Source organism: Neovison vison, chromosome 10 (assembly GCF_020171115.1).
Source record: "Neovison vison isolate M4711 chromosome 10, ASM_NN_V1, whole genome shotgun sequence".
NCBI classification, from domain to species: Eukaryota; Metazoa; Chordata; class Mammalia; order Carnivora; family Mustelidae; genus Neogale; species Neogale vison.
Window position 1 is genome coordinate 59,711,546 of NC_058100.1, and position 284,498 is coordinate 59,996,043.

The window sequence follows — 284,498 nt, forward strand, 5'->3', positions numbered from 1 at the left end:
GAGAGGGAGAAAGCGGAAGGAAGCCCTGAAGTGATGAGCTCCTCAGAGTGGAAGAGAGAAACGTGGCCCCCGGTCCTCGGGGGCCCTGAACGGCAGCTCTGCCAGCTGGAGCCTCACGTTCCCTCCCAGGACGAGCCTGTCCAGCCTCTGCAGTGTCTCCCAGCCCGACAGGGGCTCTAGAATGGGGTTTTCAACACACACCGACTCAGGCCCATCTGTCCCAGAGATCTTGATCTGGGCAAGCACCCAAGATGTGCATTTCGGGGGAAAATAGGAAATTAACTCGTGTTGGGTGGGTAGAAGGGCTCACATAGGCACCCAGTAAGTGTTGGCTATCATACCTCCTGTCACAGGAAAAGTCTGTCCAGAATACGCACGAGCTGTACCCACCCTGAGAAGCCACAGCCCTGCCCCTCAGGGCCTTCCAGCTTGTAAAGGAAACTAGTGAATCCAGACCGTGGCCCATGCCCTCAGCGGTGGGGGCCTGTCTTTCCTCCACGTGCCCACTGTTCTTTGTCTCTGGTGCCGACAGCCCTGGCCCAGGCCACCCTGCCCTCCCACCAGAACAGCCCCTGAGCTGCATCTCCCGTCTTGCAACCAGGCCCCAGGAAGGATCTCCACACGCACCCCTTCCTGCCCTCCTGCCAGTTCCCAAACCCCATCTAGAGTGCAAGGCCAGCAAACAAGACAAGAAGCCTCTGGGAAGGATTAGATCTCCCAGATTGTGTCTCTGCCTGAGCCAGGGATGTGTGTGAGCGTTGCACACCATCTAGTGGACAGTGGGGTGACTTATTTCCAGGCTCAGGAAGGAACCCTCCAAACTTTAGTGAGGCTTCCCTAAGATCGGAGCCAGGCATGCTCTCAACGCCCCCAGTGAGGTCAACAGGCACAGATGACCTCGGAGCAGACTCCTGCTGGTAGATTGGGGGAAGGGAAGGTAGGATTAGGGTGGTGACACACAGAGTGTCCCCGGGCTTCCCCGCCCATCTCTGAGGCCAAGGGCCCAGTCGTGAGCCACTCATCTCGTGCCCAGGGCCTCAGCTGCCTCGTCTATAATGAGCGGCTTATTTGAGAGCAATCCAAAGGCCTCTAACCTATGAAACCGCATTCCCACGTCCAACCACAACTGTCCTTCACATGGGGTGACCATAGGACGGATCCCCCAAGCCGGGCCATGTGCCTCTCAGAGACACGCTAAGCCAGGTGGACACCAGGACAGCAGGTGTGAATTGGACTGTCGGGGTAAACCAGGCTGAATGGCCGCCCACCCATAAAGAGTCAGCTCTTGGAACCGTCAGTGACAACCACTTGTAGGATGAGGACCTGACCCCCCCCATGCCGGCTCTAAGGACACAGTGAGAAGGATGAGAGTCCCACTGGGGCTCCAGGGGACAGGGCTGCCCCTCAGGTGGGCAAGGCAGTGTCGAAGCTATGGGCCGGGAACAGGGCGTGGGGGCCTCCAGCAAGGAGCAGATCCCTGCTGCTGGACGGGGAGGGGGGCATACACGGAGTGGGGGACACAAGGGAATGGGCGGCACCCACAGTATACCATCCTGGGCTTTGGGGATGGTTTCACTGTATCACACAGACCATGTTTCCAGAAAAAATGAAGAAGAGATAACTTTGCCTGACTCTTACATTAAAAAAAGATGGGGTGGGAGGCTGCACCTGGGGGTTTAGTTGGTGAAGTGTCTGCCTTTGGCTCAGGACATGATGCCGGGGTCCTGGGATCTAGCCCAGCATGGGGTTCCCTGCTCAGCGGGGAGTCTGCTTCTCTCTCTGCCTCTGCTCCCCCTGCTTACACACCCGTTCTCCCTCTCCCTATCAGATAAATAAAAAGCAATAAAATCTTAAAAAAAAAAAAAAAAAGGATGGAGGGCTAGGTCGTAAGAATAAAAGGATCCGATGGGCACACCCTCCCCCAACCTACCACCATCCCTGTAAGAGGAAGGATTTTTCTTTACGGCCCACAGGAACAACTTTCTAAGCCCAGGTCTGGCCTTTCTCTCCTCCCTCCCTCACCCGCCCGTTGTGCCTGACTTGTCACAGGGTCAGCTCTGTGGTCTCCCAGAGGGAACAGCTGTGAATCACGAGCCCCGGGGAGACTGTCTGCTCACGGATCCCCTGAGCACAGACCCTTGGCACCCCGTGATGCGGTGGGGGGAATGTCAATACATTCCCCCTTTAAGGATGCTTCAAAAAGTGATCCTATGGGATGACACACTATTCCCCCGGGGACCAAGGACCCTTGCCCTTCCACGTCCTTGCTCACCCAATGGGCAGACCCCTTCCATCCGAGGGACAGCGCTCAGCACACAGGCACGGAAATGGACCCTGTTTCAACCCACCACAGACAAACCCGTTCTGCATAGATTGTTGGAGGGTCATGGCTTCCCTCCTCTGACAACAGACCAGGTCAAGTGCTAGGGACAGTTTCCACAACGGTCATTGCGCAATGGTAGAATTCCTGAAAGTTTTCATCATGAAGCACGTGAATGTGCGTATTACGTATGACCCTCTGAAGGAAGAGTAAGTAATAGACATCTGCCCATAATCTAACTTCAGAAATAGAGTCACACCAACGACTTCATAACTCCCCGAGCTGTGTTTCCTTCCAGCCCGCCTGAAAGAACGACTATTGAAAATGTGTGTCGGGGTGCCTGGCTGGCTCAGTCTTAGGTGTCTGCCTTCGTTCCAGTCAGGATCCCAGGACCCGGGGATGGAGCCCTATGTCGGGCTCCCGGCTGAGCGGGAAGCCTGGTTCTCCCTCTCCTGCTCCCCCTGCTTGTGTTCCCTCTTTCACTGTGTCTTTCTCTGTCAAATAAATAAATAAAACCTTTAAAAAAAAAGTGTGTAGGGACGCCTGGGTGGCGCAGTTGGTTAAACGACTGCCTCCGGCTCAGGGCGTGATCCTGGAGTCCCGGGATCGAGTCCCACATCAGGCTCCCAGCTCCATGGGGAGTCTGCTTCTCCCTCTGACCTTCTCCTCGCTCATGCTCTCTCTCACTGTCTCTCTCTCTCAAATAAAAAAAATAAAAAAAAAAAAGGAAAAAAAAAAGTGTGTAAATCATTTCCTTGCTTTTCTTTAATGTATTATAACATACATGAGGAACTTTAAATAAAAGACCATTTAGGGGTATGTGGGTGGTGCAGACAGTTGAGTATCCAACTTGGTTTTGGCTCAGGTCATGATCTCAGGGTCATGAGATCGAGCCCCACATCAGGCTCCATGCTGGGTGGTGAGTCTGCTTGAGATTCTCTCTCTCCCTCTGTATGCCCTTCCCTCCAGCCCACACTCTCTCTTTCTCTCTAAAACTCTCTAAAGCTCAGTCAGTTAAGCATCTGTCTTCTGCTTGGGTCATGATCTCGGGGTCCTGGGATTGAGCCCCCCATCGGTCCCCCTGCTCAGTGGGGAGTCAGCTTCTCCCTCTACCCACCCCATCCCCATGCACGCACATGCTCTCACTCTCTCTCTCTCTCTCAAACAAATAAAAATAAAATCTTTTTTAAAATAAATAAGAGAGGCGCGTGGGTGGCTCAGCGGGTGAAAGCCTCTGCCTTCGGCTAGGGTCGTGATCCCGGGGTCCTGGGATCAAGCCCTGAGTCAGGCTCTCTGCTCAGCGGGGAGCTTGCGTCCCCCTCCCCCGCCTGCCTTTTGCCTGCTTGTCATCTCTGTCTGTCAAATAAACAAAATCTTTTAAAAATAATAATAATAAATAAATAAGATAAGTAAATCTTTTTAAAAATTAAACAATAGATTGTTTAGTTTTCCCTCATTTTGAATTTTATATAAATGGATCAAATCTAAATTAATAGTCCTACGACTGAATTTTTTCACTGAGCACTGTGTTTTGCGGTTCCTGTATATTAATGTGTGGGCTGTGATTCATTCATTTACGTTGCTGTATACTATACCCCTGAGTGAGTATTCCACAACACACTCATTCTACCATTTGTGGGTATTTGGATGTTTGCATTTGGGGCTGTAAGTATTTTTGTAATGTCAGGTGTTCCTGATGCAAATGGGCAGGTGCTTCCCCAAGCACACCCAGCAACAGAAGTAGGGCTCAGGGGGTGTGAGCAAGTTCAACTGTGTGAGGCAATGGCTGGTTGTGATTCTATTCTGCCCCAGGGTGGGCTCTAAATGGAGCATCTGCCATTTCATGTGCAAACATTTTTTTTTTTAAGATTTTATTTATCTATTTGACAGACAGACATCACAAGTAGGCAAAGAGGCAGGCAGAGAGAGGAAGGGAAGCAGGCTCCCTGCTTCACAGAGAGCTCGATGCAGGGTTTGATCCCAGGACCCTGGGACCATGACTCGAGCCAAAGGCAGAGGCTTTAACCCACTGAGCCACCCAGGCGCCCCTCATGTGCAAACATTTATCAAGTCACTCACAGTACTACACACAGAGCTTCAAAAATCAGCTTCCGTCCTCCAGGTTTGCAGGTTAGTGGGAGAGTGCACGAGTTTGCACTATGTTCTGGGTGTTTGGTTGTGTTCCCAGGGCATAGTCCCTGGTCTTGGAGGGTCCACCTGCTTCCTGAGTCTGAATCACCAGGGCTCGCTCACTGATGCTTCCTTACACCCCTAACCCCTGCCTCATCTCAGAGGAGAATGCCTCTTTCTGGAACATTAGCCCTCAACAGATGTAAGTTAACCTTGCTCCCGCGGCGGGAAGCACGGGGAAGCACAGCTGGAACACGGAGAGCAGCACTCTCCCACTCTGCCACTTGCTACTCAGTGACATTAGGGAAATTGCATGACCTCTGCCCAGCTGTAAGTCCAGGAGACCAGATGCAGCTCCAAGATGCCTCTCTGTTTAAAAAGTCCAGCAGGGACCACCTGGGTGGCTCAGTCGGTTAAGCATCTGCCTTCAAGATCAGTTCAGGTCGTGATCCTAGGATCCTGGGATTGAGCCCTGCATCGGGCTCTCTGCTCAACAGGAAGCCTGCCTTCTCCCTCTCCCACTCTCCCTGCCTGCGTTCCCCCTCTCGCTGTGTGTGTGTGTGTGTGTGTGTGTGTGTGTCTCTTTCTCTGTCAAATAAATAAATAAACCAACAAATAAATAAAAATAAATAAAAAGTCCGGCAGTTTTGCTGTACGTTATTGTACTCCAGGGAATTAAATTTCACTCAGTAATTTCTCAATAAGTCAAATAAATCCCATCACCCATTTACGGGTTCTCCTGTCAATCAAAAAGTCAGGTATTAAAATATTAAATTATGTGTGTGTATTTAGTCCTAACGAAATGTTCTGCCCTCTGAAATTGCAGAGGAAAAAGAATCACAGAATTTTGATGCTGTTTTTTTTAAAAAAAGAAGAGTTACTGAAACATAAACTGAAACTACATAAACACGGTTGGGGGGTCCTTACTCTGGTGACAATTACATAACAATCTTCAAAGCAGCTCCGCGCCCTTGACACAGGGACCCCCAGCAGCTCCACATCCTCCTACTGGACTCTATGGGACAGTTTTCAAGGCAAGTTCAAAAACCCTCTTTTTAGGGCACCTGGGTGGCTCAGTGGGTTTGAGTGACTGCCTTTGGCTCAGGTCGTGATCATGAAGTCCCGAGATAGAGTCCGGCATCGGGGTCCCTGCTCCGCGGGGAGTCTGCTTCTCCCTCTGACCCTCCCCCCTCTCATGCTTTCTCCCTCTCTCTCAAATAAATAAATAAAATCTTAAAAAAAAAAAAAAGACTTCTACCTTAAAAAAAGAAAACCCTTTTTTCAGATGTTTATGTAGGTCTTTAACCGTTTAGTCAGTCATTCATTCGATAAGCATTTACAAAGTGTCTATCAAGTGTCCCTTGCGAGCTGAGGGTTAAGAATACAAAAGAATTTCTGTGTTTAAATTTAGGTACATCGCCAAGCAGAGGGGGCTGTGTCATCCATTCCCTCATTCATTCACAGGGCACTGGATAAAGCAGTAAGATTTAAGGAGCAAATGCCATCATCCAAGAATACAGTAGGAAATGCAATGCTCATGGTAAAAGCCTCCTCTTTATCCCTTTATTCCTTCCCCCTTCCTCCCCTCCCCCTTGCTTCCTTTCTTCCTCCCTTGGGGAGTAAACTGCCAGAGGGTCCAGGAGACTCGGGAGAAACAGGTAGGACCCCAGTCCATGTCCACCTTCTTGGGCCAGTTGGAATGTTTCCATCTGAGGTCCCCTGGGAACAACGTGACAAGGCCCCCAAGAACGCTAGCTCTCAGACCACCGGGGAGGGGTGCCGGGCCGAGCCCCCCTCGTGGCCCGCATTTTGAACTAAACCACTGGACTTGCCCAGCCGTTCCTTTCTCCCGCCCCAGGTCCTGAGGCTTCGTGCTCAATGTGCTTTGGCTCAAGCCACCCATCTTCGTCTTCCATGAGGCTGAGAAGGCAGCCCCCCACGCGAGGGGGAGCCTGCAGTCCTGCACGCGGCCACCGTCCAGCTGGATGCTGCTCCAGCATCGGGGTTGCAGCCGGGAATGGGAACCAGACCAGGGAGCCCGGCTGCGATGCCGTCCGCGGGGCGGCCCCCAGACTGTAGCAGTGGCATTGGGCGAGTCCTACCTTCTTCCCCATCCTTGAAGTCATGCGGCTTGGTTTTGTATTTTTACACTGTGCATGTATTATTATTATATAATCAGGAGGAAAAACAACGAGGCTGCTTCTATTGTGGGGTTTTTTAGTTTTTTTTTATTTTTTAAAGATTTATGTATTCACTTGAGAGAGAGAGCAGAGGAAGGAGTAGAGGGAGAGGGAGAAACAGAGGAGTGACCCCGGTACAAGACTTAATCCCAAGACCCTGAGATTCTGACCTGAGCCGAAATCAAGAGCTCAGCTACCTCTGGTTCTCCCAGGCAAAGACCCTGCTTCATCTGCCCACCCAGCCTCCCCAAGCTCACGCCTCTTTCTCCCTTCCTCAGGCAACAGCTCTCTCCTCTCCTCGTTAATAAACCGGGCAATGTCACATATGGGAAAGAGGATTTGGAAGTTAGGAGCAAACAGGGAAATAAAGCAAGACATGTTTGTGTCATTTTAAAAAAGCTACGAAGTGTAAACAACGTGGTCAATGTTTTTTAATGGTACTGTAGGAACTTCACAGGGGAAGAAATTGAAATAGCCAATGGAATATAAAAAGATATTCCATCTCATCAAAACCTATCAGTAAAAATAACGTTAGAAACGGACAATACTGGGGGCTCCTGGGTGGAGTGGTCAGTTAAGCATCTGACTCAGGTCATGATCTCAGGGTCGTGATCTCAGGGTCATGATGCGTCAGGCTCTGCTCTCACAGAGGAGTGAGCTTGAGAATCTCTCTCTCCCTCTCTCTCTGCCTCTCCTGCTCCTGCTGTCTCTCTTTAAAATAAATAAATATTTAAAAATAAAATACAGGGGCTCCTGGGTGGCTCAGTGGGTTGAGCCTCTGCCTTTGGCGTAGGTCACGATCTCGGGGTCCTGGGATCGAGCCCTGCATTGGGCTCCCTGCTCAGCGGGAGTCTTGCTTCTCCCTCTCCCTCTGCCCACGCCTCCTGCTTGTGTTCCCTCTCTCACTGTCTCTTGTCAAATAAATAAATAAAATACATTTTAAAAATTCTCCAGACATGGGCTGTGGAAAACAAAGCTGAAGATGAACAGATGCAATCCTAAACACACAAGTGAGCAGACAGCCTAAAACCACTAAAGGTTTGAGGACTGCCAACACCACAAAAGCCGCATATGGTAAAGCCCTGTGACAGCTCACGGTCAATGTTAGGTGACTGGTGCCCTTTCTTACCTATAGAGGGGATGGAGAGCAGGGACACTTAGGAGGGGACTCAGAGGAGGGGACATTCAGGTAGGGAACTAGCAAGTGACCCCCTTTAGAAGTAGGAGGGGCAGGGTGGGTCCCCACGTCCCAGTATTCTCCAGATCCAGTTTCCTGCATCAGGCCAATTGAAGAGGAGATTCCTGGAAATGGTGTAGCTGTCCAGAAGTCCCAGGCATCCCAGGGCCCCAAAGGACCCCATCAGTACATAAGCCAGGGTGGACAGTTTTCACCAGGTGGGATCAGACCACAGCCCTCACCAGGATGATGTCAGACCACGGCCGCAGCCCTAGAACCTGAGGGTAGTTACAGGTAGTTACAGCCGGAAGGCTCTCAGTGGTCCTTGTATCAACCTCATGATTCTACAGTCCCGCATTTCACCATCTGTGTTTTGGGGACCCTTACCAGACTATCCGATGGCCTTCCTGTAACAGACGAGGCAGAAGAACTGAGACCTAAAGAAACAACAATAGGGGCGCCTGGGTGGCTCACTCACTCAGCGTCTGTCTTCGGCTCAGGTCATGATCCTAGGGTCCCGGGATTGAGCCCCATACTGGGCTCCCTGCTCCCTGGGAAGCCTGCTTCTCCTCTCCCATTCCCCCTTCTTATGTTCCCTCTCTCGCTGTGTCTCTATCAAATAAATAAATAAAAATAAAATCTTTAATAATAAAAAAAAAGAAACACCAATAAATGCCAAGCATGTGCCTGTAAACACAGCAACTAGGGATCCTGGAAAGTAAAATGTGCAAGAGCTAAAATAAAAACTCTTTGAACAGTGGACCCCCGGAGCTCTAGTGAGTGAACCGGGATGCCCAGCTCAGACAGCTTCCCGCCAATGCACAAAAGGTTAAAGAAATAAATAAAAAGCTGCGAAATCACGAGCTTCTTCCTTAGTTTTCTTCACACTGTAGTGTCCTCTGAAAAGCAAAAGGTTTTGATTTCAGTGAAGTATAATTTATCATTGTTTTCTCTTACAGAAGTTCTGATTATATAGACTTACATTCACCTTTTAAAAATTATTTTTAAAGATTTCATCTATTTTTTTTTTTAAGAGAGAAGGAGAGAGCAGAGGCAGAGGCAGAGGTAGAGGTAGAGGCCGACTAGCCGCTGAGCAGAGAGCTCAACGTGGGATTCCATCCCAGCACTCTGGGATCCAGACCTCAGCCAAAGCAGGCGCTTCACGGAGGAAACACCCAGGCACCCCTAGATTATGGTCAACTTTTTAAACATAACTCCCATTCTTTTTTGTATGTCCTCCCAGTTTCATCTGTGTTCAAAGCCCCCAAGACCTCATCCTCAGATAGCATTCTAAATAATGTGTGCCTCCCTCAGACCTGGGCTTGCCTCATTAGCATATATGTGGTTTTCTAAGTATAACAGGATTGTCCAGGGGCTCCCCTACCAGGCCAGTGGCCACTGTGGCGTGTGTAGTTTCCACTGACACCTCAGCTCTGTCCCACCATGTTCTTGGCTCCTGTGTTTGGGGTCACTCATTTTGAAGCCTTGCAGGGCTTCTCCCTGTTTTCCTTCTTTCTCCCTGTAAGGCCTGACCGCCCTCTACGGTTTCACCTGAGCATGCTGATTTGTTCGGTAGTCTCGGGTCTTCTTCTTCCCCTATAGAAAAAAGGTCCATTTCCCTCTGAATTTCCTTTCTGATCAATACTACATGAGTCTACTACTGGGAAAATCTGATGGCAAGTTGATTCAGCCCAAACAATACACCGGGACAAGTGATGGCCTCTGGGATGTGGGAATGGGAGGGATGGAGAGGAAGAAAAATTCTCACTCACCGTTGTACTTCTGTGTGTGTCATTTTAATTGTTTTTGGTTTTGTCATTTACTTTCCTTCTTTTTTTCGAAGGAAAATCACACTACATTCCTTGAGCTCATCCAGACACTCGGTCTCTCATACCCTGTCCCTCTACAAGACAGCAGGGTATGGGCTCAGGGGTCCCGTGGGCACCCCTTTGCAGTTGAGAAAAGTAGAGATGTGGCAGGTGGCAGAGTCACAGGGCTGGGGGCACATGGGTAGCCAAACACCAAAAAGGAATGAAACCACTAGAACCAGAAGTCAGGATTTGGGGCTGGATTGGGTGTGGAACAGAAGAGTCCAGCTGACACCAAGGTGTTTGGCCTAAGCATTGGGAGAACCAGCGACCACACCTAAGTGGGCAGTACTAGGGGAAGTGTTGGATATTACTGGAGAAGCATTTAAGACACCCAAGCAAAAATACTGAGTAGGCAGTGGGTCTAGCTGGCTCTCCTTCGAGTTCTAGGGAAAGGAATTCCTAGCCTTTGTGTGTGCCCAGGACCCCTTCATGGGTCCAGTGACATCCATGGACCTCGTGGTAGCTCCCAGAGACACATCTGGAATACAATGTATCCCAGAAGTCACAAAAGAGAAGAAGCCTCACAGACCAAAGTAAGATGCTTGAACGACAAGGTTCATTGCATCAGTTTGAAACTCCTGATTTAAACTTCCTGCAGAAAGAGATACAACATGGGGTTGATGACACACAAAGGACGGGGTAGAAGCTAGGTAGAACATATCATCTAAATCTGGGGTTATGCAATGGTCGTTTGTTCCTATGTTCTCTCCACTGCACCAGCTAGTCAAACAGTGGGGTTACTAATACCGGAGCTGAGGATGCTCAAGGTCACTCCAAGTACTTGAAGCCCATTCACAGAGACACGTGCAAGTGCACCTGGCCACAGCTATAACTTGCCAATTAGCCTGCAAAACAGACGAGGGTTTTGGGGGTTTTTTTTGTTTGTTTGTTTTAGGATTATTTATTTATTTGACAGAGAGAGAGAAAAATCACAAGTAGGCAGAGAGGCAGGCAGAGAGAGGGGTAGGCAGGCTCCCTGCTGAGCAGAGAGTCCGATGTGGGGCTTGATCCCAGGACCCTAAGATCATGACCAGAGCCAAAGGCAGAGGCTTTAACCTACTGAGCCACCCAGGTGCCTCAGACGAGGGTTTTATCTGCAATTCTTGGGCAGGGTGTATAGGAGGTAGAATGGGACCATGATGTTAGCACCAACGAGTGAACCTGGAGGTCGAACGGTCTTGTCTTTTGATTTGGTTATTCCCTGAGTAAAATTATTTTATTCGTTCCATCACATACTCTTCTTTTTTAGAAAATAAATTTTATTTGACAGAGAGATCACAAGTAGGCAGAGAGGCAGGCGGGGTGCAAGTTCCCTGCTGAGCAGAGAGCCCGATGCAGGGCTCAATCCCAGGACCCTGAGATCATGACCTGAGCCAAAGGCAAACGCTTAACTCACTGAGCCACCGAGGTGCCACCATCACATACTCCACTTCTTCTCTTCACCTTCAACATTGCTAACACACCTAATTTAAGATTCTTTTTTTTTTTTTTTAAGATTTCATTCATTCATCTAACAGACATAGAACACAAGTAGGCAGAGAGGCAGGCAGAGAGAGAGGAGGAAGCAGGCTCCCTGCTGAGCAGAGAGCCGGATGCGGGACTCGATCCCAGGACCCTGAGATCATGACCTGAGCCGAAGGCAGCGGCTTAACCCATTGAGCCACCCAGGTGCCCCCTAACTTAAGATTCTTATCTGTGTCTCACAACCTATTTGCCTACTCAGGATCCCCTGTCTTGTTACTAGCTTTCTTCTTTCTGCTGAGTTTCATCAATCCTGTTAATTTTTTTTTTTAAGATTTTATTTATTTACTTGACAGACAGAGACAAGTAGGCAGAGAGGCAGGCAGAGAGAGAGAGGAGGAAGCAAGCTCCCCGCAGAGCAGAGAGCCCTATGTGGGGCTTCATCCCAGGACCCCAGGATCATGACCCCAGCCGAAGGCAGAGGCTTAACCCACTGAGCCACCCAGGTGCCCCGATCCTGTTAATTTTTGCCTGCTCTAGCAGAACTCAATACTCAGATACAGCACACTCCACTGGACCGTTTTATTTTCGTATTTTTTTAAGTAGGCTTTATGCCCAAGGTGGGGCTTGAACTCATGGGCCTGACATAAAGAGTCACACCGTCTACTGACTCAGCCAGCCGGGTGTCCCGTGCACTCTAAGATTTTATTTATCTATTTATTTGAGAGAGAGAGAGAGAGAGAGAGAGAGAGCATGAGAGGGGAGAAGGTCAGAGGCAGCAGCAGACTGGCCGCACAGCTGGGAGCCCGATGCGGTACTCAATCCCAGGACTCTGGGGATCATGACCTGAGCAGAAGGCAGTGGCTTAACCAACTGAGCCACCCAAGCGCCCTCAATTTATTTTTTTTAAGACTGGTTTATTCATCTTAGAGAGCGAGCAGGGGAAGGGGCAAAGGGAATCTCAAGTCTACTGCACCCCGAGCACAGCCCTGGGGTAAATACAGAGCCGGACACAGAACAGAGCTGGCAGGCGCCTCCTCCCCTGCCACGTTTTAAATGACTAAACTAAAACGCACAGGATTAACACCGAAACCAGTTCAATATCGACACAGGCGTTAGGCAGGTCTTCTAACCCCGCCGTTTCAAGTGCTGAGGGGCCTAACCGTCAGGTGGAGCGCAAACACCTGCGACGACGCCTGCCAGCAGAGCCCCAGGTGCGGCGATGTCCCCAGACTACGCGCGGGTCCGAGGTCTGCACCGGCCCCGGGGCACGGCGGGCGCGGAGCCTCAGGTGCCCCGGTGCCCCGACACCGCGCGCTAACTCCCGAGTCTGCCCAGCGCGTCGATCAGGGAACCGTGGGCCCTGTCTCCCAACGGGGGTGGGGCGGAATTCTCCGCCCGAGCGCAGAGGGTCGCGGCGCAGAGGAGGCGGAGCTCGCTCCACGCCCCGCCACCGCCCACCCGGCTCGCGCAGCCGCAGGCACCCAGGGAACACCGCCCCCACAGCCGGCAGAGGGCGCGCGAGCGGCGGGCGTGCCCCGAGGACGCGTGCGCGGGGGGCGTGCCCCGAGGACGTGTGTGAGCGCGGCGGGCGTGCCCCGAGGACGTGTGTGAGCGCGGCGGGCGTGCCCCGAGGACGCGAGCGCCGGGGGCGTGCCCCAGGACGCGTGCGCGGGGGGCGTGCCCGCGGCCCGGCGTCAGCAGTCGGTCGGGGAGCGGCGGGGGAGCGAGTCGTGTTCGGCGACGGCGGCGGCGGCGGCAGCTGCAGCAGCTTGGGGCCCTCGGGCGCCTGCGGGGAGCGAGGGGCGGGCGGCAGGCGGCGGCGCGTGTCCAGGGCGGGGCGCCCGGAGCGGCGGCGGCGCGAGGGAACGATGGCGGAGTCCTCGGACAAGCTTTACCGGGTGGAATACGCCAAGAGCGGGCGCGCGTCCTGCAAGAAATGCAGCGAGAGCATCCCCAAGGACTCGCTGCGCATGGCCATCATGGTGCAGGTGCGCGCGGCCGCTTTGTGCGCGGCGGGGGTCGAGGGGGAGGGGCGCCGGGGGAGGGGGAGGGGACGCCCCCGGGAGCCCGCGAAAGCCCGGGAAGTGCGGCTCGGGGCCCTGCTGCAGGGTGGGGGCTGCTTCCTTCCCCACTGCCTCCTGGGGGTGGGGGCAGAGGCGCGCGTGGGCTTCCGAAGCCGGCCTGGTTCTGATCTCCCTCGTGCTGGGAGATTTTTGTCCTACATTGATGATGGCGACGGGCGCCTGCGGGTTTTGTTTTTTTTTTTTTAACTATTTTCGTCTATGGCTTTGACGTCCGCTTACTCTCAGTTTTTTCTTAATTATGCAGAACTGTACCAGCCGGTGTCATTTCTGTACAGTGCCTTCGGTTTTAGCCCAATTCGTGGTTTGAAGTCCTATTTTCCCCAAACTTTCCCGACTCCCAAGCGCGTTCTTTTCGCGCGGCATTTACAGCTGTCGGATCTGAGTAAGAGAGGCTGGATGGAGGGGGCTGCTCACTGGGGCTTCTGGACACACTGGGGACTTCCCGACGGGTGTCTGAGGCTTCCCAGATAGGGGTGCAGCCTGGGCGGTGTGTCTGAGGCCCTCTTCCCGCTGCCAGTGTGCTCCTGTCTGCCCGTTAAGTCTTGGTTCTCCCCTGCCCCGTCCTACTCTACCCCAGCATGAAGCTCGTGTTCACGGAGTTCAGTGCCCTCGCTCAAGGTAACTTGGTTTTCTCTGAGGCAGCAGTGAGTTTTAGGAAAGTCCAGACAGTCCTCTCTGGGTTTTCAGTACTTACCAAGTGGAGCAGAGTGAGTACTAGATGTGCTTGGAGACTGGGGCTCTCTGGTCCTGGTATCCTGAGGGCCTAACTCAGTACCTGCCAAGCAGTACCACCCTTCAGGGAACACAGAGCGTGTTAGGTACTGTTAGGTACTAGTGACACAAGGAGGGCCCTCTTCCGGACCCCAAAGCCTGCTAACCCTAAATGTTTATCAGGCACTGAGTTCCGGGGTAGGATCCATTTTGATTCTCCGATCTTCAGCCTGAACGAGTGGGCTGCCTGATCTGAAGCTCCCTCTGTCACACTGTTAACTCCCCTGGAATTTACATTTTTTATTTTATTTCATTTTTTAGAGTTTTTTTTATTATTATTATTTATTTGACAGAGAGAGAGAGAGATCACAAGTAGGCAGAGGGAGTGGGGAAGCAAGCTCACCTCCAAGCAGAAAGCCCAATACCAGGGGCGAAGGCAGAGGGTTAACCCTCTGAGCCACCGGGGCGCCCCTCCTTTTTTTAAATAACAAAAAGGAGAACCTTTCTCTGTGTAGGCGTGCTTGACCTAAAATCTGTGGGGTGGCATTCGGTGGGTTTAGAGTTTACATTTCTGTAGTCATTAGTCTCTAGATAAAATACTTACTTCAATTAGGTATGTAAGCAGCAGAGTAAAAGCAGAAAAGTAAAAGAGGTACCTGTGATTTTTGTAAGAAGTGGTAATTATAGGTATTTTCATGCTGCTTTGCACTTGGGGATTTCTTAAAAGTCATCCATTATGCTCATCAGTATTTTAAGTTACTGTAGTTGTTAGAATGGGTGCTAAGGTCTTACTTCGTGCTTTAAAGCTCACTGTATCCCACAGAATTTTTAAATAATTTGGTAATTACTTCAGTCTAATTAGTTTATTTTGTGAGCTCGTGTATTCTACGATGTGTTTTTAAATTCGAGCAAGGCACATCTATGGGCTTCACTAGTCAGCCAGAGAGGATAGTGTCCTATCGGGAAGGACAGACAAAATCTTAGTGCAGCCTGTGTGCCAAATACAGAGGAGGGCTAGTCTGGTGCTTCTGATGGTGAAAGAAATTATTATTAAAAGTAAGTGGTCTTCTGTAACTGTATTTGGGGGTGGAGTTTTAACTCATAATGTAAAGTCTGGTCTTGTAGGCAGAGCCCGAGGCCAGAAAAGAACGGAACCATTATTCTACTTGGACTTAAATACCTTCTTTTACATTTGTATGGGAGGATTGTTCTGAGCATCAGATACCTGATCTTTGGGTGGTGTGCCCTGAGGTAGTCTCCTGGGGCCCAAGGGGCCTTGCAGCCTTTGGATGGGTGGGCCCTACGTTCTTCTGTCTTGGGAGGGCCTGAGGCAGACAGCGGGCGCACAGTGGGGTCTCACGCTATTAACTGGCATTTCCTGCTGTCTGTGAGTAGGTGGGCAGTGGGCTGGCTTGTTTTACGCAGAAGGAAACCGTTCGCTGAGTGAGGACCCAGTTCCCTGGTAGGCGCTGGGTCTGTGTTAGGAGTACACAGAGATTCTGCTGTCTAAGTTGCCAAGTAGAAGCATAGTCTTGTGATCTTGTTCCAGCCCTTTCCTGCTACATGGTTGTCACTCCCAAGTTCTAGAGTAAAGCCTGGGTTTGTTCAGGGGTCCTTCCTCTCAAGCGTGACCAGGAGCCCTTACAGCCGCCAAGCTGGTACTATAAGTAGGCTCTTGGGCTGCTCCTCTCTGGCACCCCACACTGCATTAATGGTTGGGACACAGCACCCAGACCAAGGTTCCCACCAGAGCCACAAGGTCCAGTGTGGGGCAGAGGCATTTGGGCTCCGTGCCTTCCTGTGCTTGCGTGTGACCTGAGTGCTGCAGAGGTTGGGGTGGGGGTGGCACCAAGGCAGGAGGAGTCCAGGTGCAAGGCGCTGCAAATGTACAGCAAGATGGCGGACGCTTCTGCAGGTGTTGCCTCCCTCGTTGGAAGTTTGACACAAGTTCATTTGGAAATGCCGTTTATTGGGAGTGAGCAGTCTTTTCCCCAGCAGGAATTCCCCCATCCTTCCCTTGTCTTTTCTTATCTCCAGACTTGGGGTGTCCAAGTCCAGCTGCCTTCTGTGAGCAGGTGTTGCCCGAAGCTAGCAAGACGGAGGCAGCTTCCAGCCCAGTGCAGGGCACAGGCAATGACGCAATCAGTGCCCAGAGGGATTGTTCTCACCTGGGAGGGGCTTGGGAGGATCCTTCTGGGAAGCTGACTAGGGCTGTGGAGCTTTCTCGGCCTAGGGGACCGCTGATGTGTGGGAAACCAGGCTGCTTGATGCTGCTTGATGCTGGGGAGTCCTTGCAGTGCCCTGGAGTGAACCTTCCTTCTGCATATATTACACTGAGAAAGGAGACTCACAGCCCGGGAAGAAGCTAGGTGGGAGAAGTCACTGTTTTTCCAGAATATTTCTTCTGTCCGACAGTTCCCATCCGAATATTCCTACGTGGTGGTTCATGTTTGATGCTGTTTTAATACTTTTCATTCCATCTGCGTGGCATTTAGCTTTATTTCCTGTAAAAGCAGATTTTTGGAGCCGCCTCTGCTTTGGTCAGAACCATGTGTGTGTTTTTAAGGAGCTCATTCTGCCACGCAGCACAGTGAGCAGACAGAACCTTGCTGTCGGATGTGAGTCGGACAGAGTCACTTGCTGCAAACACCTGTGAAATGGGGGTGCCCTACCTGGAGGCAGTTGAGGGTTCCCGTGATGGCTTGCAAAGGATGCCGGGGACTGAGTAAATGTGGTGCTTGTCCCACTCTGCCCTGTCACCGTCACCATGGGCTCTTGAGGCCAGAGGGTGCTCGGACCCCAGGAGCCCAGAGCTGGCAGTGTCCCCAGGAGAAGAGCCTGCAGCTGTCGCGTCAGGAACAACCCGAGTGGAAAGCATCATAGGAGAAAGGAAGCATGCCGTGACGGGCAGCACCTTCCCCTGTGATGGGGCTTCCTGGGATGCCCACTGACCCTCCAGCTCCAGACCCTGGAGGCTGCTGTCCACAGATCCCCGGGTCGTTTGCCCTCAGAGAAGTTCCTTCCACTCATGTTGGCACGGCTGCACCATCCTGACACGGTTTCCTGACATGGTTTCCCTGCTTTGCTCGTTATCTGGGACTTGTTCCTCGTTATTCTGACACCAGAGGCACTAAGCCCTTTCTGGGCCACCTAGGCCCAACGGGGGCAGTCATTGGCCTCCCACACAGGTGCAGCAGGATGGGGTCACGGAATGGGGATCTTGTGTGCGTTCCATGGTCCTGGGAGGGAAGTTGTGTCACTGAGGCATGTGGCCTGTGGGGCAGAGCTCCTTTGAGGAGCAACGCTGTTCCCCAGCTGCATCTGAAGAGCAGCTGTGGGGTCAAAGCTTAAGAAATCTGGGTGGGGATGCCATTTCTCGTTGGCTCACGGCTTTTCTCAAGTGACATGAGGCACATGAGCACTGCTGTCCTGGGTTTTCAGCAAAGAAGGGCCTCACAATCACAGTGGCTGAGAGCTGGGCTTGAGGCTGCCTGCTCACCTCCCTCTCTTCTCTTCCAGTCGCCCATGTTTGATGGAAAAGTCCCACACTGGTACCACTTCTCCTGCTTCTGGAAGGTCGGGCACTCCATCCGACACCCCGACGTAGAGGTGGACGGCTTCTCTGAGCTCAGGTGGGATGACCAGCAGAAAGTCAAGAAGACCGCAGAGGCTGGAGGTGTGACAGGTGGGTAGAGATGAGGGAGGTGGCTGTTGTCACCCCCCAAACCCCCCCCCTCCGGGCAGCTTCCGCGGGGGGCCTTTTCTGGGAGAGCATTCGGCTGCCCCCCCTCATGTTTTCCAGCTGCGCACATGGATAACCGAGCTGCCTCATTGACTTGCCTGTGGCACGGTATTTTGTTAAGATGCTGCTGATGGAGCCTTTGTTTTTTTATTGTTCTTTTATTTTTAAGTAATCTCTGCACCCAACGTGGGGCTGAACCCACAAACCCAAGATCAGGAGTTGCTGCTCCTCCCACTGAGCCAGCCAGGCACCCCAACGGTGAAGCTTTTGAATCTTTTGCACTTTTGTTTTTAATTGACTTTCTTTCAGAGCTCTTGTTAGGTTCACAGCAGAATGAAGCAGAAAGTGCAGAGCGTTCCCATCTGCATCTGCCCATGCAGGCAGGGCCTCTCCCTGTCTCACTCTAGAGTGATCCGGGGGTTACATGGAGCCCTCATCGCTGCCCCAAATGCGCAGCTGCAGGGTTCCCTCACGGCAGTGTACGTGTTACAGGTTCGGATGGTGTGCAGTTTGGACAGAGTGGGTTTCAACTGTGCAGACTCCTTTTTTGTGTGTCTTCCTCAGTAAGTCCCATAGGGGGCTGTGAACGTTTCTGTTCCCATAATGGTTTGCTCTCCGTCGTCTGCTTGTTGGGGGAACGATACTACATGGAACACATGTGACAGAGGGTATGTTAGTTGTGGGTTGTCAGTGGGGCTTGAGGTGAACGGCCGGCTGTTATTGTTAAGTTTCAAGGGAATCAGAAGTTACACACGGATTCTCCGTGCACAAGGGGATCCGCACCCCAGCCCCCGCCTTGAGTGTCACCTGTGCTCGGGGTCAGTCATATGCAGCCTCTTCCCTTAGAAACCAATGGGCCTTGCAGGTTCCTCCGTGTCTCTTCATGGCTCGATGGCTCAGTTCTCTGTGGTGCTGAATGATACTCCATTGTCTGGATGGACCGTGGTCTCTCGCGCACCTGTGGAAGGACATCTAGGTTGCTTCCCAGTTAGGGAAATTATAAATAAACCTACTGTGAACGTTCAGATGGAGGGTTTTTTTGTTTTAAAGATTTTATTTATTTATTTGACAGAAGTAGAGAGCATTTAAGCAGGGGGAATGACTGAGGGAGAGAGAAGCAGGCTCCCCGCCCAGCAGGGAGCCCGATGCAGGTCTTGATCGCAGGACCCTGGGATCATGATCTGAGCCGAAGGCAGATGCATAATTGACTGAGCCACCTAAGTGCCCCACGTGTAGGTTTTTGTGTGGACATAGGTTTTCAGCTCATCGGGGTAGATGTTTCATTTTCTGAAGACCAGCAAACTGCCTCCCTAAGTTGCTGCCCAAGTTTGCATTCCCCACCCCACCCCCATGCCGTCACCTGCGTTTGGTGGTGTCCATGATCGTTGGGGTTTTGGCCGTTCTGATAGGTGCAGGAGGTGTCTTGGTTTGATTTGCAATCCCCTGATGTCTTATGATGTGGAGCATCTTTTCATGTGCTTCTTGGCGTCTGCATCTCTCCTTTGGGGAGGAATCTGGATGTTTTGCCGTTTGTCATTCATATTCTTAGTGCCGAGTTTCAGAGTTGCTCATCTATTTTGGATAGCAGTCCTTTATCAACTCTGTCTTTTGCAAGTGTCTTCATGTCTGTGGCACATCTCTCTCATTCTCTCGACAGGGTCTGGCACAGAGCAGGAAAGTCCAGCTGACCAGTTCTTTCTTTCCTGGACTGTCTTCAGTGTTGCATCTAAAAGTCATCACCATACCTAAGTCAGCTGTTTTTCTCCTGCGTCACATTCTGGGAGCTTTACAGTGTGGCATTTTTCTTTTAAGTTAAATTTTGTAAAGGAGATAAAGTCTTGGTCTGGATTCATTTTGTGTGCAGATGTCCACTTCACCACTGGTTGGAAATTCTGTGTTTCCTCCGCTGTATTGTGTTTGCTCATTGGTCAGGCGTCAGTGACCGTGGTGGGGGTGGTCGCCGCAGTGTCTGTTCTGGTCTGTTTTGGTCTGTTTATCAGTTTGTCTTTCCTGGTACCTGACGGTCTTGATGGTAAGTAAGTCTTGAAGTCGGATGGTGTTGGCCCTCTGACTTGTCAGTTTGTTGATACCCACAAACCTAACTTGCTTGAGATGCCTGTACATTTTAAATAGTTTTTCATCATTTGTTGAAAATGAGAACCCTGAGGCTGGGTTCTCGTTGGTCTACCTTAGAAGTGGACCCCACTGAACCTGTTCTCGTGCCTCTGGGCTGTTGCAGGAACGGCTGCAGTCCTTCCCCACAGAGCTCTTGGTCCCTGGGCGGCACCATTCTTTCTGTCCTCCACCCCGCAGGTTTGTGTCCCGCTACTGCTAGTCTCTGGAAACTGAGAGGTCAGCGACACCGCTCACACTCGTGAATAAAAACAGCAAATTTGCTGAGAAACGGTTCAGAGAGCCAGCGGGTCTGTTTTCACTGAGGGCAGCGGTGACACGGTCTTGTTCTGTGGTGGTTTCTCCCCCTTTTGTGTTCTGGTTAGTGGTTAGTCTGTTTAGGAATGTGTCCCATCTACTTACAATTGATGTGTATTAAAGTAGATAATTTTTATAATATGGAACATGGTAAGTTTGCTGTAACTGTTTCTCTTGCAAAACATCTTAAGTCCTAAAGTTAACATAATGATACCTTGTAGTTGTCTAAGGATTTTTGTATCCAAAGAGACTGATTTAACGGACGTTTACGTCTTACCAGATCCTGTAATTCCAAGATGATGATCATCGGCCTTGTGGGATGTCTCCCTAGGAATTTTTTTAAAATAGTTGATTCATGTGTGTGCTGTGTTTATTCTTCCTGCAGAAATGGGGTTCTAAGTGTCACTGTGTGTGTGGAAAAAAACACGTAACGGGAACACCACCCTCGGTGCCGTGTTCCCGCGCGCGCTCTGTCAGCCTGAGCCTCTCTAGAATGTTCTCACCCTCCCCCCGAAACTCGTTGCCCGGTTCACAGTGGCTCCTCCCCTACGCTGATTTCTGTCTGGATGGGGCTCCTGGGTGCCTCCTGTGCCAGGAGTCGTGCTGGGTTTGTCTTCCTGGGCCTGGCTTGTCTCGCTCAGGGTTGTCCGTGCCATGGGCTACAATTTGGGTAGGCCACAGTTTATCGGTCCCCCGCCTTGGGTACATGTGGGTCATTTCTGCCCTGGGGCAGTTCCAGACTGTGCTGCCGTGGACGATGGTGTGCAGGGACCTGGTCCAGACCCCGCTCCCTGCCCTCCCAGGGAGCCGCCGGGGCTCGTAGTCCACCTGTGATACACAGTGTTCTGCAGGGGCTGCGCCACTGTGCACCCCGCCAGCGACATTCAGGTTTCAGGGTCCTTCCAGGTCCCCCATGTCCTCACTGGCGCTCTTTTATCTGAGGGTGTGTGTGTGTGTTTTCCCTTTTTTATAATACCCATCCTGAGGTGTTCTTTCATGTGATTTTGATTTGCATTTTCCTAGTGATGTTGACCTCTGTGTTAGATTTTACAGTAGAATATTTACTATTTTATAAGATCTGTTGATTTTAGAGAGAGTACGTAAGTGGGGGAGGGGCAGAAGGAGAGGAGAGAGACTTTCAAGCAGGCTCCCCCCCACCCTGGGCTCGAAGCCCAGCCTGGAGCTCAGTCTCAAGACCCTGAGATAATGACCTGAGCTGAAACCAAGAGTTGGTCACTGAGTCACCCAGGTGCCCCTAACACTTACTCTTTTCATGTTAAGTCTTGTGAGTTTTTTAAAAATATGCAGTATTTGTGGGGCACTTGAGTGGCTCAGTAGGTTAAGCCTCTGCCTTTGGCTCAGGTCATGATCTCAGGGTCCTGGGTCAAGCTCCGAGTCAGGCTCTCTGCTCAGCGGAGAGCCTGCTCCCCACCCCCGCTTCCTCCTTCCCTCTCTCTGCCTGCTTCTGTCTACTTGTGATCTCTGCCTGTCAAATAAATACATCTTTTTTTTTTTTTAATGTAGTATTTGTTTATCGTTTATTGAAGTTTGCTCTATTTTGTGCTTCATTCACGACCCTTGACATGAATGTCCTCTCACCCTTGTGCAATAGCCCATGTCCCCTGGAGATGCACTGATGGGCCCCAAGGCCAGGCCAAGGCCAGTGAGCCAGGCTTCAGCTCCAGACATCCGGTCTTTTGAGGCCACACCGTCATCGGTTTTTGCTACATTGCAGATAGAGGTGCTTCAAACTTCTGTCCAGACTGGGTTAGCTGTCCAGCTATTTCTTTAATTCTGAGAGATAGCTGCTAGAAGACATGAACCATCCTGAGGCCTTCTGTGTTTGTGTCTGATTGCCTTCCAGAAAGCTTGGGGCCCTTAGACGGGTACCCCCCCAGGGACAGGTCCCCATATCAGGTATTTCCATTCCTCTTCACTGGGCTCCTGGTGGGGTGGAATGCTTTGTCACGCTCAGTAGTCAGTTTTACTAATTTGGTATTTGTAGGTGTCCTTTCCTCATCCTTTAGGGTATTTTGTGTTTTTTTGTAATGAAACAAAATATGAATTGTCTTCTGTTTTACAAATATATTTGCCAGTTTTGACTTTTTAAAATACATAGTTTTGTGGGGGGGTTTTGTTTTTTTAAGTAAACTCTACTCCTATCGTGGGGCTCGAACTCAATGACCCTTGGATCAAGAGTTGTGTGTGCCCACCAACCAGCCAGCCTGCCCTTTGACGTGTTTGTTTGAAGCACGTTTGTGTGTTTTGCTGTACTGAAGCTTCATCCTGAACTGAATGTTCTGTGATCAACGTCTGTCTGCTCATTTGCAGCTTCTGGTTCTGCTCTTATTTCTCAGTTCTTCATCTGGGATTTTTTAAATGATTTACGTGCAGTTCTGTGAGTTTGACAGATGTGGGCAGTCGTGTAACCTGTACCCCATCAAGTTAGGGAACATTCCCGCCCGCCCCCCCGGAAGTTCCTTGCGCCCTCTCTTCAGTTACCCTCCCCACCTGGGTGACCATGGCTCTGGATTAACTTTGCGTGACTTAGGATTTCTGAAGCAAAGGAACTTTGCTTCTCCCATAACTTCTTTCCACTCAGCACAAGGTCTGTGAGGCACAGGCTGCCTGGCGTGTCACCATGAGGGATTGCTGAGGGATGATCATTGCAGTAGATCACGGTTGAGCCGATCTGTTCCCAGCCTCGCGCTGGTGCAAATACAGCGACTGTTCACGTTTGTGTACGCATCTCTGCGTGACACACAGTCATGTTTCTCCAGGACGATCACCTAAGAATGGAGCGGTAGAGTGTCCGTGGATGTTCGTTCAGGAACATCTGTTTCAGGAAACTGTCAGACTGTCCTTGGGTTGTACCAGTTCCCATCCTCGTCAGCACCTGGCACAGGCACGCTTCGGTATTTGCTCCGGATATGAGTGTAGTGAGAGCTCAGTGTGGTTTTGGTTGGTACTGGTCTTTTTCTTGAGTTGTAGGAGTTCTTGGAATATTCTAGGTGCGAGGGCTCCTGGGTGGCTCAGTGGGTTAATCCTCTGCCTTCAGCTCAGGTCATGATCTCAGGGTCCTGGGATGAGTCCCACATCAGGCTCTCTGCTCAGCAGGGAGCCTGCTTCCCCCACCCACCCACCTGCCTCTCTGCCTGCTTGTGATCTCTCTCTCTGTCAAATAAACAAAGTCTTCAAAAAAAAAAAAGAATATTCTAGGTGTGCGTCCCTTATTAGAGATAGGTAACGTGAATACCTTTTATCATTCTGGGTATTGTCATTGTTTAATTACTGACATTTTATGAAGAGTAGTGGTTGATTTTTTTTTTTTTCTCCTTTTTAAATAAGGGCTGTCCACCTTCTGAGAAATCTTCCCTGTTTACTATGACATACCCTCCTTTGTTTTCTTCTGGAAGTTTGTTGGTCCTGGCGTTCATATTTGGTTTCCAGTTGAACGTTTGTGTTAAGTGGGAGGAGGGGGTGGTTTTTTATTTCTTCCTGGTGGGTACCATGTTGTTTCTGTTATCATTTTTGTGAAGACTTTAAGACATGTGACTGCACAGCTGGGTGTGTCTCTGGACTCTGATCCCCCTTGGCTGCTGTGTCTGCCAGCATCTCACTGTCCCTAATTCCTACAACTTTGTGGGACATCATGAAATCGCATAGTGTGGAGGGAGTAAGTGGTTACCTCCCCATCAGAGTTTCAAAGTAAACAGATGGTGCCATCACTCACTCAGCTTTGTTCTCTTTCAATATTGTGTTGACCTTTCTAGGTCCTATGTTATTCCCTACAAATTTTGTGGTAAACTTACGGATTTCTTGCCCAAACCGGCTCCCTAGGATTTTGATTAGCATCACCTGGAATCAGGGGTTGGGGTGTCAAATGGGATTGGCTTATTGATACGCTACCTGGTTGGGTCAGTCAGTCCATAGACCTGTAGTATCTCTCCACTTAACTTGGGTCTTTGTTAACTTCACACCGGCCTGAAGCTTTCCTGGGGAGGATTTGTGTGTCTTGGTAAATCTTTTTCTAAGTGTTCTATGTGTTTAAAACGCTACTTGAATAGGAGTATCGTTTAATTTCCTTTTATAATGTCTATTGTTCATATATAGGAACATTTTCTTTCTTTCTTTCTTTCTTTCTTTTTTAAGATTTTATTTATTTATTTGACAGAGAGAGATCACAAGTAGGCAGAGAGGCAGGCAGAGAGAGAGAGGAGGAAGCAGGCTCCCTGCTGAGCAGAGCGCCCGATGCGGGACTCGATCCCAGGACCCTGAGATCATGACCTGAGCCGAAGGCAGCGGCTTAACCCACTGAGCCACCCAGGCACCCTATAGGAACATTTTCTTTGTTGATCTTGCCTCATCCAGATTTGCTCAATTCACTTACTGGTAGAAGTAGGTTTTTTTTTTTTATATTCCTGCTGGTGCAGTCCTGTCCCTACAGGTAGAGGTGCTTTACCTGTTCTTTTCCAAACTTACACCTTCTGTCTCCTTTTCTTGCCCTAGTGGCACTTGCTAGAGCCTTCAAGACAGTGTTGAGTAGATGTGGTGGGGGAAGAAGGCCTTGTATTGTTCCTGATCTTAAGACAGAAACTTTCAGTCTACGACTCACTTCTATGTAAGAAAAGACTCCTTTGTTCCAGGTGCTTAGCTGTTGGTCCCCAAGGTTCTGTGCCGAATGACCCCAGCTTTCCCCCCACAGCTTTCCCATTGAGAAATGCCACCTCCCTGCGTGTTTGCTATTTGCACTCCTGTTTCTGTGTGAAGATACCCCTTTAAAAAAAAAAACAACAGGGCGCCTGGGTGGCTCAGTGGGTTAAGCCGCTGCCTTCGGCTCAGGTCGTGACTCAGGGTCCTGGGATCAAGTCCCGCATCGGGCTCTCTGCTCAGCAGGGAGCCTGCTTCCTCCTCTCTCTCTCTGCCTGCCTCTCTGCCTACTTGTGATCTCTCTCTCTCTCTCTCTCTGTCAAATAAATAAATAAATAAATAAATTTTTAAAACAACAAAAAAAACCTTTAATTTCAGCATGTAACTATGATGCCTAGAAGGATCTTGGAAATCAGAAGGTGGAGTTCAAATGTTGTGGAGGACGCAGCTTTCATGATTAGCGGGAAGCTAGCACTTTGTCCAAAGTGAGGGGGGGACCGGGGCAGTGATGGAAGGAGCCAGAACGTGAGACCGGCACCCTCGGGCGCCATGCTGTTCCAAGATCCTGTCCAAGGAAGGGTTGTCTTTTCTTGCCAAAAGAGCAGCTGTATTAGCCACAGTTGTTAGAAACAGACGCCAGGGAGCTGGGCCAGTCGCAATTGCCCAAGCACGAGGTGTCCCAGGGCTTGAGGGGTTCGGGCTCTCTGCGGCCACTCTGAAGCTGAGCGCGCGCTGCTATGCTCCATCCTTCAGGCAAGGGCCAAGATGGAGGCGGAGGCAAGACGGACAAGACACTGGCTGACTTTGCGGCCGAGTACGCCAAGTCCAACAGAAGCACGTGCAAGGGCTGCATGGAGAAGATTGAGAAGGTGAGCCCAGGGGAGGGGTTTGGCCGCTGGAGCCACCTGGCTGTCTGGCAGCTGCCTTGTCGGGTGTCCAGAGAAGAGAAGATGCAGGGCTGTGGGGGTTAGTTAGCCCAGCGCTGGCGGTTCAGCTTCAGTAAATGTCTCCCAGGCTCGGAGCTCCTGAGAATGTCAGGCCTGGGGTCCCCAACCTGGTCCCCAAGGCTGCACAGAATTGTAGTGTGGGGTCACGGCGGTGGGGGGGCAAGGCCACTGGGGTGGGGGCTTGCGGGGTGGCATCCTAGCTAGTGGTCAAGGCCAGCTCTGCTTGCATCAGCTCCGGCCTGGCAGGATGTTCTCAGGGAAGAGGTTGCGCATCCTCACGTGCCTGGGTGGGTGGGTGGAGTTGACCTCATTTAAAATGGGGGCACTGAGGCTTTGGCTGGCACACAGTCCTTGGCAGCAGAAAGCAGTCCGAGACTGCCACCAACCCTTCTAGTGCCCTTGGTGCGGACCTGAGGCCCCTTGGCTGGGCTACCAGCTAACCTTTGTGTCCCCAAGTCCCTGATGTCGCCGTCACTCTTCTTTTCTTGGTACCACATGTGGTTCTTCCTGCAGGGCCAGATCCGCCTATCTAAGAAGATGCTGGACCCAGAGAAGCCCCAGCTGGGCATGATCGACCGCTGGTACCACCCAGACTGCTTTGTGAGAAATAGGGAGGAGCTGGGCTTCCGGGCTGAGTACAGCGCTAGCCAGCTCAAGGGCTTCAGCCTCCTGGCAGCAGAGGATAAGGAAACCCTGAAGAAGCAGCTCCCAGGAGTCAAGAGTGAAGGGTAGTTGAGGGGGGTTATGGGGGTAGGGCCCCGGGTAGACCCTGCAGATTCCAGGCTATTCTGGCATCTCTCTTTGCTGACCTGCAGCGAGCTAGGGGTGCACAGTGAAGGATGGTTATGGCTGCGCTCTGCCATTCCTGGGTGCATGCCCCTGTAACTCCCATAGCTCCTGCCCATCTGTTCCCTCTTCCCCTTCTGATCCACAGACAGGTGGGACCAGCTAGCTGCCACTGCCAGCACCCCCGGCCCTGAGTATTCCCTGTGCCCGAGCCAAGCACTACATTTCCTGGGACCTTTGCATGACCTGCTTTCCCATCCCTGCGGCATTTTGCGTTTCTGGGTCTCTGCTGTTGCTAGGAGGATCGTGGCGGGAGGAGGGGACCTGTGGATGAGGAGCCCCCTGGTGTAGTGTCAGAATGGTATGGGGTTTCTGTGGCACCAACACTGAGGACGGGAAGTCCAGTTGGAGCCAATCTGGAGTCGGCAGGCGCTTCTTTCCCGTCCCTTCTGCTGGTCTCTGGGCCCCGGTCTGGAGTCAGTTGGGGTCATGGGCACAGCAGGGGAAGGGTGGCAGGGCCATGCCCAGCTGTGGACAGTGTTGGGACTGGGGTGATTCTCACCTTCCCATCATCAAGCCGCTGTCAGGTGCTACCTGGCTTCATCACACACAAGCTCACCCACAGCGTATGCAGCTCTGGAGGAGACAGGAAAACTGGAAAATCGGGCATGGATTAAGGTCAGGCCAGCCCGTGCTGTGTGTGCAGGGAGGCCTAAGCTCCCCTGTGTGCCATGGCAATAGCCAGCATCAGTGGGGCAGTAACAGAGTGGCAAGCATCGTGCTGGGTGCTTAATGGGGTCAAGTCACTCTCTGGAAGGCACGTGGGTTCTCCGTTCGTGCATGAGGGAAAGTGCAGGGGTTTGAAGCCGGGTCTGTGACAGCTGCAGCAGACCCTTAACCACCATGACTTCTGAGGATTCTTCCTACTGCCCTGTGCGTCCCACACTCCACACCCCCCACCCCGGTCAGGTGAGGGCTGAGCCAGGTGTTCAGGGACCTGCTCCCGTGGCTGGGGGGGGATGACAGTGTTATCCAGCCTTGGATAACCGCACCAGGAGCAGCCCTGTGGTTTAGCTTGAAAGGCTCAACCCTGGCACGAGTGGTTCATCCTTCTATAATCCCTGCCCCGGCTATGGGCTTAACCTGTCACAGTCCCTGCCAGAACCTTCTAGCTGCTTCATTTGTGTCAAGAGATACATGGGGAGTTTTGATGTCAGGTGCAGGCTTTTTCCAAGGCCCTGGGGCCACCCCTCGGAAGCAGAGTAAACTGTGCTGTATGTGGGGCCTGTCACCAATACTGCCCAGGCAGACCCTGAGCTCTGGGGAGTAGAGCAAGATGTGCATGCGGGGCCTGGCAGGCAGGAGCTACAGGGACAGGAAGTTCCTGTGTCCCCTGAGTCGCTGGTTCCAGGGTTCTGATGGTTCTTTTTCTCCCGTGTCTCTTGCAGAAAGAGGAAAGGCGACGAGGTAGACGGGATGGATGAAGTGGCCAAGAAGAAATCTAAAAAAGAAAAGGACAGGGATAGTAGGCTTGAGAAGGCCCTCAAGGTGAGCTCTGAGCTGTGTGTCTGCTCAATAGTTGCCTCAATTCTCTGTCGTCCTCCTGGGAGGAAAGTTCCAGGATGCATGTGCATCCCACTCAGTGAGACCTCCAAGAATTCCAAAATTGGGAGCAGTGGTAAGATAGCACAGCTTTCCCTCTACCCCCAGAGAAGGCCTTGGTGCTTCAAGGAGAGCCGCTTTTGGGCTCCGGGGGCTGGACCAGCTGGTCCCCAGCCTCTTGGCAGCATGCCATCCTAGACCTGGAGGGCCTCTAGCACGCACCGCACACAGTGTTAAGTTCAGGCATGCATAGGGGACTGAAAGAGTCAGGGATGTTCCCTAGTTGAGCTTTTTTCTTCTTTTTTTTTTTCCTTTTAAGATTTTATTTATTTATTTATTTATTTATTTGAGAGACCGTGAGAGAACATGAGAGGGGAGATCAGAGGGAGAAGCAGACTCCTGGTAGAGCCAGGATCCGGATGTGGGATTCGATCCTTGGGCTCCAGGATCATGACCTGAGCGGAAGGCAGCTGTTTAACCAACTGAGCCACCCAGGCACCCCCATTCCGTAGTTCTTTAGTGGAGTGCCAGACTTGCTGGGGACACACAGGGGCCTGGAAGAGACGGGGCTGTTCCCTAGTTCTTTAGTGGAGAGCTCTTGTCTGCAGAAGCGATGGAAGGCATGTGGTAAAAGCGGACAGAACCGTTGACCAAGTCAGTAGTCACAGATACTCAGCACCGTGTTGATGATGTGGGCGTGGAATCAGTAAAGTTGATGAATCAGAAAATGCTGGATGTTTGGTGCTGACACACACATTGGTGCGCAGCATCTGCGGCTGTGGAGTCTGTAAGGGCACTGGGAAGCTGCGGAGAACCGGCATCAGTCTTGTCGTGGGAACTTGCTCTCTGCCTGCGTGGTGCTTCCACGAGAGGATCCGGGTTTTGCCATGGCACAAAAATCAGAATCAGTGTCTGACCTGGTTGGAGCTGCTTGGTGAGAACCCTGAGTTTGGTGTGATTGTCCCTCAGCAGACCCGTTTGCGAATCTGGCTGTAGTAAGGCTGTGGCTGTTGTTACTTTGCACTTCCTCACCGGTGTGGTGTTCTCTCAAGCATCATCCAGGATGAAAGGAACGTAAAAAATGCAGATGTTCCCCACCCGACCCCACCCCACCCCCTACCACCGCCGGGCCTCGCCAGCCTGGCTTTGGCTGAGCAGGTGGTGGGATTCCACTGCTCCCATTGAAACTTGTACCACGGGACTCAGCCCATACTCCCCCACCCTGTGACTGGCAGCACAACTCAGGTGGGTGTGGGGCAGGTACGCAAAGCTGGGAACAAGTGCGCTGTCCTGTCGCTTCACTAGTTGCATTAAAATCTTCCTCACTCCAGGGTCCCGGCTGGCCCGTTGGGAGAGCACGCAGCTCTTGATCTCAGGTTCCTGAATTTCAGCCCCATTTGGGGGGCAGAGATGACTGAAAAAGTATTTTTAAAAGGCCCCATTAGGGGGAGCCTGGGTGGTTCAGTGGGTTAAAGCCTCTGCCCTCAGCTGAGGCCATGATCTCAGGGTCCTGGGATCGAGTCCCACATCGGGCTTTCTGCTCAGCAGGGAGCCTGCTTCTCCCTCTCTCTCTGCCTACTTGTGATCTCTCTCTCTGTGTGTAAATAAATAAAAATTTTAAAATCTTTAAAAAGGACCCCATAAAAATCCACCCTTGGTGTGGAGAGCGACTCCGCGGGGTCAGTGGGGCTGGCATTTTTACATCTGGTTTGCAGGGGTGCAGTCTGCAGCGGGGCCGGGGGCGGGGGGGACTCTAGCAGGGAGGAGGCTGCTGCCGGCCTGGGCACGGTGTTGGCGAGGTGGGGATGCTCAGAGCTTCCAGGGGGAGGCACTGTGTGTATGGCTCCCGAGATGGAGAACTCCGTGTCCTGAGAAGCGCAGATGTGCTCCCATGCGATGCTGAGTGGGATACGCAGTTGAGGCCGGCGGGGTGCTTGGATATTGTCCCCACCCGTGTTTGGGTTGGAGAATGGCCATGCCTGGTGTCCTTGGGTGCAGGTGTTGGGGCCAGTGGGCCCATGCGCCAGGGGGGCCTGTCTGTGAGGGGTGGTCCCAGGGACAGCATGCTCCGGGTGGAACTGGGATGCCCCAGAGCGTGGCTGAGCCACGTACCTGTGGAGGAGACCAGCTTGGAGGTGCAGCTCAGCTGACGCACAAGGACCCCCGTGGAGACTGAGCGAGACGGGGGAGCCCCTTCTGGTGGGGTCTCTGGACAGAGCTGGTCTGTCAGCCACCTGGCTCTGTCTGCAGGCCCAGAACGAGCTGATCTGGAGCATCAAGGATGAGCTAAAGAAAGTGTGTTCGACAAACGACCTGAAGGAGCTGCTTATCTTCAACAAGCAGCAAGTGCCCTCTGGGGAGTCAGCGGTGAGCTGCCTTCGCATTATGGGACATGTGGGAGACGCGGGAGGTGCCTGGGTCCCTGAGTGCTGGTGCTGTGCCTCCGGGCCATGGGAAGCCCTCCAGTGGGATGCCCACTAGTGGTGATTGGGAAGAGTGGAAAGGCCGCAGTTCTGTGGCATGGTGGCCACGTCCAGGACAGGAAAACCTCCCCATACATCAGCCCCGGGTTTAGGATTTGGGGGAGACTAGGGTGGGTTGTGTATTTGCCTGGTGTGTTCGTGCCGCACATGTTAAGGCTCAGACACTCAGGAACTGCCAGGTCTGGAGGGCGTGGAGCCGCCCTCATGAGAGGAGGACTGCTAGCACCCCACCGGTTTCCCCAGCTGGCGTGGCTCCTCACGCAGGAGCAGGGGGTGCTCTGGATCCTCCTTCCCTTCTACATCACTGGGGGAACGGGGGCTGTGGTGCTTCGTTTGGACAGGAGGTCTCTTGAGGTACAGCAGCCCGAGCTCTGCGGGTAGACCAGCAGCCCCAGGGAGTCCATATCAGGACGAGCCCTCTTCCTCTCTCCTCGAGTGCTTGTCTGCCCGTGCTAGAGAGTGGCCTTCCTGTAGCTTCTCCTCTCTGGGCTTCAGATCTTGGACCGCGTGGCAGATGGCATGGTGTTCGGTGCCCTCCTTCCCTGTGAGGAGTGCTCCGGCCAGCTGGTCTTCAAGAGCGATGCCTACTACTGTACAGGCGACGTCACTGCCTGGACCAAGTGCTTGGTCAAGACCCAGACCCCCAGCCGGAAGGACTGGGTGACCCCTAAGGTAAGCAGGAGCAGGGTGGGTTCTGGGGTCTGAGCAGATAAGCACTGCCATCCCACTTTCTGGGCTTGTCCGTGCTCCAAGTCCCCACAACTCCAGTGCCATGTAGGCGTGCGCAACCCGGGAGGGACCCTGGCCATACTGTCCGCTGAGTCTGAGTGTTGTTGGTTTGTCTTCAGGGAAAACCTTGTTCACGGCCCATGCATGCCAGTGTTGTTACAAACTTGGAACTGCTGGAAACACACAGTTGGCAGTGCCATGTACTTGAATACTGATGCCTCACATCGGTTTAAGATGTATTTATTTTAGAGAGCAGGGGGAGGGGCAGAGGGAAAGGGAGAGACCCAAGCAGACTCCTTGCTGAGTGTGGAGCCCCAGGTGGCGCTTGTCCCACGACCCCAAGATTGTGACCTGAGCTCAGACCAAGAGCTGGACACTTGACTGACGAAGCCCCCTTGACACGCCAGCCGTGCATGTCACCCCTGATCGTGAGAAGTAGACGATCCAGATCCTCTTTGCTCTGGTGGGGGGGTTATTTCTAGGGAGAAGTGGTTTCTTTTTGTTTTGTTTTGTTCTTAAGATTTTATTTATTTATTTGACAGAGACAGCGATCACAAGTAGGGAGAGAAGCAGGCAGAGAGAGGGAAGCAGTCTCCCCACTGAGCAGAGAGCCTGATGGGGGGCTCGATCCCAGGATCCTGGGATCATGACCTTAGCCAAAGGCAGAGGCTTAACCCACTGAGCCACCCAGGCACCCCAAGAAGTGGTTTCTTAACTGAAAGTTCAATTCTTCAGGAATTCCGAGAAATTTCTTCCCTCAAAAAATTGAAGATCAAAAAGCAGGACCGAATATTTCCCCCTGAGACCAGTGCCCCGGTGGTGGCGGCCCCGCCCTCCACAGCCTCGGCGCCTGCTGGTGTGAACAGCTCCACTCCGCCAGGTACAGCTTGGGGCTGGCTGTGGGCAGGGGGACCCTGACCAGAGTGGGGGAGGGTCTCCCTGTGTGTCAGTCCTGCTCCCCTTGGCAGGTGGAAGGCACTTGGGAGGTGGCCTCTTAAGGGCCAGTGGGCCTGATGTGACACGACATTTTGAGTGTCCTCCAGCCTGCACGATAGACCTTGCTTCCCTGACTCCTGGCACCCCGACCGCATGTCTGTCATCCTGAGACTAATGTGAGGCTCAGGGCTCTGGCGCACATAGCCCTGCCATGTGCCAGGCCCACAGAGCAGGGCTGATTGGTGTGAGTGCGAACACACCAGCACACAGAGTGAGACCGGTTTGGGGTTTTCTGTCTGCTGGAGAGACTCATTGCCTTTGTTCACTCCAAGGCGTGGCGGAGTCTGAGGATGGCCACAGTTGGGTGGGTGGAGGACAAGAGTCCGCCTAAACATGGTGACCCGCCTCTTCCTGGGGAAGACTGTGTGTGTGTGTACACATGCTCATGTGTACGTGTGGTCTTCTGAATCCAGCTGCTTCTGGTGTGGGGTCAACGCTGACTTGGCCTCACAGGGAGGGCTTGAGGGACGTCCCCCTCCAGGTTCTGGTCTAGGAGTGCATGTAGGACTCTCGTTTAGGACTGCAGATAGACACAGCTCTGTCGTGGGCCTTCCTGGTCTAGGGGCTGTGTTGGCCTCAAGTGCCAGGTCCTGCCTTGTGCCTGGAATCTGTCATCTGCTCAGTGTCCTACCTACTGAAGCTTTGTCCTTGAGGAGATGGGTTTGTTGGATGGGGTTAATTAATAGATACCATATAAGAAATTGTAGCTTATTTTTAGATTGGAGTTGGGAAAAGAGTAAAAGTAATTGGGAGCTCACGTGATTCCCTCTCCTGTTCCCAGCCCACTGACAGCCCCGTGGTCCCCACAGTGGCTTTCCTGCTCTACCTGTGGGGCAGTGCTAGGAACCCCCACTGACCAGGCTGGCCCATTTGTGGGGCAGCATCATCGTGGGGCTTCTCCCCTGGCCTGGTCCTCTGTATGTCAAGGGATGGGACAGGCTCTCCGCCTGCTGTGCTATCCTGTCCTCTGCTTTCCCACTAGACCTGGGCCTCTGTCTTCATAGACTTTTCCCTCAGGGATGCTGGTCAGAGGGGAGCTGAGGTGTCCCTGAGACCTTATGGCCTAATGACTGTTCTCTCGTCCCAGATAAGCCATTGTCCAACATGAAGATCCTGACTCTCGGGAAACTCTCACGGAACAAGGAAGAGGTGAAGGCCATGATCGAGAAACTCGGCGGGAAATTGACGGGCACGGCCAACAAGGCCTCCCTGTGCATCAGTACCAAAAGTGAGTTGAATCTGTTGTGTAAAGCAGGGCCGCATCGTGCCTCCTGGGATGGCAGTGAGGTTGGCAGGGGGAGGGGATGCGCTGAGTGTGGTGTGACACTGGCAGGGCACTCCCAGATGGGGGTTTTTGGTCACAGCATTCTTTGGTCCTTTATGGGGGAAAGCCAGCACCTATATTTGCAAAGCTGCCATGTCTTGTGTGTGTGCCTTGTGTCCCCAGTGGAAGGCTGCTGACTGATGTTCTCAGCCAGTCTGAACTCCTGCCCTCAGAGACACTGATGGTCTTGGCCCCTCCACAGCCCTGGGGTGGGGTGTGACAAGCTCAGGGGTTGCAGAGCCGGACAGACTCCTTCGTACATGAGGGTTGGTCCTTTGGACCCAGAGAGGAACTTGCTTTGTCAACGGATAGAAACCCATAGAGTGAGTCAGAGCAAAGAAACTGGAATATATGCCAAATGACCGCACAAGATAAAGTGTCCAGGGAAGAATCTTGCAGAATTGGAGGTAAGTAATTTACCAAGTCAGGAGCCAGAAGTCAGGGTCATGAGGTGTGCTCTGCATAGACTCAAGCCGTCCCCGTGAAAGCCCGGCGCTGCTGTCAGATCTGGAGCAGACAGCAGCTCCTGCGGATAGCCAGAGCCTTTCTGAGGACAGGGCAAGAGGCCTCGCGCTCCCTGACAGCACACTGTGTCACAAGCTCTAGTGACCAGAACAAGACAGGCTGACATCAGAACACACATAGACCAGCGGAACAGCTTGGAGAGCTGGGAAGCGAGCCTCCGTGTACGTGGTTAGTTCATCTGTTGCGGAGGAGCCGAGGTTCATGATGGGGAGAGCCAGGTCTCTGCCTGGCTCCACCGACAGATCCACACAGGTTGGATCGAACACTTGGATGGGAGATCTGGAGCCAAAGAACTCCGAGGAGGAAACAGCGAGCCCCTAGAGTTGGTTTTGGTGATTTCTGACGCTTGCAGTAAGAGCAGAGCCAGACCAACAGGACCCCGTCAAACTGGAAAGCTTCTGCACACCAGCATCAGCAGCATGGAGAGGCCTCCTTCCAAGTCGGGGGAAGCCACTTGCCAGTCATGCGCATGGGACGCAGCAGGGTCTGGCAGAGGGACACGGGCTCCCTTCCTGCTCCCGCCGTCGGACTGTCTCTCTTGGGGCGCATCTGCCCGTACCATGTGGCCCCCCTGGCGCTGGGTGACAAGGAGGGGGCTCGGTCAGTGGGGCTCTGATTGCGCTTCGCACTGACGCTCCGGCTGTTCTTCCCTGGTCTGAGCAGAGGAGGTGGACAAGATGAGCAGGAAGATGGAGGAGGTGCGCGAGGCCGGCATCCGCGTGGTGTCTGAGGACTTCCTTTGCGACGTGTCCAGTTCCGCCAAGAGCCTTCCAGACTTGCTCTCGGCCCACCTCCTGGCCCCCTGGGGCGCTGAGGTGAAGGCTGAGCCAGAAGAGCCTGCAGCCCCAAGAGCAAAGTCAGGGTCTGCGCTCTCTAAGAAGAGCAAGGGCCCCGTCAAGGAGGAAGGTGAGGCCCCAGGCTGCCCGGGATCCCGGGCCCGCATGCTCCCGAGACACTCTGGCCAAGACTGCCTAGACCCGTTGGCATACCACCCCCTCACCCTGCCTCCCCACCCTGACTTTCTGGTTTTTGTTTTACTTGTTTTCCTTTCTTGTTCTTTTCCAAGGCATCAACAAATCTGAGAAGAGAATGAAATTAACTCTTAAAGGTGGAGCCGCTGTGGATCCGGACTCTGGTGAGCACACAGGAGTGTGAGCGGGCAGGTGGTCCAGAGATGGGGGGCTTCCGGACCACACCTGCACACCCCTGCCTTTTTGGGCTCCCCTGGGCCTTGTGGGGAGCCTCCCACAAGGAGTGTCCAGGCAGGTGTGAGTGCCCCGCCTGCAGACCCCCTTCTCCCCGAGCTTATCGGCCGCCCTTTTAGAGAGAAAACCAGGCGCCATGCCTCTGCAACAGGTCTGGAACATTCTGCGCACGTCCTGGAGAAAGGAGGGAAGGTGTTCAGTGCCACCCTTGGCCTGGTGGACATCGTGAAGGGGACCAACTCCTACTACAAGCTGCAGCTCCTGGAGGATGACAGAGAAAGCCGGTGTGTCTGGGGATGGGGAAGAGTCCCTCGTGGTGGCCCTGTGAGGGAGTGGGCCTGTGAGGGGTGTGGGGAGGTCTTTGGCCAGAGGGAAGATACCGGCACGCCACACAGCCTGGCTCCCTTCCATCCAGCGCCCCAACTTCCCAGGACACGCTGTCCCGCCATCTCTCGAGACACTCTGTCTACAGCCCCTTGAGGAATCCAGGGTCCCTGAGCCTCGTGGGCTAACCTGGACTTGGTCTTCTTGGCAAGTGGAAACCGCTTTGCTGCTGGGACTCCAGTTGTTGGTTGAAAACCAGATGCTGTGTAGCCGTGGCCTCGGCGGAGGGGGCATGATGTCGGTGCCTATGAAGCCTTGACTGGTGGCCGTTTGTTGGCGCCGAGCAGCTGGGTGCCTCCCATTGCCTCAGCTTCTCACCAGGGCTTTCGTCTAAAAGTGAATATCAGATGGAACCCCAAAAGTCCAATGTATCTAGTAGGCTACTTGGGTTTTCTGAAGACATAAGCTCAGTGTCCTGTGTCTTATCACCTGCTCTGGTGGCCTAGTTTTAACTGGTTTTCACAGTGAAGGGACAACGTGGGCTGTCAGGTCTGGACACTTCTCTAGGACAGCTTAGTAGAGCACTTCCTAGACGTTTCCAGGAGGAACCCGAGCAAATAATGTTTAAGATTTTATTTATTTGATAGAGCACAAGCACAGGGTAGGGGCAGAGGCTAAGGGAGAGGCCTGACATGGGGCTCAGTCCCATGACCCTGAGTTCATGACCCGAGCTGACACCAGTTGCTTAACCAACTGAGCCACCCAGAGGGCATCTCTGTCATGATGTAAAAATTATGTGATGCGTTCTTTCCACCAAGAAAAATGAATCCCTCAAAGCCAAGCAGTGTGGCACCTAGGGTGCCAGTGGTGTGGGCCCCCGGTTGCCATGGGAACCAAGAGCAGTGGCCTCAGCCTGTGTGCCTCTGACACGCACACACACACCCAGCCCAAGCCCGTTGAATCTGAGCCCAGAGGCTCCAGTATCTAGGTTTTGTCGCTCATGGTTGTGTATCTTGAGTACAAAACTTCCAAGCGATGCTTACTTTGCTTCTGTGAGGAATGAGATGGGTGTTTATCTTACAGTCAGAATTTATACACTTGTTCTGCGAGCTTGGCTGGCAGATCAAGTGTAATCTGTGCTTTGGCATTTTTTGGGTCCATTCACCAATACGATTCGAAAGGCAGTTCTTGAAAGTTCCAACTCTCCATTTCCTCACAAGTGAAGGTCTTTGTGTTTCCTTTGTTCCTCTGTGTCCGTGGCATCATCTTGGGGGCCGCAGCTCTGTGTCCCCAGGCAGAACGTAGGGAGGGAACCTGCTCCCAGCACAGAAGCGGCCGGCCCTCGGGTCTGTGTGTGATCCTCCTCCTCCCCCCCCCCCACCCTGTGCCCTCACAGCTACTGGATCTTCAGGTCGTGGGGCCGCGTGGGCACCGTCATTGGCAGCAATAAACTAGAGCAGGTGCCATCCAAAGAGGATGCCATCGAGCACTTCATGAAGCTTTATGAAGAGAAAACTGGGAATGCCTGGCATTCCAAGAACTTCACAAAGTATCCCAAAAAGTTCTACCCTCTGGAGATCGACTACGGCCAGGTAATCCCTACTCTTATGCCGTCTGCTTCCAGCAGAAGGAAGAATCATCATAGTAGCCAGACCTCGCCCTGGGCCTGATGGCCTTGCGAGTCAGTGCTCCCCAGCGTTCAAAGGAGGAAACACTTCTCGACTCTTGACAGTGCTCAGTGTTAGGCCAACACCAAAACCAGACAGACCTTGCAGGAGCGCTCCCATATCCCTAGGAACATACATGCGGAGGCGTAACCGTGCAGTAATAACCCAAGTGCAGGATTTCTGTACCGCGACTGGGGGCAGGGGGTTGAGCCTGAGAATGTGAGGTCGGTTCAACACACAGATCAGTGCCCTGCAGTATGACCATGGTGGTAACAGTCACTGTCGTGGACGGAGAAACTTGGAAGGAGATCCAGCACCCTTAATACGAGTCATACCCAGACAGCGACGTAGGAACTCAGCTGACCGTGGTAGCGTCTTTGAGAACAAGAGGGGGATTGGTCTTTGAAGTTGCTCCCTCCATTCATTGGGAAGTGGTTCTTACATTCCAGGTGTGGCTTCTAGGCTGACCCCATGTTTTCCTCACAGGTCATAGGACCTGGTTGGCCATCAGGTTATCACAGTTCAGAGGGTGGCTTAGTCGGTTGAGCTTCTGCCTTTGGCTCAGGTCGTGATCCCAGAGTCCCAGGGTTGAGTCCCGGGTCAGGCCCCCTGCTTAGCGGGGAGTCTGCTTCTCCCTCTGTCCTTGAGCCCACTTGTGCATGCATAATAATGTAATTACATTGCCATGGCCTTTGTTGGATTGTGGTTTTGGGTCCCAGATGCTCTTCTGATCATTTCTATTACTTTTTTTTTTTTTTTTTTTAAAGATTTTATTTATTTATTTGACAGACGGAGATCACAAGCAGACAGAGAGGCAGGCAGAGAGAGAGGAGGAAGCAGGCTCCCTGCTGAGAAGAGAGCCCGATGCGGGGCTCGATCCCAGGACTCTGAGATCATGACCTGAGCTGAAGGCAGTGGCTTAACCCACTGAGCCACCCAGGCGCCCCTCTATTACTTTTTTTAAAAGATTTTATTTGTCAGAGAAAATAGGAGCACAAGCAGGCAGTGGCAGAGAGAGGCAGACGGAAAAGCAGGACATGATACCAGAACCCTGGGATCACAACCTGAGCCGAAGGCAGACGCTTGACCCCCTACATCCCCCAGGTGCCCCTCTGTTACACGTTTGTGGCAGGCTCATTTTCCTGTATATATCACTAAATAGCCTTCTGTTATCCCTTGGCTGATAACCTTTGTTTACGTTTGTTCTGACAAGATGCTTATTCTGGCTTTTATAGAAAAATCTATTGCATTTGACCCCTGAACAGTGTAGAGGGTCAAGGGCACTGACCTCTCCCCATGATGCAGTCAAAAATCCATGTTTAACTTGACTCCCCAAAACTTAATCTGTTGTTGACGTGAAGCCTGACCAATAGCCTAAGTTGATTTGAACTCATCTTGTGATGTGTATATTGTACACTGTCGTTTTATTACAAGCTAAGCTGGAGGGGAGAAAACATTATGAAGAAAATCATAGGAGAAGAAAAATACACTTTTTTTCATGGCTTTTTGCTTACGTAGTTTACTTAAGTAAACTACATCCCATGTGGGGCATGAACTCAATGACCCTGAAACCGAGTCATGCTCCATCTGAGCCGCTAGAGGCTCATGTATTTCTTTTTTCTTTTTTTCCACTTTATTTATTTTTAGAAAAACAGTATTCATTATTTTTTCACCACACCCAGTGCTCCATGCAATCCGTGCCCTCTATAATACCCACCACCTGGTACCCCAACCTCCCACCTCATGTATTTCTTTTTAAAAACAAAACAAACAAAAAAACCCCAGGGCATCTGGGTGGCTCAGTCAGTAACAACTCTTGATCTTGGGATTTTGAGTCCAAATCCCACTTTGGGTGTGGAAATTACTTTAAAATATCTTTTTTAAAAAACAGAATTTACTTTGTAATGCTGAGGTTGAGATCCTGGCTTGTCTGACTCAGCAGTGCCCCCTACTGGTCAGTTTTTCTAATTTCAAAAATAACATTTAAAATTTTTGAGAAACAAAATCCTAATCACCCAGAGTTGAGCACAAAGTCACGGTGTGGGTCTTTGGTGCTCCTGTCCCTTCATGGGTACTTTCCTCACCAGAGAACTGGAGTTTTGCCCTGCACGCTATGTCAAGAACCACCACCCCCCCAACGCCCGCACGGCTTTTGGAAGATGCTGTCCAATAGTGATAGACAACCACCTTTGTAACCTTGATATTTCAATAGCTGCATTTTAAAAATCTGAAAGAAACCGTGAAACTAACATTAGTTAGTTCTTTTTCCTCCCCTTCCGACCTTCTCTGAAACCAGATCTTTGAAATCTGGTGTGTTTTCAGCCCTTGCAGTGTGTCTCTCTGTTCAGACTGATCACCTTTCAAAATCAGGGCTACTGAATTCAGGTGCACTGTCCTAGAGCAGCATCTGGCAGGGCTGCCCAGATGGCCCGGGGTGGTGGTTTATGGTCTGTGACTCCCCTGTGACGGTGCTCCTGAATATGTAAACATCTCCGCTTATCACCCCCGGAGAGGGAGGCCACAGAGTAGATCAGTTCAAATAAGGTGTTTCACTGTGAACGTTGGCCTCCTCAGAGAGCCAGAAGCCGTGACCCTGAGAGCCTTGGAGACTTGGTGTTGCGACAGAAAGCGTAGTTGACAGCCGCATCTGGAGTGAACAGGGCCCACGGAGCGCCACGCCGCTTGGGTGAACACAACAGATGCCAGGATCAGTGTTCCACTCAGAGCAGATACCCAGCACTGTTCATTGCTGGGGACACTGTCAGGGGCAGGACATATTTCCTATCCTCTGGCCGTTCGTAAATGACAAGGGTTCAACAGTCTACAGTGCGGTGTGGTCCTGACTTAGCTTGGGTTCCCCAGAGAGTGGGCACACACAGTCCAGTGTTGAAAGTGTGATCACAGGGGCACCTGGGTGGCTCAGTAAGTTAAGGCCTCTGCCTTCGGCTCAGGTCACAATCCCAGAGTCCTGGAATTGAGCCCCATGTCGGGCTCTCTGCTCAGCGGGGAGCCTGCTTCCTCCTTTCTGCCTGCCTCTCTACCTACTTGTGATCTTTGTCTTGTCACATAAATAAATAAAATTTTTTTTTAAAAAAGTGTGATCATGGAGCAGAGGGAGGCCACAGAGAGTGGAGAGTTCCTGCTGTCAGTCTGTGTGGCAGGAAATGGGTGTCTGAACCTTTAGGACTATGGTGAAGACTGCATGGACATCTTCTGGTTGGCCCTGGGGTGCAGTAGTACAAGACCGGAGAAGTTACCCGGTGTCCCCTCGGTCCATGGTTTGGCTTGGTGGCTTCCCAGCTCTTCCAGAGTGGGGCCGTGGGCCAGTTCCCAGGGTGGGGAGGTGAGGGCATGAGGGGGTGGGAGTGCAGGTCAGCAGGCATGGAGCTGGGCACCTGCAGTGGCCATTGGAGGAAGCATCTGGAGCCCCCACGGGGATGGTGGGGAAGCCTCTGGTCCAGGTGCAGATACTACCTCAGCCTTCTGTGCTGGGGGTACCTGTGGCTCCTTTGTCTGCGGCCCAGATGCTATCGCCACTTGGCTTGGGTTGTTGAACGGGGCCTTTGACCAGTTCACTTTTCTCTAAAGGATGAAGATGCGGTCAAGAAGCTGACAGTGAACCCCGGCACCAAGTCCAAGCTTCCCAAGCCGGTGCAGGAGCTCATTAAGATGATATTCGACGTGGAGAGCATGAAGAAAGCCATGGTGGAATACGAGGTGACTGCGCGCGCAGGGGTGGCCAGGTCTTCTGCCTGTCCTTTTTTTTTTTTTAATGATTTTATTTGACAGACACAGATCACAAGTAGGCAGGCAAGGGGGGGTCGGGGAAGCAGGCTCCTGCTGAGCAGAGATCCCAATGTGGGGCTCAATCGTGGGACTCCAGGATCATGACCTGAGCTGAAGGCATAGGCTTTAACCCACTGAGCCACCCAGGCGCTCCTCTGCCTGTCCTTCTGCCAGACACCGAGCCAGGCTTCTGGGTCCTGGGGACTGCAAGACTTCCCAGGAGGTGGATAGTGTGCCTGAGTGAGCTGCCCCTGGGTCCCCATTGCCCTGCGCGTGTCCCCTTGCTGACGTAGCAATGTGTGCGGGCATGGCTCTGGAGCCGGCCAGCCGGAGTCTTCTGGAAGGCAAGTGTAGCCCGTGTACCGTGGAAGAAGTAGGCGGTACTGACGAAGTGCAGAAAAGCAACGTTGAGGCATCAGACAAAATTAAGAAAAGGTTGAGGGTGGGGGTGGGTTTGTCCTATTCCTCCTGCTTAGGCAGGACGAGGGGGCCGTGGTTGAGGCCAGTTGTCCCTGTGTTCTCCAGCCCAGTTTGGCTTTCCCAGAAGGTGAGCTTGGAACCGGTGGCAGGACGGTTCCCGTCCCCGGCTGCTATTAATGAATGCCGTGGAATCTGCAGGTCCCCTTTTGGGCCTGCAAACGCCCAGCGCTTGTGCGCTCCCATTGAAAGTGACCCCTGCACTGACCTCCATCAGGAGGACTGGTGATAGCTTGCGGACAATCTCACCAGGGACATGGGCAAGGGAGCAGGTCTTCATTTCTCTTAAGGTTGAAGAAGAAACGTCCCATGTGTCCTTTCCAGCTTCCTGTGTTCTAGTTTGTAGGGTCTCTCAACTCCTAACAGACCAGGTCTCCCCTGGGACATACCATTTCTGGGCTGGCTCTTGCTCAGGTGACCGTCTCGCAGGAGGAGACAGGCCAGAGCTGTTGCAGAGCTCACTGGAAGGCAGCCCATGGGCTGTTGCTCGCTTCTTATCTGACAGGCAGCCTCCCTCCACTTCTGCAGGGCTGGACCTGAGAATACCCCGGTCTCTCTTTAGGGAGTAGGGTACCTGGCTTGTGTTGAGTGAGCCCCATTCTTATCCTCGTGGCCTGTGAGGAGGGGCTGAGGGGCACTGGCACCGACACCCCGCAGTTGGGGGGTGCTGTTTCTTCAGAGCACTGCCCACCCCCAGCCACCATTGCAACGCCTTCCTCATTGGCTCCCGGAGCTGTTTTCCAGTCTGCACCAGCGATGCTGGGCTCCTTTATGTGCCCTGCTCTCCTCCTGAAACAGTCTCCCCGCCTTCTTCCCCAGACCAGGCAGCGGCTACTCCACTCCCCAGGGACCAGACCACCCCTCAGGGTAGAGACTCTGGCTTTGAGGGGAGGGAAGTGCCATTGGTTTGTGATGCCACGTCTACCACGCCCGACGGGGACTGCTTCCCGTCCATTTCCCTGCAGCTTGTGGCTCCGTCGTGTGCTGCAGGTGTTGGGGTGCCCCAGGGAGGTCAGGACACCAACCACGAGGGGCGTGGGGGCCTCCGGAGCAAGCCAGCCCCATTTTCTGAGTGGGAGACAGAGGGTGAGCATAGACTTCTCCCGAGCTGGCAGCAGGCCACATGCTTTCCTCACTACATTTGCTGCTTGTCCTGACAGTAATCCCCAAGGCATATTGCTAGAATCAGCGTGTGACCTTTCAGGGTACCTGATTTGAAAAAAACAACGTTCTTTTGGGTACAGATCTGTATGTTCAGGAGCATGTACTTAGGAGAACCTTTCTCCCCACTTTCTGGTCCTTATTTGTCTGGGAACGGTTTGGGCTCTGAGGCTCCGGGGCAGCTATGCTGCCTGGCCCTCATCCTCCCTAGGAGGCGAGTTGTGCTGGGCCAGGGTGGACTGAGTGTGGGGCTGCAGGCGTCCTTGTTTCTCATCACTGCCATAAACGAAGCAAACAAGACCCCCTCCCCTCCCAGAGCCCGTGGTGTGGGCCCTGGACAAGCCACAGACAAGGTTGGGTGTCTGCTGCTGCCAGGGCCCATGAGCCCCGAGGGACACTCGCCAGCTTGCCTGTGGTCCACTGAATGGAGCGGCTTTGCAAGGGAGCATTCCCCTGTCTCCTCAGATTGACCTTCAGAAGATGCCCTTGGGGAAGCTGAGCAAGAGGCAGATCCAGGCGGCCTACTCCATTCTCAGCGAGGTGCAGCAGGTAGGCAGGGGGGCCGCTTGGCTGGCTTGTCTTCGGGGAGCGGTGCAGGGTCGCAAGCTGCCACATCCCAGGGCCTGAGGACCAGGAGGTCTCTGTTCAATGCCGCAGGTGTGGTAAGTGCCTGTTCCCTCGCCAACATGGTCCCGGAACCAGTGAAGTAGCCGTGTTTTTAGTGATCAGTTATGTAATAAACTCCCTGTGAACTGGATAAGGTATTTGGTTCTCCTACCTCATAAAAACGTCCTGATTTGGGGTGTTCTTAGGGTGAGATTGAGGCTCCCAGTTGGCTTGGTTGGTGGAGCACATGATTCTTGAGTTCAAGCCCCATGTTGGGTGTAGATAAAGTCTTTTAAAAAAAAACTGGCATTATTTTGCAGTTACTTGGAAATTTCACAGAGAGTGAAATATTTCCTTACTTTGGTTCATGCTCATTGATCACCTCACCGGGCACCCAACAAGGTCCCCCAGTTTGCAGGACCTTCCCCCTGCGCGGTGGGGTGGGATGCAGGCCTGGCCTGTGAAGGAGGGGCACAGGGAAGCAGACTTCTGACTGGTGCTGGAGAAGGGGCCCCAGGCGACAGCTGCTCCTGAGCCCTGGCCCCTTCCCTGTCCAGAACCCCCAGTGGAGAGGCTGAGAGTGTCCTTCCCCACGACATAGAACCAACTGCTGAAACAGAAAGAAATTGAGGGCGTGGGGCTCAGCCGGGTGGGGGGGCGGGGGGACGGGTGCTAGGGCCTGCAGGGGGCCAAATTATGGCCCTTCACTGCCCCGTGGCCATTCAGGTGCCTGCCCAGCATCACAGCAGTCCAGCTCCTCCATCTCTGCATTTATTGAGCACCTTTTGCATATGGAGCACGAATAGGCACTGTGGCAGGAGGGGGAGCTTAGCCTTTCTGTGTGTGGCCACCTGGATCTTCAGGTGCGAGAAAAGCCAATTCCTTCCCTTAAGCTGAAGATCTGTGGATGGGCGGGGCGGGGGGGTACCGCCCAAATTCATCGCATTGGGGTTTTACCCCCATTTTGTTGTGAGAAGTTCCCAAACATTGATGTAGTTGAGTTTTAGGAGTGTGCATGAGCTCTCCACCTAGATGTTACACTTGATACCTTGCACGGCATTGGGGGTGGTATGGGTCCCTAATTGTCCAGGTCTTCTAGAAATGGAAGTGGACAGGGGTGGGGCATTCCTGCCCTTGGGCCAGTATGACACCAGCATGAGATGGTCTTGAACGCTTTCACCGCGTTTCCTGGCTGTTGCTCATGCCGAGCCAGGTCAGACTCGCTGTCTCAGTCTCTGTTCTCTCTCTTCCCCCGAAGGCGGTGTCCCAGGGCAGCAGTGACTCTCAGATCCTGGATCTCTCAAATCGCTTCTACACCCTAATTCCCCACGACTTTGGGATGAAGAAGCCCCCGCTGCTGAACAACGCGGACTGTGTGCAGGTAGCCGGGGCTGCCTGAGAGAGGAGTAGCCTGGGCCTCACTCCTTCCGGCAGGGCCTGGTGCTAGGAGGATCACCTCTGGGACCTCTCTTCTTCTTCTTCTTCTTCTTCTTCTTTTTTTTTTTTTTTTTTTTTAAAGATTAGATTTTATTTATTTGACAGAGATCACAAGTAGGCAGAGAGGCAGACAGAGAGAGGAGGAAGCAGGCTCCCTGCTGAGCACAGAGCCTGATGCGGGGCTTGATCCCAGGACCCTGGGATCGTGATCCAAGCTGAAGGCAGAGGCTTTAACCTACTGAGCCACCCAGGCACCCCGGGCCCTCGTTTTGAATAGGATTTCTTCCCATGGTGGTGGCCGACTACAGGCCAAACAGATGGGTTTTCCCGCCCCACTGCCTCGGAGCCAGCGATAGTCACTGCCCCCACTTCTCATAGGACCCTTGTAGCCTCGGGCTCTCCCTTCCCCCAAGTAGTACCCCCGTCATTCACTAGGAGCCACGGGTGGATGACAGGCTATTCCTAACCAGCTGGGAGGCCTTCCCATCACTGTCCCATCACTCCGTGAGGGTTTTCTCTGCTGAACCTAGGTTTGTCTCCCCTCACCCTGGTCCCAAGCCCAAGGTTTTCCATCTGTTCCTCCAGGCCAAGGTGGAAATGCTAGACAACTTGCTGGACATTGAGGTGGCCTACAGTCTGCTCAGGGGAGGTTCTGATGACAGCAGCAAGGACCCCATCGATGTCAACTATGAGAAGCTCAAGACCGACATTAAGGTAACAGGCCCCCATCTCTGGTGCGTCTGTCCGCTCGTCCTGAGAGCAGCGATCCCCAGACTGGAGTGGGTTTCTCCTGGAGACCTCCTCAGAACAGATTGTTGGGCAGACTTGCAAGCCAGGGTCTTTGGCACCAGACTCATTTTTGAGCGGCCTTCCAGAAAGTTCATTTTTCCTTAATCTAGAGATCTGTCTTTGGAGGCTTGTATGACATGAGCTTTAGAAGGTTTGTCGTGCCTGGGTTCTTGCTTAGGTGGAGGTGCCTGTGCTGGGGCAGAAGTCCCCTTGCCACAGCCCCTGGCTTGCCTTGACCTTGAGCCTGGTCTCCCTGTGTCTCACTTCCCGGAACCCTACAGTGTGGCTGGGTTCCCCTGAGCCTGGGATGGGGTGTTCAGATCCCAGGAAGAGCCTCTGCTTCTTGCCTAGAACAGAGCATAGATCTGGGGGTCCGGGTAGAATAAGCCACCAGATGTCACCTGTTTGGTCCCTGGAGCACCTTCTTCACGGGAATGCTGCAGGCAGGGTTCTCTGGTGAAGGGTTTATTCGGTTTACAATCCTGAAGCCTTTTACTTAAGCTGTGAGAAAACCAGAATTTCTGGGTTTTTTGCATTTTGGCTGAGAGGACAAAAATCAAGAACACAGCCTTCTCCGTGGCTCACTTGTGTTTGTGCGGGGGCGATTACATCGGTGAAGTGACGGTTATTTGGCAGGCAGAAGCTCTGGCCACTGCGCAGCCTTGAGGATTCAAAGACCTGGAGCGCTAGTCCTCCTCAAAACCCAGCCTTGGGGGTGGGTCGTTGCAGGTTCTGACTGCAGTCTTGGCTGTGGGACGTCTCTTGGCCCCTGTGCTGGGTGGCTGTGCTTGGGGTCTCCCTTGCGCAGACTCCCCAATGACGTTCTAGGTGGTGGACAGAGACTCAGAAGAAGCAGAGACCATCAGGAAATACGTTAAGAATACTCACGCGACCACGCACAACGCGTATGACTTGGAAGTTGTTGATGTAAGAATCTTCCTCCTTTCCACTTCTCCAGCCTGGCCTGGGTAAAGAACCATTTGCTTTGCTTTAAATTACTAGAGGAGCAACTTACTGTCGGTGGAGGAGAAAGGTTAGTCTTGGGGTTTGGGGGTGCTTAGTGTTCTTTCTCTAATTCTTTTTATTTCTGATCTCAAAGCCTTGTTTGAGGACCTGAAAGCACAATCAGACATGGCAAAGCATCTTGGGCTCACCTCTGTCAGACGGGGTCCTGCCCGGGCAGCTGCTCCCCACCCAACCCCGCCTCCTCGCAGGCCGCCACAGCCGCATCCTCTGGCTCTGGGGCAGCTGGCCCACTCTCCTGCATCTGGTGGATCTTGCTGTGAGAGTAACGTGGCATCCTCTGTCTCCGGCCCTTCACCCCCGAGCAGATCTTCCGGATCGAGCGCGAAGGCGAGAGCCAGCGTTACAAGCCATTCCGGCAGCTGCATAACCGCAGGCTCCTATGGCACGGCTCCCGGGCCACCAACTTCGCCGGCATCCTGTCCCAGGGCCTCCGGATAGCCCCGCCTGAGGCGCCCGTGGTAGGTGGCTGGCCCAGGGTGGGTGGCGGGCAGCACCCAGAGATGATCCGCACCTTGTCCTCGTGGCCCTCGCTCTGTGGCCAGCGCATCTACATGGCTATCAGCCGTGGCTTCTCGAACAAAAGTGAGGTGTCTGGGCCTTGCCCTGAGAGCTGATGGGTGTGTTGACATGCGAAGAACAGGCCTTGGCCACAGGCCAAGTTGAGTCCAGACTGCCTCCGCCCCCCTCTGCCGGGTGACTTCTGGGAGTCCTGGTGTGCTCCTCAGGAGACTGTGGGAGGGCCGGAGGGAGGCCCTGCTGAGTCGCTGCCTGGGTCGTAGAGGTGACCTGCAGGACAGGTGCTCGGAGGCAGTCTTGAAGGCCTCTTGCTGTCCAGGTGTAACAGGTCGGGAGCAGCGAATGGCTGGCTGGTGCCATGTGGTAGCACGTGACCTGGGCAGGTGCCCTGACCTCCCTACACCTCACCTTTGACTGACAGAAGGAAGTAAACACAAGAGCCGCCATTTATGGGCTGTTGCCACATGCCGGGCACCGATCTAAACGCTTATTAACTTGGTGAATTTTCACAACGGTTCTGTGAGGTTCCCTCCCCAGTTGAGAGAGGAAGACAGCGAGGGGCAGAGAGATTGAGCTTTCTGCGGCCCTGAGTGCCTCCCCGGGACCAGGGTCCAAACAGCCCGGCATGTGAGCTTGGCCTGTGGGTGTAGTCCGTACTTGGGAGCTCGGGGGTGCTGCAGACGGCCCCCAGGATGTTTTCTGTGGCCCTTTTCCCACCCTGCAGACAGGCTACATGTTCGGTAAAGGGATCTATTTCGCCGACATGGTCTCCAAGAGCGCCAACTACTGCCACGCGTCCCAGGCAGACCCTGTGGGCCTGATCCTACTGGGAGAGGTCGCCCTCGGAAACATGTGAGTCAGCCTGGCCTCGGCCGGGGCCACTGCTGGGCACGGACGGGGGTGGTCAAGACAGGAGAGCTCCCCTTGGCCAGGAGGGCACCGTAGAAATTCCCCACCACGATGGTAGAAATCAGTTCTAGTTCGTGAATGCGGGAGCACCAGGGACGAGGAGTCTAGCCGGGACTCCGGAACCGGCCGCGTCCACTTTCTGCGGCTGAATTGCACGGAGGATGGTTGGTGGGCCGCCTGCCCCCCGCACCGGAACACATGCGTGCACAGAGATGTTAGATTTTGTGTTTGAGATCAGCTCAGGTGAACCTGGAGATGAACTTCAGATTCCTGGCAGAAAAAAAATCTGGTTGGTTGGTCCTGCCTGCCTCAGGCCTGTCACAGTGACACTGAGAGCAGGGTCGCGTAATCGGGCAAGGGGGTGAGGCTCATGGTCTGAGAAGCCTCTGGAGCTGCGGCCACGGCCACGTGACCCTGCAGCGGTGGGGGCACAGAGTGCTGACCGGGAACTGTGCCTTCGCCTCTGGAAGCCAGGGGTCTGGGGAGGACTAGGTTTTTTCTCTGGTGGGCTCCTGCTCACCAGACTGGTGGTTTGAGAGCCCAGGGTCGTCGGAGGCCCTTCTGAGACCTTCCTCTCTTGCACAGGTACGAACTCAAGCACGCTTCACACATCAGCAAGCTGCCCAAGGGCAAGCACAGTGTCAAAGGTACCACGTTCCAGAAAGTGCTGCTCCCGCCTGGGTGCTCTGGACAGCCTGGGGAGGGCACCCTCTCTCCCTAGTGGGCTGTGGCTCACTGGAAGACAGCTAGAGGGTCATTAGATAATTGGGTCATACCCCCTGTCCGCAGTTCGAGCCTCAGGAACTGGTTGCGTCGGCTTTGCGTTTTAATGGGACTGTTAGCTGCGGTGCCAGGGGACATCCCCTGACCAAGTGCTGCCCGGGGTGTCCAGGCACGCGGGAGCTCCAGCCACCTGATGATTTAGGGCCTCCGCCTGCTGGGCTGAAGTGCAGGCTTTGGACTTGGGCTCGGTGAAAATATGATCCGGGCTGGGGGGTGAGGCACTGCTCTTACTGAAATCAGGGAGGCATGCACCTCGGGAGCTTGATTTATAGCCCGGGGTTGTATCCGGAAGGAGTACAGAGTGTGCGGTGTGCATGTCTTTAAAGTGAACACATAGACGCGACAGAAGTCTGATCTTGAACGTTCTCGAGCTAATGTCTTCACGGTTCCTCCTACCACTTATGCCTTCTGTCATGCAGGTTTGGGCAAGACAACCCCTGACCCTTCTGCCAGCATCACAATGGACGGTGTGGAGGTGCCCCTGGGGACGGGGGTTTCCTCCGGCGTGAACGACACCTGCCTGCTGTATAACGAGTATCCTTTGCCTAGCGAGTGGGGTTATGGGGCTCGGGGCTGCCATGAGAGTGTGCTCCTTGACCCACTTCCCCTCCAGGTATATTGTCTATGACGTTGCTCAGGTGAACCTGAAATACCTGCTGAAGCTCAGGTTCAACTTCAAGACATCCCTGTGGTGAGCTCGGGCGCATGGCTGACCTTGCGCCTGGGGACAGGGATGGAGGTGCCAGCGCTCACGCCCCTAGACCCGGCAGAGGCTGCCGCCGCGTCTCAGGAAAGCTCCTCTGCGAATGTTTGCTCACGTGTTAGATGATATTTCCCCAGCTTTCTGGGAGCAGGGGGGTGGGGGAGGGGGTCCTCCTGTGGCCAGCACCCTGGTGGGGAAGACTGACAATAGAGGAGATGTGGGGGGTGTCTAGACTAGTCCTGCGGGAGGAGCACCTGCCTTATTCACCGGCTCCCCCAGTGAAGGGAGAAATCACTCCCCCCTTCTTTCTAAGTGTTCACCTGTAGTTTTGGTTTGGGAAAAATGTTAAGCATTTATTTTGAGGTAAAAATAAAAACTAATTTCATACTACTTAGATTTTCTTTTTTTATTTTGCATTTTATTGTCCCCCCCTCTTTTTTTTTCTTTTTTTTTTTGCTGATTTTATCTGAGTTCTGTGGGAAGACCAGAAGGAGGAATATTAACAATTTCTCACCCTTAGAAACAAAAACGTGCTTTCCTTTTGGACGTGCTGGGATGTGGAAGCTCTTCAGAATACGTAGTGCACGGAGTTAAAAATTGCATTTGAGGTTCCCGAATCTCCCTCCGGCAGGCAGTTCTGTCTTCCAGATGAAAACGGTGTTACTAACACACCCCGGGGGCTGGTAGTCCTTCTTGATTAAATGGAAATGGTTTCCTCGTCTGTGTTGTGTGTTCGGTGTCATTCTGACTGTGGATCCGGTTTGTCCTCCTGGCATGAGGTTCACAGAGACTACAGGGGGCTGATGGCACTTGAATTTGTGGGGACCCAGAATGTCCAGCAGCAAATGGCCTTGCGGCGGGGGTGAGGGGTGCCCGTCCACACAGCAGGAAACCAGAGGCCGGGAGGCATGCGGACTTCGGTCTCTGCAAGCGCTGTGCAGGTGGACATCCTGATGGCTGACCGTCCCCGGAGCGCAGCCCCCCACCACTCCTCTCTGCAGGGGAAGGAGCCTGCAGCAAACAGCAGGGTGACCGCTGGGACACAGGGGCCAATGGCTGAAACCTGAAAGTTACATGGGAGTTTGGTGAGGGAAGCTGAGCCCAGGGCATTCCTGGCCAGGGAGAGGTGGGGGGGGCAGGCTGGCGTTCTTGGAGAGTACCTGCCCTGAGGGACGGCAGCAGCCGGGGCCCACGGGCAGGTGTCCAGTTTCAGCCTGCTGGCCGCAGAGTCCTTGCCCTTCTCCAGTATCCTGGACTCGTCCCTGGTGCCTTTGACCTGGGATGTGTTTCAGATCAGCTGGTCAGCAAGGCTCAGGCTTCCTGGATCAGGAGTTTTCTGTGTTCTTCCCCATCCCTGTCAGCGCAAGGAGAGGCTGTCGCCCTCATGGTCCTTGATTAAACGAAGTATTTTTAGGTTGGAGTGATTGTTCAATGGGTTCCCTCGCATCACAACTGATTTTTAAAGGAGATTCACGTTTCTGAATTCATGTTTTCTCCAAGGGAAACTACGATGCTTCAATATTTATATTTTGAGTGTCTTTCCTCAACTGAAGTCCAGTCCTATCCCAGGGTGTAGCTGGTGATTGTAATTTTTTTTCTGAGCCTTTCAAAGTATTTATTTGATGGAGATCACAAGTAGGCAAAGAAGCACGCAGAGAGAGAGAGGAAGGCTCCTTGCCAAGCATGGTGCGGGGCTTAATCCCAGGACCCTGAGTTCATGACCAACTTTAACCAACTGAGCCACCCAGGTGCCCCTTTCTGAGCCTTTCAAAGAAACCCCAGCGGAGAGTGTAACCAGGGCCTCCACTACCCATTCCGGTCCCCTCGAAGGCCCACATGCACTGTCTCAGGCACTTGAGGCAGATGTTGCACATGTGCTTGTCCCTCTGTCCCTCCAGGGTGGCAGCGACAGGCTTGCATTGGTGGCTCTGTCCCTGCCCCTGCCCTGCTTGGGATGTCACCCTCTGGAGGCTCTCGGAGAGTGCTTTGTCCGGAAGGTCCCAGCGCTGTGCCCGTGGGCTGTCCCCTGAGCGAGAGGACACCCTCCCACCCGTGGTGGTTAGCGGCCCTGCTGGAGACCTGCCCTGCTTAGGGTCCATCTGCTTTCTCCCAACACCGTGATCTGGGTCTCAGGACTGGTCAGCTTCCTCCTCTGACACTCCAGTGTTACCAAGGTGGCGTCTCTTCTCTTAAATTGTGTTTGAAAGCCAGCAGGTTAGGGCTCGGGTTTTTAAAGGAATGTTACTAGGGTTTCAAGTTGCAGTTTGTTTGGGGCTAATCGTTCAGGGGTTTAGTGTGGTCTTGTGACAGAGTGCGCCCCGTGTCTCTTGCCAACCCCTCCGGTGTGGGAGGGGGAGCAGCGCAGGTCTGTCGACCTGTCTGAAGTAGGCTATGAGAAGACGTGTTTGGAGCCTCACTCTGAAAGGTAAAAAGGAACCGGGGCCGTAAAGGCTCCTGGGTGAGCCAAGGGTCATTTGGACCCTTGTCCAAAGGAGGTTGCCCACCACCGGGCTGGGGGCAGTGCCAGCAGCGAGGACAGCCGCATCCCAGGTACTCATGGAGGGAGTGGGCACATGGAGGGAGTGGGTTTTGCCACAAGGGACTCATTGTGGTGTGCACGGTGAGCACCCTGGATAGACACAGCTGCCATCTTGTAGGATCCAGTCTACTCCGTAAGCCCGAAACTGCTGGAGGTCACTGTCTCCCGCAGCCACATTACCTGGGTCTGGGGCCCCGGGAGCGGGGATGGGGAGTAGTCCTCACTGTGACCATATCTGATACCCACCTGCTGTGTACTTCCCACCCCAGAGCTCTGTTGGTGTGGAGGTCTGAGGCCCTGAGCGAGCAATGGCTCCCCTTGGACAGAACAGTAGTTCCACTGAAGGGAAGACGAGGCTGCTTCCTGGCTGTTTGAGGCTCCCGAGAGCAAGTTTCCCCCACAGCAGAGAAAGGAGTACCCTACTGACTACCATGGGGGAGGCTGTGTCATGGAGGTGAGGACCTCCTAACACTCAGGACCTCATCCTAGCACTCAGGAGCACCTCCTAGACTCAGGAGCATCTCCTAGCACTCAGGAGAACCTTCTAGACTCAGGAGAACCTCCTAGACTCAGGAGCACCTCTTAACACTCTGGAGCACCTTCTAGACTCAGGAGAACCTCCTAGCGCTACCATGTCCAACAGGAACCAGCCACCCCCAGCAGTGACACACAGGACTGTTGAGGACTTGGGCCCTCGGGGTGAAGAGTTGGGCCCTCCACCAGGTGAAGGGCTGATTGGCCGAATTCCATGAGAGAAGTTGAGGTGAGCAGGTTCTCTGACCAGCTGTAGGAATGAGGACTGAAGCAGCGCATTGGGACCTGAGTCTGGCGTGTATGGTGATGGGTTGCAGTGGCTGTGAATATAGACTGGACTCCTGTCTGTCGAGTATCTAGAAATGTCTAGGTCGGGATGTCTGAGGGTTCTGTCAGTGAAGCGTCTGTTTTGGCTCAGATCATGATCCCATGGTCCTGGACCGAGTCCCATGTCGGGCTTCTGCTCCCCAGGGAGCCTGCTTCTCCCTCTGCCTCTGCCCCTCTCGCGCTCTCTCTCCCTCAAATAAATAAATAAAATCTTAAAAACAGTGATGTGTAGGCCCGTCCCCCCAGCTTGCTCCCCTCCCACCCAGCTCAGCGCACTTTGAACACGGAGGGCTGCCCTTACAGATCAAGTGGTGGGCTCTGGGGGGGGAGGTGGAGGAGTGGAGGTCGGGGCCCCAAGTACGACCCCTGTAGGTCCAGGGTCGCCTGAGCCGTGGCCCCTTTTGGCCCTTTCAACCAGGCTTCTTCCTCATTGACCAAAAAGATGAACCGAGCCATTCATAATCCCTGAAATCTTTTGGTACCTCCTCTTTGAGCTGTCTGTCTGAAGCTTTCTTTAAATCCTCTCTACACCCAACGTGGGGCTCGACCTCTCCACCCCGAGATCAAGAGCCACGCTCTACCGTCTGGGCTGGCTGGGTGGGCCCCCTTTGAGTTGTTAACGAGCATGTGCGTGCTGATCCCAGCGAAATGCTTCAGGCGGCCTCCTGACCTCGACATGCCCTCAATAAATCTCAGCCATCACCACTGAAGTCCCAGAAAATGTTTAGCCTGTATGAGTCCAAACAGGAAGACCCAGATGAGAAGGGGGAGACGAGGTACAGGGACAAAAATACCAACCTTGCTCTTGGGCCGTGTGCCCCCCTGCGATCCCTCATGAGACCTCGCCAGGACTCTGGCCTTCCTGCTCAGTGTGGCCTCCCATGCCTTCCTGTCCTCCCTTCAGCCAAAGGGACCAGACTCCAACACCGCCCCCACCCAGGCCCGGCCCCACTTGCGGCAGGCCTGCCGGGGCTCAGAATAGCCCAGCTGCTGTCTAAGCAGATGGCCTGGGCTAATTTTAGCCGCGCGGTGCTCTCCCAGGGGCCGGGCTGGGCCTTTCGGATTTGAATAAGCCCATGTGTGCGTCTTTGGTTTAGAGTGAATAACAAAGCTTTGAGCGATTGTGACCTCTGTGTCTGCCTAGCACCTTAGAGGCATTCCAGAAATACACGGTTTTAGACAATTTTGTTTCTCTGACCCGGCAAGAGCCCAAACCACACAGCGAGCAGGTGGTGAAGCCCGTGGGGCTGCCGGGGATGAATCAGGAGACTGAGCGCTGACAGGGGTTGGGGAAAGCAGATGTGGTAACAGGCAGGTAGCAGGGCCTCGGAGTCCCCTGGCACCGGGGCTCTCTTCCTCTCTTCGTCGGCCCTGGAAGAGTGAACCCCGGAAGGCATTCACACGTGATGTTTCTGACCTGTCAGCCCCCATCTTTAAAGACTGCCCTTCATACAAATCCTTCCAGAGCCAGCCCAGTTAGAGATCTATGTGCCAGCTGTCCTTGGCCTCTCTCTCTCTGCTGATGGCCAGCTGTCCTTGGCCTCTCTCTCTCTGCTGATGTCCAGTCAATGAAGAAAGGTGAGGACCAGAGTGGACATCAGTACGATGGGGAGACCCTCTAGTTCATGGCTTCCTAAGCTGGGTCTGGGGACTGAGCAGATGCTCCCTGGTTTTTGGGAATCCTCCAGAACACGGCTGCTTTCGGCTTCAGACAAGGACAGCCCCCACTGGACATCAGCTCTTGTCTCTCAAGAAGTGGGCGGTGCCAAGGTCGATGAACTCCGCTCTGCCTTTCTCTTGGCTTCCCCTTCACTGTTGAAAGACCGCAGCTAGACATCTAACAGCAACGTCCATGAGCAGGATAGGAGAGACTTGGCTCTCATCCATCTCTTTTTAACAGAAAAAACAAAACACGAAATAGAACCAAAAAAGCAATGACTTTTCTCCATTGCTCCCAGGAGACTAATCTCGTTGGCCCAGGTTGGGACCCAGGTGAGGACCTCGGCTTCGAGGGAGGTTGGACAGGGAACACCCAGGCTGTGCGGCCCGGTCTTAGGGCTAGGTGGGCTCTCCCAGCTAGGAACATGGGGTGCGGACTCCCCGGGAGCACGCCCAGGAAGGCAGGACCCTCCAGACCATGGCTCCAGAGAATCACTGAGTCTCCCTTGGCTGCTCTCGCCTTCTGAGACTGGTGAAGTTGTAAACCACAGGAACAGAGATAGTGCTCAGAACAGTCCAAGTGGCAGTCTTCAGTGCTGACCCTGCAGACCCGCTGCACTTCCAGGACATTGCCAAGGTCATTGCCAGACACCCCAGACACTAGTGTATGGTGGGGATTCCGGGCCCCTGTGGCGCCCAGCCATGGGCATGGCTACCACGACCTCTAGGTGGGGCTCGGGACTCTCTGGGGGCAGGACGGGTGAGCCCCAAGGGAGCCACCTCTGGCTCTCCTAGGCATCCCCTACCCCAGCCCCGCGTAGGGACCAGGACACAGCGACAACCGAGGGGATGCATTGGACCCCTCATGCAGTTAACAGACACTTGACACAACACATCCTATAAGCGTCAGGTCAAGCAGGCACAACAGGTGATCACAACCATTCACTTGCCTCCTGCTGCCCTTTCAAAAGTGTCCGGTTGGGGGCGCCTGGGTGGCTCAGTGGGTTAAACCTCTGCCTTTGGCTTAGGTCATGATCTCAGGGTCCTGGAATCGAGCCCCACATTGGGCTCTCCACTCAGTGGGGAACCTGCTTCCCCCTCTCTCTCTGTCTGCCTCTCTGCCTACTTGTGATCTCTGTCAAATAAATAAATAAATTCTTTAAAAAAAAAAAAAAAGACGTGTTCGGTGGGCAGGGGTGCCTAGTGTGTGACCCTGGATTTCAAAATTGTCTCAGCCCCCGTTCCCGTGTGGGGCATGGAGCCTACTTAAAAATAAATAAAATAAATATAAAATAAAATTAAAAAATAGTTCAGCGAGGGGCTCCTGGGGGGCCCAGTCGTTAAGCGTCTGCCTTCGGCTCAGGTCATGATCTCAGGGTCCCAGGATCGAGCCTTACATTGGGCTCCCTGCTCAGCAGGGAGTCTGTATCTCCCTCTGCCCCTGCCCCTTCTCATGCTCTCTCTCTCACTCACAAATAAATAAAATCTTAAAATCAAAATTTAAAAATTAAAAAAATAGTTCAGCAAGGGCATTTTTCTCCAGCCCCTGGAAGAACATCCTGTAGGCAGGCCCTGTGACTCTTCCCTAAAGACACATGGCCTTTCACGGCCCACGATGACTCTGAGATTCCAGCAGTTTCCATGCCTCTCCACCCACTGACCTCCAACCTGGCTGGACGTTCTCAGAGTCACAGAACTATCCTCAGACCATTTCCTCTGCAAGCCTATCGTGTTGTGAAGTCTCCTTCATAACTTCAGTCCGACTGCACACCATTTAATTTTCCTCTTGCACCAACCCTGGGAAACTGAGGCACCGTGTGGCTGAGTGACTTGCCCAAGGCCGTATGGCTAAGTACATGGCAAGGCTAAGTTCTAGACATTCCTCTCATTGCCTGACCCTACACAGATCCTGCTGGATGGATGGACTGAGTGGTACTCCCTGTCAACCACCCCAAGGCCAGTGACCGATGAGCAGAGCTCAGTCATTCGTACAAAGAATCTTGCACCTGCAAGGAAGCTTCTGAGGGGTGATGAAGACACTGCATGTTCTGGTTGTGGCATCCTAGTCACTGAGTTGCACACTTTAAAAAGAGGCAGTTTGGGTGTGGTGAAAAAATAATGAATACTGTTTTTCTGAAAATAAATAAATTGGAAAATAAATAAATAAAAAGAGGCAGTTTATTGTAATTAAGTAACCCCTCAGATTCAGTAGATTTTTTAATCTTTTTTTTTTTTTAAAGTACGTTCCACACCAGGCTTGGAACCCAAAGTGGGACTTGAACTCATGACCCTAAGCTCAAGATCTGAGTTCAGATCAAGAGTCAGACACTAACATGCTAAGCCTCCCTGGTGCCCCTAGAGTTGATTTTTCAATACCACTGTATTAAGTAGTCCTAGTGGCCTCTGTCCCCAGTGGAGAAGAACAGATTGGGGGCGCCATTCCACACACCTTGGCGGCTAGATTGGACTCTGAGTCATGAGCTCATGGGAGTCACCAAAGCTCATGCCCCAAAGGGGACAGAGGTGTCTGGAAGATTTCCAGAGAAGCCACGTGAGCCTACCTCAAGGAGGAGAGAAGACCAGTTCTGGACCCTCCCTCCTGTCTTCCATCAAGCCCAAGCCTCTGTTTCTTGCCCGTAGGCTCCCCAGCACGGGCTTTGAGCAAACGCAAGAGTTACCAGGACCCCATGCTGACCCCTTGTAACTTGAAGTGGGGGGTCCTGACCTGGTGAGCCCTCAAGCCGGTGTCTGAGGGTGAGCGCAGTCTCTGCCGACTGCCTGAGCTTGGACCCCCACTCAACTGTCCGTGAGCCCTGGGGTGGCTCACTGACCTCTGTGTACCCCTTTCCTCATCTGGAAAGTAGAGCCCGCAGCACCTGCTCATGGAGCTATTCCAGGGACAGACGGATCTCTTTTATCTCATTGTCATGAATTAATAGGCGTAAAGCTCTTAGATCAGTGCCTGGTACACAGCTGCTGGCGTGTGGCCACGGCAACGAGGACCACGTTCCCTCCACACTCAAGGGCCACTGAGCGGTTCTGCCCCACCCCTCGGGGGGTTCAAACTATTCAACCATTGCACTTGCTTATCACCCCCACGACATTATTAGTTTTATTAAAATTGAAATTCACTTTAAAATTTCTTCGAGGGGCGCCTGGGTGGCACAGGGGGTTAAGTCTCCACCTTCGGCTCTGGTCATGATATCGGGGTCCTGGGATCGATCCCCGCATCGGGCTCTCTGCTGCTCCCCCCCCCGCCCCCTGCTGCCTGCCTCTCTGCCTACTTGTGCTCTCTGCCAAATAAATGGATGGAATCTTAAAAATAAATAAATAAATAAATAAAACTTAAAAGATAAAATAAAATTTCTTTGATACTATGTCTTACATTTTTAAAATCTGCAGCATAGTGCAATTCTGTGAGGAAAAAAAAATTAAAAGCTCTGTGCCTAGAAAAAATGCTTAAGAAGAAAACCTCAAAAATGCAAAAGTAGCAGTGTGTCTAAGTGGTTGACTCATGGGGCATTATTTCTCTTTGGGGTTTTTCGCACCTTTTTTTTTTCACAAGAAGGCTTTACAATGAGGTCACAGAAATAAAGAATGTTTTTAATATGGTTGGAGGTGAGTATTTCTGCTTTCCAGCCGCACTGTCCTCATCCCTGCTGCGGGCCACAGAGGAGCCTTGGTCCCAGGTGCCCCCCACCCCTCATCTTTCCCGAGGATTCCCCGGGGCCGGCCCAAGACATGTTGCTGTGTCTCTGCCGGGGTTCCCCGGGGCCTGACCTCTGTGAGCTGGCCCCCAGCATCTCTGCACCGGCCATGGCTGCCTTTCAAGAAGCTCCTGGCCTTCACTCCCCAGAGCACATGCCTGAAGGATGGCTGGCTGCCAGCCTGGTGCCCCCAGAACACCTCCTCCAGGCCTCACGCCTGGGCAGGGGAGCCTCATTGCCCATGGGACAGATTTTTCTGCACTTCCACGGGACCGGTTGGCTTTTCTGCCTGGGAAGCTGGGCAAACCCCAAAAGGAGGGAATCGGTGAGCTCTCTGTCTGATTTGGGGTTAGGGACAGCTGAGCAAGGACAAGTTCCCCACTGTAAGCCCTGGCAAGCTTCTGAGGTGGTCGAAGGAATGTCCCTACCTAGGCCCTGACTGTCAGCAGTTCCTGCACCATCGCGATGAGCCGGACACTCCTGGGGTAAAGAAGGGTGGATTTGTTTGCCCTTCAGAGGAGCAAGAAAGGGGCACCTGGGTGGCTCAGTGGGTTAAAGCCTCTGCCTTCAGCTCGGATCATGATCCCAGGGTCCTGGGATCAAGCCCCACATCGGGCTCCCTGCTCAGCGGGGATCCTGCTTCCTCCTCTCTCTCTGCCTGCCTCTCTGCCTACTTGTGATCTCTGTCTGTCAGATAAATAAATAAAATCTTAAAAAAAAAAAAAAAAAAGAGGAGCAAGAAAGAGGGAAGCAGGGGCATATGGGCCAGTCCTCAGTCCCCCAGGGGTCATAGAGGGGAGGAGGCAGCTGGAGGACCCCGCACTGGAAAGAAGCCCGCGGCCTGGCCTGGACAAGGGTGTGCTGAGCAGCAGGAAGTCCAGGATGGGGTTTCCTAGCAGAGCCCCCTTCCCCTTACAAGTCCCTATTCTCAGTGCCCCCAAGAAGGTGGCTGAAAACCTGGGCCCTCTCCCTTTAGGAGTGCTGTGTGTCCAGTGAGCCCATTGGGCTCTGGGTGCGCCAGGGGAGCAAGGCTGAGCCCTGCAGCAAGGACATGGGGCTTTGACTCCTGGGGTGAGAGACTGGTGGCACCTGTGTCCCAGCAGTGGACTCCTCATTTGTTTCCAGTTGTGGAGGGAGGCCCGTCCAGGGACATGCTGCTTTGCCAGCCCCTCACATGGACGTTGGTGCCTGAGCCCATCTCTTGTCTCCACTGCCCCTGCTGTGGCCAGTGGTGACCCAGAGGTTGGGGAACATCAGCCCGGTGCCACCTCAGGGCCAGGGAAGAAAGACACGGGACCCAGTGCATTACCACTGCTCCTGTGGTGCTTTGCCCCAGGTGCTCAAGCACAAGTGACCAAGTCTCTTCCAGAGCTTTCCCCTTTGATCTCTCAAACCACCAGACTGAGGAAGCCTTGTCACCTCCCGAAGCCTGGAAGCACCTCCCTCTCTGGTCTGAGGAGAAAATTGTTAGCAAGAGATGATTCGGGGGATGTCTGGGTGGCTCAGTCCGTTAAGAGGCTGCCTTCGGCTCAGGTCATCATCCCAGCGTCCTGGGATCAAGGCTCACATCGAGCTCCTTGCCCAGCAGGGAGTCTGCTTCTCCCTCTGCCTCTGCCTCTGCCTCTGCCGGCCACTCTGCCCGCCTGTGCTCTCTCTCCCTCTCTGACAGATAAATAAATAAATAAATAAATAAGAGACAACTTCAGGTGTGCCTGGCTGGCTATCAGGGGAGCGTGCGACTTGATTTCAGGGTTGTGAGTTCAAGGCCTCTGTTGGGTGTGGAGATAACGTTAAAATCTTTTTTTTTTTTTTTTAAAGATTTAATTTATTTATTTGACAGAGAGAGATCACAGCAGGCAGAGAGGCAGGCAGAGAGAGGGGAAGGGAAGCAGGCCCCTGCTGAGCAGAGAGCCCGATGCGGGACTCGATCCCAGGACCCTGAGATCATGACCTGAGCCGAAGGCAGCGGCTTAACCCACTGAGCCACCCAGGCGCCCAACTTTAAAATCTTTGAAAGAAAGAAATGATTTTATAGAAAATCTTGAGGGACACCTGAGTGGCTCAGCTGGTTTAGTGTCTGCCTTTGGCTCAGATCATGAACCCATGATCCTGGGATCGAGCTCCATGTAGGGCTCCTTGCTCAGCAAAGAGTCTGCTTCTCCCTCTCTCTCTGCTCCTCCCCCCACTAGTGCTTTCTCTCTCAAATAAATAAATAAAATCTTTTTTTTTTTTTTTAATCTTGAAAAGCACCTAAGTCATATATTTAAATATATTCTGTTCTTCGTTAGTCCAAGAAACCCTCTTGGAACCATCAATTTGGAAACAGTTCGAACTTAATGGAAAGCAAATAAGTTACCAGGTTGAAATGAAATAAAGCGTCAGAGGATGGGTGAGTGGCTGTGGGCCCAGACCCTTAGAACCACCTCTTAGCCACAAGGGCAGGCCTGCTGACCCCGTGTCAGCCGGGGAGCCGTCTGGAAGCCTCAAGCCATCGATCAGCAAAGGTCAGGCACTCAGCGCCTCTGCTCTGCTGTAGAAGGAAACCAAGCCTGGCAGTGAATGGCAAGAACCTCAGATGGAGCATACAGACAGCGGAGAGGGGCGGGGAGAGCAGGGGCAAGGAGGCCAGGCCAAGCCACGGCTGGAGGAATGCCCTCAGGGCTTGGATCTGGCGGTGTTACCTGTCCTTGTGGATTTTCTGATCACAGGTTGTGAGAGCACATCTGTTGTTGGAGCTGGACGGGACCTCAGGGTATTTAACGCACGGATTCCTCCGCGGATAGCCCGCGGGATCTGGGCCATCTCAACTTCGACATGGAAACTTCTGTTGTGAGTGTGTTGATTTTAAAATGTGCCCACAAATTTGTTGGTGATTTTCCCCTCGAACAGTAAGAGCTAATTTGTGTTCCCTTCAATGCAGATGGTATTCCGTGAATGGGTTCTAGAAAAATCGGGCCTAAAAGGCAGTGTGGCTGCCTCCCTGGCCTCTGTCTTAGTTCACTCTGCGGAAGCCAGCTGCCAGGTTGTGAAGACACCGGTAGCCTCAGCAGCACAAGAGCAAACCTCCCAGAAGGAGATCCGCCTGACTCAGTAGGGCCTGTGAGTCAGGGTTCTCAACCTCAGCACTACAAACATTTGAGGCTGGATAATTTTTCTAAGGGACAGAGGGTGGCTCTCCTGGGCACTGCAGGGGGTATTATGGGGCTCCTGGCCACCACTCACTGATGCCAAGAGTACACACACCCACTCCTTGGTGAAAATCCCAAATGTCCTCCCCACCCCCCGCCACCCCCATTGAAAGCCACTGCATCCCCGGTCAGGTTCATGACTTCCTTTTCCTTGAATCACCCAGAATCATGGGCCAGCAGCACCTAGCTAAGTGGCTTCTGAATCTCTGACCCACAGAAACAGTGAGATAAACTACAGTGTGTATAATACATAAAATATATCTTACAGAAAATTAATACAACATGTAGCACCTATAGAATATATAAGTTCTTGGGGGTGATTTATTGTGCTGCCATAAATAACCCACGGACATGTGTTTTTCAGAGCAAAAGAAGTGTCTTTACCTTTCTTTGGGTTCTCCGGGGCCACCTGACCCCAAAGGTTGAAGGACCCCAGATCTGGCCCCGCCTCCCAGCCTGTATAAACACCCCTTTCACAGCATGCCTTGAGCGCTGGTCAAACTAGGACTGCTGGAATGGTCCCGGTTTTCCTACCTCTTAAGGTCTCTCAGCTGGTTGGTAACAAATTTGGCTGTAATGTCCTGAGCCAAAATCTGCTGCCCGAGCTCCAGCCTGGGAGGCTGACCTGCTTTTTCAGATTTCCTCACCAGCTCTCAATCCCTGTAAACTTAGCTTCTCTGCCCTTCTTTTACTCCTCCTCCTTCTCCACCTTGCCCTCCTCCTCCTCCTCTTTCTTCAGACTCTTGTTAACTAGCATACTTATTCTTGCTAAGTCTGAAAAGATCAGCTAGCAAAAGATCATGCATATCCTGTTTAGCACTCCTAGAAAGAAGAGTGTCGGGCAACTCATTTCCGAGGAGTGCTCCCTCTTAGTGGAGGTCCCCACTTGTGCTCCCAGCGTCAGCAACCTGTGATTGCTGGGCCTTTCTCTCCACATCCCCTGTGGCCACGGGTGTGCTGTAAACAACTCCTTCCTGCCAGCCCCGCAGGCTCCTTGGACTGCGGCAACATTTCTGATCTCCTTCACGGAGTCCGAAGCAGTCCTTACGCCCCTATCTTCCCTTCCCAGAGGGCTATCTCAAGGGTCCCTTCAGTCTCTGTTGCAGTCCAACAGGATACTTCCCCTATGACCCAGGGCCAGCCCCTCTCCTTCCAACGCCAGCCATTGTGGGTCAGAACCACTTGCCAGAAACAAAACAGATGCAGAAAGAGAAAGCACAGAGCGGTGAACCTCTTTCCAGAACCCATCCAGCCAAGGAGAAGGCAGGATTTTCATTGGCAGAGAGCTCACGCAGTAGGAGGCCCGTGCCCGGGCTCATTGGCTCGGGGTGCACAGCACAGCCGGTTCTCCTTGGCTAAAAATGCACACACGAAGGGGACTCTCCTGCAGAGGAAAGAAAGTAACACAATGTTGTGAAAATGTGTGTGTGTGTGTCTAAAAGAAAAAAGGTCTGAAGTAACTTTATCATGAGTTAGTGCTAGCCGGATGGCATTCTGTGAGAATATGCACATACATTTGTTCTGCTACTTAGACTAGCCAAATAAAAAGCATTTGTCTCCTGTAAAGCTGTGAACAATTTATTCTAATGGTAGAACTTTTAGATGCCCTCTGCTGACTTTGGCCACCTCAGATCAACTTGACAGACTGTCCAAAGCTTTCCTGTGTGTTTCTTTTAGACAGAGATCCTAGCAGGCAGGGACCGTGTTCTGTTTGTCTTTGTATTCTTTAGTCCGCCGTGTACTGTTAATGAGTCTGTACACTCCACAAGGATGCCCAGCCAGGGCTGAAATCCAGCCTGCTCTTCCCTAATCAAGCACCACGACTTGAGATTGGGTCTGCCCAGAGGAGTGTACTGCTTCTATTCTACGTGACCAATAGGTTTTCCGCATTCCCTGATAGTGCCCTTTAATTCTCATCTCCTGAACATTGTGAGAATGCAATAAATGCTTGCTGAACGAGGAATGAATCAATGAAAGAATGAATGGACAGACTTTGCTTTCAGGGAGGTGATTTATTTATTTATTTATTTATGGCCATTCCAACAGTCATTCCCCACCTCCCTGGCCCCATTTCCCGCCCCCCCTGCTATTCACCCCTTCTCCACCCCTCTACACATTAGGAATTTTTAAAATCCCTATATCCCGGGCACATCCCCACCCAACTGAAGCGGACCATGAGGAGGTGAGCATCAGGCATCAGGGTTTTTAAAGCTCCCCAGGCCACTCCACACCCACGAGGTAGGTGGTCAGTACCTGGTACCACTGACTGCCACAGTCGTGGCGATCCCATTCCTCTGCTGGCACACAGGTTAGAACTCAGCATGTGACCCAGTCCTGGCCCATGAGGCTTAAGGGGAAGTCTGCCATGGTCCTTCAGAAAGAGGTCCTCACCGAGGTGAGGTGGAAGAGGGTGGCTCCCTCCTCTGGACATTCTGATGTCTGGATGTGTAGACGAGGTCACCATCAGTCACTGTGAGAAGAGCTCGCTCCTTCTCCAGGATAAGCTGCCACGCTGAGGAAGGCAGGCTGAGGAGAGGGGAGGGACCCAGGTCCCTGGTAACTTGCCCAAAATGCACGACCCCCAGCCTGAAGACACGCCATTTCTTTATTGTTCAAAGTCATTTGAGTGAGGTTGTTCTGTTACTTAGGAAGGTGTAGCAGAGCCAGTTAAGAGCTCTCAATATATAAAGGACTTTAGGGAAAAGTTTACTTTGTTGGAAGAAAAGTTTTGTGAGAGTGTGTGTGTCTGTGTGAGAGAGAGGGGTGAGGAGAAAGAGACAGAGAGACAGAGTTCGTGTATGTTCCCCCACAGGAAAGCAGCAGGTGAGGAGCAAGAGGAAAACCAATGGGGAGAGGGGAATAGAAAGCCAAGAGCTAAGGGCCCTACCCAGCTCAGTTAGTAGAGCACAGGACTCTCGATCTCAGGGTTGTGAGTTCAAGCCCCACGTTGGGTGTGGAGATTACCTAAAAATAAAATCTTTAGAGGTGCCCCAATGGGTCTGCCTTTGGCTCAGGTCATGATCCCAGGGTCCCAGGATCAAGGCCTGAGTCGGGCTCCCTGCTCGGCGGGAAGTCAGCTTCTCCCTCTCCCCTTGCTTGTGCCCACTCTCTCAAATAAATAAATAAAATCCTAAAAAAATAAAATCTTGAAAAAAAAAAAAGCCAAAAGCTAATATAGACAAAAATCCATAAACACAGTTTGGGAGGAAATTATGTTTTAGAAGAGGAACTAGAATCCTACACAAGAAGCTGGAGGAGGCAGTAAATAACCTTGAGGACATAAAAGCGCCGGTCATTGATGGAGTCACAGCACGGCTGCTGGACACAGACCCAGGGGGAGGTTTAGAACCCAAGAGCTGAGGTCGTAGGAGAAAGAACAAGTTCCAGGACCGGTGGGGGGAGGGGCAGGGAACACACCAAGAGGTGGTTATTAATACCTGCTGTGTTTGCTCATGCTGGGGACACCATGAATCCAAGAACACCTGCAACCAATGGGCAGACTCTCCTCTCAAGAAGCCCCTGGAGAGGGGCGCCTGGGTGGCTCAGTGGGTTAAGCCGCTGCCTTCGGCTCAGGTCATGATCCCAGGGTCCTGGGATCGAGTCCCACATCGGGCTCTCTGCTCGGCAGGAAGCCTGCTTTCCTCTCTCTCTCTGCCTGCCTCTCTGCCTACTTGTGATCTCTCTCTCTCTGTCAAATAAATAAATAAATAATCTTTAAAAAAAAAAAAAAAAAGAAGCCCCTGGAGAGCATTCCATCCTGCACGTAAGATGCACATAGTAAATATTAGTTGAGGCTCCTGGGGGCACCCAGAGGGTTTAGCACCCAGCACTTGGGTTTTGGCTCAGGTCAGGGTCTCGGGGTCATGAGATTGAGCCCATCTGGCTCCCTGCTGGTGGGGAGTCTGCGTGGGATTCTCACTCTCCCCTTGCTCTTTCTCTTCTCCCAGCTCTCTCGCCCTCTAAAATAAATGTCTTAGATAAATAAATATGGGTGGACTCAACCAGGGACAATATATGATCGACAGCAAATTGTTGGATCGAGGCTAGTGTGTTTTGGGGATGCAGAGGAAGGGACATTGGCAGACTCACTGGAGTGATTCTGGAAAGGACCATGGACTGGAGGAGCCCGATGTTGACAGGTACAGAGGATTCACAAGAGCACAGAACACGCACTGATGCTCAATGACATGAGTTCTCAGTTGTGGATCCCTGGCAGTTGTTACTGTCCAAGTAATCCCTATCACGATCTGGAGACAAGTGCACTATCAAAGCAGTCAAATTTGATGTGTGATTGGGACGCCTGGGTGGCTCAGTTGGTTGAGCAGCTGCCTTCGGCTCGGGTCATGATCCCAGCGTCCTGGGATCGAGTCCCACATCGGGCTCCTTGCTCGGCAGGGAGCCTGCTTCTCCCTCTGCCTCTGCCTGCCTCTCTGTCTGCCTGTGCTCGCTCTCTATCCCTCTATCTCTGACAAATAAATAAATAAAATCTTTAAAAAAAAAATTTGATGTGTGATTATTTTTAATTTGAAAAAGGCAACATATTCCATTCAAACAGAGAACTGTATGAAGAAGGTGGGAGTAACTAACAATATCCTTGTGCCACTCTTTTCAATGTTAGCGGTTTCTATATTTTTAAGCGAATGAACGGGCACCGTGTAGAAGCTTTGTTGAGAGACCTTTGTGAAGCTGAGTGCTCCTCCTGTGGACGACTGGGCCTGCCACCGTCATTCTGAAGCAGGGACACCAGCTTATTGGCTGTGTGATCCTGGAAAGTTCCCTAAGCACCTGCAATGTTAGGAACATGAGGGATAATCACAGTGCTTCTCTTAGCAGGGTGTGAGAATAAGGGAGAAAAGTGCAGGTAGTATTAACTGGAGACTAGTAGGTAGTGGTCATTCTGTAAATGGTAACTACTCATCATTACACACATGCAAAATAACCACTACCACGGGCATACAGGCCCTCTAAGGCTTAAAAGTGAATGGGCCAGAAAAAAAGGAAAAAAGAAATAACCAATAATTACGAAATAATGGCCAAATAACCAAAGGAAGCTGCTATTAACATTTTGGTACATTTCTTTTGGGTCTGTTTTCTATATAACATGTTTTGGGTGTAACCCTACTATAAGTATAAATTCTGCATCCTGCTCTTTTGGAGGACATTTTTTAAAAAATTCACCACCTTCGGGGCACCTGGGTAGCTCAGTTGACTGAGAGTCTGACCCTTGATTTCAGCTCCAGTCATGATCTCAGGTACCTGAAATCAAACCCCACACTGGGCTCCACACTCAGTGTGGAGTCTCCTTCAGATTCTCTCCCCCTCTGCCCATCCCTTGTGTGTGCTAATACATAAATCTTTATTATTTATTTATTTATTTATTTTTAAAGATTTTATTTATTTATTTGACAGAGAGAGATCACAAGTAGGCAGAGAGGCAGGCAGAGAGAGAGAGAGGAGGAAGCAGGCTCCCTGCTGAGCAGAGAGCCCGATGTGGGACTCGATCCCAGGACCCTGAGATCATGACCTGAGCCGAAGGCAGCGGCTTAACCCACTGAGCCACCCAGGTGCCCTATTATTTATTTTTTAAAAAAGAGATGTTATTTATTTGAGAGACAGAGAGATCCAGAGGAGCAGCAGATAGAGGGAGAGGGAGAAGCTGACTCCCTGCTGAGCAGGGAGCCCGATGCGGGCTCGATCCCAGGATTCTGGGAACATAGAGCTGAAGGCAGATGCTTAACTAACTGAGCCCCCCAGGCCGCCCAATAAATAAATCTTTTAAAAAATTGAAACAAACTGGGGCACCTGGGTGGCGCAGTCATTAAGTGTCTGCCTTCGGCTCAGGTCATGATCCCAGGGTCCTGGGATCAAGCCCCATGTTGGGCTCCCTGCTCAGCGGAGAGCCTGCTTCTCCCTCTTCCATTTCCCCTGCTTGTGTTCCCTCTCTCGCTGTGTCTCTCTCTGTCAAATAAATAAAAAATCTTTTAAAAAAATTAAAACAAACTAACAAAAGACTAAGGAGATCATTTTAAGACCATTTGGCCAGCTTTGTTCTGGACTGGCTATTTCTCTCCACATGCGTTACAATCTGATCAAGTAGGTTACGATGTAACTGTCATTTAACACAAGGGAATGAGGCCTGGAGAGGTAAAGTCACTTACTTGTCCAAGGCACTGTGGTAGTCACCGATGGCCTCCAGGGAACCAGGCCCTCCAGCGTGCCCTCCCCTCATCGGGCACCTGAACTGACCCGTGGCTCCCTTTAACCAAGAGAATGGCCATTCCAGCTTCCTGCTTGTGGTCAGGAATCTGGCTGTTCTGCTGGAGAGGCCGGTTGGGCAGACAGGCTGGAGAAGCCCTGGCCCTGAGCCTGCATAGAGAGAGCGAGGTTCTCATAAGAGGGTAATCAAATGTATTACAACATGGTTTTACTTAATTCCACTAGAAATACCTACCAAAAGTCCTCAGCTCTGAATTGCCAAAAACCCAGGCAGAAATCCTCATTTTACTGTATCAGTAAACCGAGGACTGTCTGACTCACCTGCTAACTGGAGAGCAAGGCTCTGCCTGGGGGTACAGTGACTAACGGACACAGTCCATTATTCACTCAGGAGTGAACAGGGGTATGCATGAGCGAAGCTGAGTCCTTTCGCATTCTGGAAAAGGTAAGCTCACCAGAAACCAAGTATCTACTCGAATTGTCTTGTTTGGTTTCTTCACTGATCAAGTGTTTCCTTACATCCTGTGGATGCATACGGGTCCCAAAGGGGCAGTTTTTCTGGGTGAGAATCTCAAAGTCACTCTATGGAGCCGTCCACTCCTTCCATCTGGAAGGCTCTGCTGACAGAGGAGCTCTTCCTTGGGTAGACTCGTCTCCTGGGCTCCCCTCATCGGTGTCCCCCAGTTCAGGTGGGAAATTCTGACTGTTCATGTGGGGGTGGGGTGGGGATAGGTCTTTCTACTTTCCCTTTCATAGGATAACCTATCATAACTTTTTCACAGTTCATTACACAAGGTATCTGGTGAAAGAGGTTGCTACTATTCTTCAAGGAAGTGTTGTTCTTCCTCAGTTCTGGCTCTGTTCGTTCCACAGACCGAAGAACAGAGGCCTCCCTAAGTCATCTGTAGGACACCAGTGAATTCTGCGGAGCGTAGTCTTTAGAACTCGTGCCTCAATTGTATCAGAAATACAACAGGCAATGTTTAGTTCCTTCCGGGTACAACCCAGGGAAAGGGGAGACAGGAAGGGGGCAGGGAGCTGGTTTCACGTGCTGGGACGTGAGCCCAGGGTTTATGTCTCACTGGAGCCCCCTGAAATTGGTTTAATGATGCCTTCTGCTTTGTTTCATTTTGTTTGAACCAAAGGATACCTGACCTCGGTCTCAGGAGAAACAGGTATTTGATGACCCTCCAAGGGGTCATTCTAAAGAAACAGGACCTGCCAAGAATTCAATTTGCGTCTTCCTGTAGTCACTTGGTTTCAGCGGGAGAGGTGGCTTCTCTTTACAGTATAGTTTGCAAAATAGTAAATAGTAGCATGCTTGGCGAAAAGACAGAGTGGGAAGGAAAACATTTGGATGTTGTTTTGTCTTTTCTTTGGTCTTTGGTTTGCTGTTATCATTGAAAATTGTCCAGCAGAGGTCTTTGGCTTTGCATTTTCATTAAGTGGCTTAGAAAAGCATTCTGTAAAAAGTGACTCCCAAAGGTTTTCAATGGGAGCACCTGGGTGGCTCAGTCTGTTAGGCGTCTGCCTTCGGCTCAGGTCATAATTCCAGGGTGCTGGGATGGAGTTCTGCCAGCAGGGAGCCAACTTCTCCCTCTCCCTCTGCCTGCCATCCCTGTTTGTGCTTTCCCTCAAATAAATAAATCAAATCTCAAAAGACAACAGCAGAGTTTTCCAATTGAGACAAAACCCCAAGTCTGAAAATACGGTCTTCTAACAGCTTTACTGAGATATAATTCATATACCACACGTGTCACCTATTTGAAATTTTCTATTCAATGGTTTTTAGTAGAGCTGTGCAAACATCACTACAGTCAATTTTAGAACATTTTCATCACTCCCAAAAGAATCCTTATACCGGGAGCGCCTGGGTGGCTCAGTGTGTTAAAGCCTTTGCCTTCAGCTCAGGTCATGATTCCAGGGTCCTGGGATCGAGCCCCGCATCAGGCTCTCTGCTCGGCAGGGAACCTGCTTCCTCCTCTCTCTCTGCCTGCCTCTCTGCCTATTTGTGACCTCTGTCTGTCAAATAAATGAATAAAATCTTAAAAAAAAAAAAAAAGAATCCTTATACCCCTTAGCAATCCCACACACCCGCCCCAGCCCCCAGCCAATCCATGATCTACTTTCTGTCTCTACTTGCTTATTCTGGACATTTCCTATAAAAGGAATTATATATATGTGGTCTCTTGTGACTGGCTTCTTTCACTCAGCATGATTTTAAGGTTCATCTATGTTGTAGTAAGTATTAGTACTTCCTTTCTGAAGAATATTGTTATATGGACACAGTTTTTTAAAAAATAGCTGCTTTTATTATAAAATAAAAATTTTAGGGGTGCCTGGGTTGTGCAGTGGGCTGGGCATCCGACTCTTGGTTTCGGCTCAGGTTGTGATCTCAGGCGTGTGGGATCGAGCCCTGCTTTGGGCTCCACGCTCAGTGGGGAGTCTGCTCAAGATCCTCTCTCCCTCATTCTCCATCCACCCCTCTCCTCTGTGCTCTCTAAAATAAATAAATCTTGGGGAGTCTGGTGGGTTAAGCCTCTGCCTTGGGCTCAAGTCATGATCTCAGGGTCCTGGGATCGAGCCCTGCATCGGGCTCTCTGCTCTGAGGGGAGCCTGCTTTCCTGCTCTCTCTGCCTGCCTCTCTGCCTACTTGTGATTTCTCTCTCTGTGTGTCAAATAAATAAATAAAATCTTTTTAAAAATAAATAAAGCTTTAAAAAACATAAAAATTTTACTGTAGAAAAGTGATAAATGCAGATATAAAGAAACTAAAACTGACACTACCCAGGGATAGCTACTGTTGGGTAGTGTCAACTGTGGTGTGACAGTAACACATCCATCACCAGGCCCTTAAATGGTGTATTCCAAATTCTAGTTTACACATATATATGTGTAAGTGGAATCATACTGTGTGTACTGTTGGTGCAACATGGCATTTTTTTTTACTGTGGTAAAATATATATAATATACGATTTACCATTTTAGCCTTTTAAAAAAAATTTTAGTCATCTCAACGCCGAACATGGGGCTTCAACTTACAACTCCCGAGACGACGAGTTGCACGTTCCACTGACTGAGCCAGCAGGTGTCCCTGTTTTAACTAGTTTTAAGAGTGGGGTTTGGTGGCATTATGGACATTCACATTGCCCTGCGGCCACGACTGCCATCCATCTCCAGAACCCTTTCATCGTTCCAAACGGAAACTCAGCACCCACCACACACTAACGACCCCTGGGAACCTGTTCTATTTTCTCTCCCTATCAATGTGACTACTCTATGTACCTCATGTAAGTGAAATCTGTGCATTTGTCTGTTTGTGACTGGCTTATTTATTCAGCAGAATGTCTTCAAAGTTCATCCATGTTGCAGCATATTTGAGGATTTCCCTCTCCCCTCCCCCCCCCTTTTTTTTTTGAAAGAAAGGGAATAGGAGAGTGGGAGGGGGGCATGGAGGAAGAGAGAGAGCACATCTCAAGCAGGCTCCATGCTCAGCATGGAGCCCAACCCAGGGCTCGCTCTCACAACACAGATTATGACCTGAATGGAAACAAGAGTCAGATGCTTAATCAACTGAGTCATCCAGGTGCCCCTCTTATATGTTATTTTAAATTGGAATACACAATTTAAGGGCCTGGTGATGGATGTGTTACTGTCACACCACAGAGGCAGAAATGAGGCAGGGAGAGGGGCTCAGGTTCCTGATTCCCTCACCTGGTCGATGTTGTCCTTGAACAAGTTTTCAGGTTGTTGGGAGAATCGAGTAACCAATGATTTAAACTCTCTCTCATAAATATCCAACAAAGAAGCTCAATGAAGATAGTTTCGTGGCTTGCTTGCAGTCTCACAGTTAATACATGGTAGCTATGGGGCTGGGAGACAGCTTCAGGCTTCAGACTGTGAGTAGACTCATTTAGGGTTTTAGTTTAAAATGCAGATTATCAGGGCACCTGGGTGGCACTGTGGGTTAAGCCTCTGCCTTTGGCCCAGGTCATGATCTTAGGGTCCTGGGACCGAGCCCCACATCAGGCGCTCTGCTCAGCAGGAGCCTGTTTTCCCCTCTTTGCCTACTCGTGATCTCTCTCTCTCTCTCTGTCAAATAAATAAAATCTTTAAAAATTAAAAAAAAATGCAGATTATCAACAATCTATTAGAAAACTTGAAAGACTCTACCCCAAAACTGCTTCAGTTGATAAATTCAGTAAAGTCACAGGATATAAAACCAATATGCAAAAATCTGTTGCATTTCTGGACACTAATAAAAAAGCAGCAGAAAGAGAAAGGAAGAAAACAATCCCATTTACAATTGCAGCAAAAATAATAAGGTACCTAGGAGTTAACCTAACCAAAGAGGTGAAAGCCCTGTACTCTGAAAACTATAGAACACTGAAGAAAGACACTGAAGAGGACACAAAAAAAGATACTCCATGCTCATGGACCAAAAGAACAAATACTGTGGAAAATGTCTCTACTACCCAAAGCAATCTACATATTTACTGCAATCCTTATCAAAATACCAACAGCATTTTTCACAAAACTAGGACAAACAATCCTAAAATTTGTGTGGAACCACAAAAGACCCCAAAGAGTGAAGCAATCTTGGAAAAGCAAAGCTGGAGGCATCACAATTCTGGACTTCATGTTTTATCACAGAGCTGTAGAGATCTAGACAGTATGGTATTGGCACAAAAACAGATACAGAGATCAGTGCAACAGAACAGAAAACCCAGGGATGGACCCACAACTCTATGGTCAACTAATCTTCGACAAAGCAGGAAAGAATATCCGACGGGGAAAAGACAATCTCTTCAGTAAATGGTGATGGGAAAACTGGGCAGCCACATGCGGAAGAATGAGTCTAGACCACTTTCCTACACCATACACAAAAAAAAGACTCAAAATGGATTCAAGACCTAATTGTGAGACCTGAAACCATAAAACTGCTAGAAGAGAACACAGGGAGTAATGTCTCTGACATCAGCCATAGCAATGTTCTTCTAGATAGGTCTCCAGAGGCAAGGAAAATAAAAGCAAAATAAACTACTGGGACTTCATCAAAATAAAAAGCTTCTGCAGAGAAAGGAAATGATCAACAAAACTAAAAGACAAGCTACTGAATGGGAGAAGATATTTGCAAATAATAGAGAATAAAGGGTTAGTATCCAAAATATATAAAGAACTCACACAACGCGACACCCCAAAGTAATCCTATTAAAATGGGCAGAAGACACGAACAGACATTTCTTCAAAGAAGACATCCACATGGCTAACAGACACATGAAAAGATGCTCAGCATTACTCATCATCAGGGAAACACAAATCAAAACACAATGAGCGATCGATCACCTCATGCCTGTCAGAATGGCTAAAATCAACAAGACAAGAAACAACAGGTGTTGGCCAGGATGTGGAGAAAGGGGAACTGCTGTGCATGGCTGGTGGGAATGCAAGCTGGTGCAGCCACTGTGGAAGAGAGTACGGAGGTTCCTCAAAAAGTTAAAATAGAAAAAAAAAAAAAAAGTTAAAATAGAACTAGCCTACCACCCAGTAATCACACTCCTGGGTATTTACCCAAAGAATACAAGAGCACTAATTCAAAGGGACACATACACCCCCAAGGTTTACAGAAACATCTACAATAGCCAAAGTATGGAAGCAGCCCATACAATATATCCATTCCCATGTGTGAGATATATATATATATGGCGTATTATTATTCAGCCATAAAAAAGAATGAAATCTTGCCATTTGCAACAACACAGATGGACCTAGGGCATATTATGCTAAGTGAAATAGGTCAGTCAGAGAAAGACAAATACTATATGCTTTCACTCGTAGGTGGACTTTAAGAAACAAACAAGAGGGGCCTGGGTGGTTTAGTCGGTTAAGTGTCTGCCTTTGACTCAGGTCATGATCCCAGGATCCTGGGATCGAGCCCCTCCCATCCGGCTCCCTGCTCGGTGGGTAGCCTGCTTCTCCCTCTCCTACTTCCCCTGCTTGTGTTTCCTCTCTTGCTGTGTCTGTCAAATAAATAAAATCTTAAAAAAGAAAGAAAGAAAAAGAAACAAAACAAACAAAGGAGAAAAAAACACAAATCAAGAAACAGATTCTGAGGGGCGCCTGGGTGGCTCAGTGAGTTAAGCCTCTGCTTTCAGTTCAGATCATGATCTCAGGGTCCTGGGATTGAGCCCCGATTCCGGCTCTCTACTCAACAGGGAACCTGCTTCCTCCTCTCTCTGCCTGCCTCTCTGCCTACTTGTGATCTCTCTCTCTGTCAAATAAATAAATAAAATCTTAAAAAAAAGAAAAGAAAAAGAAACATTCTGAACTCCAGAGAACACACTGACAGTCACCACAGAGGAGGTGGGTGGGGGATGGGGGAAACAGATGATGGGCATTAAAGAGTGCACCTGTCTGTGATGAGCACCAGGTGATGGACGGAAGTGTTGAAATCACTCAGTTGTACGCCTAATATTACACTGTGCTAACTATACTGGAATTTTTTTAAAAATTAAGTTTAAAAAGCAAAAAAAAAAATACAGATTATCAGAAATAGAGCCTAAAATTACTTAAACAGCAGACCTGCTGTTTCGTGTGAAATCTGTATTAGGACACAAGCTGGTTTGCTTTGGTCTAATGATACCTTGACCATGGGCTACTTTTTTTTTTTTTTTTTTTTTCAAAGCCAAACAGCAAGGGTCGTTTATTACGAGTTCAAACCCGGACCTCTGCGCCCTCGTTGCCGGTGACGCTAAGAGGTCGCCCATGGGCTACTTTGCCACACTTGACTTACCTCAGCCCTCTATTCTTCCATTCTGAGTGGACTTTCCTGGAACTTCTCTCAAAATTGGTAGGACTTACTCCCACCTGCTGACAACAGGGAATAAATTGTTTTTGGCCTCTTGGAATGTAGATCAGAATGTGTCGAGACAGCATGGGAGGGGTTAAATTAGTGAAGTGGGGGTTACTTTGTAAAATTGAACTTTTCACCACACCGCTCCCCTTCCTACCTCAGAAGTGGCCTCAGTTTCCCAGGCAGAAGCTGGCAGCTGTCAGCAACAGTGAGACCCACCCACCCACCCCATTGCAAAGTGGTGGAAACAAACAGCGGACGTTTGAGCCAAATCGTGTGCGCAAAACTAGTATGAGGCCTGTCCATTTACCAACTTATAGAATCCTCAAAATCCGCTGTGATTCTTCGTACTTTGTATGTGAGAATGTGAAGCGCAGAGATTTAAGAAACAACCCTGCGAGGTGCCTTGGGTGGCCCAGTAAGTTAAGCGAAACCCGACTCTCTCCTGTGTGGGGCTCAGGTGGTGATCTCCCGAGATCGAGCCCCCCAACCAGCTCTACATCCGCCTTTTCACTCAGTGCAGAGTCTGCTTGAGATTCTCTCCCTCTGCCCCTCCCGCTGGTGCGCTCTCTCTAAAATGGATTCTTTTTTTTTTTTTTTTAAAGGAGGAGAAACAAACCTGCATTCAACCAGGCCTGGGCAGGTGCAGACGTGTCTCCCCTCTTTCGCCTGCCCACCTCAAGGAACTTCTCCGCCAGCAACCATACGTGTCTCCAGGACCGTCCTCTCGGGGCACCGCAATCCACGGCCCACATTTTCGTTAGGGCACAGATGCAAGCTGGCTGCCCTCTTACTCAGAACCCGGTTCTGAGTAATAGTACAAAACAGAACCCGGTCGCTGGGCAAGCCCCAGCGCTGAGCCTGGCCGCAACCGCGCTTCTAGTCCCCGGAATTCACCTGTGTTGCCTTGTCCTGGCCTCACTCTCCCCGGGACCCCCTGAATTCCCGGCGGGGAAGGCTCAGGGCTCACTAGCAACTGTTACACAAACTGTTGACAAGCTACGGTGGCTTTATCACGGACGGTGCCATCTCTCCCGCAGCGGGACGAGCTGGCATCGGTGCTCCCGGGCTGCCTGGGGCAGGGGACCCGCCGCCCCGCCGCTGACTCCGGGCGCCGGGCCGGCAGTGCCTTCCCCGCCGGCCGCGAGGTCCTGCGGCAAGCACAGCGGCTGCCCGGCGGCCAGCCGACTGGCCCAAGGCGGTGACCCAGCCCGGGCCCTCCCGCAGGCTCCCCGCGGCGGGGAGGGCCGGGCGCGCCGGAAAAGCGCCGGCCGGCCCACAGGTGCCGCCCGCCCGCCGCGCCTCTGCCCGCCGCGCCCCCGCGTCCTCTCCACCCCCTCATCCCCTCCCCGCCGCAGCCGCAGCGCGGCGGCGAGCCCCGGACTGCCGGGCGGGCCTCGGGCTCTCCCCGCGCGCTCCGGCGCGGGGCCTGGCGGCGCGGCCTCCTCCGCCTCCCTCCGGCCCGCGGCCGGCCCGGGAGCGTGGGGGAGGGCGGGGGCCAGGGCGGGGGGCGCCGCCCCAGGCCCTCCCGGCTGCACCCCCTCCCCGGCGGCCGCGGGCGGAGCCCAGCCGCCTGAGCCCGCCGCGGCGGCAGCGGCGCGGCGCCGCGGGCAGCGAGCTCCGCATTCGAACCTCCCTCGCAAAGACAGTCTCCGCCCCACAATGCACCGCGGCGGGCAGCCTTTGAAAAAGCGGCGCGGCTCGTTCAAGATGGCGGAGCTCGACCAGTTGCCTGACGAGAGTGAGTAGCACCTCAAAGCGCCCCCCGCCTCCTGCCGACCGACCGCCCCCGGGCTGCGCCGGCCGGGACGGGCGGCCGTGCCCTCCGCCGGGCGAGCGGGCCGGCTGCCAGCCCCGCCGCGCTCCCCTGGTGCTCCCACCCCGGGGTTGCCGCCGCGTCGCCGCCTTTGTTATGGTGTCTGTGTGCTGGTTTCTGGGGTGGTGTGAGCGCCGGGGCCGGAAACCGAAAGCCTGGGGGCCCGGCGCGCGCCCGGCGGACGCGGGGGCTGCTGTCCCGGCCCGACTCGGGCCCCCGGCCGGGTGGGGGAGGAGCGGCCCCGGGACCGCGGGGGCCATCCGCGCCGCCTGCCCCGCTCGCCCGGCGCGGAGGGACGCCCGGCAGGGTTATGTAACCCGCCCGGCCGGGGCCGCGCGGGGCGGGGGCTAGGGAGGGGCTGCCGGGGCCCGGGGTCGCGTCCTGTCGTGGCTCCTGTCTTTGCAGGCACTCGGGATCCCCGCTGTTCTCCCCCCAACCCCCTCCGGTGTGTCCACCCCTGGAAGTGTTTCCGTGTCAAAGGGCCGGCCCCTTCCCCTGGGACCACAGGTGGCTGTGGACCTTTCCAGGGAGATCCAGGCTGGGCGCCCCAGTGTGCAGGTAGCCCCCAGCCCGTAGACTTCCTGGTGTGTGTTGGTGCCTTCAGAATCACGGGGGTACCTTTCTGCATGGCTGAGAGCATCTCAGCATGGTCACACGGTGCCCTTCCTGACACCCACCCCTGCGATAGCCTGCCTTGACGGTGTTTACTCATCCCGCCGCCTCTGACCTGCACACTCACCGGTGTTTAGTAAGTGCAAGCACCAATTCCGTAGTTTACGCACGGCAGGGCGGAATTCGGTAATTTGCAGTGTTGTATGAAGTATGGAAGAAGGCAAGTATTTGAGTTAGTTACAGAAGGGTCCTGATCCACACTCACTATTAGGTTTATGGGTGCCTATCGTCTAGGAGAGTCTTAGTGTAACAGAACAGAAATCTCAATCATGGCTAAATCCCAACTGTGGAAGCTGGAGGCAGATAGACACCCTTAAAATGAGAGATACATACAGCCAACTCTGTTTTTTCTGTGGGGTCATGTATCCTTAATGTGTTACAAAGTGAAAAGTTCAAGTTACCAAACTGGTGAAAAGAGTTTGTGTTTTAAATTTGTTCTAGACCAGGGGTGCCTGGGTGGCTCAGTGGGTTAAAAAGTCTCTGCTTTCGGCTCAGTTCTTGATTCCAGGGTCCTGGGGTTGAGCCTGGCATCAGGCTTTCTGCTCAGCAGGGAGCCTGCTTCCTCCTCTCTGTGCCTGCCTCTCTGCCTACTTGTAAACTCTGTCTGTCAAATAAAATAAATAAAATCTTTAAAAAATAAACAAATTTGTTCTAGACCAGAGTGAAGTTGCAGTAGAATTTTCTGTTCGAGGGACATACTCAATTGTGTAATGTCCAGGAGGGTAGCCTCGAAGCCCCTGGGGCTGCGGAACTCTTCCAGATGTGGCTAGAGTGACAGAGGAACAGAATTTTAAATTTTATTTTATTTTCATTAGTTGAAATTTACGAGATTATATGTGGCTAGTACTGCATTGGAAAGGGCACCTCCATAGGCCATCCATGAGTTTTGTTTTTTCTGGTTTGGAGAACACAGTTGTGATTTCGGATGCTCCCAAATAAGGGTGGGCCTACTAAACAACATGCTTGTCATCTAAAATCTGTGTTCTCTTTAGAATAGATATTTTATCACGGCTTAGAAGTCACACCCACTAAACCTGTTATTTTGATTACTGTGGTCATTCTGTTGAGATGACAGATGTTTTAAGTGACCTTCTTTTAACTGTCATTTGGAATATTCGCTTGTCATTGTTAAACGTTTATTGAGGACTTACTGTGCTTCTTTGTAGAGACTTGGGACTCACAGTAGGGTTCAAATTCCAGCTGTACTCTCAAACTGTATAACTGACATTTGTATTACTTTGTGACATCTCTGGTCCATTGGGATGTATATGGGCGTATACCTGTGTTTGTGTAGTGTAGGTCTTGTGCAGTTGGCCATAACATGTTGAAAGCAGGAATTACCTTGCTTCATTGGTCACACGGACCTACATACATATTGGGTATGTTTAGATACTTGATTTATACTGAATCAAAGGTAGGATAAGAGGCATTTCTAATGAACCTGGAGCGGAGTCTTGGAAAAGGAAAGTGATTTCAGTTTGATACTGGAAATAGCTGTGTTCCTCTGCCAGTTTTAGTCAAAGGGGCTAGCTCATAAATTAGCCAATAGCCAGTATAACATTATCAATAATAAAAGCTACCATCTGAGTACTTGCTGAGAACCAGATGCTGTGCATAGCTTGTGATACACATTTGCACACTGAGTGCTCATATCAGTTGACTAACCAGGTTGGATTGTGTGTGTGAGGTATCGGAGGCTCTCTTCTGCCCAGACCTTTCCTTTGAGCTCCCGGACTCAGTATCCCTTGCCTGTTTCACCTCTCAGATGCCTTAGCAGCCCTTCACACTTCATGGGTTCAAGACCTATGTCATAATCCAGGGGTTCCTGTCTTAATGAACAGCTCCACTGTGCGTTCACTGAAACCTAAATAGCTTTGGTCCTCCTCTGTCTTCTAGGTCCCATACTGAAGCCATTACTCTGTCTTGTAACTTTTACCTTCTCCATGTCAGAATCTGCGTACTTCTCAGCATCTCCTGCCCCAGCTCAGGTGACACTCCTGTGCACCAGTCACCATTCACCCACGGCCTGTCCCCACCCCGCAACCTACACATGGCCAGAACCATCCTTCCAGAATGTGTATATGTCATCCTGCTGCTTGGAACATTTTCGTAGCCACAAGAGCCTTTGGACTCTGGCCACACTCCACCTCTCCAGCTTCAGTTTGTAGCACTCTTCCTCTCATCCTGTCCCTTTGGGCTAAATTTGGCCTTTTTCTTTCCCTGTACTCCCCAGGCTTGCTTCTTTTTTTTTGCAAGGCCTTTGCACATGCTGCTCTCATTATCTGGAATCCTCTTCCTTCCCCTCGCTTGCTGTTGACAGCTACTTATCCTTCCGATCCCATTTTAAGCTTCTTTAGAAAGTTATTTTCTGTCCGTGACAAAGATTACATCTTCTTATTAAATCTTTTCCTACTACCGTGGAACTCCTTGGAGGCACCTGTCATAGTTGCAGCTTTACATTTGTTCACGTGATTGGCTAGAAGCCTCCTGGAGAAGGTACCTTTCTGTTTTGCTTCATGCTTGCATTTCCGGTTCCATGCATAACACCTGGCTCACTTTGACCTTTTTTCATGGCCCTCTTCATTTGCTAGCTACTCCCTAAACACAGTACCCTTTCCCCCTGTTCCTTGAATGTTCTAACCATTCTATTTCAGGGCTTTTTTTTTTTTAAACTTGTTATTTCTTCTGCCCAGACTTGTTGCTTGGACCTCCTGCTCCCTTAACACTAGTCCTTTTTATTCATTTATTTATTTTATTTATTTTTAAAAGATTTTATTTATTTACTTGACAGAGAGAGAGAGGCAGCAAGAGAGAGGACACAAGCAGGGGGAGTGGTGGAGGGAGAAGTAGGTTTCCTGTTGCACAAGGGAGCCTGATATGGGACTTGATCCCAGGACCCGGGGATCATGACCCAAGCCGAAGGCAGACGCTTAACGACTGAACCACCCGGGTGCCTCAAAACTAGTCCTATTTATTTATTTATTTATTTATTTTTAAGGTTTTATTTACTTACTTGACAGACAGAGATCACTAGTAGACAGAGAGGCAGGCAGAGAGAGAGGAGGAAGCAGGCTCCCCACTGAGCAGAGAGCCCGATGCGGGGCTCGATCCCACGACCCTGAGATCATGACCCAAGCTGAAGGCAAAGGCTCAACCCACTGAGCCATCCAGGTGCCCCAAAACTAGTCCTTTTTAAATGTGACTTCCTCAGAGAACCCTTCCCTCACTCCCCTGTGTAAAGTAACCCACCCCCACTCAGAGATCCCCTCATTTGTTTCTTTTATGACAATGGCCACGCATCATTATCATTTCATGTACTCGTTTATTGTGTGTCTCTTCCCACTGGAGTGTAAACTATCAGAGAGCAGAGACTTTGTCTCTTGACCTTCAGGTAATCCCAGCCCCTAGAATAGTGTGGTAGCAGGCATTCAGTGGGGACTTTGTTGTTGTTGTTGAGTGATCAAAGTAATGGTAGCAATAAGCATGATCTAAAAATTAGCCATGTGCTATGCGCATTGTTATCCAAGCACTTTTACATAACTTGCATAATCCCCATTTTACAAACGAAGAATCAGCAGCACAGGGAAGTGAAGTAAATTGCTTAAGTAACCCAGCAAAAAGTGGCCGAACCCAGATTGAAACACAGCTAACCTCCATGTGTGCTCTTGACTGCTATGCTATACCACCTCTCAGAAAAACGGTTAAAAGTGGTAGGTCAGAAGCCCCAGGGCAGAGTCTTGCCTTCACGGAGAAGGAATGGATATCCTTGAGGTTCACACCCCTTCCTTCAGATCTTTGCTCAAACATCACCTTTCAGAGAACCTACTCATGAGCACCTCTTAGCAAAATTGTCTTCCCTCTCCTAGCCCACCTTCCTGTTACCCTGCTTTACTCCCCACTCTCCGCAGCACTCACCATCACTCGATGTGTGTGTTTGTCTCCCTTCCCTAGAATTTAATTCTATGGGCATGGGCCTTTGGCTCTTTTTCATGCTGTTGTATCTCCCGTGCCTATAGCAGGGACTGGGAGCGGGGGTGTGGTTAGCACTCCCCATATTGACTGAATGCTACCACTTTTTCTAAGATGAATGATATTTCGGGGCACCTGGGTGGCTCAGTGGGTTAAGCCTGTGCCTTTGGCTCAGGTCATGGTCTTAGGGTCCTGGGTTCGAGCCCCACACTGGGCTCTCTGCTCATCGGGGAGCCTGCTTCCCCCACTCTCTCTGCCTGTTTGTGATTTCTCTCTCTGTCAAATAAATCTTTTTTTTTGTTTAAAATGAATGATATTTCTCTTGGTAGCTACATGGATATGTGCCCTGTCCACTAGCTGCTTCCCAGGTGTTGTTCTGTGTGAAGCTTTTTAGCTAGACTTTATGGCCTCTCTCCACCATGTCGCCCCACAGTTCTACTTCCGCTGATCATTAAACCAGCGTGCCGTTTGGAGGCTGGTCAGGTGTCTTGTTACCTGGTCTCCACATCTGTGCAAGAGACTAGAGTGAGAGCGAGGGTGACTTTGGTGTTATGGCGTGTCTGTTCCAGAAGGCTCTCATCCTGCCCTGCAGAGGAGAAGTCAACTGAAGTTCCGGGATTGGAGTGGCATAAAAATATTTCATAGCCAGCACCGCAGTACATTCTCGTTGCTTCTTTTAAGCCTGTTGTCTGCTTATAAGAGTTGTAAATTGTGGCTGCTTCTGTTAAACACCAAGGAGAATTAATCTGTCTTCTTTGATGTTTTACCTAGTTCATATTCTTCTTTCTTACTTTATTCCTTGGAATCATCCTTTATTTATTTATTTTTGTGTTTTTATGAAGTGCCATAATGGATTGGCTCCTTAGAGTTATTTTACACATTGTGAACTTGCCATTTAAAAATTTATCTTTTCTCAGTGCAGGTAAATGACCAACCTTTCAAATAACATTAACCACTGCCTGATCTTAGATTATATTCTGGCAAAATTTAATGGATATCATAGTAATGAGATGAGAACTAGCTGGTTCTAAAATAAAGCAAATTTAAAAATAATGAATGATATGTAATGATTTGATTATAATAAAAGAAAAAGTGTATCAAACAGTTTTTTTTAAGTTAAAAAAGAGGGAGATTTCACTCATCTACAATTCTGTGAATAATTTCTATGTCAGAGCATAGAAAGGATTTTTCTGTTAATTTTTGTTGTTGTTGAGCTATAATTGACATTTAACATTGTATTCGTTTTAGGTGTACAACATAATGATTTGATGTATGTGAAATGATTGCCTCACCTGGGTTAGTTAACACCCATCACCACACATGGTTACAATTTTTTTTCTTATGGTGAGCACTTTTAAGATCTATCTTCTTAGCACCTTTCATGTATACAATACAGTATTGTTAACTGTGGTTGCTGGGCTGTATGGTACATCTCTGGGATTTATTCATCTTGTAACCGGAAGTTTGTACCTTTAGACTGTTTTTACCGTTTTGCCCACGCCCCCAAACCCCACCTCTGGCAACCATCAGTCTATTCTCTGTATCTAGGAATTCAGGTTTTGGGTTTGTTTTTTAAGATGCCACATTAAATGAGAGAGACCATCCTTTTTTTTTTTGATTGACTTGGACTTCTTTGCAATATACATATCCAATTCTGAGATTTTCAGTTTATTGCTCTCCCTGTCTCATAAAAATGTATTTCCCTCTGGTTTCTCCTGCTTCTCCTCACCCATAGATCCCATCCTTTATTCACACCAGAGCCTGTAGCCCGGTGTGTCTTCAGAGTGGGCCTGAGGGTTACTTGCAAGAGAACCCCTGAGGACCTTTATTAATAATACAGATTCTGGGGGCGCCTGGGTGGCTCAGTGGGTTAAGCCGCTGCCTTCGGCTCAGGTCATGATCTCAGGGTCCTGGGATCAAGTCCCGCATCGGGCTCTCTGCTCAGCGGGGAGCCTGCTTCCCTCTCTCTCTCTCTGCCTGCCTCTCTGCCTACTTGTGATTTCTCTCTGTCAAATAAATAAATAAAATCTTTAAAAAAAAATAATACAGATTCTGCATGCTTGAGGAGCTTCCTGGTTTTTCTAATATACATTAAGGCTTGTTTCAAGCAATGAACCCCTCCATCAGTATGCTAGTCCCTCTGGCTCTTCTGAACTCCCTTTTGCAGTTTGGGTCTTGAAGGGTTGCACACACCTGCATCTAGACTTTTCCAGGCACTTGTTACCTCATACCTATAGCGCCCATGGGTGATTTTTATTTTCTCTTCTCTCTGCTGTATTACTGCTTCTGGACTTTGGTTCAGTAAACATCAGTCCCTGTCTCTTATTCTTCAGCACTCGAATACTGGATGGGGATCCAAAATCTCTCTGTGCCTACTCTCCCTCTGCCCTCTCTTGGAGAGGCCTCTGGTTCTCACTTGAACAAGACTCCCAGATCTCTCTAACTCTTCCTCACCTAATGGGACTTCTGGCCAATAGCTTGAATGGCTCTCTGGTTACCTCTGATTGCATACCACTGTCACTCCAGCTTCAGCACCACTGAAATTAGACAGGTCACCCTGTAGCCAAGTTGTTTTTCTTTCACATTGATTATGAAATAATATTGATTTGTTTTAATTGCAGGCTCTTCAGCAAAAGCCCTTGTCAGTTTAAAAGGTAAGATCATAGCACGATTCTGTAGGTATGGCATAAGCTAGAAACTTAATTCATTAAATTGATTTGGGTACAGTCTTTTCTGTCTAAATTAGGATTCAGTATAGCTTTTAAGTATTGGTTTTCACTGTTGATAATTTTAAATTCATGGGCTGTTTTAGGAGAATTGGTCCTTGGTTGTTGGAAATTATTAAAAATTTTTTTCCCTGAGAACTATTGATTAAAGATTTTTTTCTTTTTTTAATTTTTTTAAGAAGCTCTATGCCTGGTATGGGGTGTGGGGCTTGAACTCACCACCTGGAGATCAAGAGTTGCACGCTCCACCAACTGAGTCAGTCAGACACCCCAAGAACTTTTTTTTTTTTTAAGATTTTTAAGTAATCTCCACACTGAATATGGGGCTTGAACTAATCACCCTGAGGTCAAGAGTCACATGCTCCCCATGAGCCAGCCAGGTGCCCCAAACCCCAGGAACTTTTCAACTAGACATTGCAGATGTCTTACTAGAGTGAAAACATTTATTGAGTAGCTCTGCTCAGCTGTTTTTTTGCTGGAGAGTTTATATTTTTAGCGGGGCACCTTTGTGGCTCAGTCAGTTAAGCTCCTGGCTCTTGACCTCAGCTCAGGTCTTAACCTCAGGGACCTGAGTTCGAGCCCTGAGTTGGGCTTCATGCTGGGTGTGGAGCCTACTTTAAAAAAAAAAGGAGCTTATATTTTTAGGAAGTCTGCTTTCTAATAATAATGCAAGTCTCTTGAAATAAAAGAATGACAGTACTTTTCTTTTCCTGAGAACAGGGTTATAGATGTTCCTTGCTCTTGCTCTTTCTTTCTGCAAGTAACTTAGACCAACCCTCTTACTGTAGTTTGTTTTTAATTTTTGCTTGAGCAGGATTCTACTAAGTAAGTAAATCTGGAACCAAGCCATGCTTATAAGTTCACTAGTACTTTTAGTTTTGAAAGCTATTGTTTTGTGCTTTGGATTGGTGATTTACTAAATCAAGTCCTGCCTTGAGGACACTTACCTTCCAGAACTACCCTAATTTATTTGCCTAGCGGGATCAATCCTGGCCCACCTTTTTTCTTTTGTATTTAAAACACAACATCTGAAAAAGTATTCCATTATTCTTTTCCTTCCAATATAAAAACTATTTCTTTTTTTAAAAAAGACACATACAAGTGATATATTTCTTACAGAAAAAAAATTAGGAAATGTTGATAAGCAGCTAGAAGAAATTAAAATAACTCTCTTGGGTGTATTCATCCTAGCTTTCTAGGTCTTTCTCTATATAAACATATCCTTTTTATAAAAACTAAACTACCATTCTGTATTTTCATAATATGTCTAATCAATTACTTGATTGGATTTTTTCTGGTTGCATACAACTCTGAAGACATTTCTTTGGATCAAGGAAAACAGAAACACCCACACATTTTATTTTTGTATATCTATGGTTTCACTTACTGAAGCAGGAAACATTTAGAAATATACTCTAAATTCAAGGTTAGAAGCTTTTCCCATTTTTCCACTGCACTGTTTCAATCAGATTGTACTTAAGCTTCTTCGCAAATTAGAATAAAGGAATTACTAAAAACACAAAGAAAGAAACCACACATATTTTAATGTGAGAATTTAATACTTTCACGATGCAGTGCCTTGTCAAATTATATATATAGAGTCTGGCAAAAAAAAAATACAGGAGAGATTTTTCATTTGTAATAAACCGAAATTACTGTGGTCAGTATATTTTTTCCATATTGGTAAATATTTTAGATATATTGCTATTAATAAAAAGGCAATATTCATTGTATAAAATCCTTTGAACTAAACTGAAATCTTACTAGTAATAATTACTTATTACAGAGGGAAGCTTATCTAACACATGGAATGAAAAGTACAGCTCTTTACAAAAAACACCTGTTTGGAAAGGCAGGAATACGGGCTCCACTGTGGAGATGGTAAGGAATTAGTTCTTCTTACTCTTTAGAATATGATAGTTAAATTGTTTCTATGATTGTCACATGTGCAGCTCTTATAGGACAGTAAGAGTTTTCCAGGGTTCTTCCTGACTCCAAGCATTTGAGTCTGTAAGTGCCATTGAGTGTAGTATACAATCATACTTAAACAGTCTGTAGCTTTTGATAATCTGGTCATCAGTAAGCATTTGTTAAGTAATTGCAGTTTCTTTAAATAGGAGAAAAAAACCTCCCAACAACCCCAAATTATCCTTTATGTAAAAAAATTCACGTGGTTCCGGTCCCTGCAAAAAGATGTATAAATAAGTGGTGAGATAATAAAATCTTGTGTAGGTCAAGGGTAAGTACATGTAAGTTAGAAGGACAGAAGGGACTTCTTTCAGAGCTCTGGAGTATTAGACTCTCGGTGGGTTTAATTTCAAGGGTCAGTGCCTCTTAGCCTTGACCAGGTTAGGTGCTGCCCATATGTTGTTAGCCCTCTGTAGCTACCTCCCTTCTGACTAGGCATGCAAGTCCGTCTGCAGCAGTGGGAGAAGGATTTGAAATAGGATGTTGGTATGATTGGACTATTATTTCTGTTGTTCTGCATGAGCAAGGCCTCTGATCCTGGGGTGGACTGTAAAATTGTTCATATTTTCAGACCCTTTAGTGTATGATGTCCTCTGAGTACTTCAACAAGTTAGTTCTGGTTCTGCAGTCTTGTTTGGCCTACAGTCACTTACCATATACCTACGACAGGTGTCTTGTACTGTCACAGATGGAAATTCTGTTAACAATTTTTGACAGCGTATCAAGTACATTATTATACATTGAGAGTCACTCTTTAGAGTGATCTAGTAACTTCGCCCAGCCCCACGCAGCCAACACAGCGTGTGATACACCCAACTGCTCTTAATCCAGGCACTAACATCATGAGAACTGGAATTTCCAGAACTTGTTTTCCTCTCGTCACCATTCAAGGCTGCTAAGAATACTCGGGTTCCAGTTTTAATTATTAGCTAGGTGTTTCATTTAGTCATCAGCTAGATGTTTTGATTGTTAAAAAATTGCAGAAATATGTACTACTTTGTAAATCTGTTTGTATTGGATGCAGTTTACTTTGTATTACCCATCCTTACCCTTGCAGGCCACTGATAGTCCAGCATTAGCTGTGTCTCCCAAGTATATAATTGTATTTTGGAATAAAAATGGAAAGTGTTCAATGTTTTATTAAACAAATTTCTACTGTAGCCTTTCAGAAATTCAAAACGAAGTCGACTCTTTTCTGATGAAGATGACAGACAGATAAATACAAGGTCACCCAAAAGAAACCAGAGAGTTGCAATGGTCCCACAGGTATGTGTATCGCTAGTGTTTTGTTCCATGTGAAAGGAAGTGATCAATTGCTCAGCAAAATAAAGTTTATTTTTTATTATTCTGTTATATTTTGAGTAACAAGTTCTTTTTCTTAAGTCACCACTCCAACTCAGCTCTTGTATTAGTCACCTAGAAAGGCCATTAATTATTGATGGACTTTTCCCGGGAGTAGAAAGCCGGTTCTCAGTCTTACAAACGCACACTTTTAAGCATGGAGAGGAGAGTGGAGTTTAAGCAGATAGATTTGGCAATAGGGAATCAGTTTGGAGTTTTGCATGGAAATGAGAGGGGGGAAAATATTTTACTTTATCACAGAGGAAAGTGTGTTGGAGACTAACTTACCCAAAGGAGGAAACTGTGTAGCATGAAATCATATCTTCTTTTTCATTTTTGGCATTTTTTTTTCAATAAGAGAGTAATTTATTTGATTTCCTCTCCTTCGTTTTTAAACTTTTTTTGAATTAAAGTAAAATGAACACACAGGGTTATGTTAGTTTCAGGTATACAGTGCTATGATTCAACAGTTCTATACATTATTCAGTGCTCATCATAAGTGTACTCTTTAAGGATTTATTTATTCATTTTAGAGAGAGAGAGAGAACAGGGTGGGTAGGGGTAGAGCAAGAGGGAAAATCTCAAGCAGACTCTGAGCCAAGCACAGAGCCTGACTCCGGGGCTCAATCCCATAACCCTGAGATCACAACCTGAGCCAAAACCAAGAGTTGGACTCTTAACTGACTGCGCCACCCAGGCGCCCCACGCTAAGTGTACTCTTAATTCCCTTCACCTAGTTCACCTATCCCCCCACCCACCATCTTCCCTTTAGTAATCACCAATTCTCTGTATTCCAGACCCTGAGGTTGTTTTGTTTTGTTTCTTTCTTTGTTTCTTAAAATTCATGTATGAGTGAAATCGTATTTATCTTTTTATTTCATTGGTCATCATACTCTGTAACATTACCCATGTTGTTGCAAATGGCAAGATTCCATTCTTTTTTATGGCTGAATCGTATTCCATTATGTATATGTATATAATATATTTCATATATGCCATCCGTTTATCTATGGATAGACACTTGGGCTGCTTCCATATCTTGTCTATTATAAATAATGCTGCAGTAAACACAGCAATCTATCTTTTCAGATTAATGTTTTTGTTTTCTTTGAGTAAATAACCAGTAGTAGGATTATTGAATCAGAAGATAATTCTATTTTTAATTTTTTTGAGTAACCTCCATACTGTTTTCCAGAGTGGCTACACCAGTTTACATTCCCACCAACAGTGCACAAGGGTTCCCCTTTCTCCATGTCCTCGCCAACACTTGTTATTTCCTGTGTTTTTTATTTTAGCCATTCTGACCGGTGTCAGGTAATATAACACTATAGTTTTGATTTGCATATTCTCAGTGATTAGTGATGTTGAACATCTTTTCATGTGTCTGTTGGCTCTTTATAGATCTTCTTTGGAAAAGTGTCAATTCAGATCCTCTGCCTATTTTTCAATTGGGTAGTTGGTTGGTTTTTTTGTTCTTTTTTGGGGGGGGAGTGTTGACTTATATAACTTCTTTTTTAAAATAATTTTTAAAGTAATTCCAGTTTTCTGATTCATTTTATTTATTTTTTAAAGATTTTATTTATTTGGGCACCTGGGTGGCTCAGTGGGTTAAAGCCTCTGCCTTCGGCTCAGGTCATGATCTCAGGGTCCTGGGATCGAGCCCTGCAACAGGCTCTCTGCTCAGCAGGGAGCCTGCTTTCCTTCCTGTCTCTCTGCTTAACTCTCTTCCTACTTGTGATCTCTGTCTGTCAAAGAAATAAATAAAATTTTGGGGGAAAAAAAAGGTTTTATTTATTTGAGAGAGAGCACACAAGCACTGGGAGGGGAGAGGGCAAAGGGAGAAACAGACTCCCCACCAAGTGGGGAGCCCATTGCGGGACTTGATCCCAGGACTCCGAGATCATGACCTGAGCCAAAGGTAGACACTTAATGACTGAGCCACCCAGCGCCCCAGTTCTTTTTTTTCTTAATTTAAAAAAAAAGTCTGTTTATTTTAGAAAGAGAGTGTGGAGGGTGGGAGGGACACAGGGTGAGGAAGGGAGGGACACAGGGTGAGGAAGAGTCTTAAGCAGACTCCTGTACTGAAAACAGAACCCAATTCAGAGCTCAGTCTCATGACCAGAGGGCACAACCTGAGCCGAAACTGAGAGCTGGACACCCAACCGACTGCACCACCCAGCACCCCTCCCCATTTTTTTAACACCCACCCCCTTTTTTTTTTAGTTTATGTGCTGCTAAAGCGAGCACAGGACCCAACCCCTTTTTAAAAAAATTTTTTTAGGGCGCCTGGGTGGCTCATATGGTTGGGTGCCTGCCTTTGGCTCAGGCCGTGGTCCTGGAGTCCCAGGATCAAGTCCCACGTTGGGCTCCCTGCTTGGTGGGGAGACTGGCTTTTCCCTCTGACCTTTCCCCTCTCATGCTCTCTCTCTTTCTCTCATTTTCTCTCTCAAATAAATAGATAAAACCTTTAAAAAAACTTTTTTAAAGGTTTTACTTATTTATTTGTCAGAGAGCACAAGCAGGGGGATTGGCAGGCAAAGGGGGAGGGAGAAGAACCCTGAGATGATGACCCAAGCTGAAGGCAGATGCTTAGCTGGCCAAGCCACCCAGGCATCCCTTTTTTTTTTTTAAAGATTTTATTTATTTATTTGACAGACAGAGATTACAAGTAGGCAGAGAGGCAGGCAGAGAGAGGAGGAAGCATGCTCTCTGCTGAGCAGAGAGCCCGATGTGGGGCTCGATCCCAGGACCTTGGGATCATAACCTGAGCCAAAAGCAGAGGCTTTAACCCACTGAGCCACCCAGGCACCCCATCCCTTTTTTTTTTAATTGAAAATATATTCATTTATTTATTTTAGACTTGTATAAGTTCTTTATATATTTTGGATATTAACCCCTTTTGGCTTTTTTTTTTAAGGTTTATTTATTTATTTGACAGAGATTGCAAGTAGGCAGAGAGGCAGGCAGAGAGAGAGGAGTAAGCAGGCTCCCTGCTGAGCAGAGAGCCCGACTCGGGACTCGATCCCAGGACCCTGAGATCATGACCTGAGCCGAAGGCAGCAGCCTTACCCACTGAGCCACCCAGGTGCCCCCCCAGATTCTGTTTTAAGCACTGTGTATATGTGACTTTGGTTTAGTCTTTGGCAACTGATGAAAATATTATTTTCAAGAATAGTATAACTTTTCTCCTGTCAAATTTATTTTTTTAAAACATCTTTTTTTTAAAGACTTTATTTATTTATTTGACAGAGAGAGAGAGATCACAAGTAGGCAGAGAGGCAGGCAGAGAGAGAGGGGGAAGCAGGCTCCCTGCTGAGCAGAGAGCCTGATGTGGGGCTTGATCCCACGACCCTGGGATCATGACCTGAACTGAAGGCAGAGGCTTAACCCACTGAGCCACCCAGTCGAGCTCTCCTGTCAAATTTATAATACCTGATAAAATTACTGCCTACGTCCCTTTCATTTGTTTCCAAAAGTGGTATAAATTATCCAGTAGGAGGGGTCGTAGTAAAGGTGATTTTTCTGTACCAAGGATTTGGGGCGCCTGGGTGGCTCAGTGGGTTAAGCCGCTGCCTTCGGCTCAGGTCATGATCTCAGGGTCCTGGGATCAAGTCCCACGTCGGGCTTTCTGCTCAGCAGGGGGCCTGCTTCCCTTCCCCCTTCTCTGCCTGCCTCTCTGCCTACTGTGATCTCTCTCTGTCAAATAAATAAATAAAATCTTTAAAAAAAAAAAAAAAGGATTTGGCACTTAATAAATTAAAGGTATAACCAGCAATATTTATAGCAATAGTTAAATAAATAAGCACTGTTTCTTGTATTGACTTTAGAAGTGTTGTATTATTAGAATAATTTGGATGGGGACACCTGGGTGGCTCAGTTGGTTAAGCAGCTGCCTTCTGCTCAGGTCATGATCCCAGCGTCCTAGGATCGAGTCCCACATCGGGCTCCTTGCTCGGTGGGGAGCCTGCTTCTCCCTCTGCCTCTGCCTGCCATTCTGTCTGCCTGTGCTTGCTCTCTTCCCCTCTCTCTCTCTGATAAATTAAAAAAAAAAAAAGAATAATTTGGATGTTTTAAGTTTGGATTTTATTTATTTTTATTTTTTAAAATATTTTATTTATTTATTTATTTGACAATCAGAGATCACAAGTAGGCAGAGAGGCAGGCAGAGAGAGAGGGGAAGCAGGCTCCCCGCTGAGCAGAGAGCCCAGTTCGGGGCTTGATCCCAGGACCCTGGGATCATGACCTGAACCAAAGGCAGAGGCTTTAACCCACTGAGCCACCCAGGTGCCCCTATTTTAAAGATTTTATTTATTTCTTTGACACAGAGAGCGAGTGAGTGAGCACAAGCAGGGAGGGGCTGAGGCAGAGGGAGAAGCAGACTTCCCTCTGAGCAATGACCCCAATGTGGGATCTCGATCTCAAGACCCTGGGATCATGACCTGAGCCTTAGCAGATGCTTAACTGACTGAGCCACCCAGGCGCCCCTCCCCTCTATTTATTAGGAAAATTTTCAAACCTACAGAAAATTGGTCTTGATGACTGTGAACCCATCCTGCCCCATCTCTGTCCACTGTCCTTCCCCCAGGCACATCATTCCTTCTGGAGCTAGTTTGCAAAGTGCTTTCTGCTTCCCAGCCATTCGGAGCAGATACAAATAAGACAAACATGATATGAGACTCCTTCAAATATGTGAAAAGTTTTTATATCCTATGAGTTTTCTCTTTTCTTCTTTTAACATACCTATTTCTTTCTATCTTCATTTCTAATCCCAATCTGCTGTATTCTGTGGGTTTCTTTAAGGAGCCCTGTCCGGAGCTGACTAATTGTAAAAACCAACTTTTATTGAGTACTTAGTGTGTGCCAGATTCTGTTTTTTGGTTCTTTTTTTTTTTTAATTTTAAAGATTTTTATTTATTTATTTGACAGACAGAGATCACAAGTAGGCAGAGAGGCAGGGAAGCAGGCTTCCCACTGAGCAGAGAGCCGAATGCGGGGCTCGATCCCAGGACCCTGGAATCATGACCTGAGCTGAAGGCAGAGGCTTTAACCCACTGAGGCACCCAGGTGCCCCCAGATTCTGGTTTTGGGTTTTTTTTTTTTTTTTTAATTTTTTTTTTTACAGATTTTATGTATTTATTTGACAGAGAGAAATCACAAGTAGATGGAGAGGCAGGCAGAGAGAGAGAGAGGGAAGCAGGCTCCCCGCTGAGCAGAGAGCCCGATGCGGGACTCGATCCCAGGACCCTGAGATCATGACCTGAGCCGAAGGCAGCGGCCTTACCCACTGAGCCACCCAGGTGCCCCCACAGATTCTGTTTTAAGCACTGCGTATATGTGACTTTGGTTTAGTCTTTGGCAACTGATGACCTAGGCTGTGGTCTTATTTCCCATTTTCAGCTGAGGAAACAGACAGAGGCAAGTAACCTGCTCCCCAACCCAAAGCTGGCAAGTGAAGGCTGACACACAAATGACCTGCGGCCTGTCTCTTGGTCTCCTTTTTTCTGTTGTCCTAACAGCTTTATTTTTATTTATTTATTTTTTAAGAGTTATTTATTTTAGGGCAAGTGGCAGCGGGGGGGTGGGAGAGCAGAGGGATAGGGGAAGTGGACTCTCTGCTGAGCACAGAGGCTGCTATGGGACCTCAGTCTCACAACCCTGAGATTATGACCCCAGCCGAAGACAAGAGTCAGATTCCCAACGAACGGAGCCACCCAGGCATCCCTGGTCTATATTTTCTGCCAACAATACATCATAGTGTCTATTTTCCCAAACACTTTCCAGTTCAGTATATGAGCAAACATGTAGGTTGTTGCCAATCTGGTATTCACATCTCCCTGGTTCTGAGTAGCATTCCATCTATGAGTGATGTCGAGGTACTTTTCATGTATGTTTAAAAATTATTTCTTTCCTGTAGATTTTTTTTTCCTATTTTCTGTTAGATTCTTGGTCATTTACTTATTCATTTGTAAGAATTTTGTATATAATTAAGAACATTAGGCCTTTGGTTGCTTATATTGGTTGTAATTTTTTTTAGCTTATAGTTTGGCTTTTGACCTTGTTTCTGTATTTTTACCATGTAGGATTGAAAAAAAACTCAAGGTCAAAACTGTCTTTGCTTTTATGACTTCTTGGTTTATACTTACTCAGAAAGATCTTCCCTAGTCTAAAATTTGTACTTTTTGAATTCACTCAAATTAATTTCTTTTTTTTTTAACGCTTTAATTTTCAATCCATCTGGAATTTATTTTGGAGTAAAGAATGAGGTAATACTGCAACCTTGTTTGTTTGGGGGTGTGTGTGTGTGTGTGTGTGTGTGTCCCCACCTCCCACCCCCAGGACTACTTAGTTGTCCTGATAACATTGATTTAAAATGCTGCCTGTATCACAAGTTAAATTCCTATATGTATTTAGGATTATTTCTAGACTTTGAGTCTATCTATGTCTAGTATGTCTCTGTATGTGCTAGTGTCAAATTATTGTTTTTTATTTTTTGTTTTTAGATTTTTTTTTATTTGTTTGTTAGAGAGAGAGAGAGACAGAGTGCCAGCACAGGCAGACAGAGTGGCAGGCTAGAGGCAGAGGGAGAAGCAGGCTCCCTGCCGAGCAAGGAGCCCGATGTAGGACTTGATCCCAGGACGCTGGGATCATGACCTGAGCCGAAGGCAGCCGCTTAACCAACTGAGCCACCCAGGTGTCCCTAGTGTCAAATTATTTTAATGTGACTTTATGTAGTGTTTTAACATCTGGTAAGACATTATTACATATCCTTTTAAAAATTATTTTGTTTTTAATTTATTTTTTATTTTTTAATTTATTTGACAGAGATCACAAGTAGGCAGAGAGGCAGGTAGAGAGGGTGGGGGGAAGCAGGCTCCCCGCTGAGCAGAGAGCCCAGTTCAGGGCTCGATCCCAGGACCCTGAGATCACCACCTGAGCCAAAGGCAGAGGCTTAACCCACTGAACCACCCAGGCGCCCTTTCCTAAGTATTCTTGCACATTTATTTTTCCATAGGTACTTTAGAATCACCTTGGCTAGGAAAAAATCCTGTTAGGATTTTTCTTGGCATTGTGCTAATATTATGAATAAATTTATGCTGTGTGTCATAGTTGTAGCATTGAAACTCTCTATCTAAGAACTGGTTTTAGTTCCATTTAATTCAAGTCTTGTTGTCCCTCTGTGGACTTCAAAATATTTTCCCATGTTGATCTTAAACATTTATTAAGTGTATTCCTGGGTTTTTAATACTTTTGTGCTTGTCGTTTTGGCTTTCATAAACAGGATATATCTTCTGTTCTACTGTAACTAACTCTTACTTATACAGAGAAGAGTTTTTTTTTTAAGATACTGATTTTTTATGTCGACTTTGTATTTGCCCACTTTATTCAATTCTCTTACTATTTTATTTCATTTTTTTAAAGATTTTATTTTTTTTATTTGTCATACAGAGATCACAAGTAGGCAGAGAGGGAAGCAGGCTCCCTGCCGAGCAGAGAGCCCGATGTGGGGCTCAATCCCAGGACCCTAAGATCATGACTCAAGTCGAAGGCAGAGGCTTAACCCACTGAGTCACTCGGGCACCCCAATTCTCTTACTATTTTAAATGGTTAGGTTGTTTTCTTTTTCTTTTTCTTTTTTTTAAGATTTTATTTATTTGACAGAGATACTGGGAGAGGGAACACAAGCAGGGGAGTGGGAGAGGGAGAAGCAGGCTTCCTGCTTAGCAGGGAGCCCGATGCGGAGCTTGATTTTAGGACCCTGGGATCCTGACCTGAGCTGAAGGCAGATGCTTAATGACTGAGCCACCCAGGCACCCCTGTTTTCTTGAGGTTTTCAAGGACATTCATATCATCTGGAAATAATGGCTTTGTTTTCTCCTTTACAGTTTTTATTCCTCTTATTGGATAATTCCATCAAAACAATGTTAAAAATTGTAGTGATTGTCAACATCTTGGTCACATTCCTCACTTTAATGACAGTGTTTTTAATATTTTAGCACTGAATATGATAATAACTTTTGGATTAGAATGAGGAGAAACAAATTTTATAGGTTAAGAAGGTATCCATCTATTTTTGTTTTCTTGGTCAGTAGAGCTAAAGGTCTGTCAGTTTTGTTGATATTTTCAAAGAACTGTTGGCACCTGGGTGGCTCAGTCAGTTAAATGTCTGCCTTCAGTTCAGGTCATGATCCCGGGGTCCTGGGATTGAGTCCTGCTTTAGGCTCCCTGCTCAGCAGGGAGTCTGCTTGTCCCTCTCGCTCTGCCCCTTCCCCTGCTCTCTCCTGTGCACTCTCTCTCTCTCAAATAAATGAATAAAACTTAAAAAAAAAAAGAAATTTTCTTTTTGGATTTTATTTACTTATTTGAAAGAGAGAGCACAAGTGGGGGAGGAGCAGGCAGAGGGAGAAGCAGGTTCCCTGCTGAGCAAGGAGCCTGATGAGGGGCTCCATCCCAGGACCCTGGGATCATAATCTGAGCTGAAGGCAGCCACTTAACCAACTGAGCTACCCAGGCGCCCCTAAAAAAAATTTTGTTTTCATCATTTTGTCTCTTATTTTTCTATTTCATTTATCTCTGCTTTAATTTTTATTTCCTTCTTTCTACTTGCATTGGGTTTTCTTTGCTCTTCTTTTTCTAGCTTCTTATTCTTAGGAAGAACAGGTTATTTATTTGAGATCTTTGTCTTTTTCTAATATAGGCATTTACCTAATAAACTAACCCCTCTCCTGCCTCCCCTACCCCAGGCACTGCTTTAACTGTATCATTTAACTTTTGACATATTGTATATTTTTAGTCACTCTGTCTAATTCTCTTGAGAGTTTTTGTTAATGAATATTGAATTTTATCCAGTATCTTTAGCACCAGTAGAGGTGACCACATGATTTTTATTGTTTTTATTCATTAATAATGACAGACAGTCTCAGTAGTTTTCTTTCTTTTTTTTTTTTTTTAAAGATTTTATTTATTTATTTGACAGAGAGAAATCACAAGTAGGCAGAGAGGCAGGCAGAGAGAGAGAGAGAGAGGAGGAAGGCAGGCTCCCTGCTGAGCAGAGAGCCCGATGTGGGACTCGATCCCAGGACCCTGAGATCATGACCTGAGCCGAAGGCAGCGGCTTAACCCACTGAGCCACCCAGGCGCCCTCTCAGTAGTTTTCTAATACTGGACCACCCTTTCGTTCTGGACACAAATTCCACCTGATTGTGTTGTATTCTTTTGATGTTCTGATGTTTATCCGGTACCTTTTTTAAAAGCTTTTAAAAATTTGAGATAACATTGACAGAACATTATATGTTTCAGGTACACAACATAATGATTCGATATTTGTGTACATGATGAAACGACCACATTAAGTATATAGTTAACATCTGTCACCACAGTTACAAACTTTTTTTTTCTCATGATAAGAACCTTTAAAATCTGTTGGCAACTTCTATTTTTTTTTTTTAAGATTTTATTTATTTATCAGAGAGAGAGAGGGGGAGAGAGCGAGCATAGGCAGACAGAATGGCAGGCAGAGGCAGAGGGAGAAGCAGGCTCCCTGCCGAGCAAGGAGCCCGATGTGGGACTTGATCCTAGGACGCTGGGATCATGACCTGAGCCGAAGGCAGCTGCTTAACCAACTGAGCCACCCAGGCATCCCCTATTTTTTACTTTTTTAAAGATTTTATTTATTTGACAGAGAGAGACACAGCAAGAGAGGAACACAAGCAGGGGGAGTGGGTGAGGGAGAAGAAGGCTCCCCATTGAGCAGGAATCCCAATGCAGGGCTCGATCCCAGGACCCTAGGATCCCGACCTGAACCAAAGGCAGACACTTCACCAATTGAGGCCCCCCGCACGCCCCTGTTGGCAACTTTTAAATATGCAGTACAACATACACCGTAGTCACTGTGCTGTGCATTACATCCCCTCAACATAATGACTTTGTAAGTTTGTACCTTTTGACCCCTTTCAACCCATTTTACTCCTTCCTTCCCAGCAACCACCAGTCTGCTCTCTGTATTTATGAGTTTGCATTGTGTATTGTATGTTTTTTGTTTGTTTATTTGCTTTGGTCTGTTTTGTTTTTCAGGGGAGGTTTTTTGTCTTTCTCTGACTTATTTCACTTAGCATAATGCCCTCACGGCCCATTCATATTACTGCAAACAGCAAGATTTCATTCCTTTTTTATAGCTGAATGATATTCGTGTGTATGTGTGTGTGTGTGAGAGAGAGAGAGAGAGAGAGTGTGTGTGTGAATGTATGTATATGTATATATACACCACATCCTCTTTATCCATTCATCCATTAATGAACACTTAGGTTGCTTCCATGTCTTGACTGTTGTAAATAATACTTCAGGAGCATTGGCATGCAGATATCTTCTCAAGTTAGTGTTTTTGTTTGCTTCAGATAAATTCCCAGCAATGGAATTATTGAATTATAAGGTAGTTCTATTTTTAATTATCTGACGATCCTCCATACTGTATTCCACGGTGGCCTCACCAATTTACATTCCCACCAACACTGCATGAGGGTTCCCTTTTTTCCACATTTTCACCAACACTTGTTATTTCTTATCCTTTTGATTCTAGTCATTCTGAAAGGTATGAGGTGATATCCCATTTTGGATTTGCATTTCCCTGATGAGTGGCTGAGCACCTTTTCATGTACCTGTTGGCCATCTGTATGTCTTTGGGAAGATTTCTCTTCAGATACTTTGCCCATTTTTTAATTGGATTGGTTTTTTACTATTGAGTTGTATGAGTTTTTATATATTTTGGATACTAACTGTCAAATTTACAATTCACAGATATTTTTACCTATTCTGTAGATTGCCTTTTCATGTTGTTGATGGTTTCTTCTGCTGTGCAGAAGGTTTTTAGTTTGGTGTAGCCCCACTTGTTAATTTTTCTTTTCTTTTTTTTTGATGCCTTTGCTTTTGGTATCAAAAAAATCATCACCAAGACCAGTGTCTAGGAACTAACCACTTACATATTTTCCTAGATTTTATGGTTTCAGGTCTTAACATTTAAGTCTTTAATCTGGTTTTTTTTTTAAGATTTTATTTATTTATTTGACAGACAAAGATCACAAGTAGGCAGAGAGGCAGGCAGAGGGGGGTGTGGGAAGCAGGCTTCCCACTGAGCAGAGAGACCCCCGCCCCCGACGTGGGGCTCGATCCCAGGACCCTGAGAGCATGACCTGAGCTGAAGCAGAGGCTTAACCCCACTGAGCCACCCAGGTGCCCCTAATCTATTTTTTAAATTTTATTTTTTCTTATATTTTTAGAGAGGGAGAGGAGCCCACGTGGCACTTGATCTCATGACCCTGAGATCATGACCTGAGCCAAAGTCAAAGTTGGATGCTTAACTGACTGATCCACTCATGGGCCCCAAGTCTTTAGTATAGTTTTGTGTATAGTATAAGATACTGTCTAGTTTTATTCTTTTGTATGTGACGGTCCGGTTTTCCCAACACCATTTATTAAAGAAAATATCCCTTCTTCATAGTATATTCTTGCCTCCTTTGTTGTAAATTAATTGACCACATACACATGCATTTATTTCTGGGCTCTCTATTCTGTTTTATTGATCTGTGTATCTGCTTTTGTTAATATGATACTATTTTGATTACTATGGCTTGTAATGTAGTTTGAAATTAGGGAGCTTGATGCCTCCAGCTTTGTTCTTCATTCTCAACATTGCTTTGGGTATTTGGGATTTTTGTGCTTCCATACAAATTTTAGGATTGTTCTACTTCTGTGAAAAATTGGAATTTTCATAGGAATTGCATTGAATTTTAGATTGTTTTAGATAATATGGCAGGGTCCTGGGATTAAGCCCTGTCTTGGGCTCCCTGCTCAGCACAGAGTTTGCTTCTCCCTCTCCCACCCTCCCGCTCCCGACTCGTGGGGTCTCTCTCTTCCAGATAAATAAAATCTTAAAAAATAAATAAATAAAAGGGCACCTGGGTGGCTCAGTGGTTTAAAGCCTCTGCCTTTGGCTCAGGTCGTGATCCCAGGTTCCTGGGATCAAGCCCTGCGTTGGGCTTTCTGCTCGGCGGGGAGCCTGCTTCCTCCTTTCTCTCTGCCTACCTCTCTGCCTACTTGCGATCTCTGTCTGTCAAATAAATAAATAAAAATCTTTTAAAAAAGAGGGGGGCGCCTGGGTGGCTCGGTTTGTTGAGCCACTGCCTTCGGCTCGGTTTGGGGTCCTGGAGTCCTGGGATCCCGTTGTCGGGCTCCCGGCTCTGCAGGCGGTCTCGGTCTGCTTCTCCCTCTGACCTCCCATCTCATGTTCTCTTTCTCTCTCTCTCTCAAAAAAATAAATAAAATCTTTAAAAAACAAAGTCATGCAAACAAGTGATTTTTTTGACATTTTCTTTTATTATCCTTCGGTAGATTTTATCTGCTTATGCTGTCTTTATAAAAATAGTTGGGAAGTGAGGTGCCTGGGTGGCTGACGTTGAGCGTCTGCCTTCTGCTGGGGTCATGATCCCAGGGTCCAGAGATCCAGCTGGGCATCCGCCTCCCTGCTTGGCAGGAGGCCTGCTTCTCCCTCTCCCACTCCCCCTGCTTGTGTTCTCTCTCTCACTGTCTGTCAAATAAATAAATAAAATCTTAAAAAAAAAAAAAAGTTGGGAAGCTCTCTCTTTTTTTTTCATTGAATTAAAACATTTTAATAGCATTGGTGCTGTGATTGATACAGAATTCACTGGTGAAAACTTCTGGGCCTGGTGGTTGTTCGTTTGCATTTTCTCTGTCTCTCTGTCACAATTACCTTCTTCTTTTTTTTTTTTTTTTAAAGATTTTATTTATTTTTTATCTCTATTTGAGGTAGAGCATGAGAGGGGAGAAGGTCAGAGGGAGAAGCAGACTTCCCGTGGAGCTGGGAGCCCAATGCGGGACTCCATCCCAGGACTCGGGGATCATGACCTGAGCTGAAGGCAGTTGCTTAACCAACTGAGGCACCCAGGAGTCCACAATTACCTTCTTCCTATGTACTTAAATTGAAACTGTATCTCAGTGTAAACATGGTGGGGGCAAATGATTTCACCTTCCTTGTCAGAATATGTTAGAAAACTGGAGGCTTTACCTTTATAAGAAATACTCAGAATGTTTATTAAATAACAAAATAATTTATGCTTTTGTATCTTTTTGAGCACTTAATGATAATCTACCTTTTTACAAATGTATTTGACATTATGGATGTTCATTTTTACCTGATGAACCTGTAATTAATGTCTGTTTTTTTATTGTATAGAAATTTACAGCAACAATGTCCACACCAGACAAGAAAGCCTCACAGAAGATTGGTTTCCGATTACGTAACCTCCTCAAGCTTCCCAAAGCACATAAATGGTGCATATATGAATGGTTCTACTCAAATATAGATAAGTACGTATCATGGCTTACGTCGTGGATGTCACCTGAACCAGAAATTCTCAAACATTATAAGCTGTTTTGTTTTCTGTAGGTCTGTTTTGATTCTTTTTTTCCCCGATTTTTTTTTTTTCTTCATTCTACTTTGAGCCATATCCATTCCTCACAGTTTGCTTTTCTCCTTCTCCCTTCACAGAAGTGGTTATACATTTTTGTGAAAACTCAAATGAAAATATAATCCATATTATAATTTATAAAGGCCGTGGAGCGGAGAGGCCTTAGAACAGAGTTCCCGTATTTGTAATGAACAAGAAAGGTTTTTCCTTTTATTTTTTTAAAGTTATTTATTTATTTATTTATTTTAGAGCATAAGCAGGGAGAAAGGAAGGGGGAGAGTCAGACTCCCTGCTGAACAGGGAGCCCAATGCAGAGCTTGATCCCAGGATCCTGGATAACCTGAGTTGAAATGAAGAGTTGGATGCTTAACTGACTAAGCCACCCAGGCACCCCTAGACAAGATGTGTTTTATACATCTTGGGATTTTATTTTATTTTTTTAAAGATTTTATTTATTTATTTGACAGAGATCACAAGTAGGCAGAGAGGCAGACAGAGAGAGAGGAAGAAGCAGGCCTGCTGAGCAAAGAGCCTGAAGTGGGGCTCGATCCCAGGACCCTGGGATCATGACCTGAGCTGAAGGCAGTTGCTTGACCCACTGAGCCACCCAGGCGCCCCTATACATCTTGAGATTTTAAATGCTAGTATATTGGTAGAGAAGCAGTTACTAATGGTACAAATGACTCAGTAAAATTTTTAGAATAGTCTTTCTTTTCTTTTTCTTTCTTCTTTCTTCTTTTTTTTTTTTTTTAAGGATTTTAGTCATTTATTTGAGAGAAAGAGAGAGAGAACACCAGGACAGGGAAGGGGCAGAGGGAGAGGGAGAAGCAGACTCCCCTTTGAGTAGACTCCTCCCCAGTGCCAGGACCCTGGGATCATGACCTAATCCTGGAGAGGCCTACAGTTTTCTAAAATCGATTTAATCTCAAGGAGGACTCCATGGTGTTGGTATTACCTTTGGGAAAAAATAAATTGTAGCTAACATTGTTTGTCCTCACTGGATATAAGGACATTGCTAGGATATACTAGGATGTACTCATACATGAGATTTAGCAAAAATCAGTGTCTCCTGGAATCTCCAGCACAGTCAGTATTTCTTGAGAACTTGTATACATTGGTTGTTTCACAGATAACACTTTTAGTTTTAGCACTTTGAATTTGTGCCTGTTTTCTTTTTTTTTTAATTTTCTTTTTTAAATTTATTTATTTGACAGAGAGAGAAAGAGATCACAACTAGGCAGAGCAGCAGGCAGAGAGAGAGGGGGAAGCAGGCTCCCTGCTGAGCAGAGAGCCCGATGTGAGGCTTGATCCCAGGACCCTGAGATCATGACCTGAGCCAGAGGCAGTGGCTTAACCCATTGAGCCACCCAGGCGCCCTTTGTGCCTGTTTTGTATATGTTCTGGGCAGAAGTGAAAGATGGCACTTGGTGATTAGTATAATGCTGAAAATTAGAAAGCATATTTTGAAATTTATGACCCTGAAGTAACTTATCGTGTCTTAACCATTAAAATGCCATTTCTGTTTTATAGGCCACTGTTTGAAGGTGATAATGACTTCTGTGTGTGTCTGAAGGAATCCTTTCCGAATTTAAAAACAAGAAAGTTAACAAGAGTAGAATGGGGAAAAATCAGGCGACTTATGGGAAAACCACGGAGGTAAAAATAATATTTTTATTAAAAATGAAATCAGTAATTTAGTTTGTAGTGTAATTACCACATTGATTCTTTTTCATCATCACAAAGACTAGTACTGAGACACTCTTTTTCAGAATAATTATATCTTAAATATATCCTGTTAACCAGCTTTCAGGTAGGTGTTTTTTATACCTATGCGTCTTAAAATTAAATATACAATTCCATTTTTGTTCAAATTACAGGCTTTGTATATAATTTTCTTACATTGTCTATGCCCACTATGTTCCATAAAATATTTTATTTATTTATTTTTAAAAAAGATTTTATTTATTTATTTGACAGAGATCACAAGTCGGCAGAGAGGCAGGCAGAGTGGGGGGGGAAGCATTCTCCCTGCTCAGCCGAGAGCCCAATGCGGGGCTCGGTCCTAGGACCCTGAGATCATGACCTGAGCTGAATGCAGAGGCTTAACCCACTGAGCCACCCAGGTGCCCCCAAAAAATACTTTAAGAGGGCACTAGAAAATATAGCTGATCCTTTAACAATGTGTGGGGTTAGGGATGCCAACCCTGCAGTCAGAAATCTACATAAAACTTTTGACTCTCCAAAAACCTAACTACTAGTAGTTTGTTATTGACTGGAAGCCTTACTGATAGCATAAACAGTTACACATATTTTGAAATTTATGTCATGTATATTATATACTGTGTTTTTACAATAAAGTAAGCTAGAGAATAGAACATGGTATTGAGAAGATGGTAAGGAATGGAAGATATGTTTACAGTACCGCACTGCATTTGTCAAAAAAAAACCCCCTGTATAAGTGGATGTGGGTGGTCACATCCATGTTTTTCAGGAGGTAACAATATTTAATGAGGCTTTTAGGGTATCCCTACATTGTTATTATCCTTTTAAAAACTGTTTATCACAGCAAAAGCCTTCTTACAACTGCATGTCTTACTTTATATAAAAACAGGATAAGGGGGTAGGAGAAATAAGTGAAGGGGATCAAAAGGTACAGATTTGCAGTTATAAATGTAAGTCCTGAAGTGTAGTGGATAGTGTGATGACTACAGTTAATAATACTGTAACATGTATTTGAAAATTGCTGACAGTGGGTCTTAAAAGTTCTCATCCCAAGGAAAAAAATGTACTAACTACATATGGTGTCAGATGTTAACAAGACTTAGTGCGGTGGTCATTTCACAATATATACAAATATTGAATCACACTGTTGTACACCTGAAGGTTACATAGAGTGTTATATGTCTACTATACCTCAATAAAATAAAAACACAGGTTATCTCAAAAAAACAAAGCCCCAGAAAGAAAAATCAAGTCAACCTCTCCAATATGTTATTTTCTGATAATTACTTTTCATGTGAAATGACTTTTCCTTTTACAGTGATATTTTGCTTTCTAACACATTGGAGAACCTGATATGACTTTTGAGTGAAGTTTTGGAATCTGTTAGATTATTAGTTCTCATATAATGTCTCTCTGCCTAGTAAAAGCAGGTACAAGACTTTCTGACTTTATTTTTAAATTTTTTTTTAAAAGATTTTATTTATTTATTTATTTGACAGAGAGAGACAGTGAGAGAGGGAACACAAACAGAGGGAGTGGGAGAGGGAGAAGCGGGCCTCCCACCCAGCAGGGAGCCCAACGTGGGGCTTCATCCCAGGACCCTGAGATCATGACCTGAGGCGAAGGCAGATGCTTAATGACTGAGCTACCCAGGTACCCAAGACTTTTTCACTTTAGATGGTGCAAAAATCCAAAAAATGACTTAGGCAAGTAGAAACAGAATTTAATTTTAATGATTTCTGTAGATAGTGATGAAATGCAAGGAGAACTTTTAATTGAACTGACAATATTTTATTTCTGTATTAACACATGACGTTTCTGATGATGTTTTTAATAGTTCCCTCATTTACAAGAATGTGGGCGTGTTGCGCGCGCGCACACACACACACACACACACACACACACTGGATATTACCATAAAAAAGAATGAAATCTTGCCATTTGCAACAACGTGGATGGATCTTGAGCGTATTATGCTGAGTGAAATAAGTTAGACAAAGAAAGACAAAATCATATGATTCACTCATGTATAGAAACTAAAAGAAGAAGAAAAGGGGCACCTGGGTGGCTTGGTCAGTTGAGCGTCCGCCTTTGACTCAGGTCATGATCCCAGGGTCCTGGGATCGAGCCCTGAATTAGGCTTTCTGCTCAGCAGGGAGCCTGCTTCTCGCTCTCCCTCTGCTGCTCCCCCTGCTTGTGCTATCTCACTTGCTCTATCAAATAGGTAAATAAAATCTTTAAAAAAGAAAGAAAATAGAAATAAAAGGACAAAAAATTTTAAAAAAACCTCTTAAATACAGAGCACAAACTGGTGGTTACCTGAGGGGAGGTGGGTGAAATAAGTACAGGGAATTAAGAGGTATAAAATTCAGGTTATAAAAAGAATAATTTGGGTGCCTGGGTGGCTCAGTGGGTTAAGCCTCTGCCTTTAGCTCGGGTCATGATCTCAGGGTCTTGGGATCGAGGCCCACATTAGGCTCTCTGCTTGATGGGGAGCCTGCTCCCTCCTCTCTCTCTGTCTGCCTCTCTGCCTACTTGTGATCTTTCTCTCTGTCAAATAAATAAATAATTGTAAAAAAAAAAAAAAGAAAGAATAATTCATGGAAATGAAAAAAAAAGCACAGCATAGGGAATAGTCAATAATATTGTAATAACATCTGGTGGCAGGTTTTGACTGCATTTATTTGGTCAATATTGAATGGTGTGGAAAAATTGTCAGCTCCTGACGTTGTACACCTGAAACTAATATAATGCCGGGTGTCGTTTTCATGTCAATGAAAAAAATACAAAAAAGTATAAACCCAATTAACAAATTGCTAAATGATTTGAATGGATGCTTCACCAAAGATGTAAGGATGTCAAATAAATACTAGAGAAAGTAGTCAATATTTGGTCAATAGAAAAATGCAAATGAACCCATAATGTCTAAAATTTACAAGATTAAGGGCGCCTGGGTGGCTCAGTCAATTTTTTTTAGAGAATTTTAGGTTCACAACAAAATTGAGAGAAAGATAGAGAGATTTCTTATATACTCCCTGCCCTCAGAGATGCACAATCTTCCCCCATATCGGTATGTTCCACCACAGTGATACATTGTGGAAGTTGATGAGTCTATATCAGTTTATCATAATCCCCTAAATCCGTGGTTTACATTAGGATTTACTCTTGGTTTTGTATCTGTGGGTTTTGAAAAATACATAATGACATAGATCTATCATTATAATGTCATATACAGTATTTTTACTGCTCTGATAATCTTTTACGCTCCACTTATTCCTTTTTCTCCCTAGGGCCTCAACTCCTGGAAACTGCTGGTCATTTTGACTGTCTCCAGGGTTTTGCATTTTCCAGAATGTCATATGTTGGAATCATACCATATGTGGCCTTTTCAGATTGGCCTCTTTCACTTAGTAATATGTATTTCAAGTTCCTCTGTATCTTTTCATGGCTTGATAGTTCATCCTTTTTAGCGCTGAATAATATTCCATTGTTTGAATATACTCCTCTATTTTTTTATCCACTCACTTACTAAGAGACATCATGGTTGCTTCAAAGTTTTGCCAGTTATGAGTAAACTGGTGTAAACATCCATGTTAACGTTTTGGTGTGGACATAAGTTTTTAGCTCATCTGGGTAGATACCAAAAGTATGGTTGCTGGATTTTATGATAAGACTATGTATAGTTTTATAAGAAACCACCAAACTCTCTTCCAAGGTGTCCACGCCATTTTGCATTCCCACAAGAAAGAACAAGAGTTTCTGTTGTTCCACATCCTTGCCAACATTTGGTATTGTCTGTGTTCTAGATTTTGGTCATTCTAATAGGTTTGTAGTAATGTCTCACTTTATTTATATCTCCCTTATGACATAGTATGGTGAGCATCAAAGTGGCTTGTCGTCTGTATATCATCTTTGGTAATATTTGGCTTCTTTTGTTTCTTAAAAGGTTAAACATGCACTGACCATATGACCTCGCCATTCTATTTCTAGGTGTTTAGTTAAAAGAAATTAAAGCATATGTTTATATAAAAACCTATCCAGAAATGTTTATATCAACTTTGTTGTAATGACCCCAAACTGGAAACCACCCAGATATCCACCAGTAGGAGAATGGGTAAACAAATTATGACACATTGAAAGAAAAGGTTACTATTCTCCAGTAAAAAGAATGAACCACTGATGCATGTGACAAAATGGATTAATCTTAGAATAATTATGCTGAGTGAAAGAAGCCTGACAGAAGAGTTCATACTAGATGATATCGTTTATGTAATATTTTAGAAGATAGAAGCTATAATGACAGAAAGCAACTTAGTGATTGCTTGAGCAGTGGAGATATAGAAGTGGGAGGATTGTGAAGGAAGGATCATAAAGTGCCACAAGGAAACTTTGGGGAGTGATCGATGTTTTCAGATGTTCATGATCTTGTCTGTGATGATGGTTTTACAGATATATATTTTGTGGCATGAAGCTATGTTTAAGTTACTTTGGTTCATCCCAGTATTTGAAAATAGAAGTAAGATAGGCCCTAAAGATAAGAGTAAATTCAGTATTTATGCTTTAAGGCAGGAAGTATGGTTAAACATTTACACAGAAGTAAGCCTCATCTTTAGTTCTTTATTGGTGTGCTCACTGGGTCACAGGGAAAATATCATGTTCTTCTGAACAGAATATTATAATTGAACTTCATCCCAGGAGGAGACCTGGGATCCAGATGCAGTGTTGTCAAAGAATGGTGAACAAATCCTCCTGCTGTATAGGAAAGGATAATGTAGATTTGCTTATAACTCTATAAGTTATAACTCTTGCAAAGTTCCATTTTTAAAAATAGATAATTTACTTTGAAGGGAAACAATTATTTTTTCTAAGAACTCATTCTTAAATATATTACTCCAAAGAGAGGAAAAGAGGGAATGGCGAGATGGGTGGTCTGATTTCAAGTTTTGTATTTTGTTTTTTTTTTTTTTTTTTTTTTTTTAAGATTTATTCACTTTTGAGAGAGAGAGAGAGAGTGCGAGTGAGTGTGCGATGGGGCAGAGGGAGAAAGAAATTTTAGTAGACCTCTTGCCGAGCTCGGAGTCCGACCTGGGCCTTGATCTCACGACTCTGAGATCATGCATGACCTGAGCCAAAACTGAGAGTCATTTGCTCAACTGACTTGTCACCGGGGGACCCCTGATTTCAAGTATTTGTATAGGATAGTTATCAGTTTATATGATTTTTATAATTTATTCTAGATGTTCTTCTGCATTTTTTGAGGAAGAGAGATCAGCATTAAAACAGAAACGACAGAAAATAAGGCTCTTACAACAAAGGAAAGTTGCAGATGTTTCCCAATTCAAAGATCTCCCAGATGAAATTCCTTTGCCCCTGGTTATCGGAACCAAAGTTACAGGTAAGTGAACATAACCTCATTACCATTTTGCTCTATAATTTTTTTTTTTGCTCTGTAATTTTTCACCAAGATAACTGCTAGATAACCACTAGACAAGTGGCTTTTAAATTTTAAAAACTTAGGCTAGGAATGCCTGAGTGGCTCAGTGGTTTAAGCCTCTGCCTTCAGCTCAGGTCATGATTTCAGGGTACTGGGATAGAGCCCCACATCAGGCTCTCTGCTTGGCAGGGAGCCTGCTTCCCACCCCCACACCCCGCCTGTCTCTCTGCCTACTTGTGATTTCTGTCTGTCAAATAAATAAATAAAATCTTAAAAAAAAAATAAAAGCTTAAACTATAGTTCTATAGCAGTGTACTATGGAAGTTATTATTTCTTCATCTGTGGCATCTGGTTTTTAAGCTGCTTGGGAGAAAGCGTACTGGTTCAAAGCAATGTCTACTACAACGTAAACTAAAGCAAACTGCCACAAAGATGAAATTTAAAATTCACTGGAATAAGCATGGCTAGACATTGTTTGAATTTCTAAAATATTAAATTGTCCTGTCTTTTGCTTTCACATCATTTCTTTTCTAACCAATCTTAAACAGTTAACTCAAAAATACCATTGTTTTTGTGCTCTTTGGGTTTAGGGATAGTCCATTTCTAATGACTGAATAGTAATTATTCAGTAGGTAGTTCGCTCAGCATTTTAATTTAAGGGTGTAAATTCTGTCAACTCATAGATGTGAGTCTTTCTGTTCTGTTCAGTTATGATGTGGAAGGAAAGTACCACCAAAACTTCAAGTGTAAGTTAAGCCTTAATAATTTAGTAAACTAAAATTACAATTTTTGTAACACAGGAAATAACAAGGTGTTACGTGAATAGGTAGATTAGTAACCGCACTGAAAGGGATTAAACAGTGGTTGGATTTATCAAAGAATATTTTCTGGAGGAAAGGTAACCTTGAGTTACATATTAATATCACTTTTCCTGGTTATAAAAGTGGTACATGTTTCTAGTATATTATAAAAATGCGTAATTAAGAGAAAAGGCAGACAAAAGAGAGGAGACTGTATCTTGCACATGAAATCCACGTAGAAAAGAGAAAAGTAGATTTGGTCATAACTTACCATGACAGGCTTAACCATGTAGAGAAGTTATAGATGGGGGCGCCTGGGTGGCTCAGTGGGTTAAAGCCTCTGCTTTCCGCTCGGGTCATGGTCCCAGGGTCCTGGGATCAAGCCCCGCATCGGGCTCTCTGCTCAGTAGGGAGCCTGCCTCCTCCTCTCTCTCTGCCTGCCTCTCTGCCTGCTTGTGATCTCTGTCTATCAAATAAATAAATAAAATCTTTAAAAAAAAAAAAAAAGAAGTTATAGATGATCTCTCTGTCAATAAAATTAATCTGGGGATGAGATTAGAAATTAAGTGAGGAGGAGATTGTAGACTTGAAAAAATACATTAGTTCTAAAACACTGGGGCACCTGGGTGGCTCAGTGGGTTAAGCCTCTGCCTTCGGCTCAGGTCATGATCTCAGGGTCCTGAGATCGAGCCCCGCATCAGACTCTCTGCTCAGTGGGGAGCCTGCACCCCCCTCCCCCGCCTGCCTCTCTGCCTACTTATGATCTCTGTTAAATAAATAAATAAAATCTTTAAAAAATAATAATAATAAAAATAAAACACCATATAAACAAGTACAGATATAAAGTCTGTAGTACAACTATAAATCAGAGAAGTGTCCGAATGCATAGAATGACGTAAAAGTTAATTGTTTCAGAATTTTAAGCACTGGCAGTTTTATGGAGGGTCTGTAAGTAGATATTCTCATTGTAATGGAGAATAGGTTGGACAGGATGTATCAAGATATGAGAAAAGGGTGTGCCTGGGTTGCTCAGTTAAGCCTCTGCCTTTGGCTCAGGTCATGATCCTGGAGTCCCAGGTTAAAGCCCCATGTCTGGCTCCCCCCTTGGTGGAGAGTCTGCTTCTCCCTCTGCCCCTTACCCTGCTTGGTGCACTCTCTCTCTCACTTGCTCTCTCAAATAAATAAATAAAATCTTAAAAAAAATATATGAGAAGAGTTTGGGGCACCTGGGTGGCTCAGTCGGTTAAGCATCTGCCTTTGGCTCAGGTCATGCTCTCAGGGTCCTTGGATCAAGCCCCACATCAGGCTCACTGCTCAGAGGGGAGTCTGCTTCTCCCTCTCCCTCTGCTCCTCTCCATGCTCGTGCACACACACTCTGTCTCTCAAATAAATAAAATCTTTTTTTTTCTTTCTTTTTTTTTTTTTTTTTTAAAGAAAAAAACCAACTGAATGGCTCAGTTTGTTAAGCGACTGCCTTCGGCTCGGATTGTGATCCTGGAGTCCTGGGATCAAGTCCCACGGTCTCCCTGCTCAGCAGAGAGTCTGCTTCTCCCCCTGAGCCTCCACTTCTCCTGGTTTCTCTCTCTCAAATAGTTAAAATCGTAAAAAAAAAAATAATAATAATAATAATTTTTTAAAAAAGAATGATTTTTGCATTTTTATTTTTAAAATTTTACTTATTTATTTATTTATTTAGAGATCACAAGCAGGGAGGAGAGAGAGTAGGTTCCCTGCGATCAGGGAGCCCAACTCAGGGCTCAATCCCAGGACCCTGAGATTATGACGTGAGCCAAAGGCAAATGCTCAACAGACTGAGCCACCCATGGCTGAAGAAAAAAAATCCTAGTAATAATATTTTGTGACACATGAAAATTATATGAAATTCAAAGACCTCATTATGGAGGAAAGATGGTCTAAATTTAGTTTATAACTGAAACAGAATAATAATAAGAGGAAGCATGGCAGGGCCAAGAAATCTGCCAGTAATTTTTTGTCTACCAGAAGAAGTTCAGCATACTGTCTAGCGTGCAATACAAAATTATTAAACCTATGTAGGAACACGAACACAGGTTCTGTAGTCAAAAAGCCATCAGTAGAATTCGATGCTGAGTTGGCTAAGATATTGGAACTAGCAGTGACTTCAAAATGTTTGTTATGGGGGTGCCTGGGTGGCTTAGTGGGTTAAAGCCTCTGCCTTCAGCTCAGGTCATGATTCCAGGGTCCTGGGATCGAGCCTCACTTTGGGCTCTCAGCTCTGGGGAGAGCCTGCTTCCTCTTCTCTCTCTGCCTGCCTCCCTGCCTACTTGTGATCTCTCTGTCAAATAAATAAATAAAATCTTAAAAAAAAAATGTTTGTTATGAACTTAATATAAATGTGGTCATAATGAGTGGAGAAATCTCAGAGATAAAGAGGAATTATTTAGGTATAACAAATTTAGAAGTGAAAAGTATAGTATCTGAAAAGAAAAATTCTTAATGGGCTTCAAAACAGATCAGAAATAGTAAAAGCAAGGGTGAGTGAACCTGAGAATACATCCATAGAAATTATCCCACTGTGAGAGCAGCAGACAAAACTGGGAAAAATTGTGGTAGAGCCTTAGAGGCCTCTGGGACAATGTTAAGCAATTTCACAGATGTACAGAGTTCCTAAAAGGAGAGGAGAGACACATGGCACAGGGAAACAAACAGAAGAAGACAAAGGATAAAATATTCCCACATTTAATTTTTTAAAAGGTACAGATCCAAGATACTCTGAACCCAACCCAGATAACCCACATGTTTGCAAAGCCCCAAGATACCATACAGAAAAACTACAAAGAAAATCTTGAAAGCAGTCATAGAAAAGCAACATATTACATAAGAGGAAAACTTATGAATGGTAGCTGACTTTACATAAAAATATATGCCAAAAGTAATGCCAAAAGATATTTTTCAGATTGAAGGGAAATGATACCAGATGGAACCTCAGATCTACAGAGAGGAGAAGAAATTTTCTACGGAAAATGGCACATATGTAAAATGGAACAGTCGTGTGGCAAGGTTCTTGAATTTGTTATGAGAGCATACAATATTGACTGTGAATAGACCATAGTAGGTAAAGATTGGGTATTCTGATCTGTAGAGTATTGAAGTTCAAAACCTTCAGGGTGCATCAGAATTACCTGGAGGGGTGGATGAAACACAGATTGCCAGACCCCTTCCTCCCACCTAGTTTCTAATTCAGAAGGTCAGGGGTAGGGCCTGAGAATTTGCATTTTAACAAGATTCCAAGTGATACTGATGCTGCTGGTGTGGGGCTATACTTTGAGAACTAGTAGAAGGAGGGTTTTTTTTTTTTTCTTTAGAGAGAGAGAGTGAGCAGGGGGAGGGGCAGAGGGAGAAGGACGGAGAGAATCCCAAGCAGGCTCCACACCCAGCACAGAGTCGGACAGGGGTTTGAGATCATGACCTGAGCCAAAATCAAGGGTCAGTTGTTTAACCAACTGAGCCACCCAGGCAGGACCTACTTTTTAAAAAAAATGCTAAGAAGCATACCTAGAAAGCCAACAGAGAAGTTAATTTTGAAATTCTAATAAATAAATGAAAAGACAATAGGAAAGAAAGTACAGGGGAACAAACACTATGGCATAAATAGAAAATAAACAGCAAGAAGGTAGACTCAAGTGTGGTCCTATTTTCATTATATTAAATGACAGTGAACTAAGCACTATACTGGAAAAGCAGAGATTATCAGACTAGGTTTAAAAAAAAAAAAAGAAATGCCTGGGATGCATTGATAATTTAAAAGCAAATCGATAATTTAAAAGCAAAATTTAAAAGTGAAAAAGATAGGCATGCAGATATTGACCATAGAGAGCTGAACTGGCTATAATGTTAGACAAAATAGATTGCAAGATAAGGAATATTTGATAATGATAAAAAGGTCAATTCAGAAAAATGTAACAATCCTAATATACATTCATTAATAAGTCCTTCATAACAGAACTTTAAAATACTTAAAGCAAAAACTGAGACAACTAAAGGAGGCCATATACAAATCAGCAGTCATAGTTGTAGATTTTAACAACTCTACTAGTAACTAAGAGGAAAAGAAACCAATACAAATACAGAGAATCTGAGAAACACTGTCAATTTTGATGATCCAATTGATATATTTTTTTAAAGATTTTATTTATTTATTTGAGAGAGAGAGAGAGAGGAGGGACAAAGAGACCCTGAGATCTTGAGCTGTGCTGAAGGCAGAAGCTTAACCAACTGAGCCATCCAGGCACCCAGATCCGATTGATATTTTTGAACACTAATCCTCAGAACTATAGGATACATATTCCTTACACATACACATGATTTGTTTGTCAAAATAGACCATCTGGTGGCAATGTCAGTACATTTTAAGAGATTGAAATCATACATAGAATTTCTCTGAACACAGCAGAATTTAATTAGAAAGCAAAACAATAAAATCCTGAAGACACTCAAATATTTGGAAACTAAATGTTCTACTTCTGAATAACTCCTAAGTAAAAAGAGGAAGTTCAAGGGAAAATAGCAAATACTTCTAATATAAAAATAATAAAAATACAACATAAAAATTTGTGGGGTGTAGCTAAAGCAGTAGTTATTGGAAAACCTACAGTTTTAAATGCTCATATCAGAAAAAAGGCTTATATATTTTTAAAAACTGTAAATTTGCATTTTAAGAAACTAGAGCATAAATCCACAGCTAACATCATACCCACAAGGAGCTCTTAAGAGCTTTCCCTCTAAGATAAGGAATAAGACAGGGGTAACCATTCTCACCCGCATAGTACTAGAAGTCCCAGCCAGAGCAGTTGAGCAAGAAAAAGAAGTAAAGGCATCCAAATCAGAAAGGAGGAATTATCTCTGTTTACAAGTGAAATGATGGTATCTGGAGAAAACCCTAGAGACTCCACCCCAAAACTATTGCAAGGATATAAAATCAATATTCAAAAATCATTGCATTTCTATATATTTATGTTCAAAATACTTGAATAAGTGGGGCCTGGGTGGCTCAGTGGGTTTAGCCTCTGCCTTCGGCTCAGGTCATGATCTCAGGGTCCTGGGATCAAGCCCCACATCGGGCTTTCTACTTGGCAGGGAGTCTGCTTCCCCCTCTTTCTCTGCCTACTTGTGATCTCTCTCTCTGTGTCAAATAAATAAAATCTTAAAAAAAAAAAAAAAAAAAAAACCTTGACAGGACGCCTGGGTGGCTCAGTTGGTTAAGCAGCTGCCTTCGGCTCAGGTCATGATCCCAGCGTCCTGGGATCGAGTCCCACATTGGGCTCCTTGCTCCGCAGGGAGCCTGCTTCTCCCTCTGACTCTGCCTGCCACTCTGCCTGTGCTCGGTCTCGCTCTCTCTCTCTCTCTGACAAATAAATAAATAAAATTTAAAAAAAAAACAACACTAAAATACTTAGGATTAAATTTAACCAAGGAAGTGAAAAATCAATATGCTGAGAACTAAAAGACACTGATGAAAGAAACTGAAGATACAAAAAAGTGGAAAGAAATCTCATACTTATGGATTGGAATACTCAATATTATTAAACTGTCCATACTTCCCAAAGCCATCTATAGACTCAGTGCAGTCCCTGTGAAAATTCCAATGGCGGATGCCTGGGTGGCTCAGTCGGTTAACTGTCTGCCTTCAGCTCAGACATTGATCCTGGGTTCCTGGAATGGAGTCCCAAGTCAGGCTTTCTGCTCAGCAGGGAGTCTGTTTCTTCTTCTCCCTTATCCACTCCCACTGCTTGTGCTCTCTCTCTTTCTCTCTCTCTCTCTCTCTCTGGCAAATAAATAAATAAAATCTTTAAAAAAATGAGTCAGTTCTGCCAGGATTGATCTGTTGAGGCAGACAGTCTAAATCACAGCATTTTTTAATTGAAATTGATATGCTTATTCTAATGTTTATATGGAAATGGAAAGGTTAACCTAACCCAGAAGTGGATCCACACATATGTACAATTGACTTCCTGAAGGCATCAAAGCATCTCAGTGGAAAGGAAGGGCATTCCAGCAATGCTGGAGCAATTAGCTATCTGTATGAACTACACAAAAGGACGATACCTAAGATGAACCAAAGGGCTAAACATGAAAGCTAAAATTATAAGGCTTCTATAAGTAAATACAGGAAAGTATCAGTGTGATTTGTAGGAGGCAGATATTTCTTGGCTCTGACAAAGAAAATAGGGGCGCCTCGGTGGCTCAGTGGGTTAAAGCCTCTGCTTTCGGCTCAGGTCACGATCCCAGCGTCCTGGGATCGAGCCCCGCACTGGGCTCTCTGCTTAGCAGGAAGCCTGCTTCCCCCCCACCCCGCACTGCCTGCCTCTCTGCCTACTTGTGATTGCTCTGTCAAATAAATAAATAAAATCTTTAAAAAAAGAAAATAACAAATTATTTTTAGGTATAACTTAAAAACTTTTGCTCACTGAAAACTACCATTAAAATAAATACGCAGGCGACATATTGGGAATAAATATTTCCAAAATGTATATCTGAAAAATGACCTATATCTAGAAAATATAAAGAACTCTATAAGTTAATAATAAAAAGTCTGGTTCAAATAACGAGACAAAACACTTGAATAGACACTTGCAAATAAGCACATAAGAAAATATTCAACATCATCAGTCATCGGAAAAATGTAAATTGAAAGCGCGATGAAGTACCACTACACACACCCCAGAATGGCTAACGCTGAAACAACTAGTAACACCAAATGTTGTCAAGGGTGTGGAGCTACATTAATTTCTGGGCTTTTTTGGTGGCATTGTGAAATGGTCTACCACTTTGGAGAAAGGTGTAGCGTGTGTTACAAAATTAAACCTATGCCTGCTCTTTGATCCAGCTGTTTTCCTCCAAGGCATTTACTTAAGAGAAGTGAAAACAGCTGTCCACAGAAGGATGGCTACATACTAGAATGTTCACAGCACCTTTGTTCATAATTTTAAAGCCCAAACCTGGAATCGACAACAGGGAAATGGATAGACATATGATAATATTTTTTAAAATTTTTATTTATTTATTTGACAGAGATCACAAGTAGGCAGAGAAGCAGGTAGAGAGAGAGAGATAGAAGCAGGCTCCCTGCTGAGCAGAGAGCCTGATGCGGGGCTCGATCCCAGGACCCCGAGATCATGACCTGAGCTGAAGGCAGAGGCCCAACCCACTGAGCCACCCAGGCGCCCCAACATAATATTTTCTTATAATGGAATACAAATTGGCAATTAAGAGAAACTGCTGACTTGTAGATTCACTTCAGACAATATCCTGAGCAAAAGAAGCTGAAAGCTACAGAATGCATATTGTTAGGTTTTCATTTCTATGAAGTTGTAGAATGAGCAAAATTGATTCATGGCAGAAAAATACCAGAGGAGTAGTTGCTGCTGAAGAAGGGATTGATTAGGAAGGAGGAACTTTCTGGAATGATAGGAATACTCCATGACTTGATAAAGGTTTGTTTTACATGGATATTTACCATAACTTACAGAATTTACCATAACTTTACATAACTTACAGAACTATACACTTACATATGTTTCATTGTATGTAAATTTTACCTAGAAAGAAAAGTGCCATAAACAAACAAGATTCCACTTTCCTTACTGCAGAAATTTTTTTAGTAAATAAGTAGTGGTAGGGCGCCTGGGTGGCTCAGTGGGTTAAGCCGCGGCCTTCGGCTCAGGTCATGATCTCGGGGTCCTGCGATCGAGTCCCCCATCGGGCTCTCTGCTCAGCGGGGAGCCTGCTTCCTCCTCTCTCTCTCTTCCTACTTGTGATCTCTCTCTCTGTCGAATAAATAAATAAAATCTTAAAAAAAAAAAAGTAAATAAGTAGTGGTAGACCAAATTTTCCTCAAAAACAATAACAAAATGAATTTTTTAAAAAAGATTTTATTTATTTGGGGCACCTGGGTGGCTCAGTGGGTTAAGCCGCTGCCTTCGGCTCAGGTCATGATCTCAGGGTCCTGGGATCGAGTCCCACATTGGGCTCTCTGCTCAGCGGGGAGCCTGCTTCCTCCTCTCTCTCTCTCTGCCTGTCTCTCTGCCTATTTGTGATCTCTCTCTGTCAAATAAATAAAAAAAAATCTTAAAAAAAAAAAAGATTTTATTTATTTGACAGAGAGAGACACCGCGAGAGAGGGAGCACAAGCAGGGGGAGTGGGAGAGGGAGAAGCAGGCTTCCTGCCCAGCAGACAGCCCGATGCAGGACTTGATCCCAGGATCGGGGATCATGACCTGAGCCAAAGGCAAATGCTTAACAACTGAGCCACACAGGCACCCCAACAAAATGAATTTTAAAAGCATATTGGGGGTTTTGCAGTAAGAGCAGAGCAGGCAGGTGGAAAGTGTCTGGGCTTTGTGAATGGCTCATAATACGGAGTGAAAAGCTGAGGAGTTCTGACAAACACCAAAGTGCTCAATGTGATGGGAAGTCTGAGTAGTGGAGGAGTCTCTGGGAAATGTCTAGGTAACACAGTGGAGCACACCGGACAGGAAATTGTTCATTAGATGTCCATTACTCCGAATGTCTCTAGAACTAAAACTGTGAGGTCAGGAACTCAGGGTATAAAAAAGATTTTGAAATCATTTGTTTTTTAGGAAATTGTGAGAATCTGAAGTGTCCCAAAGGTAATGTAGTTTGTCTAAGTTGAAGGGATAAAGGGAAAGAGACCATCACAAAGACAGGAAAGATATGATTTATAGAAATAAATAGTTAAGATTTGACAGTTTTGGGGTGCCTGGGTAGCTCAGTCGTTAAGCATCTACCTTCGACTAAGGTCATGATCTCAGGGTCTTGGGATCAAGCCCCGCATGGGGCTCTCTGCTCGGCGGGGAGTCTGCTTCTTCCTCTCCCACTTCCCGTGCTTGTGTTCCCTTTCTTGCTATGTCTCTCTCTGTCAAATAAATAAATCAAATCTTTAAAACAAATAAAAAATAAAAAATAAATAAAAGAGAAGTTTTGACAGTTTCTTGTTAACCCAGACTCTGAGTGGTAGCCCATACCTGAGGCTCTGACCCATAATCTTTAAAGCTGTCCTTTGATGTCTGTAATAAAATTACTTTCTAGACTTTCGGGGTGCAATTAGGTGTACTCACCACATTACCAGCAAACCTTCTGCTGTGCTTAAAGAACTGCATCTCGGGGCCCCTGGATGGCTCATTTGGTTGAGCATCTGCCTTTGGCTCAAGTCATGATCTCAGGGCGCTGGGATCAAGCCCAGCATTGGTCTCCCTGCTCAGTGGGGAGTCTGCTTCTCCTTCTGGCCCTCCCCCCACTCATGCATGCACTTGCTCTCTCTCTTTTGAAGATTTTATTTGATAGAGAGAAATGAAGGACAGAGGGAGAAGCAGAGTCCCTGCTGAGTAGGGAGCCCAATGCAAGGCTCCATCTTGGGACTCCAAAATCATGACCTGAGCCGAAGGCAGATCCTTAACCAACTGACACCCAGGCATCCCTCTCTTAAATAAATAAATAAAATATTTGAAAAAAAAAAAAAAGAAGAGGAAGAAGAACTGCATCTTTTTCTTGCACTGTGCATTTGGCCTTATAAACATCCAAAGGAACAGAGTGGCCATGTAATTTATCACCCAAGTGGGTGTACTTCTGAATGTAAGAGGAGGTACTGTTAATAACTGAACTGGGATAACAGGTGTAAATGAACATTGTCCTGGGTTAACCAGCTAATGGGGTCACTCTCCTTAAAGGATGTATTGGAAATTTTTTTCTTATTATTAAATGATCTCAGAAGCCATAGGATAATGCTGGTAATCACAATAACATGTTTTTTCTTATTTTCCTGAACTTGGCATTCTGACCTAGAATCTACTTTTTCCTGAGTGATCATGTATACTAACATAGGTTGCTGCTCTTGTTTTTGGTGATTTTTTAGCTTTGCATTGTCAGTACAGTGATCCCATATGAAAATGACTGTCAAAGGGCCCCCTGGGTGGCTCAGTGGGTGCCACTCTTGGTTTCAGCTCAGGCCATGATCTCATGGTGGTGGGATCAAGCCCCACGTTGGGCTGTGTACTCAATGCAGAGTCTGCTTGAGATTCTCTCTCGCTCGGGTGTGTGTGCTCTTTCTCTAAAATAAATAAATCTTTAAAAAAAGAGAGAGAGAAAAAAAAAAGAGAGAGAGAGAAAGAAATTACTGTTAAGGAGAGCGCTGCATTAGAGACAAAGAAGTTTAAACCAAAATATATTTTAGTTTTTCAGCCACTTAAGTAAAACTGAATAGAAGCTAGTCATCACTTGAACAAATAGATATTCCTGTTATAGTAGCGGAACCTGACTTGCACTTCAGATATAGATCTGTGGAAGAGGGGCGTAAATGTCCTCTGCAGAGGCATCGAGTGGCTCAGTCAGTCAAGCATCTGCCTTGGCCTCAAGTCATGATCCTGCAGTCCTGGGATCAAGCCCCACATCAGGCTGCTTGCTGAGCAGGGACCCTGCTTCTCCCTCTGCTCCTCTCCTTGCTTGGGCACTTGCACTCACACATAGTCTCTCTCTCTCTCTGACAGATAAATAATAAAATCTTAAAAAGAAAAAGTTACTGAGACTTGTTTTATAGCCTAGCAGATGGTCTGTCTTACAGAATGTCCCATGTGTGTTTCAGAGGATTGTTTCAGTGTTGGATCCAGTGTTCCATATATGTGAGTTAGACATATGGTTGAGAGTATTGTTTATACCTTCTGTACTGCCCTCTGACCTTCCTTGTTTCTGATGAGATTGTCTCTGATGAGATGTACCTGTTAATATTGTTGCTGTTCTGTATGTGATGTCATTTTTCTCTTGATGCTTTCAGTATTCTCTCTGTCCTTAGACTTTGGAAATTTCACTATGATGTTTTAGCTGTGATGCTCTTTGTATTTCTTTGAGCTCTTTGAATGTTCAGTGAGCTTCTTGGCTTGGTAGATTAATTTTTATTTTTTTATTTTTATTTTTTAAAGATTATTTATTTATTTATTTGGCAGAGATCACAAGTAGGCAGAGGCAGGCAGAGAGAGAGAGGAGGAAGTAGGCTCCCCATTGAGCAGAGAGCCCAATGTGGGGCTCGATCCCAGGACTCTGGGATCACGACCTGAGCTGAAGGCCTTTGCCTTTGCCACCGAGGCACCCCAGTAGATTAATTTTTTAATCGAATATGGGAAATTTTTTGCCATTGACTCTTCAGATATTTTTTCTGCTTTCTGTCTTTTGGGACTTTCATTACAAGTATGTTGGAAGCTTGATATCTTTCTGTAGGTGTCTGAGCTCTGTTCTTTTTCTTCCAATCTTTTTTCTCTCTGTTCTTTGGATTGAATAATTTCTCTTGGTCTCTGATTAATAGATCATAATCCAGACTTCTACAATACATTATTTGAAACCAAATTCAGTGATTCTTCTAGTATCTCAAATTTCCTCTTTATATCTAGAGTTCTCATCTGATTCTTTTCTAGGTTCTATTTGTCGAGATATCCTATCAAGTATTGTCATCTTTCTTTTAATTCTCTGAACATATTTATAGTATCTACTTTTTTTATATAGTATCTACTTTTTTTTTTTTTAAGATTTTATTTATTTATTTATTTGACAAAGAGAGAGATCACAAGTAGGCAGAGAGGCAGACAGAGAGAAAGGAGGAAGCAGGCTCCCTGCCAAGTGGAGAGCCCAATGCGGAACTTGATTCCAAGACCCTGAGATCATGGCCTGAGCCAAAGGCAGAGGCTTAACCCATTGAGCCACCCAGGCACCCTAGTATCTACTTTTGAAGTCTTTGCTAAATCTATCATTTCTCTCAATTTCTACCTAATACCCCTTTTATCCTGATTAAGAGTCCTGCTTTTTTTTTTTTTTTTTAAAGATTTTATTTATTTATTTGAGAGAGAGACAGTGAGAGAGAACATGAGCGAGGAGAAGGTCAGAAAGAGAAGCAGACTCCCCATGGAGCTGGGAGCCCGATGCGGGACTCGATCCCAGGACTCCGGGATCATGACCCGAGCCGAAGGCAGTCGTCCAACCAACTGAGCCACCCAGGCGTCCCAAGAGTCCTGCTTTTTTATTTCATTACATGTCTAATAATTTTTGGTAGGAAACGACATTTTAGGGACACCTGCATGATTCAGTTGGTTAAGCAGCTGCCTTTGGCTCACATCATGATCCCAGGGTCCTGGGATCAAGCCCCACATCAGGCTCCCTGCTCAGTGTAGAGCCTGCTTCTCCCTCTTCCTCTGCCTGATGCTCTTCTACTTGTGCTCTCTCTCTCTATCCCTCTGTCAAATAAAAAAAATCTTTATTTTTTTTTAAAGATTTATTTATTTGACAGATTACAAGGCAGAGAGAGAGAGGAAGGGAAGCAGGCTCCCCGCTGAGCAGAGAGCCCGATAAAAATAAAATCTTTAAAAAGAAAAACTTGACATTTTGTTTTTTATTTTATTTTATTTTTTTAAAGATTTTATTTATTTATTTGACAGAGAGAGATCACAAGTAGGCAGAGAGGCAGGCAGAGAGAGAGAGGAGGAAGCAGGCTCCCTGCTGAGCAGAGAGCCCGATGCGGGACTTGATCCCAGGACCCTGAGATCATGACCCGAGCCAAAGGCAGCGGCCCAACCCACTTAGCCACCCAGGCGCCCAAAACTTGACATTTTAGATAATGATCATAGTAACACTGCCTTCTAATTTTTTGATAGTTGTGTTTGCTTTCATAACTTGTCTTGTGTAACTGCTGATATTCTCTGGTCAGGTTTTTTATTCTTATATTTTTAAGCTTGGCTTCCTAGGAGTTGCATCTGTGTCCATAGAACTTAGTGACCAACCAGTGACTTGGGCAGAGGTTGTACACAAGCATCTTAATAAAAAAGGCCTCAGATCAATCCATATATGTGTTGGGATACAAAGTTGCTGTCAGTTTTCAAGTGAACCTTAGCTTTTACTTTTTACCAGGCTTGCTTACATCTTCTCTACCCATTCAATTGTTTTCCAGTGAGCTAGGGATTTAAGGAGAGCTTTTGGCCTTTTATGGCTCTTTAGTTTCTAGGATCTGCCTGTTCTGTCACTCACCTCAGCCAGAACTATACCTTGGGCTTACAGAACTGTGAGCTTCTCTTACTCTCTCCTGGTCAAGTTTACCACTTTACAGGTATTACCCATTGGTCTGCATTGAGTTTGCCCCCTCTGGCAGTCACAGCCATTCACTAGTAAAATGATTCCTACCAACCAAGGGAGTGGTGATGGTGAGGATGTGAAAAGCCACAGGCAGAAAGGCCACTGACTTTCCCCTGTCCTTACCTGAAGCTTTAGCAACTTTTTAACAATAAGCATTTCTTTTTTTTTCTTTCAAGATTTATTTGTTTCTTTGAGAGACAGCATGAGGGGAGGGCAGAGGGAGAGGGAGAGAAGCAGACTCTGTGCTGAGCATGGAGCCTGACACAGCAGGACTTGATCCCATAACCCCGAGACCATGACCTGAGCCAAATTCAAGAGTTGGATACCCAACCAACTAAGCCACCCTGACGCCCTAACAGTAAATGTTACATAATTGGGGTTTTTTTTTTCCACTTTATTTTTCCAGTGTTCCAAAATTCATTGTTAATGCACCACCCCCAGTACTCCATGCAGTATGTGCCCTCCGTAATACCCACCACCAGGCTCACCCAACCCCCAACCCCCTCCCCTCCAAAACCCTCAGTTTCCATAATTGTTTTTTGCATTTGGTCCATTTCCAGAACCCTGCAGTGGTTGTCTTCGACAGTCACAGCCGAGGTGCAGTACACCACCTCTGCTAGTATGAGAACAGTGGGAGCACTCCTGAAATTCAAGGTCCCAGATGCCAACCTTGCAGGCAGGCCTTTCTGAGGATCCCAGTCTGAGGCCTGGTGTATTAATCTTTTCTGAACATCATCCTGGTCTTTTTCGGTAGCTGAACTGTTCCTAGTGTTTCACTTGAGTATAATAATCAAAGTTCTTCTGTTGACTTTTTTTTTCCTTCAATTTCAGGTTTAAAGCAATGATTTAAAAGTATTTTCCCCTTATGTACCTATGTGGCTTTAAATCTTTAAAAATAAAATTTCCCCTGATATATGATTTCATTCATACATCATATTAGCGATCATCATTTTTTAAAATTCGTTTTTATTTATTTAAGATTTTATTTATTTATTTGAGAGAGAGTGAGCACGGGAGAAAGCATGAATGGGGGACAGGCCAGAGGGAGAGGGAGGAACAAATTTCCAGTTGGGCAAGGAGTTTGACATGGGGCTTGACCCCAAGACCCTGGGATCATGACCTGAGCTGAAGGCAGACACTTAACTGACTGAGCCACCCAGGCACCCGATCATCATTTTTTTTTTAAGATTTTATTTATTTATTTGATAGCACAAGCAGGGGGAGCTGCGGCAGGCAGAGGGAAAGGGAGAAGCAGACTCCCCTCTGAGCAGGGAGCCCAACTCAGGACTCTATCCTAGGACCCTGGGGTCATGACCTGAGCCAAAGGCAGATTCTTTTCTTTTCTTTTCTTTTCTTTTTTTAAGATTTTTATTTATTTATTTTGAGAGAGAGAGAGACAGAGTGAGAGAGAGCATGAGAGGGGAGTTCAGAGGGAAAAGCAGACTCACCATGGAGCTGGGAGCCCGACGTGGGACTCAATCTCAGGACTCTGGGACCATGACCTGAGCCGGAGGCAGTTGCTTAACCAACTGAGTCACCCAGGCACCCTGTGACCATCATTTGTCGTTGTAGTTTGAAAATTTTGTAGTTTTTCTAAACCTAAAATGAAGTGCATGTGTTTTTTGAAATTAGAATAAACAATAATACTATACTTTCTACTTTTTTTTTTTTTTTTAAGATTTTATTTATTTGTCTGAGTGAGAGACAGCATGAGCAAGGAGAAGTTTAGAGGGAGACCCAGACTCCCCATAGAGCTGGGAGCCTGATGCAGGACTCGATCCCGGAACTCCAGGATCATAACCTGAGCTGAAGGCAGTCGCTTAACCAGCTGAGCCACCCAGGCGCCCTCTTTCTACATTTTAAATTACATGCTTGAAAAATAAATAAATAAATAAATAAATAAATAAATAAATAACATGCTTGGAGCAGTCTTATATTTGACAGTTTGTTGTGTCTTCAAATATCTTAATACCTTTTTGTTTCTTTTCCCAGCTCGATTACGTGGTGTTCACGATGGTCTCTTCACTGGACAAATAGATGCTGTGGATACTTTTAATGCTACTTACAGAGTAACTTTTGATAGGGCAGGGCTTGGAACCCATACCATCCCTGACTATGAAGTTCTTGTAAGTATTTAATAATACGCTTGTGTCTTCTGCCTATTAAATATGTTATTTGAGATGCCTGTCTGGCTCAGTTGGTAGAGCACATGACTCTTGATCTTGGGCTTGTGAGTTTGAGCTCCCCGCTGGGTGTGGAAATTACTTTGAAAAATTTAAAAATCTTTTTTTTTTTTTTTAAGATTTTATTTATTTGAGAGAGAGAGAGCACAAGCATGAGGAGCAATAGGCAGAGGGAGAAGCAGGGTCCCCACTGAACAGGAAGCCTGATGCAGGGCTTGATCCCAAGACCCTGGGATCATGACCTGAGCTGAAGGCAGACACTTAACTGACTGCAAACAAGCCAGATGCCTCAAAAATGTAAAAAACCTTAAAGCTGTGTTATATAGAATTTTCTATGGACTGTATTTTGTGATAGATTCAAGACTTCAGGTCATGGAGGAAGATCCTTAGGCGTTCACAGTCCTGCCTACTAGGCCCCTGGACCAGAACTCTACTCAAGTCTTCAACATTGTGTAGAAGTGAACATCCCTCCGCTGTACCTTACCCACACAGCATTTTAGTGTGACAGCCGATCCCTCCTCCTTCAATAACCTTGGAGAATAAGCTTCATGACACTTTTATTCCAAAGCTTTGTTGTTAAAGTTTGGTCGTCTCACAAAATGATTTTAAAAGTATGAAGTAACATCTTGTACGTTAGGATTTGTTCTGTTTCATCCTCAGAATTATACAGGATGGCTTTTAATTACCCTCACTTTTTTCATGATGAAACTTAAGGCATAGTACATTAAGTAATTTATTCGAGGCTCTAGAGCTGGTAGAGATAGGCTGAGACCAGAATCCGAATCTTTTGAATTCTTGAATCAGTCCTTTAAAAACTACTAGGCCATTATTTCCCAATCATGTTTGATTTAGCAAAGTCATAAGAGTTATGTACCTTTCTAATAAGTCAAAATAACTTTAAGAACCAAACAACTCTGCAGTGTAATGAAGTTTTTAAAAAGTTGAATAATTAACTTTTTTTTTAAGATTTTAAAGTAATCTCTACACCCAATGTAGGGGTTGAATTTACAACCCTAGATCAAGAGTTGCAAACTGTACTTACTGAGCTGGCCAAGAGCTTTAATAACAAACTTTTTATTTTTTAAAGATTTTTATTTATTTTTTCGACAGAGAGCACAAGCAGGGGGAGCAGCAAAGAGAGGGAGAAGCAGGCTGTTGAGCAAGGAGCCTGACGTGGGGCTCAATCCCAGAACCCTGGGATTATGAACTGAGCCGAAGGCAGATGCTTAACTGACTGAGCCACCCAGGTGCCCCAGTAATGAACTTTTTATAATAGAATTGTTTGCCATTAAGAATTATGGAAATAAAATTGTTCACTTGTCACCTCGCTTTTAAAATTTCTTTGTTATAAACTTGATTTTTAAAAATCAAGTTATGACCTTACAACTGAAAATCAAAATTTCTTGGGACACCTGGGTTGCTCAGGTCATGATCCCAGGGTCCCAGGATCAAGCCCTACATCAGGCTCCCTGCTCAGCAGGGAGTTTGCTTCTCCCTCTGCCACCACTCCCCCTGCTTGTCCTCTCTCTCTCTGCCAAATAAATATATAAAATACTTTTGAAAAGTCATAATTTCTTTTTCTTCTTAGTGCAAATATAGAAGAATCTTCTTTTTCTGATGCATACTTTTTAAAAATTAAGACTGTTTATTGTGAGGCTTTCCTCAAACATACTTTTTAGAGAGGAGAAATAGGAGAGAAAGAAAATTTGGACTACATCTGTAGAGCTAAGTACACCAACCTTAAGTATTTTTCCATAAAGGATGCAATCTTTCAACCACCCCTTTCAAAAAAGGAAAATTGCTTTTCCAGCTCATTAATGTAATTTGCTTTATGAGATCACCCAAGTATTTCTCCCCAGCCGGTAAGTAAGAGTGGATTGGGAGTACACTAGGTAATACTGAGCCAGCCTTTAGCACACAGGAAGCCCCAGTGGTCAGTTTTATATTTGTTTAATATTTCATTTCCTAACTGTTTCGATCCAGTGGTCCTTTTCTTTTCTTAATTCTTCTGTTTTGTGAGTTTAGCCTTTTGATAGCAAAGTAGTATTTTCATTCTCTGACTTATGTTTTAGGCCTTTGACCTTTGTAAGATCGTAGATTTTGTGGTGAATATCTCCAGGTGCAATGTCATGTTTATAAAGCTGAGATGGTCAGTAAAGTTCTTCAAGACCTGTGCACTTTTCTCTTTTCTCAAAGAGTAATGAGCCTCATGAGACGATGCCAATTGCTGCCTTTGGACAAAAACAGCGGCCTTCTCGATTCTTTATGACTCCACCACGATTACATTATACTCCTCCTCTCCAGTCACCAATTACGGTAAATAATACTTTTTAAATGTCATCAGTAATTTAAAGTATTATTATGAGTGTGAGTTATGTTTTTATGAAATACACATCTATTACAGCAACTTCAGGAGGTAGCTACATTATTTTAAGTTGTCAGTTATTATATAAGTAAATAGTTGCTTCAACTCTGGAAATATTTATAAGATTTTAATGTAATATTATAATTTGATTTATTTTTTATCTAAAAATAAAAATGCTTTCTTTTGAACAGTCAGTGGTTAAATGATTCCCTTTTATTCCCATAGGATAATGATCCTTTACTAGGACAGTCGCCTTGGAGAAGTAAGATTTCTGGCTCTGACACTGAAACGTTAGGTGGTTTTCCAGTAGAATTCCTTATCCAAGTGGTAAGAATTGCTCTGAGTATCTTGGCTTGTTTATGAAAAAAACTGAACAGCTTTTGTGTTAATTAAAATAGAAAATCTGGGGCGCCTGGGTGGCTCAGTGGGTTAAGGGCTCTGCCTTCGGCTCGGATCGTGGTCCCAGGGTCCTGGGATCGGGGCTCTCTGCTCAGCAGGGAGCCTGCTTCCTCCTCTCTCTCTGCCTGCCTCTCTGCCTGCTTATGATCTCTGTCTATCAAATAAATAAATAAAATCTTTAAAAAAAAAATAGAAAATCTTTCTATGACCAAATATTTTTACTTTTTCTTTTTCTTTTTTTTAACCATTGTGTTGGTTTTAAGAACACTGTTATTTCCAAACAGCATCTTTTTCTGCCCATGTGTCCTGTCCTCATGCTTTAATAAATACACACACACACAAATTGTTCTTTCCAGCAAAGCTTGAAAATAAAAGTCAGGGCACCTGCATGGCTCAGTTGGTTGAATGTCTGACTCTTGATTTCAGCTCATTTCATGATCTCAGGGTTCTGAGAACAAGCCCTACATCAGGCTCTGCGCTTAGTGAGGAGTCTGCTTGAGATTCTCTTTCCCTCTGCTCCTCCCATTCGTTCATGCTCTCTTTCTCTCTTTCTCTCTCTCTAACAAATTAATTAATTAATTAATTAACTAATAATACTATCAATAAAAATAAAGTAACCTTAAGGAAGTGAAAGTTGTAACACTCAAAAAAGACTTAGAGGCTTTTTTGTTGAGCTCTTCTTGGGTTTGGTTCTTATTTTGCTGTGTTAAGGACTCTAACGTTATAGCATATGCTTTGTCAAACCTGAGTGGTTGGCTGTTAATAACTTGTGTAAGTATAAAGGCCTTTATTAGGGACCTCAGTGCGTCCTGCAGTTATCAGTCAACTGAGCAGTTACAATGCATTGACTGGCTGACTAGTGGTAGACACTGAGAAATATAAGCATCACCTGAAACAAGTGTAGAATTATTATGTAGAACAATATTCCTGAATAGACTGGAATAGAATGAGAATAGAATGAGCTGTTCACTTTGAAAATTAGATTAAATCCGTCATTTACTTTGAATCATAGTCTAATAATGTTTGATTTCTTTTCCTTTTTTTTTTAGATTTTATTTATTTACTTATTTGAAAGAGAGAGAGAGAGAGATCACAAGTAGGCAGAACGGCAGGCAGAGGGGGAGGGAAAAGCAGGTTCCCTGCTGAGCAGGGAACCCGATTTGGGGCTCGATCCCAGGACCCTGAGATCCTGACCTGAGCCGAAGGCAGACCCTTAACCAACTGAGCCACCCAGGCGCCCTTCTTTTCCTTTTCTGAAAAGAAAAACTACATTTGCTTGGGGTAGAGCATAAATAAAAAGATTGGTAACATAATCCATTAAAATATTCAGTGTTAAAACACTTGCCATTGATGTTGTTTTAAGGAAACATGTTATGATTTAATTGCATATGTATAGCATTTTGTATTCCTTGATCATATGTTGTTGGTTATCCTTGCAGTGCTTTCTTTTGCCTTTTGGCTTCCAAAGGTAGATAAGATACTTTTATATGAAAAGTTAAAGGGTGGGGTGTGTGGGTGGCTCAGTGGGTTAAGCCTCTGCCTTTGGCTCAGGTCAGGATCTCAGGGTGGTGGGATCCAGCCGGCATCAGGCTCTCTGCTCAGCGGGGAGCCTATTTCCCCATCTCTCTCTGCAGGCTGCGCTGCCTATTTGTGATCTCTGTCTGTCAAGTAAATAAATTCTTAACAACAACCAAAAAAAGATTGAAATTATGAACAGAGCCAAGCCTTATCGTCTTCACAAAGAGGACATTTGTTTTTTAAAGAAATTCTTTAAGTAGTAGATGTAAAAACAAAGTTCATATGACCTATTTGGTTGTGTGTCTATGTGCACACACACGTGAGAGCGAGGGAGAGAGAAGAGAGGGAGAGAGGGAGAGACGCCAGCAGAGGGAGCCGGAAGCTGAGCACTACTGCAGTACCTCAGAAGTACTGGTGTTTTTCTTGATGCTAAAATACTTGGGTTCAGTGCTTTTTTAACATCAAAAGCTAGGTATGAAGAAGCCTAATTAAAATACTACTTTATGGGGTGCCTCGTGGCTCAGTGGGTTAAAGCCTCTGCCTTGGGCTCAGGTCATGATCCCAGAGTAGTGGGATCGAGCTCCGCAGCATTGGGCTCTCTGCTCAGCAGGGAGCCTGCTTCTTCCTCTCTCTCTCTCTGCCTGCCTCTCTGCCTACTTGTGATCTCTGTCTGTCAAATTAATAATTTTTAAAAAACACTATTAAAAAACAAAAAACACCCCACTACTTTATTTTAAGCCCTCGAAGAGATAAAAATAAAAGTTCATGTACCTGTCTTTTATAATATGTAAGGTTTTATGACACTCCAGTTGCTCTTGTTAACCCAGGCATGGGGCATATCTTTCTAACTAGGCCCTCTGCCTATATCAACTGAGGCCAATTTTTAGGTTTTTTTATTATTGAAAATTTAAGCACATAAAAGCAGACAGAATTGTTTGCTGCTCCTCTGTGTACCTATCATGGAGCTAGAACCGGTCTCAGCAACTCCTGACCAGTCCTGGTTCATCTATACTTCCACCTACTTGCTCCCTCTTGCATTATTTGGAAGCAAAGACCAGACACTGTATCATTTATATGTAAATATTTTGTTATGTATCTCTAAGAGATAAGGGCTTTTATTTCTTTTCCTTTTTTTTTTTTAGCATAACTAAGGGACACCTGGCTGGCTCAGTCAGGGGAGCATTCCACTAGATCTTAGGTTGTGAATTTAAGCTCCACATTGGGTGTAGAGATTACTTTAAAAAAAGGAAAAGACGGGGGCTGTACCTGGATGGCTCAGTGGGTTGAAGCCTCTGCCTTCAGCTCTGGTCATGATCTCAGGGTCCTGGGATCCAGCCCCGCATCTGACTCTCTGCTCAGCAGGGAGCCTGCTTCCCTTCCTCTCTCTGCCTGCCTCTCTGCCTACTTGTGATCTGTCAAATAAATAAAATCTTTTTTAAAAAAAAATCTTTTTTGGTTAGCCAGTCAGATTTTTATTTTAAAAAATGTCTGTGCTATATTTATTTATATTGAAACACTAAAATCTGCTAAAATATCTTATTGGAAGATTGGTAATTTGATGGTTGTTATACTTAAATACCTCTATTCCAAAACATCTCTTTTTCTTTGTCTGTAGACCAAACTGTCGAAAATTCTCATGATTAAAAAGGAACATATCAAAAAATTAAGGGAAATGAACACAGAAGCAGAAAAATTGGTAAGAATATTTCTTTTTTTTCTTTATTTGTCTACTTTTAAAATGGTGGGGACTTCTATATCTAAGGAATTAAAAATGCTTTTTTTTTTTTGAAGAAAACCTTGAGATAAAATGAGATAAATGTTATTTTAAAATCCTCGTTTGCTATCTTTATGTCCTGTTATACTGAACACATGCTAAGTAAATTAGCAGTGCAATGCAGTTCATTACCCCAGACCTCATTATGCCACTGACTGTCCGGCAGGATAGGATTAATGGGTGGGCTGGGTTTTTGACAGTTTGCATGAATGTAGAATCCCTAGCACTGGTGCCTTGTCTAAGGGAGTCATGTTAACAGAGGTTATTAAAAGTGATTCAGAATAAATAAATCAAGAAATATATAAGTTGGCATATTCAGGTTATCTTGAAAGTGCTTTATATCCTATTCTATTAATCTAGTCAGTCCAAAAATATGAAAGTCAATTTTAGTCATAGGAGAGAATTCTCAGTTTTCTCTTTTTTAATGTAGAAAATTCACTAAGAAATTTTTGGGGGGCACCTGGGTGGCTCAGTGGGCTAAGCCTCTGCCTTCTGCTCAGGTTGTGATCTTAGGGTCCTGGGATCTAGCCCCACATCCGGGCTCCCTGCTCAGCGGGGAGCCTGATTTCCCCTCTCTCTCTGCCTGCCTACTCTGCCTCCTTGTGATCTCTCTTTCTGTCATATAAATAAATAAAATATTTTTTTTAATGTGTTTAAAAAAAAAGAATTTTTTTGAATTGTACTGAAAGTCATAACTTGCTTATGGATTTATAGGATGGCAAATATTCATCCCAAGTACCGTCTCCAAGTGATTGCAAATGGTCACAGGGAGATTGCAGGATTTTAAAAATTTTCCATGTTGGGTGAAACACAGCTGAGATGGAACATGGCTGAGAGTCTACATGTTGGAACCCTAAAGAGGCTCCCGGCCCAGAGTTCCACATATGATGGAGTGCAGAAGTGAGGTACACTACTTAAAAGGAATTGATTCAGTGTCAGTTTCCTCATTCCCCGTTTTCATCCTAGTGACAGAACTGGGTAAATGTGACATTTACCCAATTTGAAAAGAAAGAAACAGACACTCCTCTAAAGAATTTGAATATGGGGGGCGCCTGGGTGGCTCAGTGTGTTAAGCTGCTGCCTTCGGCTCGGGTCATGATCTCGGGGTCCTGGGATCGAGTCCCGCATCGGCCTCTCTGCTCAGCGGGGAGCCTGCTTTCCTTCCTCTCTCTCTGCCTGCCTCTCTGCCTACTTGTGATCTCTCTCTGTCAAGTAAATAAATAAATAAATCTTTAAAAAAAAAAGGAATTTGAATATGGAATTTGGGGGAAATTTGAGGCTTCTGCTTTTAGTAATGGTAGACTAGGTAATTTGGGTTAACCTTTCTAATCCACGTAGTTGAAAACAACTTTTTCCTCTGGAATAAAATATAAAAATAACCTGCTTGTAGACACTAAAGCATTAACTAGGTCTTAAAGAATTATAGGGATAGAATCTGGGAAAAGAAGTAAACTCAGAAGGGGGAACCTGTCATTTAGCATTGCTTTTTTCTTCAGGGGTTTTCCACACTTCTAGAAAAGGTAACTGAGAAATTGAGTGGCATTCCTGAAATGTATATACAAGGGGAGAGAGGACAAAAATTAAGAGTCCAGAGACCATCAAGGGTTAGGGGAAGCTGGCAAACCTTCCATGCTCTGAGTTGGAACACCAAAAGGCAACGTTGGCCAGCTTCAAATTATCTCATCTCCAAAGTAGAACTGATGTGATTATAGAATTTGAGACCCACAAGAAGTAAGTATTCCTCTTAGTGGAATATAAAATTACACTAGGCCTCAAATTATTTCTTAACTTCTTACTATACAGTGTCTAGAAACTGATTTTTAAATTTCAGACACAAGAGGAGACAGGATAACCCTAATAAAACCAAAAGAAAGTATAGACAATTGGCAGATTCTAGATAATGGAATTTTTTAGACATAGATTTTAAGTGCTTAATTTGTTTAAAGAAATGAGACAAAATTGAGAATTTTATAAGAGAATTTGAAACCACAAAAAGGACCAAATGCAAGTTCTAGAAGTAAACTATAGCAATCAAAATTAATTCATTTGGGAGGTATAACCACAGCAGATTAGGAACAGTTGAAGAGAGAGCTAGTAATTGAAAATAGATCAGAAAATACACAGAATGAAGCATAGAGGGAAAATGGATGGAAAATACAGAAGAGAAACGAGGGACATAATGAGAGGTCCAGCATGTCTAATGGAATAAGAGAAGGAGAAAAGAGATAATGAGACAGAAGGAATATTTAAAGGGATAGTGACTGAAAACATTCCAAAACTGTCAAAAAGTAACAGACCACAGATTCAAGAAGCCCTGTGAATCTCAGTGGGATAAATAAAAAGATGAGGACTCTAAGGCATAGGGATAGTAAAACTGCTAAAAACTATACACAAAATAAAAAAATATTTAAACTATCCAGAGCCAGGAGCACCTGGTTGGCTCAGTCAGTAGAGCATGTGATTCTTTTTTTTTTTTTAACCTTTTAAGATTTTATTTATTTGTCAGAGAGCAGGAGCATGGAGAGCTCCAGGTAGAACAGGTAGAGCAGTCAGAAGGAGAAGCAGTCTCCCGCTAAGCAAGGAATCTGATGTGGGACTTGGTCCCAGGACCCTAGGATCATGACCCTGAGCCAAAGGCAGGCACTTAACTGATTGAGCCCCCCGGGGTCCGATTTTTGATCATGGGGTCATGTGTTTGAGATCCACGTTGGATGTAGAAATTACTTAAATAAATAAATTACAATAAATAAAAAAATAAAGTTCCCAGAGCCAGATGTGTACTGGGCAGGAATTTGTTTGACATCTGACTTCTCCACAGAGAGAACAGAAAATGGAATAACATCTTCGTAGGGCTGAAACAAAATTATTACCAACCTAGATTTCTGTATTCAATTTCAAGGTAAAGTAATAAAAGGATTATTTGAAGATAGATTTATAGAGTTTTTTCAAGAATACCTATAGTTAAAGGAAATAAAGTTTTTGTTCAAGCAAAAGAAAAAACTTGAGGGGTTCCTGAGAGACCAGTCAGTTGAGTGTCTGCCTTGGGCTCAGGTCATGATCCCAGTGTTCTCGGATTAAATCCCAGGTCAGACTTCCTGCTCAGTGGGGAGTCTGTTTCTCCCTCCCCGCACGCCTCCCTCAGCTAAAGCTCTCTCTCTCTCACTTTCTCTCAAATAAATAAATAAGGAAGAAAAAACTTGAAGTTTTGGAAGGAATGAAGAGAAAAACGATAACTGTGGATTAATCTAAGTGATACTATATAAAATCATACTTCATGACATTTAAAATATAAAGAATTAAAAATACAATCCAGGGGCACCTGGGTGGCTCAGTGGGTTGAACCTCTGCCTTCAGCTCAGGTCGTGATCCCAGGATCCTGGGATCAAGCCCCGCATTGGGCTCTCTGCTCAGTGGGGAGCCTGCTTCCTCCTCTCTCTCTGCCTGCTGCTCTGCCTACTTGTGATCTCCCTCTCTGTCAAATAAATAAATAAAATTTTTAAAAATTATTAAAAAAAATAATAATAAATAAAAATACAGTCCAGGGGCACCTAAGTGTCTCAGTGGGTTAAGCCTCTGCCTTTGGCTCAGGTCATGATCTTAGTAGGGTCCTGGGATTGAGCCCCACATTGAGCTCTCTGCTCAGCAGGGAACCTGCTTTCCCCCCTCTCTCTGCCTGTCTCTCTACCTACTTGTGATCTCTGTCTGTCAAATAAATAAATAAACTCTTTAAAAAAAAGAAAAACAGTCCAACAATTGCCTGTTGTGGGTGGTGTACATATAGACATGATAAATCAAGGATGTATATTTTAATTCACCTGTTAAAATAATAGTAAAAGATACATAACTACCAAACTAATCAGGGTGAGATGGGTAGGGAAATGGAACAGTAAAAATATTCAATCAATCTTTAAAAAGACAAAGGCAAGAACAAATAATAATAATACCAAACAGGGACAAATAGAATGGAAATAGTAAGATGGTCAATTTAAATCTAAATATATCAGTAATAATATTAAATATAAGTGGACTAAATCTTCTGAATAAAAGGCAAAGATTGCCAAACTGAATGAAAAGCAAAAGCCCAACTCTATGATGCATGCAAGAGATACATTTAATATTAAAGGATCCTGAAAATAAAAAAATTTTAAATGTATGAAAAGGAATGCAGTGCCAAGTATTAAACTAGCAATAGAAGGTCTGATAGCTATAGTAGTACCTGACAGTAAAATTCAGGGCAACAGATATTATTGGATATAAAGAAGTGTGCTTCTTAATGATGAAAGGTATCATTTCAAAATAATTTCAAAGTTATATGTACGTAATAATGGCTTCCAAATTCCTAAAGCAAAAATTGGCAAAATTCAAAGGAAAAAGACATTTCCACTATATAGATAAAACAACTAGTCAAAAAAATCTAATAAGGAGGGGCTTAGTCTTACTGGCTGACTCTTAATCTTGAGGTCATGAGTTTAAGCCCCATTTTGGGCATAGAGCTTCCTTAAAAAAAGAAAATCAAATAGATTTAATAAAAAATGTTTTAAAAATAAAAAAATGTTTTAAAAATCAATGTTACTTAAAAAAACTGCTAAGGATATAGATTTCAAAAACACAGTTAAGGGACGCCTAGGTGGCTCAGTTGGTTGGACGACTGCCTTCGGCTCAGGGCATGATCCTGGAGTCCCGGGATCGAGTCCCACATCAGGCTCCCAGCTCCATGGGGAGTCTGCTTCACTCTCTGACCTTCTCCTCGCTCATGCTCTCTCTCACTGTCTCTCTCTCTCAAATAAATAAATAAAATCTTTAAAAAAATTAAAAAACAAAAAAACAAAAAAAAAACAAAAACACAGTTAACAAACTTGATCCCATTGACATACCTACCACCTGCAGCGTATGTATTATTTTCAAGCTCACATAGATTATTTATAAAATTTAATTGTATGCTGTCCCTAAGTAAAATTTCAACAAATGTCAGATTGATTAGACTTCTCCAGAATATGTTCTCTGATCACAGTATGAATAAGCTTAGAAGTGGATAAGAAAAAGGATTAGGGGCAACTGGGTGACTCAGTTATTTGGTTGAGTGGCTAACTTTGATTTTGACTCAGGTCATGGTCTCAGGGTTATGGGTTCTAGCCCTGGCTTGGACTCTGCACTGAGCACAGAGCCTGCTAGAGATTCCCTCTCTCTCTTTCCCTCTATCCCCCACTCACATGTGCTTTCTCACTCTCTAAATAAATAATAGATAGATAGATAGATAAAAGACTCTTGAAGATAGTCATTTATTAATTTAAAAAGATTTAAGTGTATGTAGTACCTGGGTGGCTCAGTGGGCTGAGCCTCTGCCTTCAGCTCAGGTCTTGTTATCAGGGTCCTGTGATCGAGCCCCACATCAGGCTCTCTGCTCAGCAGGAAGCCTGCTTCCTCCTCTCTGTCTACTTGTGATCTTTGTCTGTCAAACAAATAAAATCTTTAAAAAAAAATTTTTTAAGTATCATTTATCAACTTAAGAGAGTAAAGAGAATCCACAAGAACATCTCGATAAATGAAGAAAAACCATGTTACATAATTAAGCATCCCTTCCTGGTGGAAAAATAAATATTCTTACCAAACTAGGAATAGTTAAGATTAAGATCCCTTGGGGCGCCTGGGTGGCTCAGTGGGTTAAAGCCTCGGCCTTCAGCTCCGGTCATGGTCCCAGGGTCCTGGGATCGAGCCCCGCATCAGGCTCTCTGCTCAGCGGGGAGCCTGCTTCCCCCTCTCTCTGTCTCTGCCTGCCTTTTTGCCCACTTGTGATCTGTCAAATAAATAAATAAAATTAAAAAAAAAAGATTAAGATCCCATAATCTGACACTATATACCAAAACACTTACAGCAAATGATATACTTACTAGTGAAGTGTTACAGATTTTCCCTTGAGGGGCATGCGACTGGCTCAGCCTGTAGAGTATGTGACTCTCACTATCATGGTTCTGAGTTTGAGCCCCTATTGGGCATAGAGCTGACTTTTTAAAAATAATAAACAAAAAAAACCTTTCTTTTTCAAAATGAAAATGACATATGGAAGCCTATAATCACAATTGCTATTTCATAGCATATTGGAGATTCTAGCCAGGAAAAAAAAGGAAAAAAATCTATAAATATTGGAAAGGAAGAAAGAAGACCAGTTTGTTTTATTCACAGATGATGTGAACCACAGATGATGTGAACCACAGATGATGTGGTTATGTACCCAGAAAATCTAAAAGAATCTGCAGATAAATTATAAGAATTAGTTTAGCAAAGTTGCTAAAGATCGGTTTTTAATAAAAGTAGTTATATTTCCATGTATTAGTAATAAGTAGTTAGAAAATGAGATTTCAGAAGTATCCAGGAATAGACACTTGATCTATGACAAAGGTGGTTCTGCAGAGTAATGAGGAAAGAAAGGTTTTTGAAATGGTACTGAGTCAATGGATAACAGTATGGTGGGCGTGGGATCCCGACCCCCTACCTCACTGAAAAATTACTAGTTTTATATATTTTTATTTTCTTTTAAAGCTTTTATTTATTTGACAGAGAGAGAAATCACAAGTAGGCAGAGGCAGGCAGTGAGAGAGGGGGAAGCAGGCTTCCTGCTGAGCAGGGAGCCTGATGTGGGGCTCGGTCCCAGGACCCTGAGATAATAACCTGAGCTGAAGGCCAGACGCTCAAACATCTGAGCCACCCAGGCACCCCTATTTTTTTTTAAGAGTTAATTTTTTTTTAGTAATGTCTCCACCGAACATGAGGTTCAAACTCATAATCTTGAGGTCAAGAGTTGCGTGCTTTACCAACTGAGAGCCAGGTGTCCCCCCAACCCCCCCGGAATAATTGGTATTTTATTTTATTTTATTTTATTTTAAGATTTTTTTAATTTATTTTTTTGACAGAGAGTTAAATCACAAGTAGGCAGAGAGGCAGGCAGAGAAAGAGGGGGAAGCAGGCTCCCTGCTGAGCAGAGAGCCCGATGTGAGGCTCGATCCCAGGACCCTGAGATCATGACCTGAGCCAAAGGCAGCAGCTTAACCCACTGAGCCACCCAGGTGCCCCTGATTGGTATTTTAGATCTAAATGTGAAAGGCAAAATATAAAGCTTCTAAAAGATAATGTAGGAGAATTTAAGACCTTGGGGTAAAAAAAGACAAACAAAAACCTTGGTGGTAAGAACTCTTTAAGTGAGACAAATGGAGTATAAAACACAGTAACCATAAAGGAAAAGATTAATACATTGAACTACATTAAAATTATAAACCTCTGTTCATCAAAAGATACAACTACGAGAAAATAAAAGGCAAACCACAGAATGGAAAGAAATGCTTAAAGCATATGTAATTGATCAAAAGCTTGCCTTCGGAAAATATAAAGAACTGTAAGTCAATAAGAAAAAGATAGGCAGGGGTGCCTGGGTGGCTCAGTCACTTGGGTGTCTGCCTTTGACTCAGGCCGTGATCCTGGAGTCCTGGGATGGAACCCTGTTTCGGGCTCCCTGCTCAGTGGAGAGTCTTCGTCTCCCTTTGCTCCTCCCCCACTTGCTCACTCAGTCTCTCTCAAATAAATAAAATCTTTTAAAAAAAAAAGGATATTCAGATGTACAAAAAAAATTTTTTTTAAAGATTTTATTTATTTATTTGACAGAGAGATCACAAGTAGGCAGAGAGGCAGACAGAGAGAGAGGAGGAAGCAGGCTCCCTGCTGAGCAGAGAGCCCGATGCGGGACTCGATCCCAGGACCCTGAGATCATGACCTGAGCGGAAGGCAGTGGCTTAACCCACTGAGCCACCCAGGCGCCCTGTACAAAAAATTTTTGATAAGGTACCCAGCCTCGTGGGTAATAGAGAAAATGCGGATTAATACCACAAAGAGAGGGCGCCTGGGTGGCTCAGTGGGTTAAGCCGCTGCCTTCGGCTCAGGTCATGATCTCAGGATCCTGGGATCGAGGCCCACATCGGGCTCTCTGCTCAGCAGGGAGCCTGCTTCCTCCTCTCTCTCTGCCTGCCTCTCTGCCTGCTTGTGATCTCGCTCTGTCAAATAAATAAATAAAATCTTTAAAAAAAAAAAATACCACAAAGAGATTATCACTCACATTCTCTCAAGTGGCTCCTATTCAAATACTTAAAATATCAGAGATTGGCCCGGTTTGTCTGTAACCTGTGGAGAAGGCCCTAAAGTTGGTGAACACTGCTATGACTTACTCATAGCCTCAGTTGGCCACATTTTGGTGCTATGCCAAGGTTGAGCTGCTTCCTCCAATCCCTGTTAAGATCCCTGGTGCCTAGAGCTATCAGAGCTTGAAAAAAATAGTCAGGAATGCTCAAACTGGTATCTTCGAACAGCTTACAGTTGTTGAAGCTCTGCTGAATGGCTTGGAGACGACCAAGGTATGGATGTGGTTTTATGTCGGTGAGATCATAGGCAAGCATGGCATCATTGGGTAGAATATTTGAAGACCATTCTTTAACATCTGTTTATATGTGCCTTATTATTTGAGTATTCTTGGACTGTGTGTGATTAGACTGGTATTTGTATAAAATAAGGTAATGTGTCAAAAAAAAAAAAAAATCAAAGATTGGAAAATATGTGAAGCAGCCAGAACTGTTTTTGTAAAGACTTTGTTTATTTCAGAGAGGGGGTTGGGGAGGGGCAGAGGGGGAGAGAGAGAATCCCAAGCTATCTCTGTGCTGAGCATGGAGCCTGATGTGGGGCTTGATCTTGCCATCCCAAGATCATGACCTGAGCTGAAACCAGGAATCGGATGCCTCACTGACTGCGTCCCCCAGGCTCCCCAGCCAGAACATTCTTATTCCGTCCCTTTGGGGAACTCTGGTTCTGTCTACTAAAGCTACACATGTGGGTATGTAAGTACAGAGTGTCATAGCAGCACTATTCCTGTTGGCCAAGAACCAGTTGCAGCCCTGTTGCCCAACAATAGATGGAACCAACAGGATGGCTGGATAGATGATATTGCTACAAAGGAACACTATACCATAGTGAGGGGAACTGACTGGGGGTGTGCACAACTGGATGGGTGAATTTCACAATATTAATTGAAAGAAGCTAAAAACAAAAGTATATACTGTATAATTGCATTTTATTTTTTTTTTAAGATTTGGTTTATTTATTTGACAGACAGAGATCACAGGTAGGCAGAGAGGCAGGCAGAGAGAGAGTGGGGGAAGCAGGCCCCCCGCCGAGCAGAGAGCCCAACGTGGGGCTTGATCCCAGCACCCTGGGATCATGACCCGAGCCGAAGGCAGAGGCTTTAACCCACTGAGCCATCCAGGTGCCCCTATAATTGCATTTTAAATAAATTTCAGAAGTCATACCATGAGGCTTGATGTTAGTAAGGTTGCTTTGGAGGGAAGAGAGAAGGGATTGTAAGGTGATGCACAGGGGCTTCTGAAGGGTTAGCACTGTTCTGTTGATCTGGGTGGAGTTTTCCCATTACTACCCCTTCATTGGGGGTATAACTGGTGTACAGTGAACTGTATCTGTTTAAAATGTATGGTTTGGTCACATATATGTGTTTGCCCATATATACATATACACCCATGAAACCATCACCAGATACTAGGTTACAAGTATTTCTGTCTTCTCCACGCCTTACCAGATTTCTCCAAGCCCTTTACAATCCATCCTTCCCTCTACTCCAGCCTCCAGGCAACCATTCATCTGCCTTCTGTCCTCACCGACTAGTTTGCATGTTCTAGAATTGTACATAAGTGGAATCAAACAGTATATATGCTTTTTTGGCCTGGCATCTCTCATTTGGTGTAACAATTTCGATTCATCGACAGAGTTGTGTGTTCCATGGTTCATGCAACATACTGTAATTTGTTCTTTTCTTTTTTTTTTTTTTTTAAGATTTTATTTATTTACTTGACAGAGATCACAAGCAGGGAGAGAGGCAAGCAGAGAGAGAGAGGAGGGGAAGCAGGCTCCCCACCGAACAGAGAGCCCGATGCGGGGCTCTATCCCAGGAGCCTGGGATCATGACCTGAGCCGAAGGCAGAGGCTTTAACCCACTGAGCCACTCAGGCGCCCCTGTAGTTTGTTCTTATGGCTGAGCAGTACCACCTTGTGTGGATATACCACAATCTGTTTATCCATTCCCCTGTTGAAGGACATTTGAATTGTTTACATTTTTTAGCTATTACAAAGAAAATTGAACATTCATGTACAAGTCTTTGCATGGAAAAATATTTTCATTTCTCTTGGATCATATGGTAGGTGTAGATGTTTAACTTTTTTAGAACCTTTTTTTTTTTAAAGATTTTATTTATTTATTTGACAGAGAGAGATCACAAGCAGGCAGAGAGGCAGGCAGAGGAGGGGGGGGAAGCAGACTCCCTGCTGAGCAGAGAGCCCGATGCGAGGCTTGATCCCAGGACCCTGGGATCATGACCTAAGGCTTTAACCCACTGAGCCACCCAGGTGCCCCTAAAATAACTCTTTTTTAAAAATCTGATTTTTTTTTCCTTGCAGAAATCCTATTCCATGCCCATCGGCATCGAGTTTCAGCGGAGATATGCAACCATCGTTCTGGAGCTTGAGCAGCTCAATAAGGACCTCAACAAAGTTTTGCATAAGGTTCAGCAGTACTGCTATGAGGTAGGCGAGGTGCAGACACTTCCCCTGAGGGCCTGCGCTCCCCCTACTCTTCTGTTGGAAGCTAAATACTGTTACCTTCACATGCTAGAAAATTCAAACAAAGCCAACATCTCTATTGGGTCCTTTAGCAGAACCATATTTTACATATATTTTTACTTGTTCCGAAGAGTGTTTTACAGAGAGCTCTCAATTCTGTTAACGTTTGTTTCAATTACAAAGGTATAGCTTTTGAAAAAAATTTAAGAAAAATGATTACTCTTCAACTCTTAATCCCACAATCCCAAATGCTCTATTTGGTTTATTTCCCCCTTAATCTTGTGTGTATATATATGTGTGTGTGTGTACATGCTTTTTCTCACAAAGTTGTCAGGCTGTGTACACAATTTTTTTTCCTCCTTCTTTAAACTTTACTTTAGAACTATGGATTCTTGAACTTCAAATATGCAGAGCATGGAGTTATTTGTGAATTGTCATCATCTATATAAAATTATATATATGAAGACAGTTCAGTGGTTTCACCTCAGTTGATTTTCTTACCAGGTAAGAATTACATGACTGAGATGAGTTTAGGATGCTCCAGCACTTGTATTTTCAGAGGTTTTATGTTTCCTGTGAGCCGCCTCCATTTGTGACACGAGGTTCTCCAAAGGTTGGCTCTTTCTGACACTAGCCTCCTAGTTGAGTCCCGAAGTTCTGCCATAGACCATGTTGTTGATCCATCTGCCTGGAGCTGAGGCAAATGCACTGTGGTTGCCTGTGACTGTGCTCTGAGAATATTCTGCTCATTTCTCTAGCCATCTATCATCATCCTTTATTTTTATTTTCCCGGTAGTTGTCACCTACATAGCAGTAGGTGTTGCCCTAGTGGATAGCTTTCTCCCTTCAGACTAGCAGCTGACCCACAAGAGAGGCAAACCTTCAAGCAGTCCAAGACAGCACGTAACAAAGCTGAGGACACTTACACGAGTGGGTGGCCCATCAGTCTCGTGTAATTGCATTATGTACCACAGGGCCTTTTGTGATAGGCTCATTTCCCCATGAAGTAAAACAACTTGATTTTCAGAAAGCTCTTGGGGAAGTATAATGTTGATTTGCTTTACTTTTTAAGGATAGATTGATTGGTTGACTGATTTGAGAGAGAAAGTAGGGGCAGAGGGCAGAGTAAGAGAGAGGATCTCAAGCAGACTCCCCATTAGCAGGGATCCTAGCGTGGGGCTCGATCCCAAGACCCTGAGATCAAGACCTGAGCCGAAGGCAGACGCTTCACCAACTGAGTCCCCCAGGCATCCCTATGATATTGATTTTTTAAAAATTTTATTTATTGGGGCGCCTGGTGGCTCAGTGGATTGGGCCTCTGCCTTCGGCTCGGGTCATGATCTCAGGGTCCTGGGATCGAGCCCCACATCGGGCTCTCTGCTCAGCGGGGAGCCTGCTTCCCCCTCCCCCGCCTCTCTGCCTCTCTGCCTACTCGTGGTCTCTGTATGTCAAATAAATAAAAAAAATCTTTAAAAAAATTTTTTTTATTTATTTATCTGAGAGAGTGAGAGTGTGTGTGAGAGTGGAGAGGTCAGAGGGAGAAGCAGACTCTGCCGAGCAGGGAGCCCGATGTGGGACTCAATCCCAGGACTCCAGGATCATGAGCTGAGCCGAAGGCAGTTGCTTAAGCAACTGAGCCACCCAGATGCGCCTACAATATTGATTTTAAAATAAAAGCATATGGGACACCTAGGTATCGCCAGTCAGGGAGGCCTGTCCTCTTACCTCCGGAGAAGACAGTTACAAAGACAGGGAGACTACAGCGAACCCCATGCTGTTGGGTTAGAATAGGAGAATCGGTCTGACTTTGTGCTTCAGTTTATTTTTACGACGTAGATGCAGTTGTGTGTTTGTGTGTGTACACGCATGCAGGCTGAGAGAGCCCTTCTGCACACCCCAACAGCAGCGAGCACCCCAGCACCCGACCGTGGTTTCCAAATGGTGCTGTCCAATCAAAGGAAGCAGGGCTTCTTGAAAAAGAGACCGATTCCAGAGCCCAGACTGTCTCACTGTGCCCCCCAGCTTACGGGAGCATGTTCAAGAGACCGGCTGAACTGTGGTTCCCACTGACTAGATCTGGGACAGCTTGGGCTTCCGGATAAGTGATCATACTCAGAATAAACCAGAAACAGATAGTGAATCTGGGTACAAGGTTTTCAGGAGGGGCACCTGGGTGGCTCAGTCATTAATTGTCTGCTTTCGGCTCAGATCATGATCTGGGGCTCCTGGGATTGAGTCCCGCATCAGGCTCCCAGCTCAGCGGGAAGCCTGCTTCTCCCTCTCCCACTCCCCCTGGTTGTGTTCCCTCTCTCACTGTGTCTCTCTCTGTCAAATAACAAAATCTTTAAAAAAAAAAAAAAAAAGATTTCCAGGAGTTATTTGTTCTATTTCTTTTTAGCAGTTTGAAATTATATCAGAATTAAAAGTTGCTAAAAATATAAAATCCAGAGAAGAAAACCATTTGAGAAGAAACATTTCTAAAGTAGGAGTGAGGCCCATTTTCATTATAAAGGCTAGTTTCATAAACCTCTGCCTCTGAAAACATGACAGGACCCCACAGAAATCATCTGGCCTGGTGAGCCTACATCTCACACTGGACTCCTCTGTTTCCAGCTCGCTCCAGACCAGGGCCTGCAGCCTGCAGACCAGCCCACGGATATGAGGCGGAGGTGTGAGGAAGAAGCCCAGGAGATCGTCCGGCATGCCAACTCCTCCACCGGGCAGCCCTGTGTTGAGAATGAAAGTCTGACAGACTTAATCTCCAGGCTCACTGCTATTTTATTACAAATTAAGGTACATCTCAGAGAACACCATTCTCTTCGTTTTGACACCTACACAAACACGCTCATTTGTGGCTAAGCAGTTAAAATACACAGATCATGTCGGTATTTTGTGTCTGAGTTTGGGCTAAAATTCAGTTAAATTTTGAATTATTTTTTCCCTCAGTGTCTGGCAGAAGGAGGAGACCTGAATTCCTTTGAGTTCAAATCCCTTACAGATTCATTAAATGATATCAAGAGTACGATAGATGCTTCCAATATCAGGTAATTTGTGAGGTGCACCTCAGTCATTTTTCTAAGTCCATGGGGATTTCCAGTACAGGTTTTAAGAATTATGCCTATTTGTGAAGCATTCATATAATTTTTATGCCGTAAATAGATTCCCAAAGAGCTTTTCAGTTATGTCCTGCCTATTGATGGAGTAGACGTTTCCCATGGACTTGGTTTATGTGAAGGAACTCGAAGACGCCCAGTGTTCGGGTTTGGGGTTGGTGTGGCATTTCCCCTGAGTAGGGTTTCCCCAGAGAGACAGACTCTCACTGGCACCCCCACGGCTCCTTTGCCCCCTCCAGCAGCCCTTCCCATGACAACCGCAGCTGGGGGGGCGGGTGTAGCTGGTGTGGTGGGGGAGCTTCCTTCCTTCCTCGAGGCTTGATCTTAGTGGCTTTTTGGACTAAAATTCAGCTCTTCGTTTTTTAACAAATATTTCCCTAACATCATGAAATAAGGGATGTAACCATGTTTCTTCTTCAGTTGCTTTCAGAATAATGTCGAAATCCATGTTGCACACATTCAGAGTGGCCTGAGCCAGATGGGAAACCTGCATGCCTTTGCCGCCAATGACACCAACAGGGACTGAGGAGCAGTCTTCCCTGTTCCAGCCGCATAGGACGCTGCGGTCCGTTCCCCTCGGCTTCCGACACCAAATGACCCACGTGCTGGAAAACAAGGGAACTGTGCATCTCCAGCGAAGGCACTGGAACATACCGTCGTGCTTCTTGAACCAGCACTGCTGACCAGCATTCTATTTATTTTTCTCCTTATTATTCTGCTGCAGTAGCATCACTTATGTTACACATTTATCGGCAAGGATTTTTCAACCGAAACTGTCTGAACAAAAGACGCAGTCACGGAAGAGTGTGCTGACCCTTTTTTCAACGTGCATGAATTCCGCCAACACGCGCAGACAGTTGCTCTCCCGGGCAGGCACGAGCAGACACGGGCCTCCTGCTTGGAACTGCGACCGGAGGGCTGCGGCGCGCGTCCTCAGCTCCTCACCCTGCCAGGCTTCTGGAAGAGAGGGCCCCGGGGAGGCGGGAAGTCAGGTTTCGGGAAGCCACCGGAACAGCCACAGAGCTGCGGCCTTGACAAGTATGCGAGATGGACACCTGCAGGGTGACATGGCTCTAGAGATCATTTTATAATAATAAGTATTTTAATTTATCATAATTTATAAAAGAAACCTTTGTTGTTTGTCTGTTGAAAGAAAATGAAGGAGCAGGAAAAAAGTAAATTACTTGCAAAATGCTACATTTCAGCAAGTAGATCTGGCCTGACTTTTCCCGTCAATTCAGGGCAAAAAAGTGCTATTGTTATGAGACTTATTTAAAAAGACTGATAACACACTATTTTCATATTTTGTTTATTTGCACAACTTTTGAACCAGATGACTGGTTAAAATCCAACCATACACAATTTATAAAGTCAAAAGATTTTATAAGGAAAACAGATATAATAACCAGTGCTGTGAAATGCAGAAAAAAAGGTTTGTATTTGGTTGTGGGGTTTTTTTGTTGTTTTTTTGATTTTTTAAAGGAAAAACCCTACCTAAAATGTTAATCTTGTAAAAAGTGTGTATTTGGGATTTTCTTTGTTTTAATATAGAGTATTATAAAGTCAAAATATAATAAAATTGTTTTCAAATTTGGAGTTGAAGATAGAGCTGTAGACGTGGCTTTGATTCCTTTAGATGTCTCATAAAATGGGACTTTTTATATGTTAATGTATAATAAAACTAAAATGAGATTATTTTCCATTTGAAATTTTTGTATAGTTTAAAAATGCTTCCATATTCTTTGTTGGTATTGTGCCACTGCAGAACTTTAGTGCAGAGTTTATATTTAGCTAAACTGTTATGTTAATTAAGAAATGCATAAATCCTTTATTCTTAATATTTGTAATTCTAAATAAATTGATCTATGAAAAGTAATATTGTCTACCATTCTCATTTAATTAATACAACTTGATGAGTATTCCTTCTATTTGAAGTTCTAAGGAACTATAATTTCCACTGAACTATATATATATATATTTTTTGTAATTTAAAATTTTAATTACTTTTCAGGTACAAACGGCAGAATAAAATTCATAAACATCAATGAAAACATATTTTATGCAGCTTTAATGTATTACATATTTAATAGCTGTATCTTAATGGGATATCATTAAATATTATTTCTCAACTTGTGTGTTTCAGTTAATGTTAATAGTTTATTAAAAAAAATTTTGGGGGGGTGCCTGGGTGGCTCGGTGGGTTAGGCCCCTGTCTTCGACTCAGGTTGTGGTCTCAGGGTCCTGGGATGGAGCCTGGCGTCGGGCTCTCTGCTCGGCTGGGAGCGTGCTTTCCCCCTCTCTCTCTGCCTGCTGCTCTGCCTACTTGTGATCTCTATCTCTCTGTCAGATAAATAAATAAAATCTTAAAAAAAAAACATTTTTTTTTTAGTTCATACAAATTTTTAAGACTATCTCCAACTCATCTAAAAAATACAATTTTGATCAATAAAAAAGAGCTTTTAAATGGCACCATAAAGAGTAATCTAATAGATCTAGGTTAAAGGAAATGAAGTAGAGAAGAAATTTTTCTTTATCTGAAAAATTCATTGAAAAATATTTGTGGGTTTTAAACACATCATTAGAAGCATTATTCTTAGGGATGTGCTATGAAGAGGTACATTTAAAGTGTATATTTATTGGGGTGACTGGGTGGCTCAGTGGGTAAAGCCTCTGCCTTCAGCTCGGGTCATGGGATTGAGCCCCACGTCAAGCTCCACGTCAAGCCCCACGTCGAGCTCCCTGCTCAGTGGGAAGCCTGCTTCCTCTTCTCTCTCTGCCTGCCTCTCTGCCTACTTGTGATCTCTGTCAAATAAACAAAAATAAAATCTTTTTTTAAAAATTAAAAAAAATAAAGTGTATATTTATCTAGATATCAAAGGTAGAAAAATACTCAGGTGACTTGAATAATATATTTCTCTTGTTTGTTGAGTCTATTACAAAAAAAGAATGAAATCAGTTATGTGTGTATTGAGATTTTATATATAGTAAATAAAACATTAATGAAAATATTAACAGAAAGAAATAGTATGAAAACTGTTTCTTCACATTCCTTTACATGTTTGCAGTTAGTGTTTATAATATCTAGAAAGTTATTCAATTTTAATATTCCAAAATGAGTATTAAACTCTCTGCATTTAAAGAACAATTCCATACCTTTTATGAGATTAAAACCTAAATTATACTACCTTTTTTTTTTTTTTTTAAAGATTTTATTTATTTGAGAGAGAGAGTGAGAGAGCAGGAGCAGGGGGTGGACAGGAGAGGCAGAAGCACACTCCCTGCTACCCCCAACACGGGGCCCCATCCCAGGACTTTGGGATCACGACCTGAGCCAAAGACAGACACTTAACCTATGGAGCCATCCAGGTGCCCCTCCACTGAATTATGATTACCATATCCTCCAATATGACTCTAAGGGAGGGTTATTTCCATCTCCACAAATCACTGTGGAAAAATACCTCAGTCCTTGGCTTCCTGTAGACCTAGTGAGAGGTGGGTTTTTTGTTTTGTTTTGTTTTGTTGTTGTTGTTGTTGTTGTTTTAATTTATTTTTTTAAAGATTTTATTTATTTATTTGACAGAGAGAAATCACAAGTAGATGGAGAGGCAGGCAGAGAGAGAGAAGCAGGCTTCCTGCTGAGCAGAGAGCCCGATGCGGGCCTCGATCCCAGGACCCTGAGATCATGACCTGAGCCGAAGGCAGCGGCCTAACCCACTGAGCCACCCAGGCGCCCTTGTTTTGTTTTTTAAAGAATTTATTTATTTGTTTGACACAGAGAGATCACAAGAAGGCAGAGAGGCAGGCAGAGGGGGAAGGGGAAGAAGGCTCCCTGCTTAGCAGGGAGTCTGATGCAGTGCTAGATCCCAGGACCCTGAGATCATGACCTGAGCTGAAGGCAGAGGCTTAACCCACGGAGTCACTCAGGCATCCCGAGAGGTGGTTTTTAATATATACTACCTAGAATTACATAAACATTTTTCGCTTTTTTTACCTTTAAAAAAAAAAAAAAAGATTTGTACTTATTTGTCAGAGAGAGTGAGAGAGAACTGGGGGAGGGGCAGAGGGAGAACCAGGCTCTCTGCCAAGCAAGGAGCCCAATTTGGGACTCGATCCTGGGACTCCGGGATCACGACCTGAGCCAAAGGCAGACACTTAACTAAGCCCCCAGGTGTCTCGCTTTTCACATTTCTTTTTTTGTTTCTCAAGACTGACTTGGCAGGGGTGCCTGGGCAGGAACTGTGCCCAAGAATATATTTGAACTTCTGTTTAGGGAAGAAGAAATCTGTGTCGTTCAAACTAGTCATTTTGGGTCAGCTGCACATTCATCCGAACGACGCTGCCTCCGCCTAGCACATTTTGCAAGCTCTAAAGAGAGCCATCAACACCACATGCTGCGTAAGTTTGGTTCTGAATTACTTCCCCTGAGTCCCAAAAATCAGATTCACTTGCTAACGTTGAGAATCTACCAAAAGATTTGCCTGTTAAATTCTTTCTCTTGAATCTAGGCACTTTCTGAGCCTATGTCATTACCACTTCTTTTGCCTGGTGCCGGCAGCTGTCTCCATCAGCCTGGAAGTCATCGGTCATCCTGACCTCTGCAGCATCCACTCTGCCGCCTCAACCACAGCCTTGGGGAAGCGATAGTCTTAAACTGCAGAACTGGCCGTGATCTCTCCATCTCAGGTCTTAGGGCTCTCAGAACGAATTCAGAACATTTCCACAAGACCCAGAGAGCTATGTATGGTCTGACATCCTCTAACAATTTCTCAGTCCTGCTGCTTCCGCCACAGGGCCTTTGCATGTGCAGGTCCCTCTCCTCAGCTTGGTAGCTCCTGACCATCCTCCATGTCAGTTTCTCAGGGAAGCTTTTCCTTGACCACAGCACACTGTCTCCAGGCCCTCCTATATCTCTCTGTATGGCACATGCAACATTTGCAATTTTACATTTCTTCTTTGACCCACCTGCTAGCTCCTCTGCTCTTGGCTTGGCTCACCATTTATTTCCAGGCCCAGATAAAGTGCCTGTTCATAGGCAGCAAATGTTTGTGCAGTGAACCAATGAGTCTCTGAAAGAGCTCAAAGCAACATCAGTGTCACTAGAGCACACCTGTGGTTTTCCATGATAATTGCTTTTCAAGATGAGACTACTTCCTTGAATGCAGAAATTCTGCTTTGGGGGGTTGCCCTTAAGCATGATCACTGGTCCTGGTCCTGACTAAAAAGGCCAAGCCAACTTGGAGGCATTATATGCTGGTGGAGAGATGGGTGGACAGAGTCCTAGGTTTGAGTCACTTGTGATCTAAACTGTAACGTTTCTTGCTCTTTAGAATAACAATAGCCCCTACCTTCTACAGCGTCCTAAGGATTAAACACACAGTGCCTGTAACACATTTAGCAGTTAGGGTCTCTCAAGAGTTCAACAGAGGTGCAGACTAGTGTTCTGAAGGGTCCCCCAATTTTTTAAATTTATTTTATTTTTTTAAAGATTTTATTTATTTATTTGTCAGAGAGAGAAAGCGAGAGCGAGCACAGGCAGACAGAGTGGCAGGCAGAGTCAGAGGGAGAAGCAGGCTCCCTGTGGAGCAAGGAGCCCAATGTGGGACTCGATCCCAGGACGCTGGGATCATGACCTGAGCCGAAGGCAGCTGCTCAACCAACTGAGCCACCCAGGCGTCCCCCAATTTTTTTTTTAAGATTTTATTTATTTATTTGACAGACAGAGATCACAAGTAGGCAGAGAGGCAGGCAGAGAGAGCGAGGGAAGCAGGCTCCCCGCCGAGCTCGATCCCAGGACCCTGAGATCATGACCTGAGCTGAAGACAGAGGCTTAACCCACTGAGAAACCCTGGCACCCCAAATATTTATAGATTTTGTAGGTGTTCGCTAGGAAAAATATACGTAAGTGCGATAATCCTATTAATTAATAATCTCATTGCAAGGTTCACCTTTACACATGACCCTTACTGGACTGTAAGTTCCAAGCGTCCAGTGTTCAGTCTTGTGAGTGGGAATGTCTGCAGGTCAGGTCTACAAGTCCCAATGCAAAGGGAGTGCGGAGCAGCACGCGGGCAAATAACCACAGCTCATGTTTACCCTTTTGGTGCCAGGCTGTTATCAAGGGTTCGGAAGTCAGGTCTGCCATAAAAGCCTGAACTGTCTCCCGGCTGCTTCTCACAACACCTTCGCTACTCTGAAAAATGCAAGTCATTTGAATAACACCTTGGTAAAAAATGAGGGTGACTGGCTTGTGTAAACGCGAGGACATTCCATGGCGCTCAGGCTGTTCCAGCAACTTCGGAGAGGAGTCCTGGCCCCAGCCACTGCTCCTGTGAGTCTCCTCCAAAGGCTGTGTGCGGAAACACCTCCCCTACAGCCACCCCACAGACAGTTGCCCTTGGCCCTCCGGAGTTTGAAAACCCTCAAAATATCAAGACAGGATTTTTTTTTTTTTTAAAGATTTTATTTATTCATCAGAGAGAGAGAGTGAGAGCGAGCACAGGCAGACAGAGAGGCAGGCAGAGTTAGAGGGAGGAGCAGGCTCCCTGCCGAGCAAGGAGCCCGATGTGGGACTCGATCCCAGGACGCTGGGATCATGATCTGAGCCGAAGGCAGCTGCTTAACCTACTGAGCCACCCAGGCGTCCCTCAAGACAGGATCTTAACGGAGCTCAGGCTAACTTAGATCCTAATTTGCATACATTCTAATGTATACGTTGGGAGAGAGAAATCGGAAGCCAGACACTCCTGCAACTAATTTAACAAACTCTCAGCCCAGTGGTGGCCACACATGCAGAGACTCTGACCTTCCCCAGGTGGAGGAGGGAGATGCTGGGCGACGTGCTGTCTGAAGGACCGCGTGCGTTTCAACAGAATGACAGCGAAGCGTTTGTGGAAAGCATTTAATAACCCACTCAAGTTGCACCAAGTACAATGACAAGTGCTAAGGGTAATGTGGGAGTGAATGGAGTAAAAGGTAAGAAATCAGGATTAGAGGAGGGTTCAGACTCGGGGGGGACGGGACCTTGAGTGTCTGAGACCATGGACGAGGGGGGCTGCTCAGGGACAGCCTCAAGAAGATCTGCATGGCTGCTCTGTCGGCAGGAGATGTCCGCTGGTTGTCCAGGAAGGTAACGGAAAGGTTTTTTCCATCTAGTGGCCACAGGAGGCTACCACAGATTTCTAAAGATGTGCGAAAATCTGAGAAGCTGGGGAGGGCGGGGGTGCTCTAGAAGTAATCTGCATGCAGAATCGCCAGAGCTACGAATGGGTGTAAAGATGACAGGCCACACTCAGAGAAAAGGGGTCAATCTCGGGGGCAGACTGAGGACCGAGTCTGAATGAGTTCAAGGTCACAAGCCTTGGAGGAACCACGAGAAGCCGGCTGAGGCAGTGGCAGCGAGGAGAGAGGGAGCCTGGCTGCCGGTTCTTGAGAAGGGGAGAGGGAGTTCTGACGAAGCAGTCTGGAATGGAAGTGGGCGACCCGCCAGAAGGAGCAGGGGTCCCGATGGAACCCGAGGTGTGGGTCTGGAGACGCCCAGGACAAAGGGTCGTGGGACTCCTGGGGAGGGGCCCATAGAGGGAGAAGAGCGGGTAAAAGGCTCACAGGCGACGGGGGAGGGAGCCTCACCGGTGACACCCTTACCGGTGACACCCTTACCGAGGTTAACAGGCTTGAGTCCCTTGCCAGAAGGGACAGCCTCCTGGTATGCATGTCCCCGCCTTCAGTCTCAGCTCCTCCTCGGAGCTTGTCCTGACTTCACCCACACTCCTCAGGAGTCACCAAAGGCAGAAAAGATGTGTTCCTCCCACGAGTCCAGCTTGGAACCAGTGTCTTCGGAGAGGGGAGTGTAGGCTTGGAAGCGCTGACCTTGGCAGCTCGGGTGAGGGGTGCCCTCCCCAATCCTGCTGGGACTGGGCAGGCAGGTCACGTCTACTCCAAAAGGCAGCTGGGGCTTCAGACATTTCGCTTCGGGTCCCTGAACGGCAGGGTGGAGGAAAAGCTCAGGCCTGGCCGAGGGTTGAAAGGCTTTCCCACTCTGTCGCCTGGACTTGGCCCGCCGGTTCTGGAACCACACCTGGAAGAGGGAAGAGAAGCTGCTCCAGGCTGGAGTCCTTACACTCCGGCACTGCTCCCGAGTCCCCATCCAACATGCCCTGCTTCCCTGCTGCGAGCCTCCGTTTTCACCAAGCACTTGCGTCAATCGGTGGCCAGTTCAGAGTCCCTGGCTCTCCCTGCCTTGGCTTTCCCAGCTGCAAAATGGGGAACCCGCCTCCCTCTACTTGGGCATCATATAGGGATACCCTCGGGGAAAAGTAGGGTGGCAAAAACAGAAGCACTTAGCATTTGAGGATAAAAGGCTTAAAGATGACAGGCAGTTAAGAAAATTTAGAAAGTCGGGACACCTGGGTGGCTCAGTGGGTTAAAGCCTCTGCCTTCCGCTCAGGTCATGATCTCAGGGTCCTGGGATCCAGCCCCATATTGGGCTCTCTGCTCAGCAGGGAGCCTGCTTCCCCCCCCTCCCCGCCTCTCTGCCTACTTGTGATCTTTATCAAATAAATAAATAAAATCTTTTTTTTTTTTTAAAGAAAATTTAGAAAGTCCATTTCTGGGGGCGCCTAGGAGGCTCAGTGGGTTAAAGCCTCTGCCTTCAGCTCAGGTCATAATCCCAGGGTCCTGGAATGGAGACCTGTGTCCAGCTCTCTGCTCCACAGCAAGCCTGCTTCCCTTCCTCTGTCTCTGCCTGCCTCTCTGCCTACTTGTGATCTCTGTCTGTCAAATAAATAATAAAATCTTAAAAAAGAAAGAAAGAAAGTCGATTTCTGGAAATATAGTCTCTTGTCAAATCAGTGGAGAAGGGGTTTTTGCCCGCGGACTTCACTTTGGTAAATACATTTTTCCGCTCACCGTTTCCCAACAAATAGCTAGGGCGTCCTGCTCAGGAAGCCCCGACGCTATCGGTTGGAGCCTACAGATGGGCTCCACCAGGCACGCAGAAGAACAAGCCCGCTCCCCCCAGTGTTAAAGCGAGGGCTCCAACTTAAAACCGTGGACACAGAGCGCTGCGCGCAAAAAGGCAGGCTCGTGGTCACCAGCAAGCTCCCGGGTTCTGATCTAAATCCCTTGGCAATAAACATGCCTGGCACTGGATTTTTCAAACCCTGACAAGAAGCCCCACTCACTTCAGGCTTTATGACCCTTCGAACCAAAATTCCAGACCCAATACCCGCCAAGAAAAGGGACTTAGGGGCGCTGGGGGCCACCCGGAGAGCCAGCCCTGCCCTCTCCGAGAGACCAGCCCATCCCCCCCCCACGACCCGTGGGAAGCCCCAACCGTGCCTCATGTGTCCCTTCCTGGATCCAGAAGAAGTATAAAAGGACTCTTTCTCGCCCTCCTGCTCGGGATGGTCTTTGTGACTCTCTCAAAGGGCCGGCGGGCGACCTCAGAAGGGCCCCGACCATACTGGACGCCGACAGAGGAAAGTGGCTGCGTGCGGCCCGCCCCCCCACCCCGCCCCACGATTGCCCCAGCGACGGGTCGCGACGCCACCCTCCGTGGGCAGCCCGGGGAGCGGCGCGCCGAGCGGGGGTTCACCTGGATCCTAGACTCGGGGAGCAGAGTGAGCGCGGCTAGGCGCTCGCGCAGGTGGATGTCTGGGTACATGGTCCGGCGGAAGACGAGTTCCAGCAGCTGCAGCTGCTCGGCGCTGAACGACGTGCGCTTGCGGCGCTGCGACGCCGACGGGGCGGGCGCGCCTGCGGGGGGCGCGGGGGGCGCTGGACAGCCGCTCAGGAAGCCGGCGAAGGGCCCGGGGCCCGGGGGGGGCGGTGGGGCAGCGGCTGGGCCGGGCGGGAGGGCGGGGAGCGCGGGGAGCGCGGGAGCCGCCCCGAAGCCAAGCTGCTGGGACCGGGACGCGGCCATCGCTGGGCGAGCCTATGCGCCGTCCGAGGGGCGCGGGCCCCGGGTTATAGGACGCGGGCCGGGGGAGGGGCGGCGGCGCGCTCAAAGGGACGGGCGAGCCGAGGCCCGTGTCCCCCCGGGGGGCCGACCCACCCCCAGCCCCGCCAGACGCCGTGGGAACTGCCGCTTCCGCCGCCGCCGGCAGGAGGAGAGGAGGCGTGAACTTGGGCCGCCCCCTACCCCTCCTCCCCCGGCGACCCCCGCCCGCCCGGCCCGCCGGCCGCAATCCACATCCCGGGGCGGGCGTCCCGCTTGTCGGCGCGCAAGGCCGGGGCAGCGACCCTTGCCCGCGTCCTCAGAAGCTGTTTACTTAAGACCCCTCCTCCCCCCTCCCCGCCCCCTGCCCCCCGCCCCGTCCGGGTACGTGCCAGACCCGGTACCAGGTTGGTCAAACAGCCCGGCCCCTGCCCTTCACGAGCCTCCGCGGCGCATCCTGAACCGGGAGGGGGATGCGGATTAAGGGACTGCCGAGGGAGACCGCGACCTCACCTGGAGCGGGGGGGGGGGGGTGCTCGGGGGCGGACCCTCTGGAATACCGGTAGGCCAAGGAACGAGGGTCTCCTGGGCCCGGCGGGCCTGAAAGCCTGCCCACGTTTAGAGACGCGGGACTGCCGGGGGCTCGGGCTTTGCTCGGAAGCCGACTGACCTGGGAAGTCTCCGTGCCCGCCTGCCTCTGCCCTAGGGGCCCGTTCCAAGTTCCCGGTTGGTCTTGGTGTGCGCTGTGGCCCTAGTTTGCGTCTCTGCCTCCCCCCAACTCCGACTGTAACGTCAGAGAGTGCAGGCACCCCAGTTCCCCACTGTGCGAGAGGCACGGTGCTAGACCCTTCCGCTCCGCACAACCCATGCACGCCTCTCGCGCCCGGATGCCTCCGAATTCACTTTGTGGGGAGAGAGACGCAGAGGCCTGCGTGGGAACCGCTCCACCCAGGGGAGCCCAAGGCCCCGGGCTTCCTGATCCCCGAACCCGAGCCCTGACTTCACCAGGACCCTGCAAGCTTGCTCTCTGTTGGAAGGGTCCTTCAGGGCACTGTCCCTGCCTGTCTGTCCATTCTGGAATGCTCTAAAACCACCCCGAAAGGCCTTGGATGTTTCCATCCTGGATGGACCGCCTGGGTGTCCAAGCAGAGAGTCTGCAGGGGACAGGAGCTCAGAGCTTGATTTTCTCCTGGAAGGTGGCTGAGTTGTCAGGAACTATTTCAAACCCCAAGCTCTTCTGGGCAGCCTGCTCCTCCATCTCCCAACCCCTACACCTTCTCTCTCTCCCTCCTGGTCCCTTCCCCTCTCTCTTCCTTTGCTGGGTCATTGGGGTCTTCGGACAGAGGGCATAGGGGATGGGTGGGCAGATCCTCTATTTTCCTATGCTCCGTCCTTCTTTCATTAACCCAAAACCTTTTCTTTCTTTCTTTCTTTTTTTAAAGATTTTATTTATTAGAGAGAGAGCACAAGCGGGGAGAGGAGCAGAGGGAGAGGGAGAGACAGTCTCCCCTGAGCAGGGATTCTGACTCAGGGCTCAATCCCAGGACCCCGAGATCATGACCTGAGCCAGAGGTGGACACTTAAACGACTGAGCCACGCAGGCACCCCAACTCCAAAACCATTTATGAAGTGTCTCCGGGCAAGGCCATGCTACACGTGTGTTCATATGAAGTAGGTATTCCCATCCCAGTCTTACAGATCAGGACTAATTCCACAATCCAGATGAGGCCCAAAGGTCTCCGAAGCCACTGAGACTCCTGGGCTCACCACTCCGTTCCCCTGCACCCTGGGGGGGGAGGGCAAAACCCCTGTTCCCTCCAGTTTTGTCTTTCAGGCCCCTTGGCCTCAGGAGGGTCACAGTCACAGGCAGTGGTGATGGGCCCAGATCTATGCAGACCCAAGTTACATAGCTGCAGCTAAGCTACTGTGACCAGAAGGCCAACCTCTGAAGGAGGCCGGGGTTTAACAGCAGAGAGGGCCCAGCGAGCCAGAAAGCCAGAAATGGCCCAGGGCCAGGAGTCACAGGTCATCTCTGGCTGTCCCCACCCCTCCAGCAGTCCTGCATCCCAGCCCCAAGCCTCTGCAGCACCTGCTCCCAGTGGGGCCTCGCAGCCTGGAATGGACCCACCCAGAGAAATGAGATGCCTGGTCAGGGGATGCAACAGGTAGATGAAGCCACCTACACACACATTTTTTTCTGCTTTTGACCTGGTGGCAAGAGACACCAGCCCTTGGGGGTGTGGCCAGGTCTGTCCAGCAGACAGACAAAGCTAGCATTATCCTTCCTGACTTCTGGAGAGTCTGTAGCTTCCTGATCATCTGGAGTGGAATAGGATTTCTGCCTCTCCCCTTCTCTCCTCCTTGTGCTCTATATGAAGCTTTCGTTGTGTGTTCTTGTATGTATATACCTAGGGCATCACCTTGGTGGGGATCAGCAGAAACCCAAGATTGCAACTTCGAGCAAGGAGTTAGAGGGGGAGATTATCTTCTATACCCTGGTGCCGCTTTATTCTGTTTTTTAATCACATGTGTGATGACTTGGTCCAATGTGGTATTCTGGGTTGGATTTTTATTTATTTATTTATTTTAAAGAAAGTCTACACCCAGTGGGCTGGAACTCATGACCAGGAGATCAAGAGTCGCAGGCCAGGTGCCCTGGGATGGATCCTTAGGAAAGAAAAAAGGATATTAGTGGGAACATTGTTAAAATCTGAATGGTTTTATAAAACTAACATTACAACACTGGAGCAGAGAATGCAAGTAATATGTCTGGAAGGAGACAGCTGTTTCACTGGGAACAGAGTTCCCATTTCCGTGGTGGACTCGGACCAGGGTTAGGAAGCTCTAAGCTTCCACAGCTCTCTTCAGAAGCTCTGATGTGTCCACTCACTCAAAATCACAGGTACTTTCTGCTCCTCTGGGGCGTGACAGACACCTCTAAAATCATAAGTGGTTTCCACAAAACCCAGGTTCTGGATTCCTTACTCCGTTATCCTGCTGCAAGCATACAACAAATATTTTCGTGAATTCTTCTGTACCTGTTTTCCCAAATGGAAAACGGAAAGAGCCCGATCCTTGACAACATCTTAAAAAATGATTGGGGCGCCTGGGTGGCTCAGTGGGTTAAAGCCTCTGCCTTCGGCTCAGGTCATGATCCCAGGGTCCTGGGATCGAGTCCCACGTTGGGCTCTCTGCTCAGCAGGGAGCCTGCTTCCCTTCCTCTCTCTCTGCCTGCCTCTCTGCCTGTTTGTGATCTCTGTCTGTCAAATAAATAAATAAAATCTTAAAAAAAATTATTATGGCAGGGCACCTGGTGGTTCAGTGGGTTAAGCCTCTCTGCCTTCGGCTCAGGTCATGATCTCAGGGTCCTAGGATCGAGCCACACAATGGACTCTCTGCTCATCAGGGAACCTACTTCCCTCTCTTTCTGTGCCTACTTGTGATCTCTCTCTGTCAGATAAATAAATAAAATCCTTTAAAAAATGATTATGGCGGGGTGCCTGGGTGGCTCAGTGGGTTAAGCCTCTGCCTTCAGCTCAGGTCATGATCTCAGGGTCCTGGGATCAATCCCCACATCGGGCCCTCTGCTCGGCGGGGAACCTGCTTCCCCTCTCTCTCTCTCTCTGCCTGCCTCTCTGCCTACTTGTGATCTCTGTCAAATAAATAAATAAAATATTTTTTAAAAAATGATTATGGTGGGACGCCTGGGTGGCTCAGTGGGTTAGGCCTCTGCCTTCAGCTCAGGTCGTGATCTCAGGGTCCTCGGATCGAGTCCCACATCGGGCTCCTTGCTCGGCAGGGAGCCTGCTTCACCCTCTGCCTCTGCCTGCCTCTCTGCCTGTGCTCGCTCTCTTGCTCTCTCTCTCTGACTAATAAATAAATAAAATCATTTTTAAAAAATGATTATGGTGAGTTATTTTCTCGAAATACATAATCTGTGAAATCTAACTGCTTTTATTTATTCTTTATGTATATAGAGAGAGAGTGAGAGAGAGAATGAGCACTGAGATCGAGAGGGAGAAGCAGACTTCTTGCTGAGCAAGGACAACCCCACCCACCCCCACTTGAGATTGATCCTAGGACCCTGGGATCATGACCTGAGCCAAAGGCAGGCGCTTAATACACTGTGCCCCCCAGGCACCCCAAGTACATTTTTAATAGGCTCCAGGAGGTACTTTCCTGTACCAAAGTCAGTCAGGTTACGAGTTTCAGAATAGCACACAGAAGTTCAGGGGTAGCCGAAGGCCAGGGTCGCAGAGATCAAGGGTTCTTATCCACAACTGGGCTCTGCTCACTCACCACCTGACTTGCTCAGGGCTTTGGTCCTTGTTGGCATTTTGTCCCTTGGTGACATCCGGTGAAACAGAAGGGGAAGAGCAAGGGGACACAGAAGACAGTCCTCAGAGACACACTCTGTATCCTGAGGGAAGGCCAATAAGGACTCAGTAGAAAAAGCAACAAGCTTTAAAAAAAAAAAAAAAGTGTCATTATTTGGAGCAGTCCCAGCGGGGAGATGGGAGCCACTTGGGATGACCGTCCTGCTCTGTATCCCCAACATTTCCCACCACAGCTCCTGTCCCCGGCTCCCCTGAACATCACAGACGCCTGCCTTTCCTCCCCAAGTGCTAAGTACCCTCTTCCCGGCTTTGTTGTTCAAGTCTGGCCCTCGGCACTGCCCTGAGACCTGGCCCTTGCTCTGTGCTGGGTGTTTATTGACGAGAGAACCACGAAAAGGAAAGTTGATGGCTCTGCTTCCACCCAGAGCCCCCAAGCTGTTTGCCCCTTTGATCCTGGCTTTGATTTCCTTTCCTCTCTCTCTCTGCAGCCCCAGCCTCCTGAGTTTCCAAAGCAGAGGTTACAAGAGATGGAGAGTCCACATCCCCCAAAAGGTATCAATGCGCCAGGAAAGTGATAAAAGGTGAAGCAGCCTCTTTTGTTGTTCGGTTAACACCAAATAAATTCCAATAACCAACCGGAAAGAGATTGGGAATCCAACACGTTGAGTTTTTGAAAAGCACAATTTCTTTGCTTCTTTCAGTTATTTCTCCCCAAAGCCTCAGGACAGTGTCTTACCACCCAGACTCACACGAGCGAGGACGTTAAAGAAACAGCTCAAGCTCAGAGAGAGAGAAAACCCTAGATTTTCCAAGTTTGTGTCCACACACTTGATCACGAAGGACCGGATCGACCAGCAGAATATTTGGCCCTCACACCCAACATTTGTCTGTATTTCTATCCGCAACATGCCTATTGAGTGCTTTACAGGGGGCTAGTGCCCCTGAACTGGGTTTTGGTTTTTTGTTTTCTATTAGTTTGTTTTTTACTTTATTGCCTGTTAACTAATTGCAATGTAAGCAGCCAAGCGTGTGCAGTGGCGATGGGTACGACAGGACAGCTCAAGGCCAGCAAATTCCTCTTCTTTGATCGTTGCTTATAGGCAGATCCAAGGAGGTATTTAGTTGACTCAGAATCATACACTAGTTTTGAATTCTGCACTCTCCTTTTCTGTTGCTTAAACAGAACTCTGGATCCTCAGAATGATGACCCCAGCTTCATACTGAGCAGCTCCCCATAGCCACAGGTCATTGTTGCTTTAAATCTTGCTATGGTCTTTCTTCAAATGTACACAGGCTGGTGAAAGCTTTTCAAGGCTACAGGTTTCTTTCTTTCTTTCTTTCTTTCTTTCTTTCTTTTTTAAGATTTTATTTATTTGACAGAGAGAGAGAGAGATCACAAGTAGGCAGAGAAAGAGGGGGAAGCAGACTACCCACTGAGCAGAGAGCCCGACGCGGGGCTCCATTCCAGGACCCTGAGATCATGACCTGAGCCAAAGGCAGAGGCTCAACCCACTGAGCCACCCAGGAGCCCCGAGGCGACAGGTTTCTTAAACATGGTTCTTGGACTCAAACCCTGTGTTGTCTTGATAATTTTGTTCTCTTCCAATCATAGAGTGAAACTTTGCTTCCAAAGTTCAATGTCTCTGTGCGAGGTGTGGCCTGACACTGAGTTATTGAACATCGTCCACCCTGCAGGCGGCCACACCAGACAAGGACAAGTAAAGAGAGAGGCCATCAGAACATAGAATCTGCCAACACCTGTCGTTTCTACTCCCAAATAATTCATTAAAGTGTTAGCAGATCCCCAGGGTAACCCAAGATCAATTCCGGACCTGGAGTTCCAGCCAGCAAGTGGCGTGTGTGTATATCTGAAACACTTCCTTTCACTGGGTGTTACTGCCTACAGCGGATGAGAAACATCTGAGTGGGTACACTGCCACTCTAAGTTGGTCCCATCAGACAGAGACTCTCGGCAGATATAGGAGAGAAGGCACTCCCAAATAGATACTATCCCATTTTAATTTGCACCAGGATGTAGGGTTTTTGAGAAATGATCCCACTTTGGGCCTCCTTCAGATTGCACTCGACCTGCTCTCAGTGCCACTTCCGTGCCTGGCGCCCGGCTCCAGAACCATAAGGAGGGTCCCCTGACCACCAGGCCTTCTGTTCAGCAGCCGGCTTCTTGGGTAAGCGGTCATCCTGCCTCATGGAGCCCAGCCAGTGACTCCATGGCGCGGGTGTTGGCCCAGACTCAACCCGTCCCTTGTGATGCCCCAAAGAGACTTTCCCTTTGGCTGTATCACTTGAACAAACTGCCAGAGAGGGCCCTTCGTTGAACCTGGCTGATTACACTAGGATTATTTAAACTTATTCACGCACAGACTGTGGTCTCTATGAACCATTTCCAGCGCAAAGGGGGGCAAAATTCTCCTTTGAGAAATGACTCATTCCAGGTCCAGGGCAGCAAAGGCTTGACATGAGTCTGGGCTATTCAGTCATATCCACAGAGGACAAAACTATTCAACACCACTGAGCTAGCCTTTCGGGAAATAAGTTGAAGAGGCTCCCGCTGGCCAAACAGGACAATCTGAGCGTCAATAAGAATAATGAAAGCAATGGGTTGAGACACATCCAATATACCAAAACTGGGCGCCTGGGGGACTCTGTCAGTTAAGCATCTGACTCTTGGGTTCAGCTCAGGTCTTGATTTCAGGGTTATGGGATGGAGCCCCACATCAGGCTCTGTGCTGGGTGTGGCACCTGATTGGAATTCTCGCATTTTCTCTTTCCCTCTCCCTCTGCCCACCTCCCTGCTCACGTGTGCACTTGCACGGGCATGTGTGCACTCGCACGGGCATTTGAGAAAGCTAGAGTGCAAGTCATCACACTTAACAGTTCTGGGGAACAATTCCTGTATACTAAGAACTGGTAAACAAAAAAGCAAATATTTATCCCACCTTTTCCGTATGACTGTAGCTCAAGGTAAACAAACTTGGTAAAGAAAAGTTTCTCCTTCTGGACGTGTTCTGCTGATGAACGGAGAAGGAATGCAAGAGTTCGAATCTCCTCATGTTCAACCTCTGATGACGTAATGAGCCCCAGCAACGATCACCGTGGCTTCTAGAGCTCCGAGCTTGCAGAAGCACACATCCCCGCCCATGAACGAGTCGTTCTCCCCAGAACACAGAACCAGAATGGCAGCCAGCGACCGGAGCTCACTACCATTTTAGAGAAGTATGGGGAAGGGCAGCAGGTCCCCCAGCGCCCCAGCAAGGCAATCAACAAAAACCAGACTGTGGGAGATTCAGGGCAAACGCCAGCAGCTTCCCCCAGTAAACTGGAGACACAGGAAGACAGAGAGAGAACCATGTAGACTAAAAGGGACCGAAGAGCCAGATAAACTCGACACAGTGTTTGGATCCTGATGAGAACAAACACCTGTGAAAATTCACTTCCAGGGCACCTGGCTGGCCTGATCGGGACAGCATGGGACTCTCCACGTCTGGAGTTGTGAATTCGGGCCCCACGTTGGACCCAGAGATAACTTAAAAAAAAGAAAAATGCCTTTCCTTTTTTTTTTTTTTTTTTTAAGATTTTACTTATTATTTGAGAAAGCTAGAGTGCAGGTGGGGATGGGCAGAGGGACAAAGTGACTTCCTGCTGAGCGCAAAGGCAAGCGTGGGCTGGAAGCAGAGGCGGGGCTCCATCCCAGGACCCTGAGATCATGACCAGCGCCCAAGTCAGGTGCCTCACCAAGGGAGTCAGCCAGGCACCTCTGAGGAAAATTCATTTCTGAGACCAGTTGGGACATTTGAACCTTAGCTATGAGATGATATTATGGAACCAAGGTTCTTTTTTTTTTTGGTTATGGTAGTGATTTTCTGCTGTATTTTCATTGTTGTTTAGAGATACATGGAAATGTTGGTGGATGAAATAATGCAAGGTTTGGGGTTTGCTCCACAGTTACCTTGTTTGGGGACAGGGGAATATAGAAGAAGCAAGATTGGATATGAACTGGGCACCTGGGTGGCTCAGTGGGTTAAGCCGCTGCCTTCAACTCAGGTCATGATCTCAGGGTCCTCGGATCGAGTCCCGCATTGGGCTCTCTGCTCGGCAGGGAGCCTGCTTCTCTCTCTCTCTCTCTCTCTCTGCCTGCCTCTCCATCTACTTGTGATTTCTCTCTGTCAAATAAATAAATAAAATCTTTAAAAAAAAAAAAAAAGATTGGATATGAACTGACAACATCAGGGCTGTTCTCTCCACTTTTGTGTATGTTTGAGATTTTTCCAGAATGAAAAGTTGAGAAAAAAGAAAGAGAGAGAAGAAAAGAGAAGCAAGAGTCAGTGTCTTTGAAAGACATGGAAGAGAGGGGCGCCTGGGTGGCTCAGTGGGTTAAAGCCTCTGCCTTCAGCTCAGGTCATGATCCAGGGTCCTGGGATGGAGCCACGCATCGGGCTTTCTGCTCAGCAGGGAGCCTGCTTCCCTTCTTTCTCTCTCTGCCTGCTTGTGATCTCTGTCAAATAAATAAATCTTTAAAAAAAGAAAAGAAAAAAGACATGGAAGAGGATACTGAACGGGAGGACAAGAACATCATTCTGGGAAGATGAGGTCTGCTGCTTTGGGAACCCAGGCAGAGGAGAGGGGAGGAGCTCCTCCCTGGGGCTGGGGCTGGAGGAGGGGCAGTGCAGGGAGTGGGTTCAGGTCCCACGAAGCCCAGCCACTGGGTCAGGGTTGAGTGCTCATGGCTGGCCGAGCTCCCTGGACAGGGGGCAGAGGCAGGGCCTGGGTGCGCTGGGACAAAGCCTTGGAGAGAAGACCATAAGAGAAAAGGCAGAAAGGCAGGAGTAGTGCAGGACTCTGGGGGACAAGGCAGTGGGGTCAGTGAAGGCCCTGAGTGCTGACCTCACCCCGGCATGCCGAGAGTAACATGCCTTCTGCTGCGCTTGGCCCTGGGGTGGGAGCCGAGAAGCCCACCCCAGGAACTTTCCAGAAAAGGCAAGGCTGCCCTTGGTTTACAGCCATCAGAGAACCTGTTGTAGGTTCTGCACATTGCCCCGTGCAGTCCTCCCAGGGGTGTTTACGAGGCGCTGCCCAGTGCCGGGGTCCTGCGTGGGTCTCCCCTTCCTGAACTTGGGCTAAGGGGGCTGGGTTCCTCCTCCCAGGACTCAGGCTGCTTCTACATCCCACCTGCTCCGCAGGCCCCGTTCAAGCCTCTGGCTGTGAACCCCCAGTCTCTCCTGGGCCTGCCCTCCATGGCCCGTACCCCGCTGCCCCATTCCTGGTGTGAGTCCCACTCTCTGTGGAAATCCCATGCAACCACAGAGGAAAGGAGAGACCCGTGAGTAAATCTGTCTGAGGGCAGCCAGATCAGTCCTTTCCTAGGAAACCATTTCCGAGTGTGGGTGTGTAACATTTCCACATCTATAGCCCTACAAGAAACCCACACGGGCATGGTTTCTATACAAACACATCTTGTTTACCGAACCCGAGAAGAATTTCTTTGCGAGCACGAAGCTATGATACTATTTTGTGCCTCGCACAGCATCAAATCTGGAACAGGTTCTCAATGTGTGTTTGACTGATGCGTTCAAAGACGTTTCAGGGCCCATAGTCTAGACCTGGTGGGCGGGCTCCCCTGCAGAGGAAGAGCTGGATGAGGAGAGGGAGCTTCGTGCTTTTGCTTTACGTTAAGTACATTTAAAATATCTGCATTTAGGCACCTGAGGGGCTCCGTTGGTCAAGCTACTGCTGGCTCAGGTCATGATCCTGGGGTCCTGGGATGGAGTCTGGCATGGGGCTCCCTGCTCAGCAGGGAGTCTGCTTCTCCCGCTGACCTTCTCCCCTCTCATGCTCTCTCATTTATTCTCTCAAGTAAAAAAAAAATTTTTAATATTTTATTTATTTATTTGACAAAATTTATTTATTTGACACAAATAAGCAGAGAGGCAGGCAGAGAGAAAGAGAGGAGGAAGCAGGCTCCCCACTGAGCAGAGAACCCGTTGTGGGGCTCCATCCCAGGACCCTGAGATCATGACCTGAGCCGAAGGCAGCGGCTTTAACTCACTGAGCCACCCAGGCGCCCCAAATAAAATCTTTTTAAAAAATAAAATAAAATATCTTTATTTTAGGACGTCTGGGGGCTCAGTAGGTTAGGTGTCTGCCTTCGGCTCTGGTCATGATCCCGGGGCTCCCTGCTCAGCGGGGAGTCTGCTTCTCCCTCTGCCTCCCCACTGCTTGTGTTTTCTCTCTCTCTGACAAATGAGTGAATAAAATCTTAAAAAAATCTATCTATCTATCTATCTATCTATCTAGATCTGTATTTCTTGGGACACCTGGGTGGTTCAGTCTGCTAAGCGTCTGCCTTTGGTTCAGGTCATGATCCCAGGGTCCTGGAATTGAGTCCTGAGTTAGGCTCTCTGCTCAGTGTGGGGCCTGCTTTTCCCTCTACCTCTGCCTCTCTCTCACTGTCTCCCCCTCAAATGAGTAAATAAAATCTTAAATAATAATAAATAAATAAAATTGTTAAAAATAAAGAAAACATCTGTATTTCTCATACAGCAGCGACTCAAACTCTCATAATTTTGCATGTGTTCTCAGTGTGGGAGGACTGGGGCCACGTGTGGGATGCCCCAGGGGAAAACCCTGGGTGCCCCCAGGTCCTCCCGTGCGGGGAACACCCTGCTGGACTGAAACCAGCCAGCTCTACAGATGGGCCCGGAATGGGCTGCCCTTCAGACAGGGCCTGGGAGTCTAAGCTGGGGCCTTGGGCCCCGCCTGTGTCTTAGCACCAAGATGTTGCAAAAGCCCTTAGGGCCAGAGAGGATCTGAACCTTGAACCTTCTGAGTGGAGGGCTCGCTTCGCTAACGAGCTAACATCTTTTTCTTTTCCTTTTTTTTTTTAAAGATTTTATTTATTTATTTGACACAGAGAAAGATCACAAGTAGGCAGAGAGGCAGGCAGAGAGAGAGGAGGAAGCAGGCTCCCTGCTGAGCAGAGAGCCCGATGCAGAGCTTGATCCCAGGACCCTGGGATCATGACCTGAGCTGAAGGCAGAGGCTTTTACCCACTGAACTACCCAGGGGCCCGAGCCAACATCTTTTACTCGGGATCCATGAGACCCTGGAATCCGAGCACTGGGAGTGGCGTCCAGAGCAGGCTGAGGAGGGGCCAGCAGGGCTGTTAGGCCAGCCTCCGTCTTGCACTCCAGAAGCCCTCTCCCTGGGACGCCTGGGTGGCTCAGTTGGTTGGACGACTGCCTTCGGCTCAGGGCGTGATCCTGGAGTCCCGGGATCGAGTCCCGCATCAGGCTCCCAGCTCCATGGGGAGTCTGCTTCGCTCTCTGACCTTCTCCTTGCTCGTGCTCTCTCTCACTGTCTCTCTCTCTCTCTCTCAAATAAATAAATAAATAAAATCTTTAAAAAAAAAAAAAAAAAAAAGAAGCCCTCTCCCTGTGTCGGCCGCACGCCTGAGTCTGTTCAGGAACGGTTCTGAGCTGTTTGTTCCGCAGCCTGGGGCCGGAGAGGGAGGCCTCCTCCTGTGCGTAGCCTCACCCAAGGGACAACCATCCACCCCCGGGTCGAGGTTGCCAAAGCTCCTGGCCTGGGATGGACGGCTTGGGGTTCCGTCCCACACGGAAGCGTGGCTGCCCAACAGGAGTCCTGGCCCCAAGGCCCGGTCAGGGTCCTCTGCAGGCAGGGGTGGGGTGGGGTGGGGTGGAAAGGACCTTTCCTCGCCCCCCTGCCTGCCTGCGCGCTGCTCTCCCCTAACCGCCTTCCGTCCGGACTGGCAGGAGCTGGGTCTGGCTTGTCCTGCACCCGCCACATCAGCCCAGTGACTGGTGTATCACCCAGGCTCAGGGAACCTTTCCTTATGAATAAGCATTCAGGGGCCAGGGTGCCTCTGCTTCTGCCATGCTCCATGAGCGCGGGGCCGACTGCCCCCCACCAGCCTCACAGCAGGAAGGGTACAGACGGTCACACGGGTCTTCCCTCTAGTCCCTTCTCCATTGTCAGAGCGCAGGCAGGTCCCCTAACCTCTCTGAGCTTTGCTTTTCTCTTCTGCTAAATGAGTCTCGGAGGAGCACAGGGGCTTCCCTAGGAGAGAGCTTGCCTGGCCGTGTAGTCAGGCCAAGTGCACGCCCTGGCTGACCCGTGCATGGGAATGAAGGCTCTCCAGAATGCGGCCCCAGGGTTGCCCCCCACAACCCTCTCCCCAGAGCTTGGCATTGCTGATGCAGCACATCGGGTGAGGGGAAGGGTCTCAGACATGCTCTTTGGCTCTGCCCATTCCCCCTTCCCACCCTCTGTGGCCTGGCTGGGCTCTCCAGGGCCCACCCTGTGTGTGTCACACCTCCCTGGCGGCTTTGCAGTGTTTTTCCAGGTGAGCCCATCTGGGCGCTCACCTGGCCCGTGAGCTCCAGGGGGCGGGGGGCTGGTGGCTAGGGCCCCAGGAGTGTGTGGAACTCTGCGACCCACTCAAAGGGTGCATGAGGGCCGTGGGCTCCTGGGGGTGCCAGGGTAAGGGGTAAGTCACATAGCCCCCATGCAGGGTGCTGAGAGAGTGGGCACGGGATGGTGTCTGTGCACTAGCAGCTCTTTCTGGAAGACTCAGTGGGGTCTCTGTGAGTTCCTGCAGATTTCTGTCAACTGATGTATTCAAGAGGAACTGGGGGTAGGGGGCTCAGCGGGAAGCTGAGGGAAGCGACTGACAGCTTCCCCCCAGAGCCTCAGTTTTGCCGGCAGGGAAATGGGGAAAGTGGTACCTGCCTCCCACCTTCTTCCTGGAGGTTCTCTGACAGTTGAAGCTTTTCACGGCACTTGAAAAGGCTCAGATGAAAGGCATGGATGGGATGAAAGCTTCTTGGGGCCATATTAAGTTTCTCGCAGTTTTGAAGCCCAGGAGGAGGCTGGAGGAAGTGGTCAGCTGCCGGGTACTTGTGAAGCCCCAGAGGGTGATGGGTGGGGAATTAGCATGCCAATCAGCCACACCTAGGGCGAGAGGGGGTGGGGGAGCTGGGGGCCCTTATCTGGGGTGAAAACCTGTCATTTCTCGGAGGAGGGGCCTTCAGGTAAAGTGATGAGGACACTGGGCCCAGGAGCGGAGGCCAGAAAGGCAGGGCCTTGGACGAGGACTTCCCTTCCCCCATGCCTCAGTTTCCCCATGTGGGAAAGGAGAAAGCCAAGTGGAGGAATAGTCCCCCAACTAGGCTGCACGCCCCAATCACCTAGCAAGATTTTATTTCTTTCACCTAGGAAGATTTTTTTTTTTTTTTTAACTCACCTAGGAAGATTTTAAAACCTCGACTCCCAGCTGCACCCCTGACGGAATAAAGCTGAGCCCCAAGGGTTGGCGGTAGACCTTGACATCAGAAGATTTTAAAGTTCCCCAGCTGATTCCAGTGTGCAGGCTGGTGGAGGGCTGGACCAGATATCTAGAATTATGCCATTTGCTAATTGTAAGGCACTTTTGCACCACATGAGGAGTCTCAGGTGAGGGCCATAAGGAGAGGGTTTGGAAACTTAACCTGTGTGTCTGAGTGCCCTCTCAGCCACCTATGGGAAGGCAGACCAGGGCCACCCTGAAATCCCCCCAAAATCCCTCCAGCTCTCTGGTCGGCTGGGTTTCATTCTCCTCCTTGACCAATTCCTTATTTATTTATTTATAAAGATTTATTTATTTATTTGACAGACAGAGATCACAAGTAGGCAGAGAGGCAGGCAGAGAGAGAGGAAGGGAAGCAGGCTCCCTGCTGAGCAGAGAGCCTGATTCAGGGCTCTATTCCAGGACCCTGGGATCATGACCCGAGCTGAAGGCAGAGGCTTTAACCCAGGCGCCCCCAATTCCTTTTTTAAAACAGGGCTGCAAGGAAATGATCCCATCAGGCCATGTTGGGTCCTCCATTGCTCCTTTTCTACTGACCCTCCTTGGTCGGAACCCCGATGGGCTGTGAAAGGGGACCCCAAAGCAGCGGCCAGGAGGGAGGAGGTGCAGGAACGCATCACGGCGCAGGTGGTCCACTGTGGGAGGTCCTGGGACCTTGCTCCTCTCCTCTCTCTGCCGGGGAGATGCCACATCAGCCCTCCTTCCTGCCCCAGCACAGGCTTGGAGGGGCACTGGCATCAGAGTCTCACCGCCTCCTACGAGGGCCTCTGGACCTGCCCCAGGACCCTGCGCACAGAAAGAGAACAGCAACAAGGATTCTCTGCTTGGCCAAACTTTAGTCAGGCTCCTGAAACTTCTCCCAAGTCCATCTGTGTACTTCTGCATAAAATCCAGTTTTGGGGTACTCCTGGGTGGCTCAGACCGTAAAGCATCTGCCTTCAGCTCAGGTCATGATCTGAGGTCCTGGGATCGAGTCCTGCATCAGGCTCCTGGTTCAGTGGGGAGTCTGCTTCTCCTTCTCCCTCTGCCTGCCGTTCCCCCTGCTTGTGCTCTCTCTCTCTCTCTCTGTCAAATGGATAAATAAAATCTTTAATAAAGGGGTGCCTGGGTGGCTCAGTTGCTGGGCGTCTGCCTTCAACTCAGGTCATGATCCCAGGGTCCTGGGATCAAGCCCCGCATCAGGCTCCCTGCTCAACGGGAAACCTGCTTCTCCCTCTCCCACTCCCCCAGCTTGTGTTCCCCCTCTGGCTATTTCTCTTTCTGTCAAATAAATAAATAAAATATTTTTTAAAAATAATAAAATAACATCCATATTTGGCAAGGACCCTGCTGGGGTGGTTTGGCAAGAACATGCCCTCCCTCCCGCCGTGTCCGACCACCTGTCCCCAGGTGATGTCCAACCCCCTTGGCCTGTCTTCAGTTGGGTTGATTCAGCCAGAATCCCCACCTCCCTCCATCTCCCCCCACCCCCCAAACGTAATGGAATGTAATTTTATTTTATTCTTTTTAAAGATTTTATTTATTTATTTGACAGACGGAGAACACAAGTAGGCAGAGAGGCAGGCAGAGAGGTAGGGGGAAGCAGACTCCCTGCTGAGCAGAGAGCCTGATGTGGGGCTCGATCCCAGGACCCTGAGATCATGACCTGAGCTGAAACCAAGAGTCAGACACTTAACGGGTAGAGCCACCCAGGCGCCCCCATCCTTTTTTCTTTAACACAGAGGTCACTTTTGAGAGTCTGGCCATTTCGAGCACACCGTGCAGGGACCTCCTGACCCAGAGCGGCCCTCAGGCTGTCTGTCCCCGTGGCTAAGGGACATGGGAAAAGAGTGAGTGCTGTGTCTGGAGTTTCAGGGACAGGGGAAAAGAGCAGCAGTAGCTCAACACCCTGTGGGCTTTTCTTTTGTACCGAGTTATTTGGCCCTGGTCCCTCCTATTGCTAGGATCACTGCCCTTCCAGGCTATTCCAGAATCTCCCCCACCCTCCACATGTGAGGCTTTGTAGCAGGCCCTGGGGGACATCCTAAACCTGTGTCACATCATGCAACAAGGCTCTGATGGACTGAAGCTGACCCTGGACTGTCGGGGCAGCTCCCTCCTTGTCCCCTCTTGGGAGATGCAGCCACCTTGCTGCTGAAAACCCCTACGGCATCAGACTTGAAGCTTTTACTCTAAGATCTCCTGAGCTCTGACCAGTAGCATGGTTCACCGCAGATCCAGGTACAAACCTTCTTAGCAGACTTAGGGCCCTGCACGTGTACCTCGAAACCAGGCCGAAGCTCCTCCCACTGCGGACCACCAGCGCAGTGTCGCGTTCCTGCACCTCCTCCCTCCTGGCCACTGGTTTGGGATCCCCTCTCAGGGCCCATTAGGGTTCCCACCAGAGAGGGTCAGTAGAAAAGAGGCAACGGAGGACCCAACACGGCCTGATGGGATTATTTCCTAGTAGCCCTGTTTTAAAAAAGGAATTGGTCAAGGAAGAGAATGAAACAAGGCAAGCTCTGCCTCTCCCTTCTCGCAACTCCTGTCGGTTTGCATCTACCCTACCGGTAAGCACACGTGGTCTCCTGCGAGCTTGGTCCGCATTTGCAGCTGGTTGGCTCCCCAGGCCACTCTTGCCCTCGCTCAGCTTGCTCTGGACCCAGAACAGCTGTGCGGAAACACGCGCTCCTGGGGAACTGGAGCCTCCCGCTGATTTGGTCATAAGCCAGCCCCAGGAGACCGGCTGAGCAAATTAGGGTACATTCATAAGATAGAATATTATGCAACCATTAACTGGTTGACTGGGTGGCTGGGTCGGTTAAGCATCTGTCTTCGGCTCATGTCATGATCCCTGAGTCCTGGAATCAAGTCCCAGGTCCACTTCCTTGTTCAGCGGGGACCCTGCTTTGCCCTCTGCCTGCTTCTGCCCCCGCTCATGCTCTCTCTCTGTGATAAATAAATAAATAAAGTCTTAAATTTAAAAAAAAGTTAAAAAAAATTCATCTGTTAGATGGATTACTCCCCAAAGAAGCGACCTCAAAGGCTGCTTGCCGCCCCACCTACCTTTCTCCTTGGGGCACAGGAGCCCCGCTTCCCCAGTGGTTTCAAACCTCTCCCCAGGGCAGAGAATCCTCTGAGGGAAGGTTGGGATGCTGGGGTGTCAGGTGGCGGGGGAGGATGATGCCACAGGGAGGGTTGGTGGATCCACGGGGCTGTTTGGACTTTGGATCCAGGATGGTCCCTCTAGTAGCTGGCAGTGACTTCACCAACCCTTAGCCCCAGGTTTCCCATCCCTGTAGTTTGGACACTGGGCTCCCAGGTCCCTTCTAACTGCATGACTCAAACCCTTACCTAGGTTGCATGGGGAGAACGGTAACTACACAGCAGGACCGCCCTCCTGGAACGTGGCCCCCCGCCCATGTTGGCTGGAGAGACATCTGCACACGTGAGTTCAACCTGTGGGGTTTGCTATGCCCTGCACCACCCAAGGTTCCAGAGCGTGCCTGCTCCCTGGTTAAATAAATGGGGGTGCATTGGTTCGAAGAAAATCTAGACCCAGCCAAAAGAAATCTGAAGCTCTAAGTTGGAAAGAGTCATGAAAAGAAGTCCTCCAGGATATTGTGAAATGCGGAAAACAAATTACCAAACAGGATGTACACTAGGAACACATCTGTGTTTTTTAAAAGACTCTGTGCTATATATACATGTGGATATTTGCATATGCACAGAAAAAATTTCAGGGAAGGTTGCATGAGAAGCTCTAAGCTCTGGGAAGTGGAACTGGGGCTTTTAGGGGTGGGGGAGGGGAATTTTACTTTTCACCTTCTATCTTTCGGTGCCGTGTGAGTATATTTTTACTCCAAATATGCACTATTTTGTGATTTCTTAAAAAGTAAATATACTAGAGCGAAGTGAATAAGGACTAATGGCTATTCCTTTAGTAAGGATGCATATTATTATTATTTGTAGAATTAACTCTTATCTCATAGGTATACATTTTGTGTTTGTAGAATTTCATTAATGCTTATCTCACTGGTATATACTTTCTATCTGTTGAAATACAACATATATGGAGATGCACAGATGATAATTAATATTAGGAAAGAATAACAAATAAAATTTATAAGGAGTAAAAGGAATAAGAAAATACTGCCTGCTCCCACCGCCTGGGTTTGACTGATATGCGGTCTGGCGCTCTCTCCCCGTTCCACACCCAGACGCAAGAGCTTCATAGCCTCGCTTTCCAGGCAGCTTAAAAAAAATTTTTTTTAAATAACTAGATATAGCCTGGCACACAGCTCTGTGCCATGGGGAGGCCATAGCTGGCACACTCTGGGTAGTTATTTTAAGGTCCTTTTTAAGGGAGATTTTTATTCGATTATCACCTTGATGTCTGCTTCAGCCGGGATCCTGCTGTCTGGCACCTGGAAAGCCAGGCCCCTAGTCCCCGCTCTGGAGCTCATACACCACAGTTTTTCCTAAGGGTCAGGACTTCCTGCTGCAGTCTGAAGATATGCAGTGTGATGGGGCTGTCCCGAGTCATCAGAGGTCCTGCCCCTGAGACCTCCCAACAGCCGGCCACCGGCCACCGTAGATCCAGAGCTCCTAACGGGCAGTGCCTCCCCACCAGGCAGTTCTGTTTTTCTCAGCCTTGGGGACAATGAGGAGCTGATCCATCCTTGGGCGGAGTAGAGGACACTGGAGGTCTGTCCTGCAAGGTTCCAAGCCTTCACCCAACCTCCCACTTCCTGCTAGATTGTCCTGGAGACAAAGAGCCAGTCTATAAGGATCTGAGTGCAGAACCCGAATTTTACAAATAAACAGCAAATTTTTTGCATGGTTTTATTTTTTATTTTTATTTATTTCTAATTTATTTTTAAGATTTCATTTATTCATTTGAGAGAGACAGAGAGAATGAGGGAGAAGCAGACTCCCCAGTGCCGGGCTTGATCCCAGGACCCTGAGATCATGACCCGAGCTGAAGGCAGACGTCCAACCATCTGAGCCACCCAGGTACCTGGCACAGTTTTAATACACGCGGATATTTCCAGGGAAGGATCTACACATAAAGTGATTTTTTTAGGGATGCCTGGGTGGCTCCGTCGGTTAAGCCACTGCCTTCGGCTCAGGTCTTGATCCCAGGGCCCTGGGATCGAGTCCCCCGTCAGGATCCTTGCTCAGTGGGGAGCCTGCTTCTCTCTCTGCCTCTGCCTGCCACACTGCTTGCTTATATTCTCTATCTCTCTCTCTGACAAATAAATAAATTAAATCTTTTTTTTTAACTGGTTTTTTAGAGTTGTTCATGATTTCGAAAATCTTATCACCCACAGCAACCCACAGCAATCCCTTTACCCATCTGCATTTGTAGCCAGTGATCTCAAGGTGGTCCCACGTATGGGTGAAGCTTTGGAGCTCTTCACTAATATCCTGGAAGTCATGCCCAATGCACACACCTTTGTTGCTTTACCTGCATTTCCACTTAATGCTACATTTAAGACGTTTAAGAAAATGATGGTGTAGCTGTGCTCTTTTATTCGTGGACTGTCTTTCGGACAGCAAAAGGGATACTAAAAATGATCCAATTTATGAAGAGGCTTTGGGTCCAATAGGGTTGAGATCAACAGCACCAGAAAATATGATAAGTGCTCAAGAAATATTTGTCCAATGACTAACTTAACTATGAAATAATCCAGGGAAGCTGATACCAGCTCCTTGCTCTGTCCTGTGCAAGGACAATGTAATGTAATGTAATGTAATGTCCTGTGTAAGAGGCCAATAGATGTATCTCCAATAAACGTGTGAAAATGGTTGAGTTTTGGGAAGAAGAAGATTGCTGCACAGGTTCCATTTAAGATAACCTTGTTCAGGGCACCTGGGTGGCTCAGTCGGTTTAATGTCTGCCTTTGGCTCAGGTCGTGATCCCAGGGTCATGCTATCGAGCCTGCCAAGTGCCCAGAAGATTATTTTTAATATAAAAATAGAAGATTCACATATTTTTTTTACAAGAATGTACAATAGGAAGATTTTTTAAAGTAGCCATCCTCGTCCTTCCCAGATAATCCTCCGTGACGTTGAAAAAAAATTGTGCCCTGGGGACACCTGGCTGGCTCAGTCGGTGGAGTACAGGACTCCTGATCTGAGTCCCAAATTCGAGCCCCATGCTGGGAGCAGCGATGACTGAACGAAATTTAACAAAATAATGCCCTGCATAAGATTAGAAAATTCAGGGGTGCCTGGGTGGCTCAGTGGTTTAAAGCCGCTGCCTTCAGCTCCGGTCATGATCCTGGGGTCCTGGGATCGAACCCAGCGTGGGGCTCTCTGCTCAGCAGGGAGCCTGCTTCCTCCTCTCTCTCTGCCTGCCTCTCTGCCTACTTGTGATCACTGTCTGTCAAATAAATAAAACAAAAATCTTTAAAATAAATTAGAAAATTCATACAGGTAGAAAATGAAGAGTTAAAGCCTCCCTCACATACCGCATATATGTTGATTTCTGTACTATGTAGATATCCTAACCCGGAAGAACCATATTTTGACCATGACTCTGCCCTTTGCCTTTGTAACATAGTAACATTCTTGAGCTCTTTCCATATTGGGGCATCTTTTCTTTTTTTCCTTCATTTTATTTTTAAGTGCGCTCTATACCCAACATAGGGCTTGAACTCACACCCCGGAGATCAGGAGTTGCGTGCTCTACAGACTGAGCTGGCTGGGTGCCCCCATACCAGAACATCTTTATGAGCAGCTACTAGAACTCCACTGAGTGGAGGTACCATTTGTGCACCGCCTGTCTCTTATTGCTGGGCAATTTGGTTGCTATTAATTTTTTTTCTCTTAAAACACAGTTGGGGTGCCTGGGTGGCTGAGTGGGTTCAGTGTCTGCCTACGCTCGGGTCATGATCCCGAGGTCCTGGAATCGAGCCCTGCGTCGGGCTCCTTGCTCCACGGGGAACCTGCTTCTCCCTCTCCCTCCGCCCCTCTGCCTGCTTGTCCTCTCTCTCTTGACCTCAAATAAATTAAAAAATAATAATAAAATAGATCTCAAAAAAATTGAAACACTGCTGCAATAAATATTCCTGTGCCTATATCTTGGCACCCTCTTGAGGGACTGTCTGCACCCCTTTGCCAAGAGACTGGAATCGAATGTTGTCCTCCCCTGGCCAGTCCCAGGCAAAGCCAGAGGAATGGGAGGGAGACTTTGTTTCTCCAATAGCAACCTCTGCTGGGCTTTGCCAGGAGAGCACACAGTTAGAAACAACCAGATACGACTAATAGGACCCATATCAACATGGCTCTTGGGGAGGCAGAATTCTGTGTGACTGGTTTTCTTTACATTATTCTGTATTGATGAAATTTTCTATAACAAACGGGTACTTTTACACTTAGAAAAAAAAACAACCTAGACTTTTTTTTTTAACCTAGAGTTTATCTTAAATCATTTTGTTTAAAGATTTTATTTATTTTGACAGACAGAGATCGCAAGTAGGCAGAGAGTCAGGCAGAGAGAAAAGCGGAAGCAGGCTCCCTGCTTAGCAGAGAGCCCGATGCAGGGCTCAATCCCTGGATCCTGGGATCATGACCTGAGCCGAAAGGCAGAGGCTTTAACCCACTGAGCCACCCAGGTGCCCCTTAAATCATTTTTTAAAAGATTATTTTAAAAGATTTACTTAGGACACCCGCGTGGCTCAGTCTGTTAGGCGTCTGCCGTCGGCTCAGGTCATGATCTCCGAGTCCTGGGATCGAGCATCAGGGTCCTGCTCAGTGGGAAGCCTGATGCCCCCTCTCCCTCTGCTGCTCCTCCTTTATAATATATATAATATTTATTATAAAATATAAATTATTTTATCATTTGCAGTTGTAGAAACTAAAGCACGGAATGGTTGCGTAGCACCCTCAAGATCACACAGCTGGGGTGGTGGGAGAACAGGTCCCAAAATTGTGCAGACTGGCTCTAGAGTCTTGCATGCTTATACTATACTCCCTTCCCTTTCTGTTAAATAATGTTTTATTATTGTAGATCTCCCTGACTCTCTGTTTCTTCTTCTGTAAAATGGGTTCATAATACCTACTTAATGCGATTTTGAGAAATGAATGAGATAAAGCATGTGAAGTGTTTGAGGCATTGTATGTGTGAAATAAATTAACTGACCATCATTAATATTGTGGGGGGGCCCTTTTTACCAGGATGGGGGTTCCAGGGGTAGGTTGTCTGTGAACCCAGTCTTACAAGGACACATTCCCTTGAGGAATGTTCATGATCTGCCCTGCAGAGGGAGGGTGACAGCTCCAGGAGGCTTTGGCTCTGTGGCAGCAATATTCAGAGCACAGAGAAGCGGGGTTTGCGGTGTCCAAACTATCCATCCGTGACACAGGCTGAGCCTATTCTGTATAGGAAATGCAAGGGCCCTACAGAGTCAGTGAGACTCAGAGGCCCCAGGCCAGCTGGGCTGAAGGCACCTACAGGCCGTCAGGGTGATGTCTGATGGAGCTTCGGAGCCAGACACACCTGGCTGCCCGCGGAAGCCCCTCCACCAGCGCTGGGTGAGGACCTGACAGGTGCTTCACCTCTGTGATTTGGTTTCCTCATCTTTAAATAAAGACAATGATGCTTATTTCAAACAGCTACTCTGAGGCTTAAATAAGACAATGTATAGAAGCGGGTTGGACTAGCTCTTCGCACGTATATGTTCAGGAGCTACTAGTGGCCCTCTTCAAGGATCCGTTCAAATTTAAGAACCTTCTTCCTCTTAGTTGCAGTTGGTCTCCTGAAACTTCCTTGCATTTGCTGTGAAATGTGCGTGCTTTTCGGTCAGCAAATATAGAGTGGGCACCTTCTGTCTGTGCCAGGGTCAGGCCAGGCCTGTGAGCACATCCAGAATTCGTGGGGCTTGAAGCTTCGTCAATGATGGGAGGAAGGGGAATTCTTTAAGACAAAGAAGAGAAAATTAGGTACAGAAATGAATATTTAGGGGCACCTGGGTGGCTCAGTGGTTTAAAGCCTCTGTCTTCAGCCCAGGCCATGATTCCAGGGTCCTGGGATCAAGCACCACATCGGCTCTCTGCTCAGCAGGGAGCCTGCTTCCTTCTCTCTCTCTCTGCCTGCCTCTCTGCCTACTTGTGATCTCTATCTGTCAAATAAATAAATAAAATCTTAAAAATAAATGTTTTTTAAAGATTTTATTTATTTATTTGACAGAGAGAAATCACAAGTAGATGGAGAGGCAGGCAGAGAGAGAGAGGGAAGCAGGCTCCCTGCTGAGCAGAGAGCCCGATGCGGGACTCGATCCCAGGACCCTGAGATCATGACCTGAGCTGAAGGCAGTGGCTTAACCCACTGAGCCACCCAGGAGCCCTTAAAAATAAATTTTAAAAAATGAATATTTAGAACGCAAAATGGAACCCCAATGAATCACAAATGTTGAGAAAGCTGATATAACAAAATTCAAAGGATACAGTAATAAGGGCACCTGGGCGGCTCAGTCAGTTGAGCATCCAGCTCTTGGTTTCATGAGTTAGAGCCCCATGTCAGACTCTGCACTCAGCGGGGAGTCTGCTGGAGATTCTCTCCCCCTCCCTCCGCTCCTCCCCCTCCTCACACTCTCTCCCTCTCTCTAAAATAAATACATAAATAAATAAAATCTTTTTAAAAAATGACATGGTAATAATAACCACTACTATTCATATTACTTGACTTCCTGATACATCTCTATGCTTATTTTTCTTCCTACCTACCTTTTTTTTTTTTTTTGGCTGCATATCCCTTGTTCTCCATATGATAATTCCAAAATTAAATTTTCCAATGAGGGGAAGGGAAGATAATTCGGTCTTTCCTCTAAAAGGGCTGATTGAGCTTGGGTTTTTACATCCATCATTTAGAGAAGTGTCATGGTGCTCAGTGTCAGCAGATCCTCCCAGAGCCCCAGCCTTTGTTCTGGCTCTGCAGGTCCCAGGCGGGGCCACAGCGGCCGTTCCCCACCTACCGATGTCCCCACCCCCTGCTCCACCTTGGAGATGGGGATGGAGGGGGAGGAGGAGCAGGTGAGTTCACCTGCGGCAGCACTTCCACCTCCGGCCGGCAGGTGGCGCCAAAGGACACCCTCCCTCCTCCCAACCCAAGCTTAAGCATTTGTCTCCACATCTTTGGAACAGGTCCTTGGAATCCCGGGCCTCTCTTTGCCTGTTCATCTCGTCCTACTGTCAGTGGAGGATACTATTCGGTCATAATTATCGGTATTATTCTGTGGATATTAGCATTTGCAAACAGGAAAATGGAAGGTTGGACCCCATGTGGCTAATGTTGGTTACATCTCAGTAATGGGATTACTGGAGGGTTGTTTTTAAAAATACATATTTTTGGAGCACCTGAGTGGCTCAGTGGGTTAAAGCCTCTGCCTTCGGCTCAGGTCATGATCCCAGGGTCCTGTGACTGAACCCTGCATTGGGCTCTGCTTCCCCCTCTCTCTCTGCCTGCCTCTCTGCCTACTTGTGATCTCTGTCAAATAAATAAGTAAAATCTTTAAAAAAAAAAAAAAAAAAAAAGAGGCTTTAACCCACTGAGCCACCAAGGCACCACTTAAAAAAAAACTTAAAAATACATATTTTTTAAGTCTTTAATTAGACTCATTTTTACTTTTGCACCTAAACAGATGTGCATAATTTCATAATGGACAATGGCGGTTAAGTGTTTTGGATGTGGGGTGTTCTGGATGGCTCAGTCATTTAAGCTTCTGACTCCTGATTTCTACTGGGGACATGGGCTCAGGGTCGTGAGATGGAGCCCCAGATCCAGCTCCATGCTCTACTTGCGGTTCTTCCTCTCCGTCTTCCCCTCCCCTTCTCTAAAAACAAATAAATAAATAAATAACTGTTAAGAGTGTCTTTTTTTTTTTTTTTTAAGATTTTATTTATTTATTTGACAGAGAGGCAGGCAAGAGTGAGAGGAGGGGAAGCAGGCTCCCCGCTGAGCAGAGGGCCCCACATGGGGCTTGAGCCCAGGACCCTGGGATCATGACCGGAGCCGAAGGCAGAGGCTTTAACCCACTGAGCCACCCAGGCGCCCCCATGAAGAGTGTCTTGAATGTGGGGTACCTGGGTGCTCAGCAGGGAGCCTGCTTCCCCCTTTCTCTCTGCCTGCTGCTCTGCCTGCTTGTGATCTCTCACTCTCTGTCAAATAAATAAATAAAATCTTTAAAAAAAAAATAGTGTCTCGAATGTGAAGGTCAGAAAGGCGTGGTAACAGCAGCTACAGGAATCATATCTTATCTTTCCAGGTATTTAAAGCACTTTCACAGATTACAATTATTTTAGGGCCATTCCTATATCAACATCTTGTGATGGAACCAGGGCAGAAACAATGCTTACTTCTTACAGATATAGAGACAGGGAGCCAGAAAGTGGGCCTAAGGTCATGACACCTAAAAGGTGCCAGATTCAGTCCCTCTCCCTTCCCCCACCCTGGCTGGCTCTGTGAGCTCTGGCGCACATCTTTTGGAAATCCATTTCTTCCTTGTCATGTCCTTACGCTACCCCTTCTCAGGATCTCATCATCTTGGGCTAAGAGCAGCTTCCATCCCGAGCCCCTTACTGCCCCCCCTCATCTGGGTTCTCCTTCTACTACCTGAGGCTCACCCTGTGGCACTTCTCCCCTTGCAGCGTCTGCTCAGGCCAAGGCTAAGCAAGCACGCCAGGTTCTCATAACCCACAGGGTGTTCGTGAACGGTACTCTCTCTCCCTCCAAGGTCATTTCTACCTTCTTCAAATATAAACATGCATAGGGATCCACAGAAGGACCTCCTCAAAGCTTCCGGTCAAGATATCATTATCTCCTATATTAGGGAGTCACAAACACAAATGCCTACGGTGGCGGCAGGTGGCGCTAGCGATAGATGGCCTTGGTGTCAAATGACCCCTAGCTCCTCCTATGGGTCCCAGGATAAAGAGCAAGGACCATGTCTGTCACAATGGGGATGGAGGGGGTGGGGGACAGGGCGGGGCTGGGGCTATTGTTGCAAACTTGAGACCACTTGTCCCTCCTGAAGGCGGCAGCCTCCCCCTCATTGTTCTCCAGCGCCAAGGCCAGGCCCAGATCTTAAAATGCCAACCACCAGTTCCCATGCAAAGCACTGTAGGTGCCCACTCTTGCAAGCCAAGGAAAAGACACTAAGTTGGCCAGCTTCCTCCTGTGAGCCTCTGGAGTGTATGCAGCCTTTCCTCTGCATTTTAATGGAATATGGCACACAGCAGTGGCCTAAATTTCTGAAAAGCTTACCTACTGCATGCCAGACGGGACCTTTTCTTAGTGCTTTACGTGGATTCACACATCCCGTCTTCTCAACAGCCTAAGAGGTGGGTGCTGTTCTTATCCCCAGTTTACAGAACAGGAGGCAGAAGTGAAGTCACATGCCCAAGGTCACACCTAAGAGAGGGCTTCTCACCAATCCCACCACTGGACCACAACTCCTTGGCTTCAGACACCAAGCACAGCCCTTCACCTTTGTACCTCCCCCAGCATGCCATGTCGGAGCTGAACTGGTGTTGTATGGGTGGAACAGGTGTAATTAGACCTTAATTCATTCACTCAGTTCCAAGTTCTGAGCACCTACCCCTTTTCCCATCCTGTGTTAGGGACTGTGGGAGGTCAGAGGCCTAGCTTTTGCCCTCCAGGGACTTGCAGTCCAGGGGCACAAAATGATAACCACTACGAAGGCATTCTGCATTACTAAGACAGATGGCAAAACATGTATCGATTATTGACTAACACCAGAGAAAGCAGGACCTTGTACTCCATCTCTGGAAATCTAATAATATGTCACAGAGAAGACGAACATAATGTGGAGGGCAGAGGAAAGCAGTCACCTTAGGGAGGAAACTTCCGAAAGCATTTCAGAAAGGGTAATACATACCTGGCAAGTGTTTGAATGAACGGAGCTCCGCTGAAATCCACACGGCAAAGTTAAGTTGGTTGAAAAGTACCCTGGAGACCTGGGATAGAGTCCCGCATGTAGGGCTTCTGCTTAGCGGGGAGACTGCTTCTCCCTCTCCCTTTGCCTCTCTCCCCATTCATCCTCCCTCTTTCTCAAATATATAAATCTTAAAAAAAAAAAAAAAAAAAAAAGGAAAGGAAAGGAAGGGAAAGGGAAAGGAAAAGGGAGGGGACAAGGGAAAGGAAAAAAAGAAGAGGGCTCCTGGCTGGCTCGTCAGTAGAGCACGCAACTCTTGATCTTGAGGTTGTGGGTTTGAGTCCCACGTTGGATGTAGAGATGACTTAAAAATGAAATCTTTTAAAAAAGAAGCAAAGTACGCTCTTTTGTATAGGAACAGACTGGGAAAGATATTTGAAAGGTTTTGGGGAAACACCGTTTGTTAACTGTGTCTTTACATATGAAAGAGAGAAGCATGGGAAATACAGATGGTTTCTCTGAATTGTTTTCTACTAGTCAGATTCTATTGTGACAAGGACATTAGAACAAACGTCTATTGAAAAGTATAGAAAGAGTGCTAGATATGTTATCTTGATCGTGGTGAGTCATCTTACAGGTAGATGTGTCTGTCAAAACACATCACGTTGTAGACTTGGAGTATTTGCAGTTTATTGGGCATCAATTTATATCTCAATAAAACTGTGCAAAAAAGTGTCCCAGACTCTTGCTATTCCAAATGTCTACAGGCAGCAGCCCAGGAAGCTTATTAGAAATGCCTCCCTTCTGACCCCCTTCTCAGTTTAACAAGCCGCTCAGGTGATTCGCATGCACGGTAAAGTTTGACCTCTTGTTATAGCAAATGTCCGGAACTCACTTCCCATAATGAGTAAAGGGAAGTTACATTGCCTAATCTTTTTTAGCTCACTAAGAGCAACTAACTACCTGCAAGATAGTTCTTGATGGCTCTAGTAGGAAGAGGTTTAATTGTTTGGTACAAAGGATACGCTGATTTTTCAAGGCCCCTACAACTAGAAACAGGTTTACCATAAATTAATGAAACCCCTTTTCAGAGCTCTCACGTACATAGCTCCTTCCAAGGACTTTGGAGGAGCCCAGCAATATATTCACCTAGTCCAAAGTTTCTGTAAGAATTTCTAGAGTAAGATGTTTAAGACCACTGTCCCTCTGCATTCTGACTTCTGTGACTCCTCTGTGTTTGGTGCTTAAGGAATGGCCAAGGGCTTCTTTGGGATCTTGCTAAAGGGACAATAAATCGATTAAGGAATACTTTTTTTTTTTTTAAGATTTTTTATTTACTTATTATGGAGAGTGAGCGAGCACAGGGGGAGGGAGGAGCCGGGGGGGAGAGTTCCAAGTCAACTCAGCACATAGCACTCAGTGCGGAGCCCAACACCGGGCTCCCACAACTCCCAACCCTCGCGTCTGAGATCAGGACCTGAGCCGAAACCGGGAGTTGGATGCTTAACCAACTGCGCCATGTAGGCTCCCAGAGTAAAGGACACATTTAACTGGGGTTTAGCAGCAAGCATTTCTGTGCTTTGCGGATATTTCCGGGTACTGTTAAATCATCACTGTCCGTGGGTGTAGGAACGCTTTCTGAGGTACACCTGCTGCCCATTATGCCAACTCAGCCCTCCCTATGTCACAAAGGTGCAGGGCCAGAGGGCAAAAGAGCTCTGTGGTGCTCAGCCCATAAAATACGTGGGTAGTGGTGGGGGAGACAGGATGTGAAAGCAAAGGAGAAACTAGTCCATAGAAAATCCTTGATGGTTGGCATCAAGAGTAAAGTCAGTGTGTCTGTCTGTAGGTGAAGTCACTTGTTTTATTCATCCTAATGGATCAGAACCTGTTTTAAGGGAGCAGACCAATCTTGTTCAGAAAACCAATAAGGATCAAGTAAAAGCCATACAGGAAATTGCCACCAAAGCAGCCCCAAAATACCATAGCTCATCTGTGAAAGAAACCTGATACTGGTTTTTCCAAATTTGACAATAATCTTTAAAAAGTACACACACTAGGGGCGCCTGGGTGGCTCAGAGGGTTAAGCCCCTGCCTTCTGCTCAGGTCATGGTCTCAGGGTCCTGGGATCTAGCCCTGCATCAGGCCCTCTGCTCAGCAGGAAGCCTGTTTTCCCTTCTCTCTGCCTGCCGCTCTGCTTGCTTGTGATCTCTCTCTCTCTATGTCAAATAAATAAGATCTTTTTTTTTTTTTTTAAGATTTTACTTATTTATTTGATAGGCAGAGATCTCAAATAGAGAGAGAGAGGAGGAAGCAGGCTCCCCGCTGAGCGGAGGGCCTGATGCAGGGCTCGATCCCAGGACCCTGAGACCATGACCTGAGCCGAAGGCAGAGGCTTTAACCCACTGACCACCCAGGTGCCCAGTATTTTTCTTTTTTAAGTAGGCTCCAATTTAGAGGCTTGAACTCAGGACCTGAGACCCGAAGACCAGAACTGAGTTTAAGGGTCAAGAGTCAGTAGCTTAACCAACTAAGCCACCAGGTACTCCTGGGGTATTTTTTTCTTACTGGGGTGCCCCAAATTGTACGGTTCCCGCGAAACCAGGGTCTGCTGAATTAAAACAGCTCCAGAGAAGCCAATGATTTCTCTTAAGCCTCAGCTTCCTCCTAAAAACAGTCATTCGCCCAGCATTTCCTCAGCGTTGCCGTGAAGACCGAGTCAAAGTGGGGGGTATGTTCCGGGAAGTCCACGACTCTACACGCGGGAAGGGTCCCGGCCTGGAGCGTAGGGCGCCAGCCCACAGTCACCCGCCCCTCGGCCCGCCCCTCGGCGACCCCCACCCCGAGGGCCCCGCCCTCCGGCGACCCCCCCAGCCACGCGGGCCCCGCCTCTCCGCGACCCCCAGGCTCGCGGGCCCCGCCCCGACCGCGGCTGGCGGAGGACGCGGGAGGGGAACACGGGGGAGAACGACGCTCGAGTGCGGACCGGGGCCGGAGGGGCGTGGCCCGCGGGGCTGGGGGTCGCTGAGGGGCGGGGCACGAGCCTCAGCGCCTCTCCCGGAGCCTGAGAGCCTTCTCAGCGGCGGAAGTTCCGGCGTCCGTAAGTGGAGGTCAGAGGTCAGCAGGAAGTCGATACGTGGCCGCCGCCTGTCCCCGCCGAGGAGGCGCAGCAGCCGGAGATGGCGGCGGTGCTGAACGCAGAGCGACTCGAGGTCTCCGTTGACGGCCTCACGCTGAGCCCGGACCCGGAGGAGCGGCCCGGCGCAGAGGGCGCCCCGCTGCTGCCGCCACCGCTGCCGCCGCCCTCGCCGCCGGGGGCAGGCCGGGGACCGGGCGCCGCCGGGGAGCAGCCGGAGCTCGGGGAGGAGGCGGCCGGGGGCGCGGCGGAGGAGGCGCGGCGGCTGGAGCAGCGCTGGGGCTTCGGCCTGGAGGAGCTGTACGGCCTGGCGCTGCGCTTCTTCAAAGGTGAGACCGCCCGGCCCCACCCCCGCCTCGGCTGCCCGGGCGAATCCGACCCGGGGCCGTGGCCAGAGCGTGACCGGGCCAGTCCCCGCCTCGCTCGCCCGGGCCGCGGCGACTGGAGCAAGTTCCGTCCTTGTGGGTCCCCGAAGTTTGTCACCGGTCGCTGGGTCACACCCCTGAAGGGCTTGGAACCTCAGTGTAGTAGTCCGAGCCCCCAGGTTACGGGACGTTATACCCAATTGAGCTTCTTGGGTTTCCATGACCCGGGTGAAGAATGAGCCTTTTCTCTCGCAGAGGATCCGTTCTGGGATGACTTCTTGTATCTTCTTTTCCTTCTTTTTCTTTTTCCTGTCGCATTCCTTTTCTTGTTTGCTATGGTAGGCACATCAGACTCCACCGATTTTTACCCCTTTTCGGGGCAGGAAGAAATCGTCCCGCAGGTTCTTTCCAGTCGTTCTGCGGAACCGTAAACTCGGGATAGGACTTGCTAACCTTGCAGTTTTGATGAGGTAGAGAGGAGGAGATATTAAGCTAATAGGTCCCCTCTGGCTAATCAGCCTCTAAAGGGAAGGGATGCCCACTATGTTCTAGTAACTTCTAGATGGTTAAATTGTACCTTGGAAACAGTGTGCAAGAGTAAATTCCACTTAAGGCCTAAAAGTACCCTCTTGTTTCTTGCAGAATTAACTGTAAAATGTCTCGCCTTAGAGCACGAGTGTGTGTGTGTGTGTGTGTTTTAATCGGTGATTCACTGGTGGTCATACCAGTCACATGATCTTTTCAGTGGGAAAGACCGATGAGAAGCCAGTTAGTTTGATTCTTAGAGATACTTGGATTTTGAGGGGCAGATCTTCGACAGAATGAAACTTTAAAAGTGGTTGCTAGGTTTCGTATACATTCCGGAACAGCGTATTTATGACACCTCGCCCAAAGGGAGTTCCTTTTGGAATGCAACACATACTTTAGTAACTGAAGTTGTATAGTTATTGTAGTGATACATGCAAAAAAGTTATTTGTTCTCTCCCTAAATAACTGCAAACTAATGAAAGTCTTTTCTAAATTTTCTAGAACATTGGCTTATTCCACATTCATTGTATATATTTTTTTAAGATTTTATTTATTTATTTGACAGAGATCACAAGTAGGCAGAGAGGCGGGCAGAGAGAGAGAGGAGGAAGCAGGCTCCCTGCTGAGCAGAGAGCCCAATGTGGGGCTCCATCCCAGGACCCTGGGACCGTGACCTGAGCCGAAGGCAGAGGCTTTAACCCACTGAGCCACACAGGCGCCCCTCATTGTATTTTTTTTTTTTTTAAAGATTTTATTTATTTATTTGACAGAGAGAGATCACAAGCAGGCAGAGAGGCAGGCAGAGAGAGAGGAGGAAGCAGGCTCCCTGCTGAGCAGAGAGCCCGATGCGGGACTCGATCCCTGGACCCTGAGATCATGACCTGAGCCGAAGGCAGCGGCTTAACCCACTGAGCCACCCAGGCGCCCGATTGTAATTTTTTATTGAAAAGATTACCCTTGAAATATTCATTGTCATTGGACAGGGAGTTCAGCTTTCCCTGCACTGGCCTGCTTGGGGAATTGGTAATAGCTAATAGGGTTTGGATCACTTGACCCTTAGGTCACTGGCTTGAATTTAGTGTTTCCTGTGGTGGTGATACATTTCCACTTACATAAAAATCTGGTGTTTCCTATACAATTTGTATAACTACATTTTACTTCAAATTTTTATTCTTGGGACTTACTTTTCCAGTGTTCAGGAAGATTATGTAGTAGCACAAAGGTGAAAAGGACCCACTTTTTATCTTAGCTTTTGCCAAGTGACTAACAAAAAAATAAAGGTCGGGGCTCCTGGGTGGCTCAGTGGGTTAAGCCTCTGCCTTCAGCTAAGGTCCTGATCTCAGGGTCTGGGGATGGAGCCCCACATCTGGCTCTCTGCTCAACAGGGAGCCTGCTTCCCTCTCTCTCTCTGCCTGCCTGCCTACTTGTGATCTCTCTCCTCTCTCTGTTAAATAAATAAAGAAAATCTTTTAAAAAATAAAAAACAAACAGTATTAAAAAAAAAAGGTCATCCTGGGTGGCTCAGTGGGTTAGGCCACTGCCTTCGGCTCAGGTCATGATCCCGGGGTCCTGGAATCGAGTCCCGCATTGGGCTCTCTGCTGAGCGGAGAGCCTGCTTTCCTCTCTCTCTCTCTGCCTGCCTTTCTGCCTACTTGTGATCTCTGTTTGTCAAATAAATAAATAAAATCTTTTTTAAAAAAAAAAAGGTCATTTTATCTTCTGAGCCTATCTTATTTGAAAGTGGTGATCTTTTCTTTGAAAGATTAAAACACTGAATAATGTGCAGTAAATTTAGCATTGCTTTGGGAGTCAGGAGGCCCTGGATTCTGTTTACCATGTAAACTCCAAGACCCCTTGCTTTTCTGTTCCAAACTCTGTTTCCACGTGTGTGTGTGTGTATAAAGCAGCTAGGTTAGATGAAATTTGATGTCTCAGGTTTAGGATTTGGTCTAAAGCTGACATCATTTTAACATGTTTGTTGAGTAAGTAGTAGGAGTCCTTAGGGAATCTGTAATTGGGGGCAGGGGCCTAGTTACCAGTGACCTTAGAGAAAAAAGCTGCATTGATAGGTATGGTTAATTCACTTCCTAAGTTAAGCTCTCAGAGCAGTATTCAAATACTTAAAAGGAGAAATAGCAGTGTAGCAATTAAAGCTACCTTTCTGCATGGATCATTACATAGTTGGCCATGATGAGGCCCTTAGGATAAGAGATGCCTAAGGGTTGAGGGGGAAGTCTAGAAGCAGTAAGAAGAATTATGGAAAGTACGTGAGTCAAGTGTTGCTGACTTTGTTTTAATGTGCAAATTACTCCAGTGCAATACTTGACATTCTTACCAGTTTTATAAGGATTTTTAAAAGATCATGGTTTTGTGCTTTTCTGTACCAGAATTTCAGCAAGAATCAGAAATGATACTAAATTTTATCTTCCACTGTGGAATAAATATGAACCTTGAGAGCATGGCTATCCATTGAAAATAACTTAGATTGGGAATTATGAACCCTGTTTCTCGTTGCATCCCTGTCACAATGGTCACAGGCTAGTGACTGAACCCATTATGTCAACTACCTCTTAATTTTATGCAGGTAAAAGTAAAATAATAGATGAAAATTGGGGTGAAAGTAAGTTAGCATTTTTTTTTTAAAGATTTTATTTATTTATTTGACACAGAGAGAGGGAACACAAGCAGGGGGAGCAGGAGAGGGAGAAGCAGGCTTCCCTTCGAGCAGGGAGCCCGATGTGGGCCTTGATCCCAGGACCCTGGGATCATGACCTGAGTGGAAGGCAGCTGCTTAATGACTGAGCCACCCATGCGCCCGGTAAGTTAGCATTCTTACTGTCCAAACTTAAAACATTGTTGGGGTGCCTGGCTGGCTCGGTAGAGCATGTGGCTCTTTTTAAAAAATATATTTATTTTTTTAAACTTTTTATTTTATATAAATAAATATAACTGATATATATAAACATAATATACATAATATATATAAATATAAATAAATTTATTTATTTGACAGAGAGAGAGAGATCACAAGTAGGTAGGGAGGCAGGCAGAGGGAGAGAGAGGGAAGCAGGCTCCCTGCTGAGCAGAGGGCCTGATGTGGGGCTCGATTCCAGGACTCTGAGATCATGACTTGAGCCGAAGGCAGAGGCTTTAACCTACTGAGCCACCCAGGTGCCCTTTTAATTTTTATTTTTATTTGAGAGAGAGAGTGAGCACGCAAGCAGGGGGAGCAGCAGGCAGAGGGAGAGGGAGAAGCAGGCTCCCTGCTGAGCAGGGATTTCCTGGTTTAGGACTCAATTCCAGGACCCTGGGATCATGACCCCATCGAGGCAGGTGTTTAACCCACTGAGCCATCCAGGCACCCATACATGTGGCTCTTGATCTTATTCTGGATGAAGTTTCATGTTAGGTTACCACTTCATGTATGTTCCTTTTTGCTGTTAAGGAGCTTAGGGTCCAAAAGAGAAGTTAAAGACCCAATGACAGTCACAATACAGTGTGAAGGATGGAAGGGGCAGATGCCATTCCAGAGAGAGGGGTACAGCCAACAGCCATGAAAGGACAAGGCGTGTGTTGGGAAATGGAAAATAGGAAGCAGTGTGATAGAGCTGGAAAGGCACGTTGGTGTCAGATCCACAGAGGGACTTGAATGCCATTGTAAATAGCCTTTTTGTCAGTGACAGTGAAGAACCATTGAAAGTTTTTACAGGGCGGAGCCAACTTGCCAGATTCTAGCTTAGCAGACCTCAGCTGGTGTTCTGAGCTCTTTGGGTAAGGACATATCTTGGTTTTATTGTAGCCTTTATACTTATTGGATGATGGTGCTAACCTGAGGAGTGGTATTTTGGTTTTTAGAGTCTTTGGGGGTAAATGTTTCCTGGTCTAATATTTTATTTCCTCATTACATGAAGCTGTTAGATGGTTGCATTCATTTAAAATTCCAGAGAATTGGAGTACCTGGGTGGCTCAGTGGGTTAAAACCTCTGCCTTCGGCTCAGGTGATGATCCTAGGGTCCTGGGTATGAGCCCCGCATGGGGTGCTCTGCTCAGCGGGGAGCCTGTTTCCTTCTCTCTCTCTGCCTACTTGTGATCTCTATCTGTCAAATAAATAAATAAAATCTTTTTTAAAAAATAAATAAAATAAAATAAAATTCCAGAGTATTAATTAACCCCAGTTGTTGAGCTGCTGTTCACTGTATGTGAGGTATTGCTTTGAGATAATATCATGTGTAATATACATTACTCCGTGTAATCCTCTGCAGACCTTCTAGGGAGGGTGGTGGTCTGGCTTCTTAGTAAGGGAACTTGAGGGACCTGCATCAGTTACTAGTAAGAGGCAGGGTTGATTCTCAACTTGGATTCCGAAGAGGTCTTCCCAAGAGGTCTTCCTGCTATAGGAGACAAGTGAATAGAAACCCCGCTTTTTCTGATTGTGTTCTGAGGGAAATATTTAGAATTCTACCGTGTTGCCTTATTACATTTTGGAACGTTTTATTTATTTTTTATTTTATTTTATTTATTATTATTTTTAAAAGATTTTATTTATTTATTTGACAGACAGAGATCACAAGTAGGCAGAGAGGCAGGCAGAGAGAGAGGAGGAGGAAGCAGGCTCCCTGCCAGCAGAGAGCCCGATGCAGGGCTTGATCCCAGGACCCCGGTATCATGACCTGAACCGAAGGCAGAGGCTTTTACCCACTGAGCCACCCAAGTGCCCCTTTTTTTATTTTATTTTTTTAAAAAAGATTTGGGCGCCTGGGTACTCGGTTATTGTGCATTTGCCTTTGGCTTGGGTCATAATCCCAGAGTGCTGGGATCGAGTCCTGCATCCGGCTCCTCGCTTGGCAGGAAGTCTGCTTCTACCTCTGACCCTCACCACACTTGTGCTTGCTTTCTTAAATAAATAAAATCTTTTTTTTTTTTTTTAAGATTTTTATTTATTTGAGAGAGAGAGAGCACAAAGTGGGAGGTAGGGAGAGGGAGAGAGGCAAGCTCCCTGCTAACAGGGAACCCGATATGAGGCTCAATCCTGGGACCCTGAGATCATGACCTGAGCTGAAGACAGATGTTCAACCCACTGAATGACCCAGGCACCCCCTCATTTTGGAACTTTTTAAATAAATTTGCTTGGAAATATTAAGGGCTAATGGATAGATTCATACCGTTTTTCTACACACGATCATATTATCGAGTCTCTTTCGAGACCTGGAGGAACGAAGTGAGAGAGAACCATCTACTCTGAATTCCTACATGATACTATCAGGTTTAAAATTCTGAATGTAATGGGGTGGAAATTGCCTCCAAAGGACTGAAGTAAATGTGCTCATCAAAATATTGACATGCTGAATCCCACTGCTACTAGTACAATATTAGATCTTTTGGGAGGCCTGCATTTAACTAGTGTAATGATTTTTTTTAACTCTTGTAAATTGAAAATGGATGTGTTAATTCATTGGGGATTGAAAAATGGTGATACTCTAAATGTCTTTCTTTCCTGGAATATATTCCTTTATATACTATTTGGTGTGGAGTATAAATTCAAACAGGAAAGGGAAAATGCTTTGCCTTTATTAGTTCCAGAATAATGAATTGTTTCTCTGGTGGCCTTAACATGTGACAGTTTTTATATTGTCTTTAGGTACTCGTGCTTTTAAACATATATGTATGTATGTATGTGTATATATATATATTTTTAAAGCTCTTACCGATGCTCAATACCATCTTTAGCAAGTGGGAGCCTTGTCAGGTTGGCTCTTAAGTTCCTTTGACATGACTGGTAATTTTTCATAGCTTCCTTGCTATCTGGTATGATAAGATATTCCAGGTTATTCTTACACATTTCCTGCTTCAGCAGGAATCATCAGCCATTTGTCCAAGGAGACATGGTTCCCATTCGTGGGAAATAGCATTTGAAGAGAAGTAATTTGGGTGATGGGAGTGGGTGCTTGTTACTGCTGGATTGGTCATTATTTCTAGGCCTTTTCAGTAGACACATCAAGAGTGTGTGTTGGGGGGTATTTTTGAGCATACGATATATAAAAGCTGCAGTTGAATTTGGAGGAACTTAAGTCTTAGACTCAGGGTCTTTCTGGACTTGATGTGTTTCCAGGAGCAGTTCTGGTGATTATAGTCCTTAGTACACTCAGTGTGTTGCTGCTTCCAGAGAGGCTGTCAGGTGGACCGGCCGAAGTGGTTGTTTCTTTTGTCACCTTTAGGCATGCATTTACAACAACATGGAGGAATGGCCCCATTAAGGTTTTTTAAAAACGTAGAGGTGTAAATTATTCTTTGGTAACTTATGGGTAATTAGTGTGTGCCTCTTGGACTTCAGTGGTCTGGCCTCAGATAATTTCTTTCTTTTTTTTTTTTTCTTTTTTGCCTCAGATAATTTCAAGTTTAACTATTACTATCAACCATCTGTTAAATTTTGAGTTTATTTTTTCCTTCTTTTTCATTATCTTTACCTTTGACATAGCGTGTAATACTATAGGAGGACTTCTGGACCCCAGAGACAATTAAATTGTAACTGCTAGGGACGCCTCGCTGGCTCAGGCCGTTAAGCATCAGACTTGATTTTGGCTCAGGTCCTGATCTTCGGGTCTTCGAGCCCCACGTCCAGCTCTGCCCAGCGTGGAGTCTGCTTGTCCCTCTCCCTCCCCCAACTTGGATGCTTGCTTTCTCACTCTCCTAAAATAAATAAGTAGAATCTTTATTTAAAAAAAAAAAAAAAAAAGGAAAGAAATTACAGCCACTAAGAATAGTAATATCTCAGGGTGAGGGGATTAAAAAAAAAAGAATAGTGATACCTTTTAGGCATCTCATTTTTTTAATATGCTAGTTCATATTAAATTTGAGCTGAACTGAAGGTTTCCCATGAAGACTGGATTCAAGAATACATTTATACATGTGTGTCTTTATCTCTGTGTGTTTAATATAAGTGATTTTAACATCAGTGGAGGCTTCGTGTTTGTCGAATACACATTCCGAGGAGTACACAGATGATAGGTGTAGATGAACTTTCCCAAAATGTACATACTTTGGTAACCAACCCCCAGAAGGAGATAATGTTTAGAGTAGTTTCCCCCTTATCCGTGCTTTCGCTCTTCCTGGTGGTTAGCTGCAGTCCAGAAGCCTGTGATCGCCTCCTGACCAAATATCAGAAGATGGGTAGTAGCCTAACGCTGGGTCGCACATCTGGCGTCCTCACCTCACCGTGTCTCATCTGTCGTGGAAGCATTTTATCATCTGCTGTAATAAGGGTGAGGACAGAACAGTAAGATATCTTGAGAGAGACCACATTCACTTAACTTTTATTACAGAGTATGTTATTGTTTTATTACTCCTGTCTTACTGTGCCTAATTTTATAAATTCAGCTTTATCGTAGATAGATATATGTAGGAGAAAGCACACTAGGTATCAGGTTTGGTACCATCCACGGTTTCAGGCATCCACGGTAGGCCTTGGAATGTATCCCTCATGGATAGGGGAGGACAACTATGCTTTTGTCTGTTCACTACATGAGATCCGCTCTGGCTCAGGATTTAGGAAATTGAGCTCTGGAAACAGCCCATCTAGGGTCCCTTTTCTAGTTCTGCCACTCAGTTTCTTAAATTCAGTGCCTTCCTTTACTCAAGGGTTGTTGGAAGAGCTACAGGAAATTATATATATAAATTCTCAGCCAAGTGCCTGGCCGTTGGTATTCTGCTTATGTTGTTAAGGAGGAAAGATTACCAGGAATTTATTACAGGGTGTGTGGAATTAATTGGGGGGAGGAGTGAGCTTTTATTAAGCACTTAGTACATGCTAGGCCAATGTTTTACAGTCATTGACTCAGAAATACCGCATTGTGTTATACTTTCTTACAAGTAATATAAAAATTTATCAATCGAATTTTTCTCATTCCAGCATGGAAGAGATGTGGTTTTAATTTTATATTTCTAAAAGATGGATTTTACTCAAAGTATATTCTTTGGGAGTCAGCAGTGTGTTAGGGCCGTGAGAGCAAACAGGTTTGATCTTAGACTGGTTTGGTGGAAATACGGTATCTAGGATGAGGGAGGAGAGAGATGGTCCTGCTCTCTCCTCTGCACAGATCAGACAGTCCCTGGATAATGTTTTCAATTTGAGGCATTGTCCTGTGGGGTTAAAGATAAGTGGAGCTGGTCCAGAAGTGGTCTTGGTGTGGGAATTCACATGCATGCTGGCGGCTGCGCCGTTGGCGTCTGGCGCTCCACCAGGACTTTGGAACACATTTTATCTGACCCTCACAAAAATGGGGAAGGTACCTCCATTGTATTGGTACCAAAACTGGGGCTCGGAAAGGTTAAGTGAGTAGTCCCTATTATGTACTTAGTAGCGCGGGGATGTAAATGCAGGTCTTCGGAAGATGCAAGGGAATGAGCTACCACTGCTCAGCCCAGAGTAGAGAACTCAGGGCAAACGTGATGGGTATTTTGTGGCTTTTGAGGTCTTATTGGTTAAGTGTGTTTTACTTAATGCTGAGGACTGGAAATAGACCCTGTGGATGGAAATGTGAGAGGTTAAGTCAGAATAAAGAACTAAAAACCACAGCCATGCAGAAATGTACTAGAATGTTCCCATTCCCTGGACCTGCTCACGGGTAAGTTAGCAATCGCAAAGTGGGTAGGCTTTGATTCCTTTTCTTTTCTTTCTTTTTTTTTTTTTTTTAATTTTCTTTGTATCTGCTGCAGGTTTTTTCTTTGTGGTTACCATGAAGCTTACATAGAATAGTTTATAGCTGTATTAGGTTAAACTGGTAACTTCCACGGCATACAGAAACTCTGTGCTTTTCCCTTTCTCCTACTTGAGGTTACTGATGTCGTCATAGGTGTCTTTTTTACACTGTGTGTGCAGTAACAGGTTATTGTAGGCCACGTGGAGATGCAGAAGGGATTCGGGCTTTGGTTGTGCAGTTCAGTCACTGACGGTGAATGGCCTCTCTGACTCGCAGATTGTATGGCTTCATTTCATCAAACACAGACCATAGAAGGTACAATAAAATACTTCCTTACATCCTCTACCTTACTCTCTAGAGAGAAGAGAAGAATACAGTTTCTGTGTAAACTTACTCTAGCAGTTGAGGTGTGAGACTAAAAACACTTTGTATAATTAATGTCAGGTGGAAGGGACTTAACGTCGATCTTTCAGCGCTCTGGGCTTGGGAACTGTGATTATAATACTATTGTTAAATTATGCTGCCTTATTAAAACTGTAAAGTTAAGTACTGTTGAATTTAATAACATAATTTAGAAGCCATTTCTGTTTTTAGTTGCTTGGAAAAAATCTGTTTTGTGCATTGCATTAGTTTCCTTTTACTGCTGTAGCAAACCGCCACAAATTTAGTGACTTCAGACTGCACATGCTGTCTCACAGTTCTGGAGGTCAGAAGTTCAAAAGGGGTCCCCCCAGAATTTCACGGTATTAGTCCATTGTTTTCTAGCTTTCAGTATTCATACTCTTAAGATGTCTGTAGTCTTGGGGTACCTGGGTGGCTTAGTTGGTTAAGCAACTGCCTTTGGCTTGGGTCATGATCTCAGGGTCCTGGGATTGAGCTCTGCGCTGGGCTCCCTGCTCAGCAGGAAGCCTGCTTCTCCCTTTTCCGCTCCCCTTGATTATGTTCTCTTTCTCTGTCTCTCTCTGTGTCAAATAAATAAAGTCTTTAAAAAAAAAAAAAAAAGCTGTATGTAGTCTTTCTTATTCCCGGTCCTGTGTATGTCACCTATTTTTCTTCCTAGAAGTTTTTAGAATTTTTTTTAATCTCCAGTGTTCAAGAATTTCTGTTACTGTCTTTCTGTTTATTTAATTTTTTTTGAACGATTATGTTCAAAGTTCAGTAGTCCTTCTAGTCTCTAAACCTGCATCCTTCATTTCTGCGAAATTTTCTTGAATTATTTCATGATCATTTCCCCTCTTTTTTCCTGTCTTCACACTCTGATACTGTTAATATTGGCTGTTGGATCTTCTGAATTGAACTTTAATTCTGTTACGATTTCCATTTTTGTCTTTTTGCTGCCTTTTAGGAGATAGTCTCAACTATTTTCCAGCCTATGAAAGGTTTTTAAAAATTTGTTTTTACATTTTTAAATTTGTTTTTACATTTCCAAGAGTTTTTTTTTTTCTCTAAATTGTTTTTCTTCCTGGTGCCTTGTTTTGCTTAATGGCCACATCAGTTTCTGTCTCTGAGGATATTAAATGCAAATTTAGTTTTATGTTTTATTTTAAAACTTTCTTTCAGGGGGGCCTGGGTGGCTCGGTTGGGCGTCTGACTCGTAGTTTTGGCTCGAGTTATAATCTCAGGCTCATGGAATCCAGTCCTGCATCAGGCTCCACACTCAGCATGGAGTCTGCTTGAGATTCTGTCTCCCTCTGCACCCCCCTGCTCTTGAGCGCGCACGCGCGCGCACACACACACACACACACAATCTCTCTCTCTGTCTCTCTCAAATAAATTAAACAAACTCTTTAAAATTTTAGACTTTTTTTCCATGTTGGAAGCTTTCTCAAATGTCAGGTAACAGGGGTATTCATTTGTATAGAAGGGTAAAGCACTGAGCAGCTGATTGTAACCTTGAGCAGAGACCTTTACGGTAGGTTGAAGAGGCAGAGGTTGCATAGGGGAGCCCTCAAACACCAGTGTGGTTCAAATCCGTAACTGGAGGTTTTTTATTCCTGCAAATACTTTGGCCTGCTTCCTGGCACATGGGCTTAGTTGTCAGCATTTAGGAACCAGGCAGGAGAAGGGAGTGTGGTTGGGAGTTGTTTCCATTTACTAGAGAAACTTCTGTTTCTCTGTTTGTAGTCCTGCACTTACTCCCAGCCTGGTGTCCTCCCATCTGGAGCATCTGTGATTCAGGTTCTCCAGTAAACATCAGCCCTCTCCTGAAGTTGGGGCGCGGTGGCCATCTGCATGCTTGGGGTTGCCAAACAGTGGGAGGGAGGAGTACCTGCTTCTTAAGAGTTTCAGCCAGCATTCTTGTCTCCATCTAAATTCCAGCTTTTTTTTTTTTTTTTTAAGATTTTATTTATTTGACAGCGATCACAAGCAGGCAGAGAGGCAGGCAGAGGGAGAGAAGGAACCAGGCTCCCCGCTAAGCAGAGAGCCCGATGCATGGCTCGATCCCAGGACCCTGGGATCATGACCTGAGCTGAAGGCAGAGGCATTAACCCACTGAGCCATCCAAGCGTCCCTAAATTCCAGCTTTTCAAGAACCTGCAGCCTTCACTTTCTGAACCTTCCCGGGGTTCTCTAAATGGCCTTCCATATCCCTTTTCTTTGAGGCCTCTTTGAGGATCAGCGCTGACTCTGTGTATTTAATCCACCATGTTTAGCCAGAAATTTATGTTTTCTGTCCTTTTAATTACATTTGATTTACACTTGATCTTAGCCAAAAGGCCAAGAAGTGATTAATTACATTTGATTTAAAAAGAATAAAAATACCTAGAAACCATTTGGCTTTTGAGCTTACTTCTTCTAGTTCAGAGTCAGCAAACTTTTTTCCTAAAAAGACCAGATAGTATTTTAGGCTTTAATGGTCACATATGGTCTGTGTTCATGTTCATTCTTTTTTGTGGGTTCAGTTTTGCTTTTTGTTGTTGATTTACACTCTTCAGAAAACATAAAGGTGCCTGGCTGGCTCAGTCAGCGGAACATGCAGCTCTTGATCTTGGGGGTGTGAGTTCAAACGCTGGGTGTAGAGGTCACTTAAAAATACAATCTTTAGGGGCGCCTGGGTGCCTCAGTGGTTTAAAGCCTCTGCCTTCAGCTCGGATCATGATCCCAGGGTCCCGGGATCGAGACCCCCACATTGGGCTCTCTGCTCAGCAGGGAGCCTGCTTCCTCCCCTCTCTCTCTGCCTGCCTCTCTCCTGCTTGTGATCTCTGTCTGTCAAATAAATAAATAAAATCTTAAAAAAAAAAATACAGGGGCGCCTGGGTGGCTCAGTGGGTTAAGCCGCTGCCTTCGGCTCAGGTCATGATCTCAGGGTCCTGGGATCGAGTCCTGCATCGGGCTCTCTGCTCAGCAGGGAGCCTGCTTCCTCCTCTCTCTCTCTGCCTGCCTCTCTGCCTACTTGTAATCTCTCTCTGTCAAATAAATAAATAAAATCTTTAAAAAAAAAATACAGTCTTTAGGGGTGACTGAGTGGCGCAGTCGGTTAAGCATCAGACTCTTGATTTCTCATGACTTAGACCCCCGCATCAGGCTCGACGCTGGGCCTGGTGGAGCCTGCTTAAAATTCTTGCTCTTTCTCTCCCTCTGCTCCTCTTCCCTTTAAAATAAATAAAGAAATAAAATAAAATAAAATAAAATAAAATGAAAACCATTCTTGCTCACAGATCTTTCAGAAACAGCTGTAGGCAGAGTTGGTCCAGTTTGCTGACCCCTATTAATCTGTCTCCTTTAACATGGCTTTTATTGGTCTTTGGTTTTAAAGAAAAAGAACTTTTTAAAAAATTGTTGCTGGACCGATGCCAGCAGGCAATCTCCTTCAGTCCATTCAAATGAGAACGACTGGCTTTGCGTCCTTTAGGTGGTAGAACTGGTCACTTCTGCTGCTCGTTGCTGTGTTTGTACACGTGGGTACCTGAAAAATAGTTGTGCAGTTGCTTTCGAGTCATAATTTAGGTTTGTCTTTTTGGTTGCTGTGTAAAGCAGAATTCCAAAATTGAATATAACTGTGTGCTTTTTTTTTTTTTTAAGATTTTATTTATTTATTTGACAGAAAGATTAAGTAGGCAGAGAGCCAGGCAGAGAGAGAGGAGGAAGCAGGCTCCCTGCCTAGCAGAGAGCCCGATGCATGGCTCGATCTCAGGACCCTGGGATCATAACCTGAGCTGAAGGCAGAGGCTTTAACCCACTGAGCTACCCAGGTGCCCCTGAGTATAACTTTGTAATCGTTAAACTGCAAGTGCAAGAACCTGGAATGATGCCTGTCTGTCCCTTTCTGGCAGGACTGAAATAGAACTTTCCTGTAGGAATATGGCCCTGGTTAAAGATTTTTGAGTTTCAGCATGGCCTTTTCTAAATGGGATCATGACCTGGGATCATGAATGGTATTTATAACTTTACTGTTAAGCATATTTAATACTCATAGATCCAAAAATGGTTCAGAAGAAAATGATTCTCATCTAACTCAGAAAACTAAAGAAAACGAATCCTGGGATGTGAACCAGAGCTATCTGAAGAGTAAAATAGATGTAATTTTTTAGCTTATACCTGCTGGTGTAGATGGTGAAGGGTTTTCATTTTCTGCGTTTTCTTTTAAGTTGAGAACATCAGCACAGTGTGGGCTGCCCTGTACTTAGGGTGGCAGGGGTTATCTGCACACCCTCCTGTGTTTTGTATGTTCCTCCGGAGAATAATTGATCTGTTAACCTTGTCTCAAAGACTGAAAAATACATTGTCTTGACTTTTTTTTTTTTTTTTAAGATTTTATTTATTTTCATAGGGGTGGGGGGAGAGAGAGCGTGCCAGCCTGCATGAGGTGGGGGGAGAGGGAAAAGCAGATCCCCTCTGAGCAGGGAGCCAGAACTGGGACTTGATACCAAGACCCTTGGGATCATGACCTATGCCTAAGGCAGATGCTCCAGTGACTGAGTCCTACAGGCGCCCAACTTGTCTTGACTTTCTTTTTTTCTTTTTTTTTTTTTAATGTAGTTTTTTTGACAGAGATAGCCAGAGAGGGAACACAGCAGGGGGAGTGGGAAAGGGAGAAGCAAGGCTCTGTGCTGAGCAGGGAGCCTGATGGAGGGCTCCATCCCAGAACCCTGGGATCATGACCTGAGCCACCCAGGCGCCCTTTGTCTTGACTTTTTTTTTTTAAGGTTTTATTTATTTATTTGACAGAGAGAAATCACAAGTAGTTGGAGAGGCAGGCAGAGAGAGAGAGAGGGAAGCAGGCTCCCTGCTGAGCAGAGACCCCGATGCGGGACTCGATCCCAGGACCCTGAGATCATGACCTGAGCCGAAGGCAGCGGCTTAACCCATTGAGCCACCCAGGCGCCCCTTAAAAAGCCTTCTTGAGGGCGCCTGGGTGGCTCAGTGGGTTAAAGCCTCTGCTTTCAGCTCAGGTCATGGTCCCAGGGTCCTGGGATCGAGCCCTGCATTGGGCTCTCTGCTCACCGGGGAGCCTGCTTCCCCCCCCCCTGCCTGCCTCTCTGCCTACATGTGATCTCTGTTTGTCAAATAAATAAACAAAATCTTAAAAATAAAAAAATAAAAATAAATAAAAAGCCTTGGGCACCTGGGTGGCTCAGTCGGTTAAAGGGCTGCCTTCAACCCAGGTCATGATCCCAGGGTCCTCCTTGTTCAGCAGGAGCCGGCTTTTCCCTCCCTCTGCCTGCCATTGCTCTGCTTGTCCGTCTGTCTCTCTCTCTCTCTGTCAAATAAATAAATAAAATCTTAAAAAAAAAACAGTGGGTTAGGCCGCTGCCTTCGGCTCAGGTCATGATCTCAGGGTCCTGGGATCCAGTCCCGCATCGGGCTCTCTGCTCGGCAGGGAGCCTGCTTCCCTCTCTCTCTCTCTGCCTGCCTCTCCATCTACTTGTGATTTCTCTCTGTCAAATAAATAAATAAAATCTTAAAAAAAAAACAAAAAACCAACAACAAACCCCAACCTCCTTATTTAAATTTCAGCTAATAGAACTGTTCTTCAAATCATCACAAGTTGGTGAAAGTGAGAAGAACATTGTTCTGGGCTATGTTTTTTTTTCTTTCTTTCTTTTTTTTTTTTTAAAGTTTTTAACCCCAACTGACACCCTGAGATCAAGCGTGTCACATGCCCCACCGACTGAATCAGCCAGGTGCCCCTGGGCTGTTTCTGATAATTACCTGTGACATAATTAGTACAAGAAAAGTTTTGGTGGTTAATTTGTACAAAGTGAAGGAAGATTTTTTATTTATTTTATTTGAGAGAGAGAGACAGTGAGAGAGAGCATGAGCGAGGAGAAGGTCAGAGAGCGAAGCAGACTCCCCATGGAGCTGGGAGCCTGATGTGGGACTCGATCCCGGGACTCCAGGATCACGCCCTGAGCCGAAGGCAGTCGTCCAACCAACTGAGCCACCCAGGCGTCCCTGTACAAAGTGAAGGAAGATGGTTAAGGATGGTTATGCACATCTTCAAAATTAAGGAAAGGCTTTTTGGTAAATGGTAGCCCAAAGTAGCCACTGTTGTTGTACACATTTTTTTTTTTTTTGAAGATTTTATTTGACAGAGATCACAAGTAGGCAGAGAGAGAGATGGGGAAGCAGGCTCCCTACTGAGCAGAGAGCCCAATGCGGGGCTCGATTCCAGGACCCTGGGATCACAACCCAAGCCGAAGGCAAAGGCTTTAACCCACTGAGCCACCCAGGCACCCCTATTTTACACATTTTAGCAATAGGGTTCTAAGTAGCTAGTTTTATAAGAAAAAATCTTAACTGTAATTTTAAATTAATGAATGAGTTTAAAGAAAGGGAGTATAGGGGCAGACAGGGAGGGGGAGAGAGAATGGGGCTCCTGGTTGGGGGTTGGGAGAAGGAGAGAGGGATTCTAAAGCAGGTTCCACCCCCAGCACAAGCTGACATGGGGCTTGATCCCAAGACCCTGAGATCATGACCTGAACCTAAATCAGGAGTCAGACACTGAACCAACTGTGCCACCCAGGTGCCCATTAACTGTAATTTTTTTTTTAAAAAAAGATTTTATTTATTTGAGAGACAGAGATCACAAGTAGGCAGAGAAGCAGGCAGAGAGAGAGGAAGAAGCAGGCTCCCTGCTGAGCAGAGAGCCCGTTTTGGGGCTCAATCCCAGGACCCTTCACCTGAGGTGAAGGCAGAGGCTTTAACCCACTGAGCCACCCAGGCACTCCTAACTGTAATTTTTTAAAAGGAAGATCTATAGTATGTATAAATCGCTCACCCAAATCCTTGAAATCTTATCTTTCTACATTCTCTGTGGGTCTTTGGCCACATTTTAGGCATTTCTATATAATTCTAAACATACATAAATTTTATGTCAACATATATAATTTTTCATTTTACTTACTTTAGTTAATACATCATAGATCTGTTCTCTGAAATGCTTTGTAGCCCTTATAAATGTCTTTTTAACAGCTGTGTATTCTGTTTCCTGGATTACTGTAATTTAAGTGTTGTGTTGTTGAATAGTTAGATTTTTATTTTTTTAAGATTTTTATTTATTTATTTGACAGAGATCACAAGTAGGCGGCAGAGAGGCAGGCAGAGAGAGAAAGAAGCAGGCTCCCTGCTGAGCAGAGAGCCTAATGCGGGGCTTGATTCCTGGACCCTGGGACCATGACATGAACCGAAGGCAGAGGCTTAACCCACTGAGCCCCCAGGCGCCCCTTGCTTTATCTTGGTTATAGACTGTGATGGAATTTAATTCAACTTCCAGCCTAGCCTAAGGAGTTGAAACATTATCTTAATACTACTACTTCTATACTGCTACTTCATTATCTTTTTTTTTTTTTTTAAGATTTTATTTATTCATTTGACAGAGATCACAAGTAGGCAGAGGCAGGCAGAGAGAGAGAGAGGAGGAAGCAGGCTCCCTGCTGAGCAGACAGCCCGATGTGGGGCTGGATCCCAGAACCTGGGATCAGGACCAGAGCCAAAAGCAGAGGCTTTAGCCCACTGACCCAACCAGGTGCCCCTACTTCATTATCTTTTGATCTGTTTTCTTCCAAGGTCAGAATTAAGCTCTGAAAGAATCTTTTCAGCTAGGCATCTGCTTTCTGCTCAGGTCATGATCTCAGGGTCCTCTGATCGAGACCCTCATGGGGGGGGGAGGGTGTCTGCTCAGCGGAGCATCTGCTGTCCTGTGTGGGGCTCTGCTCTCAGTTGGGGGGGGTCTCCTGCTCTCGGCCGTCTCCCTGCTTGTGCTTTCTCTCTCTCAAATAAAATCTTTTTTTTTTAAAGATTTTATGTATTTATTTGACAGAGAGAAATCACAAGTAGATGGAGAGGCAGGCAGAGAGAGAGAGGGAAGCAGGCTCCCTGCTGAGCAGAGAGCCCAATGCGGGACTCGATCCGAGGACCCTGAGATCATGACCTAAGCCGAAGGCAGCGGCTTAACCCACTGAGCCACCCAGGCGCCCCCTCAAATAAAATCTTTTAAAAGATAAAATATTTTCTTTATCTCAGTGTAATGGTTGTACTTTGTTTACAGTAAATATCTACCTGAAATATGCACCTAGGGGCACCTGAGTGGCTCAGTCGTTGAGCATCTGCCTTCTGGGGTCATGATCCCAGGGTCCTGGGATCGAGCCCTGCATCGGGGTCCCTGCTTAGCAGGAAGCCTGCTTTTCCCACTCCCCCAGCTTGTGTTCCCTCTTGCTGTTTCTCTCTCTCTGTCAAATAAATAAATAAATCTTTTTTTTGTTTGTTTTCTTTTTCTTTTAAAGATTTTATTTATTTATTTGAGAGAGAGAGACAGTGAGAGAGAGCATGAGCGAGGAGAAGGTCAGAGAGCGAAGCAGACTCCCCATGGAGCTGGGAACCTGATGTGGGACTCGATCCCGGGACTCCAGGATCACGCCCTGAGCCGAAGGCAGTCGTCCAACCAACTGAGCCACCCAGGCGTCCCAATAAACAAATCTTTTAAAAAAAGTGTGCACCTAGCTACAGCTGTTTACAGTATTGCATATTATAAATTTATAATTAAACCTCAATAATTTGTAAGTTACATGATGGCAGTGAATTTACACTCGGGCTCAGTATGTATTAAGTTGAAAGTATGAATGTAAAAATACTTTTTATACTGTCCATTAAGTGAAATAGCATTCTAAGTGTTGGATTTTGAAGTGGGAGTTGTCTTTTCTTAGTAAATACAGAGCTATGATAACCCTGTTGAGAACGCTTTAGAAGTTACTGCCCTTGATGCTAATTGTCTAGTGATACTGTTTGCTCAGTAGCAAAGACAGATGGCAGGTCCACAGGCTGCTGAATTGTTTCAATTTTTATCAGGTAGGGTCAGTGCCACAGGTTTGTCTTTTCTTAATATTTATTTTTGCTAAGTATTGCATGAGTTTGTTCTGGCAGAAAAACAATTCAAGCATACATAAATGGGAAGGAAACTCCTCTTCAGTCCCCATCCAGTCATTTTGCCAGTCCTTTCGCTAGAGGCAGGCGTTCACTCTTAACAGTTGGGTTTGTTCTTCCACACCTTTGGCCTGGAAAGGTTTAGATGTTGCAAGTAAGGCTTCAGTTCTCAGAGAGACCCCTTTAGTCTCTTGTTGTGTGACTCCCAGATTTTGCTGTTTGCATCTACCTTCATGTAAGGGTCCCTGGGGAATACACGTGTAGGTGTGTTTATGTGTTATGTGTTTTATTAATTCTAAGAATCACTATTATTGTACATGCTTTTTTTTTTGTACATGCTATTATTAAGAAAGGAAAACTGCTCTTTTAACTGTAGAATACCAGACCGCCAAGCCGAATCTGATTTTAGAGATGTTAAAGCATATGGTCGGGGAGTGCTTGAATGGATGGCATAGATTGTGTGCTGTGATCCTGTATTGTTTTTTGCAACTTGCTTTGTCACTTAGTATTTCCTATAATTGCTTCATTTATACCACAGTCTGAATATATCACATTATAGCAGTTTATATTATATAATATATAAAATATATATTATATAATTTATAAATATGTATATATTTATATATATATATAAATATATACATATTTATAAATACATATTTATATATGTATATATAAATATATACATATTTATAAATATGTATATATTTATATTTATATTGTAATATTATATTATAATATATTTATATTTATATTTGTATATATTTATATATGTATATATATAAATATATACAAATATAAATATATAAATATATACATATTTATAAATATGTATATATATAAATATGTATATATATAAATATATAAATATATACATATTTATAAATATATAATATAAATATATATTTTATAAATATGTATACATATTTATAAATATGTATTATATAAATACAATATAAAATATATATTTTTATATTATTATATATTATATATAATATAAATATAATATATTATAGCATATTAGCAGTTTCTTTATTGAGGAACTTTGTAAATTGTTTATGATAGCAAGAAAACCACTGTATCCCCCTGCCTCTTTGTATTCAGGACAGATCACGGGTGGATGACAAGAATTGGAGTGACTGGGTCATGGGGCGTGCACATTTTTAGTATTGAGATTAATTGCTAAATTGCCTTCCAAGATAACTAACAGTGTATACTTTCAAATTAGTACGGCTCCCATTCTTACCAGCTCTCCATGTTACCTGACTTTGTTTGAGCTTTGTGACGGCAGAGGCTTGGTATGTAATGGAAAACCATTCGCATTTCCTTGACTTGTGAGGTCTAGGATCTTGGGATGCTCCTTGGCAACTTCTGTTTTTTTTTTTTTCTCCTCCGAGTTTCCTGTTCATAACCTTTAACCCACATTCTTGTCTCATCAGTGATTTTGTTTTGGTGACTACTTTATGCATGGATAAAATATGTAGGCAATAGGTACTACCTTTTTTTTTTTAAGTGGCAGTCTCTTATTAGAACCAGTCAATAATTAATGCTACCATTTATCAGAGAAGCAGCACTGTTCTCTCAGGATTTCCCATGTTACCAGCTCCCATTTCTATGCAGCTTTGAGTGTTGATGGCAGCCCAGTCTTCACAGGTCAAAGCTGGCTTCACTCTCCATTGCCACTTAGAAACCTTCCAGAGCCAAGCATGCTGTGGAGGAGGGAGAAGGCTCTGATAGCTGTCATTGCCGCTGTCCCATTACCTTGGGAGGAGCAGTGACTGAGAGTTTCAGGGGTGTCACAGATAGGAAAGGTCTGAGAGGAGGTCAGACCTTTTGTTTTTTGTTTTTGACTTCTTGTTTTAGAGTCCCTTCACCGCATCACGCTGCAGTTTGTGGCCTTTCAAGGTATGCATTACCTCTTAGGCGTGATCATCTTAAAAGTGACTGATACAAAATTATTTCTTAAACTTTTAGAAAATGATTGTTACACAGTTTCTGATAAGTGTAGAAGATATCAGCAGAATAGTTTGTGTATTTGACTGTTAGCTTGACAGATTGGTTTCTCAGTAGAAGTTTGAACATAAATGTCGGTGCTTGGCTTCATGGGCAAAGAAAAGATCCCTGCATAAAGGGTTTTTATCTTGGGTTCCAACTATTAAAATTTAATATTTGAAATACAAATGTCACCATAAGATTTGTATCCATCACAGGCAGTGTGTGACGTTTCCTTATAAGGGACTTTCAGGATAGAACACCGAAAAATACGTTTTTTGCCAATTCTAATTGTTTTCATGTTTCTTTATCTTACAGAAAAAGATGGCAAAGCCTTTCATCCAACTTATGAGGAAAAACTGAAGCTTGTGGCACTGCATAAGCAGGTTCTTATGGGTCCATATAATCCAGACACTTGTCCTGAGGTTGGATTCTTTGATGTGTTGGGGAATGACAGGAGGTAACCGTGTTTTGTTGTATAATGACCTTAGTGAGCGTAGTGTTGAGAAGAGCGCGAAGTAAATTGGTTAAGATGCAGACAGCTGGTTCCTTAGCGTAGAGGAAGACTGAAACAGCCATTTTTGCTTGCAGTGTCTGGAATCTTCAGATGTTTATCTGTTTTTGGCTTGGAGATGTTTATGGGTAAATAATGTGGAAGAAGTTTACTCATCTGATTATGAACATAAGACAAGGACAACTTCATTTGATTCTTCCTAAGTGACATTAAAAGCAGCCACTTAAAATACAGTCACTGATTTTCTTACTGGGATGAACAGAGTTGTGATAGAAGACAATGCCCTGAGAGCTGTATTCAGTTAAGACTAAAATGTGATAGGAGGAAGGTCAGACTCAGATATCCTTTTGCTCATATGGGAATGAGCAGCAGCGCAGCTGAAGCATAGTTTCCGGCAGTGAGTGTGGCTTGTGTGTGACACGTCTAATTTAGTGTATCAGTCGTGCATACTTGTTGAAACTCGAGTTTGGAGCTCTTTGCTGATGGTAGAATCATTCTGCATCTTAGTTGTCATTGAGAATTGTTCACATTTAGGTTGAAATTAAATCATAGTCTTACTCTCTTAGGAAGAGGAGGTAATGACTTTCCTTGTTCTTCCTTGCAGGAGAGAATGGGCAGCCCTGGGGAGCATGTCTAGGGAGGAGGCCATGCTAGAATTTGTCAAGCTCCTACATCGTTGTTGCCATCTTTTTTCAACGTACGTCGCATCCCACAAAATAGAAAAGGAAGAGCAAGAAAAGAAAAGGTGAAGTTCGAGGACACAGCATACTTTATTCCTGTGCAGCCTCAGTCCTGGTGCTTTTTTGCATTATGGAATCACGTGTCCCACTGCCCTTGGATCCCCACTTCCTTTAATCTATTTATTTACTTTTAAAGACTACTTATTTTTTTAGAGATAGAGAGCATGCAAGCAGGGGGAAGGCCAGAGAGAGAAGGGAAGAGAGAATGTCTAGCAGACTGAGCGCAGAGCCTGATGCAGGACTTGATCTCACGACCCTGAGATCCTGACCTCAGCCGGAATCAAGAATCTTACACTTAACCGACTGTACCACCCAGGTGCCCCCAGATTCCCCACTTCTTACTCCAGTTGTTCAGATCTGCTGGTGTGAGCAGGTGTCCATACTAGGAGTTTGAGGGGGCAGGGAGCTGCTGCTTCTTTCTGGCTGTCCTTTTGAAAGGAACCACCTGTCCATCACAGCAACATTCCTCTTGTCCTGGTTATACCGAGGTTTTGAGCAAACGCCACTGTAAACTCAGCCCCTCTCCCCACCCTTACCCACGGTCTGACACTCCCTTTGCTCTTATTTCCCTCGAGCTTCTCAAACATTATGCTGCAAATCTTGACTATCTCCTGCACTGTGTCATAGATCTTATGGAGACATGCATATTGTCTCTGGCTCCTAGGTGGCTTATTGTTTCCAGGGGGCAGGTGAGGAGGTTGCTGTTTATGTTGATGGGAGTTTTTTTTGTCATAACTGAGTTCAACAGCATTACAGTTAACACCTTTTTTTGTGTGTGTTTTGTTTTTTTGTTTTTTTTTTTTTCAAGATTTATATATTTCAGAGAGTGCTGGTCGGGTGGGGGCAGAGGGAGAGGGAGAGAGACTCTCCAGCAGACTCCCCAACCAGGGCTCTAAGTCAGCAACATACAGCACTGGGTGTAATTTATTCCTGTTTAAGATGATAGGAAGTATCGGGGCGCCTGGGTGGCTCAGTGGGTTAAGCCGCTGCCTTTGGCTCGGGTCATGATCTCAGGGTTCTGGGATTGAGCCCCGCATCGGCTCTCTGCTCAGCAGGGGGCCTGCTTCCCTCTCTCTCTCTGCCTGCCTCTCTGCCTACTTGTGATCGCTCTTTGTCAAATAAATAAATAAAATCTTTAAAAAAAAAAAAGATGATAGGAAGTAGCTTAATACATTTTCAGAAGATTTTTGGGGTGCCTGAGTGGCTCAGTTGGTTAAGCAGCTGCCTTTGGCTCAGGTCATGATCCTGGAGTGCCGGGATTGAGTCCCGCATCAGGCTCCCTGCTCGGCAGGGAGTCTGCTTCTCCCGCTGACCTTTTCTCCACTCATGCTCTTTCTCTTTCATTCTCTCTCTCTCTCTCTCTAAAAAAGAAATAAAATTTAAAAAAAAAAAAAAGAAAAGAAAAGATACTTATCCAAAGGAAAAGTTTTGATTCGGGCAACCCCCTTGAGTCCCCTCCCTCTTTGGGAGTTTTGCACTGTTACTTTACTATCGCTCAATAAACCTTGCTTTGCTGCTCAAAAAAAAAAAAGTTTTGATTCATAGTGGTAAATTGAATATTTAGTAGTCATCTTAACCTGTAAAACTGCATTTTTCCTTTTAAAATGTACTTATAGGGACACTTGGGTGGCTTAATCATTAAGCCTCTGCCTTTGGCTCAGGTCACAATCCTGGCATCCCAGGATCGATGCCTCCTGCATTGAGCTTCTTGCTCAGTGGGGAGTCTCCTTCCCCCTCTGTCCTTGCCCCTGCTCCTGCGTGTGCGCACTCGCTTGCTCTCTCGCTCTCTCTCAAAAGAAATAAAATATTTTTAAAAAATGTACCTCTGTCATGAGGTAAAATCCAGCTAGCACCCTTTGAAAGCATTTAAGACTAGATTTCCTCCTGCAGTCCCAGCTCTGGCTGTGGAACACACCTTGTCCTCTACCAGCCATGACAGGTTAAAAATAGGTCATGTTATTGCTGTGTTTTGAGCCTTGGCTGTGGCTCGGCTGTGCTGTTCATTACTTATAGGAATTTGGGGAGAGAAGTGGGGTAAGTCGAGCAGTTTTCGTGGTAGGACCAAGAAATGGTGTCCCCACAGATCCCTTGAGAGCACCTGTATCCCACCCTCCGCTGTCCTGCCCTTCATACTGTGCTCAGCTGGCTAGCGCCCCCTGCCTTCCTCTTGCCTCGGGGCCTGTGCTCCCCAGGAGAGGGGCCGAGGGTGGGCTGGAGCTGGGTAGGGGCTGCACCTGCATTTCCATCTCTTCTTTTTCTCTTTTAAATTCAAAGCTTTGATACTTTTTAATGTTCAGAAGTAATATACAGATACATGTGATACAAATATTTTTCATTTATGACAGTATGTGAAGCACAGACCAAAAACCTCCCCTCCTACCTTGCTTTCTAGGACACATTTAAGGTGTATCTTTTTTTTTAGAAAAAGATTTATTTATTTAAGTAAATAATAGCGCGAGTGCACATGCACACGTCAGGGAGGGACACAGAGAGAGAAAGTTTAGCAGACTTCTGTGTGGAGAGTGGAGCCTGGCTCGGGCCTCTATCCCAGGACCCTGAGATCACAACGTAAGCCAAAGCAAGAATTGGATGCTGAACCGACTATGCCACCCAGGCGCCCCCAGTTAAGGTATTTCTTTGCAAACCTTTTCCTAGTCCCTGTTCTTTTCATTAAACAACCATATCAAGTGTCTGCGTGTCAGGCCACACAGTCATGGTTTTTTTGTGGCTACATGCCATCCTGGTGCATTACTCATTTTAGATGCGTGCATTGAGTGCTTGTCCTATCTAGCACCGTGCTCAGTGCTGTGGATAGAGCGCTGGGAAATAGGCAGCCTTTGCCCTTGCGGGGCACAGACTTTAACAGAAGGGCGGGTGCAGAGCTGAATTTCTCACACAAATGGAATTACAAGCACAGTAGACAGTGGGAAGGGAAAGCCTACAATGCTGTGAGCATAGGTGAGGGAAACCTGCTGGGGGGTGGGCACATCGTGATCTCAGTGGTCTCTTACTAGTGAACACCTTTCTCTTCTGTGCAGCCATAATTTCTGCTGTGTTCTCACCGATTATGAGATTGACCTCACAGGATAAATTTCTACTAATGAAGTGTAAATATTTCAAATATCATTAATACAACCACATTGTTCTCTCCGAGCTGTGTCCATTTTCACTGGGAAATAGTCTTCAATTATGTTTAAGCAGGATTCTTGGTACAGGGCTCACCGTGTCTGTTCTGGCTTATAGGAAAGAGGAGGAAGAGCGGCGGCGGCGTGAAGAGGAGGAGAGGGAGCGTCTGCAGAAGGAGGAGGAGAAGCGCAGGAGAGAGGAGGAGGAGAGGCTGAGACAGGAGGAAGAGGAGAGGAGGCGAGTAGAAGAGGAGAGGCTTCGGCTGGAGCAGCAGAAGTAAGCGGGTCGGACAGCTTGTGTTTAAGCACAAGAGCCGGACCTCCACAGCCTCTGGGTGCCATTCCTTGGGGGAGCTCTGGGACATGTGCACTGGGAGGGCACACCTGCCGGCGCCCACCATTTGTACCGGTGATCTGTCCCATTTCCGAGAGGGCCTCAGCTCAAGCTTCAGTGGGTCCCCAAAATGAAAGGGCTCCGGGTTAGCTGCTAGGACCTAGGGGCTACAGCGGGGAGCTGAGGTAGCTTGCTCTGACCCTGGGTCCATGTGATCTTGTCTTGCTTCCCAGCTTGTGTGTCTGTCTCCCCCTCCTTCTGTTGTCTGCTTTGGTGGACACAAGGCACTGGCTGGGATCGGGGAGAGCCCCGGTCCCAGAGTCCCAGGACAGGGTCTGCTCAGCGCAGCCTGTGTTAGGCATCTATTCCTCGTACAGGATTTGGGACCTGAAACTATTTCTCATTCAGGGCTGTGAGAGCAGCTGTGACACAGGGACTGGCTCTTCAGGAGGGAGCCGTGGGGACAGGGAGGAAGGGGTTGACACTGATGTGTGGGAACAAGGTCTGAGGTGTGGGGACTGGGGGTGGCCTTTAGAGGAAACCAGAGAGCATGACCGTCCATTGATGCCTCGTCAACTCTTAGCAGCAGCTTAGAAAGGCTTCTGCACTAGTTGCACACCAGCGGGAGGCTCATTCCGCATCAGGGAGAGGCGAGGAATGCTGCCACTCCTTTGGGAGTGGGCGATGCCTTCAGTGGGCCCAGTGTCGGGGTCTGTGCAGGAGTTTGTGAGATTTTGCTCATTCTTCTGCTTACGAATCTGTTTGGTGATAGATGGCTTTCCGGTCTGTGTTAAGTTGGTCACGTAACTGAGGTAGGAAGCCTGTGGTGCCTAGAGGAGAGAAAATGAGATTTAGAAAAAAAGAAATTATTGTCTCTGTACCAGGCATGCCCAGGTACTATTTTTCCTGTTGTTCTGGAAGGCAGGCTTGCTTTATTTATTTGACGGGGTGTGGGGGGGTGGGCAGAAAGAGAACAAAAAGGGAGAGCGGCAGAGGGAGAAGCAGACCCCCCGTGGAGCAGGGAGCCCGATGCAGGACTCAATCCCAGGACCCTGGGATCGTGACTTGAGCTGAAGGCAGACGCTTTCCCCCTGAGCCCTGCCACCCCAGCGCCCCAAAGGCAGGCTTTAAATGAAATGCTAGAGACATGGCGAGTTTCCCTCCCTATACTGACACTTACCAGGGCCGCTCGTGACAGGTTCTGGTTACTGGGTTATTGTCTTGCCTCCTCCTAATGTCGGGGTGTTCGGGAAGCAAAGTCGTGGCCAGCAGCTGAATGTCCCCTCAGCCCCACTGTGGATGGCAGTTGCCCTCTCACAGCCTCCTGCTGGGAGGCTAGGTTGCCCCGGCCTGCCTGACCATGTCCTGGCTCTTGTCGCTCCCAGTATTGTGATCACGGGCCAGGTGGCGATCACCGGCACCACCTCCCGTCCGAAGACGCCCCTCTGCCGCGCTCTTGGGCGCCCAGTGGCTGAGTGCCTGTAGGTGCTCCGACACAGGTATCAGCCTCCCTCTCTGTCAGTGAGGAGCAAGAGGCCGAGTGTCTGGGCCCGAGGCACATGATGGCGGGAGATCCTCTCCGCTCCGTCCTTTCGTGGAGGGACAGTGACAAATGAGGCACGAAGATGTTTCCTTTTGCCACAAGCCTTGGCCAGCGGCCGACGCGTGCGTGTTCCTTGCTATTGCAGGCAGCAGATCATGGCAGCCTTGAACTCGCAGACAGCTGCGCAGTTCCAGCAGTACGCGGCGCAGCAGTACCCCGGCAACTTCGAGCAGCAGCAGCTCCTCATCCGGCAGCTGCAGGAGCAGCATTACCAGCAGTACATGCAGCAGCTCTACCAGGTGCAGCTGGCCCAGCAGCAGGTGTGCGGGGCTGGGGGGCGGGGAGGCTCGAGTACGTTCTGCTCCCACCAGCCTCAGGGGATAAAGTTGCCCCTCCGATAGAGGGCGTGGAAGCCAGACACGGCGGGACCTCTGCTCCTTTGTCCCAGGGCATCCGGGGTCATGTGCACCGGGTGTCATTCCAGTGAGTCTGGCAGAGACTCTGTTGCTGGTCCTGGCACCGTGAGGAATTGGGAAACTTGTGTTTGTCCAACCGTGTCCTCCAGGCTCTCATGGGCCGGGGCAACTGTCCGTGGTAGGAACTGTCCCCAGAGGCTATCGGCTGGTTTTGCAGGCTGATTCTCTTGATGTTTGCTTCGGGTGCCGGAGTGAGACCGCGCTCCCCTGCGCCACAGTGCGGGGCCCCCCCAGCTCCCCACCCCCACGTACTTGGCTTCCACGAAGGAGTAGGTGGGCTCGGGCTGAGGAGCGTGGGATGAAGAGCAGGGTGACACTTGGACTTGGTCCTGGCCTTGCCATTGTTGTGCTTGAGATCAGACAAGTTACCTACTGCTCTGATTGTTCTGCCTTTTCTCTCACTGAGGAGGAATGGGGTAGAAAATCCGGTACTGGTTCTGCTCACCTCCCTGAACTCTCAGAGGACTGAAACGAGAAGAAGCATTGGTCTGTGGAAGTGTTGTGTGTGTACGGCAGATCACTGATCTGTGTTCATTTTTCACACTGGGCAGAGGTACTAATGCACTTCTTGGAGTGAATCTGGTGAAGTTTTGCTTCCTAACTTTTCACTTAGAAAGTAGTTATGATCTGTCAAATAGGCCAAGGGAAGAAAGCGTGTGTCATTGTAGTGCTCAGCATTTCTTGTCAGATGAAGTGGTCTTGGTTGCTCTTCCAACCTCTTTAAATTCTTTGAAAATTAATATCCTTACTTGAAATACCTTTTCCCTTGAGTCTTTAGCATGAGTGAGAAGTTAAAAAGCACGGCAGATTTTGTGTTGTTCCTAAGATGAAAAAGATGTCAGGCCAGAGTTTATTCAAGACAATAAGTGGCTTTTCTGAGGGATTTTTTTCTCTGTCCTCGAAAACCTGTTTCTCCTTGAGCGTACCACCCCCTCTTCCTGCTTGTAGCACTGTGAGATGGGGTTTGAGATGATTCTCTGCTAGGAGAGCTCACACGCCCTGCCCTATTTTTAGGTCATTTAGTGAGAACGAAATTGGTCAAGTAGGGCAAACCGGGAGTCTGTGGAAGTGAAGGGTCTGGAATTCGTAATTTATTTATTTATTTTTTTTTTAAAAGATTTTATTTATTTATTTGACAGAGAGAAATCACAAGTAGGCAGAGGCAGGCGCAGAGAGAGAGAGGGAAGCGGGCTCCCTGCTGAGCAGAGAGCCCGATGCGGGACTCGATCCCAGGACCCTGAGATCATGACCTGAGCCGAAGGCAATGGCTTAACCCACTGAGCCACCCAGGCGCCCTGGAATTCGTAATTTAGATTACAGTGATGGAACTCGGTTTTACATGTCGTTTGGTGGTCTCTGGGCATGGAGAAGGAAAGGCACCAGGGAAGGAACAAAGAAAACTTCAGTTCTATAAAGTAATTTTTTAGTAAATACTGAGCAAAATGACAAAATGCTAACACTTGTTCATTTGGAGGTATGGTAATGTGGGTGTTTGTTCCTGTACCTTTCTGTGCTTTCAAAACCTTCCCAAGGTACAGATGAGAGATGATGTAAATAAATCATCATGATCTGCTGTCTGTAATAGATGTATATTCTTGGGCAGTGGGATCCCCAGGGGAGTTGTTCACTGTGCTGGAGGGTTTTGAGTGTGGCCGCTCTGGGCCTGCTGACCATCCCCAGAAATGCTTTTCTTGCTGCCCTGTCATGCAGGGGAGTGTTCTGAGTGTGCCAGCATGTTTTGGCTCTATGCACTTTTTCTAGAAGCTGTACTCTTTCTAGAAAACTCTTGGGGAATGATGGAGAATCTAGGCCTTGGAAAGAGGTATTTTAAAATCTTACATGTGTTATCAGCCTGTGTTAGCTGCAGAAGAAAGCGTTGTTGTTCATGGAAGTAATTGGTTTGTAGATGATATGTTACATGTGTGTACAGGTACGCAGAAATATGTCATTATCCCTAAGCCATGAGAGTATAAAGGCTTTATTCCTGTTATTTCTTTGTTTCATTTTTTAATTTTTTTACTTTTGTAAATATAAGTTCACTTACGACTTTCATGTTTTATTTACTTATTTTTTTGAAGATTTTATTCATTTGTTAGAGAGAGAGACAGCGCAAGCAAGGGGAACAGCAGGCAGAGGGAGAGAGAGAAGCCAGTTCTCTGCTGCGCAGGGAGCTGGATGAGGGGATCGATCCCAAGATCTAGAGATCATGACTTGAGCCGAAGGCAGATGCTTAACCATCTGAGCCACCCAGGCGCCCCAGACTTCCATGTTTTAACTAAGAGTTACTTAAATGCCCAAATGGTCATCAACAGTAAAACGGATCCTCCTCGCTCATGCTCTCTCTCACTGTCTCTCTCTCTCAAATAAAAATAAAATAAAATCTTTAAAAAAAAAAAAAAAACAGTAAAACGGATAGATTTTGTATCTTCACAGTGGAATATCGTAGCAGGGCAAACAAACAAAATACAGTTACTTGTATAACTTTATGGATGAATCTTGCAAAAATAATGTCGAGTAGAAGAAGCCAGACACAAAAAAGAATACTTATTATATGGTTTCATTTATATAACGTCAAAAAACTGGCAAAGCAAGTCTGTAGTGGTTTTTTGTGTTTTTTTCTTTTATTTGACAGACAGAGATCACAAGTAGGCAGAGAGAGGGGAGGAAGCAGGCTCCCTGCTGAGCAGAGAGCCCAATGCGGGGCTCGATTCCAGGACCCTGGGATCATGACCTGAGCTGAAGGCAGAGGCTTTAACCCACTGAGCTACCCAGGCGCCCCAAGTCTGTAGTGTTTTAATTAAGACAGTTGTTACCATTGCAACACGGGTTGGGGAGCGTGTCAAAAGGAGGATTCTGGGACACATATAATGTCTTGACCTGGTTGCTTATGTGGGTATGTTTGTTTTATGAAGAATGATCAGTCTGTATATTTGTATATTATTTGTACACTTTCTCTATGTGTAATTCAAAGTTTCCCCAAAAGTTGCTTAAGTAACAACACTTAGGTATGTCTAATAATACTAATATCCATCTTGTTAGAGGAAAGAAATGTCCCCACATAGTTGTCCTTCGTGTTTAACATGTTTTCACTCTTCCATTTTGACTTGGGACATTTTTATGAATGCACGTATTTTAATTATAATTATGTAAACAGTGATGAATTTTCATCAAGAATGTATTTTGAGTGCTCGCTTCGGCAGCACATATACTAAAATTGGAAGAATGTATTTTGACCTCCATTTTGTAAGCCTATTTAATTCGTAAATTGATATTTTTTATAACACCATTAATAGTGTTCAGTTCAATTGTGATGCTTTTTTTAGTTTATGGTGAAGATTTCGTTAATTGATTATTTTTGTTCATATCAGAGTAATTGCCCATATTTGATTTGTTGATTACTTTGGGGCCCCATATCAGATTTTACTAGTTAACAGCTTTTGCCTTTGTGAGTTTTTCTTTGTGATCATTTATTGCTACCAAGTTTAATTTTCCAGTTTCAGATTTTATGTATCTGAATTTTATCAAGTTTTATTGTCAGGGTTTTTTTTTAAAAAGATTTTATTTATTTGACAGGGAGAGAGATCATGAGTAGGCAGAGAGGTAGGCAGAGGCAGGGGGAAAAGCAGGCTCCCTGCTGAGCAGAGAGCTCGATGAGGAACTCGATTCCAGGACCCTGGGATCATGACCTGAGCCAAAGGCAGAGGCTTAACCCACTGAGCCACCCAGGTGTCCCTATTCTGTTGTTTTTTGTTTTTTGGGTTTTTTTAATTATTTATTTATTTGACAGAGATCACAAGTAGGCAGAGAAGCAGGCAGAGAGAGAGGAGGAAGCAGGCTCCCTGCTGCGCAGAAAGCCCTACTCGGAGCTCCATCCCAGGACACGGGGATCATGACCCGAGCCGAAGGCAGAGGCTTTAACCCATTGAACCACCCAGGCGCCCCTATTCTGTCGGTTCTAAGAACAAATGTTACTGTGTTTGGTTTTTGCCTTTAATTGTATTTGGGGTTGATGATTTCTATCTAATTTTTCCTGGTTTTTCTAATATTTCTTAGGTCAACACACACATTTTTGTCCCTGAAAATTTTTCATGATTTTTAGCTGTTGGCTTGATACTGTCCTACTAATACTCATCATAGACAGGATAAAACTGATAAAGTCTATTAGTAATTTTTAAAAAATATTTTATTATTTATTTGACAGTGAGAGAGAGCACAAGCAGGGGGAGCAGCAGGCAGAGGGAAAAGCTGGGTCCCTGCTAAGCAGGGAGCCCAATGTGGGACTCAACCCCAGGACCCTTGGGATTACAACCTGGCAGCCGCTTAACCGACTGAGCCCCCCCAGACGCCCCCATTAGTAATCTTTTGCAGCACAGTGCTCTGGTAGGACAAGAACATGGGGTCAGAGTGCCTTCCAGGGTGAATGTGCCATTCTTAGCTGTCTTGGTCAGTGTGTCTTCACCGTTTCTCCACTTGTAGGCGGCCTTACAGAAACAGCAGGAAGTAGCAGTCGCCGGGGCTTCTTTGCCCGCGTCCTCAAAAGTGAATGCATCGGCTCCAGGCGATAGGATGCCAGTCAACGGACAGGCCAGAACTCACACTGACAACCCAGAAAAAGAAATTGAACCAGAAGCTGCAGAAGCAGCTGTGGAGAATGGACCAAAAGGTATGACTTGGTAGATACGTGTGTCTGTCCAGATGTCATAACTGAGGTTCATGGGAATTGAGTCAGGAGTCTGGCTTGCTGGCTTTGGAGCACATTCTGGGAGAGTTGAATGCTTTTGTACCCTTTTGAGTCTGAATCTGGTGCTTCTGGTGACCCTTAGCAAAGGATGGAAGAGCACGTCAGAGGACTTAAGGATACCTTGGGTTGTGGGTTGGTTATCTATTCCTATGTGACAAATTATGCCCAGGTTTGGCAGCTTCTGGTAACAGCTTTTTTAGTGTCTCACACAGTGGGTGAGATTCCTGGGGTTTTGGGAACTGAGGAACAGCTTAGCTGAGCGGTGGTGGTTCTGGTCCCAGGAAGGTTCATTCGTGATGCGGGCCGGAGCTGAAGTCAGGTGAAGGCTCCACGGGCACCAGAGGCTCTGCTTCCATGGTGCTTTCCTCCATGACTGGTAGGCTGGTGCTGGCTATTGGCAGGAGGCCACAGTTCCTTGCCCTGTGAAGCTTCTCCTTTGGGCTGAGTTTCCTTGACGCAGTGGCTGGCTTCCTCCAGAAAACACGATGCGAGGGACCAAGACAAGTGGTGGTGTCTTTCATGCTCTAACTTTGAAAGTAGTACATCATGCTGGCACCATATTCTGTTGGCCACACTTAGCGACCCTGGGATGTTGTGGGTGGTGACCTCCCGAGTCCCTGAACACCCAGACGGGGATCACAGGGTTGGGGGCATCTTGGGGACTGCCTACCAAATATTGCAGTATTTTTTGAGACTAAAGTACCAGAAGATAAGTTAGTGTTTTCAAAGGTCTAGCTTTTTATGGGCAGCTCATTCATTCCTTCAGCAACTGACTGAAGATTTTCTGAGTGCCAAGGGAACAGCATGAGGCAGAAGGACACACGAAGTGCAAACCATAGCCGCAGACAAGCTGTGCTTGGGAGAGAGGCACGCTGTAGGTTGAGAGTTTGTGATGTAGGGACTGTGACCGAGTCACAGGGGTCAGCAGAGGCTTCCTGGGGGAGAGCGGTCTGACTGGAGAGAGCCAAAGCAAGGCTAGGCGCTAACTTAGGAAGGAGAAGAACATAGCAGGGCTGGTGGTCTTGGTGGTGGTGTGGTTCTGGGTGGTGGTGTGCAGAAAGTTAGTTTCAGACATCTGTCTTGTCTTTTTAGAGTAAGTAACAGAAAACCGCTTTGGATAAGACCTTGAAGATCCCATTGTTTAACCTCTCTTCCCTTTTATCCTTATAAGAATTTATCAGGGTTTTTTTTGTTGTTGTTTTATTTTAATAATCTCCACACCCAGCATGGGGCTCAAACCATGACCCCAAGGTCAAGAGTCGCAGGCTCCACCGGCTGAACCGGCCTGGTGGCCCAGGTCTCCCAGTATTTTCAGATGAATCTTTCGTCAAAGGTTCTGTGAGCGCGTCTGACAAACCTGCTGAGGGACTGCTACATGCAGAGACGTGGCAACAGAACTTTCCCCTTTTCTGTTCAGCCCGTAGCAGGGCTGTCCTGTCCAGATTTTTCTGTTTCCGTGAGCTCCTTTAGAATAGCCCCTGGAGCTTTGGGATCCACAGAGGTCGAGGCTTTTATTTTTTCTTGACAGACTGAAGTAAAAGCCCAGCTTTCTTTGTGTGGATCCAAAAGTGAATTTATTCCTAAGTCCAGAGATACCCTTCATTATTAGGTTTCCCTGGTACCAGCTAGGAGGTTTCCAAAGTCAGTCTTAAATCCGTGCTCATACGTAATCAGAAAAAAATCACTTCTATGATTGTGGATTGCGTATGTTCCTTGAGGCGTTGTGCTGACATTGGTAGAAAGTTCAGGGGGACGCTTTGCTGGGGAGCCCGTGTATTCTTCAGGTAGACTCGATGGCAGGTGGCGCCTCACTGTGGCCAGGCGGGGGTCCTGTGTGAGTTGGCCGCCTGCTGCAGGCGAGGGCTCGTCCTCTTCAGCGTGTGTAATTCCTGTTGCCTTTAGACTCTCTTCCAGTAATAGCAGCTCCGTCCATGTGGACACGCCCGCAAATCAAAGACTTTAAAGAGAAGATTCGGCAGGATGCAGACTCCGTGATTACAGTGGGCCGAGGAGAAGTGGTCACTGTCCGAGTCCCCACCCACGAAGAAGGATCATACCTCTTTTGGGAATTTGCTACAGACAATTATGACATTGGATTTGGGGTGTACTTTGAATGGACAGACTCTCCAAACACTGCTGTCAGCGTGCATGTCAGCGAGTCCAGTGATGACGACGAGGAGGAGGAAGGTAGAGCCGGTGGTCCATATTGACGAGTCCTGGGTTGTGTTGGCAAAAATGGCATGGTTCCCGTGTCAGCCACCCTTATGCTTCCTGATTAACACTTTCTAGACAGGGATTCATCTCTTCATAAGTGGGAACTCAGCTGAAAAGGCTGGGAGACAGGCCAGCCTGCCAGGAGGGACTGGGGTCCAAACATGACATTGTTTTAACGCCGGCAGGTCTGTCTGGCAGTGTGTTATGGTACTGCTTCCTCAGTACGGTTTTACTTCCAGCATTTTGTGTTGGAAAGCCAAATGTGCAAGATCATTTCGAAAAATTTTAAAAGAGCAAGCAAGAAATTCTGCCAACTCTGGAATTTATTCAAATTTACAATTCTGATATTAGCTTTTTAGGTCGTTACTCTTAAGATTTTTTTTTATATAAATACAGAAACTCTTACCAGAACATCGTACCTAAAAGAAATGCCAGCTGTTATTCCCCATTTTACACGAGTGTAATTTTATATTTTCTCTAAGTAGACAAAACAGTGTTAACCAGAACAGTCTAAATCCTCCTGGTTTAGGAAGTAGGTTATAAAATGTATGCATATTAATGGAGAAGATGGTCTCCTTAATTCTGTTTTGCAGAAAAGATAGAGCTCAAGGCTTTGGTCCATACCTAGTGAGCACTGAGTTCCTGGGTTGGCTTGGCTGAGGCTGGTGTGGAAGGAGTGCCCTGGCCATGGGACTGGAGAGGCGGCCTCTGGTTCTTGGGACTAGCTAAACTTTTGGGTGATGTGCAGAACAGCTGCTTGTGTTTGAAGATGGTTGGTAGCGCTTCCCAGAGATTGCATCAGGTTACACTGGAAGAGGCAGTAGTCAAGAGATTTGTGGAGGCAGGCTAGATGTTTAGTCCGCCATCAAGGCGCGCAATTGGATCTGGGCCCTGCGCGTGCCGCACACCAGGCCCTCTGAGGCCATGTGTGGTGACACGTGTGGGCCTGTGTTATTGAGGAGCTGCTTTGTCCCGCGGAACTTTGATTTCTGCCACTTTTATCTCTGAGGACCGGAGCCAGGTAAAGCCTGGCCCACAGACCCAGGAGTGAGCAAAGAGCAAAGCAGAGGCAAGAGAGACCCGAGCAGGTGTGCCCCGACGCCCGTGGCAGCTGCCCCTGAGCAACATCAGGGCTGGCGACTGGCCTCTCTGATGTGCCACAGGGACTTATGAAAATCAGACTGCAAATGTCTAGGACAGGAGATGTGTGTGTGTGCTGACCGTTGTACCGCTTAGGAGCTTTGTGGCTGGTGTAGAAGGCTCTGCGCAGAAGCACGTTGGGGTGATCTGTTTGCCCTGGCTTGCCTGGAGAGTCTCCAAAGGGAGGTTGTCCTATTGTGAGCCCTCTGCTGACTGTCGTTTCTGGGCCAGGGATTGGGCGGGGCACCAGTGAACCCCGCTGGGGTCCAGAGCCTCTCTAGAGCCAGGAGTCATGCCGAACCCTTGATCTTTGCTCTCCTGTGTAACATCCCTCAGATGGGAATGGGTTTACTTGTTCTCACGTCAGGCCTAATAATCATCAAATGATTTCCATCTAAATCTAAGCTGTTACTACCCCTGTGTGAGCCGAAACGGGATTTATTGAGGATTTATTGCTCCCAGGAGTTGTTTGCAAAGAGTGAGCATAACTTGGTCCTTTTTGAAGATTTAGCTCACAGACTGTGTGTGTCTCCATGGCTCCTGAGGAAGGCTACCGTGCCACTGTGTCTTGTCCCCACAGTGCATTTTATGGGGGTCCTTTTAGCTTGGATTAAGATGGAAGAGCGGTCCAGTCTTTCTCTTTGTTGCTTTGGGTTTTTTCCCTCCATTGAGTCTTGAAAACTACAGGAGTTTGTTCTCTCTGCAGAAGTGTGGCTGTTACCCATCTTCCTGCTCTGATTCTTCCTGTCTTTATTGCTGCCAGGTCCCAAGTCTTTGCTTAACTTGACGAAAGGTGCATTGCTCATCTGTCCTAGTAACCTTTAGTTTTACAGGTTTTGAACAAAATCTGGGTCTTGAATACCAATAATCTGTTCATGGATATTTTTTTTAAAGATTTTTAAATTTTATTTTATTTATTTGACAGAGATCACAAGTAGGCAGAGAGGCAGGTGGAGAGAGAGAGGAGGAAGCAGGCTCCCCACCAAGCAGAGAGCCCGATGCGGGGCTCGATCCCAGGACCCTGGGATCTTAACCCTCTGAGCTACCCAGGCACCCCTGTTCATGGATGTTCTTAAAAACAATGGTTTGCATTTTGAATGCAAAACTCTGTATTTCTCATTTGCAAATGAAGGACATTTAAATATTGCTGTGATGAAGCAGATCTGGTTTGGGTCTGTTTATCAGAATGTCATTTGCTTTTTTTTTTTTAAGTAAACTTTTTTATTTTAGAATAATTTTAGATTTATAGAAAAGTTGCAAAGAGTTCCTGTGTACTCTACATACAGTTCCACTTAATGTTAACACCCGTTTATACTGCGGTACGTTCATCATCACTAATGAACCGATGTAAATACATTGTGATTGGCCAAAGTCCGTATGTATCAGATTTCCTTAGTTTTTATCTAATGTTCCATGATCCCAACCAGAATGCCACATTATAGTTAGTTATCCTGTTTCCTTCAACTCCTCTTGCCCATGAGAGTTTCTCAGACTTGACCTGTTTCAATTCCTGATAGTGACCCCTGACAGTTAACGGATGTTGTCAGAATTCACTCTGCCGTGTTACGGACCCGACCCGAAGGTCTTTTATCTTCCATGCTGCGTATTCCTGACCTGTTTGCATTTGATATGCGGAACAGGTTTTAAGCTGGTTTGTAATTTCTCACTCCTGTAGGTTTCCAGAGGTATTTTTTTCCTAACCGCATATCATTACAGTTCAGAAACTATTAAGTGGGACAGACGTAGGATCAGAGCTCCCTTTTTGCTGCTGGGGTTGTCTCTGGGTTGGCACGGGCCTGTAGCAAAAGGTGTAGATTTTCAGAGTGTCTCTGAATGCCTGCCTCTCTACTGTGGTTTCCTCGTTTTACTCTCTGAGGTGTACAGAACATGATAGTCCTCAGGAGTTCAATTGTCCCTTCCTAAAACAGAACTTTCATGTTGTTGAGGAAGAGGACAAGAGCATCATTTTCCTTGTTGCTCAGAGAAGCAAGGTTCCGCCTGGCGGGAGGAGTGAGGACTCGAGTGGGTGTCCCTGGGGAAGAGTGGGGCTCAGACGTGGGAGCGGTGGTCAGAGTCCAGGGAGAGAGAGGTGCTGGCTGCTTCCCCCACCAGGTAGCAGCTGCCGAGATACAGGAGCGAACAAATGAACAAAAGACGAAACCGGGATGTGCTCATGGGCACATGCATTGTAGAGTGGCTCCAGAGAATTCCTGAGGAGCTGTTTCTCAGAGGAAGGACGGGGTTGCAGTGCTTGAGGCAAATGTGGTTTTCCCAGTTCTGTTCACTGACAAGTCTCATTCTGTCTCACAGAAAATGTCAGTAGTGAAGAGAAAGCCAAACAGCATGCCGCCAAGCCTCTGCTGGACGAGATCGTGCCTGTCTACCGGCGGGACTGCCATGAAGAAGTGTACGCCGGCAGCCACCAGTACCCAGGGAGAGGGGTCTACCTCCTCAAGTTCGACAACTCCTACTCTTTGTGGAGGTCAAAATCCGTCTACTACAGAGTCTATTACACTAGATAAAGATGTTGTTACAGAGTCTGGAGTCTAGGGCTGGGCAGAAGACAGCATTTAGTTTGGAATTTCTTTGGACTTTTCTGGAGCATTGCAGTCAGTGTTTATCCTGTTGATTTTGGTCTGACGGCTGGTGGACTCTTGTTGGAGCTCAGGGTTCCCATGAGACCCTTTAGCATTAATACTCTGGGGCTCGGGGGATTCCTCAGAGCCCTCCAGCCCTTGGGTGCTGCCCACCAGAGTCACTAACGGATGCTGAAGTTCCAGGAGCTACGCGTTAAATCTTTAAGGTCTCCAGAATAAAACCTCCCCACGTTGACCCCACCTGGCTGATGGTGAGTCCGTTGCTGCCTGCTCCATGTGTCTTATGAGAGCCCATAGTTACAGGGACCGCAGATGGGACGGCCTCATGACAGTAGTCTGCCTGAGGTGCAGCTGACTTTGATGAAGGTCATCATTTTTAAAACTTAAAAACTCAAGACCTCACAGATGATCGTAGACAGATTGCCTCAATTCAGTTTTGTTCTGAACGACCCAGATTGTTTTTGCTTTGAGTGCAGCTGTTAGTTCACAGTTGTAGTACAGAGAATTACTTTCTGAGATAATCTTAAGAATGTTCAAAGCTGATTGATAATTGAACTATCAAGACACCTAGAACACCTCAGACATCCGTCTCAGCAAGCCTGTGCTTGGTCCTTTGCTCTTCCTCTGGTACTCACTCTACCAAGTAACAAAAGCAAAATTAACTCATTTTTGTCTCGATTGGGCTTTGTAGAACATCTCAAATTAAAACCGTTTTCTACACAAGCATATAGGTAGGGGTTTTGTAAACTCAAATTGGCACCTACTGAAGTAAAATATATAAAATCACTTAAATGTAATTCGCTGTGTGGGGAATAACATTGCACTAAATGGAAATCACTGCCAGAGACAGTCCATTTTCTTTTCATGTGTTAATACTTAGGCACAGACCCTATACGATTCCAGTTTGGAATTGCTTACTAGAGAGAATTGGAAACACATATGCCCATGCTTAAATTTTTTTATAGCTTTAATCTGTATTATGTCTTTATAGCTGGGAAGAGGTACACTTTTGTTTTCCTTACTGAAAACAAATATGGATTAATTGCCTCACGTTTGTATAAGTGATCGACTAGTGTAGAGATTCTTGTTTTCATAAGGGAGGGTGGTACAGCTAGAAAGCGACAAAGACGGCAATACACACGTAATGTTACTGTATGTTGTTACTGAAATACTTAGATTTTTACAATTTCAAATCATACATCACTTCTTGTAGGAAGGTCTCCGTTGATTAGCTGCGTTATATACAGTTCCTGCGTAAGGGGCTGTTGGTTTCTGTGTGCTGCATTTCTGTTTTTTAATACCTGGTTTTGTACATACCTAACTCTGTTCTCTTTTGGTTATTTGGAAACTGGATTATTTTCTCTCCTAAGCAGTGCTTAATTTGTGTTTTTTAATTTTGATTCACTAGTTCCAGCTCAGAGGTGTCCACACTGTTCTGTCCAGAACACTTTCAGGCTCTCCGTCAGCTCTCGTGTATATATGGTATAGAAACCATGGCGTTAGGCACTTCTTGGCTTTTTTTTTTTTTTTTTTTAAATGAGAAAATACTGTATTTAAAATGTAAAATAAACTTTTAAAAAGCAGGCACTAATATATATTTCTTCCAGCCTTTGATTACAGATGTGTCCTTGCACATGTGTTGAAGTGAATTATCTTCTAAAAATATCATTGTTCTCGGGAGCAGTGTATGTCACTTTACATAAGCAGTGGTTCCTGTCATGTGCTCATGTCAGAACATTTTTTGGTTTTAAACTTTTTTATTGCCTTTGGCTGTTGATTAGTACAGTACAAGTGCGATTTCAAAAAGACCTTGAGAATAATATATTTAATCAATTAAAATGTTTATCTGTAATCCGTTGACGTTTCATTAATACAGTTACTCTCTGAAGTGTTAGTCCTGTATTTCCTCATTTGTGAAGGATGAGAAGAAATGGCTCAGAAGATCTTTTTTGTTTTAAAAAGTTAAACACCAACAACAGACTCTTTCTGACTGATCAGTTTTTGCTGGGAATTGCCCCAGTGAGTTAGGATACATTTTAAAGTTTTCAGTCTGCTTGGTGGAAAGGAAAGTACTGACTTCTTATTGAAAGACTTACGAAAAAAAAAAAAAAGAAAGAAAGAGACTTATGATTATTTCCCCTACACAGCCACGTGCGTAGCGTATTTCTTGAAGTTCTGGGACCCCCTGCCCTGAAATCCTTTCTGAAGTCTGGCCCCTGTAAGTATAATGTGGAGCGCCAGAAATGGTTCTATAAATGACCCCCCTGAAATGCAGGCTGACTTGGACCTCAGATTTTGTTTGCTTGTGGGAGAGACAGAACAAGCTGGTTGCCTTGGGGTTTTATTGCTGTGTTGGGACACCATGAATGCTTAAGGAGTACATCTTGGAAGCCATGCCACTGAGTTTGTTTGTTTGTTTGTTTTTAATTTGACAGAGATCACAAGTAGACAGGCAGGCAGAGAGACAGAGAGGAGGAAGCAGGCTCCCTGCTGAGCAGGGAGGTTTGATCCCAGGACCCTGAGATCATGACCTGAACTGAAGGCAGAGGCTTTAACCCACTGAGCCACCCAGGTGTCCCTCTTTTTTTTTTTTTTTTTTTTTTTAAGATTTTACTTTATTTGACAGAGATCACACATAGGCAGAGAGGCAGGCAGAGAAAAAGGGAGAAGCAGGCTCCCTGCTGAGTAGAGAGTCTGATATGGGGCTTGATACTAGGACCCTGAGATCATGACCTTAGCCTAAGGCAGAGGTGGTTAACCCACTGAGCCACCCAGACACCCCTACCATGCCACTGAGTATTGACCGTCCACCTTATGGAAGAGGAGAAGCAACCCGTTCAAAATCAGAAGTGATGGCTAAAATTCATTGGGGGCTCCCAAGTGTAGCAGTCTGTGACCGAAACCGGCTTTGCGTCGTCTTTTCCCAGCTGAGCTCAGCTCAGCACTTCCATCAGCGCCCTGAAAATGTGTGCCTGTGATCTCCTTGGGAGAGAGCCAGTCTGAACTTTATTTCAAAATATGTATTAATCGGACTTGGGCTTTTTTTTTTTTTTTTTTTTTTAAGATTTATTTATTTATTTATTTGACAGACAGATCACAAGCAGACAGAGAGGAAGGCAGAGAGAGAGAGGGGAGGAAGCAGGCTCCCTGCTGAGCAGAGAGCCCAACGTGGGTCTCGATCCCAGGACCCTGGGATCATGACCTGAGCCGAAGGCAGCGGCTTAACACACTGAGCCACCCAGGCGCCCCTCGGACTTGGGCTTTTATCTCACATGTATTCACTTAAGATTCTTCAGCTTGCTCATGGAGAGCTTTTTTTTTTTTTTTTTAAAGATTTTATTTATTTATTTGACAGAGAGAAATCACAAGTAGATGGAGAGGCAGGCAGAGAGAGAGAGAGAGGGAAGCAGGCTCCCTGCCGAGCAGAGAGTCTGATGCGGGACTCGATCCCGGGACCCTGAGATCATGACCTGAGCCGAAAGCAGCGGCCCAACCCACTGAGCCACCCAGGCGCCCCCATGGAGAGCTTTTTTTTTTTTTTTTTTTTTTGAAGATTTTATTTATTTATTTGTCATAGAGAGAGAAGTGAGAGCAAGCATAGGCAGACAGAGTGGCAGGCAGAGGCAGAGGGAGAAGCAGGCTCCCCGCCAAGCAAGGAGCCCGATGTGGGACTCGATCCCAGGACTCTGGGATCATGACCCGAGCCGAAGGCAGCAGCCCAACCAACTGAGCCACCCAGGCGTCCCATGGAGAGCTTTTTAAGATCAAGTTGATTACTGTCTTTCCAATACCCTTCTTTGGAATAAATTATGTGATCCTTATTTCAGGTGCTTATTATGTTGCTTGATTTATTTTGTAATAAAAGAAGCATTAGCTCCATTCTTATTAGTTGACAGGCCACTTTTTTTTTTTTTTTAAGATTTTATTTATTTATTTGACAGACAGAGATCACAAGTAGGCAGAGAGGCAGGCAGAGAGAGAGAGAGGAGGAAGCAGGCTCTCCGCGGAGCAGACAGCCCGACGCGGGGCTCGATCCCAGGACCCTGGGATCATGACCTGAGCCGAAGGCAGAGGCTTTAACCCACTGAGCCACCCAGGCGCCCCAAAGATTTTTTTTTTTTTTAATTTGTTTATTTGACAGAGAGAAACAAAGAGAGGGATCATAAGCAGAGGGAGTGGGAGAGTGAGAAACAGGCTTCCCGCTGAGCAGGGAGCCCAATTTGGGGCACAATCCCAGGACCCTGGGATCATGACCTGAGCCGAAGGCAGTTGGTTAACTGAGCCACCCAGGTGCCCTCAGTTAGATAATTTTTGTATATATTGATTTATTAGCATTAAATATATAGTAGCATCTATCCTGATCATTCATTATATAGAAGTAATTTCTGCCAGTTTATTGCTAATCTGTCTTTATGGTTTTAGGTCTGTTTATAAATACCTATGTTTGGTCGTAGATGTTATAAGCTATATCAATTTCATTCAGTTTTTTCTTTTATGACATTTCCATATATATATACATACACACACATATATATGTGTATATATATATCTGCTTCTAAACTCTGTTCCATTTATGTGACCACTTATGTGCTATTACTATAAATTAGTTTCAAAATATATTTTTATTTTTATACAAGGCAAATCTCCCATTTTTTGGATGCTTTTTCTTACCCATTTTTGAACCTTTGTTCTGTATGAATATTTAATCATTAGCCTGTCATATACCATGAAAAGTCTTAACGGGATTTACATTGGAGTTTTGCATGACTTTCTAGGTTGATTGAGAGAGCTTACATTGCCTTTATGAGAGATTGGTAGTGGGGTACTTGGATGGCTCAGTTGGTTAAGTGTCTGCCTTTGCCTTGGGTCATGATCCTGGGATTGAGCCTCACGTTGGGCTCCCTGCTCAGTAAGGAGTCTGCTGCTTCCTCTCTCACTCTCCCCGCTTGTGCTTGTTCTCTCTCTTTCTCAAATAAATAAAATCTTCCCAAAAAAGACTGGTAGTTCCGCGCTCTTAAATGGTATCCAGTAACAGAGACGGAAAGCCAAACAACCCTTAAGCGGTCGTCGCTGGCATTAATTGGTTAGGAGGCCGACTAATGTGGGACATAAAGTGGTTCAAATAAGATAGTCCGAGCTTATGAAGAGGCCAGAGGAGGCAGGTGGTACAGGTCGGGTTGGTTCCAGGGTTGCATGAAACAATTGAAAGCCCCAGGTTCCTTTAATTCTGTTTCTCTGCCATGCTAGAGGGTGGGATTCTTTTGTAATCATGGTTACAAGCAGGCATGCCAGGATCACATCGCCCGCCCACTAGGGCATAGCGGGGTAGGCAGGGGCACATGCCCATTTTAAGGGGAGAACCCTTATTTCTGTTCCATCAGCAAGCAATTCGTCCCAGGGCCCTCTCCGGCAGCAGTGTCTGCTGGGTGGTCACGTGTCCAGCCACAACTCAGAGTGGGTGTGTCTGCTCTGAAACAGGCATGGCTTCCAGCGCACAGGCTGCATCTGTCAGGTGAGTTCGGATATCTATATCCCCATTACAAGAGTCCTACTCATTTATTGGGGAAATTTTAGATCATATGCAGAGACGAAAAGAATGAAAGTAGAATGATAAACTTCCCACAAAGAATAGTTATCATTTGGGAACTTCCTTCTGGTGTTTTTTCTTCTAATTTTCACTTGTAGAATTCTAACATACAAGAAGGTGGAGAGCATAGGACGAGTTCCCGTTCCCACCACCCACACTGGTCACACTGGTTGTTGTTTTTGCCTCCACTGGTCATCAGATTTTGTTGAAGTAATAAAAGAGGAATAAGAGAGTTTGAGCAACATGTCCCGTTTCCTGATGACCATCAGCTCTTTCTTCTTCCCAAAGATAATCGTCACCCTGATTTTGAGGTTTATATAATATTGTTCATTGCCAGAAAAAGGAGATAGTATAGTTTTGCAGAGTGCTTTTGAATTTTATATGCAATCCAAGGAAAATACATTTATACATTCTCGCCTACCTAATACACTCTATGGCTTTTGTCACTTAAAAACTAATTTTGCGGGGGTGCCTGGGTGGCTCAGTGGGTTTAAGCCTCTGCCTTCGGCTCAGGTCATGATCCCAGGGTCCTGGCATGGAGCCCTGCATGCCCCAGGAGTCCTCCTCTCTCTCTGCCTGCCTCCTCTCTGCCTACTTGTGATCTCTATCAAAAAAATAAATAAAAATCTTAAAAAAAAAAAAAAAGCAAACTTATTTTGGTAATCTTCCTATATCAGTACGTAGGAGCTTCACGTGGATTTGTTTTCCATTGTGTTTGGTGAAAATCATGCAGTTAACCATTTTAAAGTGTACGGTTCAGGATGCCTGGGGGGCTCAGTCAGACAAGTGTCTGCCTTCAGCTCAGGTCATGTTCTCCAGGGTCCTGGGATCGAGAGTTCTGCATCAGGCTCCTTGCTCAGTGGGGAGTCTGCTTCGCTGTCTGCCTACCCCTCCCCCCTCTCTGACAAATAAAAATTTTTTAAAAAATCTTGGGACGCCTGGGTGGCTCAGTTGGTTGGATGACTGCCTTCGGCTTGGGTCGTGATCCCGGAGTCCTGGGATCAAGTCCCGCATCGGGCTCCCAGCTCCATGCGGAGTCTGCTTCTCCCTCTGACCTTCTCCTTGCTCATGCTCTCTCTCACTGTCTCTCTCTCAAATAAATAAATAAATAAAATATTTAAAATTTTTTTTTAAATCTTTTTTTATTTTCTAAGATTTCACTTATTTGACAGAGAGAGACACAGTAAGAGAGGGAACACAAGCAGGGGGAGTAGGAGAGGGAGAAGCAGGCCTCCCGCCAAGCAGGAGCCTGATGCGGGGCTTGATCCCAGGACTCTGGGATCATGACCTGAGCCGAAGGCAGATGCTTAACTACTGAGCTACCCAGGTGCCCCTAAAAAAAATCTTTTAAAAGAAAAAATAAATAACCAGTGCTCATCACATCACATCCCCTCCTTAATGCCTGACGCTCAATGACCTTCCCTGCACCTACCTCCCCCATTTCTTTCTTTTTCTTTTTTTTAAAGATTTTATTTATTTATTTGACAGAGAGAGATTACAAGTAGACAGAGAGGCAGGCAGAGAGAGAGAGAGAGAGGGAAGCAGGCTCCCTGCTGAGCAGAGAGCCCGATGCGGGACTCGATCCCAGGACCCTGAGATCATGACCTGAGCCGAAGGCAGCGGCTTAACCCACTGAGCCACCCAGGCGCCCATTTCTATGTCTTTGGAGAAATGTGTGTTTAGATCCATTGCCCATTTTGTAAAAGTGGGTTATCTTGTTATTTAGCTGTTTAAGTGTCTTTTGTATATTCGGAATATGGAGCCATTATTATATGTGATTAGCAAATAATTGCCCCCATTCTGTAAGCTGTCTTTTTACATTCTTGATAATGTCCCTTGATGTACCGAGATGTTTCATTTTTATGAAGCCCAGCATATCTTATTTTTTCTTTTATTGCTTGTGCTTTGGGTGCCAAATCTAAGAATCCGCTGCCAGATCCAAAGTCATGAAGATTGACCTCTGTGTTTGCTTCTAATAAGAAAAGCTTTTGGGGGCTCCTGGGTGGCTCAGTGGATTAAGACGCTGCCTTCGGCTCAGGTCATGATCTCAGGGTCCTGGGATCGAGTCCCGCATCAGGCTCTCTGCTCAGCAGGGAGCCTGCTTCCCTCTCTCTCTCTGCCTGCCTCTCTGCCTACTTGTGATCTCTCTCTCTGTCAAATAAATAAAGAAAATCTTTAAAAAAAAAAAAAAGCTTTTGGGGCGCCTGGTTGGCTCAGTGCATTAAAGCCTCTGCCTTCGGCTCAGGTCATGGTCTTAGTGTCCTGGGATCGAGCCCCTCATCGGGCTCTCTGCTCAGCGGGGAGCCTGCCTCCCTCTCTCTGCCTGCCTTTCTGCCTACTTGTGATCTCTCTCTCTGTGTTAAATAAATAAATCTTTAAAAAAGCTTTCGGTTTCAGGTCTCATATTCAGGTCGTTGATCCATTTGGGGTTTAAGTTTGTGGATGGGACGGGGTCCACAGTGGGCTCAGGGTCCAACCTCATCTCTGGCGTGTGGCTAGGTGGTTGTGGCAGCAGTTTGTTGAGGAAACTGTTCTCCGTTGCGTGGTCTTGGAATCTGTGCGGAGATCAGAGGTGTTTGTTTTTGTCCTCTGAGTGGGACTTACCACCTCGCTAATGAAGGAGAGTTAGGTGGTTCCAATTTTTTGCCATTAAAATTTTGACCTAAACAAACACATAGCTATATCATTTTGCATATGTACCTTTGTATACTTTCATCTTTAAATCTCTGAGATAGATAGATGCAATTTTTTTTAAAGGTGGGGAGGGGGAGATGGAGATGGAGAATCTTAAGCAGGCTCCACACTGAGCAGGACTCGATCTCAGGACCCTGAGATCATGTTGTGAGCCCAAACCAAGAGTCGGACACTTAACCGACTGAGCCACCCAGGCACCCCTGATACTTTTCTATTGCTATCACAGATTATCTTTTTAAATATCGGGTATGTAGTGAGGTTTATTGAGATTTAAATTATATACAGTAAAAGCACACCTTTAATTTATGCTGTTTGATGTTACCATGCCCGGACATTATACTTAAAATCGGTCCCTTTCCCTGCCTCCTAGCAACCGCTGATCTGATTTCTGATGATTTCTGACCCTGTAGATTTGCCCTTGACTGACAGTCAAACATAATGTGATTAGATAGCATGGAGTTGTCTGGCCCTGTTTCACTTGGCATCATGCTTCTGAGAGCCACCCGTGTTGGTGACATATCAGAGTCCCGTTTCATTGCTGGAAAGTAGCCCATTGCCTGAGCATGCCACACTTTGTTTATCCGTTCACCTGTTGTGGTGTGGGTTTCTCCAGTGTGAGGTAATTAGAAATAAAGCTGCTGTAAACATTCAGGCATCTGTGCAGACATAGGTTCTCATTTCTCATGGGTTTATATCTAGGAGTCAGTTGGCTAGGTTGTAAGGATATGTTAAGTTTTTGTGGGTTGTTGTTTTTTTTTTCTTTTTTAAATGAATAGCTAAGTTGGTTTTCAAAGTATTGTGCCATTTTGAAGTTCCCAACAGCATTGTTGGGGAGTTCAAGTGGTTTCATATCCTTACTAGCATTTTGTATGTCAGTTTTTTAAACGTTAGCCATTTAATATATGGTGTCTCATCATGGTTGTAATTTGTAGCTTCCTAGTGACTGAGGTGGTGAGTGTCTCTGTTCATGAGCTTCCTCCCAGCATCTGTTATTTGATGAAGTACCACGTTCATATCTCTTACCCTTTTTTGACTGCACTGTTTCCTCATTATTTACTGGGATGAGTTCCTTACATTTTGGGGTGCAAGCCCTGTATCAGGAATGTGTTTTTGCAAGTATCTTTTCCCTTCTTTTGGCTTGGCTTTTCATTTTCCGAACAGTGCCTTGTGATCTCTGTCAAATATATAAAATCTTTAAAAAAAAAAAAAGTTCTTTCTTGCCAGTCTTTATGACTTTTATTTCTTTTTCTTGCCATATTACCCTGGGTAGGACCTAGGACCTCCAGTACAGTGTTTAAAGAGTGGGAAGAGGGGCGCCTGCGCCACACCACGTTCGGCTCTCAGGCGTCCGGATCCAGGGTCCTCAGATCTTAGCCCCGCTAGTTTCCTCTCCAGCTCCCCCTCTCCAGCTCCCCATAGCTTGCGTTCCCTCTCTCCCTGTCTTTGTCAAATAAATTCAAATCTTTTTTAAAAAAGTGGGGGAGGGAAGAGCAGACATCCTTTCTTCATTCCATCTTAAAGGGAAGACATTCAGTCTTGAACCATCATGGATGATGATAGCCCTGGGTTTTCCTTTATTAGGTTGAGGAGGTTCCCATCTACTCTTAGTTTGCTGAGAGTTTTTGTTAACATTAGATACTGTGAATACTCTTTTTGCATCTATGGAGATGAGATCATGGGACTTTTATCTATTGGCCTCTCCTTACGGTGAATTACAGTGATTGCTTTTCAGATGTTGAACCAACTGCATTTCTGGGATTAGGCCCACTTGGTAATGATCTTTTTTTTAAAAAAAAGATTTTATTTATTTATTTGACAGAGATCACAAGTAGGCAGAGAGGCAGGCAGAGAGAGAGAGAGAGGAGGAAGCAGGCTCCCTGCTGAGCAGAGAGCCCGATGCGGGACTCGATCCCAGGACCCCGAGATCATGACCTGAGCCGAAGGCAGTGGCTTAACCCATTGAGCCACCCAGGCGCCCCGGTAATGATCTTTTTATGTATCCCTATATTCAGTGTGCTAATACCCTTTAAGAATCTTTATGCCTCTGTTTATGAAAGATATTGATACGAAGTTTTGTTTTCTGGTAATGTCTTGGTCTGGTTTTGGGATTAAATAATGAAGGCCTCATAAAATAAATTGGGAAGTATAACCTCTTCTGTTTGCTGAAACAGTTACTATTTCTTACCTAAATGTTGGTTGAAGGGGCGTCTGGGTGGCTCAGTTGTTAGGCGTCCACCTCTGGCTCAGGTCAAGATCCCAGAGTCCTGGGATGAGCTCCGCAGACGGGCTCTCTGCTGAGTGGGAAGCCTGCTTCGCCTTTTCCCACTCCTGCTTTTACTCCCTCTCTGTCAAATAAATAAATAAAATCTTTTTAAAATTTTAAAATTAGGGGCACTTCTGGGTGGCTCAGTGGCTTAAGGCCTCTGCCTTCGGCTCAGGTCATAATCCCAGGGTCCTGGGATCGAGCCCCACATCAGGTTCTCTGCTCAGAGGGGAGCCTACTTCCTCCTCTCTCTCTCTCTCTGCCTGCCTCTCTGCCTGCTTGTGATCTCTCTCTGTCAAATAAATAAATAAGATCTTAAAAAAAAAATTGGGGGACGCCTGGGTGGCTCAGTTGGTTAAGCAGCTGCCTTCGGCTCAGGTCATGGTCTCCGGGTCCTGGGATCGAGCCCCACATTGGGCTCTCTGCTCAGTGGGGAGCCTGCTTCCCCTCCCCCCTCTCTCTCTGCCTGCCTCTCTGCCTACTTGTGATCTCTCTGTTAAATAAATAAATAAAATCTTAAAAAAAAAAAAGGTCACATGGCAGATTCAAGAGCCAGCCAGGCACTCCTGTCTATTGCATCTTGAGTGAGTTTTGTAGTTTGTTCCTCTTAAGGAATTTTTCTGTTTGATTATCTAACAATCATTTATTTGCATAAATTTCATAAGATTTCATATTATTTACTTAATGTCTGAGGATCTGTAGTGTGGTCTCTCCTCTTTCATTCCCAAGGGTAATTCATGTCTTCTCTCTTGATCTGATTGACTAGAGAAATAAGAATTTATTGATATTTTCAAAGAATTGAACAATGGGTTTCATTGTTTTTTTTCTATTGTTTCTATATTTTAAGTTGAATTGATTATATTTATTACTTCATTCTTTTTTGGGGGTTTAATTGCCCCCTTTCCCCCAATTCCTTGAAGTAGAAACTTAGATTATTAGAGATCTTTCTTTGTCTAATCTAATAATTAAAAGGTATAAATTTGGGGCACCTGGATGGCTCAGTGGGTTAAAGCCTCTGCCTTCGGCTCAGGTCATGAACCCAGGGTCCTGGGATCGAGCCCCACATTGGCTCTCTGCTCAGTGGGGAGCCTGCTTCCTCCTCTCTCTCTTTCTGCCTGCCTCTCTGCCTAATTGTGATCTCTGTCTGTCAGGTAAAAAAATAAAATCTTTAAAGAAAATAGAGGGGCGCCTGGGTGGCTCAGTGGGTTAAAGCCTCTGCCCTCAGCTCAGGTCATGATCCCAGGGTCCTGGGATCGAGCCCCACATCGGGCTCTCTGCTCCGCAGGGAGCCTGCTTCCTCCTCTTTCTCTGCCTGCCTCTCTGCCTAGTTTCTCTCTGTCCAATAAATAAAATAAATAAATAAATAAATAAATAAATAATTTTAAAAATAAAGCTATAAATTTCCCTTTAAACTCCTGTTTTACCTGCACCCCAGAAGTTTGGTATATTGAGTTTTTTGCCTTTCATTTAAAATATTTTCTAATTTCATGTATGATTTCTTCTTTAATGCATGAGTTATTTAGAAGTACATTATTTCATTTTATGTATTTGGGGATTTCCCAGATGTTTTTCTGTTGTTGATTTCTGTGTGTGTGTGTTTTGTTGTTGTTGTTGATTTCTGGTTTAATTCCATATGGTCAAAGAACGTATTTTATATGGTTTCAGTCATTTGAATTTACTGAGGCTTGTTTTATGTCCCAGAATATCCCCTCTTGGTGTATGTACACCTGTTCACTTGAGTGGAATGTACAGTCTGCTGTTCTTAGGTGGGATGTTCTGTAAGTGTCAAGCAGGTTGAGTTGATCGATAGTGGTTTTAAAGCCTTCTCTATCCTTACTGCTTTTATGTCTACTTACTCTATCAATTACCAATAGAGCAGTGATGAAGTCTTCACCTTAAATTGTGGGTCTGTCTGTTTTTGGTAGGTTTTTTGGATCACATTTTGCTTCATGTTTTTTTTTTTTTTTTAAGATTATTTATTCTAGAGAGAAAGTGAGAGCATGAACAGGGAGCAGAGGGAGAGGGAGAGAATCCCCAAGCAAACTCCCTCCTGAGCGCAGAGAGAGACATGGGCCTTGATCCCAGGAACCCAGGGTCATGACCTACAGCAAAATCAGAGTCAGGTGTTTAACCGACTGAGCCAGCCAGGCACCCCTGTTTCCTGTATCTCGAAGCTCTGTACTGGGTGTTTACACACTTGTGATTGTTAGTTCTCAATGGATTGACCCCTTTTTTGTTATGCCCAACATACCTCCCTCCTTATCCCTTAGTTATGTATCTTGTTCTGAAGTCTATTTCATCTGGTATTAATATTGCTACAGCAGCTGTTTATGAAGTGTACAGGTTATATTGTAGTCCATCTTTTACTGTTTTTTTTTTTTTTTAAGAGCATGCAGGAGCCGGGTCGTGGGAGGCAGAGGGAGAGAATCCGTGAAGCAGGCTCCATGGTGAGCGTGCATCTGAGATCATGGCCTGAGCCCAAAGCAAGAGTCGGACGCTTCACTGACAGCCCCGCAGGCACCCCTTGCCTTTCTACTTTTAACTCTGCACGTCTTCAGAGTCGGTTTCTCATTGATAGTGTACAGTTGAGTCTTTTTTCGGTTCAGTCCGACGTTTATTTTCTCTTAAAGGCTGTGTTGAGACAGTTTGCATTTAATGTAAATATCGATAAGACTGTAGTTAGAATCCTGTCTTGCTGTTTTTCTCTTTGTCCCATCCGTTCTTTCGTAGGTTATTTCCCCCCTCTTTTCCGGTATCTTTTAGCGCTCCATGCTGTCTGTCCTGTGCATTTCTTCCTTTTTGTGGTATTTTTCGTTTTGTGCAGATTTGCGGTGAGGGTCAGTGTCCTCGGCTCTCCTGCGTGTCCCCGGCTTTCAGCGCACCCAGGCTACCTTCGGATCCGCTCTGCAAGCTCCCAGGCCACGTGAGGGTAGCACGGCAGCATGCTTCATGGCTGCCTGAGAGTGTGTTTTTCCCAGGCTGTGCAGGGAAGCGGGTTTGCCTCCTTGAGCACCTCAGGGTTTCTGCTTCGTAGGAAGGGCGGGCTCTGGGGAGGCAGGTGGCTTTCTTGCCTTTCCCCAGGGCGGCTGCTGCCCTCCAGGCTCCCGCCCTGGGAAAGGGCTCGTGAATGAGTGGGAGCTCCCCTTCTCAGGGCCCCTCTGCTGTCAGAATGGACACACACTGAGCCCCACTGCGCCTGTTGTAAGAACTCGCTACAATTTTAGCTCATTGCATCTTCCCTGCCTCCGAGGCGCCCACCTTCATCCTTCGTGCTCAGCGTCGTACGCTGCGCTGCGTGGATCACTTCTGCCGGGATGGGCTTGCTGCCCTTCCCAGCTCAGCTGACTTGGTCGCTTTGTGATGGCCCTGAGCTGGGCCTGGGGAAGTCACAATACTGAAGATGCATTTCTTCTCAGTGTTAATGTATTTCTTCATCTTAACCATGAGGGAACCTAGATGACATATTTTTTAAAAGATGTATTTATCTTAGGGAGATAGCACGTGTGCCCTGGAAGGGCAGAGGGAGAGGGAAAAAAATCTCAAGCGGACTCCCCTCGGGGCTCGATCTCGTGGCCCTGAGATCACGACCTGAGCCAAAACTGAGAGTCGGATGTTTCAGTGACTGATCCCCCCAGGCACCTCCTCAATGATCTATTTTTAAAAGGCCTTTCTTCCTGGCTTGTTGGGAATTGCTTTGTGTCTTGATCTCATATGCAGGCGTCTTTCATAATAAAGTTCTTTCATCCTGAAAGGTGAAAGGACTTCACCTTTTTTCTCTCCAGCCTTAAAATGACCCGTTTTGATACCGGCACACTTGATACTGTATTGGTACAGTTGTACCGATCTAGTGATGTTTTTTATTATGCTATAATATACATGACATAAAATATATTATATGAACCACATATAAGTGTCCGGGTTGGTGGCATTAAGGACGTTCACACTTTTGTGGCCCTGACCACCACCCCCGCCCCATCTCCAGAACTCTTTCCTCTTCCCAAACTTTGTCCCCCTAAACTTCTCTGTCCCTTTCCCCTGCCTCTGATAACCAGAATGGAAGAACGGACGCACGGAACGTGGTGTGTCCACACGCAACGGAGTGGTCTTCAGCCTTAAAAAGGAAGGGTGGCCTGCTTTCTGCTGCCAGGACTCAGACGGTCTCAGTCCCTCGTATGAGTGGAATCGTGAGGTGTTTGTCACGTTCATTCCTGGGTTTTTTCAGTGGACATCGTGTCTTCCACATCCACCCGTGTTGTAGCAGGGGTCAGAGTCCCCTTCCCGTCGAAGGCTGCAGACTACTTCGTCGTGTGGGTTTACACACCACTTTGTGTGTCCGTTCTGCCACTTACGGTTCTGTGGATTGTGCCTGCCTCTTGCCTGCTGTGAACTTGGGCGTGCAGATATCTCTTAGAGACCCGACTTTCAGATCTCTCGGGCACACATCCTTGAGTTGGATTGCTAGATCACGTGGCACTTCTAGTTTTAGGTGTCTGTGAACCGCCACACCACTCACTGGCAGCCGCACCAGTGTACATTCCTACCAGTAATGCACAGGGCTTCCGTTTTTGGGGCGTCTGGGGGGGTCTCCGTCGGTGAAGCATCTGCCTTCAGCTCAGGTCATGATCCCAATGTCCTGGGATCGAGCCTCACATCGGGCCCCCTGCTTAGCGCGGGGAGCCTGCTTCTCCCTTTCCCTCTGCCGCTCCCCCTGCTTGTGTACTCTCACTTGCTCTCTCAAATAAATAAAATTTTTTTAAAGATTTTATTTATTTATTTGACAGAGAGATCACAAGTAGACAGAGAGGCAGGCAGAGAGAGAGAGGGAAGCAGGCTCCCCGCTGAGCAGAGAGCCCGATGCAGGACTCGAACCCAGGACCCTGAGATCATGACCTGAGCCGGAGGCAGCGGCTTAACCCACTGAGCCACCCAGGTGCCCAAATAAATAAAATCTTAAATAAAAAATTTCTTCTCCCTCTGCCCCTCCCCTCCTGCTCACTTAAAAAAACAGTTCCAGTTTCTCTAACGTGTGTGTGTGTGTATATATATACACGTGTGTGTGTGAGAAACGACGTTCTAGTGGGTGTGAAGTGGTTTCTCGTGGTTGTGGTTTGTATGTCCCTAGGGACTAGTGCTGGTGAGCCTCTTCTAGATTTTATTTTTAGAAACCCCTATTCAGATCCGTTGCCCATTTTTTAAACTGGGGTGTGTGTCTTGTTGAGTTGTAGAGGTTCTTCGTGTGTTCTAGATATCGATCCCTTAATAGAGGGAAGATCACCAAAGGGTTTCTCCCAGTCTGTGGGGCGGACAGATTAGCTTTTGGAAGGCTGCTGCTCTTCTCCCAAGCAGCACAAGTCCGTTTGCTGAACCTTTGAAACCACAAGCTCAGAAGCCAGAGAGCCACCCCGAGGACTTGGGGGTTCTATGGAAAAGGAGCTTCAGAGTCGCAGTCTGGCCAGGACTGCTTTGTCGCTGTCCTTGGAGTGTTTGTAAGCATCTCCTCTGTCATCAAAAGACCTTTATTTGATGACTCTTCCAGGGGCTTCTGCCTTTTTTTTCCTTTTTAAGGTTCTCCTCTCGGCAGGTGTGCCGAGACTGAGGGGCTCAGCCTGTATTGTACCCACCGTGAGCGTGGCAGCCCAGAGCTCAGCCTGCCCTACAGGAGGCAAGCAGCACCAGCCTGGAGCCTCTGTTGGTTGTCTCTGGGGACAGATGCCCATCCCCAGAAGCCGGTCCTGCCCAGCTGGAGCTGGCCAGGAGAATGGTACAGTCTCCCTGAGAGCACATTCCTCTAGCTCTTGCAGATAATCAAATCTGGATTAAAAGTCCTGTGGCAAACCCTTGCTATCCCATTTATTAATGTTAGGTGAGTCCCGTTCCTGCCCGAGGGGTTGAATACCTCCGTAGAGTCTTGGGGCAATGTTCCTGTCACACAACTGAGCATCCAGTACGCAGACAGACGGCCAATCCCAGGGGCTTGCGTGAGACCAAAGTGAGGACTCCCACGTCATCTGGCCCAGAGACTGTGTAGCCAAGTCTGTGGACCACTGTCTGGCTTCATGGACAAGCTGCTGGTGTCTCTCCCTGTCTCCCCGGACAGCACCACCCGTCCCCCCGGACCCTGGTGCACCCGCCAGCAGCTGTGAGGCTAAGCAGACAGGAGACTGCTCTGTGCTGGGCTTGGGTTTCTTAGCTGGGGAATGGGCAGGTGGGACCGGATGACTGGTCGTGGAGATGTTTGGGACAGCCGTTCTTCCATCCTGGGTTCGCCACATCGGCAACATCCTGGGTGTGATCTGAAGCTGGCGCCCAGACACGGTGGACAGGGAGGGACAGAGGAAAGGGGAACCCACTCCAGATGGGTTGAGTGAGCCCAGGAAATGGACCTCTGAGGCTTGTCTTGGGGCCCGCAAGATGGTGGATCTCTGCCCACCCGATCCTCCCTGTTCTCAGATCGGCCTCAGCAGGGTTTGGTCCTGTACCCCCTCCCTCCTGATGGTCCCAGCCCCACTTTCCTGTCTCAGGGCCATCCCAGGGGCAGCTTCTGGGCAAGGGCAACCAGAACCCACATTCCAAGGACAGGGGAGGGGCTGAGGAGCATCCGGGAGCTGGGGTGCAGCTGCCCCGTTAGCCAGGACTCACATCCTCACGATGGGTGATGCTTCCCTGTGCAGAGCTGTCCCCATTTGTTCTGGCACCCCTCCTACACCCCAAGTTCTGGGGACACATTTAAAGGAAGAGTGAGTGGCCAGAGCACATTCCGGACTTGTACCTATCCCAAAGCGGGAGTCACCACCCACTCACTGACCCTCGCTGGGACTGCCCACCGCCAGGCTCAGCCAGACCCACCAGGCTGAGCCCCTGGGGCTGTTCCAAGGCTCACAGGCTCAAAGCCTTAGCTGAGAACTGCTGCATCCAGTTTCACTCTCCCAACACCACACCTCCCTAAAAGCATATAATTTGCAGCAAAGCCCCATCTAGCTCTGGAGCTACTCAGCTATTTTGCCTGGAAACCGCTTTTTAAATTCCTGGGTTTTCTAAGTCATTTTGCAGGGCCTTGGTACGTGCACTCCAGGGGGACTGTCCTGTTTTACCTGTACATACAGGCCATGACCTTGTGTCTCCTTGCTGCCACGTGGGGAGCTGCGGAGATAACTAGCTCACAGGAGGAGGGTTTGCAGTCTGAGGAGAAAAAAGCCTCCAGCCCAGAGCCTGTTTGCACTGCTGGAGGAAGCCCCCTGTTCCTTGTTGGGTGCTTCGGGTCCTGTGGCTTTGACCCTGATATCCCCTGCATCAGCCATTCCTGGCCCTGACCTTGTGGATCCCGCCACCAGCAAGCCAAGTGGCCCCGCCCGAGGCACCTCCTCTTCTCCACTGACCTTGCTTCCCACCGTCCATTCCGGTTCCACCCCATCCCCCCCCACACTCTGTCCCCACATCCTGTTCCCGCCAGGCTGCACTTCCTCTTCAGCAGGTGAGCAGGCTGAAGGTTCATCATAAGAGGAAGAAAGTTCGAACCCCTTGAGACTGGCCCCCAGTTGCTTTTACCCCATCTCCTTCCCAGTGCGCTCTGCAGGAGGGAGTCGTGGCCCCTGGCCACCTCTGTCTCAGCAGGAGGCTGGCTTCTGCCCCTGCCAGAGGAAGGTCACCAACAATCTGCGGAAAGCCAGTGATCCCTACGCATCCTAGCTGCTTTACAATATTCGACCCTGTTTGTTTAGTTTCTTTTTGAAAATCCTCTGCTGGCTGCCAGCGTCCTCCTGATCTCCTGCTGCTGCTCTGGGCGCGCTCCCACCGCTTCCTGGGCCCCCAGTCCCCGCGTTTGTCTCTCCTCAGGCCGGTGTGCCTGGGATCTGGCTGCAAGGGAGGCTGGTTCCTGGGCCGCCTCTTCTGTAATCCAGGAAAAAGGATTTCCTGGATTAGGATTCCTAAAAAAGCTGTGTGGCTTTCTTAGCTGGGGGGGGGGGGGTTCTTTGTGTAAAACCCCTTTGGCAATCAGTAAGTGGTAAACAGTGTTGGTGGTTTTGAGAATCTGGGGGAGGAAGGCTCCTGGTTTGGTCTTCAGTCCCCATGGATAGGCTGTTTCCAGGGACCCTCTGTAACCCTGTAAACCATATTTGAACATGTGGGTGGCCCTCTTTCTCAGCTTTCACCCTGTTCTCAAAGGGCTCTAACCCAAAAAGTGAGTGCTTCCTGCTCTGTGCTCAGGAAACCCACCTCCCCGACTCCAGCCACCACCAGCTCCCACCTTTAAGGGCAGGCCAAGCTTCAACCCAGAGTAAGGGGCCAGTGGTGCCCCTACAGGGAGTGTTGTCACTCCCACCCCCCAGCAGGAGATGGGGCAAACCATGGCGCCAAAAAATGCCAGCCCTGGTGCCCGGGACCGTACCCGAGGAGGTGGCTATGTGTGTACACAGCACGTGTGTCCCAGTCTGCCTGTCACCGCGGGTGTCGTCAGATCATCTCTGCCTCACACCGTCACTAGATGCTGGCGTTGGGAACAGGGATGTCCCCAAGCTACACAGATGGAACTTTAGGGCTGGACCAGGGGCTCTAGAGGGTTCAATACACTGAGAAAATAACCTTGAGCCCCAAACCAGTGTGGATGTTGGGGACACTGGGCATCGAGCCCGCAAGGGCCCCACCATCTGACAACTGACAACCTTTTGGGCTGGGATAGACCCAAGTAAACAAGGAAAGGAAATACTGTCCGATAATGAAAGAGTGATCAGAACACGTATGATGATGTAGTCTGTAGCTGACCACTCATTTAGTGGTGGGGAGCGGCAGGGGGCAGGTAATAGGAATAACCTCTCTTGAGGGGAGCTCCAGACCCGAAGTCCGCCTCCTGCAGGTCCGGGGACAGACCCTTCCAGGGAAGGAACCACATGTGCAAAGGCCCTGCGGTAGGAACGGGGTTTGTCCATGTGCAGAAAGATGGCCACTGGAGCTCAGGGCTGGAGAGGGGAACTGGGGATGAGGTCAGGGGGATGGCAGGGGCACAGCTGGGAGGGCTTGGCAGGATGGCAATGGTGTAGATTGCAAACTGGGTGATGCTAGTCACACTGAGGGACCCGCACCTGGTGTGGTCTGTGAGCAGTGTTACAAGTCCCCGGGGGTTCTCTGCTGGGGACCTCAGAAGCCCTTGACACCAGGACAGGCTGGGGGCCACAGGGACGGGGAGGGAAGTCTCCTGTGGATACTGTGGGGAGGGGGGCGTGGTGTGGGGACATAAGGGTGGTCCCCAGCACCCCCCCCCCCCGCCATCATCTGTTGGATTCCTCCGTGGAGTCCCACTGGCCTCCGACCCAGTATGTCCCAAACCTCCCCAAATCTGCCCTTCCCTGAACCTCCCTCACCTCCGGCGGTGAGCGGCAGCGTCTTCAGATCCTCACCTCATCCCTCCCAGAACCCCAGTGATGCCCACCCTGCAGGTGTCTCCCATGCCAGCCCCCCCCCCCGCAGGGCCCCCTGCCCTCCATACCTGGGCCCTTCCCTGTGGCGCAGGGAGCTTTGCAAAAGCAGGTGTCCTCCTCCCTCTGCGATTGGAAACCCCGTGGGTCCCCAGGTTCCAGATAGACACCAAACCATCAAGACAGAGCTGGTTACAGTGCTTTCCCCCACTGGGCTCCACTTGCCTCCCTGGGCCCCTCCCTGCTCCCCAATGGCCTCAGAATTCATCGGAGTTGTCATGCGGGGCCTTTCTTCTGGGTGTCTGTGCTCCCCATCCACGGATGCCCTGTGCTTGCAAGGCTACCCCCAGAGCCGCACACAGGAGCTCGCCTGGCTCTAGTTGGCCTCGACCCTGGGGCTGGAACCTGGGCTGGACACAGGGCTGCCCTTTTCCTCCAGGGATCCTGCAGTGCCTGTCCCCGCACCCTCTTCCCAGGGAGAAGGCTAAAGGCAGTCAGAGGCGGGGGCAAATCAAGGGGAAAGGGGACTTGAGCTCCGGGAGACTAGGGTGGCATTTCCTGCACACCGGCGGGCCTCACCATGAGGTCCTCAGCCTGAGCCAGGGGAGCTACTGCCGGCCCGGGCATCTGGGGAGGGGGCGGGGCCAGGAGAATGGAGGTGGGGCCTCCAGCCCGCCTACTCCTGGTGTCCCAGCCTGCCCCGTTGCCGGTCCTCACTCCCACCTCTGTGGCCTGGGCATCCAGCCCGGTGGCAAAGTTCTCCTGCCCGGTGTGAGGGTGGAGGGGGACAGCGAGCCGCTTCCCTGCAGGGAAAGCCAGGGAGTCCCCGCCGGGGGAGGGGCCGGTGTCCAGGTCCGCAGCAAAGCCCCAAGCAGGGAATGAGACCAGGTGAAAGCTACCGTCTGGAGTTCATTTCCACCTGACAGAAGAATCACGCCATTGCCCGGCGTTTCTGTGCCTGCTAAGGGGCTAAGTGCCTTAGACACGCCGTCACTGATGTCACCAAGCCATGTGCCCTGGAGAGGTAAATAATTTGCTTAGTGCAGACAGCACGCACTTGGCAGAGCTGACACCCAGACAAGTGGCCGAGAGCCCCTTCCCGAGGGCAGGTCGCTGTTCCGTGCCCCCCGCCCCCGCCCCACCCGCTGTCTGTGTGGACTTGCTGTGTGACTCTGCTTCCTTGTCCTGGTGCGTCCTGAGCTCACCTCGGGAAGTGGTTCCGAGGGGTTCCGAGGGGTGACGTGAACTCACGAAGGTGCTGGGCAGGGGCATCTGTATCAGACGGGGTGGGGGTGGGGGTGGGGTGGGGTCTGGGAGTGGCTGGAAGCTGGCCTCCAGCGCGGAGCCCCTGTCCTGGCTGCAGCCTTCCTCCTGGAGCCGGACGACACGTGTGCCTGCTGCTCTCCAGGCGCCTGTGAGGTGAACGAGTGTCCCTAGATGCCCAGCCCTGGGCCCCGGGCTCCCACGCTCCTGGCGGGTTCCTGCATCTGCTGGGAGGACTGCTGTTGCTCATTCTTCCTCTTGTTGCGCTCGCTTTTGTTCAGCGGCTTTTGTTGCTAAAGCCTATAAAGGCCTTAAAATTGATATTGTGTTCATATTTGGCATGAATTTTTTTTCAAGATTTTATTTATTTGACAGAGATCACAAGTAGACAGAAGGCAGGCAGAGAGAGAGGGAGAGAAGCAGGCTCCCTGCTCAGCAGAAAGCCCAATGCGGGACTCGATCCCAGGACCCCAAGATCATGACCTGAGCCAAAGGCAGCAGCAACTTAACCCACTGAGCCACCCAGGCGCCTGAATTTTTGTTTTTAAAATACCATTGAAATATCTATCTTAGGGGCACCTGGGTGGCTCTGTCAGCTAAGTGTCTGCCTTCGTTCAGCTCAGGTCATGATCCTGGGGTCCAGGGATTCAGCCCTGGTTTGGGTTCCCTGCTCAGCGGGGAGTCTGCTTCTCCCGCTCCCTCTGACTCTCGTCCCTGCTCATACTTTCTCTCTCAAATGAATAAATATCTATCTTACTGACTTTACCTTCCACCCCTTACATTTTGTGCCGGAGACAAGTGCCTCACTCACCCTCATCCCATCCCTGCCCCGTTGGGCCAACTGAGTGGCGGGTCTTCACAATTTGGGCAGCTGGTTTCCCCCAAAGCCGGAGATCCAGGAGCAAGGAAGAAGCTGCAATGTTTCTTACGTCTGCCATTTACTCTCAGTTACATGACTTGGCCCCACTCAGTGTGGAAGGGACGACACAGGGATAGGAAGACCAGGACCCAAGAATCACGACACCATCTTGGATGCTGGCTACCAGGTCTCCCGCCCTGAGGCTCAGTGGTTGGGACAAGCTTCCATAGCCTGGAATCAAGGATCTGCTGGTCTTTCCTTCATTCTTTACCACATCATCCTCAGGCCTCAGGCCCTGAGTGGTACTGACCCAGGCCTGGACTGTGGGGAACCATGTAGGCCCCACTCACCCGATTTCCATTCATTGATCTAGGGAGAAAGTCCACGACCCAATCAGCCCTCCCCAGGGTTTCTTTCTTTCTTTTTTTTTTTTTTAAAGATTTTATTTATTTGTCAGAGAGAGAGAGGGAGAGAGAGCGAGCACAGGCAGACAGAATGGCAGGCAGAGGCAGAGGGAGAAGCAGGCTCCCTGCCAAGCAAGGAGCCCGATGTGGGACTCGATCCCAGGACGCTGGGATCATGACCTGAGCCGAAGGCAGCCGCTTAACCAACTGAGCCACCCAGGCATCCCTTCCCCAGGGTTTCTTAATTTGGGTGGGAGTGAGTCAGAACTGCCTATCAGTAACTGTTTACAGCTGGATGGGAGCGACAAGCCATGAAAGACGAGAGAACTCATTCCAGGCCTCCACTCCCATTGTCCGTGAGCCCAGTGACGTCCACGCTCTGCCTGGTGCATTGTCAAGGTTTTAGAGTTGATCAACCCCCACCTTCCTCCGAAGCACATTTGAGTTGGGTTTCTGTCACTTCTTCACCTTCTTCCTTGGTGGCCATCTGTCGAAGATGATACTGGAGTTCTATTACCTGGGGCTCCTGCTGAAAGTGTCAGGGGCCTCATCTCAAATTTACTGAGTCTCAGGGATGGGTCCAGGAATCTGCAATTTTAACAGTGAAGTTTGGGTGTGCTTGTGCTCAGTGTCCTAACATGACACAGACAGCCACTCCCTGCCTCTGCTCTGCAGAGGCCAGGGCAGCCAGTGCGGATGTGGACTTCAGGATCCAGCAGAGGACCCACGAAGGCGGGGTGTTCACAGCTGTAGGGCAGAGCCGAGTTAGGAGCTATGGGCATTCCAGGTGGGAGGGAGGACTCCTGGGGCGGGGGTGGGGGGTGGGGGAGGTTGGCTGGAAGGGGAGCTGATCCCTGCTTTGTTTGTTCACTCTTCCCCAGGGGCGGGGTTCCCTCTGGGAAGCGGGTGCCAAGGAGCGTGGGCACTCCTGGTCTTAGCCCTGTTTCCACAGCAACCAGCCACCCCACCAGCAAGATATGGGTTTCTCCTGGTTGAGAGCTGGAGGAGCTTGACCCCCTCTGGGCCGGCCATACTGCTGGACTGGACAAGAACGGAGGACTGGAACACCCAGGAACTGGGATTTGCAGGTCCCAAACAGCCTTTCATTCAGGCCAGTTGTTCTGGGATCAGCAAGTAGCACCCAGGAACTGGTTAGAAATGCCAGTGATTGGACTCCACACTAGACCCACTGAATTGGGAACTCCTGGGGTAGAGCCAGCCCTCTGTGTTTTCCTAAGTCCCCACGTGTTTGTTTCTTTCTTAAAGCTTTTTTTTTTTTTTTTAAAGATTTATTTTATTTTATTTATTTGAGAGAGAGAGACAGTGAGAGAGAGCAAGAGCGAGGAGAAGGTCAGAGAGCGAAGCAGACTCCCCATGGAGCTGGGAGCCTGATGTGGGACTCGATCCCGGAACTCCAGGATCACGCCCTGAGCCGAAGGCAGTCGTCCAACCAACTGAGCCACCCAGGCGTCCCTTTCTTAAAGCTTTATTTATTTATTTGAGGGAGAGAGATTTTGAGTGGGGTGAGGGGCAGAGGAAGAGGGAGAAGCAGGCTCCCTGCTTTATCCAGGGACCCAGGGATCATGACCTGAGGTGAAGGCCGACAAGACACTTAAACGACTGGAATGGCAGTTCATCCCCAGCCTTCAGCTTTGTGTTTCATTATCTGATGCCGTGAGACACCACCAAGCCCAGAATGGAATCACCTCAAACAATGTGCCTGTTAACAAATCTGCAGTTTGGGTTGGGGTAGATAGACTTCACAGTGCTCGGGGACCCAGGGGAATGTCCCAAGAGAGAGCAACCAGAGGCACTGGGAGCAGTACCACCACTGAACTTCCCAGACATCTCCGGTCCCAGCGGAGGCAATGGAGCCCAGCCCCACACAGGGTGTGCATGCTGCCCTGGGCTGAGGATGCTCACCCATGAGATGGTGCGCTCCACAGCAGCTTGTCTCTTTGTCTGTTCCTCCTCCACAAAGCCCTTGGAGTACCCACAGTGTGCCAGGAACTCGGGCTGGGGGCTCATGTTTCTCTGCAAATTCATTTATTTAACTTTATTTAAAGAAGTCAGGCCAAAGCCCCAGTCTTAGGAGCCGGGGAACAGTTACTGGTGCTGGGGGGGCTGCCGTGGAAGGACGACCTGGGGCGGGGGGGGGGGGGACGACTCTGAACTTGAGGACAGAGAGGATGAGGATAGCTCCGGAATCCTGCAGCTTTCCTGGATAGAGGGGCTAAGGGCCACACCCTCCCTCCCCTGGACATGTACTATGGGGGCTCCAGCCACCTCCCACATGTCATCCTATCTGATCGGGCACTAATCAGTAGAGCGGTGCTCAGAACACATGTTGGGGTCTGTCAGTGCCTACTTCCTCCACCCAAGAGCAGGCCCCTGGGCAGGGGCTATCCTAGAGCCATTCCGCACCTCAGTAACCAGCAGAGAGACCTCCCCCTCCCCCCACCCAGCTGCCTGGCCCGTGTCCCCAAAGGGGGAGCGCAGAGGGCCCTGACTGTAGCCCCCGGGCCCCCCAAGCTGCTGAGAATTAGAAGGCAGCGCCTGTGGACTCATCGCGCGCGCCTCCCTCCCTCCGCTCAACCTCCCAGCGGTTTACTCAGACAGCCAGGCCTGGGAGAATCCGGGAGCGCTTCTAGTTCAAGGTCTGGACCAGAAGTCCTCCAGGCAGCCACCCGGCCTCATCTTCCTGGCGTGGGCGCCATCTAGTGGCTGCCCCTGCGCAGAGCCGCCGCGCTCCGGCCAGGAGCAAAGCCTGCTGGGAAGATGGCGGAGCAGGAGGAGCCCGGGCTCAGCTCTTGACGCGTGGTCGCCTGGAAGCACCAACATCGGCATAAATAACTCGGAAAGCAACAGGATAGCTGGGAGAACGGACTTTCCGCGACCTGACATAGACAAGAGGCCACAGCGAAGCAGATAAGACCCGCGGAGAGGTGGGCCCCCCGGAAGGGAGGGCGGCGCGGCAGGAGGAGGCAGCAGACCCGCACACCGGGGGAGCCCACGGCGAAGACACGTTTCCGGAGCATTTGGCTGGGAAATCCGGAGGGGCCGAATGACTTGAGTTTTTAAAACCAGCGGGACTTAACACCTGGGCTTTTAAAAGTTAGCAGCTTGGCTCTGGGAGATTGGGCGGGTGAGAGAAAGCCCAGTCCTTGCCCTAAAAGGACAGCAGGACAAACAGCCCCTGAGGTACTGGGTAGAACTAGCAGTTTGAAAAATGCCTGGGGTATACTAGAGAGTTTTTGATTCATCGCAGCCTGTGTCCCGGAGGGACAGAGGTCTGTGAGGACCCCTCCAGGGTCAAAGGAGCTTGCAGGCGCTTCCCTCTCCACCCTAGAGTCCTAGCAACCTGCCTGTGGGAACCAGCGTGGAGACTCTCCACCTAACTAGCTCGCACCACCAAACAACCCCTCCCTGCTTCTGTGGAGCCACCCCTTTGGCCTGGCCTGTCCAGGTGCGGGAGGGCCCTCCCACAGGGAACCACCACCAGATTGCAAAACCTTGCTAACCCTGCCCCTCCCGCGCATTGCAGATCCATCCTCTCTGATCAGTCTCCGCAAGATCCATCAAAGCCTGACAGTTTGTGAGCAGCCCAGAGGAGGGCCAGCCCTGGGAGAGTGGAGGACAGCCACTCAGCCAGTCAGCCTGCAGGCCCCGCCCACCACCAAAAGCTTCTCAGGGGACAACACAGGGAAAGTGCCTGCAGTTTGGGTTTATTTCATCTCTGGTAGATGCCTGGTCTGACTCAGGTCAAGCCCAAGGCAGCTCCTGACTGGCTCACCAACACCACTGCGACCAGACTCTGCCCACAACAGGCAGAGAGCCATCGCAGGCAGGACTGAAAGCAAACAGAGCTCCACCACAACAGTAGGACACCCCTGGGGCAACACACACAGGAGACACCCCTGAAGTGCCAGGTTCTGGGGAACAGGGGACATTGCACTGCGGGACCTCTTCATCTTAAAGCCACTACTTGCAAGTGCAGGAGACGTCGCTAACTTTCCTAACACAGAGAAACAGACACAACAATAGACAGAATGAGATACAGAGGAATATGTCCCAGATTAAAGAACAGAAACAAATCACAGCAAGAGACCTAAGCAAAATGGAGATAAGAAACATGTCTGATACTGAATTTAAAGTAACGTTTGTAAAGATCCTCGCTGGATTAGAGAAAGGAATGCAGAACTTCCATGAGACCCTCCACTAAGAGTTAGCAGTCTTAAAGAACGAATTAGAGCCACTGGACTTACCGAATGGAAATAAAAATAGATCACCTGGAATAAATAGCAAGCAAGAGAAGTAGAAGAATGGATCAGCCACCTGGAGGAGAGAGTCTTGGAAAGTAATCAAGCTAAGCAGATGAGAGGGGGGGAAATACACAAAATGAGAATAGACTCAGGGAACTCAGTGACATTGTCAAGCATAACACTTGCATGACAGGGATTCCAGAAGAAGAAAGAGAAAGGGGGTGGGCAGATTTGTCTGAAGAAAGAATAGCTAAGAACTTCCTGAATCTGGGGAAGGTAAGAGAAATCCAGATCCAGGAGGCCCAGAGAGTCCCCAACAAAACCAACCCAAAGAGGCCTGCACCAAGACACAATGAAGATGGCCAAAAGTATTGTTAAAGAGCGATTTTTTTTTAAGGATTTTATTTATTCATTTGACAGAGATCACAAGTGGGCAGAGAGGCAGGCAGAGAGAAAGGAGAAAGCAGGCTGAGCAGAGAGCCCAATGCGAGACCCTGGGATCACGACCTGAGCCGAAGGCAGAGGCTTTAACCCACTGAGCCGTTTGGGCGCCCGATAAAGAGAGCCACCAAGGCGTCCGATAAAGAGAGAATTTTAAAAGGAGCAAGAGAAAGGAAAGCAGTGGTATACAAGAGAAACCCCATACGGCTATCAGTGGCTTTTTCAGCAGAAACTCTGCAGGCCAGAAGAAAGTGGCATGATAAATTCCAATGGCTGAGAGGAAAAAATCTAGAGCCAAGAATACTCTATCCAGCAAGGCTTTCATTTAGAATAGAAGGAGAGGTAGAGTCAGAAAAAACAAAAGTTAAAAGCCAAACCAGCCAAGTTCCTGTCACCCAGGATGCCATCGGCCTGTGGATCCCAAATTCACAGTCCAGCTGCTCTCCTGCCTGAGTGAGTGTGCCACGGCCTGCCACCTGCTCAGTGCTAAGTCAACACGCCTTCACCACAGTCTGACAAGGACTCAAACTGACACTCTTCCCCTCAAATTTCAGCCCCTGTACTCAAGTTTGTGCGCAAAAGTGGGCATAATTATAACAGCAGGATGAAGCATCCCCAACAGTGACACTAATTCTGTGGAATATATCACGGATAAAAGGAGTGTGCTAGGCTGAGGACATCACCAACACTCACATCAAAGAACAATACATAGAGCATGAGGCTAATTACTAAAAGAATCCCAAGAAAAATAAAACAGGATAAATCAGAGAGGGAGACAAACCATAAGAGACTCTTAATCATAGGAAACAAATGGTTGCTGGAGAGGAGGTGGGTGGAAGGATGGGGTACCTAGGGGATGGGCATTGTGGGGTGGCACTTGATGGAGTGAGCACTGGGTGTTCTATGCAACTGACTCTGAACTCTACCTCTGAATGCAACTGAATCACTGAACTCTACCTCTGAAGCTAATAATACACTGTATGTTAATTAATTGAATTTAAATGAAAAGGAAACCCACAACTGGCAGGTAGTTATCAGTAAAAAGTTTGAAAAAGGATGGAGGAGGGGCTGGTCAGGACAGTTCCCTCTGGAGAGGATTGGGGGAAGGGTGTGGGTGTAGGAAGGAGGCCTTTCCTTTTACACATCCTTTCTGTGTATCTTTTTAGGTTTCTAAGACGCCAGGGAAATTAAGCAAACAAAACCCGTTGAGTCCCTGCAAATGCCCTAGATGCTTCAAGGAGGGGCAGCCCGTACTTACTGACTCAAACCCTTTTTGGGCTGCCAGGTTCCAAGTGGCTCACCCCTCTCCCCTTAGGATCCCCTCAGCCCTCTGTGGCTTCTTCCGTCAAACCTAGTGGCCCAAACAGCACTGTCTGTGATGCTGTCCCCTTCCCCTGACACCACACCCAGCCAGGGGGGGCTTTCAGAAGCCTCTGCAGTCTTGGTGCTCCTGTTGGAGCCTCCTTCCAAGTGCTCCTATTGCGCCTTTGGTGGCCCTAAGCGCCAGATACCTGGGGGGGCCAGCCAGCATCCACACCGCCTTCCTATTTGGGAGCGATCCCCATTGCGTGGGGCGCCATGGGTGGCAGGGTCTTTCTTCCCACTTCGAAAGGCGTCCAGGTCCTTTCTCCCTCTGTGGCGGGCTGGGCCATGAGAGCTCCCCCAGGAGCAAGTAGGGCAGAGATGGGGACATTAGCCTGCCCTTACCGCAGTGCTCCTGCCACCAGTCCACATCACCTCAGCCCTCCCACAGCTCTTCTGCTCAAGGTCTCCGCGTCTGGTTTCCGTAGCTGGCCACCTCCCTGTGGGGCCTAGGTACCTTTCCAGGGGTTCATTTCCAGGACCACAGATACAGGTGTGGGGGAAACCTGGTGGGTGCAAGAACCTGCAGTCCCCGCAGCAAGGGGCCGCTGGCAGAGCCGTAAGTTGTTATGAGGACCCCGGTACTGAGACTCAGAGAAGGTGACATTCCAAAGGCAGTTTCCACCATCACAGGAGACAGTGTTGCTGGCTTTTCAAAGTAGCCGACTTAGGCTTGGTAAGCGCCCAGTGGGAGCGTCCTCCTGGACGGGCAGGTCACCGTGAGCTCATCTCAGGCAGGAGCTGGAAAGCGGAGCCTGCCTGGGCGCGCACACGCAGGTATGCAGTAAACTTGACAGGCAGTAAGCTCTACTTCCCATTTCACTCCTCCTCCGACTTGTCCTGCGGGGCCACTTCCCAGGTGCCTTGTTTCTTCTCTGGGACTCTGCCAGCCCTCGGACCCTCCTCAACCTCACCCCGACCTGGCCAACCTTCTTTCCAACGGACACGCACCGTGCAGCCTCAGCTCCTCCACTGGTTCCTCCTGGCCCGGGAAAGCCCCCGGGTACCCCGCCCTCCACCCCCGCCCTTCCAGTCCTCTGTGCTCCGCCACCTTCTCCCCAGCCACCCTTCCACCAGGCGCAAGTCCCAGAGAGCGCAGGCGGCGGCCCTCGTGGCTTCTTTCTCACCCGGCTGCGTGGGCCGCCGCGCCCGCGTCCCCACCTCGGAAACCCCCCTGCGACACCGCCCCCTCTGCGTGGGCCGCCCCCGGGGGCTGGAAGGTCAGGCCGAGAGCAGCCGCCCGCCCGGCAGCACGCAGGAGCGGAGCGCAGTCCCAAGTGGCGGCGGCGGCCGCAAGCCGGCCTCGGTTCCGGTTTCTTGGCCGCGCTCGGCGCCCCTGCCTGCGCTCCGCAAACGCCCGCGGTTTTCAAGACGCAGAGGGCAACCTGTCTCCCCACGGCGCCGACGGCGACCCCTCGCGACCGCGGGGCCGCGGGCGGGGAGCACGGACTGTGGGGGTGCCCTCGCGCAGCCGGGCTGGAGTCTGGGCGCTGGGGGTGACGTCGTACTGAAGGCGCTCTCTGCTCAGGAGGCGGCCCGCGGCTGCGGACAAAGGAGCGCGGGCGGGGCCTCGGGGCCGTGTGGGCGGGGCCTGCGGTAGGGCGGCGGGCCGGAGGGCGGGACCTCGGGGTCAGTGGGCGGGGCCTCGGGGCGGTGGGTTGGTTCCCGACCCTGCCTGGTGGGCCCGGAGCCGACCAGCGCTGCCACAACAATAGACGGCGTTTCCGCTCGCTGCCTCTCCCCGCGCTCGCTCTTCCGCACAGGCTGGGGCACGGGGGCACTTCCCTCGCGGCTTATAGACCCGGGAGGCACTGTCGATGTCATCGCCTGGACAAAAATTCGGTCTCAGCGCAAATACGCTTTTAGAAGGGCACCGCGATCGCGAGGCCCGAACGCCCTCGCGCGGAGTGGTCGGCCGCTGCAGGCCGGGGACTCTGGGCTGCCGGCTTCCGCGCGCCGCAGCCACCGGAGGGCGCCCGGACGCCGTTGCCCTCGTCCTCCGAGGACCCCTGTCTGGGACCCAGGCCCGGGAGACTCTGGCCAGAGGCCCCCGACAGGCCCCCACAGCCACCCCTGCCTTGGGTCCTGCGCCGGCCAGCCAGGGACGGCCAGGGCCTGCCAGCGGCAAAGGGCCAGCGCAGGCCCCAGTCCCAGGCCCGAGCCTCCAGGCTACCCCTGGGGGAACCCAGCCGGGTCGAGCTCAGGGCAAGTGCTGGCCCTCCACGTGCCAGGGTGTCCTGCCTGTCCCTGTAGCCAGGGCGATTGGAGACTATTCCGGACCCACCCCTGGTCCCCACCCTGGAGGTCCTACTGTAGGCCCCGTGTATGGACCTCCCCAGAGCAGGCATAGATCAAGTGGTACAAACTGTCTTGTTACTTCTTTTCCAATCAAGCCTTTTGAGGGTGGGAGCGAGGTCCTTTGTGGCCCAGGCACACCCACCCCAAGGCTGTCTGCGTTTTCAGTACAAGCCTGGGATGTCATGAGCAGACCATCCTTTAAATACCCTGGATAATGGGAAATCTGGCCCACCCAGGAAACAAGCTTCACTGGTAAAAATAGATACAAGGCTGTTGGGGAGGAAAATGTTTTATTTGCCCTGCAGAGTCTTTTCTGGAGGGTCTAAGAATCACAGTGACAGGAGACAGATTAACAGCAGCAAATCAAATTTAATTTCACACCTACTGGAACTCCAGGTACAGAGAGGTTCCAAGACAGAAAGGGTAAACTGAGGGGCGCCTGGGTGGCTCAGTGGGTTAAAGCCTCTGCCTTCTACACAGGTCATGATCCCAGGGTCCTGGGATTGCATCAGGCTTTCTGCTCAGCGGGGAGCGTGCTTCCTCCTCTCTCTCTGCCTGCTTGTGATCTCTGTCTGTCAAATAAATAAATAAAATCTTTAAAAAAAAGGGGGGGTAAACTGAGTCACATGTGCGTCTTGAGCTAAGAATAGATAGGGGTTTGGGGCCTCTCTAAGTGGGGGACCACCATCCACAGGGCACTGTTTGGTAATGAGATGTCCACCCTGCCATACAGAAGGGTCACTGGGATAAAATCAATCTCTGGTAATAATTCTCATTCTGGGAAGGACCCGCAATTTACATCCCTCTAGGTAGTCAGGGGAGGGGAAGAAGTTTCTCCAGAGTCTGCTATATCCTGATTGCCCTTACCCCAGAGAGTCCACATGCCAAAGTGGCACATTTTTGGGCGATTTGCCCTGAACCCCTTCGCGGCCACAGGCAGGTACAGGATTGTGGGGAGCTGGCCCGGGTCTACCAGTGTACCATGAACAGCTGCAAAGGACACAGTTTCCTCCGTGGTAGGGAGTTAGGATTCCCTGCCACTTGGCTGGAGGATATCAAAGCTGGGCCCTATCCTGCCTCAGTTTCCCTTCTAACCCCCACTTCCCAGGACAGATTCTTTGGCTGCTCTGCGTGCCTCAGCTGGAAGGAACCTGGAGATCATGGACAGAGCAGTCTCCCTGGCCAGGGCCTCCAACCCTGCCTGGATTGGGCTCTCCTGGGTGGGGACTCTGGCCTGGGGACCCTCATCCCTTCCCTACTCCCCTCTACCTCCACTTCCCACCTCCCCCCATTACCACATTCCTGAACTTGCTGGACATTTCTCTGGACTCATGCTGGTGGAGATGGCATCTGGGTCTCAAGGACTCCATGTGAAGCTTGGACCCTGTGGCAAGGACAGACTGAACCGCTGGGCATGGTAGGAGCTGGCCACACAAGCCTTGCCCTTTCTTGGGCCATGCGGTGCTGGGCAGGCCCCCACCGGGGTGGGGGGTAGATAACACTTGCTCATTCAGTGCTTTTCAATCCCCTGAACTTGGTGAATTTTTCATTAAGTCCCTGGAGCCAGCCTCCCACAGAGCTCACTGCCTTGGCTGAGCAGGGCAGAAGCCCCTGAAGCTGGGGTTTGTCAGAACCCTTTGCACCCCACCTGAGCAGCCTTGGGCCTCCTCTGGTGGGGATAGCCCCGCTTGCCCTAGCCAGAGGGTGTGGGCGGAGGCTGGGCAGCCTGTGGGAGGGTCATGCTCCCCAGGGCCTGTTGCTTTCTCCACTGCCCCACCGTCCTGGACCCCCTGCAGCCTGGCTTAGAGGCCGTTAGGGAGAGAGGGGTTCCATATTTGTGTAGGATTCACAGAGAGTGCTTCCTCCTTCCTGATGCCAGCTGTGTGGCATGGGGCAAGTTGCTCAGCCTCTCTGAGACCTAGTTTCATCGTCTGTCAGGTGAGGCCAGGGGATGCCTTCCGCAGAGACCTCCTAATTTTTTTCAAAGATTTTTTTTTTATTTTAAGTAATCTCTACACTTAACATGGGACTTGGACTCACAAACCCTGAGACCAAGAGTTGTATGCTCTACTGACGGAGCCAGCCAGGTGTCCCTGGTGTTTCTTGTTTGTTTGTTGTACATCTCTTAATGCTTTTTATTGACCAATGGAATCTTTTTTTTTTTTTTAAAGGTTTTATTTATTTATTTATTTATTTGACAGAGATCACAAGTAGGCAGAAAGGCAGAGAGAGAGAGAGGAGGAAGCAGGCTCCCCGCTGAGCAGAGAGCCCGATGCGGGACTCGATCCCGGGACCCCGAGATCATGACCCGAGCCGAAGGCAGCGGCTTAACCCACTGAGCCACCCAGGCGCCCCTGACCAATGGAATCTTATTTTATATTATTATTTTTATACATATTATATATATAATTTTATTATATTTATTATATATTATATATACATTATTTTTTGGAAGATCTTATTTACTTATTTGAGATAGAGAAAGACAGTGTGTGTACGCCAAGCGGGAGAGAAAGGAACTAGCAGACTCTGTGCTAAGCGTGAGGCCTGACGTGGGGCTCGATCCCATGACCCTGAGATCATGACCCGAATGGAAATCGAGAGTTGGATGCTTAACCAATGGATCCCCCCAGGTGTCCCACAGATAGACAGTCTAGCGAATACATCATACCAGGTCTGGATTCTTGTCCCTTCCTGGGCCGTAGTTGCTGGATTTTGTGTGTTCATTGGCTTGCTTGGACAAATCCTGTGGTGTGTCTCCCCCCGACCCCACCCCATGTGAAGCTGCTGCTAACTGCTTGTTTTTTGTGGTTTTTTTTTTAAGATTTTATTTATTTACCTGAGAGAGAGAGAGTGAGAGAGAGCATGAGCAAGGAGAAGGTCAGAGGAAGAAGCAGACTCCCCATGGAGCTGGGAGCCAGATGCGGGACTCGATCCCGGGACTCCAGGATCGTGACCTGAGCCGAAAGCAGTCGTCCAACCAACTGAGCCACCCAGGCGCCCTAACTGCTTGGTTTTGTCTTCTTGTTTTGACTTTTAGGGGCATCTGGGGGGCTCAGTCAGTTAAACATCAACTCCTGGTTTTAGCTCAGGTCGTGAACTCCCAGTCATGAGATCGAGCCCCGAGTCGGGCTCCCTGCTCAGTGTGGAGTCGGCTTCAGATTATTTCTCCCTCTCCCTTCTCCTCTGCCCCTCCCTACTCACATTTCTACTCTTTTTCTAAAATAAATAAATTAATTAAATTTTAAAAATACCTTTCTAGAGGCTGTCCATGTGAGCCAGCAACTGGTCAGACGCTGTCCCCAAAAGCTTCCACCCTGTGCTGATGGGACCACGTGTCGATAGGGGCAATGCCTTCAAAGCTCAGGCAGTTTTATGGGTCTGACCCAGCTCTTCCCTTCTGCCAGGCCTTTTGTACATGCTCCACATGCGTGCAAGGCATGCCGCTGGGGCGCAGAGATCTGGGACCCGTCCTGGGTTCTCGGGCACAGGCACACTACCTTCCAGCTCCTCAGGGTGCCATGGGGATGACCCTCCTGCTGAGAAGGGCCCCATCCCTCCTTCTGCTCTTCTCCGAGGGCTGGAGCACAAGGTCGTTATTGACCGGTGTTCAATTTCTTATTGCCATGCCAAGAATGAGACAGTCTGGTGGCCTGAGCCCCATGGCTAAGGTCCTAAGAGCAAAGCTGGGGTCCTCCTGCCGTCACAGAAAAATGATCTATGCCCCTGAGCCGGTTCAACAGCCTTCTCGCTTCTCCTGTGGTTAATGACGGGCACAAGACTTTGCAGAAAGAAACCAGGAAGACACAGTTCTCAGAGACAAGAATCTCTGGGATCCGGGTGGGGAAGGGAGCCACGTGAACAGTTAGTTCCAGGACAACACCCCAGCTGCCCTGATGAAGCTAAATACCCCAATGGTGTAGTTATTGAGATTTGTGTTGTTAAAAAGATAATGTGAGGGGCACCTGGGGGCTCCATTGGTGAAGTGTTTGCCTTTGGCTCAGGTCATGATTTCAGGGTCCTGGGATCGAGTCCTGGTTTGGACTCCCTGCTCACCTGGGAGTCTGCTTCTCCCCCTCCCTCTGCTTGCTGCTCTCCCTGCATGTGTGCTCTCTGTCAAATAAACAAAAACTTTTTTTTTTTTTAAGGGAAAGAAAAGAAAAGGAAAGGAGTTCCAAGGAGCTGTAGAAAATGAGACATTTATAGGCAGAAGGAAGCAGGAGCGAGAAAGCTATTCCAGACTAAACAGTGGGTTGGTTAGGCAAGGTCACTCTCCTTTAGGGGGTGACAGGGTCTCTCAGGCCGACGACTTCATCAGTGCTGATCGGGAGATTCCCAGCTGACTGGTTTCAGAGTCCATCACATCTCTGGGAGAGCTGAAACGGTCATTCAGGTAAGACTCGGTTTGGTGCCTTGGGGTTTAGCTTAAGGGACTCCAGTTTGGGTTTACTACCTTTTTATTCTTTCCAACAGTATGTTCATTTAATTTTTGGTTTTGTACATATTTGACTTATTTACTTGGCTGGTGGATGGCACAGTCACACAGTTCATAATTGAAAAGGAACAGAAAGGTATGGGGGGACCGACCCCTCCCCTCCCCGGCCGCACCACCCTAATACTCCCTGGCTGGGTTGTTATCACCTGCCTGGGGACACAGGGGCCTTTTGTATCTGGGGCCTTTAGCCTGGGGGGAAGTAAGTCAGAAGTTAGGGGGACTCTCCCTGGTCAGATGAGCTGTTCGGGCAGGGGACTGGTGCTCCCTGAGACAGTCAGCTGGAAGTTTCATTAGAGAAGCCCCTGACACTAACAGAGAGGCAGTGAAGGGTAGTGGTAATGAACGTGGGGGTGCTGAGCCATACATGTTGACGGTGTCGGCCCCTTGAGAGGCTCCTCACCTCCAGTGGCCTCTGTCTGGGTTCACCAGGGTAACCAGGACCCCTGGGGGGAGGGGAGGGGCTCTGTGGCACCTGTCACTTCTGTCACGCCTCTGACCTTAGCGTTGCTGCTACAGGAAGGGAGGAAGGAAGAAGGAGGAAGGGAAGGGTCCTGAGGTCAGGCATCTGGCTGCCTGAGTGGGCTGCTTTGGGGAGTAGGAGGGGCTTTGGGAGGGCCTTTTCCTGAGATTGACGGTATTTTTATAGGGAGAGAGGATGGGAAGGGATGAAGCATAACAAATTTTCCTGGCTAATGGCTGACTGCAGGGAGACACTGAGGGGCCCTGGGGGAGCGGGTGATGTCCCTGGGGAGAGGGCACTCGGTGGCAGGGCGAGGCAGGGAGGGGGGCCTCCTGACTTGGCTGGGCTGCAGGAGCTCTTTCTCTCCTCGTGGAACATCTGTCCCTGTCCCAGACCCCTGTCCCCGGTCTTCAGTGGCTCTCGATATTTATCAGTGGATCACCAGTCACACAGGCAGGGACTGTCGGATGACCCCAGACTCTGCTGGATGACGTGTGGGAAGCTGGAAGGCCAAGAGGCTCTGGGGAGGAGGGTCTGGGCTAGGCGCACAGCCCCCAGAGTCTCAGGCTATCTTTCAGCTGAGGCCAGAGAAAGTTCCACTGGGAGCTGTCCCTGAGGCTCAGAGTGGAGGTCTCTGCGGAGGCATCCCCTGGCCTCACCTGACAGACGATGAAACTAGGTCTCAGAGAGGCTGAGCAACTTGCCCCATGCCACACAGCTGGCATCAGGAAGGAGGAAGCACTCTCTGTGAATCCTACACAAATATGGAACCCCTCTCTCCCTAACGGCCTCTAAGCCAGGCTGCAGGGGTCCAGGACGGTGGGGCAGTGGAGAAAGCAACAGGCCCTGGGGAGCATGACCCTCCCACAGGCTGCCCAGCCTCCGCCCACACCCTCTGGCTAGGGCAAGCGGGGCTATCCCCACCAGAGGAGGCCCAAGGCTGCTCAGGTGGGGTGCAAAGGGTTCTGACAAACCCCAGCTTCAGGGGCTTCTGCCCTGCTCAGCCAAGGCAGTGAGCTCTGTGGGAGGCTGGCTCCAGGGACTTAATGAAAAATTCACCAAGTTCAGGGGATTGAAAAGCACTGAATGAGCAAGTGTTATCTACCCCCCACCCCGGTGGGGGCCTGCCCAGCACCGCATGGCCCAAGAAAGGGCAAGGCTTGTGTGGCCACACAGTGTTATGGGAGATCAGCCCTTTCCTAAATTTTGCAATCCGAGTTGTTTCTAGTGGGTTAAAAAGCATCCTGAGGAAGATTCCTTGGGAACTGAAGAGGCAGTCTAATGAGGCCATGATTTCAGAAAAGTAAAGAAGGTCCATTACCAAGTGCCCCCCAACTCCCAGGTGGCATCCCACACAGGATATGTCAAAGATCGCTATTGATCACCATCCTGCCTTCCCATGAAGGGATTCCTGCCCTAATGGGCCCTGGAGGGGTGCCAGGGTCCCTCCCCTTCCCCATCCCACCCTAGGCTGCCGAGGGGTGCCTGGTGAATAGATGGAAATACTGTGCCGTGTTGTCCTATGCCCTTCCATTTTTTTTTTTTTAAGGTTTTATTTATTTATTTGACAGAGAGAGAGACACACACAGATCACAAGCAGGCAGAGGCAGAGAGAGAAGCAGGCTCCCTGCTGAGCAAGGAGCCCGATGCGGGGCTCGATCCCAGGACCCCGAGATCATGACCTGAGCTGAAGGCAGCGGCTTAACCCACTGAGCCACCCAGGCGCCCCGCCCTTCCATTTTTAAACTAGAAAATTTTTACAAAAGGAAATTACCAAATTTTGTAATTTAAGTAGTTAGTAGAGGACATGATGGAAAAGAGTAAAGATGGAAATCCATCATGGTCTAAGTGACATTCCAACACATGTGGTCTTTATAGTGGACTTCCCTAGAAAATAGTCCCCAGCTGGGGTACCTGGGTGGCTCAGTGGGTTAAAGACTCTGCCTTCAGCTCAGGTCATGATTCCAGGGTCTTGGGATTGTATCAGGCTCTCTGCTCAGCAGGGAGCCTGCTTCCTTCTCTCTCTCTGGGCCTGCCTCTCAGCCTACTTGTGATCTCTGTCTGTCAAATAAATAAATAAAATCTTTAAAAAAGGGGCGCCTGGGTGGCTCAGTGGGTTAAAGCCTCTGCCTTCGGCTCGGGTCATGATCCCAGGGACCTGGGATCAAGCCCCTCATCGGGTTCTCTGTTCAGCAGGGAGCCGGCTTCCTCCTCTCTCTCTGCCTGCCTCTCTGCCTACTTGTGATTTCTCTCTCTCCGTCAAATAAATAAAATCTTTAAAAAAAAAAAAATCTTAAAAAAAAAAAAAAAGGATGTTGATATGTTGGCATAGTCTTACAGGGCCCTGGGATTGGGGGGTTGGGGGGCGGTCTTTGAGCTAGGATTGTCTTTTGACCTTAGCAAAGTGTCAACATTGAGGCACTTGAGTCCCTAAAGGACTGTCACTCTGCCTGTTTAAAGGACTTGTCAATGGCTGTAGGTAGTAAGGAAATGTAATCATTTTTCTTCTGCCTTTGTTTCCCACATCATTATGACCTATATTCTTAAAAAAAAAAAAAAAAAAAAAGAGTGAACAGAAACTCACTGAGAGGCCCAGATGTTGGACATTAACTCTTTCCTTCCCTCCCTTTCCCTGTGCCAGTTTCCCAAGAAGAGTTCCTGATCCTGCCATGGTTCCATCCCTGATCTTATTGACCTTGGGGAAGTGGGAAGGGCAGGGCTGGGCGGGGAAGTGGGGAGGGGAGCCTGCAGGGCCAGTGGGGGAGCAGAAAAAATGTATACTGACATACCAGCTAGAAACTACCTGCTTGGCTCCATATGGATGAAGCTCAGTCCCCAGAAAAATAGAAAGTTCTTTCATTCCAGTCCAGGTTGTGAGATCGTGGTATTAAAAAAAAAAAAAAAAAAAAAAAGAGTCACTTTTAAGAATTTGAGTAAAAATTGTTTGGACTGGCACAGTGCCAAACAGGAAGTGGTTAGCAGTGCTCTGTGGGAGCCTGGGGCAGGACTTACATAGAGAAAGTGCAGAGCAGAGAAAGGAAATCATTTACTGGGCGATGGCTTAGGCCTAGTCAGCTTTGTGATTGTCACTCTTTCTTTGATTTCCTGACCTTGAGGCATTTACTGACATGGATTTCACCGCCTTAGAACCACATCAGTTTAGCGGCCTCGTTTAATGAGTTGAACAGTGAATACCCCAAAGATGTCTGCCCCCTTTGCTTCTGATGGGGAGCAAAATACAGGACCCCAAAATATGCAAACTTAGTATGTCGATTATTTTGAGCAGAAGGCAATTAAAACCCAACAGACTCAAGAAAAACTATTAGTTGGGGCATCTAGGTGACTCAGTGGGTTAAACTTCTGCCTTTCGCTCGGGTCATGGTCTCAGGGTCCTGGGATCAAGTCCCTCATTGGGCTCTCAGTTCAGCAGAGAGCCTGCTTCCCCCTCCCCCTCTGCCTGCCTCTCTGCCTATTTGTGATCTCTCTCTCTGTCAAATGAATAAATAAATAAATCTTAAAAAAAAAAAAGGCAAAAGAAAAACTATTAGCTCTCCCTTAATTACTTGAAAATTTTTAGGTAGGGCCCAGAAGGATATCTGTTACCAGAGATAACTTTTTATCTGAAAGACCTATCTGTAGGAGGGCAACAACCCAATTACCAAATACCTGCTCTCTTGTCCTGTGAATCACCCTCCTCCCCTCTGGAGCACAGCTTCCACCTCCTTCCTTTGCTCTGGGATGCGTGGAAGCCTCAAGGGACCCTGTCCATACATAATTAAATTTGTTTTTCTCCCATTAATCTATCTTATGTCAATTTGATTACTAGACCAGCCTAAGAGTCTAGGAGGAGAGAGGGAAAAAATTTCCTTAGGATTGTTCTGTCCCCTAGAGAAAGGCATTCTGCTAGCCATTTCTTAAGAAGGTGCTTTGCCGGAGCATCTGGGTGGCTCAGGCTGTTAAGCGTCTGCCTTCTGTTCAGGTCATGCATGGACATGGACAGGTTTGTCCATGTCGGGCTCCCTGCTCAGCAGGGAGTCTGCTTCTGCCTCTGACTATGCCCCTGCTCTCTCTCAATCTCTCAAATAAATAAATAAATAAATTATCACAAAGTTAAAAAAAAAAGGTGCTTTGCAAACATCCATTCCCTCCTAGAGAGCTGGGGAGGGGGGCGGTGGGAATAGGGCCCATCCTTTTAGTTATCAGGTCTCAGAAGTGACGCCATCAAATTGTACCGAGAAATAGCTGTGGGATCTGCTTTCTTCTCTTCCCTCTATTCCCTCCGACTGTTCTCACGCACGATCAAGTCTGGGCTGTGCGACCACCCTGGGACCAGGGTGGGGGCCCGGTCAACATTCAGGGTGGGCCCCGTATGAAATGCGCCTCCAAAGTTGCAAGGAAAAGACAAAAGAACCAGGAACAAGAAAAATAAAAGGTATTGAAATAGGCTTAGCTACTTTGGGGTTTTCCTTTGTATTTATTTTTAGCAAGGATTGTGTGCCTAACTCTGCATTATAATAGCTGATGTTACCAGTCACGCTTCCAGGCCCCTGAGCGGTGCAGCCTGGCAGGCTTTCTGCAGCCAAAAGTGAAGGCAGCTGGCGGGCCTGGCCCACCCAAGCGGGGAGAGGACCCCCCCCCACCCCCTCCCGGAACGCTTGGCAGCACGAATGCGAACAGAAGCAGGGCTCTTTGGGTCTGGCTCGGGCCAGGGGAAGAAAGCTCGAGGCAGCCATGCCTGAGGACCTAAGCTTCCAGAAAGCCTCCGCTGCTGACTGTAGCCAGCAGAGGGCTGAGACGCCCCGGCTGATCCCCAAGCCCGGCGGCCCGGGAGCACATGTGGCACCTAGCTCTCCGTGAGCGCGCGCGCGCCATCGCGCTCTCTCCTTGGAAAGCGGGTCGGGGAAGAGTTTCTTGACAGCAAGTCCCACCTTAAGACGCCTGAATCTGTCACCTCCTTCTCTCCGGTCCTCCCGCCAGCCGGGAGAAACATGAGTGGCCGAGGAGGTGGGTCAGAGGGCGGTGGGGGAGGGGACCCTGGCGACCACAGTGAGAAGGTTCGTGAGACAAATTTCCCTTTGTCCAAGTGTTTTCGAGTTTGGCCCTGAGTAGGGACCTACCTCTACGCGGAGTGGGACAGAGTCCCCGCGCAGGTGGAGCTGATACTCCTGACGGGGGAGGATCCCCTGTGTCCAGGACTCCTTCAGAATACTGGGGAAGAGACAATGTGATGACTTCCCTTCTCACCCAGGAGACAGTTCGTTGCACTGGAAGTGTCCTTGTCGGAAATCCACACTCCAGAAGTGCCTATGTCAATCGCTTCGAATCCTACCTACACCCGCACGGGAGGGGAGTTACAAATAGAATTGAAGTGATCGGTGCTCCAGGTGTGCGATTGGCTGAAAGCCCGAGCAGGCATCTCTCCGGCGACAGAGGGGGGGCACCCGGATCGCCAGCTCCGCGGTGCCTCCTGATTCCGTGGTCCCCCTTTAGGCGGCGATTCTGTTGGTGGACACTGTGGGAAGAATACTGGGGCATTTCCTTCCAAGGGACCCTGTCTTGCAAGGCAGATGTCAAAAACCTGGGACCTCGCTTGGGCAGCGGCGCTGTGACCTGGAGCAGCTTATTTAACGTCTCTGAGCTCCATTTTCCACTTCTTTAGACCGGAGCTAACGGTCAGCTCGCAAGGTGGTTGGGAAGACCACGCGAGCTTTTTAAGGTCTGCAACGCCTTCCGGCCGTGTGGCTGCGCCAAGGTCAGGACGGGCTTCCGGACCTCGTCGGGGCTCTGGGCCACACTGTCGCCGGCGCCCCAGGAACGCGGTCCGTCCATCCTAGCTGGGGCTCCCCGCGCCGCCGTTCCTGCGCCCCCCGCCCCCTAATCGCCCACAGCTGATGGCCCAGGAGCCCTCTCCGCCGCCCCCCGCTCTTGTCGCAGCCCCGGGGCCCCTGTCTCCCCACGGCGCGCCGTTCCCGAAAGCCTGCGCCCCACGCGGGTCCCGCCGCCCCAGCCTCCCACAGACGAGAACGGGCCCGGGAAGCACACCAGGCTGTCCACCGGCCCCAGGGCTGCAGGCCGCTGCCAGCAACTCGAGTATTAATAGGTACAAACTTCCTGGAAAGATTTTCGTCTCCCTGACAGAGGCCCCGCCTTCCTCCGCCAAGATAAATAAATACTGCGCCGCTCGGAGGTCAGGAGGCTGGGAATCCTGGCGCGGCTCCCGGGCGCCCCGGGAGGGGGCTTCTTTGTAAGCACCGCCGGGGCGCGCGCCCTCCTCCTGGGGCCTCCCCGCTCCCGCCTCCCGGGGCCACCCTGCTCCCTCCTCCCCCAGCCCGGCTCCCGTCTCCCGGGACCCCGCGCCCTATTCCCCGGGCCCCGCGCGCTCCCGAGGCTCCTGGCGCCCGGCTCCAAACCGCGGTCGCTCGGCCTGCACCGCCCGGGAGGCCCGCGGGCGGGATGGAAGACCGAGTGTATGTAGGCGCCGCAGTGCAACCTCGGCCTCCCGCCCCAGCCTTGTCGGCCCCCGGCTAGGCCGCCTGGGCGCCAGTAGCGGACCGCGGTCCTTCAGGGCGGGGGACCGCGAGGGGCGCCCAGGCTGGCCCGCTACGCGCGCGTCTGGGGTCCGCGGCTCCTCCTCCCGGGACAAAGCCCGGCCTGCCCTCCGCGCCTGCCCAAGGGGCCGTTCGTCCTTCAAGATCTTAAAAACAACCCCCCCACCTTGCGTTTTGACGCGCTCTGCTCTTTCCGAGTTCCCGGACCCCCGGGATCGGCCGGGATTCCCTGGCCCGGGAGGAAGCCGAGCGGCCTCCGCCTTTCCCACAGCAATTCCAAACCCGCGGCTCTCCGGAGCGCCCAGGCTCCCCGCACCCGCAGCCAGCCCGCTGAGAGCATGGCCCGGGCGGCCCGCGGGTGGCGCGGCCGGGCTCCAGCCCCAGCTTCCGGCTGGGGTAGCAGCTGCCCCTGGATTTGCTCCAACTTTTCCCTCTGCCTGTTCATGTGAAATATGGATGCAAGGCCTTATAGGTTCCAAACATCAATCTGGGCACTGGGGCTCGAGCAGCAAAGACACACACACATACACACACCCCTCCTGGAGCTTAAACACAGTAATGGAAGAGACGGAATAGCCTCAGTAGAATACAGAACATGTTACGTAGTGTAAGGGCTAAGACAAAAAATAGCAGGGGAGCAGGAGACAAAATGTCTGGGAGAGGTGGGTTCTGGATCAGGGAAGGCGACACGGAGTTCGAGCCAGTTCGACAGACACATCTGGCGGCCTTCTGCGCTCCGGGACAGCGTGGGGAGGGGGTGGCAAATGTAGCTGCAAGAGGAAGCCCCTGAGAAGCCCGGGGTGGAGAGGCAGGAGCCGGGGCGGGGGTGGTCGCTCGTTGGAGAACCTCGTGCGCCTTTGTAAGGACTCGGGCTCCTCTCCCGGGGGAGATGGGAGCCATGCAGGGTTCTGAGCAGAGGAGGGACTAGTGTGACTTCTTTTCCCAGAAGTGCTCTGAGTGAGTGGGGAACAGCTAGCTGTTGGAGCAGGGCCAGGAGCTGCTAGACCACACAGAACGTGTTCAGGGCAAATCCTCAGCCCAGCAGAGCTGATGGGGCGTGGCCAAAGAAGGGGACGGGATCCGAGGAGCCTTGGGATCCTGGAAATGTCCTGAGGGAGAGACCGACAGAATTTCTTGCCGGGCCTGAGAGGCGGTGGGAGAGAGAGAAAGGAGTTAAGGAGAAGAGTAAGGATTTGGCCTGAGCAATAGGAAGAGAGTCGTTGCCATTAACCGAGAGAGAAAACTGGCCTTGCTAGGTCGGGGCGGTGTGGGGCGGGGAGGACGGTGGGGTGGAGTCAACAGGAGCCCAGCTTGGAACAAGCTAGGTTTGAGGCACCCATTAGACGTCCCAGTGCGGCGTTGAATAGGCACCGGTCAGACGGGTCTGCAGGGCAGAGATGCCCAGGCTGGATGATAAATAGGGGGAAGTCACCAGCAGGGACAGCCACAATTTCCGGAATGATCTAGCTCTGAGCTATCCGGGACAGTAGCCACCAGCCACGTGTGGCTACCGGGCACTTGAAATTAGTGGAGATTGTGCAACCGAAGAACTAAAGATTTCATTTTAAATAATTTAATTAAAAAAAACAATAACATGATTCAATCATTGGAAAATGTGTGTATGAAAACACTTGCATGTGTAAATCTCCTTTTTTACTCTAAAGCTTATGAAATCTAAATACGGATCAAGAATTAAAAAAAAAGAACTTTCAGGGATGAGGGACCTGCCTGGCTGGCCCAGTGAGAGAAGAACATGTGACACTCCTGATCTCAGGGTCTTTTTTCTCTTTTTTAAGATTTATTTATTTATTTGAGAGAGAGAGAGGGAGAGCATGAGTGGGAGAAGGGGAGAGGGAAATGGAGAAGCTGACTCAGGCTGAGCAGAAAGCCAAACATGGGGCTCCCTTCCGGGACTCTGAGATCATGACCTGAGCAAAGGCAGATGCTTCATGTCGGAGCCACCCAGGTGCCCCTGATCTCTGGGTTTTAAGTTCAAGCCCTTCTTTGGGTGTAGAGATTACTAAGGAAAAAAAAAGAAAGAAAGAAAAAGAATTTCCAATGAAAATTTGGTGTCCACATTGAGAGTGTAGGTGTTAAATACACACAAGATTTTGAAGATTTACTACAAAAAAGTAAAATATCTAATAATTTTTACATTGACTATATGTATAAATGATACTATTTGGGGATGCCAATGTCACCAGTGACATCCTGTCTCCTAATTGACCTTGCAGTGACACTTGATGGGAAACTCACTCCCTCTTCCTGGTGAGACCCACTTTTAGGGGCTTGCAGAACACCACACCTGCCTCTCTGCTTCTTCCAGACTTTCTGCCGGTCCCTCCCAAGCACTCTCTCTCTCTTTGGCAAATAAATAAATAAAATCTTAAAAAAAAAAAAAAGAAAAGAAAAGAAAAAGAAGGAAAAAAATAAACAACACCGGTTGGGCTATCTAGGGTTAATAAATATATTATTAAAATTAACTTCCCCTGTTTCTTTTTCACTTTTAAAAATGGCTACTAGGGGCACCTGGGTGGCTCAGTCAGTTAAGCGCCTGCTTTCCGCTCAGGTCATGATCCCAGGGTCCTTGGACTGAGCCCTGAGTCTGGCTCCCTGATCAGTGGAAAGCCTGCTTCTCCCTCTCCCCGTCCCCCTGCTTGTGTTCCCTCTCTTGCTGTCTCTGTGTCAAATAAATAAAATCTTAAAAATAAATAAATAAATAAAAATGGCTACTAGAAAATTTTTATTTTTTTATTTTAATTTTCATTTAAATTCAATTAACATATAATGTATTATTGGTTTCAGAGTTAGAGGTCAGTGATTCATCAGTCTATATAACACTCAGTGCCCATTACACTGGGTGATGGTGCCCATCACCCAGTTACCCCATTCCCCCAGCCCCCCTCCCTCCAGCAACCCTCAGTTTTTTTCCCATGCTTAAGAGTCTGCTATGTTGGTGCCTGGGTGGCTCAATGGGTTAAGCCTCTGCCTTTGGCTGGGGTCATGATCTCATGATCTCAGGGTCCTGGGATGGAGCCCCACATTGGGTTCTCTGCTCAGCAGGGAGCCTGCTTCCCCCTCTCTCTCTGCCTGCTTCTTTGTCTAATTGTGATCTCTCTCTCTCTGCCAAATAAGTAAAATCTTAAAAAAAAAAAAAAGGGTCTGCTCTGGTTTGTCTCCCTCTCTGATTTAGTCTTGTTTTATTTTTTCCTCTCTTCCCCTATTTTGTTTCTTAAATTCCACTATCAGTGAGATCATGTGATAATTGTCTTTCTCTGATTGACTTATTTTGCTCAGCATAACACCCTCTAGTTCCATCCACCTTGTTGCAAAGGGCAGATTTCTTTTTTCTGATGGCTGAGTAGTATTCCATTATATATATATATATAAAATGGTTCATCTTAAACTGGTGTTGGCTGGTGCCCATCCAGGGAGGGACTCTGGAGAGAGAAAGGGGGTGGGTCCACGGATGGAGAGCCAGGGATACCCCCAACACAGAAGCTCATGAAATGAGGACGGATGGACAGAAAGTCTGGAATAAGCAGAGAGGCAGGTGTGGAGTCCTGCAAACCCCTAAGAGAGGGTGTCACTGGGAGGAGGGAGTGAGCCTCCCGTCAAGTGTTGCTGCAAGGTCAATTACAAGATGGGATGTCACTGGTGACATTGGCAAGAGTGTAGTTTTGAAGGCGCAGCAGTTTAGGAGAGAAGGGAGGAGGAGAGACACCAGATTTCGCTGTACAGGGAGGAGAGAAGGGTGGCTGAGGAGGGACTTGAGCTGGACGCGCTCTCTTCCAGCTGGGAGAAATGGCAGCACTGTCTCTGCTGACTGGGATGGCCAGAGGACACTGGAGAGCTGCTGAAGCCCCGTCCTTGAGTGGATGGGGAGCAGAGGCCTTGCCCAGAAACCTCCGTAGGTACTAGAAGGAAGGCGCGGAGCGTTTGGGTCCTGAGGCCAGCAGGCAGGTGAGGTGGCTGAGGGAGCTCACAAGCTGTTCTGTCCAGGTGCCACCTAAAGCCACTAATCGGGTTCCAGATGGGGGCACCCACCTGCCAATACTGCCCGCCCACTCTGGTTTTTTCCCTAAGATTTTATTGTTAAGGGGCTCCCGGGTGGCTCAGTCGTTAAGCGACCGCCTTCAGCTCCGGTCATTATCCTAGGTACCTCCGATCGAGTCCTGCATCCTGCTTTTTGCTCAGCAGGGAGCCTGCTTCTGCCTCTCCCCGCCCTTCCCCCAGCTTGTGTGCATGCTCTTTCTTTTTCTCTGTCAAAGAAATAAATAAATCTTTTTAAAAAAAGATTCTATTTTTAAATAATCTCTACATTCAAGGAGGGGCTGGAACTTACAACCCATAGATCGAGTCCCAGGGTCAACTGACTGAGCCAGGAAAGCGCCCCCCGCCACACACCCCGCCCCGGCCAGAACTGCTCTTTTTTAGGACAAGCCTAGGAAGCAGCAACCGGAAAAGAAGTAGCATCTCTCCTTTGCTTCGGGTACACCCCAGGGCCCTCCCTTCCTCCTCCCCTCCCCTCCATCTTCCTCCTCTCCTCTCCTCTTCTCCCCTCCTCCTCCCCGGCAGCGCTGGTCCCGCCCCTTCCCACCTCTAGGGTCACTTCCTCTGGCCCGCGGAGGCAGGCCTGTGGCCCTACCCACACGGGGAATGTCCTGCCCCCTCCTCCTCCCATCCCCCTTCTGGGAGTGTGCTGGGGAGGGTGCGGGATACCAGCGCTCCCCGCCGCTAAGACTTCCGATTTCTAGTAAGTCTTGCTCTGGCTGGGCGGGACTTTGTAGCTGATGCTGAGTATCTTACCAGCCTCCCTCCCACCACCTTGCCATCCTCTCTCCCGCTCAGACTAGGTCCTGGAGGACTCCACCAACGCTCCCCAGAGCCCAGCACAGTGCCCCGTAGACGGTACTGAAACGGAGCTGGGCCTTTGGAAGAAGCGGGGCCTTAACCTAGCGTCTCCCAGTGCGTCCACTCGAGGATAAGAATCCTCTGCGCTGGCTCACCCAGGCGTCCTACCTAGGGACTGAGGCAAGCAAGACCCAGAAGCGGTCAGATCAGCGTGGGCACTTTTCCTAAACGGACTTGACCTCAGACCCTTTCAAATGCTTATTAACAACACCCCAGGCCATGAATGTACTGGGGAGGACACAGACCCTTGTCTTCCTGGGAGAAGGTCCCCAGGGACCCATTCGAGGCCGGATTCAGGCCCTGAATGCACCTGCTTTCAGGGGCTGTCTGCGCCCCTCCTACCCACCTGGCTTTCAGCAGCGGTTTCAAGGGTGGGGGTTCCCACCCTTGGAAGGAGGAGGACTGGGGGGATCTCGGGTCAGCCCACTGGTGTGGGGTCCCCTGGGCCAGTAAAGCCTGCCTCAAAAGCCATCTCTTCCCTGGACACTGGCCCCACCCTCCAGGGCACAGTCCACAGCAGTCACTGCTCTAAAAAATGCAAGGTCACAAAACACATCAGGGGTAGGAATGACACTGATCTGACAAAAAGATTCTTCTCTTTCAAGTGGCTCTTTGGGACTTTCAAGTGTTGTTTACTAGTCATTACGCAACTGAGTGAGGAGTGACAAATTTGAAAACCTCAAAACAGCTCTGGTTAGACGTCACTGCCTGCTGAATATACTGCCTACCACAGGCGGCTCCAAGATGCACCAAGTCAGTCAACGGCAAACTGCGCCTGGACCTGTAAAAACATGATGTGCATGGAGTATTTTAGGGAGACTTATTTAAGACAGAGGATCCTCTATGTGAAACTCAATGAGTGAACATTTTATTTGCCAGGCAGTGTTCAGGAAGACGTATCTTGTGTAAAACAGTGGATTCAAATGGAATTATGAGTGTCTGTTTCCTACGTACAAAGTCAGAAGGCAGGGACCCCTGGATTGGATGGCAGTTTCACTGTTCAATTATGGCTTTCACTCTCAAGGCTGCCTTGTGCCACAAGGAGGCTGCAGGAGCTCCAACACTTGACTCTCAGTTCCTGCAAGGACGAAGGTGCAAAGGGTCAAGGGGCCCCCTTAAGAGAGCTTTCCCAGAAGCCCCACCCAGCAACCCATACCATCATGGGAGGCAGGAGTGGAGATTTCAGTCTTGGCCCTCACCAACTATCTGAGGGCTGATGACCAAGGGAGAGGGGACCAGCGCATATTGGGGAGGCCACCAGCAACCTCTGCCACAGCATCTAAGGCTTGTCTCCCCAGGAGCCTGGAGGGGAATGGTTCTATGCTTGACGTCAGCCCTCAGCCGCCCTGGGCCATTCTGTCATCCAGAGGCAGAGCCAAGAGGCCCCTGGAGCCTGGGGCCTGAAGACAGGGAGGTTCTGGAGGTGAGACAGGCTTTCAAAGGAACAGAAGCTGAGCGGCAGTGAGACGGTGGGTGAGGGAGAGGACAGACGTAGGCAGGGGGTGGCTGCCAGGGTCAGGTGCCACAGGAACTTCAGGGCCAGCATGGGCCCGGGGAGGGGGGGTGATGTCCTGCCCCACTAGCAGCTTCAGGCCAGCCTGTGACTGCCTACCCGGCCTCTGTCACCTTGCCCTGAGAGCACGCAAGGCCACTGAAAACTGCAAAGATGTAGAGACGTTCTTCCCAAGAAAGGCACCAAAACTTCACAACAACCCCTGCGGAAGGCAGACAACTATTATCATTCCATTTTACAGATGTGACAACTTGCTCAGTGATGCTCCACTCCCAGAGGCCATGTCGGCGTGTTGAGCCCTGGAGTTCTGGGCAGTGGCTCCCAAAGTGAATGCCCCAGGTCACAGGACTGACAGGCTGCCTGACCCTGAAGCCCACATTTCTGTCCAGCGGACCTGGCAGGGGTGGGGAGGGGAGGTCGGGTCTTCGACCACTGGGGAGGCAGGGAGGGCCCCACTGAGTCCCCACCTTGTGCTAGAGAGCCTTCTTAGAAGTGTCCTTCGGGGGGTGCCTGGGTGGCTCAGTGGGTTAAAGCCTATGCCTTCGGCTCAGGTTATGATCTCGGGGTCCTGGGATCAAGCCTCACATCGAGCCCCGAATGGGGCTCTCTGCTCAGCAGGGAGCCTGCTTCCTCCTCTCTCTCTCTGTGCCTGCCTCTCTGCCTACTTGTGATCTCTGTCTGTCAAATAAATAAATTAATAAGAAGTGTTCTTCTGGGGGCGCCTGGGTGGCTCAGTGGGTTAAGCTGCTGCCTTCGGCTCAGGTCATGATCTCAGGGTCCTGGAATCGAGTCCCACATCAGGCTCTCTGCTCAGCAGGGAGCCTGCTTTCCTCTCTCTCTCTCTCTCTCTGCCTGTCTCTCTACCTACCTATGATCTCTCTCTGTCAAATAAATAAATAAAATCTTGAAAAAAACATAAAGAATCACTGCATTTAAAAAAAAAAAAGCGTTCTTCTGGGGCTATGGTCACGTGTTTTGGGCATCTTGACACGCTGACGGTCACTAAGTTGATGGATAGCTTAGGATCCATAGAAGGCTTCTGCCCCCTCGCCCCCCGAGGGTGAGGAGGGAAGAGGACAAGCGTAGGGTTTGGCTGAATTGAAGAGTCTTGGAGATGCAGGATGTGAAATCAGCCTAGTTTCTTTGTATTTCTGTGAGTTTGACTGTGTCTGGGACAGATCTGAGACCCTGTAGGTCACTCACCTCTTGGTTTGTGTGTGATGGGGGCGGTGGGTGGAGGAATGGGGGGATTGAGGGTCTCTCCACTCTGCTTTCTGCTATCTCTGACCAGAGTCCTTTCTAGAAGCCGCGCTTCCTCTGGGTACCCTCTGCCCCCCCCCCAAGGAGCAGAATGTAAAGACCAGCACCTTTCCCATTCCCACTGCCCAGGAAGGGCAGTCTATTCTAGACATTTGATGTCTATTTTTAAAAAATAACTTTGTCAAGTCATATTTCACATGTTGTCTCCTGCACTCATTTCCAGTCAACTCAATGACTTTTTAGTAAATTCACCCAGTTGTGCAGCCATCGCTAATGACTTTGGTGTCCACTACCAGGATAAGATCCCTAACGCCTGCTTTCTCCCTGCCCCAGGCAAGCACTCATCCGTTTTCTGTCCCTATAGATGTGTCTTTTCCGGATATTTCACATAAATCAACCATACCGTGTGCTGTCTCTTGTGTCTGGCTTCTTTCCCGGTGTGGAACGTTTTCGAGGCTTCTCCACAGCCTAGCCATGGGTCTACGCGCAGTGGCTAGACCACATTCTGCCTATCCATCCACCAGGGAATGGATATCTAGGTGTTTCCGATTTGGGGCGCCTTTGAATAAGGCTGCTGAGAACCCGTGTGTGTAGCTACTTTGGATCCGTTATTTCCATCCTTGCAATCCTGAGTCGTGGGTCTTATCACCCTGAGGATCATGGACAATCAGTAAGAGTCCAAGGGCTCACAGCTACTACACTTTATCAGTTCCCAAAAGTCCCTTTTTTCACATTTTCTGTTTCTGAAACCAGGATGCATCTTGTAGTCGATGGCTTGTCAAGCTACTCGACCGCGTTTCCCCCTTTCTCAGCCGCGCGCAAAATACTAGTATATTTCACCATCGAGGGCATCTTACATTTGTCAGATACGACATTTAGGTTCACGCTTGGTGAGTCAGGATTCATGGTTGCCAGTGACGGGCTCTGGGCAGTGGCCAGCTGGGCAGAAATCCAGCTCAGAGGGGCATTTACTGGCACGGTGGTGGAAAGGGTTACTGGCACGGTGGTGGAAAGGGATCTGGGAACAGGTCATTGGCCTGGAGGAAGAGCTGCCCGCCCTTGAAAGTGGGAGTGGACACCCTTAGGTTTCTGCGGATCTCTCTTCTCTGCTGGCTGTGTGTGGATCCCAGGAAATGACTCTAATTGGCCCTGCCTGACTCACCTGTCCACCTCTGGTCCAATCGCGGAAGCCTGAGGAGTGGGGTACTGCTACGGTCCAGGCTAGGCGGATATGCCCTGGCTTGTGGTGGGAAGGTAGGTTAGGAGAAGAAGGTGGGTGGGAGCATGTGAGCAGTGTGCCACCCCCATTGCTTCCATAGACTACGACCCTAAGGCGCCCCTTGGTGTCACTGTAGATCTTTCTGACTAAGGGGTCTTTGGAAAGACTATCTGAAGCTTATAGTTCATTCCTTCTGTCATGAGATAATGTTGGAAAGAGGAAAATTATACCTCCAAGAGCTATGTTGTTTGAAGGATTTAATAAAGCAATGAAATATGCATGTAATAGACTAGGTGTAATTATGTTTAAGCTTCTCATCAAGGAAAGATTTGTTTGCAGACAGTTATCTAATAGAAACAGGAAAGAATCTTTTAGGATTTGCCATGTTGAATATAAGCCCCAAAGTATTGGCTTCTGTGTAGCTGTCTCTTTGAACTATGTACTGTCTCTTCCGCATCTTTGCGAAGTGTCTGGCACTCTCCCACTTCTGCCCTTGGCCTCTTTTTCCTTGATCTGAACTGCCTGAACCCCTTGGCTGAGGATCCAAATCCCACCTTTGATTTAATATCTCTGCCTTTACAGGAGTCTCCCCATAGTTCCATGTGAAGGCACTCTCTCCCCCTCCCAGCTTCCCACAGCCCCCCGGGCCCGCTCTGGTATGAGTATCCTGTTCTAAGTAGCAGGATATTTTCCTGAGTATTGATTGGTTTTTTCCTGTCAGTGTTTTTATGGTCCCATTTTAGGGAAGTAGCCGGGCTCTCCTGTACCCTTGGCTCAGGGACGGTGAAGTCACAGGGCTTGAGACTCTCACTTCCAGGGTTATTCGGGTCAAGGCTAAGCTGTTGTATATGTGCTGCCAAAGCGAGCACAAGGCTAAGCTGTTGTAACAAAGAAACACCCATACAGTCATTCAAAACAGAAGTTTCTGTCTGTGTCCTGTACCAATGCCAAGGGGGGCAGAGTGGCTCAAGACGGGTCATCCAGGGACCCGGGTTGCCAAGATGCCATTGTCCCTCCATCCCCTAGATGGTCATCCTCATTTGCATGGTTGCAGCTGGGACCTCAGCTTTCGAGAAGGGAAGCATTTAGAAGAGCAGGTGCCCAAGACTGGGACACAAGGCACCGTTGCTTCCGCTCCCGTTGTGTTGTCTGGAATGAATGCCGGCAAACATGGCCTCCGCGGGTGCTAATCTGAACTCCGTGACCGTAGAGGAGGGAGAAGGTTGAGGGGGGCCTAACTAGCAAGTTACCCCCTCCTCCTTTCTGGCGTTAGCATTCTCAGAGCTGATGTCATTGAGGAGGCTATGCTGGGTGCCCAGCAGGTGGGGAGACCCAGAGGACAGGGTCTGGGGACAGAACGGGGTTCCTGCTCCAGTTATCTGTTCCTGCAGAATAAACACCCCAGACCTTAGTATTCAACAGTGACACAGCTGACAGTGCTTGCAAATATGCTATTGGGGCCGTGCTGGGTGGGGACAGCTGGGCCCCCCTCTGCGGTGTCAGCTCAGGACTGGACTCAACGGCTGGTGGCTGGAATCACCACCGCCGCTCTGTCACATGCACACGGGGCGTTGGTTGGGACCGTCCTGGCACCAGGGGCCAAACACCTCCACCAGGCCTTTCTACATGGCTGCTGGGGCTTCTCCCAGCCTGGGGCTCGGGCCTTGGGAGCAGGCCTGCGCGGGGAGTGGGGTTGGGGAGCTGCACGGAAGCAATCGCCTGTTCCAGTATCACCTTGGAGTCCCACAGCTTCTCTCCTGCCACATCTGTTCAGCACAAGCCATGTGCCTAGGATGGTCCGTGCTCAAATCTCTACTTTTGATTGGGGGGGGGGGGCGTCGAAAAATCTGTGGGCATATTTCAAAGCCACTACAACTCCATTGAGCCTACTTGCTGTCAGTGCCTAGGAAGGGACAGTATTTTGGGGGACTGGCTGCTTGGAACACAGGGGGAGACAGGTCCTAGACATGGGAGTCCCAGTGCACCCGAGAACCCCAACTTCTTTTCCTTCTTTCTTTCTTCCTCCCTCCGTCCCTCCCTTCTCCCTCCCTCTCTCTCTCTCTCTTCCTTTTTTCTTTATGTTCATGCAAAACCTGTACACCAATGCTCATGGGAACCTTCATATGCACAGATCAACGACCCAGCTGATTGGCCCCTAGAGCCCTGCTCAGCAGATGTGATGGAGGCTGTCACAGGCACTGATGCCGCCGGGTCTCCACGGCACTGTGCTGCTCCGCAGCCACGTGCTATGTGAACCCACGTAGATGGCATTCCGGGGAAGGCATGACTGTCGGGGAGGGAAGGTGTGAGGGACTGGGCAGGGGTGGGGCCGTTCTGCATTCTCATCACGATGATGGTTACATGAATCTGCACGTATGATGACGCTCTCAGGAGTGAGAAGAGGGTCATTTTTTACTGTACAAGAGTCCCTCCTTGTCCACAGTTTCACTTTCCGTGGCCTCAGTGACCTGTGGTCAACCGCAGCTAGGATCAGATGATCCTTCTTCTGACTTAGCCTCAGAAGGTCAAGGGTAGCCTAATGCTAGGTCACCTGCATGCGTCAGCTCACCACGTGGGCTTTTTATCAGCTCACATCATCACAAGAAGGGGGAGCACAGGGCAATTAGATAGTTTGAAAGAGAGAAAGACCATAATCACATAACTTTTATTACACTGTGTAATAATCGTTCTGTTTTATCCTTAGTTATTATTGTTAGTTACTTACTGTGTCTAATTTATGCATATATTTTAAAGATATTATTTATTTATTTGACAGAGAGAGAGGACAAGCAGAGAGAGCAGCAGCGGCAGAGGGAGAAGCAGATTCCCTGCTGAGCAGGGAGCCTGATGGGGGGGCTCAATCCCAGGACCCGATCCCAGGACCCTGAGATCATGACTTGTACTGAAGGCAGGCGCTTAACGACTGAGAAGCCTACTATGCTTGATTTATTAATTAAACTTGATCATAGGTGTGTAATGTATAGGAGAAAAAAAACCCGTCTCTGCAGGGCTCAGTACTACCTATGGTTTCAGACACCCACTGCAGGTCTTGGAACCCATGCTTCATGGATAAGGACTGTACGTAAACTCAAACACTAAAATGAAATTATGCTTTTCAGCAAACGGTGCTGGACAAACTAGACATCCGTACACAGAAAAGAGAATCTAGACACAGAGCCCATACCCTTCACCAAAATTAACTCTAACTGGATCACAGACCAAAATATAAAATGTCAAACTATAAAATTTCTAGAAGATACTGGAGAATACCTAGTGGACCTTAGGTACGGTGATGACTGTTAGATACAGCATCATGATCCACGAAAGAAATATTAATAAGGTGGACTTCATTAAAATTAAAAACTTCTATTCTGTAAGGCACCTGGGGGGCACAGATCTCTCCCTTGCCCTCTGCCCCTCCCCCACTCTTAAATAAATATAATAAATCTTAAAAAATAAAAACAAAACCCCACTGTGCTCTATGACAGACACCATCAAGTGAGCAAGAAGAGAAGTCTCAGACTGGGAGAAAATATTTGCAAAAGACACACCTGATAAAGGACTGTTATCCAAAATCTGCAAAGAGGGGCGCCTGGGTGGCTCAGTGAAGTGTTTGCTTTCGGCTCAGGTCATGATCCCAGAGTTCTGGGATCGAGTCCCGCATCGGGCTCTGCTCAGTGGGAAGCTTGCTTCTTCCTCTCCCACTCCCCCTGCTTGTGTTCCCTCTCTCACTGTCTCTCTCTGTCAAATAAATAAAATAGGCAAAGAACTCTGCAAACTCAACAATGAGAAAATTAATCAGCAGTTTAATAAATAGGCAAAAGATTTGGACAGACACCTCCCCAGAGAAGAGACACAGATGGCAAGGAAGCGTATGAAAATATGCTCCACATCATCTATCAGTAGGAATTGCAAATTACAACAAGACACCACTGCTCACCTATTAGAATGGCCAGAATCCAAAATGCCAGTGACACCAAATGTTGGCAACAGTGTGGATCAACAGGGACCCTTATTTGTCGCTGGTGGGAATGCAAAATGGTGCATTGGAAGACTTTGGAAGACAGTCTGAGAGTTTCTTACAAAATTAAATGGATTCTTGGGGTGCCTGGGTGGCTCAGTGGGTTAAGCCTCTGCCTTCGGCTCAGGTCATGATCTCAGGGTCCTGGGATCAAGCCCCGCATCGGGCTCTCTGCTCAGCGGGCTCTCTGCTCAGCGGGGAGCCTGCTTCCCCCCTCTCTCCCTGCCTGTCTTTCTGCCTCCTTGTGATCTCTCTCTCTGTGCAAATAAATAAATAAAATCTTTAAAAACAAAACAAAATTAAATGGATTCTTACCATATGAAACACTCTTTGGTTTTTTCCCAGAGGGTGTTGCAAACTTAGGTCCACACAAAAACCTGCACATGGAGGTTTACAACAGTTTTATCCATAACTACCAAAACTCTGAAGCAGCCAAGATGTCCTTCAGTGGGTGAATGGATACACGAACCGAGGTCCATCCAGACAGTGGAATCTTATTGTTCAGCGCTAACAGGAAAGGAGCCATCCAGCCACAAAAGAGACATGGGGGAACCTGAAATGCACAGTACTAAGAAGCCAATCCGAAAAAGCTATATGCTGTATGATTCCAACTCTTTGACATTCTGGAAGAGGCAAAGCTATGGAGACAAAAAAAAAAAAAAAAAAAAAAAAAATCAGTGGTGGTCTGGATTTAAGGGAGGGAGATGAAGGGGGGGCACAGAGGAGTGTTAGGGGGTGACAGAATGAAGGTGGATCCCCAGAAAGTGCAGTGCCAAGCATAAACCCTAAGGTCAACTAGGGCATTAGCGGCAGAGGGAGAAGCAGACTCCCTGTCACGCAGGGAGCCTAATGCAGGGCTCAATCCTGGGACTTTGGGCAGTCATGATGTGTCCGTGTACGGTCATTGGTTGTAACAGATGCCCCACTCTGGTGCGGATGCTGACAGTGAGCTGGACGGGACATCAGACAATGGGAGGGAGCAGGGGGATAGGGGTGCTCTCCATATATTTTGCTTAATTTTGCTGGGAACCTAGAACTGCTCTAAAAAGTAAAGCCACCTGGCCAGCTCGGTGAGAGGAGTATGGGACGCCTGATCTTGGGGTTGTGAGTTCAAGCCCCACATTGGGTACACGGTTTATATAAAAATAAATAAGTAGGGGCACCTGGGTGGCTCAGTGGATTGAGCCGCTGCTTTCGGCTCAGGTCATGATCTCAGTGTCCTGGGATCGAGCCCCGCATTGGGCTCTCTGCTCAGTGGGGAGCCTGCTTCCCCCTCTCTCTCTGCCTGACTCTCTGCCTACTTGTGATCTCTCTCTCTCTGTCAAATAAATAAATAAATAAATAAAATCTTTAAATAAATAAATAGATAGATAGATAAATAAGTAAATCCTCTTTTCAACAACTAAAAAATAAATAATGAAACGAATGAAATCATGGCACTTTATTTGCTTACTAACTAAATTGTGCAGAGGTGGGCAGGGCTTCCAGAGACTTCTGACATCATCGGGGCTCTGGCTACTTCTGTCCGCTGCTCTCTTGGCTCTTCCCACTTCTGCATGTCCCAGTGATTTCCCTTTTACAGAAACAGTTCAGGGCTCCTGTCCCCATGGAGAATGTTCTTGTCCTAACATTTGAAGCAAAAGTCCCAGAATTCTTATTGAACCTGTTTAGTCTAATGCCTTCTCCTAACCCATTTCCTTGGTTAAGAGAAGACATCGTGCTGCCTGGCTCTGCCTGTGGTCACTTAGGAGGGCTTCAGGGTGGGTTTGGTCCAGCAGCATAGCCCTCCCTTCTGTGTTCTGGTTTATTGTTGTTGTTCTGTGTTCCACCTCTCATCTGGTTTCCAGAGTCAGCTTTCGTCCCAAGCCTAGTCACAATGAGGTCGCCAAGCCTCTGGGAGCTTCACACTTCTTCAGCTGCGGGAGGCAGGGACTGTGTATATATGTGTGGGTGGTCACTTTTAGAGTCTGTCTCTGAAGAGACATTTTTTTCTTAAAAGTTCCCACCGGGGGGTGCCTGGGTGGCTCAGTGGGGTGGGCCTCTGCCTTTGGCTCAGGTCATGATCCCAGGGTCCTGGGATCAAGCCCCACATCGGGCTCTCTGCTCAGCAGGGAGCCTGCTTCCCTCTCTCTCTCTCTGCCTGCCTCTCCGTCTACTTGTTCAAGTATTGATTTTACTTCTACACAAGAAAAAAATAGAATTAGCCCGCCACAGACACCATTGTTAAAAGTGAGGTTGCATTAATTTAGGTAAAATATAGTGAGTAGTGAGTCTATTTATTTATTTTAAGATTTTATTCATTTGAGAGAGAGCCCAACAGGGCAATGGGTGGGGAGGAGCAGAGGAATAGGGAGAAGCAGGCTCCCCGCTGAGTGGGGAGACTGACAGGAGACTCCATCCCAGGACCCTGGGATCACGACCTGAGCAGAAGGCAGAAGCTTTACCAACTGAGCCACCCAAGCGCCCGTGAATCAGTTTAAAGAAATACGTTAGGTGAGGAGCAGAGCAAGCATGAGACGTGTCTGCAACACGGGCAGGTGCTGGAGGATGTCTCCGGGAAGCACCAGGAGGAGAACCACAGTGTGGACCCCGCGGGCTTTGGAGCAAAGCCCTGTGTTTCTGCAGAACGCCGTTCTTCTGGCTTTGCTCCGTCTGGGTCCCCGGTGGAAGTCGGTTGTGTGACTAGGGCTCACCGAGTGGCCATGCCTGCTGACCAGGACACAGGATGGGGCCGCAGAGCACACACCTCCTATCACGTAGAATGCACTGAGATTGGGCCTCAGCGGATTCTGAGGGCACAAGTAAGTGGTGTGAGCAGGCAGCTCACATGCCTTCCACAGAGACTCTGGCTTCCTCACCCCCTTCCCCCCTAATCCTAGAACCTCATAGAAAATTCCTGTGAGCAGCTGACTGGCAGGATAGAATTCAGGTCCTGTTTACAGATGATTCTGCACGATATGCTGGCCCTGACGGACCGTGGACACCTGGAGCCTCCCACCCCAGTCCAGGGAGGCCCCAAAGGATAGTGGTCAAGGAGATTCTCCCCACTCAGCAGGACCTGGGCCCAGGTAACCAAGCGGCACCCCCTCACCAGTGCTCACGGTGCCACCCAAGATGTATGTGCCCACTGTGGGCCTGAGCAGGGGGCCTAGCCAGCCAGCCACCCAGCAGCAGGCAGATTGCACAGGACCATTCCCATTGTGAAAGATTCTGGATTCAGAACCGACCTTCCCGCCCTCAAGGTGTCTGCCACCACTGCCATGCCTGGGCTGGCCTTACTGGCTGTGCTGACATTCCATGCAACATGCGGCTTCTGATCAAGGATGTCATGTCACATCAGAAACACAGCCGCAGGGCGCCTGGGTGGCTCAAGCCGCTGCCTTCGGCTCAGGTCATGATCTCAGGGTCCTGGGATCGAGTCCCGCATCGGGCTCTCTGCTCAGCAGGGAGCCTGCTTCCCTCTCTCTCTCTCTGCCTGCCTCTCTGCCTACTTGTGATTTCTCTCTGTCAAATAAATAAATAAAATCTTTAAAAAAAAAAAAAAAGAAACAGCCGCAAAGCACGGTGCCCATGGAATTAACTGGTCTAACCACATATCTTCTCACTCAGAAGCAGCTGACCTATTGGCTGGTGGAGTGACCCAGTTATGGGGACTGTGGGGAGTCACCACAGTGAGGGGATGGGGTTTTGTCTTCCTGGATCCAGCAGAGGCCACCATATGGCCCTGTCTCTCCCACAGGGCGAGAATCCAGAATCCAGTGGGCCTCGGAAGGAGTGTGGCTGCTGTCACACCTGACACCCCACTCCTGGTCCCCACGTTGGTCAGGAGACAGAACCACAGCATCTGTTGCAACAGAGAACTTTGATTTTAAAGGGTTATTATGAATGTTTAGTGTGTAAGAAAAACGTGTTAACTAGTAACTGAACAAGTCAGGAGAAGACCATCCAGTGTTGTAAAGGCAGCAGCAGCTGGAAACAGCCCGCCTCCTCGGAGGCAGGGACTGTGAGGCTGCGGGACTTCTGGGAGTTTGAGTGCCCCTGTGTCTGAAAAAGGGGGATCGATGCCTAATTCTCAGGGTGCCTGTGATAAGGAGCAAGAAAACAGTGTGGTTGCTTGGCACATGGTGGAGAAGATAATCCAGAACCTCTGTTCGCCCAGGATATGAAACCAAATACCCTCCTTTAACATGTCTGTCATCCGTTTGCAACACTAAGTTTCTGGAACTCTTGGGCTAAGCCATTGTTCTTCGTTTCCGGAGAGTGGGACCACTGGTGGACTTCCGCCGAGCCCACACCCCTGACCTGGCAGGGCAGCGGGAGGGAAGGAGGCTCTGGGGAGGTCCCAGGTAGAAACTAGCTGAAATTCCCAAGAGAGGAGGTACTGTCCTCTCTTTGGATGTGCCCTTTCCTTGGAAAAATTACCCTGCTCTGCTGAGGACCGCTTGAAGCAGCCTTCTCTCAGGTAGCTGCCAGGTGGGGGTAAAGTCTCTGATTTACTAAACGGTCCTGTTAAAACCTCAGGGCAAGGCCTTCTTGAAGGGGATACTTGTGCTGGGTTCCCCTCCACAGGCCTTCCCACGCCCCTTCCCCAGACCATGTGAGAAGCTGAGCAGGGCCTGTAAGGTGCCCAACCCAGCTCCCACCCATGCTCAAGGTCATCTAAATACCCGCCCACCTCTGGTGACCCCACGAGCTGGATTCTCCAACACTTGGGACTCCCTTTCCCATGGGGCAGCTCCTCAGGCCTTGCAGTGACCTCCCAGCTGATCTCTGCCACACTCTGCAGGACTGGTTCCTGAGCAAGACCTGATCCTGAAGCCTGGTGGGGTGTCTCCGGTCCTGCCATCCTCGAGGCCTTCGGGGATACAACCTGGCTTAACGCTCAGCCCCAGCACCTTCCCTCCGCAGTGTCCCGGAAGGGCGCACCTCTGTTTGACTGGGGACCTGGGGGCCTTGGGGACCCCGGGGCCGCCCCTTCATCCTTTCTTGCAGCTCCCAGCAGAGTCTGAGCCCTAGGTAAAGACAAGGCCAAAGCCTGAGGATTGCAGCCGGGCAGGTGGGGGGGTGCAGGGGCTCCCCGGAGTGTCCCAGCTCTGCGGCCTGGTCACTCGGAGCCAGGTGCAGGCGGCTCGCCCGCGGGGCACGCGGAGGGACGCGACCGGCGTCTCAGTTCCGGAAGAGGAGGAGGTTTTCTTCCTCCTCCTCGGGAAGCAGCTGAGCACTGCCCTGCTTTGTCTGCCCGGGGCCGCGCGCAGGCCGGCGGACGGCAGGATGGGCTGCACCTTCCGAGCCCCGCACTCGGGCCGGGGTCCCAAACTCGGAGGTTGGATATGCTGCGGGAACAGTTAGCCCGCCTCCCGCCCCGGAGGCTAAGGCCGCGGCGGGCACAGCGGGGAACCGCGGCTGGGGCCTCGAGGCAGAACGAGGTCGGAGGGGCGTGGCCGGGGCCCCGCACGAACACGAGGGGCGTGGTCTTGGAAGGCGCGTTCTCCGGACACCGTAAGGGAGGGCGCGGCGGGACTCCGAGAGGCGTGGTCTTGGAAGACGCGATCTGAAAGAGGCGCGGTCACAGAGGGTGTCCGAAGTTCCCGAGGGGTAAGGTATTGGAAAACGTGACCTGGGAGGGGCGTGGTTAAGGAGGGTGTGTTCTAGGGGGCGTGGTCACAGGGCGGAGCTAGATTTCATGAGGGGCGTGGTCCTGGGAGAACTCGCTCCGGGAAGGGCGTGGTCAGGGAAGGGAGGGGATAACCCCGAAGGGCGGTGGTCTGAGGGTGCGCGAGAACCGGTGGGCGTCGTCCTGGTGGGCGCGGCGGTATCCCGAGGGGCGCAGCCTGGAGGCCGCCACTAGAGCCGGCGGGGCGAGGGGCGAGGCAAGTAACGAGGGGGCGAGGAGTGGGGCGAGGAGTGGGGCGGGGCGAAGGGGCAGCTAGGGCTGGGGGCTGGCCCGCTCGGGGGCTCGGTGTGGAGGTCTCCTGTGCCAGAGGGAGGGGCGTGGAGAGGAGGGGAGAGGAGGCCGCAGGGGAGAGAGGTCCTGAGGCGCTCCCAGAAAAGTGCGGGAGCGACAGCAGGGCACAGGGGCGACGGGCTGGGCTCGAGGGGCGTGAAGGACCGGCGTCCCAGAGCTGAGGCGGACAGGACCCCGGGGGACCCCCGTCCGGTCCCAGCTGCCCCAGTGTCGGCTGTGCGCCGAGCATTCCTCGCGCGTCCCCAGACGTCTTCCAGTCACTACGCTCAGTTTTGCCTCGCCAGCCCCATCTCTATGATTAGCATTAAAACGTTTTCATCCCCTCGGAACCTCAAGGTGGAGAGGTACTACCTGAAACCCCAGGGTTCACGTACAGTGTTTATTATACATCTTAAAAATGCTCACTCCTGGGGGTGCCTAGCCGGTTCTATCGGTGGCGGACCCCGCGCTGGGAGTAGAATTAGTTAAATAAATAAACTCAAAACAAAATGCTCACTCCTAAGCCACATGAAATCACCTCCTGTTGCGCCAGTGGTCCCTGTATTTCAGACTGGTAAACAGGCTCGTGGAGGTTACCCGTCCTGCTGGAGGTTAGGGGATAGGCCAAGCTAATGTCCTCCTCAACGCCTGCAGGTGCGTCAGTTGCCCACGTTGGTGACAGCGCAGGGATGCAGCCTGGGGGTCCAAGCAGGCTGATTCTCGCGAAGCAGAACCACTGCCCCAGGATGGGTCCAAGCCTTGAGCAGGGCTGGGCAGGGGAGGTGGAGATCCCTTGCTCTCTCTGCGGTGCACGCGGCGACAGCCGGCCGCGGGGTCCTCAGGAGAACCACACGGGAGACAGCAGGTGTTCCGCACTCAGTACAGCCTTACTGGGCTGTAAACAGGTGAGGAGCAGAGTCAGATATATGGTGCCCCAGTCTGCTTAATTTTTTAAAATTTTATTTATTTGGTGGCGCCTGGGTGGCTCAGTGGGTTAAACCTCTGCCTTTGGCTCATGTCATGATCTCTGGGTCCTAGGATTAAGTCACGCATTGGGCTCTCTGCTCAGCAGGGAGCCTGCCTCTCCCTCTCTCTCTGCCTGTCTGCCTGTCTTTAAAGATTTTTTAAAATTAAAAAATTTTTAAAATTTATTTGACAGAGAGAGAGGCGGCGATGAGCAGGGGGATCGGAGAGGCAGAGGGAGAAGTACGCTCCCCATGAGCAGGGAGCCAGATGCAGGGCTCTATTCTAGGACCCTGGGATCATGACCTGAGCCAAAGGCAGATGCTTAACCAACTGAGCCACTCAGGCACCCCTCAAGTTTTTGTTTTTGTTTTTTTTAAGATTTTATTTTATTTTAAGGAATCTCTGCATCCAATGTAGGACTCAAATTCATGACCCTGAGATGAAGAGTCGCATGTTCCACCAACTGAAACAGCCAGGAACCCCTTTTGTCCAATTTTTTTAACCTACATTTTTAAAAAAGATTTTATTTATTCATTTGACAGACAGAGATCACAAGTAGGCAGAGAGGCAGGCAGAGTGAGCGGGGGGAAGCAAGCTCACCGCCGAGCAGGGA

General features: G+C 48.0%; 4 protein-coding genes and 1 pseudogene across 4 annotated transcripts; 4 read left to right on the top strand and 1 right to left on the bottom strand.

Moving 5' to 3' along the window:
- Positions 1–12,948: 12,948 nt before the first annotated feature.
- PARP1 (poly(ADP-ribose) polymerase 1) lies at positions 12,949–49,930 on the top strand. Its single transcript, XM_044267396.1, has 23 exons — positions 12,949–13,130; positions 17,457–17,622; positions 25,513–25,628; positions 26,220–26,434; positions 27,941–28,040; positions 30,345–30,461; positions 31,073–31,249; positions 32,042–32,186; positions 33,390–33,530; positions 34,815–35,057; positions 35,218–35,286; positions 35,508–35,640; positions 37,077–37,272; positions 40,936–41,064; positions 43,237–43,320; positions 44,636–44,758; positions 45,400–45,528; positions 46,432–46,530; positions 46,935–47,087; positions 47,870–47,997; positions 48,640–48,701; positions 49,257–49,371; positions 49,451–49,930. The coding sequence occupies exons 1-23, from the start codon at positions 13,011–13,013 to the stop codon at positions 49,530–49,532; spliced, it is 3,042 nt and encodes a 1,013-aa protein (XP_044123331.1). The 5' UTR covers positions 12,949–13,010; the 3' UTR covers positions 49,533–49,930.
- A 26,267-nt stretch (positions 49,931–76,197) lies between these two features.
- On the top strand, positions 76,198–145,512 carry LIN9 (lin-9 DREAM MuvB core complex component). The gene is made up of 15 exons (XM_044267397.1): positions 76,198–76,304; positions 83,642–83,674; positions 85,533–85,627; positions 86,876–86,980; positions 100,299–100,432; positions 102,064–102,189; positions 107,493–107,650; positions 123,646–123,779; positions 126,033–126,152; positions 126,427–126,528; positions 129,734–129,814; positions 140,393–140,518; positions 143,168–143,347; positions 143,501–143,598; positions 144,088–145,512. The coding sequence occupies exons 1-15, from the start codon at positions 76,226–76,228 to the stop codon at positions 144,191–144,193; spliced, it is 1,677 nt and encodes a 558-aa protein (XP_044123332.1). The 5' UTR covers positions 76,198–76,225; the 3' UTR covers positions 144,194–145,512.
- Positions 136,342–138,354, top strand: LOC122918765 (annotated as a pseudogene).
- A 4,881-nt stretch (positions 145,513–150,393) lies between the features above and the next one.
- MIXL1 (Mix paired-like homeobox) lies at positions 150,394–153,586 on the bottom strand. The gene is made up of 2 exons (XM_044266140.1): positions 153,260–153,586; positions 150,394–151,741 (listed from the first exon to the last, which is right to left on the bottom strand). Exons 1-2 carry the CDS (start codon positions 153,584–153,586, stop codon positions 151,436–151,438), a joined length of 633 nt encoding a protein of 210 aa, XP_044122075.1. The 3' UTR covers positions 150,394–151,435.
- Positions 153,587–183,347: 29,761 nt separating this feature from the next.
- Positions 183,348–223,554, top strand: ACBD3 (acyl-CoA binding domain containing 3). The gene is made up of 8 exons (XM_044267398.1): positions 183,348–183,663; positions 204,597–204,738; positions 205,397–205,537; positions 208,776–208,934; positions 210,680–210,854; positions 215,487–215,673; positions 217,654–217,938; positions 221,416–223,554. The coding sequence occupies exons 1-8, from the start codon at positions 183,378–183,380 to the stop codon at positions 221,625–221,627; spliced, it is 1,587 nt and encodes a 528-aa protein (XP_044123333.1). The 5' UTR covers positions 183,348–183,377; the 3' UTR covers positions 221,628–223,554.
- Positions 223,555–284,498: the final 60,944 nt, after the last annotated feature.

Coding starts and splice junctions, on each gene's coding strand:
- PARP1 (XM_044267396.1), top strand. CDS start 13,011: ATGGCGGAGTCCTCGGACAAGCTTTACCGGGTGGAATACGCCAAGAGC. Junction 31,250..32,041: donor AGGACTGGGTGACCCCTAAG/GTAAGCAGGAGC, acceptor TCAATTCTTCAG/GAATTCCGAGAAATTTCTTC. Junction 45,529..46,431: donor AGCTCAAGACCGACATTAAG/GTAACAGGCCCC, acceptor ATGACGTTCTAG/GTGGTGGACAGAGACTCAGA.
- LIN9 (XM_044267397.1), top strand. CDS start 76,226: ATGCACCGCGGCGGGCAGCCTTTGAAAAAGCGGCGCGGCTCGTTCAAG. Junction 83,675..85,532: donor AGCCCTTGTCAGTTTAAAAG/GTAAGATCATAG, acceptor TACTTATTACAG/AGGGAAGCTTATCTAACACA. Junction 143,348..143,500: donor CTATTTTATTACAAATTAAG/GTACATCTCAGA, acceptor TTTTTCCCTCAG/TGTCTGGCAGAAGGAGGAGA.
- MIXL1 (XM_044266140.1), bottom strand. CDS start 153,586: ATGGCCGCGTCCCGGTCCCAGCAGCTTGGCTTCGGGGCGGCTCCCGCG. Junction 151,742..153,259: donor TCCCCGAGTCTAGGATCCAG/GTGAACCCCCGC, acceptor TCCCTCTTCCAG/GTGTGGTTCCAGAACCGGCG.
- ACBD3 (XM_044267398.1), top strand. CDS start 183,378: ATGGCGGCGGTGCTGAACGCAGAGCGACTCGAGGTCTCCGTTGACGGC. Junction 183,664..204,596: donor GGCGCTGCGCTTCTTCAAAG/GTGAGACCGCCC, acceptor TTTATCTTACAG/AAAAAGATGGCAAAGCCTTT. Junction 215,674..217,653: donor TGTGGAGAATGGACCAAAAG/GTATGACTTGGT, acceptor TGTTGCCTTTAG/ACTCTCTTCCAGTAATAGCA.